Genomic DNA, 228,769 nt, shown 5'->3' with positions numbered 1-228,769 from the left:
TTTGGGTGCAGGGTTCCCCTTAATATCCATACTAGACCTAAAGGGCCTGGTATGGATTTTGAGGGAGACATCCATGCCATATTTTTGGCGTGACCCAAAGGGCCTGGTAATGGGGGGGGGGGGACCCACGCCGTTTTTTTCAATGATTTTCATCTATATTGCTGGGATCCGACAATACATTACAGCCGCTACCAGTTTTAGATGAAATTTTTTCCTTTAGAAATGTCATTTTAATGTGGTACTGTTATAAACATAGGAAAGATGCACTACCTTACAGGCAGACTAAGGAGACCCCCCCAGGCAGGATATTTAAAGCAATATTTAATTTTTTATTGCTTCAGTTCAGTTTTAAAAAATTTTTTTGCATTGATACATGTCCCCAAATACTTTTTATGGCAATCACTTGCATATAGTGTAAGATTTTAAAATCAGCATTTTTGATTTTTCATGTTCGCGTCCCATAGACTTTAACGGTGTTGGCATGTTCACGCACATTTTTGGCCTAAGAAATGGTGTGTGATGCTGCGCCACAGAGTATATGATACAGGAGATGTATAAAAAATATTTAATGGTCAAAGGAGGAATTGCTGCCTCTGCGTATTACTACCACCTAAAGTGAAGAAAAGGAAATAAATGGGAAGGTGTAGCTGTGACGCTAATCCCCTAATTTATTAGAATTAATAATAGATTAATAAAAACTAGGTAGTACAATTAGTATTAAATGAGTAGAGACCAGGTGATAGGAACCTGCACCTGCCTCTTTCACACAGCTGATCCCTGAACGGATGCTCCATAGACCTTTATGGAGCATCAGATGTCAGCGGTGACATGTCCGCTGACATCTGACCCGCTCCGATACGAAAAAGTGTGAAGTGGAAAAACCTACTTTTCCATCCGTCATCGGATTGGGTGACAACGGACTCTGTGGTCCGTCCTCATCCGATCTCCCATAGGGGAGAGGGGCACTCTGACAGGTCCATCCCTGCACAGTGTGCAGAGGCAGACCTGTCATCTTCCTGCTCAGCGGGGATCGACAGAGCGATCCCCACTGAGCAAGCGGATGTCCGCGAGGGGCGGATCATCACTGATCCGCCCCGTGTGAAAGAGCCCTAACACAGAAGGACTTGAACTAGCACTTTTTTTCATTTCTTCACTCTAAACAGGATCCTGTCACAGGATCCTGCTGCAGGTGCAGGTTCCTATCACCTGGTCTCTACTCATTTAATACTAATTGTACTACCTAGTTTTTATTCATCTATTATTAATTCTAATGAATTAGGGGATTAGCGTCACATCTACACCTTCCCATTTATTTACAATTTTTTTGCCTGTTTGCATGTTCTGCTGCAAACTACATCTCTATAGCAGTGAGGGTGAATTAGAATAGAAGAAATGTAAATAGTATTTTTTTTTTATCTTCAAACAATGTTAAAAGACTCTGCTAATAATTTCTGAGGAGAGTTTCTTGTCTTTCAGATCTGTTGAAAGCGGATCCATGCGGCTAGGAATTCTCGTTTGCAAGTGAATTACAGAAGTTCGAGATGTCTATATATTTTGCCTGAAAATGTTTGCTAGTATGGGAGAATAAGATGTCTTGGATAGATAAACAAATATGTCATTTGTGATAATACCACTCAAAAATGAATGACAAGGGCCTTCAGAATATTTTGATTTAATATTTTATTTTCATTACATTATATTTATCTTAAAACCAGAAAAAAAATCATTTAAACTCCATAATCATCATGGAACTATCTGTATATACAGTATGTAACGTCTTAGGTGTGATGCTACACAATAGCTATGTATAGCTAACTTAGGGTGTCTTGAGTATTTATATTTATGATACTCAGACTGGGTAGAATGAATAGCATAAGTTGAGGATATAAAACTTTGGGTTCTCCCTAAATTTATAAGCAGGATGAGTTAAATGAATAACTGTAGTTGCAATTTAAATTTAGTTGAATCAGCTGTTTTGAATATGATGAAGACCTCGGCTGTGAAGAACTTTCTTAGGCTGGCCATACATTATACAATTTTCTGTACAATTTTCTTTAGATTTACCTTCAACTATGTAGTGCAAGGGCCTGCCTAATTGGATACAATTGAAAGTGTTGCTTAGTTTTGACCTCATATTATATGGTTTTTGGTAAATCTAAAAGAAAATTGAACATGTATGGCCAGCCTTAATCTCGGTTCATACTAATGCACTGCAGGAAATTACATCACATACCATTCTTTGAAGTGTGATTTGAGCCCATTAATTTTGTATGGCCCAAATTGTACCCGCACGAATAAGGTGCATGTACCTTTTTTTTTTTTTTTGCCACCCTGGAATCCGATTTAGCCATTGATATGAAAATGTAAAAAGAAAATCACTGCTAGCATAAGTTTCATTTTGAACTTGTGATGAAGTTTGCTGAAGCTAAATAATTTTCTTTTAAAGATGATCCCCTGAGCTTGGTGTTGGAAAGGATACTGGACATGTGGACTGGACTTCCTAGAGCAGCATAGGTGTGCAGGGTGTTCACTGCACATGGGCCCCAGGCCCTGATCCACCCTGCACGCATTGGGTGATATGTCGGGATGATCGGTGCCCTGGGTGCCGCATTGAAGGGGGTGGGGGGGATGCTGCTACTGAAAGGAGAAGTGACAGTGGTATGACTGCTCCTGTGGCTGGGCTGGCACACCTGGAGGGATGCTGGGGATCCCCATGCAGTAACAGCTCAGACCAGTAAACTCAAAGCCTCAACAAAGGAAGACTTCCACATCTGGCTTCCTCTGCTGGGCTCTTCAATAAATGAGTCATCAGGCAGAGCTTGTCAGAGGAATGAGCAGAGGAAGATTTAGTTTGCTTTTGTGAGATAGTCTTAGCTGTCGTTGCACTGGCATCTCTGTCATCCCTTCAGATGAGAGAAATCAGCCAGAAGCAAAGTGAGAGAGGGGAGGTTTCTTCTACACAGGATTCCAGATGGATCGATAAGCCAGGTAAGGAGTGCTAGAGCCCCTTCCCCACTGACTGGCAGTGCCCCCACTAAGCATCAGGACCCCCCATCTCTCCCTACTAAGCACCAGGATACATCATGTGACTGGCAAAAAAATAGATCAGACTCGTTTTGGTACTATTTTGAGCAGCTTTCTGGGTTCTTATCAGTCACATATCCTCTAGTTTCTAATTAGGAGGAATTGAAACAAAGAGAAAGGAAAACATCTAGGGAAAGTAAACAAATCAAGCATATTATCAATTCTTAAAGTGACAGTCACTTTATACATATATATATATATATATATACAGTGGCGGAACTACCGCCATAGCAACCCACGCGGTCGCTATGGGGCCCGCAGTCACTATGGGGCCCGCAGCCTAGTGGGGACCGCTGCCGAATGGGGCCCTCAGCCGGGGCCCGCTGCCGAGTAGTCCGACCGGGGCTCGGCATTGGCAAGCTTCTGTCCTGCCTAGAACACCGGCGTCAGCCCCGTCCCAGCGTCGTGACGTCACTCGGCCGGAGGCTCGATGGGCGGAGCTACTGAGCCATGCTAGGCTGAGCTACTGCAGCCTGCATACAAGAGGAGCCAGGCAGCACCGCTGAGGAGGAACCAGTCAATGCCCTCACTTGATTGCAGAATTTGCAGACTACAATTCCAGAGGTACAGTACAAGCTAAATTAAGCTGATGCAGTGATGGGGCCAGACTGCATTCTGAACTGTCTGTGAGTTTGACTGATTTTTCTAATATGCAGCATGGCGGGGGGGGGGGGGAGGGGGTAAATGTCCTGCACTGGTCACAGTAATTTTTGCATTAATGTCCTGCACTGGTCACTGTCATTGATAAATGAATTTACTGGTCACTGATAAATGAATTTACTGGTCACTGTCATTGATGAATGAATTTACTGGTCATGGTCACTGATGAATGAATTTCCTGGTCACGGTCACTGATGAATGAATTTACTGGTCACGGTCACTGATGAATGAATTTCCTGGTCACGGTCACTGATGAATGAATTTACTGGTCACGGTCACTGATGAATGAATTTACTGGTCACGGTCACTGATGAATGAATTTACTGGTCACGGTCACTGATGAATGAATTTACTGGTCATGGTCACTGATGAATGAATTTACTGGTCACTGATGAATGAATTTCCTGGTCATGGTCACTGATAAATGAATTTACTGGTCACTGATAAATGAATTTACTGGTCACTGTCATTGATGAATGAATTTACTGGTCATGGTCACTGATGAATGAATTTCCTGGTCACGGTCACTGATGAATGAATTTACTGGTCACGGTCACTGATGAATGAATTTACTGGTCACGGTCACTGATGAATGAATTTACTGGTCACGGTCACTGATGAATGAATTTACTGGTCATGGTCACTGATGAATGAATTTACTGGTCACTGATGAATGAATTTCCTGGTCATGGTCACTGATAAATGAATTTACTGGTCACGGTCAAATGATTTTCCTGGTCACTGTCACTGATGAATGAATTTACTGGTCACTGTCATTGATGGATGAATTTACTAGTCACTGTCACTGATGAATGAATTTCCTGGTCACGGTCACTGATGAATGAATTTACTGGTCACGGTCACTGATGAATGAATTTACTGGTCACGGTCACTGATGAATGAATTTACTGGTCACGGTCACTGATGAATGAATTTACTGGTCACGGTCACTGATGAATGAATTTCCTGGTCATGGTCACTGATAAATGAATTTACTGGTCACGGTCAAATGATTTTACTGGTCACTGTCACTGATGAATGAATTTACTGGTCACGGTCACTGATAAATGAATTTACTGGTCACGGTCACTGATAAATGAATTTACTGGTCACTGATGAATGAATTTACTGGTCACGGTCATTGATGAATGAATTTACTGGTCACTGTCACTGATGAATGAATTTACTGGTCACTGTCACTGATGAATGAATTTACTGGTCAGTCACTAATGAATGAATTTACTGGTCACTGTCACTGATGAATGAATTTACTGGTCACGGTCACTGATAAATGAATTTACTGGTCACTGATGAATGAATTTACTGGTCACGGTCATTGATGAATGAATTTACTGGTCACTGTCACTGATGAATGAATTTACTGGTCACTGTCACTGATGAATGAATTTACTGGTCACTGTCACTAATGAATGAATTTACTGGTCACGGTCACTGATAAATGAATTTACTGGTCACTGTCATTGATGAATAAATTTCCTGGTCACTGTCATTGATGAATGAATTTACTGGTCACGGTCATTGATGAATGAATTTACTGGTCACTGTCACTGATGAATGAATTTACTGGTCACTGTCACTGATGAATGAATTTACTGGTCACTGATGAATGAATTTACTGGTCACGGTCACTGATGAATGAATTTACTGGTCATGGTCATTGATGAATGAATTTACTGGTCACTGATGAATGAATTTACTGGTCACTGATGAATGAATTTACTGGTCACGGTCTAATTAATTTACTGGCCTGGGTACTGTGCCACGTGAGTATGGTAATCTGTTTTTCAATGGAATTTGCTAATTTTTTTTGTGTGTGGGGGGGGGGGGCTGTTTGTAGGGGGGCCCCATACAACATTTTGCTATGGGGCCCTGTGATTTCTAGTTACGCCCCTGTATATATATATATATATATATATATATATATATATATATATATATATATATTACAAAAGTAAGTACTCTTTGTTTGGAACATATCTAGATCCCTCTACAAGTGTCAACAATAATATAGAATACATGTAAGACGCACTGTGTCTTTGCATTAATACTAAATAGTCTGTGGTGCCTGCTAAAAGCTTTAAAGCCAATATGCAATTGCCCACACTTCCTGGTATTTTTGGACACTGCCCCCAATCCCAATTCCCTGCACATTTTTACTGTTCCATCACTATGATGTGTGGCCTTGTTGCCCAACAGGAAGCTGTGGAAACACGGATAAGGTCATCCAGTTGTTAAAAAAGTTAGGCTTTCCATTTTAGTGTGGACCATGATTTGGAGTACTTGAGGCACTCCAAGAAGATATCTAAATAAGGTTCCTGAAATATAGTACTGCAGCCTATTAGAATGAATAAGACACTGACAGGTTTACTTTAACATCCATTAATGTTTATCTCAACATTATCAGACCCCTATAATTCTACTCAACCCCCCCCCCCCCCATCTATCCCCCAATAAGTACCGGGACCCATCCATCTTTCCCCACTAAGTACCAGGATCCTCCCATCTCTCCCCACTAAGCAGCAGGACCCTCATCTCTCCCCACTAAGCACCAGGATCAGCCATCTCCCCCCACTAAGTACCAGTACCCCCATCTCTCCCTACTAAGTACTGGGACCCCCATCTCTCTCCACTAAGTACCGGGACCCCCCCATCTCTCTCCACAAAGCAACAAGACCCCCATCTCTCCCCACCAAGACCCCCCACTGCCATCTCTCCCAGGGCCATCTTTAATTTTGATTGGGCCCTGGGCAAACATTTTCTTGGGGCCCCCCCTCCATTCTGAGACATACAAAAAATAGCAGGTAGATTCAAAATCAGTTTACTGTAGCAGATCACGCAGTGATTGCAATTGTTTGCCAGAGGTTACAGCCTATCCTTACTGCTCGCTGGCTGGTTGCTATAGGTTACAACACATAATTTCTGCTTGCCGATTGGTTGCTAGAGGTTAATGCACATCATTACCACTTACTGATTGGCTGCTAGGGATTAAAGCAGATCACTACGGTTCGCTGATTGGTTGCTACAGGTTAATGCACATTACCTCTCACTGAGCAGTGGAGCAATCCTAAATAATTGAGCAAGTAAAGGGGCACATTAATACACATAATACAGGAGAGGTTCAGAGACTGCAGACATACTGCAGGAGACAATCAGAGACTGGGGACATACTGCAGGAGACAATCAGAGACTGGGGACATACTGCAGGAGACAATCAGAGACTGCGGACATACTGCAGGAGACAATCAGAGACTGCGGACATACTGCAGGAGACAATAAGAGACTGCGGACATACTGCAGGAGACAATCAGAGACTGCGGACATACTGCAGGAGACAATCAGAGACTGCGGACATACTGCAGGAGACAATCAGAGATTGCGGACATACTGCAGGAGACAATCAGAGACTGCGGACATACTGCAGGAGACAATCAAAGACTGCGGACATACTGCAGGAGACAATCAGGGACTGCGGACATACTGCAGGAGGCAATAAGAGACTGCGGACATACTGTAGGAGACAATCATAGACTGCGGACATACTGCAGAAGACAATCAGAGACTGCGGACATACTGCAGGAGACAATCAAAGACTGCGGACATACTGCAGGAGACAATCAAAGACTGCGCACATACTAAAGGAGACAATCAGAAACTGCGGACATACTGCAGGAGACAATCAAAGACTGCGGACATACTGCAGGAGACAATCAGAGACTGCGGACATACTGCAGGAGGCAATCAGAGACTGCGGACATACTGCAGGAGACAATCAGAGACTGCGGACATACTGCAGGAGACAATCAGAGACTGCGGACATACTGCAGGAGACAATCAAAGACTGCGGACATACTGCAGGAGACAATCAGAGACTGCGGACATACTGCAGGAGACAATCAGAGACTGCGGACATACTGCAGGAATCAATCAGAGACTGCGGACCTACTGCAGGAGACAATCAGAGACTGCGGACCTACTGCAGGATACAATCAGAGACTGCGGACATACTGCAGGAGACAATCAAAGACTGCGGACATACTGCAGGAAACAATCAGAGACTGCGGACATACTGCAGGAGACAATCAAAGACTGCGGACATACTGCAGGAGACAATCAGAGACTGGGGACATACTGCAGGAGACAATCAGAGACTGCGGACATACTGCAGGAGACAATCAGAGACTGCGGACATACTGCAGGAGACAATCAGAGACTGCGGACATACTGCAGGATACGATCAGAGACTGCGGACATACTGCAGGATACGATCAGAGACTGCGGACATACTGCAGTAGACAATGAAAGACTGCAGACATACTGCAGGAGACAATCAGGGACTGCGGACATACTGCAGGAGACAATCAGAGACTTTGGACATGCTACAGGTGATGGTCAGAAAACTTTCAGCAACGCACAGCTTGACAGTTGAATAACACAGCTCAGGGTTAAGCAGTCAGGCATTTTATGGGTGCAAGGACATACCTGGGCAGCCAAACTCACTACATACATTTAGAGGTATGTGGGCGGGGCTTCCGTTCTCTGATCTCACTATAACAGTCGGGAGCTCCACTGATGCTTTGTAGAGGGGCCCTGTTGCCCGTGAATTGGGGCTAGCACAGGAATACAGCCTCCCGTGTCCTCTGTGCACTCTGCAAAACCTTCATTGGGGCCCCATTTCGCGGGTAGCAGTGCGCCGTTTGCCCTGCGCTAAAGACGGCCCTGATCTCTCCCCACAAAGCACCAGGACCTCCCATCTCTCCCCACGAAGCACCAGGATCACCATCTCTTCCCACTAAGCTCCAAGATCCCCATCTCTCCCCACTAAGCATTAGGACCCCAATCTCCCCTGGCTGAGCTTCAGTGCTCCCTCTTGTCCCCCTTGAAGACAAAGTTGCAGTCTTTTTGGCAGGTTTGCAGGGGCTGGAGGCCCCATCAGGAAAGCTGTAAGGGGCCTCATGATTTCTAACAGCAGCCCTGCTGTAACTGCCCCCAACCCACTGCAGAGATCACCCTGACTGTCACCCTGTGTTCTCCTCCGGCCTCCCCGTGTCCTTCTTTTATGACACTGTGCATTGCTCTACTGACAGTCCACTGCCCTACTGACACCATTAACTGGCACCCAAAAAACATTTTGAAAAAAAAAAAAATGTAAATAACTAAAATAATAAAGAACTACTGACACCATCCACTGCCCTACTGACACCATCCTGCACATACTACCCACTTCTATGCTCTCCGCACTCCTCTCCTGCACATACTACCCACCTCAATACACTCCTCACTCCTCTCCAGCCCAGACTACTCACCACCATACACGTCGCACTGTTCTCCCTGCACATACTACCCACCGCCATACACTTCACACTCCTCTCCTGCACATACTACCCACCTCAATACACTCCTCACTCCTCTCCAGCCCAGACTACCCACCACCATACACGTTGCACTGTTCTGCCTGCACATACTACCCACCGCCATACACTTCACACTCCTCTCCTGCACATACTATCCACCACCATACACTCCACACCCCTCTCCTGCACATACTACCCACCGCAATACACTCCACATTCCTCTCCCTGCACATACTACCCACCACCATACACTCCACACCCCTCTCCCTGCACATACTACCCACCATCATACACTCCACACCCCTCTCCCTGCACAAACTACCCACCACCATACACTCCACACCCCTCTCCCTGCACATACTACCCACCACCATACACTCCACACCCCTCTCCCTACACAAACTACCCACCACCATACACTCCACACCCCTCTCCCTGCACAAACTACCCACCACCATACACTCCACACCCCTGTCCCTGCACATACTACCCACCGCCATACACTTCACACCCCTTTTCCTGCACATACTACTCACCTTCATGTTCTCCACACTCATCTCCCTGCACATACTACCCTCCGCATTCTGCATGTAAGTAATCTCAGAGTCTTTAACCACACACCCTTTCAGCCACGCCCAATATTTAGTGCAATTTAAACCACATTTGTCTTTCTCAGCGAAACGCTGAGCGTGTCACATTTCTTTATTTATCGATGCCCGGGGCCCACCCTTGATTTTGCACATGGCCCACTCATGTTATGATAAGTCCCTAGCGCAGCCTATTGCATTAGTATGTGTACCCCAATATATAATAACCCAATGTAACAGGGAGGCTGCATGGGCTACACTCATGCCCTCGTATATATCCCCACGCATGCCCTGATAGAACACAGCAATGGAAGCCAACATAGAAAGGTCAGAACTCAGCAGCGTGAGGTAAGGGAGCATTCCATCCTCTGAACAGGTGGAAAGCTAAGTTCACCCAGTAGAACAGTAGTAAGAGGGTCACGAACCACATGGAATCCCACTCGATACGGGTGAGAGAGTGCTGTGTTTCTCACATTACTACTCCTTCCCTCTCCCCTCACAGATAGTGGTTACTCACTGGGTGAAGGTGTCCAGCACAATGCCGCTTCAGTAGTCTCCATGACCTTAATGAGGTGATTCTGGGCATGGGTCAGTAGCAGGAATGGCGTAATGTGTTAAGGAGGTGAACGCACCTGAGCTCATTCCTGCAAGGGACACCTTCTGCTCACAGTAAGTAATGTCTGTTGATTTCTTTATTTTTTACTTTGGTTAGGCTTTAAATATTTGAAAGCTGCTCTAATCTTCTTGAAAATTTATATCTGTAATCTGGGAATGTAAGGAAAATCGGATCCCCAGGAATAAAATGAGACCAGTAAAAGCATACATTGTATCTCACAAAAGTTAGTACACCCCTCACATTTTTGTAAATATTTTATTATATCTTTTCATGTGACAACACTAAAGAAATTGCACTTTGCTACTATGTAAAGTAGCGAGTGTACAGCTTGTATAACAGTGTAAATTTGCTGTCCCCTCAAAATAACTCAGCACACAGCCATTAATATCTAAATCGCTAGCAACAAAAGTGAGTACACCCCTAAGTGAAATTTTCCAAATTGGGCCCAAAGTGTCAATATTTTGTGAAAACATAGAATAAAATATTTACATAAATGTGAGGGAGGGGTGTATCGTACTCACTTTTGTGAGATACTCTATTTGTGGATTGTTGTATAGTCATTGTTTGACTAATGAACGTCTCCCTACAGTTGAGTATATTTGTTCCCTCGGAAACATACACCACATTACCAAAAGTATTGGGGGGGGACCTTAGAGGTGGAGCCTGGCGGTGGAACCTTATCACAAACAAGTGAGACCTTATGATGTATCATATATGCTTTTAACTTTTTAAATAAATGTGAGTTGTATACTAGCTGGGGTGGAGAGGCTCATTTATAATCTCGAGGATACTGCACTATTGGAGGTGCTTTTTTTCCCATCTACTGTTGCAACCATCGATGACCACTGTGGATTGAATTGAATCTGAGTTGGAACTATCTCAGTGGAAGGAATCTCTATCAGTTTTGTACCATTATCTGGGTTTTTGAAGGTCTAACTATAAGTCAGGAAGGAGCAGTGGAGTTTTATCCTGAAAGGGTTATTGCACATAGTGCAAGGTGTGTTTGACCCCCTCAGGGTCTTGCAAGCTGGTGAGCGACTTCTGTATGTGGTGGCGAGAGCATTATATACATGGAGGTTGTGTGAAGTAAAGAAATACTTTGCATCTCTCTGCGTGACAATAGAAGAAATCACTTTATTATTGGACTTTTATTTTAGCACAATATGTTTTGCACAGTATTATCACTTTATCATTGGACTTACATTTTCAACTTATTACATTTTTCAAAGCATTATTATTATTATTTATTGTGCATTTGTCATGTACTGATGCAGAGCTGTCGCATTTATATTTTAATTACTATTATTCTATGTGGGAGCACTTCTAGTGACAGCAGCAGCATTTCTTGTTTTTTTTATACTTATATTTTTATGTTACTGCATAATAGCGCGCAACTACCTTACTTTTTAAAATATGCTAAAGAAGTTAGCTCCACCCAAAATGTTTAATGAATGCAAGATGTTTTCATATCAGCACACAGTGCTGTATGATGATGAAAAGCACAGAGAATGCTGGGCAGGTGAATAAATTTGAGTGTGCAGGTCAACACCATGCCAGGTATCACCTTCACCTCAGATTAGCAATTACTGACCTTGTAGATTCCAGGGATTTTAAGGTATTTGTTGAGAGATTTTACGTCCAGAATAGAAGGGATACGCCTGTTTTTGGCTTTGAACAGGTTTTAATAGAAACATTTGAACCTGTCTTGTGGGGGTACTGGTACAACTGCTCCTTGGGACAAGAGATGGTTAATGGCAGTTTGCAATTCTGACTGTCTTTGAGTCGTTTTTGGTTAATTTGAAGGAAGAAAGCAGTGAGGGGGAACAATTTTGGACTCTATTTTGTACCCCTTTAAACCACAGGTCTGGGACGTCTGTGACCCAGGCAAAAGCAAGCTGTAACAGAAGTCCCCCCAGTTCTAGAAGTGAGGGCACCCCTTCAATGGGAGGGGGGCTTTAGGAAAGATTTGGTGGGCTTTGTGGACCAAGTCTTGCACCAAAAGGCAGGACTGAACTTTGGTTTTGAAGTTGAAGCCTGGGTAGAGTGATTTCAATACCCATCTCTTTGGGACAAACAATTATCCAAAAGTGGGTATAAGTTTGAGATTGAAGTAAATATTAATGGGTGTCAAAAGAACATAGTTAACAGGCAGCGTGTTTGGTTGTCAGAATATGCTTTTCACATTGATTACATTTACAGGAAGTACTTTGACAATAGATTTGCATTACATACAAAATATGCTGTTAACATATTTCATTTGATTGTAAGCTCCTCATAATTTACATAAGAATAAGGGATTCTTCTAGCACATTTCTAAAAATAAACAGGTAAATAACGATACATCTGAGGACAACACACAATGATGGCAATACCATTTAATATAAAAGTTTGAGAAGTGGTATTGACATAATAGTATATAGCAAATGATTAATAAACCCCAACTATTATGATTTGTAAAAAAAAAAATGAAAAAAAAAATGTTGTTTCAGAAAAATAGGTGCCTGTGGGATGCCAGCTATAATCTATTCCCAGCTCCCATGATCTTCTGTGTGTTATTGTTGTTGAGGTTTTCGCTTCTAAAATTCTAATAAAAGAACAGCAATATGCAGCTCACTGCTATTGCCATTTTATGTTTTGAGACAGGACATTTAACATGTAATAATTGTCTGACTCATAGAGAAAAACAAGCACTTCTGTCAAGTAGTACAGAAAATGGCATATGAATTCTAAACTTTCACTAGGGCAGATAAAAGTATATATATATTTTGTATATAATTTTATATGTTATATAATTTTGAAATGCCATTTTCAATATGTAAAAATCTGCAGCTTTATTTAAAATAATAAATAATGAGAAATTATATCACTAAGGGAGCTAGAGAGGAGGTGGAATCCTTATAGGTAGAGCTCCAAAGGGATGAAGCTAAGGGGAAAATAATACTGGGAGTATGCTATAGGACCCCTAACCTGAGGGAGGAGGGGGAGGTGGACCTCCTATCACAATTTGGATTAACAGCAAGGATGGGAAGTGTTATCATAATCAGGGATTTTAATTATCCAGACATAGACTGGGTGGAGGGAACCACACATTCGTCTAAGGTTTGCCAGTTCCTAAATGTCTTGCAGGACAATTTCATGGGTCAGATGGTAGAAGCACCAACTAGAAATAAATCGTTATTAGATCTACTGATTACCAACAATACAATGTGTTGAACTATTTATTGTTGGTAACAGTAACTTCTTTACAGTCTGGGCTTGCCGGACTGTATTCCCCCTTTTTTCCCTACCAACAATACAAACCTGATCATGGATGTAAAACTACGGGGCAATTTAGGAAACAGCGATCACAAGTCAATTGGCTTCATTATAAATCACACAGATAGGAAACATAAGGGAAATACAAAGACACTGAATTTCAAAAGAGCCAACTTCCCTAAACGACGAACCTTGCTAGAACATATAAATTGGGATAAAATCTTAGGAACAAAGAACACGGAGGAGAGATGGGTATGTTTTAAGAGCATATTAAATAAGGGCATTAGCCAGTGCATCCCATTGGGTAATAAATTTAAAAGAGCAAACAAAAGTCATGGATGGCTTAATGCCAATGTAAAAATGCATATAAAAGCAAAAGAGAAGGCCTTCAAAAAATACAAGGTTGAGGGATCATCAGCATTCAAACTTTGTAAAGAATGCAACAAGAAATGTAAGGGTGCAATTAGAGCGGCTAAGATAGAACACGAAAGACACATAGTGGAGGAGAGCAAAAAAATTCCAAGAAATTCTTTAAGTATGTAAACAGTAAAAAAGGGAGGACAGACCATATTGGCCCCATAAAGAATGAGGAAGGACATCTGGTTACAAAGGATGGGGAGATGGCGAAGGTATTGAATTTATTCTTATCCTCATTCTTCACGAGGGAATCGGGGGGCTTCAGTAACCAAAACGGCAGTGTTTATTCTCGTGACACATCACAGGAAGCACCTTCATGGCTAACAGAGGAGAGAATTTGATTTGGGAAACGTAACATTAATAAATCACCAGGACCGGATGGCTTGCACCCAAGAGTACTTAGGGAGCTCAGTCAAATAATTACCAGACCATTGTTCCTAATTTTTACTAACAGTCTACTGACTGGAATGGTACCAGCGGATTAGAGAAAAGCCAATGTAGCACCAATATTTAAAAAGGGCCAAAAATATATCCCTGGGAATTACAGATTAGTTAGCCTAACATCAATAGTATGCAAGCTTTTGGAGGAAATGATAAGGGACTATATAAAAGATTTTAGTAATGAAATGGTATAATTTGCAGTAATAAGCATGGATTCATGAAGAATCGTTCTTGCCAAACCGATCTATTAACCTTCTATGAGGAGGTGAGTTGCCATCTAAATAAAGGAAGGACCGTAGACGTGGTGTATCTGGATTTTGCAAAAGCATTTGACACAGTTCCGCATAAACATTTACTGTACAAAATAAGGTCCATTGGCTCAGACCATAGGGTGAGTACATGGATTGAAAACTGGCTACAAGGGCGAGTTTAGAGGGTGGTGGTAAATGGGGGAATACTTGGAATGGTCATTGGTGGGTAGTGGGGTCCCACAGGCTTCTGTGCTGGGACCAGTCCTATTTAATTTATTCATAAACGACCTGAAGGATGGGGTAAATAGTTCTGTCAGGGAGTGATTAGACCAGACTGTGTGGACTGCACAGAGGAAACCCAAACGCATGTGAATGCAATAACAAACGTGTTTATTATAAATAAAAAGGAGAATGAAAACAAACAGTGCACTACCAACCATAACAAGTAATATATATAGATAATAAATGGGACTACCAGTGACGTCAACGAAAGCCAGGCCGAGGTCAAACACCGGGAAAACAGTAGAAGTGTAAGGACGGATGGAGGGGCTGCAGAGCAGGGATCAAGGTAGCAGGATACAAGAGGGACGGGTCCAGGATGGGCTAAGAATCAGGAAGGGACAAGTCAGGAAAATACAAAGTACAGGTTCAGGTCCAAAGGTTCAGGTCCAAAGGTTCAGGTCCAAAGGTTCAGGTCCAAAGGTTCAGGTCCAAAGGTTCAGGTCCAAAGGTTCAGGTCCAAAGGTTCAGGTCCAAAGGTTCAGGTTACATGAAGAGAGTGTGATACTGAGACAAGCATGTTAGGGCTTGCTGGGTCTTTATAAGACTACTGATTACCCTCACGTAACAGCTGATCGCTGCAGGTGCTGTCTGTTCCACACTGCCGGAGTACACCCGTTGGTGAGCGCTGGTACTACAGTCCAGGGATCCAATAGTGCCACCAGGAGGTATGTCCTCTTATTACAGGCCCTGGGTGTTAGAAGACACCCGCTGGTGGACACTGGTACTGCAACCCAAGAGATCAACAGCGCCACCAACGGGTGGACCATTTCATGACAGTACCCCCCCTCAAAGGAGCGGCCTCCGGACGCTCCAGCTAGGTGTAATTGTCCACAGTTAATGGCCTCAAACCACACCATGGATGAGGGCACGTCAGGGCAGACAGCGGGCAAGGGCTCTGGGTCTTTGAGCTGGGCAGCAATCTCTGGGTCCTTAGGCCGAACAGCAAGTACTGCAAGGGCAAGCTGGATTACAGGCACTGGCTCAGCAAGCTGAGTAAAGGGCCCCGGCCCAGCAGGCTGGGTGACGGGCCCCGGCTCAGCGAGCTGGACACCAGGCACTGGTCCGGCAAGCCAAATAACGGGCACAAGCTTAACAGACCAATTAATGGACCCTGATTCAGAAGACTGGGTAGCGGGCCCCGACTCCGCAGACTGGGTAGCGGGCCCCGACTCCGCAGACTGGGTAGCGGGCCCCGACTCCGCAGACTGGGTAGCGGGCCCCGACTCCGCAGACTGGGTAGCGGGCCCCGACTCCGCAGACTGGGTAGCGGGCCCCGACTCCGCAGACTGGGTAGCGGGCCCCGACTCCGCAGACTGGGTAGCGGGCCCCGACTCCGCAGACTGGGTAGCGGGGACATCCGGCTGGGACACTGAAACATCCGGCTGGGAAACTGGAGCATCCGGCTGGGAAACTGGAGCATCCGGCTGGGAAACTGGAGCATCCGGCTGGGAAACTGGAGCATCCGGCTGGGAAACTGGAGCATCCGGCTGGGAAACTGGAACATCCGGCTGGGAAACTGGAACAACCGAAACTGGAGCTTCAGGCTGGGAAACTGGAACATCCGGAACTGGAGCATCCGGCTGGGAAACTGGAACATCCGGCTGGGAAACTGGAACAACCGGCTGGGAAACTGGAACAACCGGCTGGGAAACTGGAACAACCGGCTGGGAAACTGGAACAACCGGCTGGGAAACTGGAACATCCGGAACTGGAACATCCGGCTGGGAAACTGGAACATCCGGCTGGGAAACTGGAACATCCGGAACTGGAGCATCCGGCTGGGAAACTGGAACATCCGGCTGGGAAACTGGAACATCCGGAACTGGAACATCCGGCTGGGAAACTGGAACATCCGGCTGGGAGACTGGAACATCCGGCTGGGAGACTGGAACATCCGGCTGGGAGACTGGAACATCCGGCTGGGAGACTGGAACATCCGGCTGGGAGACTGGAACATCCGGCTGGGAGACTGGAACATCCGGCTGGGAGACTGGAACATCCGGCTGGGAGACTGGAACATCCGGCTGGGAGACTGGAACAACAGGCTGGGAGACTGGAACATCCGGCTGGGAGACTGGAACATCCGGCTGGGAGACTGGAACAACAGGCTGGGAGACTGGAACAACAGGCTGGGAGACTGGAACAACAGGCTGGGAGACTGGAACAACAGGCTGGGAGACTGGAACAACAGGCTGGGAGACTGGAACAACAGGCTGGGAGACTGGAACAACAGGCTGGGAGACTGGAACAACAGGCTGGGAAACTGGAACAACAGGCTGGGAGACTGGAACAACAGGCTGGGAAACTGGAACAACAGGCTGGGAAACTGGAACAACAGGCTGGGAAACTGGAACTTCAGGCTGGGAAACTGGAACTTCAGGCTGGGAAACTGGAACTTCAGGCTGGGAAACTGGAACAACAGGCTGGGAAACTGGAACAACAGGCTGGGAAACTGGAACAACAGGCTGGGAAACTGGAACATCCGACTGGCAAGGTGGAACATCAGGCTGGCAAGATGGAACATCCGACTGGCAAGCCGAAACATCCGACTGGCAAGCCGAAACATCCGACTGGCAAGCCGAAACATCCGACTGGCAAGCTGGAACAGGCTGACAAGCTGGAACAGGCTGGCAAGCTGGAACAGGCTGGCAAGCTGGAACAGGCTGGCAAGCTGGAACAGGCTGGCAAGCTGGAACATCCGACTGGCAAGGTGGGACATCAGGCTGGCAAGGTGGGACATCAGGCTGGCAAGGTGGGACAACAGGCTGGCAAGCTGGAACGTCAGGCTTAGGTGGGCCACCGGATACAACTGGCATGCATGCAAGCTGGACCGGGTCGGTTGGTGCGGAGGCGGGTTGGGTTACTGGTAGGATTGTGCAGGTCGGAAAGAATTTTCGTTTCTTTTTTGATTTAGCCGCTGCAGCTTTGTATGTAGGTGCAGGGCTGTGAGAAATCAAAGTGTCTGGGCAAAAGGAAGACCAAGGAACAGTGGCAGGAGGAGGGTTTTGTGGGACTGTTACAGGTGGATGAGAAGAGGCAGGTGGGTTGCAGGCAGGATAGGTGCTACACTTGGTGACAGGATAGTAGTATTTGGTAGGAAGTGGAGTAGACTGGGCTGTAGCTGAGGTTGCCATAGGCAATGAGGAGGTAGATACTTGGGAAGGCAGGTGGTTAATGACAGGGCTGGAAGGTTGTGGTTTAGCTAAATGCAGGAGATCTGACCATGCTTGTAGCACAGGTTGAACAAACACTGATTCACACACAGCCTGACTAACCAGAGATTGCACTGAATGGATGCAATCAGACAGCACCTGCTGAGGACAAGAGGAATAACATTCCATGAAATAGGCTGGGTCATCCTCTAACAACCATACCAAAGATACAACTTGGCTCAAATTGAAGGGGGGAGAAAAATCACCACTTACTTTGGAATTACATGTCAGTACTAGCTCTGCACATAATTGGATTAAGGGCTGAACATCCTCAAATGACATGTAGCCCTGATCCACCAGGGAATGAGCTGATCGGATGGTCTCCATCAGCCGGTCACTAGACCACCTCTTTAGAAGCTGGCGACAATATTCACCATTCTCTTCTGCCAGCAGAGAATAATACGAGATTTCATTGAAATCCATATTGGCAGACTAACAGGTCGGGATGGTTCCTCAATGCAGCCACGTCTGGTCAGGAATGGTCTCAGTATACTGTCAGGGAGTGATTAGACCAGACTGTGTGGACTGCACAGAGGAAACCCAAACGCATGTGAATGCAATAACAAACGTGTTTATTATAAATAAAAAGGAGAATGAAAACAAACAGTGCACTACCAACCATAACAAGTAATATATATAGATAATAAATGGGACTACCAGTGACGTCAACGAAAGCCAGGCCGAGGTCAAACACCGGGAAAACAGTAGAAGTGTAAGGACGGATGGAGGGGCTGCAGAGCAGGGATCAAGGTAGCAGGATACAAGAGGGACGGGTCCAGGATGGGCTAAGAATCAGGAAGGGACAAGTCAGGAAAATACAAAGTACAGGTTCAGGTCCAAAGGTTCAGGTCCAAAGGTTCAGGTCCAAAGGTTCAGGTCCAAAGGTTCAGGTCCAAAGGTTCAGGTCCAAAGGTTCAGGTCCAAAGGTTCAGGTCCAAAGGTTCAGGTTACATGAAGAGAGTGTGATACTGAGACAAGCATGTTAGGGCTTGCTGGGTCTTTATAAGACTACTGATTACCCTCACGTAACAGCTGATCGCTGCAGGTGCTGTCTGTTCCACACTGCCGGAGTACACCCGTTGGTGAGCGCTGGTACTACAGTCCAGGGATCCAATAGTGCCACCAGGAGGTATGTCCTCTTATTACAGGCCCTGGGTGTTAGAAGACACCCGCTGGTGGACACTGGTACTGCAACCCAAGAGATCAACAGCGCCACCAACGGGTGGACCATTTCATGACAAGTTCAATCTCTGTATTTGCAGACGATACTAAAAAAAGCAGGGCAATAACTTCTCCGCAAGATGTGGAAACCTTGCAAGAAGATCTGAACAAATTAATGGGGTGGGCAACTACATGGCAAATGAGGTTTAATGTAGAAAAATTTAAAACAATGCATTTGGGTGGCAAAAATAGGATTTTTTTGTACTCACCGTAAAATAATTTTCTCTGTAGTTCACCGACTGACACAACTCCTCCATTGGGTTGTTACGCCACCTTCAGGAGAGGACTAGGCATAACATGTTAACATGTAATATAAAAACTAGAACTTTCTAGTTCCACCCAAGGGGCGGTCCCTTAGGTATCAACCGCACAGCCTGCCTTGCAGCTTCAGTACTTCAACAAGCAGTATAACATAGAGGGAAAATAGGAGGGGTGAGTACAAAAAATCCTATTATCTTTTACGTTCACCAACTGACACAGCTCCTCTCTCTCTCGACCATTGGAACGTCCCCAAGCAGTGGCAAAACAAGGGGTGGGAAAACAGCATAAAACTTCACTCACAATGGCATGTAAAGTATAAAAAAACGGCAGTGCATGGGAATAACCAAAACTTTTTTACCCACAAAAAAACAGGGTGCTCCTCAACTGAGAGGCACTACCTCCAAACCGCACCAGAACTGCGGTAACAAATGCAACAGTGCATTACTTAAAGGTACTGCGTTTTTGCCAAAAAAACAGGGAAAAAGGAAGTGCAATTGCAATTATACAGCCACCTGCAAAACTTTGCGGTCAAAACAGGCATCACCTGATGCACTGACATCTACCTTGTAGAATTTTGTAAAAGTGTGAACAGATGACCAAGTCGCCACTTTACACGCTTGAGCGACAGACACTTGATATCGGAAGGCCCAAGATGTTCCCGAATGCCCTTGTGGAGTGGGCCGTGACCAGAAAGGGGGGCACTAGCCTCTTCAAAGTGTAGGCCTGTACTACAATCTGATCCACCTGGAAATGGTGGCCGACGAGACTGCCATGCCTTTTTTCGGACCAGTCCCTGAAACAAACAAGGAGTCTGACTTCCGAAAGGGAGCCGCTGCAGGCAAATACACCGTCAGAGCCCGAACCACATCCAGGGCATGAAGGGCCACCTCATTAGGCTGTGTCGGCTTAGGACACAGAGATGGTAACACAATGTATTCATTGATGTGGAATGCCAAAACCACCTTTGGCACAAAAGAAGGTTGCAGACCCAACACCACCTTATTCTTATGGATAACCAGAAGGGCGACTTGCATAACAAGGCCTCCAGTTCCGAAACCCTCCTGGCCGAAGTAATGGCCACTAGAAAGACCACTTTCTGGGAAAGAGTCAACAGAGGGATCTCTCTGATATTTTCAAATGGCGGTTTTTTAAGTGCCGATAACACCAGGTTCAGATCCCATGGGGGTAACGGTGGATGCACCGGAGGAACTACATGTCGGACCTCTTGAACAAAAGTGGTCACTAGAGAGTGAGACGCCAAGGGTCGCTGAAAAAATGACAGCCAAAGCTGATATTTGTCCTTTAATGGTGCTTAAAGCCAATTTCTGGTCTACTCCTTGCTGTAGAAACAGCAGGATCCTGGATATAGAAACGGAGCGTGGACGCCATACTTTCTCCTCACACATGGAGATGTAGGCCTTCCAGGTACGAAGGTATATCTTCCGAGAAGAAGATTTCCATGCTCTCAGCATAGTTGGAATCACCGAGTCCGAAAGACCCCAGTTCCTCAACACCTGGCTCTCAATAGCCATGCCGTTAAAACTAGCGATGGTAAAGCAGGATGGAGAATCAGACCTTGAGACAGAAGGTCCTCTCGTAACACCAGCACTAGGTCTGCGTACCTAGGACGCTGGGGCCAATCTGAGGCAATAAGTATTACTGGGATTCCCTCGGCCTCCATTCTGCGGAGCAGACGTGGTAACAGTTTCAGAGGAGGAAAGGCATAGATCAGCTGGTACTGATCCCACGGAGCCACCAGCACGTCTGACGCGTCTGCCCAAGGATCTCTTATCCTGGACACGAATCTCGGCACCTTCCGATTGAGACGGGAGGCCAGAAGATCCACGCCTGAACACCTCTGGATGCAACGCCCATTCTACTGGGTCCAGCATCTGGCGACTTAGGTAGTCCTCCACTCCCGGGATGTAAATGGCCGACAGGGCCGGTACATGTCGCTCTGTCCACTGAAGGATGTGAGCGGCCTCTCGTGTGGCGGCCGAGCTTCTTGTTCCTCCTTGGTGATTGATGTATGCCACAGCCGTGGCATTGCCTGACTGGATCCTGATCAGATGCCCTCAAAGTCTTATCGACCATGTGGAGAGGCATAGCCTGATCACTCTCAGCTCGAGCAGATTGATCGGCAAATTGGATTCCTCCACCGACCAGAGGCCCTGGGTCGACTGAACTCCGATTACTCCACCCCAGCTGGTTAGACTGGTGTCCGTTGTGATAACTGTCAATTTTAGAGATAGGAATGACTTCCAGGACCGAAATGCCAGAGACCTCAGCCACCAGAGCAGGGAATCCCTGACTAACTGGCTCACCTGAATCTGCCGATCTAGGGATAACGGAGATTTGTCCCATTTTGTCAAAATCTCTTTCTGCAGGGCTCTGGTGTAAAACTGGGCATACGGTACTGCCTCGAAGGAGGCCACCATGAGTTCCAGAACTCGCATGCAGAAGCGTTGCGACGACCACCTGCGGTTCATCAACAGTTTTACCGCAGCTCTGAGAGTCTGCAGCTTGTCTGAAGTGAGAAACACTCTCGCTTCCATGGTGTACAGCAGTAAGCCTAGGTATTCCAAATGATGAGTCGGTACAATCACTGACTTCTTTAGGTTCAACAGCCACCCAAATTCTTGCAGGGTCTGCATGGTGATCGCCATATCCTCCTCTAACTCTGAGGCAGAAGATGCTCTCAGGAGGAGATCGTCTAGGTATCCCACGATCGCGATCCTGCGTTACCGCAGCATCGCCAAGACAGGAGCCAATACCTTGGTAAAGACTCAGGGGGCTGATGCCAAACCAAAAGGGAGAGCCACAAACTGCTAGTGGGCGTCCCTGACTGCAAATCCCAGAAACCTCTGATGCTGAAGGCATATGAGTATGTGTAGGTACGCATCCTGGATGTCCAAGGATGTCAGGGAGTCCCCTTGATGGAGTGCAGCAACTACTGAGCGAACTGATTCCATTCTGAAACTCTGTAGTCCCCAAAAAGGAAGGGGTACATCCAATCTTGGACCTGAAAGCCCTCAATTACTTTGTAAAAGTACAAACAGGTTTGAGTAGAACCCTTGGAAACGTTCCGATTCCGGGACAGGTACTATGACCCCACGACTCAGCAGGCCCCTTACCATAGGACCTACCGGCGATCCGGCAGTACGGGTATTCTGGAGGGGAAGAATCTGTTTTGCGGCCAAGAGAGGAACTCTATCTTGTAGCCTGAGGAAATCAGATCGCAGACCCATTGGTTGGACAGCCAAGAGGCCAACCAGGTGCAAACTCCCGAAGGCGACCCCCCACCCGTGTTGCAGGTGGGGGCAAGCCTTCATGCGGTAGCACTTTTGCTCACAGGCTTGTTAGGCTTGCGGTTCCATGGACGCTTTGGTCCTTCAGAGGTCATCCTGTCGGGCTGGGGACACTTGGTTGAAGCCCCAGGCTGACATAAAAGCCATTTGTGAGTGGAGAAAGAGGGCCCTTGCCTACGTCGTGGCTCCTTAGCCTTCCTGGCCTGTGGGAGTTATGTACTCTTACCACCGGTGGCATTTTTAATAATGTCATCCAATGAGGCTCCAAAGAGTCAGTTGCCAAGGAAGGGAAGATCCGTCCGGGCTTTTTTGGATGCCTGGTCAGCAGACCAGCATTTTAGCCAAATCAGGCGCCTCAGCACCACTGCTGACACCTAAGCCCTGGATAACAGAGGAAGGGTATCCAGGGCTGCGTCACAAATGTACTTCAGGCCTTGCACTAATTAGTCTGCTAATTCCACGCAGACAGAAGCCTGTTGCTCTCCCAATTCACGGTGTAAAAGTTTTGCCCACTCAGTCAGTGTCTGAGACACAAGTGCAGATGCCAGTACTGGTCGCATAGTTGACCCCACAACCGTAAACAAGGAACGAGCCACTGCTTCAACCTTCCTGTCCGTGTCCTTAAAGGCAGGAGTCCCCTCTACCGAGATTGTGGTTACTTTGTTTAACCTGGATACTGGGGGGTCCACGACCAGAGGAGCCGACCACTTTTTAAGAAGGCTCTCCTCAAAGGGGTAATGCACCGCCATGTATTTGGGGACCGAAAAGGTCCATTGCAGTGGACCCCATTCCCTGTAAATGAACTTATCAAAATAAATCAGATACAGGAACACCTTAGGTGAACGGGCTGGCTTACGGGACCCAAAAGGGACCGCTACATCAGCAGTTGAAACTTCAGGGTGTCACGCACAGCTGTGATAAGTGCGTACCACCTTTGCGTCCATGCACCGCCTCCATCTTGGCAATGAACGAATTGAGGACAACCGACAAAGCATCCAGAGGCACTGCATTGTCTGCAGGCGAACAGGTTGCAATTGCCTGGATTTCGGGGGAAGAAACACCAGTTTCTGAAGCCATTCTGACCCTACCCTGTCTGCCACCTGTTTGGGACAGTGATGGTCCCACCCCCCTAACTACTGCTGGCTGAGGGGCTCTTTCCCGCAGGACTCACCACCCTGACTGGTTCTGCGCTGTCCAGCTAGTAGTGCCTGTGTCCTGTGTCAGCTCCCAGATGCATAGGAGACCACACTGCGCTGTGCAGAGTTTCTTTGAATGGTGCTGAAACTGACTAAAAATGTGTTCAGGCTTCAAGAAATTGGCCACCGAGCGTCCAGTATAAAGGACATAATCACAGGGAAAATGGCCACCGAACTACAGGAAAATGATCAGAAAGCATGCTGCTCCTTTCCCCACCAAAGTTGGCCACCGAGCACTGTATACCATGAGGGACAGTGAAACAAACAGGCAGATAAATGGCAGTGAAACACTGCTACAGCGATCAACAGACACAGGCTCCAGACACCTCAGGGAGAGATCTACACACATCCAGGGCACAGCCAGCTAGCGCAGTCCCCCCCCCCAGGTGAGAGCCCCCCCCGGAGAGACCCTGTGTATGGCACACACACCGCTCAGCAGCCCATGCAGCATCCCCCACAGGGAAGGGGAGGAGGGAACATAGGGAAAGGGAGAGAAGAGAGGGAGGTGAGGGACCCCCGAATCGACCTCCCAGGGAATGCCCAGCTGCTCAGCCTCACCGAGGCAGGGAGAGCTTACTTACCAGTCCTGAACAGCTGGGAGACATTCCATCACAGACCCACACTCCGATCACTAGGGGGTGGCTACTGGCCCAGCACACTGACACAGACATCAGTAGCCCGGTCATATGTGTACCCCAAAGCATTTTCACTCAGTGACCACCTCTGGAGCTGAGGCATGTCGTGGCCGACCCAGTGCGGAGCTCTGGTCTGCACGAGCTTGCTGGCCAGCCTGGGGAGACTACAAGGATAAGAGTATCCAGCCGGCTGTTCATAGCAGATCACAGGATCTTTAATCCTGTGCAAAAAGCAAAGCTTCTGCAAAAAAATCCATGGACCAATGGGCCCGCAGGGTTCCTAGGTCGTTCTCCTTCACTAAGCAGAAAAAAACTGAAGCTGAAGCTGCAAAGCAGGCTGTGGGGATGTTACCTAAGGGACCGCCCCTTGGGCGGAACTAGAAGGTTCTAGTTTTTATATTACATGTTAACATGTTATGCCTAGTCCTCTCCTGAAGGTGGCAGAACAACCCAATGGTCTAAGAGAGGAGCTGCGTCAGTCTGTGAACGTAAGAGAAAATATGAATGCACTCTATACACTAGAGGGATTCTAGGATGGAAAAGGACCTGGGGGTCTTAGTAGATGATAGGCTCAGCAATGGCATGCAAAGCAAACAGAATATTGGCATTCATTAAAAAAGGGATTCACTCCAGGGATAAAGCGATAATTCTCCCACTCTACAAGACTCTGGTCTGGCCGTACCTGGAATATGCTGTCCAGATCTGGGCACCAGTCCTCAGGAAGGATGTACTGATAATGGAGCGAGCACAAAGAAGGGCAACAAAGCTAATAAAGGGTCTGGAGGACATTAGTTATGAATTAGTTATTATTAGTTATGGTTGCAAGCACTGAACCTATTCTCTCTGGAGAAGAGATGCTTGAGAGGGCATACGATTTCAATTTACAAATACCATACTGGTGACCCTACAATAGGAATAAAACTTTTTCATGGAAGAAAGTTTCACAAGACACATGGCCGCTTATTTAAATTAGAACAAAAGAGGTTTAACCTTAACCACTACAATACAGGGCACTTTCACCCCCTTCCTTCCCAGCCCAATTTTCAGCTTTCATCGCTCTAGCGCTTTCAGTGACAATTGCGCGGTCATGCTACACTGTACCCAAATGAAATTGTTATCATTTTGTTCGCACAAATAGAGCTTTATTTTGGTGTTATTTATTCACGACTCCGTTTTTTATTTTTTGCGATATAAGCGCAAAAAAAGCGGAAATTTGGAAAAAAAAATATTTTCTTTTTTCTATTTGAAAAGAAATCCAATAAAATCAAATTTTGTCATAAATTTAAACCAAAATGTATTCTGCTACATGTTTTTGGTAAAAAAAATTCCGTTAAGTGTATAATAATTGGTTTGTGTGATCACCGACATATGTACGCAAATGATCATGTACATATGTGTGCAGGCGATCACGTACATATGTGTGCAGATAATCATTGGGACATGTGATTTTAGTGGGACATATGTGGGGGACATGTTTTTATTATTAGGGACATGTGTTTTTATTATTTGGGGACATGTATGTTTTGGGGACATGTGTGTTTTGGGGACATATGTGGGGACTGTGTTTGTACTGTGTGGTGTGTTGTGTGTTGACACTAGACTGATGATCAGTGAATAAAAAGCTGTAAAAAACAGCTCATACTCACTGATCATCAGCCGGCTGCAGCGTTCTGCTCTCCTCTCCTCAGCGATGACTTCCCGTGTGAGGAGAGGAGAGCCGATTGCCTAGCAACCGGCTGTTTGTTTACATCACATGACAGCCGTGATTGGACACGGCCGTCATGTGATCAGGAGGGCCAATCACAGAGCCCTCCTGGCGATCTGAGATGTGCTGTGTCCGGGTGACACGAGCACATCGGGATCGCGCCGCTGCGCGGGCACACGCGCGCGCGATCCCGCTACTTCTGAAGGACGTTCCTGAACGTCCTATCAGGAGTAGACGGCTCCCACCCGGCCGTATATATACATTGGCCGGGTGGGAAGTGGTTAAACTACATAGAGAGTTCTTTACTGTAAGATTGGCGAGGATGTGTTCCCTTCCACAAGTGGTGGTCTCAGCGGGAAGCATCGATTAATTTAAAATAACTATTAGATAAACACCTGAAGGATCACAACATATAGGGATATAAAATGTAATACTGACATATAAATCAAACACATATGTTGGACGTGTGTCTTTTTTCAACCTCACCTACTATGTAATTATGTAACTATATGTCACTGTCTTCAAGTTGTGCTCCCACATTGTCACCCTGTCATATGGGCTTCCAATAGAGACTACAAGTGACCATTTCAACATACATTACATTTGGCATGGTCCATTGTTCACATCAGGAAACATGCCCTAAGAAATACCATAGTAAAATAAAAATTGCAATTATTTATAATACAGGGTGCTCTAGCAAGGTGAATTTTAGTCTAGCTGGGGATTATATCTATTTCAAGTGGAGACCATTTGTAATAATGACAAATAAAGATAAAAAGACAAAGAATTGTTAAAAAATACCAACTTTTATTATAGGCATATCTTTTTGTACAATATAGGTTTTTCCATTTTGTGATTAGCAGCCATCAACAATCTAAAGAATTCCACAGTTGAGCAAAATATTCAAGTATAATTTGCAAAAATATTAAGCCATCACATAAACCTAGATACACAAATCTGCAACAACCCACGACCTATGTAACTACCTAAAATGTTCTGCCTTACAACCATGGAAAATGAATTATAGATTAATATCAGAATTATCATCAGTCTACAATGTTATTGACTCACTGCCTGTCCCCAAAGTCTGTATAAAGCTTGAGGTCAAATTCCAGACTGTTGAATAATGAAAGATTTCACCTTTTGGTAAGAGATTTTTAGCCATGTGATTATGGTAACAATACCTCCCAATTGGACCTTATTTTGAAACACTGCAGGGAATTCTACAGAATATCTACAAAACAGAAGCAAAAAGTAATTTGCAATTAAGTTTGCTAAAATCCATACAGCTTACTTAACTGACCAGAAGCATTCTTTCCCCTCAAATAATCTGTAGTTTCTCAAATATAACAGTGTAAAATGCCAAACTGCCCAAAAGTGTCAAAATCTTACCAACTGAGCAACTAAAAATGTTGTTCTAAGTACATTTCTAAATTATTAAAAATAATCAAAATAATTATTTTATGTAATCTTAGTGATCAGTTGGCCTCAACATCAAAAGGTTGCATTGCTATACTTCGACCACATTGTCTGCTACAGTTCACTTGACTTGTCATGTTCTGTTTAACCAATTTTAGGTTACAGCCTTTGTGGTGTAATCTCTGTTCCAGAAAGTTAAGCTGGCCATAGACGGATTGAAATTTGTCTGCTTCCTGCTGAATTTCAATCCATGTATGGGCAGGCTGGGTGTACTGAAGAAATCAATCGAATTACTTCAGTACACCCAGCTTGTCAGTTTTTTTGTTCCATCACTGTTGGCAGTTATAGCTGCTGCTAGTGATCATTGTATGCTGAGGGTTGGGAAACAGTCAGTGGTTTAAGGAAACACAGTCAGTGGTTGAAGGGAAAAAAATTGCATAATGTATGGCCTGCCTTAAAGAAGTTGTAAACCCCCAAGGTTTCTCACCTTAATGCATTCTATGTATTAAGGTGAAAAACCTCCTGTGCTGCAGCTGCCCCCCCCCGACCCCCCTTTTTCTTACCTGAGCCAGTTTGTTCCAGTGACAGGGACGAGCATAGCAGCTCCAGCCGCTTCCTCGGTCATCATTGGATAGATTGATAGCAGCGGGAACCATTGGCTCCCGCTGCTGTCAATCAAATCCACTAACGTGGGAGCCTGGGGGCGGGGCCGAGTCCTGCTGTCTGTGTCAATGGATACGGCAGCAGGACTCGGGAGCACACCTGCACGAGTGCCTCCATGGAAAGCGGCTCTCCGTGGCACTCGAAAATAAGAGCCAGGAACGCCACCGGGGGACCCCATAAGAGGAGGATTGGGGTCACTCTGTGCAAAACCCTTGCACTGTGGAGGTAAGTTCAAGTAACATGTTTGTCATTAAAAAAAAAAAAAAAAACCTTTACAATCACTTTAATGTTGGCTAAATAAGGGCACAATGAGGAGTAGATGTCCAAGAGGTAGTTCAATATATATCACCAAATAGGATGCATTTATAGCAAGCTTTCACATACACAAACACGTTTTGAAGTAAAGAGACCCTGTCACCAACCTAAAAAAGTGCAGGTAAAAGCACTGGAAAAATCGGTTATTTAAATGTTTACTACCAGTGTTTCTATATAAATTATTTATATTGACTTGTAATGTGCCTCTAAATTTGCTAAGAAATTTGACTACACTAGAAAGTCTACCCTCCCCCCCTGCATGTCATAGCCCTTGCCTCTTCTGGGAGTTTCTAAGTATTCTTTCTGCTGACCCAGCTCCTCCATCTCCCTAACATTTTATGTAGCAATGATGCGGAGAAGCATAGGGAAGTGAAACGTGAATGACAGCTCTGAGTCTGCAAGGGCTGCTGACATCACATCCAAGATGGTGGTGCCCAGCAGCAGGCTGGGGCTTTTGGATGTCTATACAAGGAAGCTTTTTATAGGTAATTTGCATGCCAAAATGACTAAAATGCATATATAATATTATGGTAAGTTTGTTCTTGAAATGGATGGTCTGACAACAGAGTCTTTTTAGGCATTACATTACCTGTAAATTTTACGTTTATAGTGTCCATTTTAACCACTTACGGACCGCCCGCCACAGTTTTACGGCGGCTAATTGAAGGAGGATATCATTGTTATGGTAGCAGCTAGCTGCCATAACCCTGGTATCCCCTTCTTCATCGGGCGGTCCACTACAAGATAAAAGTGATCGCTGCAAGAACACTTTTATCGATACCGGGAGAGGGGCCCTCCGCCGTGACCTGGAGCCGTCGGCAGAGGCGATCGTGTGTTGTCTCCTGCTTGGTATGGAGACAAGTGAGGGGAAGATGGCCCCCACCCGTCTCCATACAATTGCTGGGCAGAAGCAACGTCAAAACATCACTTCCGCCCACAGCTCTTAAAGGGACAATTTTTTCAATTACATTTTTTTTTATTGCATTTTAGTCTAAATATGAGATTTAAGGACTTTTTGACCCCAGATCTCATATTTAAGAGGACCTGTCATGCTTTTTTCTATTACAAGGGATGTTTACATTCGTTGTAAATAGGAAGAAAAGTGAAAAAAAATTTTTTAAACAGTGTAAAAAATAAATAAAAAGGTAAAATAAATAATAATAATACTTTTTATTTTTAAACGTGCCCCGTCCTGCTGAGCTTACAGTAGTAGTGCCCGCATATGAAAACTGGTATTCAAACCACACACGGGAGGTATCGCCGTGATTGGCAGAGCGAGAGCAATAATTCTAGCCCTAGACCTCCTCTGTAACGCAAAACATGCAACCTGTAGAATTTTTTAACCGTCGCCTATGGAGATTTTTTAAGGGTAAATGTTTGTCACCATTCCACGAGCGGGCGCAATTTTGAAGTGTGACATGTTGGGCATCAATTTACTTGGCGTAACATTATCTTTCACAATATAAAAGAAATTGGGCTAATTTTACTGTTGTCTTGTTTTTTTTATCCAAAAAAGTGCGCTTGTAAGACTGCAGCGCAAATACGGAAAAAAAGAAAAAAAAAAAGTATTGCAATGAACGCCATTTTATTCTTTAGGGTGTTAGAAAAAAATATATATAATGTTTGGGGGTTCCAAGTAATTTTCTAGCAAAAAAAAACTTTTTAAGATGTAAACACCAAAATCTCAAAACGAGGCTGGTGCCTAAGTGGTTAAAGCCACTTTCTGTTAGGAAATCACAACCTAAACCAATACATTTTACATGATTCATTATTGTGGTGTAAAAATGTAATCGCCAATGATATTACTGTATTACAAAAAAAAAAAAAACATTTATGCTGAACCAATGCGCTCTCATGCATTGACTTCAACAGAAAAAATCTTTTGGGTCAGTATAATAGGAATATCATTTTCAGCATAAGATATCAAAACAATAAGCAGAACCCGCAAATAAAGAAATCACAACAAACACGTACTGTACATCAAATTCCTCTATTCATGCCACATGGCATTCTAAGATGCTGCAAGCACCATCTCAGGATGCCTCCCTCCGCCTTACTGTGTATATATCAAGGCATCAGTGTCCATAAAAATACTTCTTTATTTACTGCATTATGAACATACCATACCATATATACAAATACCTGAAAACAAGTCATTGCTAACATACACTTTACATATAATTTACATTATACAGACATATACAGTGCCTTGCAAAAGTATTCACCCCCTTGGCATTTTTCATGTTTTGTTACCTCACAACCTGGAATTAACATGGATTATTTGAGGATTTGCATCATTTACAGAACATGCCCACAACTTTGAAGATTTTTTTTTTATTGTGAAGCAAACAACAAATAGGACAAAATAACCAAAAAAAATCTATGTGCATAACTATTCACCCCTCTAAAGTCAATACTTTGTAGAGCCACCTTTTGTGCCTATCACAGCTCCAAGTTGCTTTGGATAAGTCTCTGAGCTTGCCACATCTTATCACTGGGATTTTTGTCCATCCCTCCTTGCAAAACTGCTTCAGCTCCTTCCTTTTTTGTGGGTGAGCTGATCCCCTCACTGTTTGATTTATTGTAAATTTTCTGTTATATTTTCTGTATTATTTGCGGTTACTTGATCATTTGTAAATATTGTATTCATTCTATAGACCAGGGATATGCAATTAGCGGACCTCCAGCTGTTGCAAAACTACAAGTCCCATCATGCCTCTGGGTGTCATGCTTGTGGCTGTCAGAGTCTTGCTATGCCTCATGGGGCTTGAAGTTCTGCAACAGCTGGAGGTCCGCTAATTGCATATCCCTGCTATAGACTGTCCTCCTGAAGAAGCGGTTCGCCACGAAATCAGTAGAGGAAAATCTCCCAACACCCCTCTTCAACAGAGACCTCACGGGGCAACCCGTTGGTAGTTTGTTAAACTGCGGTGTACATGATTTTAGTATTGTGAATGTTTTGCTGTACAATTTTTTGTCTTTATTAAATCATTTGTATTTTTTTATATATATATTTTTTTCTGGGTATTTTCTATCAAGTTCCGAGATAGTACATATAACAAAACATTTTTGGATGTGGATACAAAGGGAGCAGCTTCAGCAACTGCCCCGGTATTCCTAGAACCCCTATTCCTTGACAATCAGTAACTTGGCTGATGGTACGTTTATGTGTATTGTGTTTATTTTCTATTTGAGGCTATACTCAGTCTTTGGCTCCAGCTCATTTAAGTTGAATGGTTTGCGCTTGTGAACAGCAATCTTTAAATCTGACCACAAATTTTCTATTGGATTGAGGTCTGGGTTTTGACTATGCCATTCCAACACATTTGCATGTTTCCCCTTAAACCACTAAAGTTGCTTTAGCAGTGTGTTTGGGGTCATCCTGCTGAAAGGTGAACCTCCATCCTAGCCTCAAATCACACACAGAGTGGTGCAAGTTTTTCTCAAGAATATCCCTGTATTTAGCACCATCCATCTTTCCCTCAACTCTGACCAGTTTCCCAGTCCCAACTGCTGAAAAACATCCCCACAGCATGATGTTGCCACTATGTTTCACTGTGGGGATGGTGTTCTTTAAATGATGTGATGTGTTGGGTTTTGCGCTAGACATAGGGGGTTATTTACGAAAGGCAAATCCACTTTGCACTGAAAGTGCACTTGGAAGTAAAGTCGCTGTAGATCCGAGGGGGGGCATGCAAGGAAAATAAAAAAACAGCATTTTAGCTTGCACATGATTGGATGATAAAATCAGCTGAAAGTAATGGCTTTCTTTAGGCCACTCTGCCATAAAGCCCAACTCTATGGAGCATGCGGCTTATTGTCATCCTATATACAGATACTTCAGTCTCTGCTGTAGAACTCTGCAGCTCCTCCAGGGTTACCTTAGATCTCAGTGCCGCCTCTCTGATTAATGCCCTCCTGCTAATTATGTGACTTATGAAGGTAATTGGTTGCACCAGAGCTTTTTATGGGCTTCATAACAAAGGGGTGAATACATATGCACATGCCAATTATTAGTTTATAATTTTAACTCACCAATTTAGACTATTGTGTTCTGACCCATCACATATAATTCAGATCAAAAAAACATTGAACTAAAGGCTGTAATGTAACAAAATAGGTAAAAAGCCAAGGGGGGGTCAATACTTTTGCAAGGCACTGTATAATCCTCTAAAACCAATTGCACGTGTATACTATATAGCTAGATTATATAATTTATTCCTTTCTCAGCGCTTAATATTAGGCATAATGGGCGCTGGCTGTGCAAAACACTGCAGATTATACAACATATTAAAATTATACAATACGCCTAAACATACAGATATAACATTATCTCCAGTTTCCATTGACACACAATATAATTTACCAAAAGGGAGCTAGGGTAATATATTTCCATAACACAGTATTCATTTTGAGTTCTAATGGTTGATCCCAGGTACATTATAGTGAATTGCCAGCACACACCATAACACAGAGAAAAAAATTATGACAAGTAAAGTTGTAAGACTAAGGTACAATCTAGTGTTTTACAATTTACTAGCTGTAACAGGGATGTATCTAACTTTGGACCACTCAAGTTGCTGGACTCAGTAGTGGATGAATTCACTGCATCCCATCTAATGATGACCCCAATCTCATAACCTAATATATAGTGGCCTGTTATATTGCTTTACTTCTCTTGGCTGGCCCTCTGTGGGAAGTTATATAGAAGAAAGAAAAAAAACGGGGAATGCGCTGAACCCACCATTAAAAAGCCTCCACCGTAACTGACGGTAGCTGTGTGGTACCTGCACATCCCTATGAGTAAGGCTTGATTCACACCTATGCATTTTTATTGCTTTTTGCATTTTGTATATTTGCATTACAGTCTATTTAACATGGTTTCCTATGGAACACGTTCTGTAATGCAAATCTGCAGAATGCAAAAATGCATAGATGTGAATCCAGCCTAAGGTCATACACTTGTCTTTTTCACTTCAGTATATATATATAATAATTATTATTATTTTTACTTTTATATACATATAATAAACGTTACGTTTTAGGTTGTGGTGGGTTTGATGCAAAAGTTAAGTGCATCCCTGGTTTTCTGCTTTTGAACCTGATCTCAACTAAATATGCAAATCTAAATATATCTATATAGAGATACTGTGCATCTCTCTCTCTCTATATATATATATATATATATATATATATATATATATATATATATATATATATATATATATATATATATATATATATATATATGTATGAGTATCTCACAAAAGTGAGTAGTACACCCCTCACATTTTTATAAATAATTATATATTTTCATGTGACTACAATGCAGAAATGACACTGCTACAATGTAAAGTAGTATACTGCTTGTATAACAGTATAAATTTGCTGTCCCCTCAAAAGAACTCAACACACAGTCATGAATGTCTAAACCGCTGGTAACAAAAGTGACTACACCCCTAAGTGAAAATGTCCAAATTGGCCCAATTAGCCAATTTCCCTCCCCCGTGGCATGTGAATTGTTAGTGTTACAAGGCCTCAGGTGTGAATGGGGAGCAGGTGTGTTACATTTGGTGTTATCACTCTCACTCTCTCATTTTGGTCAATGGAAGATCAAGAACTCTCTGAGGATCTGAAAAAAAGAATTGTTGCTCTACATAAAGATGGCCTAGACTATAAGAAGATTGCCAAGACCCTGAAACTGAGCTGCAGCATTGTGGCCAAGATCATATAGCGGTTTAACAGGCCATGTTCCACTCAGAACAGACCTCACCATAGTCAACCAAAGAAGTTGTGTGAACATTCTCAGCGTCATATCCAGAGGTTGTCTTTGGGAAATAAACGTATAAGTGCTGCCAGCATTGCTGCAGAGGTTGAAGGGGTGGGGGGTCAGCCTGTCAGTGCTCAGACCATACGCCACACACTGCATCAAATTTGTCTGCACGGCCGTTGTCCCAGAAGGAAGCCTCTTGTAAAGATGATGCACAAGAAAGCCCGCAAACAGTTTGCTGAAGGCAAGCAGACTAAGGACATAGATTACTGGAACCATGTTCTGTGGTCTGATGAGACCAAGATAAATTTATTTGGCTCAGATGGTGTCAAGCGCGTGTGGCGGCAACCTGGTGAGGAGTTAAAAGACAAGTGTGTCTTGCCTACAGTCAAGCATGGTGGTGGGAGTGTCATGGTCTGGGGCTGCATGAGTGCTGCTGGCACTGGAGAGCTACAGTTCATTGAGGGAACCATGAATGCCAACATGTACTGTGGCATACTGAAGCAGAGCACGATCCACTCCCTTCAGAGACTGGGCCGCAAGGCAACATGATAATGAACCCAAATACACTTCCAAGATGACCACTGCTTTGCTCAAGAAGCTGAGGATAAAGGTGATAGACTGGCCAAGCATGTCTCCAGACCTAAACCCTATTGAGCATCTGTGGAACATCTTTAAACTAAAGGTGGAGAAGCGCAAGGTCTCTAACATCCACCAGCTCCATGATGTCATCATGGAGGAGTGGAAGAGGATACCAGTGGCAACCTGTGAAGCTCTGGTGAACTCCATGCCCAAGAGGGTTAAGGCAGTGCTGGAAAATAATGGTGGCCACACAAAATATTGAAACTTTGGGCCCAACGTGGACATTTTTACTTAAGGGGGTACTCCCTTTTGTTGCCAGTGGTTTAGACATTTGTGGCTGTGTGTTGAGTTATTTTGAGGGGACAACACATTTTCATCGTAATACTAGCTGCACACTCACTACTTTACATTGTAGCAAAGTGTAATTTCTTTAGTGTTGTCACATGAAAAGATTTAATAAAATATTTACAAAAATGTGAGAGGTGTACTCAACTCACTTTTGTGAGATACTGTATGTGTATATATATATATATATATATATATATATATATATATACACACACACACACACACACACACACACACACACACACAAATACAGTATATATATATATATATATATATATATATATATATATATATATATATATATATATATATACACATATACAGAGAGAGAGAGAGAGAGATAGATATCTCTATATATGGATATATAAATATACATACAAAAGTACTCTTTGTTTGGAACATATCTACATACCTCTACAAGTGTCAACAAGAATATAGAATACATGTAAGATGTACTGTGTCTTTGCATTAATACTAAATAGTCTGTGGTGCCTGCACAAAGCTTTAAAGCCAATATGCAATTGCCCACACTTCCTGGTATTTTTGGACACTGCCCCCAATCCCAATTCCCTGCACATTTTTACTGTTCCATCGCCATGATGTATGGCCTTGCTGCCCAACAGGAAGCTGTGGAAAATTGGACAAGGTCATTCAGTTCTTAAAAAAGTTAGGATTTCCATTTTAGTGTGGACCATGATTTGGAGTACTTGAGACACTCCAAGAAGATATCTAAATTAGATTCCTGAATTATAGTACTGCAGCCTATTAGAATAAATAAGACACTGACAGGTTTACTTTAACATCCATTAATGTTTACAATGTGTTTTTGTGGAAGGACCCCATTTAATCAATGTGAATTATAAAATGCAGCATGTATTTGTTTATGTGCATTGCTAGTTTAAAATAAGCCAATAAAAATATAATTTTTGGCATAATCTGCAAAAGTGAGGTACATTGTGTCAGTTAGACTTAAGAAAGTAGTCAGACATGCAGAAATGATCTAACACATTCAAGAAAAAGGAAAAGAGGTAGGAACAGACATGCAAGCTCACCTTGGTCAGGCTTATAGTGTATCTCTACAGAGAATGGAGGGTGAGTGGCGAGGAGAAGACAATAACAGCATTACAGCTTTTTGATAGATTGTACTCCCTACAGAATGGTTGGTCAGGGCATACATCTAACGTCTATGGGTAACTTTCCCAGGTGAAAAACTAGATGCCCATGTTGCATTATTTCTGTTCAGATTGTAACTCCACCTCCAACATTGTAGTTCTATTTTGTTTCGTTTATATCTATGTATCACAATTCTGAATCCAAAACATATCTAATTTTATATTTTCCATTTATGGTGAGCTTGTTCTACACTGCACAGTCAAAAATGTTTCAATAACCTAACACGTTTCCACAGGCTAGCTATTCTTGGTCCTCTGTACTGTCAGCAGCGAGGTCGATACATAAACATTATTGCTTTACTAGGCTTAGCACACTTTGGTCAAGACCACAAATAAAAAATGGTGCATGCCAAGGCTGCTTCTTAGTCCAAGTCCAGCTAATTTTAAGCTGGAACTAACTAAGCCCGATTCAGTAGCCAGGAGAATTCTGCAAAAAACCTGAGGTTTGTGGTATGTTGCCTGTAGATTTTTCATACTGTATATATTTCCTGAGATGTATGACCAGCAAAATTTATTTTCACTGTGGTTTCATAAGAGTTTTTTGCACATGACTTTTAAATTGATGTATTCCAGCTTCTATAACAGTAGCATTAATTTCCATAACCCACAATGCATTTTCATTGATATATAACTGATTGCTGCATACTGGTCCTTATTCTTAGATTGCAAAATCTTCTTAGGTTGCAAAATATTCTTTTAGCTTCTGTTGTTGGGATATAAATTGGAGAGATTGCCACCACTGGAGTCTTCGAGTTTCTGTTTTGTAAGAAATAATCAAATATAATAATTAATCATGCAATATAAAAAAGGTCTTCAGGCAGTGCGATGAACAATACTGAAGTAAATATTGCAGTAGGGCAAAGAAACCAGCCCGATGACTTTTTAATATTTTCTGATCAGTGTTTGCTGTTTGGGTGCTTTGTGCTACCATGCTGCTCTTCCGAACAAGCCTTTCAAGTGTATTAGAAACCCAAACTTTTGTTTCTGACCCCTGTTACAGGAGATCTCTCCACAGTGAGGGAATTTTCACTCTTCAATTGTCGACAGAGCATGTTAACTCTTTGGCAAATTTTCTATCACCTTTTTCCTTTTGTGACAACTCAAACATTTTGGAATTCCCATCACTTTTAGTACCAGAAAGTGGTCACCACAGGACAAATACAGAGGGTGAATCTCCCCAGTGGAGACGCAGAGAGCAACAAAGACCAAAGAGGCTCTATTCTTCCAAATTTCTATCCAACTCAAAGTAAAGGCTTTTTACGCAGACTTTAAAAAAAAATTACATTTTAAAAGCATGGTACACAAATACGGTGTGCAAGATTTTTATAACATTAGTTAAGTGTAGGTCATAAATTGTACAAAACACTACCACAATCACTGCAGGGAAAAGGACACATGAGGTTAATAGAGAAATGAATCTGCTCCCCTTTAAATTGAAATCAAAGTTTATCTAAAATATATGAAATTCTGAGTAAGGAAGTAGAACCCACCCTATTTGGGGAAATGGAAAAAGGAAATAGGCCCCCTTAGAGATGAACCCAGGAAAAAAATCTTAAGAATAGCTTGTTTTTCCTCACGTGACACTAGGATAGTGGAAATGTGCTATAAACTATTGGCAAGATGGTACGTGACCCCTCAGTGAGTGTATAGGCTCGGAGCTGATGGCCCTCCAACTTGCTGGAGAGGCTGTGACACCCCGGAGGCCTTTGCACATCTGTGGTGGGAATGCATAAAGATACAACCTTATTGGGAGGGAATCATAGGAGCAGTTTATCAAATAACGGGCAAACGGATTCAGAGGAGTCCCTGGAAATGTCTATTCCACGAGAAAAACTGTTTCCCAATATAAGAACATCTTAGTCCCGTATCTCCTAAACACAGCTAAAAGCTTGATTCCAGGTCTATGGAGAACCCAAGAAGCCCCGAAGATGAAGAATGGGTAGCAAGGGTAGAATGGGTGAGATCCATAGAGGAAACAATGCACACAGTAGAGGACTCACTAGAGGTATCACATAATATATGTGGAAAATGGATGGAGTTCAGAAAATCCTGTGGATATATGTCCATAATGGAGGCTTGGGGGGATTGGGGGTGGAAGAGGAGGGGGGGGGGTGGATTGCATTTTATTTATTTATTTTTTTGGGAGGGATTGGGGATATGGGGAGAATAAATGAACTGATGTAACAAGGAATTTCAATATAGAAATGTGATATACAGTGTATACTTGTTAATATCTCTTGCATAATAATAGAGAGAAGATATATATATATATATATATATATATATGAAATGTACATCCCATTTTATACATACATTTAAAGTCAACCTGCCAATAAGAGGAATATAAGGTCTACCACAGCTCAACTCCTGACAATGCTAGTTGCCTAGCTGTTTTGTTGACCCACTGGCTTTAATACTTCCTGAGTTAAAGTAACATAAAAGGTTACTTTTGTTTCCCTTTAAAACAAAAATACTTTTAAAACAGCTTACCTCTAAAAATCCTTTTCTTTGAAGTACATCATGGGACACAGAGCCATAGTAGTTACTATGTGGGTTATAGGCCATCTTCAGGTGATGGACACTGGCACACCCTAAGACAAAAAGTCCACTCCTTATATAACCCCTCCCAATACTGGGAGTACCTCAGTTTTGTAGCAAAGCTATACACGTGTATACCAAAATAAGGGAGGGACCCCTGTGTCCCGTGATGTACTTAAAAAAAAAAAGAATTTTACAGGTAAGCCGTTTTAAAAATCCTATTGTCTTATCGTACATCACGGGACACAGAGCCATAGTAGTTACTATTTGTGATGTCCCTTAGCAATGCCAACTGAAGAGAGGGAGACACAACAAAAGTAGGGCACTAAGAGACTAGAGGACTTATACTGCAGCCTTTTTGATAGACTCTGGTAAATGTATGGACTGAAGACCAAGTTGCGGCCTTGCAGATTTGAGCCATGGGGGTTTGGCGATGCACTGCCCAGGAAGCACTAACAGCCCTGGTGGAGTGAGCTTTAATATGAAAAGGTGGAATTTTCCTCTTTAAACCATAAGCTTGAGCAATCACTTGACAAATTTATTTAGAAATAGTAGACTTCAATGCTACCTGCCCCTCTTAGGAACTTCTGGCAACACAAACAAAACATCTTTTTTATGAATCTGAGCAGTCACCTTCAAATAGACCTTGACTACTCTCACCACATCAAGAGAATGTAGTGACCTTTCTTCTGCAGAACGAGGTTCTGGAACAAATGAAGGCAGAACAATATCCTGGTTTAAATGAAAAACCTGACACTACTTTCTGAAGGAAATTAGGATAAGGACGCAATACAACCTTATCCTTATGAATAATCAAATATGGCTCTTTACAAGAAAGAGCAGCCAACTCTGATACTCTTCTTGCAGAAGAAATGGCAACCAGAAAAACAAATTTCCTTGTCAAAAGGACCAAGGGAATACATTGTATCAGCTCAAAAGTCTGTTTCTGTAATGCCGACAGGACTAAATTCAAGTCCCAAGGGTTCAGGGGAGACCTAACCAGAGCATTAATCTGCGTTACCCCCTGAATAAAGCCTACGAACCAGAGAGTGTGATGCAAGTGGTCGCTGAAATGGATTCACACCAGGAGACATATGCCTTCCAGACTCTATAATATATGACTCTGGAGGCCAGCTTCCTAGCATTAATCAAAGTGGAAACTACAGAACCTGACAGCCCACGGTCTTTCAGAATGCGGGTCTCAATAGCCAAACCGTTAAATTTAGCGCTTGTAAAGTAGGATGGAATACTGGACCTTGCGAGAGAAGGTCGGGCCGCGGTGGTAGTGTCCACGGGTCCCCTACCACCATCTTTATGATCTCTGCATACCAAGATCTCCTGCGCCATGCCAGGGCCACAAGAATCACCTGCTTCCCTTCCCGCTTGATCCTGCGAAGAATGTGCGGAAGCAGCAGAACAGGAGATAACGCATAGATCAGTGAAAACTGATCCCACGAAAAAACTAAGGCATCTGTTTCCTGCATGTCAAAGTGTAAAGTGTAAGCGCTAAGCAATGAAAATGACTCAAAATAGTGAAACTTAAAAGTGAATACCAAAAAAAAATGGGAGCTGAGCCTCACCTGAACACAGAGCTTGGATTCCAAGAGGACCCCTGGGTGGGACCCGCAAATGTCTCCATAATTCACCTCCAATTGTAGAGCTGCAAGCTGTGTGGATGGTTTATGCGACTGCCTCTTCTAAAACTGTGACTGCATGAGCTGCCTAAATACATGGCTTTCCTGGCTAACAATGGACCACATCAGCCACCTGCCAGAAGAATATATTCCAGTCCCCTACATTGAATGAACTATTTGCCTTGGGACCCATTTAAGGATGGAATGCTGAATCCAGTGCCGCAGTAGTTGGAATCATAAGCTATTGTTGACCCCTTAGATATAATTCTACTCGGGTCATTTCCATCTGGTAAGCCTGCGCTTCTTAAGGTGGTGAGAGCTACACTGCGGTGGAATTGTTTATGGTCACAGTAAAGCGGGACTCTTGTTGTCACCGAAGTTCGCTGGGATTCACATCTGCACGTCTATCTTTATCAATATATGGACTTTATTGCCTATATATTTATTACTTTGTTATCCTCAGATTTGGGTCATGTTTCACTAATAAGTTATAGTTATATGTATACACTATATTAGTTTTTTTTTTTTTTTTTTTGGTATTCACTTTTAAGTTTCACTATTTTGAGTCATTTTCATTGCTTAGCGCTTACACTTTACACTTTGACATTTTTATAGCTAAAAAGATCCCAGTTTTAGCGTGTTGGCAGCCTTTTTTTTTTTTTTTTTTTATTTCTTCCACTACTGCGCAGTGTTATTGTATATATATAGCATCTGTTTCCTGCATGCCAGCTGATCCTTTGTCCTCGACACAAAGTTGTCTATCTTTCTGTTGATCCTGGATGCAAACAGATCCACATCCAGGATTTCCCCATCTTTGACATATTCGCAAAAAGATGTCGGGGTAAAGAGACCATTCTCCCGGGAACAACTGTTGGCAACTCAAGTAGTCCGCCTGCCAATTCCCTATTCCCGGAATGAAAACTGCCGATAAGCGAGGAATGTTGTCTTCTGCCCAGGATAGGATATGATTCACCTCTCTCTGAGCCGCACGACTCCTCGTGCCCCCTTGGAGATTGATATAAGCCACTGTTGTGGCATTGTTGGATTGGACCCTGACCGGACAATTCCATAATCTAAGCGTCCAGGCCTTCAGGAACAGGCGTGCTGCCTGAATCTTTAGAATATTAATGGGCAAGGTCATTTCGGTTTTGGACCATTTTCCTTGGACAGATGCTTCTTCCAGAACTGCTCCCCAGCCCGGAAGGCTGGCATCTATTGTCACCACCGTCCAGGTAACTGGTAGGAAGGACTTTGCTTTCTGAAGATTATTGGATATCAACCACCAACTGAGGCTTTGACACACATTGGGGATAAACACATCGGGAAGTCTAGAGCTTGGATCTTTTTGTTCCAAGTTGACAGGATACTGTTTTGCAGCAGTCTCGAATGAAACTGCACATAAGGAACGGCCTCGAATGAAGCTACCATCTTTCCCAACAATCTCATGCAAAGTCGAATAGAAATATTCTTCTTTGCTTTGACCACTTGAATCAGTTCCCTTATGGAACTGATCTTTGCCTGGGGTAAGAACACCCTCTTCTGAGCTGTATCTATGATCAGGCCCAAGTACTGCAATCTCCTTGATGGTTTTAAGGAAGATTTCTCTAGGTTGAGAATCCCTCTGTCTGTGGGATCCTTAAATGCAGGAGTCCCCTCTACTGGGATCGTGGTTACTTTATTGAACCTGGATACTGGGGGGTCCACGACCGGAGGAGCCGACCACATTTTGAGAAGGCTCTCCTCAAACGGGTAGCGCACCGCCATGTATCTTGGGACCGAAAAGGTCCGTTGCGGGCGACCCCATTCCTTCTAAATTAACTTGTCAAAATAAGTCAGATACGGGAAGACCTTAGGTGAACGGGCTGGCTTACGGGACCCAAAAGGGAACGCTACCTCAGTAGAGGAATCTGCTGGCTCCTGGATCTTCAGAGTATCACGCACAGCTGTGATAAGTGCTCCAACAAGCGCTCTGTCGCGCATGGACCCGGATGGGGACTCCTCCTCACTGTCCGAACGGTCCTGGTCAGCATCATCTGACAAGACAGAACAGGGGTCACCAGCCTCAGCAGGGCCAGAGTCTGCATCAGAGCTCTCCCCAGAGGACGGGGGGCACTTTTTAGCACCTTTGCGCCCATGCACCGCCTCCATCTTGGCAATGAATGAATTGAGGACCGCCGACAAGGTGTCCATGAGCACCACACAGTGCGCAGGCGACCCAGTTGCAATTGCCTGGATTTCGGGGGAAGAAACACCAGTTTCTGAAGCCATGCTGACCATACCCTGTCTGCTACCTGAAAGGGACTTAGAACAGTGACAGTCCCACCCTCCTTACTGCTGCTGGATGAGGGCTCTTTCCTACAGGACTCAACACCCTGAGGTGTTCTGCGCTATCCAGCAGGTAGTGCCTGTAGTCTCTGTTGGTTTCCAGGTGCAGAGGAAACAGCTCGGTGTCGGTGGAAGCAGCTGCAAATGGCGCTGAAACCGCTCTGTAGTGTGCTCAGGCTTAAAGAAAATGGCCGCCTAGCGTCCAGTATAAGGACATAAAACACAGGAAAAATGGCTGACAGAGCACAGGAGCACATGCTGCCGCTAGAGAACACGAATAAACTTGTTCAGGCTTCCAGAAAATGGCCACTGGTGTCCTGTATAGGGACAACCACAGGGAAAATGGCTGCTGAAGCCCAGAGAAGCATGCTTTCCCTTGCCCACACCTAAAATGGCCGCCGAATGCAAGAACCATGAGGGAGAGGGAGAAACAATGGCGGTGAGCACAGCGATGCACAGGACACAAGCACAGCCGTCAGACACCTTTAGGGGCATGAAAAAACAGGACCCAGGACCCAGCCAGCGCTACCCCCCCAAGTGAGAGCCCCTGCACAGACACACACACACCGCTCAGCAGCATCCCCCCAGGGAGGGGGAAGGGGACAGGGAGAGAAGAGAGGGAGTTGAGTTACCCCCGAATCGACCTCCCAGGGAATGCCTAGCTGCTGAGCCCCACCAAGGCAGGGAGAGCTGTACTTACCAGTTCTGAAGAGCTGGGAGACATTCCATTACAGACCCACTCACTGATCAGTACAGAGTGGCTGCTCGCCCGGCACACTGACGCAGACCTCAGTAGCCCAGTCATATGTGTGCCCCGGAGCATAACAGCTCGGACTGGGGAGACTACAAGGATAAGGGTATCCAGCCTGTCACCCAGCTGGCAGTTGATAGCAGATCACAGGATCAATCATCTTGCGCAAAAATCAAGTTGCTGCAGAAAAAAACGATGGACTGATGGGCCCGTCAGGGTTCCTAGGTCCTTCTCCTTCACTAGGCAAAATAAAACTGATGACTGCATAGCAGGCTGGAGGGTTGTTGCCCAGGGGACCGCCTGGGCGGAACTGAAAAGTTCTGAGTATTACATAACAAGTAATGCCTAGTATTCTCCTAAAGGTAAGCATAAAAAATCCAATGGCTAAGAAAGGAGCTGTGTCGGTCGAGACGGCCCGGAGGCAGATGTTCCTGGCACTGGAGAAGAAACTTGTTTAAAAGAAAAAAGCTTAAACTTCTTCTTAACTGGTAAAAAGGAACTTTTTCAATTTGGAAATTCTTTGGATATATTTATCTAGATCGTTTCCAAACAACCGTTCACCATAAAACGGAAAACTAGCCAAGAGCTTTTTGCATGGTGCTTCGGCTGACCAATTATTCAACCACAGAATTCTACGCATATGTACTAGCCTGAGCATAAGCCATGAGGCTTGGAGAATAAAATCGGATACCTCTGATATCCCGGCCAAATATTGGGCCTGTTTATCAGGAATAATCTTGAGCACCTCTTTAAATTAGTTTTTTTAACAAGAAAAAAACGCTGCCAGAGCAGGCTGAACCACTGAACCTGCCAGAGAAATATTGTTTTTAAATAAGAATTCCAACTTCTTATCTGTTGGATCCATCAGCATTTGAGCATTGTCTACAGGACAAGCCAAGCTCTTGTTCACAGAGGATATAGCAGCATCAATTGCTGGAATCCCCCATTTCTTATTAAATTCTTCCTCCATAGGATAAAGTGTTGAAAACTTTTTTGGAGGAAAAAACTGTTTATCTGGGTGCTCCCACTCAGAATACATAAGCTTTTTCAGTAATGAATGGATAGGAAAAGCATGAACAGCTTGAGGAGGCTTTAGCAAACCCAAACAAGAAGTGGGCTCATCGACTGACTCCGCTACTGGCAGGAAAAATGTGGAGCGGACCAATTCAGTGAGACATTGTACCAACAACCTTTCCTGTGAACCTGATCCATGCGTATTAGACTCTTCAGAAGAGGGAGGAGTCATCAGCCTCTTCCTTCTCCCCTGAAAGAAAAGTGTAATCTCTTGCCCCCTGTTCCTCAGTTTGAGGGTCCTGGGTAATAGACAGGGACCTGTTACGCTTAGTCCCACTCTGGGATGCGATTAAGGCATACATTTTTTGTTCTAATCCTAAAATGGTTGAGGAAAAAACCTCTTCAGTAATATATACAGGGGCTGCAGTGCTAAAAGCAGCTGCAACACCAGACGTCCTTGATGGCTCACTCTGACTAGCCAAAACACTCTCAGGGGAGGATGCCATTTTCTTAGAGGTGTTTTTAGGCTTCCTAGTGGCTGTAGAAGTCTTTCTAGAGCCTTTTTTTGAGGTGCTTTTACACCCCCCTTCCGACCATAGACCGATGCACAAAGCAGAGGTACTACCAGAAAGAACGCATCCACTGTTTGAGCAAGAGTCCAGCCCTGCCATTGCTATTAATGCTCAGCCTGATGCAAAAGTAAATGTGTCAAAAGGAATGACTGTGTCGCCAAACCTCTTTCATGCCCCTCTTGCTCTTGTGTCCCTCCACAGCTTGCAACAGTATCAATGGTGCTTTTAAAAAACACACTTTACCGCACTGGACATTGGAGGACGCCAATGCTGTGCTAAGCCCCACCCCCCTCCATTGCCTACGGCCCCCCTCCTCTCTTTTAAAAAGGAGCTTTCCCTCAGGAGCATGGGCCTCTGATCCTATGATTCAAACATTTCTTAGAAAAACTCCACTTACCTTTCCCGTCGCAGGGTTTTCTGTGGTTAAACCAACAGACCCAATCTTCACCCTTCACGGTGGGTTCCGGTAAACCTTCAGGAGCAGGGGATTCTCGGGGAAACCCACAATCCTGGACCTGTAATAACACCACCGCCAGTGAATCTTTATGGCCTTAATACCAAAAGTACTGGATACCAGGGTCCAGCTCTCTAAAAAGAGAAGCGTTTACAGGAAAAACCTTGTTTCTTCGGATACAAGGCCCGAGTACCATTCAATTTGGCCAAAAAAACACTTTGAATGGATCCGGCTGCATGGCTAGCCCCAGCAAGGATTGCTCCAGAAGAGCTCAGCAAAGCACATCTTTACTCGTGAGCAACACCTTAGACACTGGCAAAAAAACTGAGGTACTCCCAGTAGTGGGAGGGCTTATATAGGGAGTGGAATTTTTGTCTTAGGGCATGCCAGTGTCCATCGCCTGAAAGTGGCCTATATCCCACATAGTAATTACCACGGCTCTGTGTTCCATGATGTACGATAAGAAAAACATGTACTTACCTCCTCTGTGCAATTGTATTGCAAAGAACAGCCCTCATCCTCCTCTTCTGGGGTTCCCCCCGCCCTGGCGCTCCTGGTTGCTCCTCTTTGCCAGGAGGCCCCATAGGAAGCTGCTTCTTGTGGAAGCACTCGTGCGGGCTTGCTCCCAAGCCACCTTCTTTGTGTCCATTGACACAGACAGGGCGACTCTTCCCTGCCTCCCGCTTCCTTGTCACAGAATTTTATTGACAGCAGTAAGAGCCAATGGCCCCTGCTACTGTCAATCTGTGCAGTGAGCAGGGACAGAGCCGGGAGAGCCGCTGCTCTCATGCACAGTGCTGAACTGGACTCGGGCTCAGGTAAGAACAAGGGGGGTGAAGGGGACACGTGCAGCACAGGTTTTTTACCTTTAATGTATAGAATGCATAAAGCTTTACAACCACTTTAATGATCTGAAGCAAGTATGTATGAAAGAGAAATTTAGAAGTACTTATCTGCTTACTTGTTTCTGGTCAGTAACTTAAAGTATTAAGAACAGAAAGTAGGCATAACAATCAGGCAACTAACATTTTAAGACTGCACCTTCAAAATCAAGACCATCTTTAAAACTACAGTGTTAGTTTTTCCATAGATTCACAGTATTCTAAAAGTTCTGCAGTCTTTGCACTAGAGAAAGTTTGCATCTGATGGTGGGAAAATGGCCTATCTACCAAACGAGTCATTTTCATCTAAACCTGAAACTTTTAATGCCTAGTCAGCTTTACTACTGGGGCATGGGGCCCATGTTTACCCTCTCCTATATATCCCACAATAGAGTGGGATAGCAATCGGCAGGTTTAACAGGTGGTATGCAGGGCTGTATGAGGATGGAGGAGGTCCTAGGCCTGTGCAAGTACAAACTTTTAAAAACATAAAAAAAAACTGAAAAGGTGAGGCGTTTCCCCTGCTTGAGTGGAATAGCCCCTTGCCTTGCAATGTTTCGGTTCATATAAAATGCCCATTACCTGCATGGAGTCTGCACAACGACCAGTCTAAACTTTGTGCTTGATGGATTGAGATCTGAAGAATTTGAGGGCCAGTTAGCACCCTGAACTCATTGTTGTGTTCCTCAAACCATACGTGAACCATTTTTTGCAGTGAGACAGGACACATTATCCTGCTGGAAGGCCACTGCCATCTCTGAGGCCACAGCTATCAACAAATAAAATTTCCATAACGAATAACAAGTAACGTGCACATGAATAGCAGGCCCCAAGGTTTCTCAGCAATATATTGCCTCCACTGGCTTACCATGTTCTCATAGCTCATCCTGGTGCCATCTCTTCCCCAGGTAAGCAACGCACATGTACATCCATATTACATAACAGAAAAATGTGAGTCATCAGACCAGGCCATCCTCTTCTTTTGCTCTGTGGTTCAGTTCTGAAGCTCATTCCCATTGTAGGCTCTTTGGGCTGTGGACACAGGTCAGAATGGGCACCCTAACCGATCTGCAGCTACTCAGGTCATACACAGCAAACTGTGATGCCCATTTTTTCTGCTTTGAACACAACTTCAGGGACAAAGTTTTTACTTACCGCCTAATATATCCCCCACCCACTTTCAGATGCCATCGTAATGAGACAACCAATGCTTTTCACCTAACCTGTTAGTAAAATTGTGGCTGATCGGTGTAAATTCTCCCTGTGTTTCTGTTGCTTTCCTACCAAATCAAAGCAGTAGATTTATGTGTTTCTGACCAAACTGGTTCTATAGTGTGTATGTGTGTTCAACAGAGGCGCTAGATGATGAAGATGTATGTACCCTAAATTATGCAACACATCCAGAGGAAGTGAGATCACTTTGTAAAGGCTACAGAGAATTGGTGTATATGGGTAGTCCCCAAGACTAAGAAGTCAAAAATATCAATTCTAGGAAATTGATGTTGGCTATAAATTGTTCTAATAAAAGTAAGTGGTGCTAACGTTTTTGTGTTTTATTTACATTTGGCCCATTTCTGTTGTCCTGCAGGGTGATACTAAGCATTCTTTATCCTACTTTTTAGATTGTGCAACAGGTCCTGATTTTACCCTCTAAGAAAAGAGTTAGGCATTACTGCATAAGCCCCACCGGCAGTGGTAGTCAAGCACTGCAACATGCATGTACATACTGGAACAAAATGCTGGCATATGGGCTGATAGCTCTATGCCCATCATTCTGAGGGCGGTATCTGCCCTTTTTAAGGCCACACTAGCTTTACTTTGTTAAAACATCGCAATACTGTTATTCTGATAAGTTAAACACTGCAGTAGCTTTTTTCAAGCCAGCTATTGAAATAAGGATTCATAAAAAACAGATTACCTCTTCCTGACAATTTAACTTGATCTGTGCTGTCTTGTACCCTGTCAGTTCTTTCATTTCCACCAACTGGTCAGAGTCCTGTATGCATAATGTCTAAAAGTGAAAAAAAAGAAAACTGTATTTTTTTTTTTTTTACAGATACATGATTGATACATAACTTGCATACATCTCAGTTCATGATCTCATTAAATGTAATAAGTTCAGAAACCATCCTCCTCCAACTGTGAAGCATGCTGTGCTTCACCTCACTCTTAATTCATGTTCACATTACACCCTATATACAATATACCACACAACACTGTAAATCACACAATTCATTTCAATCATTCATAACATTTTATGTTGTAGAATGCATGCAGCATTTATCATTTTATTCACTGGGGGCGTGGCCTGACTGGGCATATAAGCAGCGATGTTTTACGGAGCTCCCGCTGGTGATCCTGTGACTGATCCTTTCCCCGCCAACACTGCTGCTGGAATCAGGTTGGATTTGCTGCACGTCACTGCCCAGACCCTCAGGGACCTTACCACTGCACTCACGGCGAGCATGACCCGCAAAAACCAGGGAGAAGCCGCTGCATCGGCCGCTGCACACAGCCAAGATGGCGCCTTGCAGTCCCAGCCTCAGAGCACAACACGAGGCCAGGATAAGAAAGCTGCTCAGGGGGGTAAGTCCTCTAAGCCCCCCCCCCCCGCCAAAGATCAGCCCAGGGACATGCTTTACTATACACAGAAGCTTGCAGGTACACAGGACACGTCCCCAGAGGCTTCACTGCGCTCAGCCACCATTACAGAGCAGGCCGCCCCTGACCGTGCTGACGGAGAGGAGGACAGTGCACCTATGGAATCTATTCCTGATCCTATGCCTGGTGTGCTCAATCATCAGATAGAGGATGCACCCCAGCCCACACTCAGTGAGATTCTGCACGCAGTACAGAGATGCACAGCCTCTGTGGATGATCTTAAGGAGAAATTTGGGGGTCTGAGACAGAGTCCTTACTACACCATGATATTCAGAAGATCAGGGAGAGAACCACGGCGGTGGAGGGGAGAGTAAGTGATATGGAAGACCAACTGCCTCACCTAAATCGCGATGTGCGGATGGCAACGCAGCAAGCGCACCAGGCATTTGACAGACCAGACGACATTGAGAATCGCCTGAGACGCAACAATGTCCGGATTGTGGGGTTGCCAGAGAAGGTGGAAGGTAGGGACCCCACTACATTTACGGAAGACTGGCTGCAGGAAATTTTTGGCAAGGAGGCCTTATCCCCCCTATATGCAGTGGAGCGGGCGCATAGAGTCCCACCAAGGCCCCTTCCACCGGGCGCCCCCCCGAGAGCAATGTTAGCCAGGCTCCTGAACTATAGGGATCGGGAAATCGTGCTACGGCTGGCCAGAGAGAAGGGCACAGTGCAATACCAGGGCAACAGAATATCCTTCTATCCAGACTTCTCCGCTGAGGTGCAACTCAAAAGATCCAAGTTTGCTGACCTTAAAAAGCGGCTGCAGAGGCTGCAACTGAAATATGCTATGCTGTACCCGGGGAAGCTCTTCAAACCTTTGGCCGGAATGCGGTTTTGCATCCGCCCTCTACAACTACAGTTGAAGTTGCGATGTGAACGAGAATATGTGAGCCCTGCCGACAAGCAGGAGGCTTGCAAGGGTCACCCCCCTGTTGTTGGGGTAATTGTTCATCCTGCCCTGTTGGCAGGAGCAAGGTTACAAGTTGAAAGGTTCCTCTATGGTTGCTGCCTTGTTGGCTCGGTTATGCAGCTGAGTTACTGTCACGTACCTGGTGGTTGAGCCCACGGATGCTGGGAGTGGCTACTCGTATTCCTCCGGCTCAGGAACTCCTGGTAGAGGATACAGAGGTTCTAGAGCACGGAAGGGGCACAAGTGCCAAGCAGGACACAGGTGTAAAGCTCCGGGTGCAGGAAAGGAGCAGATGCAGCAGGAACAGCGACCAGCAAGCGATGAGATCAGCAGAAGACGCACACGCTGGAGCAGCGGGGAAGGTGTTCTGTAGTACGGCTCCTCACGACAGACCCGTAAGCAGGTAAGGCAGGATACCGGAAGACTGGCACCGTGGAGGGACAGCAGACTGGATAACGTGGTGAACAAGCCGGGTCAGGAACAGGCAGGCAGGTAGGTACCGAATCAGCAGGCAGAAGAATCGTCAGACAAGCCGGGGTCAGAGGCAGGCAGCAAACAAGGGGTCGTCAGGATAAGCCGGGTCACAGGAACGAGCAAGAAGTAAGCAGGAGCAGAGGGGTCACGACAGGAACGCTGTAGACCGGACAGCAAGGAGGCAAGGCAACAGGTCCCCTTAAGTAACCCCTTTGGCGCCAAGGGCCGTCACGGCGCGCTCCCGCGGATCCGCGAGCGCCCAGCAACACCAGCGTGCGCCCAATAGTATTAACGCGCACCCGCGTGCGCCCATCAGGACATCTGCGCACCCGCGTGCGCCCACCAGGACATCTGCGCACCCGCGTGCGCCCACCTATGTTGGCGCGCACCCGCGTGCGCCCACCTGCGTTAACGCGCACCCGCGTGCGCCGACAGACATTCATGACAGGGGCTTTGCAGCCCGAACCTTCAGTAGCGGACAGGTGGCTGGGCTGACCTTCTTGACATTGCCCCCCCCCCAAGGGGCAGCCCCCGGATGCCCAACTGGGCCAGCTTAGCTGGGTGCGCTCTCTTGAAGGCCCGGATGAGCTTTTCAGCATGAATATTACTTTCCGGCTCCCAAGAATTATCTTCAGGACCGTATCCTTTCCATTTCACGAGGTACTGGACCTGTCCCCGTCTCTTCCTGCAGTCCAGAATCGACTCTACTTCGAATTCGACTTCTCCGTCGATCAGGACAGGTTCAGGTGGACCAACGTCTCTGCCAACGAAGGGATCTGGGACAGCGGGTTTAAGAAGAGCCACATGGAAAACCGGATGGACCCGGAAAGACTCTGGTAGTTGCAACTCGTATGCTACACTGTTGATCTTCCTTTTAACCGGAAAAGGACCAATGAACTTTGGACCCAGTTTCCTGGAGGGGCATGCCAGCTTTAGGTTCAGGGTTGACAGCCAAACTTGATCCCCAGGCTCCAGGCTAAGTTCCCCTCTCCTCTTTTTATCAAAGATCCGTTTGTAATATTCCTGAGTTCTGGACATTGTTTCCCGAAGAAGCTTGTTGTTGTTGCTGAAGAAGGTCAAAGTTTCCTGAACGGCAGGTACCGAACATTCCGGGAGATTATTTGTTAGAAACAGGGGGTGAAATCCGTAATTTGCAAAGAAAGGGGTTTGCTTGGTGGTGGAGTGGACAGAATTATTGTAGGCAAACTCAGCGAGAGGTAAGAGGGAGACCCAATCATCTTGAGAAAAAGATGAGAAGCAACGTAAGTACTGTTCCAAAGTTTGATTTGTTCTTTCCGTCTGGCCATTAGTCTGCGGATGATAAGCAGAGGAAAAGGAAAGGTTGATCTCCAGGGAACCACATAACGCCCTCCAGAATCTTGAAGTAAACTGTACCCCCCGATCAGAGACAATGTCCACAGGGATCCCATGAAGCCTCACAATTTCTCTAACAAATATCTTAGCAGTCTCAGCAGCGGAGGGGGTACCTTTCATGGGAAGGAAGTGCGCCATCTTTGAGAGCCTGTCCACAACTACGAAGATGGTAGAATGATCTTCAGAAAGAGGCAGTTCAACAATAAAATCCATGGAGATCATCCTCCATGGTCTTTCAGGGACAGGCAGAGGTTTCAGCAGACCTCAGACCTTGGATCTGCTGCCCTTGTTTCTTGAGCAGACCATGCAGGATTCCACATAATTCTTGCAGTCCTTTGCCAGTTGTGGCCACCAAAAGGTCCGCTGCAGGAGTTCCAGTGATTTGATTACCCCGAAATGACCGGCCAACTTATGGTCATGGCAGGCGCTGAGAACAGCTACCCGTACCCCCTGGGGTACAAAGATCTTGTCCAGATGCCACAAAAGATTGTCTCTTGCCTGCAGAGTGACACCAGAAGGAGGAGAGGCATGGAGAGAGGCCCATTTAATCTGGTCCAACAGGTCTTCCTGAAGTAAAAGGAAATTCCCGGAAGATAGGATAGTATCCGGGGGAGAAGAGGCTTCAGGTCCGCAAAACATCCTCGAGAGGGCATCTGGCTTGGTATTTTTCGACCCAGGTCTGTAGGTTATATGAAAAGAAAATCGAGTAAAAAAGAGTGCCCACCTGGCCTGACGTGGTTTTAGCCTCTTAGCGACCTTCAGGTACTCGAGATTCTTGTGATCTGTAAAAATGAGGATGGGGTGTGCTGCTCCTTCCAGAAGGTACCTCCATTCCTCGAGTGCCGATTTGATAGCCAACAGCTCCCGATCTCCCACATCATAATTCCTTTCAGCTTCCGAAAGCTTGCGGGAGAAAAATGCCACCGGATGCAGGAGGGCCTTGGAACCTTGCCTCTGTGAAAGAACAGCCCCAACCGCAATTTCAGAAGCGTCGACCTCTAAGATGTAGGGTAGAGCTGGATCAGGGTGCTTCAGGATTGATGCCGAGGTGAACAGCTTCTTGAGGGCCACAAAAGCCTCCTGAGCTTCGGGTGTCCAGTGGAACCGATAGCCCTGCTTCGTGAGCTTCGTGATGGGGGAGATGATGGTAGAGAACCCCCTGATGAATTTCCGGTAAAAGTTGGCGAAGCCCACGAAACGTTGAACGCCCTTCTTATCAGAGGGAGAAGGCCAATCCAGAATGGCGGAAACCTTTTGTGGGTCCATTTGAATGCCTTCCACAGAGATAATCAAGCCCAGAAACTGAATACTCTGCTGTTCAAACACACATTTTTCTGGTTTTGCGTACAGGCTATGACAACGTAATCTGATTAACACCTTCTTGACGTGCTCACGGTGCTCGGACAGAGAAGAGGAAAAGATCAAGATGTCGTCAAGGTAAATTATAACAAACAAGTCAAGATAGTCCCTGAAAATGTCATTCACGAAGTGCTGGAATGTAGCAGGTGCATTGCATAGTCCAAAGGGCATGACCAGGTACTCAAAGTGCCCGAACCGGGTGCGAAAGGCAGTCTTCCACTCATCGCCGCTTCGGATACGAATCAAGTTATAGGCCCCGCGGAGATCCAGCTTAGTAAATACCGCCGCCGTCCCTAGTCTCTGGAATAGTTCAGGTACCAGAGGTAGAGGGTACCGATTCTTGATAGTTATTTTATTCAGTTCCCGATAATCAACACAGGGGCGCAGAGAGTGGTCTTTCTTCTCTACAAAGAAGATTCCGGCTCCCGCGGGGGAGGTAGAAGGTCGGATGAATCCCCTTTCCAAGTTCTCGTCAATATACGTCTTCAAGGTGCCCAACTCCAGCTCAGTTAGAGGAAAAATCCTTCCGAAAGGGATTTCGGCCCCCGGAAGGAGCTCAATCGGACAATCGTAAGGTCTATGTGGCGGGAGAGTTTCGGCACCTTTCTTGTTGAAAACGTCCAAAAACTCGTGGTAGGTCTCAGGAACAGATTGGATTATCTCCTTGTCAGCTTCCAGGCACAACAAAGAAGGGGGAGTATTGGTAGGCTTAATCAAGCAATGCTGGTTGCAATAGGGAGAGGAGAAGTTAATCTTCCCGGTGCACCAGTCCACTTGAGGGTTATGGGCCTTCAGCCAGGGCATGCCAAGGATGATTGGGAATAAGGGAGAATCAATAATGTCCAGGCATAAAAGTTCTTGATGGTTCTCCAAGATGGTAGTCAACAGGGGTCTTGTTTCCTGTGTAACTGGCCCGGACTTAAGAACAGATCCGTCGGCCAAGTGTACTGAAAGTCCTTTCGCCCGTGGACGCAGGGGAACGTGGTTCTTGATGGCAAAGGTCAAGTCCATGAAGCCACTGCAGGCTCCAGAATCAATAATTGCGGTGGCCCGAATACTCCTTCCTGGAAGCTGTAAGAGAGCGGAAACAGCCAGATGAGAAGCATAATCAGGTAAGGTGGGTACAGGTACAGGGGTAGTGGCTTGGCACTTACGGAGCTTGGCTGGGCAGGTCTTTACATAGTGTCCTGGTTCCCCGCAGTACAGGCATAGATTATTAGTCCTCCTACGCAGACGTTCTTCCGGCGTGAGAGAGGGCCGTAGGAGACCAAGTTGCATAGGTTCGGAAGAATCGGAGGAAGAAGACACCGGAGCAGAGGAAGCTGGCTGAGGATAACTGGGGACTCGTGGAAGCATCCAAACTGGACGGGAAGGACCGGCAGAGCGTTCTGATCTCCGTTCTCTTAATCTCCTGTCGATCTGTATGGAGAGGTTAATGAGAGCTTCTAAAGTCTCTGGGATGCCCACACGGGCCAGCTCGTCCTTTAAGTTTTCAGAGAGACCTGCACGAAATTGGAAGCGCAGGGCGGCGTCGTTCCAGTTGGTGTCGGCACTCCACCGCCTGAACTCGGTTACATAGTCCTCTACAGGTCTTCGGCCCTGCTGTAAGGAGTGCAAGGCCGCTTCTGCGGTAGCTGTCAACTGAGGGTCCTCATAAAGTTGGGACATTGCCAGGAAGAAGGAGTCCAAGTTATCAAGAGAGGCATGCTTCTGCTCGAGAAGACGGTGGGCCCAAGACTGAGGTTCCCCTAGTAACAAGGAAATGACGAACCCCACCTTGGTGGCTTCAAGAGAGAAAGTCCGGGGTTGCAAGGCAAAGAATAAACCGCAGGCATTACGGAATGCCCTGAATTTGCTTCGATCCCCTGAGAACCTCTCAGGCGTGGGGACCCTTGGTTCGGGTGGCATCATTACCACGGACGGAGGGGGAGCTGAACCTGATGAAGGTGGTGAAGATGCCGACAAAGCCTGAACTTGACCCTCCAGACGGTTGTACCCTTCCTGTAGGTTCTTCACAGCCTGAGTGAGACTGGCAAGGTGGCGGCAAAGTTCATCCATCGGGGAGGCTCCCGACGTGGGTTCGGACATGGCTGTCCGGTACTGTCACGTACCTGGTGGTTGAGCCCACGGATGCTGGGAGCAGCTACTCGTATTCCTCCGGCTCAGGAACTCCTGGTAGAGGATACAGAGGTTCTAGAGCACGGAAGGGGCACAAGTGCCAAGCAGGACACAGGTGTAAAGCTCCGGGTGCAGGAAAGGAGCAGATGCAGCAGGAACAGCGACCAGCAAGCGATGAGATCAGCAGAAGACGCACACGCTGGAGCAGCGGGGAAGGTGTTCTGTAGTACGGCTCCTCACGACAGACCCGTAAGCAGGTAAGGCAGGATACCGGAAGACTGGCACCGTGGAGGGACAGCAGACTGGATAACGTGGTGAACAAGCCGGGTCAGGAACAGGCAGGCAGGTAGGTACCGAATCAGCAGGCAGAAGAATCGTCAGACAAGCCGGGGTCAGAGGCAGGCAGCAAACAAGGGGTCGTCAGGATAAGCCGGGTCACAGGAACGAGCAAGAAGTAAGCAGGAGCAGAGGGGTCACGACAGGAACGCTGTAGACCGGACAGCAAGGAGGCAAGGCAACAGGTCCCCTTAAGTAACCCCTTTGGCGCCAAGGGCCGTCACGGCGCGCTCCCGCGTGCACGCGCACGCCCGCGCGTGCACGCGCGCTCCCGCGGATCCGCGGACCCGCGAGCGCCCAGCAACACCAGCGCGCACCCGCGTGCACCCAATAGTATTAACGCGCACCCGCGTGCGCCCATCAGGACATCTGCGCACCCGCGTGCGCCCACCAGGACATCTGCGCACCCGCGTGCGCCCACCTATGTTGGCGCGCACCCGCGTGCGCCCACCTGCGTTGGCGCGCACCCGCGTGCGCCCACCTGCGTTGGCGCGCACCCGCGTGCGCCCACCTGCGTTAACGCGCACCCGCGTGCGCCGACAGACATTCATGACAGGGGCTTTGCAGCCCGAACCTTCAGTAGCGGACAGGTGGCTGGGCTGACCTTCTTGACAGTTACAAGGCTTTTTGCTGCTTTGCATCGCATATCCAGTGCACAGGAAATACCATCGTTGCCACCACGGCGTGACGCTCTTTCTACCAGTACCTCATCCTCGTTCACGATGTGCGGGCCCTGCTCCTGCGGGATTGGTGCCTGGAGGCTCTGGAACCCCCAGTAAGTACAGTATATTGCACCCGTACGTATGTCCACTACGCCTATAGTGACTTGGAATGTTCGGGGGGTAAATGACCCTTTGAAAAGGACCATGATTTCCGCAGGGTTACAAAAATTTCACCCGGCCGTAATAGACCTTCAGGAGACGCATCTGCAGGGGGACACTGTGAAGTTTTTACAATATGCGTGGGTTGGGAAGGCCTATCATTCCACTCACACCTCGTTCTCAAGGGGGGTGAGTGTTCTGATACACAGGGCATTGGCATACCAGGAACTGGACTCCCTCATAGATGTATCTGTCAGATTTGTATTTATATACTGTAAAATCTATGCATTTACTCTGATTCTTGCTTTTGTGTATATACCCCCCCGGGAGGTGCTTCAGTTGTTGTTATCGTACTTGGCCAACAAACAGGAGTTCCCGGTTTTAATTATGGGGGACTTCAACTGCTACCTGGACCCCAAACTGGACAGACATTTCCCGGTGGCCCCCCCTGGGGGCGGCCGGGGCATTGCCCTTAGTAGATTAATGATGGAGGTGGGGTGGGCCAACATATGGCGGATTCGCAACGCAGACTGTAGGCAGTTCTCATGTTTCTCCAAAACACACGGATCCCTATCCCGTATAGACTTATGTGTGGGCACCCCCCCAATATGGTCGGGTACACCTCGGGGTGGAATACTTCCCTTGGGGTGTGTCGGACCACTCCCCCTGGCCTTATGGCTCATTGCTCAACCCCCCAGTTCACTGCCCAGGGCCCCGTGGAAGCTGAATGCCTTTTGGCTGAAGCTGTTCCCATCACCAGATAGACAAATAGATTGCTGTTGTTGGTGTCCATATTGTCCTGGCTGATATGAGAAGACTGGCCATATAAGGAGACTTATGCTTAGACTGATGAACTGTACATACTGATGAACTGATAATAGTTTGCCCACACGGGATTCATGTTATGTGACCCCGCTTTTGCCATACTATTCAGGCACTGTCATTGTTACATTGCACTAATCACCATACTTTGTTTATGATGTTGTTTACACTCACCTTGCAATAAATCCAAAACGTTTTCCTATTTTTTTAAACACAGGTTGTTTATACCTACTAAGAATCAATTTTCTGGTTCCTTCATATAGACCCATATCGTTATTACAAAGTGATGTAAAGATCCTGGCTAAGGTCATGGCGCTCCGGGTCAACGGGATGGTGTCCACTATTATCCACCAAGATCAGGCTGGCTTTATGCCGCAAAAATCCACAGCAACAAACCTTAGAAGACTGTTTTTAAACATGCAGCTGCAGGCGGACAACGGGGAGTGTATGGCACTTCTGTCCCTTGATGCCAATAAGGTGTTTGACAGCATAGGCAGGAGGTATCTCTGGGTGGTGTTGCGCAAATTTGGTTTCGGGCAGCGGTTCGTGGCCTGGGTTAAACTACTGTATGCCTCCCCAAAGGCAAACATTAGGATGGCAGATAAGAGGTCTGACGATTTCGTTCTGGGCAGAGGGACGAGGCAGGGGTGCCCGCTGTCCCCCTTGCTCTTTGCGATGGCAATAGAACCACTCACAGCACTTATAAGAGACAGTGTAAGAATTCAGGGATTTCAGTATGGGGCCATCCATGAGAAGATCATGTTATACGAGGATGACATGTTGCTTTTATTGGCTGACCCCAGCCAGTTCCTGCTAGAGGTAATGACCATAATAGAACAGTTTGGTGGGTACTCGGGCTTGACCATTAACTGGTCTAAGTCGACTATGATGACGTTGGCTGAAGGAGATGTAACAGTCCCTGAATCTTGTCCTGTGACGGTAGTAACCAGTTTTAGGTACCTGGGGGTACAAATTACGGCCAAAGTAGGGGATTACTGTTCCGTAAACATATGCCCGCTGCTGTCGAGATTCCGGGATAGGATAAATACGTGGAATACCCTTAGGATGTCACTGGCCGGGAAAGCTAATCTCATAAAAATGATTTTAATGCCCCAACTGCTATATTTTCTCCACAACTCACCGGTCATAATACATTTAAAATCTTTAGAGTGGTAAATACTTTATTTCTGAAGTTGCTGTGGAATACAAAGCCCCCTAGGATCAAGCTGGAACAGCTGCAGGGGTCTAAGGACAGCGGAGGGTTGGCGGTACCCGAAGCTCCACAGGTATTGGAAGCAGGTAGTGGACACGATCAATATGGTGTTTCAAACGCAGATACCTACGGATCCCATGTTTTGTATTCTAAGGGTCCTGGAGGATGTAATTCCAGAGGAAGTGATCAGGGTGGCTGTCTCCAGTGCGCTATTCCAGGCTATTCCAGGCTAGGAAACTTATCTTACTGGGCTGGAAATCTGCAGTGCCCCCTGTAGCGGCGACTTGGATAACACATATGGGCTGGACCCTCATAATGGAAAAATGCATATACCAACGCAGGGGATTACCCGGGAAGGTTTGAGCGCTTATGGTCACGATGGCTGGATACACCCGGGCTGAGCCCAAATGAGCTCGTAATGTCAAGACTACTACAGGGTCTATAAAATGGAATGCTTAGGCCAGACAGGACAAGTAGCCTGGGGTACCCCTGAGCGTACTGGGAACAGAGGGAGGGAATCATGTGCTGATGTTAAGCCTGTATGTACATTACCAAATGAAAACTGTCTAATTGTAACTGTGCACTGGAAATTGCTGTATACTTATGAATCTAATAAAAAACCTTTCTGATTAAAAAAAAAAAAAAACAGGCTCAAGCCAAACACCGATGGATCGCAATTTGACCACTCAGTAGGAGGAGCCTGATGAGTTTTGAGCCTTCTATAGGCAGGCTGGCTGTACTGAAATCGATCCATTAATTGACTTGATTCCTGTCAAGTTTTTTTTTGTGTATCTGATCACTGCCGGCAGCTATAGCTGCCCCCTGGCCCTTTCCATAAAATGCACAGATGATAACTATGTCCATAGGAAACTATGTTAAATGGACTGTAGTGTGTTTCTGCAAAGCTGAAAACGTGCTACAAAAAGCATAGGTGTGAACCAGGCCTTAGTGCCAGTGAAGGGAACTCTTAAGGCATCAGAATACAAAGACACTCTGGACAATTTCAGTCTCCCTGTCCATAGAGACATGGATTAGCAAGTCTGGGGTGGATGAACTTGACTGACCTGCACATAATACCTGATAGAACACCTCAACCTGATAGAACACCTTTGGGATGAATTAGTGCAGAGACTGCGAGCCAGGCCTTCTCGTCTAACATCAGTGCCTGACCTCACAAATGCACTTCTGGAAGAATGGTCAAACATTCCCATAGACACTCCTAAACCTTATGGACAGCCTTCCCAGAAGAGTTGAAGCTGTTATAGCTGCAAAGGTTGGGCCAACTCAATATTGAACCATACGGGCTAAGACTGGGACGCCATTAAAGTTCATGTGTGTGTAAAGGCAGGCATCCCAATACTTTTGACAACATTTCCCTATGTGTCTGTATATGTGCTCCCATGTTTAAACACTCCTAACCTAAGAAAATTATTTTGCTTGGTAGAAAAAGCAAAAGTCAAGTCAATGTAATCTGCTATGCTGTACAAAAATTATAAATGTATGACCATTAAATTCATCATTTTCCTACTCTAAAATTATAATAAATTTCAAACAATCATGTGTACCGAATAATTGGAAAATATCATACCAGATCAAGTAGACCATTGCTACGGGGACGCTTCTTTTGCTTCTGTATGTGTAGAACAGCATCATGAATTGTCAGGAAACAAATTTCTGGTTTTATAGTGTCTTGGAAGAACCCACATGATTCCAGTTGTCCAAACACTTTGTCTGCACAGAGTAAAATATGTCACATTAAACAGATAGCTTAATCTATTCACATTAGGGTTGGTTTTCTAAAAGCAAATAAGCTGTGCACTCTGCAAGTGAAATTGCTCCAGAACTTAGTAAATGAGCAGAAGCTCTGCTGACTTCCATCATCCAATAATGAGCAAGCAAAAATGCAGTTTTTTAAATTTCCCTTTCACATGATTGGGTATGCCTTGCAAAGGGAAGCTTTACCCAATTTACTAAGCTCTGGAGCAACTGCACAGGGAGATTGCAACTGCACTTTGTAAAGTGCACAGCCTATTTGGTAATTCAACCTCTTAATGTCAGCAGTTCTCAGCAGTTCTCAACCAGGGTTCTATAAAATCCTAGGGTTCCTCCAGAGGTTGCTGGGCGTCCTTGAGCTGCGGCTAATTAACAATACCCTTTAAAGATGCCTCCATGGTTCCAGGATAAACCCCACTTGGCAGAGCCAGCGGCATGACACCAATGATCTTTTTAGTTGTCTGTAAATGTGGCATTCTGACCACCAGTGTAAGGAGGTTTTTTTTTCCCCACTGACCACCAATGAATTGCTTTAACAGGGATTCCCTGACACCTGAAAACCATTTCAAGGGTTCCTCTAGGGAAGATAGGTTGAGAAAGGCTGGGCCATGTTGCTTTCTTCAGTAAAAATATAATAAAAACAATACACACAGTTATGCATACTTATAGTGAAAATATAAACAAAGAAACAGCGATTCAAAATGCAAGAAAAAGCTGCTTGTAGGGAAGAGATTTTCTTCTCTTTTGTCTTCTTATGTTTTACACATGTTCCTCTGAACATTAGCAGTATGGGGATCTCCATGCATAGAAATATAACTATTTATTTTATTTATATATTATTTCCCCTGATTATCCTAAGCTTTTTTTTGTTGCACAGCACAGATGTCTGCACATCAGGTCCGTTTTCCAAAACATCTTCCCCAGCCTTCCAAATCCAGAGCACTGTGGTATAAAACTATCAAGCCAATTTATGGATGATAATCTTTCCCTACTCCTCAAAGTTCCCCAGCCACACCATTGTGCAGTGAGCTCAACTATCACAGTGATGGGGTAGTAGGTTCATATATATTATAGTTAAATGTAAATATAATTGTTCTTTTTAGTTCAGTATGCTTGTTTTTCATCTTTTTCATGTTTCTAAAATGGAAATGCATCAAAACTCATTTCATAGAGGTTGGAATTTTAAAGTGAATACATGTAACTATGCTCTTCAAACTGAACTGATGTTAAAGTGGTAGTAAATAAAAAAAACAAAAAAAACATCCAAGCCCCCCGCAAATGTAATAGCATAATGTGCTAGCATGCCTCTCATACTAGCACATTATTAAAGACTTACCTGCATAATTAAGCCCTCCAGCTGTGAGCTGGCACTGCTGACAGGGCTTCCATCTTCACCCAGTCGTTTCCGGGTTCACGGGCTTTGCCTGTTTGAATGGCTGAGCTGCGATGATGTCACTTGGACTTGGCACAGCTCTTAATGGATGGCATGCCATCCATTGAGAGCACAGTGTGTGCACCAGTGACCTAACCAGTTGTTATTCATTGGAATATCTCCTATAACAAAGCTTACCTATAGGTAAAAGTTGCAAAGCAGACTTTACTACCACTGTCTAACCCATAAGAGAATTGTTCTTATAGGCATGTATATGTTGCTTCACAATGTTATGGAATGCTGTGCAATAATCATATGTCTAGATTTTATTTTTTGGGACTAGTTACATCCTTATCAACGAAAAACTGAAAACTTCAAGCCAAGTTAATAAATGTTGAATAAATTATAATTAAGAAAAAAGCAGTAAAAAAAAAATTCACTAAGAACCAAGCAACAGTCAACGTACCCTCACATCCTGCAATATATACATCAACATCAATCCTTTGGAATTCTTTATAAATCTAAAACACAGAAGAAATGTCCATGGAATAAAGATTATTAACAAAAACAAAAAAACAAACAAACATTCAGAACACTCACAACTGAAAGTGGATTTTAACCCTTACAGACCACTTTTTGCTACAGGTAAGCCTATAATAAGGCTTACCTGTAGCTACCCCAGATATCTCCTAAACCTGAATGTTTAGAGATATCTCACTACACCTATCTAAACCTATATATATCTATATATACCACTTACTTTCCCTGTCCCATCTTTTTGGAGACATGTTGCTGCCATCAATTTCATTTTTTTTTTTTTTTTTAATGGTACTTTTTTTATGTTTAAACATTTGATATACTGTGAATTAAATATGGGTTTATGAGATTTGCAAATTACTGTATTCTGTTTTATGTAAATTTTACACAGCGTCCCAACATTTTTGGAATTGGGGTTGTATTGCCACCAGATGGAGCCAGATCACTCCAAACCCATTCACAAGATTTATTTACATATATACAATCCATTAACATTGTATGTAGTTACATATAGTAGATACAAGTTAAAGTAGAAGTCCGGTCTAAGGACTGATTCACACCAGAATGTGGTATGGTAAACTCACATGCCGTGCGTGTTTCTCACACTGCATTCAACATGCACTGTACTTGTGATCTGCAGGGAATGTTAGTGTTAAATTAATGACACCCCAAACAAACACTGTAAATGTAGTATGTATGCCTGCACTGGATCGCATGATACAGTAGTACCAATGCGATCTGGTGCATGCACTACTTTTGCTGTGGTCTGGCATGATTTCAGCCCATTGAAATCGCACTGCACCCAGATCATATGTGAATTGCACAGGAACACACAGCGCATTCCTGTGCGATTAAGGGTGTGAACCAGCCCTTAAACCTAATCTTACCATTATAACTACTGGTAAGTGAAAGTGAAATTATGGATTGTCACCAAAACAGAATTGGAGGGGAACTCTTCCAATGGGGAACCAGGGATCCCTCACTTTTAGAAATTTCCTCTCACTTCCTGTTGTGCCTATGGGGCATTATGTGAAGGAAAATCTGCCCAATGGTGACACGCACACACACTTGTGGGGTCAGATAGAGTGTCATGCAGGCATAAGGTTTCAAGGAACTGTAAGACAGTAAATTATATATTTGAAACAGCAGTTAAGAATGTAATATGGAATAGTCTCTGCCTCTGTTGTCCCTAAATTACTTAAGCCCATTTTCAATAAAGTTGAGGTAAACAAGATATTTTCTTTGTATTGCCAGAAGATGCCTTTAGGCCATTACATTTTACTAACAGGCTTAGTCTAAAGCTGGCCATAGATTGAACAAATATTAGCCAGCTCAGCAGGGACCAGCCTAGATTCAATCTATCTATGGGCAGGCAGATTAAACCCAAGTTGATTCCATCGAGCGACGTCAGATATTTAGCATGCAATTCTTGCCAGAGGCTATAGCCACTAGCAGTAATCGCTGTGTTCTCCCACCAGGGACAGCTTTCCGTGCATGCTATAAATACGTGTTAGTAGCATATCCCATTGGGGGCTTGAAAAAGGTGAGCCAACCTCACCAAAGCCCTATTAGTATTTGTTTTCTACAGCCCAATAGCTCAGGAAGACACTGCTGCCATTCTGTTTCTGGCCAGTAGCTGGCGATCTGAGAGCAGGAGGACAGTGCTTTGTCTACAGCCTGAATGCTGGCCACAGCAGGCTAGTTACACCAATCAGAGGTCAGGTAAAGCAAAAAATACTTCCCTAGCATGTCAACAAAACCATTGATTTTAACTTTTTTTTAAAGATTGTTACATTTAATGCACAACTTGCTTTCTATTTTCCTTTTTGAGCAGTGTGAAGCTTCCCATTTGCTGATTCTTGGACTGTCATCACCTAGGGCAAAAGTGACGAGCCAATGTGTATTGTAATTATAGCCATGCCATACCTCCAGCTTAAAGTGTCACTAAATCCACATCATTAAAAAACTATCATGCTGTTCATACTCAGTCACTATGAGATCTGTTATCTGAATTTTGCAGAAAACCTGGTTGATCCTGCTGCTCTCCATCTCCACCATCTGTTCATGTCCCCAATTCAGCTAGAGATTTTGCAGCTGTAGTGGGAACTCTGCACATGCTCAGTTTTCAGTGAGTTTCTCTGCAGAGCATTTATCCAGGTGAAATTGTGATGAGTCTATGTGTGTTGGAAAATCATGCAACACCTCCAGAAAGTTCAATCTTGTAATGTCCTTCTTATTTCTAGAAGAAACATTGTCCTGCATAAAACGATTAATGATTATTTGCAATATGCACTTGTGTTGTAAAAATTGCAATAGCTGATATTTAAAAAAATCTTAAAGCGGAGGTGCGCCCACCCTATGAAAAATTAAGAGTCAGCGGCTACAAATACTGCAGCTGCTGACTTTTAATATATGGACACTTACCTTTCCAGGGAGCCTGCAAAGTCATCACCGCAGCCAATCTTCGGATCGGCAGTCGGGTGCAGCCACCGCCATTGCCGGTAAGGGAACCCGGCAGTGAAGCCGGAGAAAGGAGGAGGAGGGCGGAGCATCGCCAGACATGGGGAAGGGGGCCTCTCAAAAACAGGTCCCCATTCCCCCCTCCCCACCTGAAAGGTGCCAAATGTGGCACCGGAGGGGGGGAGGAGATGAATAAGCAGATGTTCCACTTATGGGTGGAATTCTGCTTTAATACTATAACAGCTTAATGATACAGCTTCAGTGACTAGGTATCTACTGTTCAGCACAAAAATTCTAATGTTTTTAAACCTCATTCAATAATTTAGTTTGGTCTAAAGTATTATGGTGCACATTGCATGTTATCAGGGTTTTGTTGTCCTTGTTTCATGCTTTGTCATGTAATTATTTGATAGTACACACAAGGTTGTGAGAGATGTACTTACCAATGTCTTTATTTTTTTAGTAGAGCTGTTTAAAACTTTTAGTGTCCAAATATACTTGTCACAACGCTAACTTAAAGCTGAACTTCAGGCAGATATAAAAGACAAAATATAATGCAGCTCTGTATCCACGAATCCAATGTACAGCGGAGCTCAAATAGGGAGGGGGTAAAAGAGCAGTTTTTGCAGTGATAATGTGTTAATAAAAGCATGCTGATAGGAGGATAAAGCAGTAGAGCAAGTTCAGACATTGGGCTTGATTTACTAAAGGCAAATCCACTTTGCACTGCAAGTGCACTTGGAAGTGCAGTCGCTTTAGATCTGAAGGGAAGCTCTGCTGATTTTATCATCCAATCATGTATGAGCAAAAATTCTGTTTTTTTGGTTTTCCTTGCATGTCCCCTTCAGATCAACAGTGACTGCACTTCCAAGAGTACTTGTAGTGCAAAGTGAATTTGCCTTTAGTAAATAAACCCCATTGTCTATTCACAGGCAGAGGGAGGGGTTAAGTAAATGCTACTTAAAGCGTTTGTTACCTAAACATTTCATATTCCTGATATGTGGCTGCTGTACCATGTACTTGTAGGAGAAAGTATCCCATTCTCTTTGTATTGCTTCCTTTGTGTGAAAACCCTGGTGGTCCTGCTAGTCCCCTTGCTTTCCTATTAAAAACTGACCACAATAAGCAGGGAAGCACACTGTGGTCAGTTCAATAGCTATGCTGGAAACTCAGCCTGCTCTCCTCCAATCAAACTTGTCCTCCTGATCAAACTTGTCCTGACACGCCCCTGTATAGCCTGTCACTGGGAAGCTCAGTGTGCTGTTGCGTCTCCTCCCCCCAGCTCTTCTGCAGCTGAGAACAGAGGGAATGTGATCACTTATAAAAAAGGGGAAAAGGGTATTTATGTTTTTTTATATCTATACAAAAATGTTTTGCCTTTCATTTCTATTTTAAACTGAATGGGTTGTTTTACAAGATGATCATTTACAATCACTTTAACTGCTGAAGAGAAACATTAGGTTGACTGCCCTGCCAAAAAGGATTGTGCTATGTGGCAGAATGTTGTAAATATCTGAACTAGATGGACAGAAATACATAAACAGATCTCATATGTGTATCTCATCTGTGTAAATAACTGTTTCCCCAGAGTTCCACCTTAATTGCTAGCCCACGTAATAAAAAAAAAAAAAAAAAAAAGAGTCCTTTCAGCGCAGCGATTGACGTCATCGCAGGGTGCTGCCCTGCACAGTGTTCACTGCAGGGAGATCCGACAGCCCCCGGCTGGTCACACACAACTGCCGGGACTGCTCAGAAGCTCCCGATCCTTTCATCCACTTCACCTCTGGATTTAACAAGCCTTAACATCCACGGCATTTGACTATCACAGCGACACACCTAAGAGCCTTCCATGTGAGGACACGCATGGTCTCGTGGCCACTGAGATCAGCGGTAGAACAATTGGCTTTCTGGGTTGGCAGTCATCTTGTAAGTTTTTAATATCATCTTTCAATAAACTAATTTTTAACTGTGGAACTCACAGAAGTTAATTCCCATATGCAATATCGAGAGACTGATCCTTCTCTGCCATCTACATTGAGCAATATCCTAGAGTCCAAACACTTTATGGAGATTCTTGTTGCAGCTTTCAATACTCTCCCTTCCCAGGAGTTATTGCCAGCAGCTAAAAGTACTAGGACTGTTACCAATCCCCTGGCATAGGTCTGCCTAGCAGATGCCTGATCTTTTTTGTTGTTTCTATAGGCAAGGAAAGCAGTCAAAACACATTAGGTCCAATTTATTTTCACCTGTGTATTACTTTATGCTTTTACATTACAGCCTTGAATATACAGTATTAAAAATAACTTACCCCCTTTAAAGTATCCACTGCTACCACATCAAGGAAGATTACTTGTCCAAAATCAAAAATGAGGCTGTGAATGGTGACCACAGGGACGGACACACTGACAGGGAGTTCTGTATTCCAGTCTATATGCAGCTTTATGTCGTTGGTCTCTTTGTTTTCTGCTTCATCCAAGTCATCATCAGTCTCTGAATCAGTAGATGAGTCTCTCCCGATCCCATTCTGGAATAAAGTACCATAACACATACAGTATACACTATATGCATGCGGTCACTGGGTGCATTCATTTAATAAAAAAAAAAAAAAATTCATTACATTAGTTAAAAAGTAACAAGTAAGCTACCTCATTTGCTGACATTTTCTTTTTCTTGAGAAGCTTATTAATCTTCTGTTGAGCCTTTGTTCTCTTGGTAAAAACTCTAACAGCATCAAACCCAACCTATGAAAAATATTTGTGTATGTTACCTTCTCACAGTGTGTTAGCGTTTAAGAAATTAACACTTTCTGTGCGTACAAAAAATACTTACAACAGATTTAACTCCCTCTTTCAGGACATCAATATTTCCATAGAAAATGGCACTGGAAAAGCGGACAATTTTTATCCCTTCTGGCTCTTCAACCTATAAATTACCAAGAAACATAGGTTAGCCAGCAACAATTTAAAAATTACATTAAAACACTTTCAGGTAAATTTTAATAGTAATTTGAAAAGATTTCTACCTGTAATAAACTTCAATTAAAAAAATAATAATAATGGGGCACTGTATAAAATCTACATAAAAACAAAAAATAATGATTTGCGAATCTAAAACCTATATTTTATTCACAATAGAAAATAGAAAACATATCATATGTTTAACCCCCCTGGCGGTGTTCCCAAGTCTGGCTCGGGGTGGAAGTTTTGTACCAAAAGCGGTAACCTCGAGCCAGACTCGGGACCGCATCGCTGTATGCAGGAGGAGGTTTACTTACCTTCTCCCTGGATCCAGCGATGTCCCCGCGCTATACGAGCAGCTTGTCCTCCACTCGATTCATCACGGAGCCGATCCCCATTCCCTGCGAGCATTGCGACGCACGGTGACGGAGATCGGCGCCAAATTCAAAAAGTGAAACACACACATTACATACAGTATAATGTAATCTTACAGATTACATTGCTGTATGTAATTATTTCACATCCCCTTTGTCCCTAGTGGTCTGCCCAGTGTCCTGCATGCAGTTTTATAATATAAAAACTGTTTTTTTATGCCAGGAAACTGGAGATTGTCCATAGCAACCAAAACTGTCACTTTGCATCAAAAATTATTTTAGACAAGCTAGAAAACAGCGATAATAAATTAGAATCACCCGCAGAATTGAGGGATAGCGATTTGTGCGGAGATCCGTCATCAAATATTTAAAAGTAATGACAGTGACAGTTCTGTAACTGAGCAAATTTCAGTGTTTTTGATTTGATTACATTATTGAATAATTTTTATTATTATCATATTATTATTTGGTATAATTATTTATAGTTATTTATTATATTATAATTTATGATTTCATTTTTCAAACTTTATCATACCCGGGATGTCTACTAGACTCTGGTTTGGACAGATTTAAGTGTTATTCCTAAGAATTACAGGACTACAATATAAAATGACAAATTTTCATGCAAAATAATTGTGCCGCTTTCAGCACCTAAAATCCAAAATAATCATACCGCCAGGGAGGTTAAACTGAGAAAATTTACCATTTGAAGAAAAAATAAGGTTATTTTGAAATGAACGGCAGCATTGTGTCTCAAAAGAATGTTGGGGCAGGGCAACAAAAAGCTGGCAAAGTGCAACACCAATTCCAAAAAAGCTGGGACAGGGCTATTTTTACCATGGTGTGGCATCATCTCTTCTATTAACAACACTCTGAAAACATCTGGGAACTGAGGAGACCAGTTGCTGTAGTTCTGGAAGAATGTTTTCCCATTCTGTTTTGAGCATATGCTACTCTAAAACCTGGATATATCCCTCAACATTGATGGGGCCTTGCCAGATGTGCAAGTTGCCCTTCCCATACACACTAATGCACCCCCCATACCATCAGAGATGCAGGCATTTGAACTGAGAGCTGATAACAAGCTGGAAGGTCCCTCTCCTCTTTAGTTCAGAGGATGCGGGACCCCTGGATGCTACAAAGAAGGTTCAATTTTGATTTGTCTGACCACAGAACAGTTTTCCACTTTGCATCAGACCATTTAAAGTTAGCTTTGGCCCATGTTTCAATCTGGATTCTTCTTTGCATGATAGAACTTTAACTTACATTTGTGAATGGCACAGCAAACTATGTTAAGAAACAGTGATTTTTTATTTTTTTTCTGAGCCCATGCAGTGATGTCCATCACAGGATCATGCTTGTTTTATTGAAGTCTCATCTGAGGGCCTCAAGATCATAGGCATCCAATATTGCGTTCTGGCTTTGTCCCTTATGTACAGAGACTCTTGGAATCTTTTGATGATAATATGTACTGAAGATGATGATATATTTAAAGTCTTCGCAATTTTATGTTGAGGAACATTATTCTGAAATTTGTTGACAATTTTTATATGCAGCTTTTCACAGATTGTTAAACCTCTGCCCATCCTTACTTCCGAGTCACTCTGAATCTTTAGGACGCTCTTTTTATACCCAATCCTGTTACAGACCTGTGGTCAGTTTCAAAATTACCTTATTTTTGTCTTAAAATTTTAAACTTTCTCAGTTTAAAGTTTTGACAGGTACTCGCTCCCACCTCCTAGGAGATCTGAGCAGAAGCTCTCCTCTCGCCCTCCCTCCCTGCAGTCTTCTGGGACACGTCAAAGGTCCTAGAAGGCTGCAGGACCATTCAGCAGACGCAGTGCAACTCATGCACACACAATGCATATGCGGCTGCAAAGCCGCAAGCTGTCACAGCAGGGTGCTCACAGCTGAAATGCCAATGCCTGGGAGAGGAGAGAAAGAGGAGTGAAGGTTTGGGTGACCAGATCGTTGGATCATAGGACAGGTGAGTGTGTGTTTATTAAAAATGTCACACTTTTTGCAGATGCTGACTTTTAATAAGCACAAAAACGACTGGAGCTCCTCTTTAACTGATGTGTGTCCTCAATGTTACCAAGACTAAAAGTGAGGGGAATTCCAAAAAATTGACAGTTGTCACCAAGAAAAAAAAAAAAATTTCCCTGTTTTGGTGTCACTGTCAAGGCACTGTTCCCTTATTACTTTGGAGAGATTTCCTCTTACTTCCAGTCACTGTTTTAGAACAGGAATTGAGGGGAGATCTTCCCAATGGGCGCATAGGCTGCAATAAAAACCTGATCAAGGTTTTGATTCTTCTGCACTATTCAAAGGTAGAAAAAAAGGTTTGCTTGGCATGCCAAGAGATCTAGTGAGGTGTAGATGTGTTTTAATTCCAGAACTGTTAATTGTTAAATTATGATTCAGCATTTTAAAATAGGCTTAAATATAATATAAAATGTTTGTGGCAACTATAATTTAGCCACCCCATGCATTAGTTTAAAATTATCCTATGAGGGAAGATATATGAAACTAGACACAGTGGACAATGGAGGTGTAAGCATTAAAATTATCACCCTTTCATTTCTTTCACCTACTGAGTCATTGACCTGGAACAAACACACAGCCCAAAAAAATCTATGTTTCCATCCTGTATGTCCAGGTCAGTGAAGTAAAGCCAAGATTACAATTACAACTTAAAGCTGGAATTTTTTGATTTTTAAAGACCAAGCAATGGACACTTCCACAGTTAAGGTCTGGATGCCATTTGAGACAAACACGTTAGCTGTTAGTTAAAAAGGAAAAAAAAAAAAGGCTGAACAAGTTTAATAATAGGTCAAGATTTTTTTATAGTGCCATTTCATACATACATTTTTGTATTTTTCAATATCTTTGTAGATATCTGTACCAGAGATATTTCCAAGAGAACTGTATGATGGACTGCAAAATAAATAAATGAAAGTACAGTTGAAAAATATTCTCTATATTCTCTAATATATTAGCTCATTATAATGAACAGTTACTAAAGCATAATATCACTGATTATAAAATGTATTTAATAACAAAAGATATACCCCTTTGCATAATAACTTAAGTCAGTTACAATTAATAACTTAACAGAGTGTGCTAGTCCCATTAGAACGACCTGCCAAATAATCTATACAATATAGGGACACCGCACACCGACAGCTCAGCATGTGATCATAGAAGGAAATGATCTCACTCTTAGCTCCTCCTTGACTACACCCCTGATGTGTAAAGGGGGATGGTGGCACTAATTAAAGTAGTATCAAATTCCCTAAACTAATCACAAATTAATATATATGTGCAAAATCCAATGTGCAAAAGACCATATACCCTAAATACATGTAAATAAATATAGATATTATCACTCTATATATTAGACAAGTAGATAAAATGATTAAACTAAAATAATCATTAGGTGCAAAGTCCACATATAGTGTATAGGATGATTAAACTTAAATTAATCATAAAGTGCAAAGTCCACATATGGTGTATGTTGAATCCAATTCCACAGTATAAAGAAGAATGAATAGAAATTCAAAAAGCAAGTTGAAAGACCATTCCGCCACCATCAAGAGGGTAAACGGTGGATCTATCCTCAGGGTGCACACCACAAAAGAATATGTTAGGGACTCTTACCAGATGAAATGGACCTCCAGTTCGTTACACCTGCAGATATAACGTATAGCGTTGTGACGTCAGTGCGTAGTTTAAACCTTAACAAAAGTTTTTAAAAAAGAGAGACATTTGGCAGCAATAAAAATATACAGTGGTCACCTGTGCTTCCGGGGCATGTATAGCGTTGTGACGTCAGTGTGTAGCTTAAGGGTTAAACTACGCACTGATGTCACAACGCTATACATGACCCCGGGAGCACGGGTGGTCACTGTATAATTTCTCTCTTTTTTTAAAACTTTTGTATGAACCTTTTTTAGAATAAACTAAACAGTGGTTAAGGATAACACACTATTGGAGTCCCCCCCCCCCTTTTTTCTACCCTCCTATGTGGCCCGTTCCAGTACTGGGTGAATGTCTTGGCTTCCTTTATTAGCAAGCGGGTTCTCTCTGTACAGCGGACGGAAATTCGGCACTGCGGGTAAGGAGGCATCTGGAGGACGGACATCCCGGATTGATGTAAAGACCCCACAGAAGGATATATCTGCAAGCGCTATTGACCTCGCTACGAACTGGAGATCCATTTCATCTGGTAAGGGTCCCTAACATATTCTTTTGTGGTGTGCACCCTGAGGATACTTCCACCCTTTTACCCTCTTGATGGTGGCAGAATGGTCTTTCAACTTGCTTTTTGAATTTCCATTCATTCCTCTTTATACTGTGGAATTGGATTCAACATACACCATATATGGGACTTTGCACTTTGTGATTAATTTAAGTTTAATCATCCTATACACTATATGTGAACACCTAATGATTATTTTAGTTTAATCATGTTATCTACTTGCACTATAAGAATTTATATGGACACCTTTTTCAATTATATTGTTGTCTAATATATAGAGTGATATTATCTATATTTAATTATATGTATTTAGGGTATATGGCCTTCTGCACATTGGATTTTGCACATATATATTAATTTGTGATTGTTTTAGGGAATTTGATATTTCTTTAATTAGCGTGACCATTCCCCTACACTAATTTTCCTTGCATGGTTATCGCATGTTTATGTGTCAGCTTTTTTCTTTACGAAATTTTTTTCAAGTATTTTTTCACTATTAGCGCGGTATATGCTCCCTATTTTTACGCCCCTGATGTGTTTTGCCCTGCCCCAAGGCTTAATGCTAAGTGGGTGTAGTCAAGGAGGAGCTAGTGCTGAGGCCATTTTCATCCACCATCACATGCTGTGGGTGTGCGGTGTCCCTATCTTGTATAGCTACTTTTCTGTCTTGATGAAGCATTCCTGGATGCCTGCACCCCTTTTCTTAATGGGTCACTGGATCAGTAATTTAAGACACTTAGAGGTTGATTTACTAAAGGAAAATAGACTGTGCACTTTGCAGTTGCTCCAGAGCTTAGTAAATGAGGAAAAGCTCTGCTGAATTCCATCATCCAATCATATGCAAGCAAAAAGGCTGTTTTTAAAATTTTCCTTGCATGTGATTGGGTATTCTTTGCAAAGTGAAGCCTTACCTCATTTACTAAGCTCTGGAGCAACTGCACTTGCTGCACTTTACAAAGTGCATGTTCTATTCCCTTTAGTAAATCAACCCCTTAGAGGGCACTGCAAGTAGGTTTTACCTGCCAAATAAGCTAGATGTTGTTTTTTCTGCTTAGCAATCTAACAGGGGAGAAGAGGAGGAATTTATCAATATTAAGTTGAATACAGTGATCAACACTGCCCCCACCAGTCAGAATCTATCCCACTATTAGGTGTAGCAGAATGCTGCTTTCTCTAGAGCTGCAAAGACTTGGAACACCAAATTACATCTCTAATAAATGCATTCTTAGCTCTATGTGTAACATCACTGCAGGTGTAAACGCTATGGTCTGGCTTAATAAAAGGAGGAAGAGGTCAGATCCAGAGTTTTTGTAATTCTAACCAGCATTTTAAGGGGGCTTTAAGGATTACAAAACAGCCATTCCCCAAACTTTGTGCTGCATTTTGGTTCAAAAAGGGGTAATGATTTAAGTCTCTATACCAGAATTAAAATATATTTGCAATATATTTGTTAATAATTTTTTATAGCGCATGTTTTTGCTTTGCGAAAGTGTCCCTTTAACTCCAGTATTGAAATATTGAAATCCAGTGTGAAATATTTAATAATGGTGGTTGTAGAAGCAAAATATCATACTTACTACTGGACACGAAGGAATATGGTAAACAGTCCAAAGATGATACCAACCAATAATCCTAAATCAATGTCCAAGAGCAGAGATGAAAAACATGTGAACAGCCAGATAGCCTAAAATGAAACACGTATATAAGTTTTGTAAAAAAACATTCAGTGCATAAAAGGCCATTTAATGATTTTTATCAGAGTACACACTGCTGTGTAAAAGACAACATGTTTCATATACACCATTAAAGTGCATATCTTCAGCTTGTAAGACCTCCACCACAACTATTTATTTTGTTTTGAGTGGCTTGACAAAGGTGTTTGGCAGGACAACATTCTGTAATATTGTTCATAGTTATCCAACTGAACTGTGAAGACGGCACACAAACACATGTGCAAGTTGACTGTCCGAAAGCCAGCGATACCACAGAGGGAAGAAAGCCCTCTTTGCCGGTTCTCAGAGAACAGGGTGCTTAACAAGAAGCCCAGCTAAGGCCAGGAGGAGCCACTCACCCCTGAAACAATGGTCTTTTATGTGGGGCGGGAGAATTCAGCTTGTTTTAGTATGATTAAATACCTGTTACACAGAGAACCTTTTTAAAATAATTACTGGCTAAATATAACCAAACAAATTGTGTATAATCTTTAAATGCATTTGTATTGTCATGAAAGGGGATGCTCTAAGATAGGTTGATTGTCATATATGGTAGACAACTGTTAAATGGCTGCTAACTTACTGCAATTGCAGCTATGAAATGATTAACAGGGCACATCTGATGTAATATATAACATATTGTGCCATTTAGTTATTTTTTTTTATTATTTAGTTAGTAATATATTGCATTATTTTTTGCCTGTGAAATTACAAATTATCTGTAAACAAAGTATGACATCACGCTTCAGAATCCAGCGATATGACTGTAAAGGAGTACTCTAGTATGATAGACTGATATAGATATCTACATTGAATAGTTTGAACTTTTTTTTTTAGGGGTGGGAAAATTACAGATTAATTCCTCGATTAATCATCATTTTTTTTGATTGATCAAAATTCTTTTGATCAGTACTCAGCTCTCCGCCGGCTTCCGGGTCTTCAGGGAGTTCCGTCGGAGATCCGGTGATGTCACAGACATCGACGTCACCGGACTCCTCCCCCCTTCCCCAAGTGCCTCCGTCTGATAACAAAGGGAAGGGGGAGGAGTCCGGACAGTCTGGACAGTGATGCTAAATATGGATGTGGTTAACTGGGATCATTCAGTGAGCTAAGTGTAGGCAAATTTGATAACCTCCGTTTTTAACATTGTTGTAAAAAAAAAAGTAAACACACTGGTATGTCTGCGTGATTGGCTAAAGTAATGCCTACTTGCCTATTATAAAGTGACTGACAGTCAATATACTAGATATGTTTTATAATTAAAGTTAAACTAACTTTCTACGTTTTTCTTAAAGTTTAATAAAAAAAATTACTTATGTCAGTGCTACAGTTTGAATTTAAAACATATTTGTGTGAACTGTAATGTTAAGTCATGGATTGTGGAAACTAACTAGTGTCAGGTGATTGTATATAGTGTATACCACATTTAACACTGACTAATGCAGAGTTGCAATGCAAGGAGATCAGCTAAAAGTAGTTGGATCTGTATGTGCATTATAATTGATCGTAATTAGTTGATTAATTGATTTTTAAATAAAATCGATTAATCGAACACAAAAATTTTAATCAGCAACAGCCCTCCTTTTTTTAAATAAAAATGCTTGAGAAAAGGATAATATTAGCATTAATACTTACTGTGTCCCATTTGCTTTGTCTCCACAAGCGAGGAACATCCACCACCTGCCAGAACATCCCCTTTAGGTTGGATATAACTATGGCAGCCAAAACAGACTATAAAGAAAACACATTTGCACATTTTACAATCTTTTAGGAAATTATAATAACAAAAACATTACCTAACACAAAATGTATTGGAGAAACTGTATTTTTGACGTGTGTTAATAATCAGTCTCAGAGGTCATTTGGGACTCAGGGGGTCTTTAGCTGCACACTTCTAACTAGCATTGACGGAAGATGGCTTAAGCTGGAAGTAACTGTATATGATCTTATGTATCCTTCAGCTTCAGGAGATTATTGCCTCTGAAAGAAATGTGTTGATTACCAGTTTCCATGGGTCACTGTTATCTGTGTGGAGGTTCAATGATTATGCTTCATCCTCAGTTGGGGCCCTCATAATATATACAGATATACAGCACATGAAGATATCAGGCACTCTACCTCTTCCTATCTACATAGGTATGATTCCATTTCTTAAATGTTTTAGCTTTCCTTCACATAATAATGCAAGATAAAAAATAAATTCTGTGACAGTCTGTATCGATATACTACAATGCAACCTATCCATTTTTTGTGAGCCTTCCCACAGCTATCAATTACCTTTTGCAGAGGCTCCAGATATGTACCAACTGAAAGCAAGGATATCATGACAATGGCTGCAGTAATCAAACCGGCAATCTGAATAAAACAGATAAAATATCTTAGTATTAGGTACCAAAACTGGAATAGATAAGAATTCAAATTTGGGGGGGGGGGGGCAGAATGGATCCTGACTATAGAATGGTCAAGGACAACTACACAACTTAAATCTGTTGTACATCCTCACCTGTGTTTTACCACCAGTACTTTCTTGCACTGCAGAACGGGACAGAGCCGTTGTAGCACAAAAGCAAGAGAAACATCCGCTGAATATATTGCTGACGCCAAATGCAATAAATTCCTATAAAGGAAATCATAGAATATAAAGTATTTTCACATGGAAGATAACATTTTTGTTAATTTTATTTTCTTGCACTACATATATTTTACATATCTGTCTGTCCATGTACAGAAGAGGCTATGACATTTTTACATGTTCCTGTACTGTACCTGGTTTCCATCAATTTCATAGTTGTACTTTATGGCATACACTTTCCCCAAAGAGACAGCTAGGGCATAGGCCAATATTCCAATGGAAAAGGCTGGTACAAGCATCTGAGAAAACAAGCTTACATCTGGTGCCACAGGTGGAATAAAGCTGTATTTAAAATAAAGAACACATTTATAAGTTCTGTACTTTATGAAAACGCTACAACACTCTACATCTGTGACAATACTATTCCACAGCAAGAACATTACAAGGAAGAGGTACACATTGTAAATTGTAGATAGACCATAACATAAAAGAGTTAAAAGTGTTGGCTCTGTTGATTTAAATTCTCCCACCCCAACATGCATATGCCTCTATAATTGTAACTATTGCCACAGCCCCAACTACTCTATAGCTGTATGAGCCGCATAACACAATACTATTACAGTCTAAGTGAAGAAACTCTTAAGTTACTTCATTCTTTTTTATAGTAAGATACATTCACAACTGAGGGAAAGAGAAGCAACTGCAGCGTGGCTTTAGCGAGTATACATAGTATTAGAAAGGGGTAGTGATACGGGAAACACGGCCTTGGTCATAAAAAGTAACCCCTTTAATAGTATGTGTAAGTCTACCACAGATTTAACATGATCGATTTATTAGTATGTTTTAGTTGTATTTTTATGCAAAAAGCATGTCAGTAGAAGATAAAGTATTGCGTAAAAAGTAAACTTTACAAATACGAATTGGCCATAATATATATTTTTCAATGACACTAATATCTGAAGTAGTTTAAGGTTTACAATTCATCAACAGAAACACATGCAGGCAGGTGACATGCTTGACCAGCCCACATGCCCTGAAAAACATAATGTTAATATTTTGGGCTTATCCACCATTCCAATAGCTCTTGGGCCACATTTACCAGCAAATCCTGGCTGTAATTTTGACAGGCTGGACTTGTTCTATAACACAGGTACAGCTCTCATGTGTTAATTGACACTAACAGAACACGGTCTGTAATCATGGGCTAATTTACAATGGAGATATTGCTATACACCTCATCCCATTCTCATGACAGCCATGCCACTGCTTCCTAAATACACTCCTCAGTTTCATTTAAGCAGTTGTAAAAGCATTTTTTATTAAATAACAAACATGTTACACTTTCTTGCTCTGTGCAATGGTATTGAACAAAGCGGCCCCCTACCTCCTCTTCTGGGGTCAACTGTCGGCGCTCTCAGCTCCTCCTCTTCTCAGTGTGCCACCACAGGAAGCCGCTTCCTATGGTAGTATACCTGTGGGCTCACTCCTGAGTCGGGCTGAAAGGAGGGGCTTGCTCCCTCCTCACAGCATTTGACTGAAAATAGCAGGAGCCAATAGCTGTGAGAGGGGAGAGAGAGAAAAAGCGCTGCTGCAGACGGGCACAACGCTGGATGGATACAGGATTCAGCTAAGTAATTAGGGAGATGGGTGTTTTAAAACCTCCTGGCTTTAGATCCACTTTAAAAATGATGATATAGCAATGTTATTATTGCTACATTGTAATTACTCTGGCTCATGTATTGCACTAGTGACCTTTGACCTCTATGTGATGTCACTTAAAGCGGAGGTCCACCCTAAAATGGACCTTCCGCTCATCGGATTCCTCCCCCCCTCCGGCGCCACAATTGGCACCTTTCAGGGGGGAGGGGGGTGCAGTTACCTGGATAATCCAGGTAACTGCACCCACTTCCGGGCTAGCTCTCTGCGGAAAGGGGCGTACATTACGCCCCTTTCCGCAAGTGCCCGCCCCCTTCCGCAAGTGCCCCGCTGCCTGCTGGGAAACACACAGATCCCAGAGGCAGCGGGGACCGTCCTCATTGCGCAGCGCGGCTCGCGCATGCGCATGCGCAGTAGGGAACCGGGAAATGAAGCCGAAAGGCTCCATTTCCTGATTCCCATACCCAAGATGGCGGCGGCAGCACTCGAGTGTCGATCTAGAGATCGGCTTCGGGTGCCGACATCGCGGGCGCGCTGGACAGGTAAGTGTCACTATTTTAACCCTTTCATGACTAAGCCTATTTTTGGAATTTGGTGTTTACAAGTTAAAATCCATATTTTTTGCTAGAAAATTACTTGGAACCCCCAAACATTATATATATTTTTTTAGCAGAGGCTCTAGAGAATAAAACGGCGATTGTTGCAATATTTTATGTCACACGGTATTTGCGCAGTGGTGTTTTAAACACAACTTTTTGGGAAAAGGGACACTTTCATGAATAAAAAAAAAACAAAACAGTAAAATTAGCCCAATTTTTTTGCGAAATGTGAAAGATAATGTTACGCCGAGTAAATAGATACCAAACATGTCACACTTTATAATTGCGCGCACTTGTAGATTGACGACAAAGTACGGTACCTAAAAATCTCAATAGGCGACGCTTTAAACATTTTTTACGGTTACCAGGTTAGCGTTACAGAGGAGGTCTACTGCTAGAATTATTGCTCTCGCTCTGACGATCGCGGCGATACCTCACATGTGTGACTTGAACACCGTTTACGTACGCGGGCGCGACTTCCGCATGCGTTTTCTTTGCTTCGCGAGCTCGCGGGGACGGCGGGCGCTTTGAAAATTTTTTTTTTATTTTTTTATTTATTTTATTTATTTTTAAATGACTAAATTGTTTAAAAAAAAAAAAAATAAATTTGATCACTTTTATTGCTGTCACAAGGAATGTAAACATCCCTTGTGACAGTAATAGGCGGTGACAGGTACTCTTTATGGAGGGATCGGGGGTCTAAAAGACCCCCCACCCCTCCTTTACACTTCAGTGTATTCAGATCGCCGAAAACGGCGATTCTGAATACCGGATATTTTTTTAAAACCGGCGCCATTGGCAGCCGAGTAAACGGGAAGTGACGTCATGACGTCGCTTCCGTGTTTACGATGAGGAGACTGGAACGAAGCCGATTACGGCTTCGTTCCAGTTCCTCCCCAGCAGCCAGAGCCGACGGATCTTTAATCGGTGCTCCCGATCGAGCGGGAGCACCGGTAACAGCGGCGAGAGGCGGCGGGAGGGGGGGGCGTCCCCTCCCGCTCCTCCGGCATAACAGCCGAGCGGCTTTTAGCCGCATCGGTTGTTATGCCTGGATAGCCAATCGCCTGCTGTAAAAATCGGTACCGGGATGATGCCTGCAGGTGCGGGCATCATCCCGGTATAACCCCCGGAAGCCGAGTACGCAGATGTGCGTACGCTCGGCGGGAAAGGGTTAAAAGTCAGCAGCTGCAGTATTTGTAGCTGCTGACTTTAAAAAAAAAAAAAAAAACGCGGAGTCCCGGCGGACTCCCGCTTTAACCACTTAAGCCCCGGACCATTTTGCAGGCCAAAGACCAGAGCACTTTTGAGATTTGGCAAAAAGTGGTTAATGCAACCTATTTTTTTTCAAAAAATAAAGTGTGTTCCTAGTTAACCCTATCATAACTGTTAGTTAACCATAATCAGTTCTACCTTAAGTGATTGTAAAGGCTATTGTTTTTTTGTTTTTAAATAACAAATATGTATTATTGCACAGCCCTGAAGCTCTTTTTTTCTGGAGGTCCCCCTCCAGTGCTCTAGGCTCCTCCTCCTCTCCAAGTGCCCCCATAGCAAGCCGTTTGTTATGGAGGCACTCATGCAGGCACTCTTGGGGGCTGAGCTGTGTGTGTCCATATACACACATAGCACAGGTTGGCCCCACCCTTTACTCCCTCCTCACTGGATCTGGCTGACAGCAGTGGGAGCCAATGGCTCCTGCTGCTCTAAGCCAAGCCTGTGAATCCAGGAAGAAAGCAGAGGGAGGCTGACAGTGGGGAGGACGCTGGATCAAGAGTGGTGTCAGGTAAGTGTTTAGGGAAGGGGGAGGCAAAGAAGGTGTGTTACCCTAATGCAGAGCATGAATTGATGTAAAAAAAAAAAAAAAAAAAAAAAAAAAAAAAACCTTCTGCCTTTAGAACCACTTTAACTCTATTCTAATCATATAATAAAATATTTACAAAAATGTGAGGGGTGCACTCACTTTTGTGAGATATTGTATATACTGATCTCTCCAGCAGTCCATGACTTCTACCTTTTCTTATTTTAAAGACTGCAGCTTCTGTTAGGCAGAGGATGGAACCTCAGCACAACTTTAAAGAGACAGGCAACTGACATTCCTGGAAGCATCTAATGCTGAAGGATCTGATGGAGATGCAACAGTGCAGTGGAAGCTAGGAAACAGTCCACCAGAGAGGGGAATATACAGTCAACTCATAGTCCTGCTTCAAGGAATATGACTAACCCTATAAAAATATGCGATTAACACAAAAAAATTTATATATTGGCCACACTTACCCACTCGGAACATTTTTCACAATAGCAGCATTATAGTTCTCCTCCAAATTGACTCCATATGAAATCCCTGTTGCAACTATTGCCTGCAAATAAAGTCAAATAAATGGAAATAAGCAAAAACAGGCACATATTAAACAGAATGCATGATGCAATACACCTAAAGTAAGTATTATGTATAACATTTCTACAACACTTCAAGACCTACAAGCCCAATTCCCAAAAATTTGAAGAGCTGCGTAAAATCTACATAAAAACAGAATGCAATGATTTACAAATCTCATAAATCCATACTTTATTCACAATAGAAAACATATCAGATGCTTAAACTGAGGAAATGTACCATTTTAAGAAAAAATAGGGTCATTTGGGGCAAGGCCATATTTCCCCTCTTCTTTTAACAACACTCTGTAAATGTCTGGGAACTGAGGAGTGCAGTGGCTTGCATTTTGGTGGAGAAATGTTGTTCTGTTATTGCTTGAGTATACATATGCTGCTCCTGGATATATCTTTCAGTATTGATGGTGCCTTTCCACATGTGCCAGATGCCCATTCCATACACACTAATGCACTACACACCATCAGAGATTCAGGCTTTTGAGTACTCATAACAAGCAGGAAGTTCCCTCTCGTATTTAATCCAGAGGACGTGGCACCCATGGTTGGCAAAAAGAATGTGAAATTTCAATCAATCTGACCACAGTTTTCCACTTTGCAACAGACCAGTTAAAATGAGCTTTGGCCCACAGAAGATGAGACGTTTATGAATCATGTTCAGATATGGATTCTTCTTTGCATGATAGAGCTTTACCTTGCATTTTTGTATGGCACAGCAAACTGTGTTCATAAACAGTGATTTTTGGAAGTATTCTTGAGCCCATGCAGAATCATGCCCCTTTTTAATGCAGTGCCATCCGAGGGTCCGAAGATCAGGGGCATGTAATATTGCATTTCGGCCTTGTCCCTTGCGCGCAGAGATTTCTCCAGATTCTCAGAATAATTTGATGATATTATGTACTGTAGATGATGATACAATTAAAGTCTTTGCAATTTTATATTGAGGAACATTATTCTGAAATTGTTCAACAATTTTTAGATGCAGTTTTTCATGGATTGGTAAAAGTCTGTCCATGTGTAAGGTAAACCGGGTTCCTAGCACCAGAAAACCAGTGTGGATTTGTGCTGGTGTTCATGCGTGTGCACATTGCACATGCTAATTTTTCAGAGCGAAGGGGCAATTTTAGAAGTACTGTGCTAGGTTGTCGCATGCATGTCTATGCGTGAGCTCGTGCGCATACCAATTAGCATGCGCACTTGGCGCCTAATGGCCTATTTAGACAGGCCTGTCACTATGAGCAGTTGCTGAAAGGTCTTCAGCTTTACCTGTCCATGACCCGGGTCCCCCTTGGAGTTCGCTTCCATCCCTGGCTCAACACTGTTTATCTGATTACTCTAACCTCAGCCTGTCTATCGGACTTGTATTTGCCTGCTGATTCTGCACCGCTTGCCCAGCTGTTACTGACTTTGGCTTGACTTCTGGACTTGCTTTGCCTTCTGATTTCGGTCCATTGCTGCCCAGTTGTTGCTGACTTCTGCCCATTTCTTGGTCCTGCTTCCGTCTCCTGCTCTGGTGCCTAGCTGCTCCTGCGAAGTGGACATCACCAGCCAGCTACTATGGCACTAGTGACACTTATTGCCACTACACTCTCTGTCTCCACCTTCAGGAGGTGCAAGAGAGGCCTCCACAACCTTCCACTCTTCACCAGGTATGTGATACCAACATACCATATGTGATACCATCTTTACTTCTGACTCTATGGTGCTCCATTTATAACCAATCATGTTACTGACTTTTTTTAGTTTAAACATTTGATATGTTTTCGATTTTCAATTGTGAATGAAATATATGAAATCTGCAAATCATTGCATTCTGTTTTTATGTAGACTTTACACAGCGTCTCAACTTTTTGGGAATTGGGATTGTATTATAGGCATCAAATTTCACAACTATGGTGCGCACAACTGCCTTTAACTCATCTCTCTTTCATGGTCTATGGTTGTGTTTATTACCAAGGATAGGACTGGAATATATATGAAAAATGTAACAATATAAATATAAACCGTAACTATTACACAAATATTTGATTACAGCCCTAGGAATAGGGGGCATGTAGTGTACAATCATACACAAAAAAATTCACACAAGAAAAAATGTGTCTGCCCTAGTCTTTAACTGCTTTACGCCTGCCATATAGTGAAATGACGGATGGGCAGGAGCATTCTCATTTTGGGAGGACATCATATGACATCCTTCTACTCTTGTCACCTATGCGCACTCGCAGGGGCATGCAGTGATCAGTGTTGTATCCCTCAGACACAGCGCATTACCAATCATAGTAAGGAACCTATGTCAAAGGCTCTTTACCATGCGTTCAGTAAACAGGAAATTCTGGTTATCGCCATTCCTCTCCTTGCGCTGACAGCAGGTGAGGAGAGGAGAGCCGGTAAACAGCATTCCTCGGTGGGAATATCAGCAGTGATAAGTGCAGCCCCATCAGTGCTGCCCTTTAGTGCCCACCAGTGCTGCCAATCAGTGCCCATCAGTGATGTCTGTCGGTGCTGCCTATCTGTCCTGCCTATCATTTCTACATATTAGTGTGCCCATCAGCACTACATATTAGTGCATCGTCATCAGTGCCCACCAGTGCCGCCATATCAATCCCCATTAGTGCAGCCTCATCAGTCCCCATTAGTGCAGCCTCATCAGTCCCCATTAGTGCAGCCTCATCAGTCCCCATTAGTGCAGCCTCATCAGTCCCCATTAGTGCAGCCTCATCAGTCCCCATTAGTGCAGCCTCATCAGTCCCCATTAGTGCAGCCTCATCAGTACCCATCAGTGCAGCCTCATCAATACCCATCAGTGCAGCCTCATCAGTACCCATCAGTTCAGCCTCATCAGTACCCATCAGTGCAGCCTCATCAGTACCCATCAGTGCAGCCTCATCAGTACCCGTCAGTGCAACCTCATCAGCGCACATCAGTAAAAGAGAAAAATGACCTATTTACATTTTTTTTAGCAGAACAACTTTATCGTTCAAATACCAGAAATATTTAATGACTTTTCTAATTCCTGATGAGAGCACAATTAGAAATTAAATAGTAATATTTTGAGACAGCTGCACCTTTATTTTAAAAAAAATTCCCTATGTGACCCCCCAAGTAGTAAGCACAGTAATCAGACTTCACAGTATTGGTCTATACTGCCTGGGTTTCAATGGGACCAGACAGTAATTACTTTCAGTTTCCTTCCTGATTGCAAGTGTGACAATATTAGTCATAAAAGATAAATTAATACGTGGGAGAGCCTAACTCTTTCACTTATATGGCGTTTGCATGCGTGCCTGAACAGTGGAGCACAACAACCAGGGAGAAAATAGAAAGTAAACATGTAGAGGAGTACAACACAATATCGGAGGTCTGATTCTTTTGCTTGCCACCTTACATCGGCAAGGGGCATATAGGGAATGTGTTTTATAAGGGTGTTGTTATACTTTAAAGTGTTACTAAACCTAAAAAATGTTTTTACATTAAAGCAGTTTTTGCATTGAGCCCCCTTCTTCTGTGTGAAAGGGAAGAGAGGGGAGAAGAGATCAGCGCTGTGCACGGCTGTATCTATTCTCCCCTCTTTTCCTCTTTACACAGCACTCGAGCAGCAGCAGGAGCCATTGGCTCTTGCTGCTGTCAATCAGAGTGGGGGAGGGCTTAAGTACTATGGCTATGGTAGTCCCAAGAAGAAGGAAGAGCCGAGATTGCCGCTGGGGACCTGAGAAGAGGAGGATCGGGGGCCATTCTGTGCAATACCACTGCACAGAGCAGGTAAGTATAACATTTTTGTTATTTAAATAATAAAAAAAAATTTTTTTACTTAATGTCATACTTCTTACATGACCTGTGAATTGTGAATAACTCACTGTCAGTTGTACCTGAAGGCCACTTTAAGAACGACTGCTTCATAACATACACAACTAATAAAAAGAAACTACTGTAGAACAATATTGCATACCTTTTTCTACTATGCACAATACTGAATAAGTTAATTGGAATAATATAACCGTCAGAGTTAGAAAACATTTATTTGCATAGTAAACTACAACTTATAGCATTTAAAAAAAATAAAAATATTATAAAGCAAAATTACACAATTTTTAATTCTTATCAATATTTAAAATCTTATTTAAATCAGAATATCAGACAGTCTTTATGAGTTTTTTTTTAACATAGTATTTATATAAACCTAAAAAGCATGTTTTTCAAGAGATACTAATGACTTATATATATTTTTAACTAAAATAGGTTTCACTTACACATTGGAATGACTGAATATGAACCCAAGATTTTAGATTTATATAGCTATTAACATATTCAGGGACTTAACCTACCACAATTACTTCAATGGGAACTGGAATACGTAGAATATGTTTATATCGCTCATTTAAGTCTTTCACCACCAAACATAACACTAAAGTTATGAGTCCAGCCGTTAGATCAGCAAAATTGGTTTTACCAATGTTTGCAAAAATGTCCATTGTTGTCTAAATAAAAAAAAAAAAACATATGGTTATGCTGTTAGTATAAAACTATTACAAAATGTTGCCCCCCAGGAAATACATATAAAAACATCAACATAATGTACATTATTCAGTTCCAAATTATGCTACAACATTTCAGACATCTATCTTGTCTCCAAATGCCCTGATCAAACACCATCCCTGGATTCCTTTGCTTACAAGGCTGCAGTAAATAATGAATTTTGCTATATCATTGACTCGGGAGAAAGGCTGATATTCTTCAAGTAAGATAGAGAGAAAGAAAAAAAAATCCACTGAATGGAATGAACTACTAGCATGTCACCGCTCCAAAGAGCGCTTCCTTGGCATTTGTCATTTTTTTATTAATTTATAGAAGAGTTGAGCTGTACTGGAAAAGCAGTAGACCGTTTAAAAACTTTGTTTGATTTGTTGGGCTCTATAAGTACAACTAATAAAAGGAAACCTATAGTGAGAAAATAATGGGGTAGCGATTGATGATCCCACCTTCTGAAAATACTAGTTCCCTGGCCTTAAAGCTGGACCACAGGAAAAGAAAAAAAAGTGCTCGCTTAAAGTGGAGCTGCCCCTGCACTGCAAGGGTTAAATGCTCATTTAGTTCTACCGGGCCACAGTATTCAGTCACAGGCTCCCTCTAAGCCAGTGATGGCGAACCTTGGCACCCCAGATGTTTTAGAACTACATTTCCCATGATGCTCAACTACACTGCAGAGTGCATGAGCATCATGGGAAACCTAGTTCCAAAACATCTGGAGTGCCAAGGTTCGCCATCACTGCTCTAGGCTGCAAGACCGATTCCCAAAACTTATTTTCCCCTATGTGCTGGCAGTCGCAGATCCTCTGATGTCATCAAGTCCAATGCAGAGCCCACAGACCTACACTTGGTTGGGAGGATGCAGAGAGGCAGATCATTGCAGGAGTGTAGGAGAGTAGGGTAAAACACTGGTTATCAGGTGATCTGGTAAGTACAACTCCTTTTTGTGCCCCCTTAGACTTAAACAAGCATTTTACTCTTACAGTGTAGAGACAGGCCTAACTGCAAGTGAGTATAAAGTGGATTTTAATACTGGTCTGAAGCAACTCAACAATGGAAACCTTCATATTTATTTCCTTCAAAGGAAGAGAAGCAAATGCAGTATGTGGTCCAGTGCCTGACACCCCAAAACAGATCATACCATCACCACTGCATCAAGCTGAATGACAGCAGAGCTTACATATACAGTATCTCATAAAAGTGAGTACACCCCTCACATTTTTGTAAATATTTTATTATATCTTCTCATATTCATGTGAAGTAGTGAGTGTACAGCTTGTATAACAGTGTAAATTTGCTGTTCCCTCAAAATAACTCAACACACAGCCATTATTGTCTAAACCACTGGCAACAAAAGTGAGTACACCCCTAAGTGAAAATGTCCAAATTGGGACCAAAGTGGCAACATTGTGTGTGGCCACCCTTATTTTCCAGCACTGACTTAACCCTCTAGGGCATGGAGTTCATCGGAGCTTCAAAGTCTGCCACTGGAGTCCTCTTCCACTCCCAGATGATGACATCATGGGGCTGATGGATATTAGAGACCTTGCGGTCCTCTACCTTCCTTTTAAGGATGCCCCACAGGTGCTCAATAGGGTTTAAGTCTGGAGAAATGCTTAGCCAGTCCATCACCTTTACCCTCAGCTTCTTTAGCAAGGCAGTGTTCATCTTGGAGGTGTGTTTGGGGTTGTTATGTTTAATACTGCCCTGTGGCTCAGTGTCCGAAGGGAGGAGATTGTGCTTTACTTTAGTATGTCACAGTACACGTTTGCGTTCATGGTTCCCTCAATGAACTGTAGCTCCCCAGTGTCGGCAGCACTCATGCAGCTCCAGACCATGACACGCTTGTCTTTGTACTCCTCACCTGGTTGCCACCACACACGCTTGACACCATCTGAACCAAATAAGTTTGTCTTGGTCTCATCAGACCACAGGACATGGTTCCAGTAATCCATGTCCTTAGCCTGCTTGTCTTCAGCAAACTGTTTGCAGGCTTTCCTGTGCATCATCTTTAGAAGGAGCTTCCTTCTGGGATGACAGCCATGCAGACCAATTTGATGCAGTGTGCCGCGTATGGTCTGAGCACTGACGGGTTTACCCCCCTACCACTTCAACCTCCACAGCAATGCTAGCAGCACTCATACATCTATTTCCCAAAGACAACCACTGGACATGACGCTGAGCACGTGCACTCAACTGCTTTGGTCGACTATGACAAAGCCTGTTCTGAGTGGAACCTGTCCCGTTAAACCGCTGTATGGTCTTGGCCACGGTGCTGCAGCTCAGTTTCAGGGTCTTGGCAATCTTCTTATAGCCTAAGCCAGGGATATGCAATTAGCGGACCTCCAGCTGTTGTAGAACTACAAGTCCCATGAGGCAGAGCAAGACTCAGCCAAAAACGTGACACCCAGAGGCAGAGCATGATGGGACTTGTAGTTTTGCAACAGCTGGAGGTCCGCCAATTGCATATCACTGGCCTAGGCCATCTTTATGTAGAGCAACAATTCTTTTTTTCAGATCCTCAGAGTTCTTTGCCATGAGGTGCCATGTTGAACTTCCAGTGACCAGTATGAGAGAGTGAGAGCGATAACACCAAATTTAACACACCTGCTCCCCATTCACACCTGAGACCTTGTAACACTAACGAGTCACATGAGACCAGGGAGGGAAAATGGCTAATTGTGCCCCAATTTGGACATTTTCACTGAGGGGTGTACTCACTTTTGTTGCCAGCGGTTAAGATGTTAAAGACTGTGTGTTGAGTTATTTTGAGGGGACCGCAAATTTACACTGTTATACAAACTGTATACTCACTACTTTACGTTGTAGCAAAGTGTAATTTCTTCAGTGTTATCACATGAAAAGATATTTACAAAAATGTGAGGGGGTGTACTCACTTTTGTGAGAAACTGTACATCTCCCATTGTGTTACCAGTATTAGATGTGTTCTCCTATTTAAAAAATTTGTAGACAGGAGGCGAAAAGTCCAACGCTTTTAGGTTTTTTATTATTAAGCAATTTTTATTTTTGCAAGAAATTTTTGATTTATTTATTTTTTTACTTTTTATACTTTTCTATAGTAGTTGTTTAAAGGGACACAGGATTCAATCCATTATGCATGGGTATATCTGTTGCCTGGAGGTAACTGGACCCTAGTGGCTATAACCCTGCATGCACAGCACAAGCTCAGAAGTAGCAAGAAGTGAGCCAACTGTAGAAATGGAAGAATATCTGAGCCATAGCAACAGGCCAACAATGTAAAAAGACAACTATATGAAGGGAGGGTGCTGGGTCTCCTAATGAATTAATGGAGAAAGTGATTCCTTAGGGAGTACATAAAATCCTATTTTCTCTCAGTGTTCGTTGAAGGACTCAGGATTTAATCCTCTACATTTGGGATGTCCTTAAGCAGTACCATTGAAATGAATGGGGGAGGCAGAACAAAACAAGTGCCAAGACAACCTTCAAGGAGAATAGTGTGACCACAGCCATAAGCAGGACTTTACATTCAAAGCTAGCATCAGCCAATGCATTCACATCTACACAATAAACATTTGTAAAATTATAGACCAGAGAAGAGCCTTGCATACCTTGAAGTCCGATGCCTGGTGCCAGAAGGCCCAGAAGGTACATCCTGATAGCCTTCACCACAAATAAAGGGTGTAAGGGGAAACATGATAAGTATTTAAGTCTGCTGACTTTTATTTTTGTTTAAATAATAGTTATAGCTCTTTAAGGTGGAAAGAAGACATTTTAGGCAACAAGGAATGCCTCAAAATGACCATCTCTGGGGAGGATAGGAAAAATGGCCCCGCAAGACAAGGCTGTCAGCTGATCCTCCTTGATGAAGTACTGTTGAAAAGAAAAAGCCCCTTTTCGAAATCAGTGCCAAGAGAGGGATTCTCTCATGGCTCAATGGGAGAAAAAAATAATCTGAAATTGCTATGCCATGTGCACCAGAAAGGGTGCTGTCCCAAGAACAACAGAGCTGGACGGTTCCAGTGTGACATGCAGTTAGCCTGCACCAAAATGGCGGCAAAGATGATGGAAAAAGTGAAAGGACTTTACATTAAGGGCCCAGAGTATACAGTATAAAAATAAGAAACATCTTCCAGCGAAAATACCCCCCCCCCCCCCCCCCCCCCACAGGAAGTGCCTCAGTGAACAACCACGCTCAGCCGTGCATGAAGTCTTTAGTGAAAGCCTGTAATCTGTGCACTGAAGCTAGGTGTGAGCACTGCAGTAAATTTACAGATCTGGGGGTCAGGTATGATACCATATAGGCAGTAGGGTCCAGCAGGTTGTGCAGTGACTGTGTGTCAAAGAATAGCATACCACTACAATGAAATTACACATTGTGGAGCCTGGGAAGACACTGCAAGTCCTTGGTTGTTGGGAGGAATATCCAGTATCTGGGGTTCCAGTATGATACTGCCAGCAGCTGCTTGATAGAAAAATCTTTAGAGCTGGAAAGAGACATACCCCGGGGAAATTTAAAAACCATCAATAACGCTTTTCTAGTGGCAGCTTCTTTATAAACAATTCAGGCAAGAATTTGCACCAGACTAACATTACTAACATGAAGGACAAATATAGGCATTTCCTAATACTACCATTTAAAGAATCTGGTACTACCACAGCTAAAGATTCTTAAAAAAATGACCGCCAATTTGCAGATTAGGATACTGGTGGTATACAAAGACCAGCTCTGAGCTGGCATACAGAGGTACTCCGGTGTAATGGGAAGCTATCATGAATGTGATAACTTCCTGCACAGGGCTCTATCCCCAGGCCCATTCAGCTATCGGTTCCTCAGCCAAAAGCTGAATGCAAACAAATGGGCAGGGAAATCTGGTGACATTACCCAAATAGAGCAATGCCCTCATTTTGGAAATGACAAGCTCACAGGAATGGTAGACCTGATGTGGACCTAGTCTCTGCAGCATCTGTTGGGTTGGTTCCTGACAGAGAACTGAGAAACTAGTTTTCCATTAGGTCCACTTTGCTTTTGATTGGCAGTGGGTGGATTTAAAAGCTGATATTGGATTAAATAGAGGCTATAGATCCACTCACTGCCATGCATAGTCAATCAAAAAAGGTGGTGGACTTATTGAGTAACTAGTCTTGCAGTTCCCGATAAGGGTCTGCCCATACCATTATAAAACTCCCTGGCCATGCGTTGTCTGTGTAACAATCACAGTGGCCAGGAAAGGAGAACACTTATGAAGGAGTGTCCAGTGTGAATTCAGTGCTGGCATCTGAGAAATGTATATTTCTGACAGGTAACTGAATCTGGTAATGTTGGTGCGAATGGCCAAATAAATTCTACATTATGTCTATGATATCCTTTATGAATATCCCCCGACTCCTCAGGATAACTAAGATAAACTGAGCTTTTGCTGTGCATGCAAAGCTATAGCCACTAGATGTGGCTGTGCCTTTTGCACTGTCTAGTGTCCAATGTCCCAGAGACAGGACTAAATCCTGGGTACCCCCATGAATGCTGAGAAGAATGTTTTTTTTTTTTTGATGAAGTGTGATTGAGTTTATGTAATATAAAATACTCTAGATACAACTAAAAGTTACATTTTTCAATCAAGACTCCATTTCCAGTGCATAATAAAAAATATCATGTGTATGTAAGTTAATAAGTAATCTCATTTATTGCCTTTCCATCACGTGAATATAATCTCTCCGGATAAATATTATAACCTAATAACAGGATTAATAACTCTGTGAAAAGACTGAAGGCTACATACATTATAATTTGACATCGACATCATCATTTGCCTTTTTGTGGCCATGGTATTATGGAGAATCAAAAGGGGTGCATGGCTGCACAAAATTGGATGGAACTAGAATTCCCAGAAGCTTTTTGGTCACTAGCTTGGCTGATGTGTAAGTAGCCAGCATGAGAAACCGTTTGCCAGTAACCACACAAAAAAATGAAGGAAGTTTCAGAATAAAATATTATTCAATGAAGCTGGTACAGTGATAAGCAATAATTTCAAGGACACAGCTGGCTTCCTTTCCAGTAGTCACCGAGACAAACCTTTCAGCTCATAAATTCCATATATGTGACATATATGGGATGTCCCACTCCTGATGATTGGCTGAAATCGCCATGAAACGCATAGAGTCCATACTCAGGGATGCCAAGTCAAGTTTGCTACAATCATTAATTTCTTTTATTAATTTATAGTTATATTTATTAGGATAACCATGTTCACCTGCTCTGTATATCCATTCAATTTTTTAATTGTGATTGCTTGTACCAATTATGTCTATCCATTATATACATTAAATATGTCAACATGATTATTACTACAATTAATTATGCTTCTTGTTGCATGACCCATGTATTATATATTATGATACATTATATATACCTACTATTTAGTATTTGTATTTAAATTATTGGATTGATTAGAAACTTTCTATGGGTATACAGATTTTCCCCGCAGGGACAGTGACAATTAATTCAATTTTAGGTATCCTAGACCATTTCAAACACATATCCATGCCTCATTTAAAGTCCCATAATCCACTTTTTTCATTTCCTTTTAATGATATCAGTAGTTCTAACAAGTGTGTGTGATATCAATAAAATGTAAGCTCAGTTTTACATACTTACATAGACCATTGAGAGGATTCCACTGTAGTTTTTTGAGGGTACATTTAGTATCAATTTAATCTGTGAGATAAGAACTTGAACTGCAGCAGCAGTGGTAAATCCACGAACCAACGGATCCCCCAAATACCTAACAACGAAGCCAAACTGGAGAGCACCCAATACAAGCTAAAGGGAAAGACAATGACAAGACTGTTAAACTGTCCATGCAAAACTGAATATATACTACATAAAAGTTTACAGTGCTCTGCAAATTTAGTTTCATACCATTATAAGGCATTTGGCACAAGTATAATGATAAATTAAGTTGCACACTGAGAGCCAAGGCATGTAATCTAGGTATGTTTACATGCAAAAGAAAAACTTATTTCCCTAGTTTGGGATAGCATAGACAGGATAGAACCCCAGTCAGGATTCTTTTGCTGTCTGTGCATCTAATGGGGAGATTAAAAGCCCTTTTTCCTCCGGATGACCATTGTCACCAACACCGAAAGATATGGAAAATGTAAACGTTATAATTGTACACAGAGCAAGAGATGAAAATAAATCTTCTGAAAGAGACATCTGTTCTGCTGACAGTGGTTTAGGAAGGGAAAATCTCTAAATCTGAAGTGATTTTCTTTCACTTCCGGTTGCCTCTATGAATGGATATTTGTATATGTAGCCATAAGAAACAAATGCAACTGCTGAGGCTACAATTATTTTTATAAGGCAGCCCTAAAAATGTTCACTTGCCAGCTATCATTTAGTGAATGGAAATAAAGCTGAGGGCAAGTTTTCTGGCTTGGCTCAGGCAGGGAGGTAGGCTGGCTCAGCTCGGGCAAGGGGGGTCCACTTGGCTTATACAGAGAGGCAGGCCAGCCAGTCAGCTGGCTCAGCTCAAGCAGGTCTGCTCAGATATGGAGGTGGGGAGGCCAGGCCGGAGGGCCGGTCAGCTCGGGCAGCAAGGTGGGCTGGCCAGGCAGGTCCGCTTGGCTTGGGGAGTATGATTGAAGCTGTATGCTCTACTATGCATCTAGAGTAGTGGTCATCAACCCTGTCCTCAGGGCCCACTAACAGGCCAGGTTTTATGTATTACCTTGGGAAGATGCAGACTAGAATACTGCAACCACTGAGCAGCAAATGATATCACTTGTGATGTATTTCAGTTATCTTGCAAACCTGGCCTGTTAGTGGGCCCTGAGGACAAGGTTGATGACCACTGATCTAGAGGATCAACCAGCTACTGTATATACAGTGCCTTGCGAAAGTATTCGGCCCCCTTGAACTTTTCAACCTTTTGCCACATTTCAGGCTTCAAACATAAAGATATAAAAAATTTATTTTTTGTGAAGAATGACCAACAAGTGGGACACAATTGTGAAGTGGAACGAAATCTATTGGATTTTTGAAACTTTTTTAACTAATAAAAAAATGAAGTGGGGCGTGCAAAATTATTAGGCCCCCTTGCGTTAATACTTTGTAGAGCCACCTTTTGCTGCGATTACAGCTGCAAGTCGCTTGGGGTATGTCTATCAGTTTTGCACATCGAGAGACTGAAGTTCTTGCCCATTCTTCCTTGCAAAACAGCTCGAGCTCAGTGAGGTTGGATGGAGAGCGTTTGTGAACAGCAGTTTTCAGCTCTTTCCACAGATTCTCGATTGGATTCAGGTCTGGACTTTGACTTGGCCATTCTAACACCTGGATACCTTTATTTGGGAACCATTCCTTTGTAGATTTTGCTGTATGTTTGGGATCATTGTCTTGTTGGAAGATAAATCTCCGTCCCAGTTTCAGATCTTTTGCAGACTCCAACAGGTTTTCATCAAGAATGGTCCTGTATTTGGCTGCATCCATCTTCCCCTCAATTTTAACCATCTTCCCTGTCCCTGCTGAAGAAAAGCAGGCCCAAACCATGATGCTGCCACCACCATGTTTGACAGTGGGGATGGTGTGTTGAGGGTGATGAGCTGTGTTGCTTTTACGCCAAACATATCGTTTTGCATTGTGGGCAAAAAGTTCGATTTTGGTTTCATCTGACCAGAGCACCTTCTTCCACATGTTTGGTGTGTCTCCCAGGTGGCTTGTGGCAAACTTTAGACAAGACTTTTTATGGATATCTTTGAGAAATGGCTTTCTTCTTGCCACTCTTCAATAAAGGCCAGATTTGTGCAGTGTACGACTGATTGTTGTCCTATGGACAGACTCTCCCACCTCAGCTGTAGTTCTCTGCAGTTCATCCAGAGTGATCATGGGCCTCTTGGCTGCATCTCTGATCAGTCTTCTCCTTGTCTGAGCTGAAAGTTCAGAGGGACGGCCAGGTCTTGGTAGATTTGCAGTGGTCTGATACTCCTTCCATTTCAAAATGATCGCTTGCACAGTGCTCCTTGGGATGTTTAAAGCTTGGGAAATCTTTTTGTATCCAAATCCGGCTTTAAACTTCTCCACAACAGTATTACGGACCTGCCTGGTGTGTTCCTTGGTCTTCATGATGCTCTCTGTGCTTTCAACAGAACCCTGAGACTATCACAGAGCAGGTGCATTTATACAGAGACTTGATTACACACAGGTGGATTCTATTTATCACCATCAGTCATTTAGGACAACATTGGATCATTCAGAGATCCTCGCTGAACTTCTGGAGTGAGTTTGCTGCACTGAAAGTAAAGGGGCCGAATAATTTTGCACCCACCACTTTTCAGTTTTTTATTTGCTAAAAAAGTTTAAAATATCCAATAGATTTCGTTCCACTTCACAATTGTGTCCCACTTGTTGGTGATTCTTCACAAAAAATTAAAATTTTATATCTTTATGTTTGAAGCCTGAAATGTGACAAAAGGTTGAAAAGTTCAAGGGGGCCGAATACTTTCACAAGGCACTGTAAGGTAAAGGGGGCATTTTTAGCTTGTGTTAGCACAAAGAGCTTCTCCATATCCTATTTTCTAGAACAGTTCCTGCTGATAATATAAATACAAAAAGGTAGGTCTCTATCCTTTGTGGACAATTCTTCATCTTAATGGACATCTCATCATTTTGATTGACAGTGCATTTGTAAATAAGAACAGTTACATTTGTTTTAGTTATAGAAAACAGTTTTACAGCTTGAGTAATGTAGATCTGGCCAACTTGATCAGTCTGTGGAAAAGATAGAAGTTTGTAGAAAGGATCTAGAATCTCATATAGGGTAGAGATTCCAGTATATAAGGGCTGTTATGGGGAGAGGTTCTGGCAGTGTGACACAAGAAAAGGAAACAGGCATATATGAAGTGTAGTGAAGACTTTGTATTTAGCGCACCTCTCAACCCTGCACTCGGTACATAGCGCATCCCTCATCCCTACACTCGGTACATAGCGCATCCCTCATCCCTGCACTCAGTACATAGTGCACCTGTCAACCCTGCACTCGGTACATAGCGCATCCCTCATCCCTACACTCGGTACATAGCGCATCCCTCAACCCTGCACTCAGTACATATCGCATCCTTCATCCCTGCACTCGGTACATAGTGTATCCCTCATCCCTGCACTCGGTACATAGCGTACCTGTCAACCCTGCACTCGGCACTCAGTACATAGCGCACCTCTCAAACCTGCACTCGACATGTAGCGCATATTTACTTAACAAGGCAGTAATGAAGTGTACAGTGCCTATAGTAGCCAATCATATTTTATCCTTATTTTATTTATCACAGTTGGATCAATGAAATACACTTTATGTTAATATTGTTAATGTTGTTGTTAATATTTATTTCTGTGACTTAATTCTGCATAAAACATTTAACAGTGTAATTTTTATTAGATAAGTTATGAAGGCATGTTTAGAGGCTAAATTAGGGGTAGGGCAACTGGTGGCGAGTAATTCTTAAGGGCTGGCTAGTAGCTGAGGACTTGAAATTTTGAGACCTGGTATAAAGGTATCTGAAAACAACTTTAAATTATGTTTGTAGCTGCAAGTTCAAAGTCTCAAAATAAACAATATTTTAACATTACTCATTGTTAAAAGGAACGTAACAATGCAGACCAATCTGACAGTGTCTCTGCACAGGCCACCCCAACCCACTTATAGTCACCTTGCCAGAGACCCCCACTGCACCTTTTTCCATCACATCCGTTGCCCCTAGATAGCATTGCTTAAAGCTTTGCAGTCAATTGCTAGGCCTAAGCACTGTTACATAACTGAAGTAGTTTCATCACCTCTTCTGTAATATAGAGAAGAAAGGAGTGGTGAGGGAACACAGGCAAGCTGAGTATAACAGGTTAGGATATAGGGTTGCCACCTGTCTGGGATTCACCTGAACAGTTCGGTTTCAGAATCATGCGTCCAGGTTTCAGACTGCCTAAAACCCAGACACATTATTTAGACTGGACTATAGCTTCCAGATACATCTGAATGAGCGCTACTGACTGCCAAGGGATCAGTGAGCTCACTATCTATCCCTGTCTGTGACTGAAGTCTCCCTCCTCTCTCCTGCCTCTGAGGGAGTACACTAAGGTAATTCAGGGTTCTCAGAGCACCCCTTACATCAGAGTTCCCCTTTACACCAGAGGCCACAGTGTTCCCCCTTACATCAGAGTCCTCTCTGTACATCAGAGTTCTCAGTGCCCTCCCTTACATCAGAGTCCTCTCCATACATCAGAGTTTTCAGTGTTCCCCCTTACATCAGAGTTCCCAGAGCATCGCTTATGTTATTCCCCAGAGTTCTCCCTTACATCAGAGTCTGCTGAGTCACCCCTTACAGTGAAAGGGAACTGTGCGAGTTCAGATGTAAAAGGGGAACTCTGTGATGTAAATGGGGACACTTGTTATTAACTTCATATTATTAGAAATGTTATTTAATAGCAAAATATATGTATAGTTTATACTATAAAAAAAAAAAAAAAAGTGTGTGACGCTAAAGTGTTCGGGTTTGACTTGAAGAAAAGGTGGCAACCCTAGTAGGGGGGTCCCTTTGCAGAGACATTGACACTTTGCTCTGCACGGGCAAAGCAACAGTGTCTCTTGTAGGTAAAAAATTAGGAAACAGTGAAGCTGTATTGCCCAACACAATATCTGAAACCACAGCTATATTACTAAGATTTTATGGACAGAACTGTATTGATAACATATACTACAAACAAACCATAAAGATATTGCCAGCCTCAGTTACCTGTTTAATAGACTTAAAAAGATTGCTTAGATTAATAATTACTGTATTTATCTGTGTATAACATGCAGAGGCGTATAACACGCACCTTCATTTTATGAGGGAACTTTCAGGGAAAAAACGTACATAAAGAACTTTGAAACAAAATAAGGGTCAGTGCCCATCAATGCAGCCTTGTCAGTGCCCATCTGCAGCCTCACCAGCAGTGTTGCCAATCGCCTGTTAATTTATGGGCAGCCCATAAATTTAAGCACATTTTTGAGATGCCTGTAAATGTCTGTTACGGGCACCGCTGCCTGTAAAAAAAGATGGGCGCGAGCCGAACATGCAACTGCGCATGCACCGAGGCTGGCCGGGCTCAGGAAAGTTCGTACACTCTCAGTCGAGTAGCGCATGCACAATAAAGTAAAGGGGGAATAGCAGAAAGGGGGCAGAGGAGGTCATTACTAGAGGGGGGGGGGGGGTGAAGCCATGCAGGGACAGAGAAGGACACTGATGTGCTGCCCTGTGGAAAGGGGCATAGGAGGAGGACACACTGATGTGGAGAGGTAATATGAAGGTGGACAGAGGAGAAATCTACTGTGATGGGTTGAGGAGGATACTACCATATCCGCAGCCTTTGTCCACCTCCTGTATCATGTCCGCCGCCTCTGTCCACCTCCTGTATCACGTGCGCAGCCTCTGTTCACCTCCTGTATCATGTCCGCAGCCTCTGTCCACCTCCTGTATCATGTCCAAAGTCTTTGTCCACCTCCTGTATCACGTCCGCAGCCTCTGTCCATCTCCTGTATCACGTCCGCAGCCTCTGCCCACCTCCTGTATCACGTCCGCAGCCTCTGCCCACCTCCTGCATCACATCCGCAGCCTCTGCCCACCTCCTGCATCACGTCCGCAGCCTCTGTCCACCTCCTGTATCACGTCCGCAGCCTCTGTCCACCTCCTATCAGGTTTGCAGTCTGTGAGGGGAGTCTGGAGAGGAGAGCGCCGCCGAGATGGGGGTCATAGGAGGAGCCAGACATGTGTGGACTGTGGAGAGGAGACTATAGAATAAAACCAGAGCCGCTAAGCTGGAGCCGTCTGACTGAGGCCAGTCTGCGGGGCGGGGGAGTTGTTGATGTAAGGGGAGAGTGAATACAATAATGTAAGAGGGCACTGATATAAAAGGTTTCCACCATATTAGTAACCCCCCCTTACCTTAGTGTATTCACTCTGCGTAAGGTGGTCTCTAGTCACCAGAGCCCCCCCTTACATCAGAGTTCCCCCTTAGGTCATGATCTGCAGTGTTCCCCATGCAGACTCTGATATAAGGGGGAACTCTGTGCTGGCTAGGTTATAGTAAGCTGACCTTCATGTCAATAGAGAAATATAGGTTTTGACTTTTGTTTAACTTAAAGACATTGATAATAGCACTAGCTATGCGTTTATAGTTTAAATATTGATATTTGCACTGTTTAGCACTGAAAGCTGTGATTTTAGGTACTTTTTTGCAGCGTCAGTAAAAAATGTGGCTCCGCCAGTAAATTCCATGATTTTTGCAGTTAAATATATGCTTCTGTTTGTAAATTTTGGGGTCCTGCCAGTAAACTTCACTTCGGGGGAGTTGGCAACACTGCTCATCAGTGACCATCAATGCAACCTGATCAGTGCTCATCTGCAGTCTCACCATTGCCCAAATGATGCAGCCTGATCTGTGCTCATATGCAGCCTCACTATTGCCCATCATTGCAGCCTGATCTGTGTCCATATGCAGCCTCACCATTGCCCATCATTGCTGCCTGATCTGTGCCCATATGCAGCCTTGCCATTGCCCATCAATGCAGCCGGATCTGTGCCCATATGCAGCCTCACCATTGCACTTCACTTCGGGGGAGTTGGCAACGCTGCTTACCAGTGCCCATAAATGCAGCCTGATCAGTGCTCATCTGCAGTCACACCATTGCCCAAATGATGCAGCCTGATCTGTGCTCATATGCAGCCTCACTATTGCCCATCATTGCAGCCTGATCTGTGCCCATATGCAGCCTCACCATTGCCCATCATTGCAGCCTGATCTGTGCCCATATGCAGCCTTACCATTGCCCATCAATGCAGCCTGATCTGTGCCCATATGCAGCCTCACCATTGCAGCCTGATCTGTACCCATATGCAGCTCACCATTGCCCATAATTGCAGCCTGTGCCGGATTACACAGAGCCAGGATCTCCTGTGCACCTCGCGCCCGCAGTCACACACATTCCGGCCTCCTTGCCCAGTGTCCTATCAAATACTGCCTCCGACTGGTCAACGCAACATCACTCCAGCTTATACGTTGCTCAGCTGGCGTGATGTCAACACAGAGCATGCCCAGATCGTTGGCGGCATTATCTGATGCACTGCGCTGGGGGAGAAGGTAATTGTCAGATTGTGCCTCGCTGTTGCGGGGTGGGTTTTGGCTAAGTTGCTTTTGTGTGTGTTGCAGGACAGGTTCAGTGTGTTGAATGCTGGGTTTGGCTGTGTCTAAGGGTGGATTGCAACATATACAAAAAAGGTCCTTCAACACAGCCAAAACCTGCCCCGCAACAGCGATGCAGAATCTGACAATTACATTCTCTCTCAGCACTTTGCAGAGTATCGGATAATGCCTCAGACGTTCTGCGAATGTACTGTGTTGACGTCACACCAGCTGATCAACGCCAGCTGGAGTGACGTTGCGTCCTGCGCATGTGCAGACTCGTCTGAGGCACTATCCGATGGGAGGCATTATTCGATAGAACACAGGATCTTATTGATAGAACACTGGTCCAATGTCTATCCTAAGAGATGGTTCAGGAGGTGGGACTGTATGTGACTGCGAGTGCACACAGGAGATCCCAGCTCTGTGTAATGCGGTCCCCTTTTTCCCCTCGGAGGCAGCCAGGTACAATATTGGCATATAACACGCACATTTAATTTTCCCTCTAAAAAAGTGTGTGTTATATGCTGAATAATACAGCATGTATGCTGTCTATTTAGTACATGTCAAGCTACTCTCACGGTAATTTAGCAAAAAAAATTTGAAAAACTGTTGCTGTAAAATGTAATTAAAGAGCCTAATATGTCCCTCACTAGTTAAAGGAACTCAGAACCATGATAGCTTATTATTTGCTTTGTTTGTCATTGCTTTAATATATTGTGCTTAGCAGAAAGCTGGAACGACTGAACAAGAGACTTAATGCCACACACACACTGAACATTGACCTAATGTATGAGGTTGTTAGGTTTTTGACCTTGGTACTGCATATGTACTGTACTGTTTCCAGAGATTGTTGCTTGCAAACTTGATGAGAATAACTTTTACATGTAGTCTTAAATCTTTCATGAGGTCACTGAATCTTTTTTTCAATTTTTAGCAGTGTTAGTAAAAGTCGGTTAAATCTATGACTAATCTGCCTACCTAAATCATTTTTACATTGTCATTTTAAGAACATACAGTATAAGTCTTTATTTTTACACTGTATTAATAAATATTCTGCCCATGTTTTTAATTAGGCCTCATGTACACTGAGCCCCTGTGCATGAGATCCCAGCGGTTTCGTACAGATGGAAGGCACAGATGCACCGTCCAGCCCTGCTGCTAGCAGCCTGTAAAACTCTACGCGAGGCTGTAGCGGGATGGTGCACCAAATAGTACTAATATTTAGGGCAGTATGCAACCAGGGATTAATGACCAGAAAGCAGACTTCTTGTGGGCATCCACCTACTCTCCTAGATGTTAGTACCACTCTCATTGTACTTTCCAGCCCCATCTAGACACAGCAACTTTCAGCCTCTCAAGAGTTTTACAGGCAGCCAGTAGTAGGGTTCAATGATTTACCTGCGGCTTTAACCTGCACAAAAACACCAGGAACTCATTCACAGGGACTAAACACCCAGTGAGCATGAGGCCTTATAATTTGACAAATAGACTAGAATATTGTGTTTCTCAATTGTTAGTGTGAGACTGTCAGTGACAGTCTTGGAACTAAGACCTTGCACAGGTGACCTTAGTTGTGATTCCCTCAGCACAAGATACCATGCTGAGGAAGGCTATTATTCAGATAGTGATTGGGAATCAATGGCTGGTGTCATAACCAATCACATATGCAGCACCATAGCAGCTGAAGATTAAACAGAGGCAAAGATGGCAGCTTCCTTGGCTGAAAATGATAGGGGAGTTTACTTCCACTTTAAGCCTATCTACCCACTTTGAGAAAAGAACTGGGGATGCCCAATCAGCTGTGAGTGTTGTGTGCTCCTGAAAAGCTGATCTAATCAGGCCTCATTATGCTACTGCTGTGGTTATATAGTGCATCCAGAAAGTATTCACAGCGCTTCACTTTTTCTACATTTTTTTATGTTACAGCCTTATTCCAAAATGGATCAAATTCATTATTTTCCTCAAAATTCTATAAACAATACCCCATGATGACAACGTGAAAGAAGGTTGTTTGAAATCCTTGCAAATGTATTAAAAATAAAAAATGGGGGGGGGGCGTGGCTTAGCGCATTGCGGGATAGGATGTGTCCTCTCTGAGCTCCCACTCCAGCCACTCTGAATCGCTGCTCTACCGACATCCAGACCCGCTTCCTCGCCCCACAATGGGCAGGTGCAGCAGCAGTGCTGGGCCCCCGACCCAGCGGGGAAGAGGGAAACACGTGAGATCGGCTTGTTCTTCCACAGAAACATCCCAGACACCAGGAGCTCTCCGAGCCTCCAAGATGGCGCCGACCCCCTTTGAGCACAGGTGCACACTTAACAGCCCCCACGTTCTCCCCAGGACTGGGAGTGTGGCTCCATGCAGTCCAGGAGCCCCTCTCTCATATCCCAAAGCTCAAGAGAGGGATGGGAATTACAGTCCTACATAAAGGCATTGCCAACCAGACAGGAAATAGAAGCCTATGTTAACAGGCTGGAAAGGTCCTATAAACAGGAACTAACTGACTTCCGCAGGGATCTGGGGCACCGCATGGAGGATATTGAAAGTACAGTGGAGAGCTCAGTCACTAAAATTAATGCACATGAGGCAATCCTTCAGGAGCACAGGATATAGATACAGCAATTATTTTATGGCTTAGATGATCAATAGAACAGAAGCCACCACAACAATATCCATATTCGAGGTTTACCCAAATCTGTAGAAACCACAGACTAGGCGACTGTGGCTAGCGCCATATTTAATCAATTTCTGGATCAACACAATAGAAAGAGACCGAATCCACAGGTCCCTGGGCCCCCGCAGCGCTATCCCAACATTTCCAAGGGATGTGATTTGCAGAATCCATTTCTTTAAAATCAAACCCGACATCATGCAAGTAGCACGGTCACAGGATTCCATTCTCTTCAATGAGACCCCAGTCATGTTGCTAGCTGACCTATCCAAACAGATGCTAGCAAAAGCTCTTAAGCCCCTTACAGACGCCTTGCAAGCCAAGAGGATCAAAGGATCAAATACAGATGGGTTTCCTGTTTCAACTTTCTGCATTTTACAACGGCAAGTCTGCTACCTTTCGCACACTTGGTGATCTAGTCAATTTCTTAGGAACATTTGAACTACCCCAAATTAGCACCCCAGATTGGCCCCTTAAGGCTGCAGAACCTAAGAAAAAACTCTCTTGCTCTAATGCATCCAAATCCCCTGCTGGATGAATTCTCCATGCTTCCCACCTGAAGATGGTGTTCTTTTTCTAATAGCCCTAGGAGGGACCAGAGACCCCTGGTTGGTTTTAACCTAGTTCTTATTGGGTCAGTTGAGCCCTGCTTTTTCCGAGTCAGCTGATGTGTTCTGCCTGTTTTCATATCAATGACATAGCAATGTCCTAGAGACTCCCTCCTCCCTACAATTTACAGCAAATATTTGTTATTCTACATTTTTTGCATAGGTCGAGGCGGGTAGCCCTGTGTGTGTGTTTCCCACGTTCCCCACTTTAGGGTTTTCAGAGCCTTCACTGACTGTCTTTGGTAATTAGTTTAGAAATTTTATACTGACCACTGCAATTCCACAGCATGGTCACTAGAGGGTGTAGTTCTCCCTCCTATACGAGTAAAGTTTTCATCAGCTCACTAATGTGTCACATTGTAATACCCTCAATGACTTGTTCGCACCACAGTATTGGCATTACAGTTTATTTTTGCCACTCATACGTTTGCCTGGCATTTTGGTTTATGCTGATATTGTGGGAGGGTTTTGTTTTTCTCATATGTAACTGCAGGATTTCCTTATAACTGATGTGGACTATGCTTGGAAGTTGTTGCAGCTCTGATTATTGACATAAAATCGATCTGCCTGTGGAGTACAATATTGAAAGGAAATACAGAACACTGTATTCCCCCCCCCCCCCCTTATCTTTTACCCTCCCACTCACTTTCTTACACTTTGTTTCTATGCACAATAAAGCTCACTCCACCTACACTTAGCCACCTGTTAAGTTTTTGTGGTATTTTACCGCTGGTAAAAATGTTTCGGTTATATATTCATGATAATGTTTATCTCTGGTATTGGTTTACTGCAATCCCCCCTTCCCTTTTTTCTCTTTTATTCCCTACACTGCTCTTTCTGCAAAAATACTTGAATAAAACATTCAACTTAAAAATAAAAAACAAAAAAATTACATGTACATAAAAGGCTGTCAAGCCTTTGCCATGACACTCAAAATTGAGCTCAAGGGCATCCTGTTTCCACTGATCATCCTTGGGATATTTTTACAACTTGATTGGAGTCCACCTGTGGTAAATTCAGTTGACTGGACATGATTTGGAAAGGCAAATCTGTCTATATAAGGTCTCACAGTTACCAGTGCATGTCTGAGCACAAACCAAAGCATGAAGTCCAAGGAAATGTCTGTAGACCTCCAGGACAGGATTATATTGAGGTGCAGATCTGGGGAAGGGTACCAAACAATTTCTGCAGCATTGAAGGTCCCAATGAGCAAAGTAGCCTCCATCAAAGAAGGAAGAAGTTTGGAATCACAAGGACTCTTGCTTGAGTCAGGGTCAGGCTGCCCGGCCAAACTGAGTGATTGGAGGAGAAGGGAGGTGACCAATAACCCGATAGTCACTCTGACAGAACTCCAGCGTTTCTTTGTAGAGAGACGAGAACCTTCCAGAAGAACAACCATCTCTGCAGCACTCCACCAGTCAGGCCTGTAGGGTAGAGTGGCCAGATGGAAGCCACGCCTCAGGAAAAGGCACGTGACAGCCTGCCTGGAGTTTTCCAAAAGGCACCTGAAGAACTCTCAGACCATGAGAAACAAAATTCTCTGGTCTGATGAAACAAATATTGAACTCTTTGGCCTGAATGGCAAGTGCCATGTCTGTAGGAAACCAGGCACCTCTCATCACCAAGCCAATACCATCCCTACATTGAAGCATGGAGATGACAGCATCATGCTGTGGGGATGTTTTTCAGCGGCAGGAACAGGGAGACTAGTCAGGATTGATGGAAAGATGAATTCAGCAATGTACAGAGACATCCTTGATGAAAACCTGCTCCAGAGTGCTCTGGACCTCAGACTGGGGTGAAAGTTCATCTTCCAACAGGACAATGACCCTAAGCACACAGCCAAGATAACAAAGGAGTGGCTATGGGACAACTCTGTGAATGTCCTTGAGTGGCCCAGCCAGAGCCGAGAGTTGAACCCAATTAATATCTCTGGAAAGGTTCTTCAACAATGTATTTAGCAAAGGCTGTGAATACTTATGTACATGGGATTTGTTTTTGTTTTTTTATCTTTAATAAATACGCAAAGATTTTAAACAAACTTTTTCACGTTGTCATATGGGATATTGTTTGTAGAATTTTGAAGAAAGGAATACATTTTGGAATAAGGCTGTAACATAAAATGTGAAGCGATGTGAATACTTTCCGGATGCACTGTATTTTATTAATGAAAAATATACCTAAACAGGAGGTCTCCAAATCAGCCTTTTTCAACCAGAGTGCCCAGGCACCCTGGGGCGCCTTGAGGTTTTTTCAAAGGTGACTTGGCTAAATGCCTAAAAATTGCCCAAAAATTATATACAAACCAGTGGGTGAAGGCTGCCTTTTAATTACACTACGTCACAGGTTTTCAAGGAGTATGTCAGTTGCCTGCATGGCATCCTTGTTTGACCCTCCCCTGCCTTTCTCCATCAGCGTTGGGGTCACATTAGCTGAGCGATAGAGAAAAACTGAGGGAGAAGAGAAACTTTGGGATACTAGTCAAAAACCAGTGTATTTGTTTTGGAAGAATAAATCACCTCAAACATTGGGTGTCCTACTTGGACTTGTGGATGTTGCTGCAATATATAAAATGATAGAATAGATTTTACATTTTAGAATGAGGTGCCTTGAGGCTGTCCATAGTTTTTAAAGGGTGCCTCAAGATTGTCCATCATTTTTCAAGGGTGCCTTGACTGAAAAAAGGTTGAAAAACTTTGCTCTAAATATTTGTTGGGAAAAAGAAGGAGACACCATGCGCTGGAAGTCTTGGAAGATCAAAGGCTTTGTTTTTTTCTGTAACTATATATTTTTAAAGAAACAAACTGCCAGATGAAGGCTATTAAAGGTTAAAGGATAAAGGTTTTTAAAAGGTTAAAGTTAAAAAGGGTTTTAAGAAGCTATTTGGTAAATTGGTGCATACCAAAAAACTTAGAAATTTGGTATGGTCACGAAGGTTTTGATTACCCCACGACTTGTAAGGGGTTAATGCTGTAAACGGAACACAACTGATTGACATAGATTAAAATTGTAACGGCTTTGTGGGATTTCGCTGCAAATACAAAAGTTCCAATAGTTGAAGCTGTCTACCCCAAGACACAGTGGAAGCACAGCTACTATTATCACACTACCTAAAAACAGAGGACAGGAAATACCTGTGCTAGAATATAAGAAATATGATGTGCGTTACCTGGATGATTCCAATCAAGAAGCTCAGTGTACTTGAAATGACAACTCTTGCAGCATCTCGAGCTTCAAAATCTATCATTGTTCCATTTGAGTCCGTGGAATTAGTAATTATAAATTTTTCATCTGGAGCCATGGCCAGCACCACTTGTCCCACCATCAAACAGATAACTGGAAATGGTCCTAATGGGAAAGAATGGATGCCCATAATGAATAACCCATCAAAGTAGATCCCTAACCACATCACATATAATTTGATAAAGCACTGTGTAACATTATCTCATTCTAGCATCGTCAGGATAGGTTTCCTTATAGTTACAAAGGGGAAACATGCCTGTGAAACGTGTGTCCGTATGGCCACCTATAGTCTCCACCGGGTTGCGAGAAGGTGACATAGAAGAAGCCCAGTTGAGAGACATTTGTCATCCCATAAAAGATAAGGCCTGAACAAGCACCTTCATGGTAAGAGCAACAGGTATTATTTTAATGAAATCACAGATTTAAAAACAACTTTAGAAATGACATCAACATGTTAAAGCTATTAAAAGATGTTAGCGGTTCTGTTTGGATCTACTTTAAATAGTTGATAAAGATACTTTAGATTCTGCAGTGGAAGAACATTATTAATTGTGGGCACTGTACTGATTGGAAACATCATTAAGCTGGCCTGCTGATATAAAAGGAAGTGTTTTATGTATTTCCAGTAAAGACCAATATGATTCTAGCTGTAATTGTGGAACTGGTAAGAATATTTCGGTGAGAATCAGACTGGCTGCTTTGGGCAACACAGAGACCTTTTCTTTCCCATAGTCTTTATACACAAGAAATCACTAGAACTGAATAGTGCTGTTGGCTGTTACCTACCAACTGCGATGTGTCGGGATGTTCCCAAGAAAAAGTAAGTAAGGATGGGGAAGAATGAAGAATAAAGGCCATATCCGACAGGAACCTCAGTAAGTAATGCAAAAGCCAGACCTGCAATCAGACAAAATATATCATTACTTTATTTGTCATAGATTTCTGTTAGTGTCCAATCCATCCTGCTGGATAAGACAAACCTCTACAGTATTAGAAGCATTAAAGGAAACATGTTATAAAAGAAATGTGCCTGCTGCCATCATTGTGCACCTAAACAAATGCTAGTGACCCGGCCATCTTGCAGATCTTGAATTAGTGACTAAATTAGTGACTACATGCCTGCTGAGAGTGGATGGGGGGTGATGTGGTGATTATATGGCTGCAGAAAGCGGGGGGTGGGGGGTGGGATGATAAAGTGACTATATAAGAGTGGAAGGGGTTATGTGGTGGCTCTATGCCTGAGAGTGGGGGGGTAGTTACTACATGGTTGCTAAGAGTGGAGGGAGGTAGTGTAGTGACTGCTGAGTGTTGGGGTGGGGTGATGTGGTGATTATATGGCTGCTGAGAGTGGGGGGGAGGGGTGATGTGTTTTCTCTATGCCTGCTGACAGTGGCAGGGGTATGATGTAGTGATTATATGACTGCTGAGGGTGGAGGGATGATGCAGTGACCAGGGATAAGCTCAAGTGTGTACCAGTATTCGGACATGAGTCGGAACTTGTCAGAGCTATCCCACCGGGAAGCTGTTAAAGTGGAAAGCCAATCATAAGTGGCAGATACAAACCTCTCACTACAGCCGCATATATACATGCTCCACGAATACAAGCAGTTGATGCCTCCCAAGGCCATACGCTGATGACACTCAAATCTATCTCTCTACCCCTGAGCTCACTACTTCAGTCTCCTCACACATCACTAGTTTGCTAATGGTTTACACCACTTCCTCAAACTAAGCTCATAATATTTCCTCCCCCACGTGCCCTTTCCCCTGGCTTCTCTGTCAAGATCAGTGGCACAACTCTCAACCCATCCCTGCATGCTAGGAGTAAAGCTGCAAAACCATTGCACAGAGCAGATAAGTATAATATGTTAGTTATTTAAAAAAAATGAAATGGCTTTAGTATTACTTGAATGCTGCTGCCAGACTGATCCACCTTACCAAACATTCAGTGACTGCTTCCCCCCTCTGCCAATTCTCCCCCTGGCTTCCGTTCTCTCAATGAATTAAATTCAAAATACTAAGCCCTTGTACACACGGTCGTGTTGTCGGATAATCCGACCGTGTGTGGGCTCCATCGGACTTTTTCCGACGGAATATCCGACCGACAAATTTTTAGAGCTGGGCTATAAAATTTTCCGACAACATGATCCGATCGGACTTTGTCCAATTGTTTGTAGAGAATTCCGATTGGACAAAGTGCCACGCATGCTCAGATCAAATTCCTAGACCAAAGCTATTGGCTACTAGCCTGAACATATTCCCGTCGTAACGGAAGAACGTCATCACATTACGAATGATTGGATTTTCCGACAACTTTGTCCGACCGTGTGTAAGCAACACCAGTTTCGGACAAAATCCGTCTGACAAAATTCGACGGATTTGGTTGTCGGAATGTCAGACCGTGTGTACAAGGGCTAACACCTTACAAAGCCTTCCACAACTTGGCCCCCAGCTACATTACTAACCTAGTCTCAAAATACCAACCAAATTGTTCACTTCATTCCTCCCAAGGCCTCTTTCCATGCTCACCTCCAGGACTTCTCCCAAGTCTCTCTGGAACTTCTGGAATTTCTGGAATCCCCTAACCCAATCTGTCCAACCATCTCTTACTCTGTCCACTTTTCAGCGATCCCTGAATACCCTTCTCTTCAGAGAAGCCTATCTAACAATTGTACTTTTATCTTCTCCATCAGCTCATCCCCTGCAATTATTACCTTTTGATGTCACTTGAACCTCCCTTTCAGATTGTAAACTCTAATGAGCAGAGTCCTCTGATTTCTCCTGGATTGAAGTGAATTGTAGCTGTACTGTCTGCCCTCATGATGTAAAGTAAACTGTTGGTGCTATATAAATCATGTATTATAATAATAATAAATCAAGCCTATTTATGTAAGATTATGCAATCAATGTCTGTTCGCAGCAATATGGTGTAACTGAGGGCAGTCACAATCTCTATTTGTACATTCTATCTAATCAAAAAAGGTGAAAGGTGAAAACTTTCCTTAGTTGTGAGAAAGTTATAATTTTAAGGATGTATCCTACAAGGCTAAGAGAGTTCAAGGTGCATTTTAAGATTCACTTTGTAGGTATCTGAAATACCACAGATAAACAATAAAAATATCATGTAGTGAGACTGGTATAAAAAAAAGTTACAGATAAAATATCATGGCCATGCTGACATATCTTGAAGCCCTTTGAATTCTTCAAACACTTATCATGGTACAAGCATGCAAAAAAGTGATAAGATTCCCCTTGATCAAATGTAAGAAGTGCACCGAATGTGCAAGACTAGCTTTTTACTTATTTTTGTAGGAATGTTGTAAATATTCTATTTGTATAATTCTGTCAGTGAGCACAGTGGAAATGTACTGTACATCCTATACAATAAAATACTCCATCTTATGTTTGCCTAAAAGGTATAGGAGTATATAAAGTTCAAATAGACAGGGATGGCATCAGGCACTAAGGGGTTGATTTACTAAAGGCAAATAGGCTGTCTTTGCAAAGTGCAGTTGCTCCAGAGCTTAGTAAATAAGCAGAAATTCTGCTGACTTCCATCATTCAGTCATGTAAAAGCAAAAATTCTGTTTTTTTTTTATTTTTTATTTTCCTTGCACATGTTTGGGTATAGCTACATAGTAGGTGAGGTTGAAAAAAGACACAAGTCCATCAAGTCCAACCTATGTGTGTGAGTATATGTCAGTACTCTTTGCAAAGTGGAGCTTTACCTCATTTACTAAGCTCTGGGGCAACTGCACACTGCACTTGCACAATCTATTTGCCTTAAAGCGGAGGTCCACCCTAAAATGGACCTCCGCTCATCGGAATCCCCCCCCCCTCCGGCGCCACAATTGGCACCTTTCAGGGGGGAGGGGGGTGCAGTTACCTGGATAATCCAGGTAACTGCACCCACTTCCGGGATAGCTGTCTGCGGAAAGGGGCGTAGATTACGCCCCTTTCCGCAACTGCCCGCCCCTTTGCGCAAGTGCCCCGCTGCCTGCTGGGAAACACACAGTTCCCAGAGGCAGCGGGGACCGTCCGGATTGCGCCACGCGGCTCGCGCATGCGCAGTAGGGAACCGGGAAATGAAGCCGAAAGGCTCCATTTCCTGATTCCCATACCCAAGATGGCGGCGGCAGCACCCGAGTGTCGATCTAGAGATCGGCTTCGGGTGCCGACATCGCGGGCGCGCTGGACAGGTAAGTGTCACCATTTTAAAAGTCAGCAGCTGCAGTATTTGTAGCTGCTGACTTTTAAAAAAAAAAATAACGCGGAGTCCCGGCGGACTCCCGCTTTAAGTAAATCAACCCCTAAATGTCACAAGGTAGACGTGTAAACCACAAAACCAAATAGATCTGCGAAGGAACCATAGGCTAAAAATACAAATCATTCAATGACTATGATCCCAACTTTCAGAATCCATAGTCAGTAGGGAACCTGCAACTACAACAGATGACCTTGGCTCACTAAATACATTTGTTAGGTTGGACATTTTTGGCCAAAATCTTGTTACTCTCTAGAATACATACTTTCCTTTGCCTTGTGGCACTTTTTAACAAGATTTAAAACCTTTTTTATTCATTTCTTTCTCTCTTCTGTCATTTTTTGTTCTTACTATACCATCTCTTGTGTGCAATAATTAAGGAGAGAGGTTAAAGTAGAGCTGGACGGGTGATTTTAATCTCAATTCAGTGTTTACACCAAACAATTTCACCAATTACTGGCAGCTACACTAGCTCAACTGTACTACTAAAAAAACGCTAGCAACAGGTCGCGCTCTACGGAGTAAGCTAAAAAATCTTATGTTCTTATAAAACTGTATAAAAACATTTTTTTAAAGAAATTGAACCTCCATACACCCAGACAGCTAGGATGAATGGGCAGCACAGTGACTAAGTGGTTAGTATTTCCACCTAGCAGCACTAGGATCATCGGTTCAAATCCCAACCATGGGACTACCTGCTTGGAGTTTGTATGTTGTGCCTGTGTGGGTTCCCTCTGGGTACTCCAGTTTCCTCCAACACTCCAAAAGACATTCTGGTAGGTAAATTGGGCCTAGTACAGGCATACCCCACTTTTTTTAAGTTTTTATTTGCCAAGTGTACATACATAAAAAAGAAGGCATCATTTACAAGATACTTTCTCAACCATAATCAACAAGTCATCATCAGTATGTACTATTTTCAAGGTTGTACAGTCAATAGTTAAAGATATGTTAGTATGTATAGCATTTTTTTGTATAATTTACCATGTGTCCGTAGTAGTTACCGTTCGTATTATCCATCAACATGTGGCATGGTAAAACAAAATACAAACTAACAAAACAATTTATAAACCAAAACCATGGAGGTTAATTCCCCCAAACCTGTCTGTGCTGTGTGCCATCCTCTCTCTCCCCCCCCCCTGATATACCCTCTCCAGTAGCATCTCTCATTAAATATTATTCAACTGTAGTGTATAGTCATGGCCTTTAGCTGTCACATGGTGTAGTTTCCATCGAATTTATCCATCTTCCCCAGATTTTATTACATTTTTTCTTACTACCTCTTGCTTCATAAGTCATTCTGTACAGGGTAATATTTGTGTTAACCAGTCCTTTCCATGCGGATAAAGTAAGAACATCTCTCTTTATCCAGTTCAAGACTATGAGTTCTCTGACATAGTAATACAGTAATCGTAAGAACTGTCTCGTATTGTTATTCATCACCTCGTCTTCTATTACCCCCAGAAGTCCCAAGAGTGGGCTACATATATTCGGGAGATCAAAAGTATCTGCAATAAACTGGGACACTTGCGACCACAATGGTCTTACTTTACCACACTCCCACACCATGTGAATAAAGGTACCATCTGCCACCTGACACTTGTGGCAAATAGGGTCATCTCTTCTGCCCATCCTAAATAGTCTGTGTGGGGTATAATACATTTATATGGTGAAGGTATCGTAACTGTATAAGTTTGTCCAGAGCTGAAATTACTGTGGGCCCATAGGAGGTTAGAACTTCCTCCCACTGGGCCTCAGTCAGCTCCGGAATTAACGCCGTCCATCTGCTCCTCATTTTTTCCTCACTGGGCTGTTTTTTGTCCATAAGAACCGCATAATAGATAGAGATACGTTTTGTGTGTTCCGGCTCTGCAAGCAATTTTTCTATTCTTGCGTTTTCCAAAAGTATTGTCCCAGTCCCAAATTGAGCATGAGCCGCATGTTTCAGTCTGGCATACTGGAATGCCCATGAGTCAGGAATATCCAACTCTCTTTTCAATTGTGCAAATGTTTTAAGGTCCCCATTGTCACATAGCTGATGCAAATAGGCAAGGCCATGTCTCGCCCACTTATGTCCGTCGCCCAGGAGGAAAAAATCTTTCAAACAAGGGTTAAACCACAAAGGGGCATTTGGCGACAGATAGGAGGGTGCATCCTGTATATATGCCTTGTACACGTCTCAAGCACCTGTTTAGCTGGTTTGAGTGCAGTCATGCCACTTTCCGTCGGCACCTCACCTCTAAAAGAAGAAATTTAAAAGCGTCTAATAGGAGGTTGCCGCAGCTGCCTCCACTGCCGTAGCTGCGTTGTTCAGCTGCGGGGATATACGCCAGTGAGCCTGAACTAACTATGATGCCAAGTAGTACATGCGAAGATTAGGGATTGCCAGACCCCCTCTCCCCACCTGTAGTTGCAGAAAGGTCAGCGATACTCGAGCTGCCTTGCCACCCCACAGAAAGGAGGTCATCAAGGAGTCAGTGGCATACCCCACTAAAGCTGGAAAGTGCAAAATCAGGCTCACTTCTGCATAGAAACCAATGAGCTTCCAGGTTTTATTACCAAAGCTTAATTGAACAAGCTGGGGTTAAAAGCTCATTGGTTTCTATGCAGGAGTGAGCCTGATTTTGCACTTCCCAGCTTTAGTAAATAAACCCCATTGCATACTTAAAATTAGGGTGTGCCTGTATGTGTATGAATGCGAGTTAGGGATCCCAGACTGTAAGCTCCTTGAGTACAGGGACTCGGGTGGATGTATAATAGCTGTAAAACGCTGTGTAAATTGGTGTGGCTGTATAAGTACCTGTAATAAATGCATGTACATATAAATCTACTATGCAGCATTTTATATTTTGTCTCCCACACACCAGAGGTAGAAAAAATTTTGGGGACCATCCATTATTTAGTTTTAACTCAAAACTCATGAGCTGTATCTGTCTTTAAACCATTCCTAAATTAACAATTTTTGGTATCGCTTTACACAGATTCTCAAGAACATGTGAATTTGAGGCTAGATATCTTTGATATTTATTAACCCAGTAGTCTCACCTTTAAAAAATGTTGAACATTTGAAAAATATATTGTTTTTGTGTGCACTAAAACACGCAGTGTATTTTAATTGAAAATAATTCAACACATTACAATAATGACAATGACATTACACATGACAATTATTTTTTGAGACACTTATGCAAATATTGTGTGATATGGCATTTTTTTTTCTACAGTATAAGTCCTCTGCTTAACCTCTAGGGATCCGCGCTATAGCCTAATGACGGCTACAGCGCGGACCTGCTTTGCCGGGTCTACATCTATTGACGTCGTCCCGTACACGAGCGGCCTGCTCGATCCCGAGCCCTTACCACGTGATCAGCTGTCAGCCAATGACAGCTGATCATGTGATCACAACAGAGCCGGTAATCGGCTATTTTTCCTCCTCGCGCTGTCAGCGTGAGGAGAAAAAAAAAAAAAGCCGATCACCGGCAGTTGTGTGAGAGGCACTTCAGTCCCGATCACGGCCAGATCATCAGTGCCCACCTGCCCCCTGCCAGTGCCACCTAAGTAGGGGAAAAAGTGAAACTCATCAGTGCCACCCATTAGTGCCCACAGTGCCACCCATTAGTGCCCACAGTACCACCTATCAGTGCCCACAATCTGCTGCAAAAACAGTGCTGCACCTCAGTGCCACATATCCGTGCCCATCAGTGTCATCTACCAGTGCTCATCAGTGCCCAGCAGTGCCACTTATCAGTGCCACCTATCAGTGCCCATCAGTCCCATCTATCAGTGGTACCCATCAGTGCCCATCCGTGCCACCCATCCATGCAACTCATCCGTGCCACCTTATCTGTGCCCATCAGTGCCACCTTATCTGTGCCCATCAGTACTGCCTTATCTGTGCCTATCGGTGCCACCTTATCTGTGCCCATTAGTGCCACCTTAACTGTGCCTATCAGTGCCCAACAGTGCAGCCTATCAGTGCCCACCAGTGCCGCCTCATCAGCGCATTTCAATGAAGGAGAAAAATGCCCTGTTTGCAAAATGTTATAACAAACTATTAAACATGATTTTTTTTTGCATCTTTTTTTGTTTGTTTAGCAAAAAATAAAACTCCCAGCTAGAATTAAATACCACCAAAAGAAAGCTCTATTTCCGGGAAAAAAAATGATAAAAATTTCAATTGGGTACAGTGTTATATGGCCGCGCAATTGTCATTCAAAGTGCATCAGCGCTGAAAGCTGAAAATTGGTCTGGGCAGGACGGGGGTTTAAGTGCCCAGTAAGCAAGTGGTTAAAGAAATAGACAAGTAAAAGTGTGTCCTTCCTTAACCAGGAAGGATACGAAGTGAACATCTGTGCAATAACAAAAAGGGAAGAAGTGTGCAATGGTGCAGTGGGGGAGAGTGAAGAAATTAATGTTGGTGCAGTGGTAGGGAGTAAGGAAGTGAGGGACTGATTTACTAAAACTGGAGCATACAAAATATGCACAGAAACCAATCAGCTTCCGGGTTTTATTGTCAAATCTTAATTGAACAAGCCAAAGGTAGAAGCTGATTGGCTACCATGTTTTGCACTCTTCCGTTTTAGCAAATCAACCCCTGTGTGTCATGCATGGGGTGAAGAAGAATGTGAAGTTGTAGAGAGTGAGAAAGTGTGTTGGTGCAGTGGCGGAGAGTCGAGAAAAGCTTGTTGGTGCAGTGGTGGCAAGCGAGGAAGTGTGTGGTAGTGCAGTCAAGAAGAGTGGGGTTGCGTGTGGCAGTTTAGTAGCAGAGGTTGAGGAAATGCAGTGGCAGTAATTAAAGAAGTGTGTGTCAATGCCATAGTGGAAAATTAACACGTGAGCTTTGGTGCAGTGGCACATAGTGGAGAAGTAGTAAGTGCCAGTGTAGTAACAGCGATTGAAGAAGTGCATGCTGGTGCAGTGGTAGTGATTGAATAAGTGTGAGTCAATGCAGTGAAGACAAATTAAGTAGTGTGCACCGGTGCAGTGGCAGACAGTGAGGAGGTGCGCAATGGTGCAGTGGCAGAGAGAATAAGTGTGTTTGGGTGCTGTGGTGGAGAATGAAGAAATGTGCATCTTTGCAGTGGTGGAGAGTGAAGAAATTTATTTTAGTCCAGTTATGAAGATCGAGGTAGTGTGTGTTGGTTCGGTGACGACAGAGTACGGAAGGAAGTGCGTGTGTCTGTGCAGTGATAATAAGAGAAGAGGTGTGTGTCTGTGCAGTGATAACAAGAGAAGAGGTGTGTGTCTGTGCAGTGATAATAAGAGAAGAGGTGCGTGTCTTTGCAGTGATGGCAAGAGAAGAGGTGCGTGTCTTTGCAGTGATAAGAAGAGAAGAGGTGTGTGTCTGTGCAGTGATAAGAAGAGAAGAGGTGTGTGTCTGTGCAGTGATAAGAAGAGAAGGGGTGCGTGTCTGTGCAGTGATGGAAAGAGAAGAGGTGCATGTCTGTGCAGTGATGGTAAGAGAAGAGGTGCGTGTCTTTGCAGTGATGCTAAGAGAAGAGGTGCGTGTCTGTGCAGTGATAAGAAGAGAAGAGGTGCGTGTCTGTGCAGTGATGGTAAGAGAAGAGGTGCGTGTCTGTGCAGTGATAAGAAGAGAAGAGGTGTGTGTCTGTGCAGTGATAAGAAGAGAAGGGGTGCGTGTCTGTGCAGTGATGGTAAGAGAAGAGGTGCGTGTCTGTGCAGTGATGGTAAGAGAAGAGGTGCGTGTCTTTGCAGTGATGCTAAGAGAAGAGGTGCGTGTCTTTGCAGTGATGCTAAGAGAAGAGGTGCGTGTCTGCAATGATGGCAGCTCAGGAAGCGTACATCAGTACCGTGGAAGAAAGTGGCTTAGTGCACATGAGTGTATTCAGACTCAGAATACTTTATTAATCCCAGGGGCATGCAGTGGAAGTGTAATTTTGTTGCAAATCTTTACAGCAATGGGCAGGACCTCACAGTGAATGAATGAATGAATGAAATACTTGTATAGCGCACAATGCAAACTGAATCGCCTCAAGGCGAAGTGGAGTGGGGAAGAAAGGTATTTTACCAGGTAGGCTGCACTGAGGAGGGTGGAGGGATTAAATAAAGGACAACTGCACTAAACATTCAGTTGTCCTTTTATGATTGGTGCAAAGTGTCATGACTTTTGAGGAATTGGGAAGACCACATACAAAAGCATCAGCTACAAAACGTTAACAATAACTTGGATTCAGGAGTGATAAATGTCATAATGAAGTAAGCCAAAACCTAGACACAGAGGGAATTTACTATAACTGGAGCAGCCAAAATCTGGAGATGTTTTGCATTGCAACCAATCAGCTTCTAACTTTCAAGATGCACTCCAGCCCCCTACTAAAGAATTAAAAGTCAGCAGCTACAAATACTGTAGCTGCTGAATTTTAATATTAGGATGCTTACCTGTCCAGGGATCCCACAATGTCCGCACCCCAGCCGATTTTTCAATCGGCTCTCGGGTGATGCTGCCACCATTCATTGTAAGGGAAACTGGTAATGAAGCCGGTTCCGTACTGCACATGGACAAAGCGTACAGTCCTTTGTCTATGGCCCAGTGGAAGGGAAGGAGGAGAGGGGCTGAACTTCCGGGGGACCTTGTTGAGGTCCCCCAGAAGTGGGGACGGGTACCTGCCAAAAACAGGTATCCACTCCCCCCTCACTGTGTCAAATGTGGCAGCGGAGGGGGGAGGACGCAAACAAGCAGAGCTTCCCCTTTTGGGTGGAGCTCCACTTTAATATTCAAAGCTTAAAGTGTAACTCAACTTTTGTTGAGAAAAAAACATTTCCCCCGGGTGAAGTGTGCATTGCAAAGATTATAACAAACTTTGGTGCAGATTCCTACTGTACCTTTTGTTATTCTGAAATAAATCACTGTTTGTTTGTCTGTGCCCATTTGTTCAGTGGGTCTAATGGGAGTGGTTTCATTATTATCAATCAGCTGTGCAGCTGCAGGGCACTAATGGGGAAAGCTGCTGGGCCTGCATCCCTTTAGATGTGTTGCTATTGGGAGTATCTCACCAAGAATTACATTTTTGTTGCAGGGGATGCCTGAAATCTGACTTGTATCTTAGGCAGACTTCTTGGAAAATTGGTGAGCCAATCACAAAAGCAGGAAATTATGTCTCTAGGGGACAGTCTTTATACATTCTGTGTACAGAACAACTCAAGGTAGCCATATTGCATTACATTTTCAGAAAATTACAGTGGCTGAAGATTGAAAAGGAAAGGTGGTTTTTAATAACATTCAATTACAATATGACTTGTGTTGCAATTGTATACGCCATATTATTTTTTCTTGATTTACTATTTTTTTTTCCACAAAAGTGGAGTTATCCTTTAACAAAACAATCAGAAGCTAGAATCTGAAAGGCTACCATACACAGCTCCTCCACATTCTGTCTGCTCCAGTTTTAGTAAATTCGCCCTAGGGCTGGCTGTGAAAGTAGTATACTGGACATGCTAAAGCAGTTTACAAAGGTCCCCAAAGTAAGGTAAAGTGTAAATTAAGGTCTACAAGTTTTGAAAATTCAAAATGCTCGGAATTGAAGGTAAATATTGCAGAAAAAGTTGTTTTTATGTCTTATCTTTTAGCCTATGTGGTGCGGGAAACAACACGATCCCTGCACTGTTTCAGGCACTGCACTGCAATTGCACTGTGTTTGCGATCCGCTGCGAGTGTCCATACAAAGTTAACGACACTCCAAATGCATCACAAACCCAGTGAGGTTTTCCTGCACCAAATCGCATGCTACAACCCAACCATGTGTTCCAGTTGCGCTGAGGCTCCAAATAAGGTGCCTTCACTTCTTTGGTGCAATACAGTGCGATTTGAGCCCATTCAAAATGAATAGGCTCAAATCACACTGCAATGTATGTGGGTTATAGTGTGAAGCAGGGCTTAATGAGCTATTAGTTTATATTTTCTTTCTTGATGGAGTTCTGCTTTAACTGAACTGAATTTATTTAAACTTGAGGGGAAAGGATGGGGGGGGTACGAAAAACTTGATTAATTACATAAATGAACCATATAGAACACGCAGTGCAGGTCATTGCAGAAGACAAGGGGGTACTCTTTCTGCGACTAGAGGTAAAAGACAATTTAGCTTTATCTACAAAGATGCTATCCAAAGATTCAAGTATACGGAACTACCTCGTACACACGATCGGACTTTCCAACAACAAAACCGTGGAATTTTGTTTGACGGTGTTGGCTCAAACTTGTTTGCATGTCACACAAATGTTGCCCAACAATTACGAACGTGGAGACGTACTATGTGGTCTTTCAGCTCTTTAGCGCCACCCTTTGGGCTCATTCTGCTAATTTTGTGTTAGTAGAAGTTTGGTGAGTGTCGATTCGTGCTTTTCCGTTCGTTTCTGAATGGCGGTTCGTCAACCAGACATGTTGCGGAATCGGAGGAGATAACATGTTATTTATTATTGGCCTTGGAGTTATTGCTTTGACATAATTTTTTGGGTTGAATAATGATTTGATTTGTTATATTTTCTATATTTTTGGATGCATAGAATGCACTTTTTGGTTAAGTTCTATTGGCAGATAGCATGTCTAATTTTATTTGTTTTCTATTTTTAATGCACAATAAAAAAATTGTGGAGAATAATACTTGACTATGTGTTTTACTTCAAATGACAGTTTGGGAGAAGGCAGTTACATTTAAAAAATACAGTGTAAAATTGACAAGGGACACCAACATAGTTGTATCTTTGATCTCAAAAACTACGGGATAATGGTGTTGCCCAAATAAAAAAAAATTAAAAAAACACATGATAATATTATTCTGGATATCACTAGAAAAAAAAGCTTATGAAAATTAGTTTGCAATAATACACACGATCGTAAAATCCAACAACACACTTGTTGACGGAATATTTGAGAGCATGCTAGACAACTTTTGTTGGTGCAAAGTCTCACAACAAATGTTCGTGGGAGCATAACACGGTCGGACTTACCGTCAACAAGTTCACATCCAACATTTCCCGTCAGAAAATCTGATCGTGTGTACGCGGGATAAATGTTTCACAATAAACAAAACTTGTATGAGGAAAAAGCTTACCTTGTAAAGTGGCAACGAGTCCTGTGCAAAGTCCTGAGACAAGGTCATGTACAAACCATTCTTTCCATCGGTACTTGGGCAGCCAGTTAAGGACAGGGAAAAATTTCTTAAGTTTATGGCGAGCTGTTACAGGTGTGCAACTGTATATCAAACAACAATACTTTAGTCATAACAATCACACCATTCATATTTCTTTAATACTTTAAATGCAGCAAAAAAAATATACAATTAAATGGGTAAAGAACTAAAAAAAAAAAAGCATTATACAGGACACACATTTTGTATCTACCAGTGGCTGTTTGTTCTCTTACAATGTGTGTAAATGAGAATTAATCCAAAGAAAATAACTATGCTTTTCAAAATTTGTAGGAGTATCAATACAGGTGCATGACAAGATACAGTATATTGTGAAAAGTATTGGGACACCTGCCTTTACATGCACATGTACTTTAATGATGTCCCAGTCTTAGTCCGTAGGATTCAATATTGAGTTGGCCCCCACCCAACATCAGCACCTGACCTCACAAATGCACTTCTGGAAGAATGGTCAAACATTCCCATAGACACACTCCTAAACCTTGTGGACATCCTTCCCAGAAGAGTTGAAGCCATTATAGTTGCAAAGGGTGGGCCAACTCAGTATTGAACGCTACGGATGAAGACTGGGATGCCATTAACGTTCATGTGCGTGTAAATTCAGGTGTACCAATACTTTTGACAATATAGTGTATGTCACCAATTTGAATAAGGCTTATGCTAGTAAGGTTGCCTTTATGTAAAATTCTCATCAACTCACAGACAAATACAGTGTGTCAATTCTGGATTTTCATTCAGATTCCATACTCATTGTTTCTATCCAGCCATGGGTAATGACAAGGAAAGCATTACAGGGACATCTAAAGTATAATAGGATGGATGGCTACCTTAGAGATCCTATCAGGATATCCTTAGTTAATCATCATCTCCATTCATGAATAAGACTGGTAGACTGTAGAAAAGTATGTGGGGGGGGGGGGGGGAGGTCTTTCCCCCCTCTTCTCTCCGCCCCCTTATTTTCCTCTTGATCTCTCTCATTTGTTTGCTTTCCTTTTATTTCCCCCTTCCTTTCTCCCCTTTTCTCTTTTATTTTACCCACTTATCTCCTGTCCATTCTGCCATTTTTTTTCTTTTTTTCTTTCTTTCTTTCTATTTTTTTCATCACATGTCACCTTCAGATCTGTTTGGGACATATGTAAATGAGTCCCTTCATTCCCCACTGCACTTTATCACCACCCATTACATGTTCACATTTGTTTCACATTCACTCGCCATCTTTGATGGGCAATTCGTTTAGCTTCTATGCCCCTCTGGCACTGATGTATGGGTAAGCAGCTGCATTTATATTATTATGTATATCACTTTGTTTCCCCAAATCACAGATATTGTACTATCCATGCTTGTATACTATGAATGTTTATTTATATATTTTTCAGATGTATTTTCTGTATTTCCTGATGAAGCGGTGGAACCGCGAAACTAGTTGAAATACTACATCATCTGAAATTTTTAAAAAATATTTTTTTTTCTGTGTATTAATAAATTGTTTGGATTTTTATGTTTGCCTATATATTTCTTCATATACAAAAGTACTCTGATTTGTACCGATATAGTCTAAGTGCTCTTTTTCTTGGTGGGTCTTGGTTGGGGACCAGACTCCCAAATCTCTATTCTACCTGGATTTGTAGATAAACTGTCTCCTCACAATCAGAAATTGTAAATAAACACAATGGGTCTGTTTTTTAAATGCGCAGATTATGCGAAAAATACTACCCACCTGCAACTGTCTTTCAGTTTTTTTGGAATACTTTTCTTAATAGTTTCTTTTTTTTCATTTTCTTGCTGGAAGTTGAGTTCGGAGTAAATTGATCGAGATACAAGATACTCATCATATGCAAGAAGAGGCACATCCATCCTTTCTGTTGTCTGATAATTAGAGGGAACAATTCTATAGTTACTGAGAAGATAATTGACAACACAGCAATGTGTCCTTATAAACTAGCATGTCATCTCCTTCATGTAAAGCAGTGATCCACAAACTACATCCCGGGGGGGGGGGGGGGTCATACTTTGCTTGCTTTTATCTGGCCCTTGGGGCATTATTCCCTCAAATGTGAGCAACAGTGGGGCACTATTCCTCCCACTGACACCAATGATGGGGCACCATTCATCCCACTGACACCAATGATGGGGCACTATTCATCTCACTGCCACCAATGATGGGGCACTATTAATTTCACTGCCACCAATGATGGGGCACTATTCCTCTCACTGCCACCAATGATGGGGCACTATTCCTCTCACTGCCACCAATGATGGGGCACTATTCCTCTTACTGCCACCAATGATGTGGCACTATTCCTCTCACTGCCACCAATGATGGGGCACTATTCCTCTCACTGCCACCAATGATGGGGCACTATTCCTCCCACTGACACAAATGATGGGGCACTATTCCTTCCACTAATACCAATGAGGGGACACCGTTTACCCCCACTGACACCAGGACATTTTCTATTCATGCTGACCACCCTAAAGTATGAAGGACAGTAAACAGGCCCTTTGCTTGAAATGTTTACAGACCCCTGATTTATAGCAAGTTTTCAGTTAAAGGACTACTAGTCCAGAAAGTATCAGCTGGAAGTGGTAAATAACAGTGGTAATAAAGGGCACAACACAGATCGAAGCATATCCCCCTATTATTTATTGTACTACAAACTTGAAAGATGTTTTCACACTTTTTCACATTATGCAAAAAGTTTGTATTCACAAGTAGAAGTGAGGGCTGGTTTAGGCCAGATGCTTTCCAGCACATCCAAAATACATGCACCATGTTTGCCATGTATTTCAATGGCCTTGGCTCACACCAGTGTGGTCAGTTCCAGCAATTTTAACAAAATGATAGCCTGCTGCATTCTTTTCATCTGGAATGCAACAAAACATGCTTAAACGCATATAAACGCATCAGAACACACGTTGGCCTAAATGAAAATAAAGGATTTTCAAGTGTCAAAATAAAATAAAAAACACACTGGAACACATTAAAAAAAAATCATTAAAATGCTGGTAAACGTGTATACAAAAATGCATTCAGAACGCAGAAATTGTGGTGTGAACAAACCCTCAAGGCAAACATTTTTTTCAGTTTACTTAAAGTGGTTGTAAACTTAGAAAAAAAAATGGAAGACAAAGGCATAATGAGCTAGTATGCTTTGCATTATGAATCATAAATTGTATTATGAAATACCTACCTTACCTGCACACCGCTCTAAGCGGCGACTGCCCGTAGCCGTAATGACGTCACTCTTGCGCATGCGTGCGGGAGCCACCGGTCACGGCACAGCTCCTGAAGAAATGGCACGAGCGAGCCGTTTAAGTGCGCATGTGCCAATGACATCAGCACATGCGGATAGAGCGAATATCTCCTAAACGGTGCAAGTTAAGGAGATTTTCACAGTATCTACATTTAAGCCTTATTATAGGCTCACCTATAGGTAAAAAGTGGTGTAACTGGCTTTACAACCACCTTAAAAAAACACTATTGTTTCTGACAGGGATAAACTCCTTTTCAGGGTGGTCGGACAACAGTTGGAGGATCGGTCTCCTCACATCATCCTCGAAGGGCCCCTGCAATTGGAAAATGCTGCAACATTCATCTAGATCAGGGATATGCAATTAGCGGACCTCCAGATGTTGCAAAACTACAAGTCCCGTCATGCCTCTGCCTCTGGGTGTCATGCTTGTGGCTGTCAGAGTCTTGCTATGCCTCATGGGATTTGTAGTTCTGCAACAACTGGGGGTACGCTAATTGCATATCCCTGATCTAGCGGTATCTCTATTAATTCATGATTGTGGTCATTGGGAGGAATCTTCTTCTTCGGCCTCATGTACATTGCATATGGTAAATGGATGTTTAGGAGCATTTGGGTGTTTTTTTCAGCAGCCCCTCAATGTTATCTTATGAGTACGTGTACACTCAGGCGTTTATAATAGTTTAGAAGCAGTTGTTCTAAAGCAATCAGGCTTTCACATTCGGGCGACATGGAAGGCAGTTTTCAGGTGCTTTACAGGTGCTATTTCTACCGCTAAAATGCCTGAAAACCGCCTCAGTGTGAAAAGGGTCTAAACCAAACCTCCCACCCCTCTCTCATACTCCTAATTCACCCCACCCCCTTATACCTGGCTCAGGCCCCTCACTCCGATACAGGGGACCACTGATCCAGCACTGCAATGGCACCCCGAGACCACTGCTCCCCTGCCATCCCCCTATGATGATGTAGTCCTCTTCTCTCTCATAAAAGGTCCCAATACCTATCCAATAGGGAGTGCTCACATCTCGCAGGCAGTGATGTGGATACCTGAACAAGGATCCCTCTAAGAAGAAAACATAATAGGAGAAGATTCAGGCCGGTGGTGTCATGTGATCGCAGCTTCAGGTAAGTTAAAAAGGGCATTTAGCTATTTTTTTTTTTTTTTTTACTATAGTGAACAGATGGATGGGTGTGGAGGGAGGGGGGCCATTTGTATGCTGGAGAGGGGCTTGAAGATGGTCAAACACTTGATTCCCCCATCCATGATAAATGCATCTCCCCTGCCAGCTGTTCTTCTGACAATTTTTCATCCGGTTCCTTTGATTTTCATATGGAAGAATGTCCATCCATTCAGAGCGAATGAACATTTAGACAGAAAACTGCCACTCACCATAGCCAATCCTAGTGTGGATGCATACATGTGAAAGCCTCAGTCAATTCCGCTCCTTGGGCCACAACCCCTGACATGTTTCTCCCCACTCCACTGGGGGTTTAATCATAGGGGGTCATGATTAAGCCCCGGGGGGGGGGGGGGGGGGAACATGTAAAAGGGCACGGCCCGAGGAGCGGCATTGACTGAGGCGTTCATGTATATACATCCACACTAGGATTGGCTATGGTGAGTGGCTGTTTTATGTTTACCCACTTCAGTTCCAGAAGATTTACCCCCCCCCCTCCCTTTCATGACCAGGCCATTTTTTCGATACGGCACTGAGTTACTTTGAAAACTGACTGGTCATGTGAAACTGTATACAAATAAAATTGATGTCCTTTTTTTCCACCAAAAATATAGTTTTCTTTTGGTGGTATTTGATCACCTATGCATTTTTATTTTTTGCGCTATAAATATTTCAATTTTGAAAATAAATAAATAAATGTTTTACTTTCTGCTATAAAACATATCCAATAAAACAAAAAAATGAAAAAAATAAAATTTGTTCATCAATTTAGGCCAATATGTATTCTGGTAAATATTTCTGTTAAACAAAATCCCAATAAGAGTATATTGATTGTGAAAAAGGTATTGTGTCTACAAACTATGGGATATATTTACGGATTTTTTTTATTTTATTTTTTTAACTAGTAATGGTTGCGATCAGCCACTTATAGCAGGACTGCGATATTGCTGTGGACAAACGGACACTGACACTTTTTTGGTAACCAGGGACACCAATATAGTAATCAGTGCTAAAAATATGCACTGTACTAATGACACTGGCAGGGTATGGGTTAACAACAAGGGAGACCAAAGGGTTAACTGTGTGTCTAGCCAGTCTTTTTTTTATTTGTTTTTAGAGTGTGGGAGGTGCTTTTACTAGGGAAAGGCATGGATCCATGTCGCTGCTTTGCAGGAACACAGGATCCATGCCTTCCTTCCTGACAGAATGGCAATCTGCCTTGTTTACAGAGACAGACTGCCATTCTGCCTCTGTACTGAATGATGGGTGGGTGCCAGCGGACATCAAGTCTGAGGTGCCCGCCCATCGGCTCCCGCTGGAGTGAGCCACTGGCAGCACGCATTCGCTGCTGCTACCCGATAGTGCAGGATCATGTATATATACAAGTGATTCTGCACACAGCAGCCGCCCTGTAGCAGTAAAAGTGTTACAGGGCGGTTGGGAAGTGGTTAAAAACTGTGTTTTTGTCTTGTCCCCACTGGCGAGGCCTCCCATCCTGACAGGAAAAGTGAGGATAATCTCCCCAACAGAGACAACCAGCAATACAAACCTGACATTCTACCAAAAAATAATATATAGTGTTTTTGCCTATAACAAGGCTTTTAGCCCCCGTTCACGCCAGTGCAACTTGTCATGCGGTTTGATATGTCCAAATCACATGACAAGTCGCACCCTACTGTCGGCAATGGAACTGTTCAAATTGGTCCGACTCCGACTTTGCTGTGTTGCACCAATTAAAAAAAAAAGGTTCCTACACTTTTTTTGGAGATTTCAAGTTTGACTTACATAGACATCTGTGCATGAAGTTGCACAAATGTCAGCCGAGTCGCACCTGAAGTGGCACTGACCTGCGGCTTTGAAATTGTGCGATTTCAAGAGAAGTCGCACGATTTCAAAGTCGGATTCAGGGTGAACAGAGCTTTAGGGGCATTAAAATATATCTAAAGCCCAGAGGTGTAAATGGTTTCCGCACCTTTTCGGCATCTGGGGCAGTTTATACTTAATGAAATATTGGCTGCTAGAAAGTACGTCGTTACCAGTTAATGTTCCTTGAAAGATTTATAGGCTTAGAATGACCTGCCGGTGCCAGAGATTTCAGGAGTCTCATGCAGTATTACAAAGGTAGAAAGTGCTGTTAACAACTTTTTATTGCTTTCAAAGTGTTCCAAGTGGTATTAACATAATAACCATCTTGATAAGTGTTCATGAATGAAGCTCCTTTCTTATTTTTTTACTTTTCTCCGAATCCAGCAGGGACAACCACCACATACAGTACAGTATATCAGCGGCAGGGCTGTTACCCGGACCTTTGAAGGGCACAGGAAAAAAAAAAAGTCATCCATCCTTTGCTTTAGCAGTGCCCCATACAGATGCACTATGGGGTCAATTTACTAAAGGATTCCGCATGTGCTGTGATGGTTACGTGACTCGTTTTTGGAAATAATGAATGAGATAATAAGAGTCAATTTATCAAAGTAAAATATCAAATGTGAGGTAAATCCGCAAAATAAAAATTAGATAAATCATTAAGGGCTGGTTCACACTTGTACGATGAGAGAACCCTGCGAATCCACTGCGGATTCCTGCATCGCACCCGACACGCACGGCAGTTCCCACTGCCATATGCGAACTGCTGGGGAGTGTCATTATATGTTAACGACACCTCCATTTCAGCTTGCATATCGCACTGAGAACTGACAGTTCGGACATGAAACGGATCGCATATGTGTGAACCGATTCTGGTCCGAACAGAAAAAAGGGTCCTGTGCGTGTTTGGACCGAATGCGGTGCGATATCAGCCATACTATCTGTATGGCTGATATCGCACCACACAGACATTGCATGTAATGTGAACAGGGCACTGCGAATTACATGCGATGTGTGGCATCACACAAGTGTGAACCGGCCCTCAAAGGATAGATCACCTTTACCACAAAACTGCTTATGCAGGTAAGAGGCATCTGTAAATAAAAACAGAATGTGCAGCTCTGAATAAAGTTGAATAAAGCCCTTGCTATAGATGTAGGCCATTTACACACCTTATGAAGCCTGACTGGAATACGCCCAGGATGTTTCTAAGTGAGGCCTAGTCATCACTGCTAACCTCCACCATCACTGGAGTGAGCTCTCAAATGCTGAGCTCTGAGATACTGCATCAGGGGAGAGAGAGAGTATGTGAGGGGGTGTGAATCAGAGAAATAGCTCACTCCTGTGATGGTGGAGGTGAGCAGGGATGACTAGGCCTCACTTAGCAACGTCCTGGGAGTATTCCAGTCAGGCTTCATAAGGTATGACACAAAAAAAAAAAAAGTATTCAGCGCAGATGGTATTCAAAATGCAATAAAAGAGATGGTTGCCAGCTGAACACTACAAGGATAATCCCTAAATCCTTGACAAAACATATAAAATTTTAAATCAGTGAAGCACTGATTTTGAATTTGGCTTTTCATAAGATACGTAAATGGTCTAAACCTATAGCAAGGGTATTATTCATCTTTAGTCAGAGCTGCTCAGTTTGTTTTAAACTATAAACATCCCTTAGGCCTGATTCACACCTATGCAGTTTTAGTGCTTTTTGCATATTTGTACTACAGTCCATTTAACATGGTTTCCTAGACACCGTTCTGTAGTGCAGATCTGCAAAATGCAAAAAGCACTGAAAATGCATAGGTGTGAATCTAGCCTTACTTAGTTTTTTTGTACAGGTGAACTATGCTTTTAGCCCGGGTTCACACTGTAGCGATTCAGACATCACATGTGATTCACACTAGCAGTGCACTGCCGATCACATGCGATGTCTGTGCAGTTTTTAACCTCCATGGCGGTGATCCCGAGTCTGGCTCGGGTTGGGATTTTAGTATCATAAGCGGTAACCCCGAGCCAGACTTGGGATTGCATCGCTGGATACAGGGAGAAGTTACTTACCTTGTCCCCTGGATCCAGCGATGTCCTCGGCACTGTGTGAGCGAGCCGTCCTCCGCTCGATTTACACAGTGCCCGATTGCCGCCGAGCTCCGTTCCCTGCAACGTTACGGCGCATGGGAGCGGAGTTCGACACCAAATTTAAAAAAGTAAAAACACACAAAACACACACAGTACTGTAATCTTACAGATTACAGTACTGTATAAAAAAAATTACACACCCCCTTTGTCCCTAGTGGTCTGTGCAGTGCCCTGCATGCACTTTTATATTATAAATAAGTTTTTTTCTGCCTGGAATTTGGAGATTGCCCATAGCAACCAAAAAGTGTCCCTTTATGTCAAAAGTGGTTATAGACCAGCTAGAAAACAGCGATAATAAATTATAATCACTTGCAGAATTGAGCGATAGCGATTTGTGGGGAAATTCGTCATCAAACAGTAAATCGAATGACAATGACAATTCTGCAAATGAGCAATTTTCAGTGTTTTTGGATTTGATTACATTATTGAATAATTTTTATTATTATTTATTATATTATAAACTTTATCATACCCGGGATGTCTGCTAGACTCTGGTTTGAACAGATTTAAGAAAGTTATTCCTAAGAATTACAGGACTACAATATAAATTGCCAAATTTCCATGCAAAATAATTGTACCGCTTTCAGCACCTAAAACCAGAACTAATCATACCGCCAGGGAGGTTAATGCAAATCCAATGCAAGTTCAGCCATACAACTGTATGGCTGAACTCGCATTGGATTTGCACGAAAAAATAAAAAGTGCAGGGACCTTTTTTTCTCCGCATGCAATCTGATTCCTGTCCGAATCCACAATTCGCACACTGCGATCTATGAACCGATCTGGGGGTGTCATTAACATTAACTTTGTATTGACACCCACAGCGGTTCACACAAGCGATTCCAGCGCCGGTTCCCACAACTGCCTGAGGGAGAGATGCGTTGTGGGAACCGGCGCTGGAATCGCACTGGTTCCCGCAACACAGGCTTAAAGGGGTTGTAAAGGCTCGTGGTTTTTCACCTTTTTTTTTTTTTTTTTTTCAACCCTCTTTATTACAAAATGTTTTTTTTGCTTACATAATAATTTACATGATTACATTTTATATCCTTATACAATTCTTCATATAATTCTAATTACATTTTCATTTTCTCCTCTCAATCATTCCATTCTCGCTCATCCACCCATGGTCACTTTAAACTACATTTTCAGACATTCCTGTGACCATTGTTAAGCATGATCTATTCCACTTTGCCCATATATTTTCATATATCTCTGCACATATCACCTTTGTTCATACATTATTCTTTCATAAGGTAAAACCTGATTTACTGCTCTCACCCATTGAGTTATTGTCGGTAGATATGGTTGAATCCATTTCTCTATTACTTGTTTTCTTGCCAGGAATAATACTTCCTGTAAGAAAATCCTATTATATTTACTGCCTCTCTCATCCCTTAATATCCCCAGCAAACAGAGTTCCAGCGTGGCCGAGATAGATTTATTTAAAACTTTTTCTATTTTTCTGACCACCTGTTGCCAGTATCTCCCTATTTTACCACAATACCACATTACGTGAAGGAAGTCCGCTCCCCCCTGCCCACATCTAGTGCATTTTGATTCAGGCATTCGAATCCCTTTGGTCCCTGTGATCGCAACTTATCTATGAGCCCTTGTACACACGGTTGGAGATTCCGACGGAATGTTTCTTATCAGACCGTTTTGTCGGATATTCTGGCTGTGTGTGGTCTGCATCGAACTGTTTGTCGGAATATCCGACGGACCAAGTTTTCCAACTTGCCGGTAAAATTTTCCGACAAAATGCTCCTATCGGACATACTCCAATCATGTGTAGCTTACTCCGACGGACAAAGTGCCACGCATGCTCAGATCAAATTCCTAGACCAAAGCTATTGGCTACTAGCCTGAACGTAGTCCCGTCTAACCAAATAACGTCATCACGTTATGTACAATCGGATTTTCCGACAACTTAGTCCGACCGTGTGTATGCAACATCACTTCCGGACCTCTTCCGGAATTAATCCGTCGGAATTACTCTGACGGATATGGTAGTCAGAATCTCCGACCGTGTGTACAAGGGCTGAGGGGATATTTACATATTTTTAATTCCTTCCTTCTAAACTGTACCTGAAGCAACTGTCTAAGCTGAAGGTATCTATAAAACTGTTTTCTTGGTAAGTTATATTGTTTACACAAGTTTTCATAAGCTATAATTATATTTTTATCATACAGCTGACCAATAGTTGTAATCTTATTCTGCGTCCAGAATTTACTATCCTCAAATGTTTACAGATGCTCAAATGTTGGGTTATTCCACAAGGCAGTTTCTCTTGGAATATCAGTAAAGCCCATCAGTTTTTTTGCTTCCTTCCATACTGCCCTGGCCACCTTTAGAAGAGGAATTTTTACTCCCACCCTCCTCAAATCCTTTATTTCTAATCCTACCAAGAGGTCATCTACTTGCATTTTACTCAATAAAAATTTACGCGATCTATCCTTGTTTTTTTTTTTCCTGTCCTACCCAAGACCTTAAGTGCTTCAATTACTCTGCCAGATAATACAGGTATAAGTTCGTAGAGCCAACCCGGCTTGTATTTTTGGTCTTTGTAACTCACTAAGTTTTGATTTACATCTACCATGTGCCCAGATAAACCTAGTCATCTGTGAATTTAATTTTTTGAATATCTGTTTTGGTATTTTTACCGGGGAATGTGAAAACACATATAGACACTTGGGCAATACAATAGACTTAGGGCCGGTTCACACAGGGGGCGATGCGAGGCGATATGACTTGCCGCGCCGCGACCTGCCGCGACCTCAGCGGCGACTTGCAAATGACTTCTGTATAGAAGTCAATGCAAGTCGCCCCGAGGTCGCCCAAAAGTAGTACAGGAACCTTTTTTCTAAGTCGGAGCGACTCGAGTCGCTCCTCTTAGAACGGTTCCGTAGTACAGAACGGGGGCGACTTGTCAGGTCGCGGCACGGCAAGTCGTGTCGCCTCGTGTCGCCCCCTGTGTGAACCGGCCCTTAATCAGCTGAATTCTTCCTGCCATTGATATTGGTAACTTTATCCATATTCCCAGTTTTCTCTTAACATATTCTACCAAGGGGAGTAGATTAACTTTCATATCTTCCTCAGGATTCAAAGTGATATGTATTCCTAAATATTTAAACACGTCAACTATTTTATTATTATTTCATTATTATTATTTCATTACCTGTACCTAACAACATCAGTGCGCATTTCTGCCAGTTTATTTTAAGTCCTGAAAATGATCCATATGTTTCTATTATTATTTATTTATTTATTTTCATCGCTTCCATCAGGGATGCTTGCGCATCTCCCATATATAATATAATGTCCGCATATAAACCTATATGTTACATTTTTTCCCCCACTTTAACCCCTTTGTACTTTTTTGGTTGCCTAAATTTATTTGCCAGTGCTTCAATTGCCAGGGCAAATAATTGAGGTGACATTGGGCAACCCTGTCTTGTTCCCCTGTGTAATTTTATTGTGGGGGGGATAATATTCCATTTATTAACAGATTAAAGCATGGTTGTTTATAAATTATTCTTATCCATTTTCTAAGTTTTTCCCCAAACCCGTTTTTTTAACACTGCCTGTAGGAACTCCCATTCTATAGAATCAAATGCCTTGGCCGTATCTAACGATGCCAATGCACTTGTTTCTGGAATAAACTCTCTCATCTGTATCATAAACTACGTTCTGCTAATATTAATGGAGGTGGATTTCCCTGGCATGAATCCAGTTTGGTCATCAGCTACAATGGATAAGATTACTTCAGTAAGCCTTTTAGCTAGTATTTTTGCCAGTACTTTGTAATCTATATTTAGTAATGAAATTGGTCTGTATGACCCACAGTCAGTTCTATCATTATCTGGTTTTGGTATCAATATAACTGTTGCCTCATACATGGAGGGGGGCATTTTGCCCTGTAGATATGTCTCTCTATACATTTTAGTCATAGCTGGTGCCATAATCTCCACATATCGCTGGTACATTTCCAATGGTATCCCATCCGGTCCTGGAGATTTACCCTTTCCCATGTTTTTTCACCTTAATGCATCCTGTACATTAAGGTGAAAAAACATCTGTCAGTCATCAGCCCCCTAGCTCCCCCCCTCCCTTACCTGAGCCCCTTCATCTCCTTCGACACGCCGTCCTTCTCTCCACAGCTTTGATTGGATAGATTGATAGCAGCGCAGCCATTGGCTCTCGCTGCTGTCAATCAAATCTAACCCCCCGGGAGAGCGCTTCTCCTAGGGGGTTTTCTAATGCAGGGAGGAGCCACCGAGGGACCCCATAAGAGGTGCAAAACGAGCTGCACAGTGGAGGAATGACAGGTTTGTTATTTAACCGCTTCCCGCCCGCCCTATCGCCGAATGACGGTTATAGAGCGGACGCTCTCGTCCGGGAGGCCGTCCTTGGACGTCCTCGTGTTTACTTCTGCAATGTGCGCCGCCGCGGGTGCGCATCGGGGAAGTTTTGTGTTTGCCGTGTCCCCCGGAGACAGGCAAACACAAATCGCTGTAAATGGCCAATCACAGCGGCTGTTTACAGCGCGATCGGTGTGTCCAATGTGAGATGATCTCATATGTAAACATATGAGATCATCTCTCAGCACCGCTCTCCTTCCTCACACAGACAGCGTGTGAGAGGGGAGAGATGAACAGCTGCAGTAGCCGTAAGGGGAAAAAAAAAAAAAAAAGTGCCATCCGCCCCAGTGCCATCCTCCCCAGTGCTACCTGCCCCCAGTGCCACCTGTTAGTGCTATCTGTCCCCAATGCCACCTGTTGTCAGTGCCATTTGTCCCCAGTGCCATCTGTCATCAGTGCCACGTATAAGTCGCATCTGTCATCAGTGCCACGTGTCATCAGTGCCACATAGTGCCATCTGTCATCAGTGCCACATATTAGAGCCATCTGTCATCAGTGCCACGTATCAGTGCCATTTGTCATCAGTGCCACCTGTCAGTGTCACGTGCCATCTGTTGTCAGTGTCACGTGTCATCAATGCCACTTATCAGTGCCATCTGTCATCAGTGTCACGCGTCATCGGTTCCACGTATTAGTGCCATCTGTCATCGGTGCCATGTATTAGTGCCACGTATTAGTGCCATCTGTCATCAGTGACACATATTAGTGCCATCTGTCATCAGTGACACATATTAGTGCCATCTGTCATCAGTGCCACGTATAAGTGTCATCATTGCCACGTATCAGTGCCATCTGTCATCAGTGTCACGTGTCATTGTCCTGGTGCTCCAGGGCCTTCAAAAGTGTAATAAATAGTCAACAAGTTAGATGTGTAATTTATGCTCCTAGAACACCTGATGGCGCTCCCTGCATGTTGGGACTCTCTATGTGGCCAGGCTATGAAAAAGTCCCACACATGTGGTATTGTAATACTCAGGAGGAGTAGCAGAATTTTTTGGGGGGTGTCATTTGTGGTATACACATGCCATGTGAGAAAAATAACCTATTACAATGACAATTTTGTGAAAAAAAATTAAAAAAAGAAAAAATCTTAATTTTGCAAAGAATTGTGGGAAAAAAATGACAACATCAAAAAGCTCACCATTCCTCGTACTAAATACCTTGGAATGTCTACTTTCCAAAAAGGGGTCATTTGGGGGGTATTTGTACTTTCCTGACTTGTTCGGTCACAAGAAGCGAGATAGGCCACCAGTACATCAGGTGTGATCAATTTTGTGCGATTCGCACCACAGCTTGTAGACTCTCTAACTTTCACAAAGACCAAATAATATCCACTAATTTGGGTTATTTTTACCAAAGATATGTAGCAGTATAAATTGTGGCCAAAATGTATGAAGAAAAATTTATAATTTGCATAATTCTGTCACAGAAACAAAGAAATATGCGTTTTTTTTTCAAAATTTTCGGTCTTTTTTCATTTATAGCGCAAAAAATAAAAACCCCAGAGGTGATCAAATACCACCAAAAGAAAGCTCTATTTGTGGGAAAAAAAGGACAAAAAATTAATTTGGGTACAGTGTTGCATGACTGAGTAATTGTCATTCAAAGTGTGAGAGCACCGAAAGCTGAAAATTGGTCTGTGCAGGAAGGGTGTTTAAGTGCCCAGTAAGCAAGTGGTTAAAAAAACAAAAATAAAAACAAAGCTTTAGTATCACTTTAAAGTCAGTTCACTAAAAAACACGCACATCCGTTATTTATGGCCTGGCGGTAACGGTCAGTATTTTAGCAAAGTACAAAATAACAATGAGGGGAACAGTACATTAAAAGTATTCACTGTATCAGTGTGAAAATGTTCTTTCCCAAGGCCGGGAATAAAAATAATTTGTAAAATTTCACCAGCGGGAGATCTCTCCATGAATGAAAGCATACTAGAGTGTTTTCACAGTTTAATAATATTTTCTGTGTGCATTTCTGTGTACATTAGGTAAATAATTATTATTATTTTTTTGTGAATTGACTACTTTTGAGGTAAATACCGCATGAGTTGTTTTTACTCCTAAATGTATGAGGTATTTATCGAACCAGCCATTAGCGGTAAAGCGCCGCTTGTTTTAGTGGCCCTTTACCGTTGTGTAAGCCGTGCTTTTGCTCCGCTTTTCGGCCGCTAGCGAGGTGTTTTTAACCCCAAAGAAGGGGTTAAAAACGCCCATATTGCGACGCTTCTGGAGCTTTCAGGCGCTTGGAAGTGCTGCCCATTCTTTTCAAAAGGGCAGGGCGTTTTGGGAGCGCTGTATACAGGTGTACAAAGAAAATGACATTTCCGTCCTGAATTGCAAGTCATCGCACAGGCTCACAAAACTAAGGGAAACATTAAAAAAAGTAAATAAGGGGCCGCCATTTATGCTCGTCTCTGCGTTAAATGCTTGTTTACCAAATCATCCTGATTCATTGGCTTTAAGGCTGAGTTCACACTTATGCAAATTGGATGCGGCTATTCTCCACATCCAATTCGCATGATGGGAGAGTGTGCCTGGCTCTCTATGGCAGTGATTCTCAACCAGGGTTCCTCCAGAGGTTGCTAGGGGTTCCTTCAGCATTAGGAAATTTCTGCCTCTCAGATTAGTTCCCACTCACACCATTGATATTTTTAGCCATCTGTAAGGAGGTAAATCTTCCCAATGACCACAAGTGTAAGGACCATTCTTCCCACTGACCATCACACAAACGTATCATGAGTTGTAGATTTCTATTTTTTACCAGGGGTTCCCCGAGTCCAAAGAACTATTTCAAGGGTTACCCTGTGTTGAAAAGGTTGAGAAAGGCTGCTCTATGGAGTCAGTTCACCCATCTCCTGGATGGCTGCGGAGCGGATTGCACAGAGGTCCTGTGCATCTTTGGCTCTGTTCCAGGTCCAAATTCAGCCAAAAATTCAGACCTGATTTGTCCCTGAAACAGAGAACAGGGACGCACCCGAACCCCTGCTATGAGCCGCATCCGAATGAAGTGTGAACCCAGCAACTTTGAGTCACTGACCGGGAAGAAATATCCAGAAAATGTACTGTTTGCTTGCCTTTTGCAAATCACTGACTCAGAGTAGAAAGGACTGAAGCAGGACGCACCCAGCAGCTAGAATTCTCAGAACTACACCCGTTTTCATATCTCAGTACAGGTTTTGTTTCATAGAAACATGAATTCACATACAGACTTGTAGGCTTAATAAGGACCATAAAAACCATTACAGTGACAAGCTATTAAATCTCACATTTCTATGGGGACACTTTATAGGGAGGAACTTGCTCCTGGGTAAACTTTGGTAGAATGACAAAAGCATTTTAACTGTCTACCTATTAAATCGTCCTATAAATATATGATTCATACACACATACACAACCATATACAATCATATGCAAAGGTTTGGGCTTTTATGATCTTCTTAGTGAAAATAAGTTAATGGCCCGTACACAAGATCCGAAAATCTGACGAAAAATACCACTTTTGACGCAATCGTACAATAATTAGATCATTAGTACAGAGCTTTCAAGACCCGATCACGACAACTCATCTGATATTATTCGATCGGGCAAGCAGGAAAATTTTCCTCGTACGACACCAGATTGTACGATTTTCATTTAGTCAGTATAGTTGTCGTCCAAACATACAATACAAATACATTACAACACTGACTTCACTTCTGATTTTTTATTTTTTTTGTTGTACGAGAATTTTCGGGACTTTAGTAACCTATTCAATTTCTACTATTAAGCGAAAAAAATTTGTACGATCTGTCGTACGATATTCAGATCGTGTGTACGGGCCATCAATTAAATGACTGTTTAACAAATATCCTGGCATATGGAAAAGCCTGGGCATCCTGCCAGTTGCTGACACCCATGCTGGCAAGATCCTAGCCTCCAAATATATATATATATATATATATATATATATATAGCCAGTTTAAAATCTGCCACCAAATTTAAAAACCTTTATTTTCTCGCTACAGTAACTTCAAATTATTCCATGCAAGTTCAAAACATTTGCAGGCTGGTTAATGTCTTCATTGATTCTTTTTATAAAATTCACTATATACAAGAAGGATAATACACAATATTGGTTAACGTAAACAATGACATTTCCATTACAACCATATAAGCCACATAATAGAAATGTTGGTACCTGCAGGTTGTCGTCCCTTTTCAGCAATAAAAAGGTGGAATCTGGCACGGCAATGTATAGGAATCTGAATATATAGACCCTGTAGCTCGGGGGAAGCTGTGATTTGGGTAAAACCAGTTGAAGTGAGAATGAACCTGCTAGCTGACACATGCATACTGATCCTCGGAGATTTCATCCATGCTAGTTAATCTTTTAGTCATTAATGTCAGGCCATGTGTGTGTAAAAGCAGTAGCTACACTTTCTATAGGAAATACAACCTGCTGCAATGTCATGTTCTTATAATGCCATTGTGGATTCAGCTATTTCTATATAATATATACAGGCCAAAACATAATAATGCTGAATTCCTTTTTTATGACAATTAAATACATTTAAGCTTCTTTGCATATTTATTCTTCCTAATTAAACATACGATCGCCCCTGCCAACGGCTCCGGTAAATGGGCGGAGGGCACCAGAGTGCAGCGGGAACCCCTCTCCCGCCGCCGATAAAGTGATCTTGCTGCGAATCCGCCGCAGAGACCGGATTTGGTATAAAATTTCCACCCCGAGCCAGACTCGAGAATACCGCCAGGGGGGTTAAGGCAATAAGGATGTGGAGCTCTCTCCCACATTTGGGGGTAGATGCAGTATGGATATCTTTAAAAGACTCTTAGGCTGGATTCATATGCAGTTTTAGTACTTTTTGCATTTTGCAGATTTGCACTACAGCCCATTTACCATGGTTTCCTATGGAACACATTCTGTAGTGCAAATATGCAAAATGCAAAAAGCACAAAAAATTCACAGGTGTGAATCCAGCTTTAGATATACATATTAAAAAGGACACTACATACAGGGATATGGGAATCAGCATAGACACTGATACATGCAACTACACAGGTTGAACTGGATGGACTATTGTCTCTTTTCAGCCTTACTGACTGTAACTATGTTGGATGAGAAGGCTTGACTTGCAGTCATCCCAAAGGTGTTCTATCAAGTTAGGACTGTCAAGTTCCTCCATCCCAAACTCGCTCATCTGTGTCTTTATGGACCTTGCTTTGTGCACTGGTCCAAAACATTTGTTGAAGGGGGGATTATGGTGTGGGGTTGTTTTTCAGGGGTTGGGCTTGGCCCTTTCGTTCTAGTGAAGGTAACTCTGAAGGTGTCAGCATGCCAAGGCATTTTGGACAATTTCATGCTCCCAACTTTGTGGGAACAGTTTGGGGATGGCCCCTTCCTGTACGAAAATGACTGAGCATCAGTGCACAAAGCAAAATCCATAAAGACTTGGATTAGTGAGTTTGGTGTGGAGGAACTTGACTGGCCTGCACATAGTCCTGACCTCAACCCAATGGAACACCTTTGGGGTGAATTAAAACAGACTGTGAGCCAAGCCTTCTTGTCCAACATCAGTGCCTGACCTTACAAATGCACTTCTGGAAGAATGCTCAAACATTCCCAGACAATAATTTTGACAATTTTGATAGTGTATACACACACACACACACACACACACACACACATACAGCTGTCACCAGGTGGTTAAAATGCATAAAATCTTACAATACAGTGTCCATAAGTTAATTTAGGTTATGCAAAGGTTCTTAGTAATACAGTGTTAAAGTTTATGTGAACATTCACCTTGTAAAATAAACAATTCAGTTTAAAATAGAAATGAAAAGCAAAACATTTGTGCATACATATAAAAAAACATTATAAAGACCTTTTTTCCTGTGTTCTCAGCTGCATAAGGAGCTCGGAGAGCTGGGGAGGGGAAGGGGGGGAGAGAGACAACAGCACACTGCATTTCCCAGTTAGTGGCTCTGCAGGGGGGTGGGGGTGCATGTCAGCACATGTCTAAACATTGGAGTAGAGCAGGCTGAGTTCCCAGCATAGCCAGAAAACTGACCTCCCTGTGTTTTTATGCCTGGTGTGGTCAGTGTTTACTAGAAAAGCAGAGGGACTGGCAGAAACACCAGGGATTTCACACAAAAGCAGCAATACAAAGAGAACAGGATACTTTTTTCATACAAGTAAATTGTACAGCAGGCACATAGGAAGGTGAAATGTTAAAATATTCTTCAGCCTCGGAAGGATTTGCCCCTTTAATGACTAGGCCATTTTTTGCGATTCGCCATTGCATCGCTTTATCTGACAATTGCGCGGTCGTGCGACATCATACCTAAACAAAATTGATGTCCTTTTTTTCCCACAAATAGAGCTTTCTTTTGGTGGTATTTGATCACCTTTGCGGTTTTTATTTTTTGCACTATAAACAAAAAGCAACAATTTTGAAAAAAAATATTTTTTTTAACTTTTTGCTACAATACATATCCCCAAAAAATCAAAAAAAAAATGTATTCATCAGTTTAGGCCGATATATATTCATTTACATATTTTTGGTAAAAAAATAAAAATCACAGGCGTATCTTGATTGGTTTGTACAAAAGTTATAGTGTTTACAAAATAGGGGATAGATTTATGGCATCTTTATTATTTTTACTAACATTGGCAGCGATGTGCGATTTTTAGCAGGACTGCGACATTGCAGCGGACAGATCGGACACTTTTGACACTTTTTTGGGAGCACTGACATTTATATAGCGGTCAGTGCTATAAATAGACACTGATTACTGTGTAAATGTCACTAGCAGAGATGGGGTTAACACTAGGGGGTGATCAAAGGGGTTAAATGTTTTCCCTAGGTGTGTTCTAACTGTAGGGGGGATGGGCTGCCAGGGACATGACAGAGATCACTGGGAACAGTAGACATCTGTCATGTCACTTGTCAGAATGGGGAATCGCCTTGTTTACAAAGGCAGTTCCCCCTTCTGCCTTCGTAATAGGCAATCGTGGGTCGCCGGCGGACATCGAGTCCGCCTGACCCATGGGCACGCTCATGCGGTGGTGCGCGCCCGCTATCGTGCCTGTGCGAGCCTCCATACAGCTACGGTGATTTGCGCAGGAGAGCCGACCTGCCGCCTGATTCACACCTATGCAGTTTTAGTGCTTTTTGCATTTTGTAGATTTGCACTACAGTCCATTTAACATGGTTTCCTATGGAACACGTTCTGTAGTGTAAATCTGCAAAATGCAGTAAAAATGCCTAGGTGTGAATCCAGCCTTGCTGCAGGGATTAGTTAGAACTGCAGTAATGGAGAGCTCCTCACTGAACACCAGTTTATCACCAAGGTGTAAAAACTTCACTTAGCCTTTTGACACAAGATGTGAGCATTTTAACCATCAAAAAAATGTGGAAGGGATAATATGTAACACCTTCCTTCCCTTGCAGCACAAGATCATAATAACACCTATAAAAGTGTGATGGTGCAAACACAAGCTATTTGACACCAAACATGCTGGTTTTATGATGGCCTACTACACTTCTGAACTCTTTCTTGCCATAATCAAATAAACCTTAAAAAAAATGAATACAATTAAATGTACTTTATAGATTACTACTCTTTTAGGGCCCATTCACACATTTTTGTGTGTTTTTTGGTGTGTCGTGGTGCATTGCATTGAGTTAGGAAAAGGAACGGGAAAGGGGCAAGTGGTTGAATGGAGGACCAAACCATGGTATTCATATGCCAAATAAACTTTATAAGAACAAAAAATATAAAGATATAAAAAAAAGTTTATTTGGCATATGAATACCATGGTTTGGTCCTCCTTTCAACCACTTGCTCCTTTCCGGTTCCTTTTCCCATTTTTTTTGAACCAATTACCTAAGTTGTGGAGGTACCCCAAATTGGTTTCTTTTTTGCCCCCAAAAAATGAATAGTAGTCTGAGATCCATCTTTTAAAATGGTTTTCTATCCATTACATTGAGTTAGCCCATTCATTTTGAATGACCCCCTAATGCAGGGGTCTTCAAACTATGGCCTTCCAGTTATTCCAGAACTACAATTCCCACCAATGCCTCATTGGATGTATAGTTCCTTAACAGGTGGAGGGCCGTAGTTTGTGGATCCCTGCCCTAATGCGTGTCCACATACCAAAAAACTGTCTAATTTTTGCTTTGCAGGGAACAGAGCTGCAAGGAAACACGAGGAATGTAGCAGCCAGTAGATAGAACTGACAACATGCAGCTAGATGCTGAAAATTTTAGTGACGCGTTGACTTTAACGTCTTTAACTACTGCAAGACAGTAATGACTAGATTCACCAGACCACTAAGTATTAGTAATGTACTTTTACCAGAACACTTTCAATCAAAACATAACAAATTTAGATGAAAACAAAAAAAATTATGAATCAAACAATATTATTAATACATTTAGTATTAGACTACATGCCCATGGACACTTTTTAGCATCCAACATCAATTTTGGCTTCTTTCCTTGCCCGAGAGTGCAGGTTACTGCTGTCCATAGTAATGAAAGGCTGTACAATGCAAGTTTACCCCTGCATGGTGTAAACCGGCATACAGCCATTTATTATTATTATGGCCAGTTGTCTGGTGCAGCTTTCTCTCCCCAAGATAGAAATATGCCAGTAATTTACGCTGAGTGCCCAAAAGTGCTCTAGTGCTTAAAGCGGGGTTCCACCCTCAAGTGGAACTTCTGCTCATCGGAACCCTCCCCCCCCTCCGGTGTCACAATTGGTACCTTTCAGGGGGGAGGGGGGTACAGATACCTGTCAAAGAGTCTATGCCTCTTCCTGTCCCTGCGCGCTGTCTGCTGGTACACACACGGGTCCCAGAGACAGCGCAGACAATTCCTATTGCGCTGCGTGACTCGCGCATGCGCAGTAGGGAACCGGAAGTGAAGCCGCAAGGCTTCACTTCCTGATTCCCTCACCTAGAATGGCGGCGGCAGCAGCCGAGAGCCGAGCGATCGATCGGCCTCGGCTGCCGACATCTCTTGATCCCAGGACAGGTGAGTGTCCATTTATTAAAAGTACGCAGCTGCAATATTTGTAGCTGCTGGCTTTTAAGAATTTTTTTCACAGTGAAATCCCTCTTTACGGCTATAAAGCGTTTGTTACCCCAACACTTCATATTCCTGATATATGCTTTGTGTACCATGTAATGTACTTGTATGGGAAAGTATCCTGTTCTCTTTGTATTGCTTCCTTTGTGTGGAATCCCTGGTGTTCATGCTAGTCCCTCTGTTTTCCTGATAAAAACTGACCACACTAAGCACCGTGGCCAGTTTTCTAGCTATGCTGGGAAATCAGTATGCTATCCTCCAATGATCAGACTTGTCCCAACTGCAGCAGGTTGGCTCCCGGGGGAAATCGCCATAGCTGTACGTCGGCCGCTTTAAGACCACTAGGGGGCACCTGCGGCGCAATTAAGAAAGCCGATGCACGTGCCCGGTGGCCGTAATGTCCCCCAGGTACCTGCGAGGTCTGCCGAGCACCAGCAATCTCTCCTGAGAGAGACTGACAGATCTCCGTTCTGTCAGGAGAGAGGAGACAGATCTTCTGTTCATACTGATTATGAATAGCGATCTGTCTCCTCCTCCAGGCAGTCCCCCTTGACCGCCCCCTAGTGTTAACCCCATCCCTGCCAATGACATTTATACAGTAATCAGTGGCTATTTTTAGCTCTGATCACTGTATACATGTCAACTGTTCCAAAAAAAAGTGTCAAAAGTGTCTGACGCAATGTCGCAGTCCCGCTAAAAATCGCAGACCACCGTCATTACTAGTAAAAAAAAAAAACTAATAAAAATGCCATAAATATATCCCCTATTTTGTAGACACTATAACTTTTGTGCAAACCAATCAATATACACTTATGGCGATTTTTTTTTACCAAAAATATGTAGAAAAATACATATCGGCCTAAACTGAGGAAGACATTTTTTTTTTTGATTTATTATAGCAAAAAGTAAAAAAAAAAAGGTTTTTTTTCCCAAAATTGTCAGGCTTTTTTTGTTTATAGCACAAAAAATAAAAACCGCAGAGGTGATTAAATACCACCAAAAGAAATCTCTATTTGTGGGACAAAAAAGGACATACATTTTGTTTGGGTACAGCATCGCAAGACCGCACAATTGTCAGTTAAAGCAACACAGTGCCGTGTCACAAAAAATTGGCCTGGTCATTAAGGGAGCAAATCCTTCCGGTCCTTAAAGAGGAGGGCCAGCTTTAAAAAACACTCAGCAGCTGCAAACACTGTAGCTGCTGACTTTTAATAAGCACACTTACCTGTCCAGGGTGCCCGCGATGTCGGCCGCCCGAGGCTGACCCGTCCCTCGGCTCTCGGGTCCCGGCGCCGCCATTCTATCTAAGGTAAACAGGCAGTGGAGCCTTGCGGCTTCACTGCCCGTTTCCTACTGCGCATGCGCGAGTCGCGCAGCGCTTTGTGAATGGGGCGCGCTGTGTTCTGGGACATACAGTTCCCAGAACACAGCGTGACCCATTACCCAGAAGACACCGCACGGAGGAGAGAAGACAGAACATCACCGCGGAGGAGGAAGAGGCAGATTAGGATGATATGCCTAGCAACAGGCATTTCTGGTAAATTAAAAAAAAAAAAATTCATTTTTTTTTTCTGATTTTTTGCTAATTTTTAATGTACTTTTGTTTTTCAGGGTGGCCCTCCACTTTAAGTGGTTAATGCAACAGAACTTCATATACAATTCTTCAATGGAAATATGATAATGATCCACAAAAACTATGTAAGTATACATTATGTTAAACCAAAACAATGTAAAATGTGCTTTGTCAATTTTATGACCCCCTGAAGGTCATTTACCTCTGTTTCTTTCTGTAATGCTCAGATGTATTTATATAGCTAGCCGTATGCAGCTGGCACAAACTGGCTCAATCACCCAGCAGTCAATACGGGGCAGATCACAGAAACCCGACACACGTAATAATTACCTTTTATATTTTACAGCTAAAGCATACATTAAATCATTTTTATAAAGAAGTACATTAATATAATGTAATTACTCTCTCTCTCCATACTATAAATAATTAGTAGTATGTAATGCTGTCATCCCCTTCTTTCCACCCCAACCTATAGGAGGTGTTTGCGCATATCTGATCTACTGGAACATTACAGTGAGGAGATTTTCTAAAACCGGAGAGTGCAAAATCTGGTGCAGCTGTGCATGGTAGCCAATCAGCTTCTAATTTCAGTTTGTTCAATTAAGCTTTGGCAAAAAAAAAAAAAACAAACCTGGAATCTGATTGGTTTCTATGCAGAGCTGCGCCACATTTTGTACTCGCCAGTATTTTTACTAAATCAACCCCAGTGTGCATTACATAACCCACAACTCAATACACAAACCAGTGCCCATACCTAGAATACAATACTGAAAACCATAATAAATTGGAGAATGTGTCTTATCATGTAGTGCAGGTGCAGTTTGTAGGTGCAGATCTCCATTGTATGGGAAATGCTCCAGTGTGCCTCCTACCTTATATTGTCCCCGTTAAGTGTCCTGTCAGTAGAAGTTCAGTTATCAGCCAGGAGAAGATTGAGATGGACAGCTGAAGTCAGTCTGTCTCAGCTGTCACTGCCACAAAAAGCAGCTGCAACCACCAGCACAACAGAAGGTCAATATGACGTCGTACCACACTATCCAATAACTTACTAATTCACTGTTATTATGTTATATATTATCAAAGACTCATTTTATTATGTGAGAACAGAATTGTGCTCAAAGATCTCTCAGGACATCCTTTTCTTGTAAGATTCTAGCAGATTATTTGGCTTTTATGGATCTGGCATATTCTTTCCAGTAAACACAGTCTAGGTAGGTGGTTCTCAACCTTAATGAGACTGGGGGTGAGTAAATTCTCCTAAAATTTTGCATGCCCCAACAGTAAAAAAATAAAAAAAAATAGGAATACCATACAAGTATGGGAACACAAAATATATATCTAAAAGGTTTAATCAGTCAAAACTATGATGCTATAATTAGAATAGACATAGGTGTCAGTGGGATAGTTGTCCCCAGTGGGACAATAGCCCCCAAATCGATGTCAATGAGATCATGGCCCCCTGGGGAAAATAGCCCTCATATCATTGGAGTCAGTGGGATTGTGGCCCCCAGTGGAGACTACCCCCAAATCATTGATGTTAGTGGGATTGTGGCCACCAGTGGGAGAATACACACACAAATCATTGGTGTCAGTGGGATCATGACCCCTGGAGAAAAAGGGGCCAAATGATTGGTGTCGATGGGCTAGTGATCCCCAGGGCAGAATAGCACCCCCATTGGTGCCAGTGGGATTTTGGCCACAAGTAAGAGAACAGTTCCCTTAATCATTGGTATCAGTGGGATCATGGTCCCTTGGTGTCAGTGGGATAGAGCCCTCCAGGAGAGCTCAACTCATCAAATCATTGATGTCAGTGGGATAGTGTGCCCCAAGGGAGAATAACCCCTCAAATCACTGGTGTCATTGGAATAGTGGGCCCCAGGGGAGGATGCTATCCCAAATCATTGGCGTCAATAGCATAGTGTGCCCCAGAAAAGAATGACACGTGACATCACTTATGTCAGTGGAATATTGGGCCCTAGGGGTGAATGTCAACCAAAATCATTGGCGTCAGTGGTTCTACTTAAAGTAGAATTCCAGGCTTTAAATTACTATGCTTAATTCCCCCCTCCCAACGCTTATACTAACTACCCTGTGGAAGAAAGATCTGAATTTCAGGCCACTCCAGTCCAGTCACATGTTCATCCCCACTGTGTCAGGCAATGGTCGCTGCAAAGGGGGGGGGGGAGCGGTAACAGCAGATGGGCCCATGGCCAGGACAGGTGGTGGGCTGGAGAGTCTGGTTGCTGTGGTATCATGTGAGGTGGGGGGGGGGGGTGGGCGCTGCATAGAGAGTGCCTACCCACAAACTGGCAAGAATACTGGAAGAGGAGGAATTTTTGTTTGGGGAAAATGTATGCTTGGGTAATCGTGTAGATTAGTGCTGGCTTTTGGAGGAGAGAGAGGGGATTTTTGCTGACACAAAGTGCTCATACATTTTGGGGAGAGGGTGCCATTTGTCATCTTTGCCCTGGACACTAGATGACCTTGTCCTGGCACTATATGGGCCACAGTAGGCATCATAGCTCAGGCATTACCAGCCATTGTTGAGCACACTCTCCCCTGTTGTCAGCACTGGGTAACACAGGAGAGATCATGTGACTGGACTGGAACAGCCTGAGAATAGCTAAGAATATAAAAAAAAAAAAAAACATTTACACAGGTTAGTTAGTATTGGTGTTAGAAAAGGGAAGTAGCATTAAGCATAGTTAGTAAAAAAAAAAAAAAAAAAAAGCCTGAAATTCTACTTTAATTTACATTTGGCCTGGAGCTAGCCCCACCCACAGATTAAAGTGGTTCTAAAGTCTGAAGATTTTAACCTCTATGCATTCACTGCATTAAGGTAAAAACCCTTCTGAGTGCAGCTCCCCCACCATCCTCCCTTATACTTACCTGAGCCTGATCTCGATCCAGCAATGCGCATGAGAGCAGAGGCCCTCTTCCTCCTCATATGTTCAAAGACAATAGCAGGAGGCTCAATTACACCCATAGGAATGTGCAGGAGGTGTGTCGGGTGTGCCTGGGCACACCCTAATCACCTCATGCATTACAGATTCCCTCTGCTGATATTTCACCAAAGCCCCCCACCAAATAAATAACTACTGACACTGTCCTACTGACACCAACCTCTGCCATAATGACACCATCACCATCCTCTGCCCCACTAATGTCCTTGGGCGTCCGTAGACCTTTTCTCGGGGAAGCATCATTTTAAGGTTGGAGGCTGCGGAGTGTCGACATGGTACAAGAGGTGGTTGGAGGCTGCGGACATGATACAGGAGGTGGTTGGAGGCTGCAGGCATGATACAGGAGGTGACTGCAGGTTGAGTAGGGCGGTCATAGTACAAGAGGTGGTTAGAGGCTGAGGACATGATACAGGAGGTGGTTGGAGACTGCGGATATGGTACAGGTGCTGGTTGAAGACATGGTACAAGAGGTGGTTAGAGGCTGTGTACATGATACAGGAGCTGGTTGGAAGATTAGGCCATCACATCCTGTAGATATAGCAGCCATGGATGGATGGATGGTGCAGGTCTGGTCTCCGGGACTGTGTGGCTGTGCTCACAGTGGAGTGGTGGGAGTCTACTCTAATGCAACAGGCAAAACCTTAGCATGGAGTAGGCAAGTATAACGTTTTTCATTTTTGAGAAAATAAGGGTTTACAATCACTTTAAAGTGATACTGTTAATTTACATTGTCCCTATTTCTGTATATGGATTATGGCACTATAATTAGTTTAATTTTTTTTAAAAAGATCATGACCCAGATCTTTCCCAGCCTGTCTGCAGGGAAACATAAGCAGGCGAACCTTCTAGTCCTCTGCTGCTAGTCACATGTTAAAAAAAAAAAAAAAAACAGCCTATATCAATGAACTGTTTTAAATTGTCATACAAATATATATTTGAAATCAAATATTTATTATTTTTGGCAATGACATATGTGGATGGATTTCTGCCAGTCACAGGTTGTGTTACATCCCACCAACCTGCATCTTAGAACAGGGAGGTGAAGCCTCCATTAATTTACATGTAATATCCCTCCCCTATTGTGTTTACCTGGTTAGTGAGCATGGAGGAGGAGGGAGTGGCCTGTTATTTACCACTGTGTACATGTGTGACTCTATAGTCACATGGGCTGCTGATATGTGATAGGGAGGAAATGCTCAGCATAGAAACTATCTGAAAACTGAGCATGTGCAGAGTTGCCACTACAGCTGTAAAATCCCTAGCTGAACTGGGGACATGAACAGACGGTGGAGATAGAGAGCAGCAGGAACAATCAGCTTTTTTTCAAAATACAGAAAACAAATCTCATAGTGACCGAGTGAGAATGAACTGCATGTAATAAAGAATTGATTGATAGTTTTTTTATGTGTGTGGTTAGTGACACCTTAAGACTGACAATCTCCCATGCTGCCCACTGGTGCCTCTTTTAATGATGTCTTTCTGTAAGTAGGTACAGCAGCACCATAACTATTTCCGACCCACTGGGTGCAGATTAACCTGCCCATGAAGTCATTTCAGGCAGGGTACTTTCATTCATAGACAGTAGTAGCAGTACTCTGGCATTTCTCAGTTACACAGTAGGTGGGGACTCAACAGAGTCTCCACCTCTGGTTCTCCTGCAGGCCAGTCTGAACCTGGGGGGACAGCAGAAACTTTCGGAGAAGAAAAGAAGCTTCAGTCCAGCAAGAGGGAGACTGGTTGGCTGAGAACCACTGTTTACTGCTACTAGCTACTGACTTGGACTGCCTTCGGTTGTCATACCTACACAGATACAAGTTATGTTCCCCTGACCTACTGGAAGCATGTTTGCTTTTCAGCAATTTCTGTCTTGGCTAACTCTGTGATTTATTGGTTTCCATGGTACATTCTGTTACTAAGCTCTTTTCAACCTTAAAAGAAAAGACACAAGACGGCTGGTGTCTGGTTCACGGCTGGTGTCTGGTTCACGGCTGGTGTCTGGTTCACTAATGTTACTGTTGTGTTGTTGTTTGAACCTGAGGACTTTTACCTATCATAAAATAGCAATAACACTTCTTGCCATGGAATGCAAATGTACCAAACAGCACTGAAGTATCTAAAACACCCAAATTAAAAAGGGACAATAAATAATATCCTTAGGGCTTGTTCTGCATTCAGATCTGCACAACCGCCTGTGCCCACATGCCAGCCCATTGGCTGTGTCCAATCACAGCCGGTCACATGTAAACAAGGAAGTTCTGGTAATCGGCGCTCCTTGCCTCACACTGACAGAGTGTGTGGAGAGGAGAGCCGCGGGGGGGAATCTAGGAATGTAATCAGGGCACTGATCATCGTGCCAGCTATCAGTGCCCACCACTGCCCACAAGTGCCACCAATCATTGCCCATTAGCGATGCCAGTTAGTGCTGGCAATCAGTGCTGCCTATCAGTGCTGTCCATCAATGCCCATCACTGCTGTCAATGCCCATCAATGTCACCCATCAATGCCAATCAGTACCGCCTATCCATGCCACCTATCAGTGCCCAGTGCCGCCTAACATTGCCTATCAGTGCCACTTATGAGTGCCCATAAGTGCGGCATTATAGTGCCTCATCAGTGCCACCTAATCAGTGCCCATAAGTGCCACCTCATCAGTGCTCATAAGTGCAACTCATCAATGTCCACCAGTTCAGCCTATCGGTGCCCATCAGTGCCGCCTCATCAGCGTACATCAATGAAGACAAAAAATTACTTACAAAATTTACTAACAGAAAAATGTAAAAACATTTTTTTTTTCAACATTTTTGATCTTTTTTTTGTAAAAAATTAAAAACACAGCAGTGATTAAATACCACCAAAAGAAAGCTCTTTTTGTGTGAAGAAAATGATAAAAAAAATAGTTTGGGTACAGTGTAACACGACCGCACAATTGTCATTCAAAGTGCGACACCGCTGAAAGCTGAAAAATGGCTTGGGCAGGAAGGGGGTATAAGTGCCCGGTAGTCAAGTGGTTAAGGGGGTAAAGCCTTCCGGGGCTGAAGTGGTTAAATTGTTTCCTTTTCCCGCGCCAACTTTGTAAACGAGCCCTTAGACATTTAACTTCAGAGTAGAGTATTTTGAAAAATAATTAAATATTTAGATTCAATATTAGCAAATACAGCAGATGAACAAAATTACAAATCATTTGGTGGGAAAACAAGTTCACACATATGAAGGGCGAATCTATATTTAGTCGTTTTAGGTATTTCTTCTCATGTGGATCAGACCTGGAAAAGCCATTGAGGTCATTCATGGAGCACAAGCATCGCTGCGTTGTGATGAACGCGGCTCCCATCCAGTAAATAGCTGCTCACATATAAATCAATCCTTCTACTGACTTTCTTTAGCACTGGACTGCGATGGCAGCCAAGTCAACTGTTTGTGAGTTCCAGCCAGACCTGCTTGATGCTAATCAGTGTGAGATATCAACAGCAGCCTCGATTATGTAGCTATATAAATGTGTTAATCTTCCAACTGCATCCTCCCCGGCTGTGTGATGGAAATAGACTACGCATGCCACCAGATCCCACACTGTCTATATTTAGATCATTGTAGTTACAAAGGCACTTGTATCTCATAGCCTGACCGTCATGTGATAAATCTGTGACAACCTAAAGAAGCATGAACATTCTGCAATGAAGTGGGCTACAGCTGCACTGAAAGGGTTAGCTACTCTTAAACCTCATACACACGATCAGATTCTTGGCCAACCAAGCGTCAGACTTTTGTCCTAAGGGCGTGTGCCTGGATCTCGTCTTGCATACCAGCGGCACACAATTGTCGGCCAACAAACACGAATGTAGTGACGTACTACGTGGAATTTCAGCTGTTGAGCTCCACCCTTTGGGCACCTTCTGCCAATGTCGTGTTTGGTGAGCATTGATTTCGAGCTGCGTGTTTGTACTTTGGACTTTTGTGTGATGTACTTGTGTACAGACAATATGAAAATCTGACAACAGGCCGTTGTCTGCTGAAAATTTACTAGCCTGCCATCCAACATTTGTTGACGGAAAGTTGGACAACAATTGTCTGATGGAGTGCACTAACGGTCGGATTTTAGGCAAACAGTCTGTCATCACACAATTCCCGGTGAAAATCCGATCCTGTGTATGAGGCTTAAGGCTGCATTCACACTACAGCAATTTGAATCGCTGGCAGATCTGCCGCGGATCTGCCTGCAATTTGACAGCGCTGATGAGTGAATCACAAAGCATGGGACTCACATTCAAGATGTCATTCATTAGAATGACACCTCAAATCGCTGTGCGGTTCTGCCGCGATTGTCATGTGATAAAACGTGCTGCTCCTGAACGGTTTTTGGGCAAGATGCCCCCCGCAATGTGGGTTGCCGCGATTGCAGCACATTTTATCACGCAACAATCACGACAAACTCGCACCACGATTTGAGGTGTCATTCAAATGGACGGCATTCCGAATGCGAGTTCCGCGTTTTGTCATTCATACATCAGCGCTGTCAAATCACGGGCAGATCTATGGCAGATCTGCCCGCAATTCACAATGCTGAAGTGTAAATGCAGCCTTAGGCTGGATTCACACCTATGCATTTTTAGTGCTTTTTGCATTTTGCAGATTTGCACTACAATCCATTTAGCATGGTTTCCTATGGAACACGTTCTGTAGTGCAAATCTACAAAATGCAAAAAGCACTAAAAATGCATAGGTGGAAATCCAGCCTTAGGCCCCATTCACACCTGAGTGATTATTTGCTTGAAGCTTAAAGCTCAAAAACGCTGGAGGAGAAAAAAATCTATTATTTTCTATAGAGATGGTTCACATGGTTCAAGTCGCCTGAAGCTCAAACAAGTCCTGGAGCTTTTTTTGTCTCTCGAATCTGGCAGATTTTTTTGCATTCCCATGGAAATGAAAGGAAACGCGCAAATTGCACATTTCTTCTCGATTTTCTGCTCAAATTCAAAAAGTAAAAAATAAAATAGCAATAATATCTTCATCATAAATAAGTATAATACATGAATAATATGTAATAATACATTAATAATTAATACTTCTAACCTTAAAAAATATTAAATACATTATTATTATTATTATTATTATTAATAATAATTATTATTATATTATTATTATTATTATTATTATTAATATAACACCCAAACTTGAACAAAAAAAATTATTATTATTATTATTATTATTATTAATAATAATACTTTGTGTTTGGGTTAGTGCCCGTTCACACAGGGGCGACGCGACTTGCAGCGCGACTCACAGACGCGACCTGCACACGACTTCAGCAGTGACTTGCAAAATGACTACTGTATAGAAGTCAATGCAAGTCGCCTAAAGTTGCCCGAAAAATAGTACAGGAACCTTTTTCTAAGTCGGAGCGACTTGAGTCGCTCCTATTAGAACGGTTCCATAGTACAGAACGGAGCGCGACTTGTCAGGCGACTAAGTCGCCTGACAAGTCGCGGTAGTGTGAACGGGCACTTAGGGTGTTTTGTTATTTATTATTTTATTTTTTAAAGGGGTAAGAGTTCATTATTTATTTTTGATAAACATGAAAAACAAATAGACACTACAGACCAATATGAGTTAACTACAAATTTATTGAGCAGTAGGCTCAGATGACGCAAGCATAATCACCCAAACTATCCCCATGAATCCTAACAACCACCTGAGTACCCCAAGAGACACCTCCCAGACGGGAACCTAGAACCACCCTTACCAAAAGGGAAAGAATACAGTCCCAGAGCGGAGCGGAGCCCACCCTCCCCTAAACAAAAACCTCCCCCCCCCCCCACACACCAAAGGACCCTAAACCACCACACCAAAACACAAAAAGGTAGCACTTGTAAATACCAAGTGCGGTGGTCCACCTTAAAACCACAAAGGGCGAATGAGACACCTGCGCTAGGTGGAACAGAAATGCATACCTATCCAGATGAGGCTATCAACATATAGCACATACCTACTAAACCAGTCAGTCACAAAGATCAGTCAATGGCAGGGAGAAATAGCCCTATGGCTGCATTAGGAGCTTAGATTTCAAAAGTCAGTATCCAGCTACTGTGCTGGTAACATACGGTGTATGAAAAGCCTTGCATATGACAGTCTAAAACTATAAGATGATCAGTGATGTTATGTGTGAGAGACCAGCTATTCAGCAGTTAAATCAGTATAAGGCCTGGTTCACACCTATGCATTTTTTAGCGCGTTTTGAGTTTTGCAGAAACACACTACAGTCCATTTAACATGGTTTCCTATGTATGTAGTTCACATCTGTGCATTTTATGGAAAGAGCCAGGGACTTTATTTCTGGTTCCATAGACTTCAATGGATGAAAAGCATATATTGAAAAAAAACGCACAATGCACCTGGAATGTGCAAACTGCAACAACCTGCATAGGTGTCAATCAGGCCTAAAGCATTACTGGGGAGCATACTGATAACAGAGTTTGGAGGGCTAACATAGGAGAGTGATACAACAGGGAGTTTTCCAACAACAACCAGGTAATCTCAACCTGTCAGTAGTACCGTCAGTAAACACTCAATCCCACTTGTAGATGTCATAAGTACTCACAGTCCTCTGTTAATGCTCCCCCCCAGGTGAGTAATGTCAGCTCTGCTGTTCCCAAAGAACACGGCTTTCCTTTATATAATAGAATCCTGCCAGGATTCACTTGCTGTGCGCTGATCGATTGTTCCGGTCATGTATCACTGGTCTGTCAAATCTTCTGTGTATGACTGAGTCATGCCAGATTCCAGATACTCCACTGATATGCGCCATGCGCTGTTCAGCTGATCCAATCCTAGGTGGCTGGTTCAATACACAGTCAGCTGATTAAGCCACAATGGAAATGCTTGAGGGGATGGTTTGGGTAATTATGCTTGTATCATCTGAGCCTAGTGCTCAATAAATTTGTAGTTGACTCATATTGGTGTGTAGTGTCTATTTGTTTTTTATTTTTCATGTTTATCAGTAGTTATCCCTAGACAACACCCCCCTTACTTATAAGGTGAGTACTACTCTTTTATATCAGTGGGAAATACATTCTTTTTTTTGGTATTAATTATATATTTATTTATTGTTACTTAGTATTAAATTTATTGAATTTATTTATTTGTGTATTTAGTCATTACTATTCGTATAATAATATTAAATAAACTAAGACATAAAATAATAATAAATAATCCTAACCAAACCCCTTAACCTAACAAGAAACATTATAATAAATGAATAAATAATAAAATAAGAAATAAAAGCAAATGGAAAAACTAAAAAAGCTGAAATACCTATCAACAAATGATGCAACAGATAATAGTTTTCTCTATTGGCTAATGAAAAAAACACCAATGCCCAAAAACGCTGCATACAAATGCGCAAAAAAAGTCTGACAAAACACGTGAAAAAAACCTCGGAAAATCGCTCAAAGACGCTCAGGTGTGAATGCAGCCTAAGTCTAGGAGGTGGGAAAATAACTTTTATTTACTTGATCCTTCACTCCCCCAGCAGACAGCATGATCCCAAGCTCTGGCAGTGGGGGAGGTTGTTGACCCTGCATGGACTAGTTTAGCAGAGTGGAGGATCAGGTAGCAATCATGGGTTTCAGGAAAGAAAGCCACTCGATTTCCCCATCAACACAGTCAGTGTTGATGGGGGAATCCCACCCGCAGCTCTATTGTGTTCTGTTGGTGCAGAGCCTTCCCCCAAAATCTAACAGGCTGGTTGTGCTGAAGTCAAGTGATAGATTGGCTTCAGTACAACCATCCTGCATATAGATGGATTGATGGATAGACGGCCAGTCCTTGCTAAACCAGCTGAGATTCGATCCATCTATGACCAGCTTTAATCTACTTTTCCAAATCCCCAAACCCAAACAAGCAGTTAAACCATGAGGTGTGGACACAGCCCCACTGCAATGGAGAATTTGCATGCTTCTTGGAGTTTAGCTTTAAAGCGGAGTTCTACCCAAAAGTGGAACTTCTGCTTATTTGCATCCTCTCTCCCTCCGGTGCCACATTTGGCACATTTCGGAGGGGGGGGGAACAGGACCTGTTTTTTTTTTACAGGTCCCTGTCCCCACTTCTGGGAGATGTTGCCATCCCTCTAAAGTTCTGCCCCCCTCCTCCTTCCTCCACCCCTGGACCAATTAGAAAACGCAGCGCGTTTCGTGCATGCGCAGTAGGGAACCAGCTGTGAAGCTGAAAAGGCTTCACTACCGGTTTCCCCTAGCTGAGATGACAGTGGCGGCACCCAACGGCAGATTCCGAAAATAGGCTGGCGTGTCAACATCGTGGGCTCCCTGGACAGGTAAGTGTCCATATATTAAAAGCCAGCAGCTATAGTATTTGTAGCTGCAAACTCCCTGCACCCTGCCCTACAATCCGGTGCCCATATCTCCAGCGGAGCTATGTCCTGGTGGGAAAAAGACACACCAATGGAGGCAGACCATGTAGGGCAAGATGGCGCCGCTCCCTGCGCTCTGCCAAGGAGGTGGCTATGAAGCCGTTTTCCAAGCCTGGGACCAAAGATAATCCTCCTAAAATCGCGTCCCTAATCCTGGACCAGGCAGGGCAGGATGAGATAGATATCCCAGGGGCAGCTTGGTGGGAGGATCCCACAGTGAGTACACAGGCACCTCTCCCTGCAGCTATGAGCACAGTTAGCCCAGCAGAGCCTGTCACAGAACCTACACTGCGGGACATTGTCTGCAGTTACCTTCTGCAATACTGCCATTACTGCTCTGACTACTGAAATTAAGGGAATTAAACTGAAGATTAACTGAGCCAGACATGATATGCAGAAGCTGCATGACTGTACCAAAGCATTGGAGGGGAAGATGAGCAATGTGGAAGATAAGGTGGTACTAAGGGAATTACATCACGTGCAGTATCACTCCTCTGGCAACACTGCCTGTTTAGAAGACATAGAGAACAGACTCAGACAAAACAATGTGAGAGCAGTGGGGATATCGGAGAAAGCAGAAGGGAAATATCCGATAGCTTTCATAGAAAACTGGCTTACTAATAGCTTTGGTGACAAATCCTTCTCAAAAATGTTTGCAGTTCAGAGGGCTCACAGAGTCCCTGCTAAGCCGCCCAGACCTGGTGAACCTCCACATCCATTTCTCTTTAACCTGCTCAACTTAAAGACAGAGATGCAGTATTACACCAAGCCAGAAACAAAGGAGACCTCATGAAAATTCAATGTAAGAATATCCTTTTATATCGATTTTTCAGCTGAAGTGCAGCGCCGGAGGGCTAAATTGACTGAGGTGAAAAAGTGCCTCGGAAAGTATGGCGTTACCTATGCAATGCTTTACCAAGCCAAACTTTGTGTCGAAACTAATGATGAGACTCACTTTTTTGAAAAGCCTGCAACTGCCTCTGCCTGGCTGGACAGAGTGGAACACTCTTTGACGAGAGCAACCAACTGGTGTATATTATTTGGTCTGTGTTAGGGATGCACCGAAATTTCGGCCGCCGAAACATATTGGCCGAAAATGCGGCGGAGGCGGAGTATTTCTCATACACAGCATATGCATACCACAAATTACACTCCAAAACACATTCTGCTATTACTCCAGAGTATGGCGATATCACATGTGTGAAAATTTTACACAGTGTGGGCACATACAGAGGCCCAACATGCAGGGAGCACCATTAGGTGTTCTGGAGTACCCAGGCCAATTCTGACATTTCTCTCCTACATGTAAAAATCATCATTTATTTGCAAGAAAATTACATAGAACCCCAAAACATTATATATGTTTTTTTTTAGCAAAGACCATAAAGAAAACAATGGCGGTCATTGCAACTTTTTATCTCGCACGGTATTTGCGCAGCAATTTTTCGAACACTTTTTTTTGGGAAAAAAAAACAGTAAAGTTAGCCCAATGTTTTTGCATAATGTGAAAAATGAAGTTACGCTGAGTAAATAGATACCCAACATGTACACCCTTCAAAATTGCACACACTCATGGAATGGCGCCAAACTTCGCTACTTAAAAATCCCCATAGGCAACACTTTAAAAATGTTTACTGGTTACATGTTTTGAGTTACAGAGGTCTAGGGCCAAAATGATTGCTCCCACTCTAACATTCGCAGCGATCCCTCATGTGTGTGATTTAAACACTGTTTTCATATGTGGGCAAGACTTATGTATGCATTCACTTCTGCATGTGAGCACATGGGGACAGGGGCACTTTAAAAAAAAATACTAATAATTATTGTTCATTTTACTGTCTTTATTTTAGTTTGACAAATTTTTTGATCCCTTTTATTCCTATTACAAGGAATTTAAACATCCCGTGTAATAGGAATATGGCAGGACAGGTCCTCTTTACTAGTGATGGCCGAACGGTTCGCCCGGCGGTCGTTTCGCGGCGAATTTCCGACATTCGCGGTCCGCACGTTCGAACGCCTTTTTCCGTCGTTCGCCGCGGCGGACTTACGTGTTTAATGTATACAAGAACTTTAACCTTTGGTGACACGTTTATCATGTGATACAGGACAGCCAATTGAGACATGACAGCACATGGACACTTGTACATTCCCCCTAACCTATAAATACACCCGATCCGGTGGCCATTTTACATTCTTTCTTCTGTTAAGATAGGGACAGGTTCCTGTGTGGAGTAGGGAGAGATAAACCACTAGCTATTTGGTACACAAAAGTTCTTTTCAGGACTGGTATAGGTGTTAGGTGTTGATAGGTTTGCTGTGCTGCTGATTCTTGCAGCAGCCTGAGTGTCTTTTGTTAGTTTAGAGAAAGGGAAAGGACGGTGTATGCTACAGGGACAGCCAGATTAGTCTTTCATCATCATCATCATCATCATCATCATTAGCTGTTACTATCAAGGTCCACAAAAGAGCTGTTCCAGTAACCACTAATCGTTCTCTTTTTTTGCCAATTTGTATAGGGACAGGAAGGAAGCAGTGTTGTCAGGCAGTGAGGGTAATTTTAAAGACTTGCTGTTATTATTAGTTCCACAAAGGTTCTTTTCAGGACTGGTATCAGTGGTACAGTAATAGGCTTGTACATGTATAATATTCTTTCTTCCAAATATAGAAAGGATATTATACTTGACTGCTGCCCTTCTGCTGCAGTCTGCTAAACATTCACAACTCACTTGTTCCACAAAAGTTCTTATAAGGACTGGTAACTTGGTATAGGGTGCTACGGTACATAGGCTTGAGTGCGGTACAGTCTGCTGTTCTGTAAGGACCGCTATCGGTCCACAATAGATAGGGTTGACGTGCACCACTGCTGACCGCTGCCCTATACTGCAGCAGTCCTTCAGCGGTATAGGGACTGACGTACAGTCTGCTAAACACTAATACACAACCTGCTTGGTCCACAAAAGTTCTTATAAGGACTGGTAACTTGGTATAGGGTGCTACGGTACATAGGCTTGAGTGCGGTACAGTCTGCTGTTCTGTAAGGACCGCTATCGGTCCACAATAGATAGGGTTGACGTGCACCACTGCTGACCGCTGCCCTATACTGCAGCAGTCCTTCAGCGGTATAGGGACTGACGTACAGTCTGCTAAACACTAATACACAACCTGCTTGGTCCACAAAAGTTCTTATAAGGACTGGTAACTTGGTATAGGGTGCTACGGTACATAGGCTTGAGTGCGGTACAGTCTGCTGTTCTGTAAGGACCGCTATCGGTCCACAATAGATAGGGTTGACGTGCACCACTGCTGACCGCTCACCTATACTGCAGCAGTCCTTCAGCGGTATAGGGACTGACGTACAGTCTGCTAATCACTAACACACAACCTGCTTGTTCCACAAAAGTTCTTATAAGGACTGGTAACTTGGTATAGGGTGCTACGGTACATAGGCTTGAGTGCGGTACAGTCTGCTGTTCTGTAAGGACCGCTATCGGTCCACAATAGATAGGGTTGACGTGCACCACTGCTGACCGCTGCCCTATACTGCAGCAGTCCTTCAGCGGTATAGGGACTGACGTACAGTCTGCTAAACACTAATACACAACCTGCTTGGTCCACAAAAGTTCTTATAAGGACTGGTAACTTGGTATAGGGTGCTACGGTACATAGGCTTGAGTGCGGTACAGTCTGCTGTTCTGTAAGGACCGCTATCGGTCCACAATAGATAGGGTTGACGTGCACCACTGCTGACCGCTCACCTATACTGCAGCAGTCCTTCAGCGGTATAGGGACTGACGTACAGTCTGCTAATCACTAACACACAACCTGCTTGTTCCACAAAAGTTCTTATAAGGACTGGTAACTTGGTATAGGGTGCTACGGTACATAGGCTTGAGTGCGGTACAGTCTGCTGTTCTGTAAGGACCGCTATCGGTCCACAATAGATAGGGTTGACGTGCACCACTGCTGACCGCTCACCTATACTGCAGCAGTCCTTCAGCGGTATAGGGACTGACGTACAGTCTGCTAATCACTAACACACAACCTGCTTGTTCCACAAAAGTTCTTATAAGGACTGGTAACTTGGTATAGGGTGCTACGGTACATAGGCTTGAGTGCGGTACAGTCTGCTGTTCTGTAAGGACCGCTATCGGTCCACAATAGATAGGGTTGACGTGCACCACTGCTGACCGCTGCCCTATACTGCAGCAGTCCTTCAGCGGTATAGGGACTGACGTACAGTCTGCTAAACACTAATACACAACCTGCTTGGTCCACAAAAGTTCTTATAAGGACTGGTAACTTGGTATAGGGTGCTACGGTACATAGGCTTGAGTGCGGTACAGTCTGCTGTTCTGTAAGGACCGCTATCGGTCCACAATAGATAGGGTTGACGTGCACCACTGCTGACCGCTCACCTATACTGCAGCAGTCCTTCAGCGGTATAGGGACTGACGTACAGTCTGCTAATCACTAACACACAACCTGCTTGTTCCACAAAAGTTCTTATAAGGACTGGTAACTTGGTATAGGGTGCTACGGTACATAGGCTTGAGTGCGGTACAGTCTGCTGTTCTGTAAGGACCGCTATCGGTCCACAATAGATAGGGTTGACGTGCACCACTGCTGACCGCTCACCTATACTGCAGCAGTCCTTCAGCGGTATAGGGACTGACGTACAGTCTGCTAATCACTAACACACAACCTGCTTGTTCCACAAAAGTTCTTATAAGGACTGGTAACTTGGTATAGGGTGCTACGGTACATAGGCTTGAGTGCGGTACAGTCTGCTGTTCTGTAAGGACCGCTATCGGTCCACAATAGATAGGGTTGACGTGCACCACTGCTGACCGCTGCCCTATACTGCAGCAGTCCTTCAGCGGTATAGGGACTGACGTACAGTCTGCTAAACACTAATACACAACCTGCTTGGTCCACAAAAGTTCTTATAAGGACTGGTAACTTGGTATAGGGTGCTACGGTACATAGGCTTGAGTGCGGTACAGTCTGCTGTTCTGTAAGGACCGCTATAGGTCCACAATAGATAGGGTTGACGTGCACCACTGCTGACCGCTCACCTATACTGCAGCAGTCCTTCAGCGGTATAGGGACTAAGAGTTTTGTCACAGGGTCATTTAAAAAATGACATGCAGAGGAAGAGGCAGGCCCTTCCGCAGGGGTGGTAGGGGTAGGGCAGGAGCAACAGGCTTGAGCCAAAGTGGGAAGTTGCAGAAGGTGCGTTCAATTACTTTAAAGGATGCACCAGACTTGGTTGAGTGGCTCGCTCAGCCTTACTCTTCTGCACCCTCCTCATCCTCTCGATCTGCACCCTCTTCTTCACTCTCTGCTATGTGCACCCCCAAAGACACTACCACCAACAACACGACCACCACCACCACCACCACATACCTTCCGCTTGAGTCACTGGAATTATTTTCCGATCCATATCAAGAGGACATTTCTGATGCGCAGCCACTCTTGGTATTGGATCAGGAAGAGGAGGTAGCAACAAGCGCTACTCAGCAGTCTGACGCCAGTACCCAGATCAGCCCAAGGAGGAGGTTGGTCCCCGGTGTTGCTGCCTACTCCGAGATCTCTACTTATAGCGGTGGGGAAGGTGACGTTGATGATGACGTGTCTAGTGATGTCACGTGGGTGCCCACAAGAGAGGAAGAGGAGGGGAGTTCAGAGGGAGATATGGACCAGCAGATAGGGAGGAGAAGCAGCAATGACTTACATTGCACAGCAGGGACAAAGCAGACTGCAAATGTATCAGGAGCGAGTCATCGACCATGTACGGTCACATCTGGCGCTCCCAGGACACCGGCACATGGCTCCGCAGTGTGGGCTTTTTTTAACGTGTCCGCTGCTGACAATAGCGTTGCCATCTGCAATCTTTGCAGTCAACGCGTTAGTCGCGGTAAGCCCAATACTCACCTAGGGACGACCGCCTTAAGAAGGCACATGAGCAGCCATCACCGAGCCCAGTGGGAGCAACGGAACACACAAAGCCACACTGCAGGCTCTCACCGTCCAGCCTCGTCTTCTACTTCTCCTTCTCCTCTCTCCTCACAATTGTCCTCCACTCCACCTTCCATCACGCCAAGCTCACATTTTTCTGCAAAAAGGCAGGCTTCCGTGGGCCTAATGTTTGAGCGTAAAAAAATGATGATGCCGGATAACCCTCTTGCCCAACGGTTGGCGGCTGGCTTGTCAGAACTCATAGCCCGCCAACTACTGCCATATAAACTGGTGGACTCGGAGGCCTTTCGCAAATTTGTGGCCATTGGAACACCACAATGGAAGGTCCCAGGAAGGAAGTATTTCTCAGAGAAGGGCATCCCAGAGCTATATGGCCATGTTCAGCGGCAAGTGAATGTATCTCTGGCACACAGTGTCGGTGCCAAGATACATCTGACCACAGACACGTGGTCTAGCAAACACGGGCAGGGAAGGTATATCAGTTTTACTGCCCACTGGGTGAACCTTCTGACGGCCGTCAAGCATGTAACCCGTGGCACCCGTGTAGATTTGGTTTTACCGCCACGGATTGCATGCAGGCCTGACTCTTCTTCTCCTCCTCCTACTCCATCCTCCTCCCTCTCCTCCTCAGCTGCCTCCTCCTTTTCCGCTGCTAGCGTCTCTTCCACTGCACCGCCCAAGCTCCCCAGAACCTATTCCACATGCCAGGTGAGACGTTGCCATGCCGTGCTGCGTCTGTTGTGCCTGGAAGCAAAGAGCCACACTGGCCCGGCACTCCTTTCAGCTTTGCGTTCACAGGCAGATGAGTGGCTAACACCGCTCAATTTGACAGTTGGTAAAGTGGTGTGTGACAACGGTGCCAATCTGCTTAGCGCATTGAAACAGGGCAAAATCACGCACGTGCCGTGCATGGCACACGTCTTAAACTTGGTCGTGCAGCGATTCCTTGTCAAATACCCTGGGGTCCAGGACATCTTGCGGCAGGCAAGGAAAATCTCGGCCCATTTCAGAAGATCTTACACGGCCATGGCTCGCCTTGCTGACATTCAGCGGCGACACCATCTGCCGGTCAGACGTCTTATTTGCGATTGCCCGACGCGATGGAACTCAACCTTCTATATGCTTGATAGGCTGCTCCAGCAGAAACGTGCAGTTAACGTCTACCTGTATGAACTCTGCGAAAGAAACGGTTCTGGGGAGCTGGGTTTTTTTTCACCGCGCCAGTGGCTGCTCATGCGCGACACATGCAGACTTCTGCGGCCATTTGAGGAGATCACCAAACTGGTCAGTCGCAGCCATGGCGCCATCAGTGACATGGTACCTTATGCCTTCTTTCTGGAGCGTGCATTGCGTCGTGTCATTGATCAGGCTGTGGAGGAGCAGGAGCGGGAAGATGAGGAAGTCGCAATGCTGGATGAATTCCCAGGGGGGGCTACTCTATCTGAGACAAGTCAACAACAGGAGTCTGATGAGGAGTCAGAGGAGGATGGTGCCGGGGCGGATGAGCAGGAGCAAGAAGAGCATGCTTTAAACCTTTCTGGGATCCCTGTTGTGCGAGGATGGGGAGAGGAGAATGAAGAGGACGACATTATCCTGGATGATGAGCAGGAGCCAGGCCACCACACCGCTTCCACTTTAGTGCAAATGGGGGCCTTCATGCTCCAGTGTTTTAATAGGGACCCCCGTATAAAAAGCATGAGGGTCAAGGACCAGTACTGGGTGGCAACGTACTTAGACCCCCGGTACAAACACAAAATGGCGGAAATGTTACCGCCGTCGCAGAGGGCTGTCAGAATGCAGCACTTCCAGGCCTTGCTTCGAGAAATGCTGCATTCTGCTTTTGCGTGCGCTGGCAGAGGAGCAATTCCCACTCCCAGAGAAGGATTTGCGGGTACCAATCCAACAGCGCCTGCAAGAAGAGGCCGGTTTGAAGATGTGTTGGTGACTTCGGATATGAGGTCATTCTTTCAGCCGACCCATCGACAGGTGTCATCCGGATCCAGCATCAGGGAACGCCTAGACCGTCAGGTGTCCGACTACATTGGGTTAACGGCCGATGTGGACGCTCTGAGGAGTGATGAACCCCTAGACTACTGGGTGGGCAGGCTTGACCTCTGGCCAGAGCTTGCCCAATTTGCAATCGAACTGTTGGCTTGCCCCTCATCCAGTGTCCTGTCCGAAAGGACGTTCAGCGCAGCAGGGGGGATTGTGACCGATAAGCGTACTCGCCTAGCTCACCACAGTGTTAACTACCTCACATTTCTAAAAATGAATGAGGCATGGATCTCGGAGGAATTCAACACATGTGACCAGTAGACCATGTATATGTCTATAAACTATTTTTTTAATCAAGCACACAGACCTTCTTAATTCATTTGGCTCACTTCCTTGACCCAAAAAAGCACACCGTACTATATGCCCCTACCCTCCTCTTTGAAGAGGTTGAGCGGTGTCATATTTCTACTGGGGCTGCTTATGATATCCCTGTGCTGTGCTGACTTCCTCCTGGGGGTTCTTATTATGAAGGGATCACACTATCCCTGTGCTGTGCTGACTTCCTCCTGGGGGTTCTTATTATGAGGGGATCACACCATCCCTGTGCTGTGCTGACTTCCTCCTGGGGCTGCTTACGGTGCTGCTGTCAGTGCTGTATGTCACGGTGCTGCTGTCAGCGCTGTATGTCACGGTGCTGCTGTCAGCGCTGTATGTCACGGTGCTGCTGTCAGCGCTGTATGTCACGGTGCTGCTGTCAGCGCTGTATGTCACGGTGCTGCTGTCAGCGCTGTATGTCACGGTGCTGCTGTCAGCGCTGTATGTCACGGTGCTGCTGTCAGCGCTGTATGTCACGGTGCTGCTGTCAGCGCTGTATGTCACGGTGCTGCTGTCAGCGCTGTATGTCACGGTGCTGCTGTCAGCGCTGTATGTCACGGTGCTGCTGTCAGTGCTCTGTATTACGGTGCTGCTGTCAGATGCCTCTATCACGGTGCATGTGTCATTCCGGTATGTCACGCTGCTGGTGATCATCTCCTGCACCCTCTTCTTTGCCTACCCTGGTCCCTGACCTTCCCTCTCCTCCATTGCCTTCATTAGCTCCATAGTCCTGAATTGTTAGAACAATTTCCCAAATAAAATAAAAATGCTTGTAGTTATCGATCCCAAATTCACCTCATACATGTATTATGTCATTGTCCAGATGGTGGGACTACGTTTTACCCCCTAATAATTACCACGTGGCCGCAAATTCGACATGAAGGTTTGCAAAGTTCGCCTCCCATTGAAGTCAATGGGGCCCGCGGCGAACGTTCGGTTTCGCGAACGTTTGGGTCCGTTCGCATTTCGCGTTCGCGAAACGTCCCGTCGGAAGTTCGTCCATCACTACTCTTTACAGTGAGATATAGGGTCAATGCGACCCCATATCTCACCTCTAGAATGAAAAGCCTGAAATAAAAAAAAAATAAAAAACGTTTCTGGCTTGGATCGTAGCGGTGAGTCAGTAGAAGCACCGGAGGGTGGCGGAAGGGGGGGTTGTCCCCTCTCGCCTCCCGTAAGAACGTTCAAGCAGCAGAACAGCCGCTATGATCATTCTTATGGTGTAGGGAATCGCCGGCTGAAAAAGCTGATATCTGAATGATGCCTGTAGCTGCAGGCATCATTCAGATATCCCCGCACAAAGCCAAGGATGTCATATGGCGGCCAGGCGGGAAGTGGTTAAAATGCTTTTTTTTTTTTTAACACAAAGTTGTCCATTTATACAATATTTCTAATACATAGAATGTAAATACCAAACATGACGTCCCAAAATAGATTCTCCTACTCCTCCTGAGTAAGGGAATACCACATGTGTGAGACTTCCACAGCATGAAAGAAAAGAAAGAATAGACTTTGGAAAGTTAATCCTTTTTGGTTCACATTGTTCCCAACAATGGACCCCATCACTAAGGCGATCACAGAGTTTCTTCATGTTAACCAAGGTACATCCAACCCCACATTTGTGTGGGGTGCCCTCAAGGCTCATATTTAACTTATCATTAGACAGATCTCTGGCATCAAAACTAAAACCAAGGAATGGGAAAACATTCTTCTGTATAAAGCCAGCGAGGCAGAAGCCCAATATGTACAGGATCCCACAGTAGACACAGAGCGCAGATGGCTAGAGGCCCAGACCCTGTATCAACAGGTCTCTCTCAATGTAGCTGAAAATAAGAGATTCTTTATTAAACAAAACTACTTTAATGAAGGGGAAAATGCGGGACATCTCCTAGCAGTGATAGCAAAAGCACAGCAAGGCAATACCCATATAGACGCCATACAGACCCCACTTGGGGACACAGTCATTGAACAGGCTCACATTGCCTCGGTGTTCACGTATTTCTTTAAAAATGTATATACATCTAAAGTGAATCCAACTGAGGAGGCACTTTCCCAATTCCTGGACCAATGCCTTATACCAAAGGCTACGGGACAAGAAATCGAAATGTTGAATGCTCCAATCAAAATGGATGAACTTCCACTGGCTGTGTCACAAAAGGCAAAACAGTAAGGCCCCTGGTACTGATGGGCTATGTCTAGAAACCTATAAACAGTATAGCGAAACCCTAACGCCAGGCCTGTTAGAAACACTTAAGGAGTCATTCAGAACTGGCTTTATCCCAGCACGATCTATATCAGGAGGCTCTTCCTGAATAGTCAACTTCCAATAGAGAACCCCGGAAATAATAGAGCAATTCTCTCCCTTGACGCTGCCAAAGCTTTGACAGCGTGGAGTGGAAGTATTTCTGGGCAGTACTGACTAGATTTGGACTGGGGGAAGGGTTTATATCCTTAATCAAACTCCTATACGCAGCACCAACAGCAAGGATCAGAATAAAGGACGCCCTATCAGAGGCCTTTCTACTATTTCGAGGTACTAGACAGGGGTGTCCATTGTCACACCTGCTCTTTGCCTTATTGGAGCATTGGAGCCTTTAGCGACTATGATAAGAACATCCCCTGATATAGTGGGTTTTAGATGGGGACACAGGGAAGATAAAATATCACTATATGCCGATGACACCTTATTATATTTAGGGGATACGGCTGATTCGTTAACTGCTGGCATGCGGCTCATTGAGTTGTTTGGTGAGTTCTCAGGTTTCACCATTAATTGGCACAAATTGGTGCTCCTTCAGCTGGATGAGCTGCCTGATAATGTGTACTGGATACAGGCAGTCATGTCCTTTAGGTATTTAGGAATAGTAGTGACAAAAGACCCTAAGGATTATATAACCCTTAATCTGAAACTATTACTACAAAAATTTCAAAATAAAAAATAAATAAAAATGTATAACCTGGTGTAAATTGCACACCGATCTGGCAGAATAGATTTTACACTGGGATAGCCAAACTTAGTGGTCATGCACAGTAGGAGGCTGCAGGGGTTAAATATCTGTACCAAATTTTTGATAAGACAGGCCTGAAATCTTATGGTAAACTGAGAGAGGAATTTCCATTATTAGGGAATTTCCACTACCAGTATATCCAGCTGAGCCATGCAGTTAGATGTCAGAGCAATTATTTGTCCCTACGTCTGGTGGAATCATCTTTTTTGGAAAATGTATATGAGGAAACGGAAATAAAAGGGTATTATCTCTAGAACCTATACACAACTGTTGACTCATATACAGGTACCTGATCTTCTGCCTTGCAGGGAGAAGTGGGAAAGAGACATTGGCCCTACTGATGGAGAACAATGGGAGCAAATACTAAAAACTAGTGTCAGTGTCTGCGGCACAAAAGCTATCACACCTGTTTATTTTACATAGCCTGCATATGACCCCGGTAAAATTGCACCAATGGGGAAGAAGAGACTCCCCCATATGCCCTAAGTGTCAGGTTCACTCGGGAGACCTCATACATACGCTGTGGAAATGCCCCAAACTCGTTATATATTGAAATAACGTTGTCATGAACACTATCTATCAGGTTCAGCTGTCTGTGGATCCCTTGGTGTGCTTGCTGGGAGGTCTGGACAAGGACGACTTGTACTCCACACCTGTATAAATTGCTCTTATTAGACTACTTTATTTGGCCAGAAAGCTTATAGCAAGGTATTGCTTGTCTACCCAGATTCCGTCGAGCAAGCAATGGATCCAAACAGTTAATAGCTATTCTTTTCACAAATAAGAATGTTGTTATCATAGAAAATCACCTAAGAAATTCAAAAAAATATGGCAATGTTGGTTGGGTGCCCCAGAAGTAGCTCCTCCACAACTGGTCCTCACCAGACTACAATGTAATAGCCCCGTGAAGATGTGCTTACAGTTTAAAGAAGCATGCAATGGTTGACACACACTATGGCGAGATGCAGTGGGCAAGCTGCTTTTGTAGTAGACATAATATAGTTATAGGATCTTATATTGGGAGAAGAGTACACTGGTATTGTTAGGGTGAAATGTTTTTTTTCTTTTCTTTTTTCCCCTTTTTGAAGTTTCTGCAAAAGGCAACATGGAAGATGTACTGTGAATTTATATAAGATACAGTATAAAGATAAAATAAATACTCCCTCTATATGTAAAGCTATTTGTTTTTTGTATGGCCTGTATATTTAAATATCTGTATTGGAAGCGCCTTTTGTTTTTGTCACAATAAAAGACTCATGATTTTTTTTTTTTAAATCCTCTCCGTAAAGAATTTTGCAGAACTGTCAATTATAAAAGTGTCTGAAATAAGGATTGTTTGATTGCTATTCATCAATTTATCAGATTCAATGCAGCAGAAGACAACAAGCTGGAAATGACAGTTTGGATCTGATAGGATGATATGGATAAATATAGAAAAATGTTTCTAAACCATTTTTCAATCAAGGCACCATTTACAATTATGGACAATCTCAAGGCACTTGAGGTCTTGAGGCGCACCATTCTAAAATGTAAAAACTATTTTGATAGTTTGACATATTGCAGCAACATCGACACACGTAAGACACATTAAAAGGTGATTTATTCTTCCAAAGCAAATACACTTTTGCAAACTGGTACCGACTAGTATTCCAATGTTTCTCTTCTCCCTCGGTTTTTCTCCATCACTTAGCTAATGAGACCCCAAAGCTGATAGAGAGAGGCAAGGGAGAATCAAACAAGGATGATATGTAGGCAACTGACATCCTCCTTATCAACTGATGATGTGATTGGTCATTAGGAGGTTGGCAGCTAGAAGGTTGTAATGGTGTACAATGAAAACCTGTGGTTTTGTGTAACTAAAAGGCAGGTTTCATCCACTCAACAGATTGTATACAATTATGAGCAATTTCTAGGCATTTTGCAAATGCATTCCTGAAGAAACCTCAAGGCACCCTGGTTAAAAAAGCTGATATGGAGATCCCTACATTCTGTAAGGGATCTCTACTTCATGCATGGTTAGATATGGGAGTATAGGCAATCACAATGACCAATCATTGTCACATCTGATATCAGTCCTAAAAACACACACAAAAGAAAGGACAAGATAGCTCTAAAGCCTTGTACACACGCTCGGAGAATCCGTCGGAATGTGTCCTATCGGACCATGTCGTCGGATAATCCGACTGTGTGTGGTATGCATCGGACTGATTCCGTCCGAATCTCCGTCGGACCCAATTTTCCAACATGTTGGAAATATTTTCCGACCAACTGGGCCGGTCGGACCTAATCAGATCAAATTCCTACATCAAAGCTATTGGCTACTAGCCTGAATGTAGTCCCATCGTAACGAAATTACGCCATCACGTTCTGAAAGATCGGATTTTTCGCCAACTTTGTCCGACCGTGTGTATGCAACAGTTTCGGACAAGATCCGACGGACAAAATCCGACGGGCAGAATCCATCGGATTTGGTTGTGGAAATCTCCGACTGTGTGTACAGGGGCTAATCCTGATGAAACAATATAACTACACTGCACACTATACAGCACAGTCCCATCATCATAAGGCTATTGCCTTAGAATTGCAAATCATTAAAATAAATGAGAGCACATGCAGATGCATTCTGTAGAACAGCACCATGCTCAGTATGCAGTACATTTGGCTTTATGGTAATTATAGGATGCGCCCCCCCCCCCCAGCTTACTATCTTGATGAGACATTTACAGTATTTGCTCAATACGTGGCAACTGATTTTAAGAGAAATAAATTATATAGAGACTGCTGTACCAGCAAAAATAAACAATAACATTACTAACTGTGGAACGCAGCTGCTAACATTTGAAATGTGTTCCCACACCTATGAAAATGAATATACCAATACGTATAAAACGTGTAGGGGTTAGCAAAGGGCAGACATGGACCAAAAGTGACGTAGGAGGGAGTGAGTCCCGATACCTCTTGGTTTTGTGCAAGTTTTAAAATTGGAAGTGTTATTCTTTTAATATACTACACAATGGGAGGATTTTTGTTGACTCTTTCTTAACATGAGTATGGCCGCATAAGCAACCTAGAGTTTTACATACACTGTATATATTGTACATTCACATCAGTCCCTGCTCTTGAAGAGCTTACAATCTAAAGGTCCCTAACTTACATACTAGGGCCAATTTAAACAGAAGCCAATTAACCTATCAGCATGTCTTTGGCATGTGGGAGGAAAGTGGCATACCCTCAGGAAACCCACACAGGCACATGGAGAACATACAGACTCTAGGCAGGTTGTTCTGTGGTTTGGATTGAACCATCGTCCCTAGTGCTGCTAGGCAGAAGTGCTAACCACTTAGCCACTGGTGGCACTGGTCACTAGAAAAAACAGAGAGGGCGAATCTCCCTAACGGGCACAGTTAGCAACTGAAGCCAGACAGGGATTCAAACCCTCTCCACTCTATCCTCTATACTCTTAAAAAAAAGTTTTGTCTTTTGTTATACTTTTAAGAAGAAACTTTAGTCCAAAAGCTCCTGTTTAATACTATGGTCATGAAGCATAAATATTTGGTGACATTTATGTTGCTCAGAAATTCTCTCCTCCCACTTGAGCAGTATAATCAACATTTGGAGCATCGGTTCAATTCCAGAGTATGAATTCCCATTGCTTGGATGATATATCCTGTCATCAGACAGACTGCAAAGTATAGAGAAGACTGAAGGTAGAGAGGAAAATGTATCTGTATGAATGACACATTAGTATAAACATTGTTTCAAATCTTCTCTTTATTATTTTTATAATAATCATAAAACATACATATCCATTTACAACATCATCATACAACGTCATACATAAAACCCAAACATTTTACTCTTCATTTAATATAAAAAAAATAAAAAAAATAAAAAAAACACACAATCCCCCTTTTCTCTCTCCCTTCCCTCCTCCTCTCCCTCCCCTAGTATAAACATTGTAACATAAAAATGTATTTTACTGCTTTAATTCAGCAGACATTATTTAAATTCTTAGGGCTAGGTGAAAAGCAGAAGCAGTGTCAGGTTCAAGCCAAAGGCCTTACTAGGAAAACAGAAATTAAGGTTTATTAGAGAGCAAAGTCACGAGAACTGGAAGCAGAAAGGTTGTTGGGGTCAGAGACAGGCATGAAATATCTGCAGCCTAATCTCAACAGAGTTCACATAAAGATAAAGAAAACAAACATTGCATGCAAGATCTCTCCACCTGTACATCTGACATCAAATATGTCTACAGATGTTGGCAGACTTTATTACATAGATATATGGGCACACACTCCTAGAATCACCTACAAAGCCTGGGCCGAGTGTCTGTACCAGTGCTTGTGTCCCTGGACGCAGAAAAGAACTTTGGTAACAGTAGTTCCTAGATGTGCAAAACACTTCCAGATCAAGATAACTGGGCTGAAGTTCCCCAGTAACCTGATGCTGGTAAAGATCATGATGAAGGTACAGGTCCTGGTAAAGATGCTGGTGAAATCCTTGTGAAGGTAAAGATCCTGGTAAAGATGCTGGTGAAATCCTTGTGAAGGTAAAGATCCTGGTAAAGATGCTGGTGAAATCCTTGTGAAGGTAAAGATCCTGGTAAAGATGCTGGTGAAAGTGAAGATCCTGGTGAAATCCTTGTGAAGGTAAAGATCCTGGTAAAGATTCTGGTGAAGGTGACGATCCTGGTAAAATCCTGGCAAAAAAAAAAAAAAAAAAAAGATGCTGGTGAAGGTGAAGATTCTAGTAAAATCCTGGTGTAGATCCTGGTGAAGATCCAAGTAAAGATGGTGGTGAAGGTGAAGATCCTGGTAAAATGCTGGTGAAGGTGCTGATCCTAGTAAAGATGCTGGTGAAAATCCTGGTAAAGATGCTGGTGAATTTGACAATCTTAGTAAAGATGTTGGTGAAGGTGGTGCTCCTGATGAAATCCTGGTGAAAGTGAGAATCCTGTTAAAGATGTTATTGAAGATCCTGGTGAAGGTGCGAATCCTGGTGAAGATGCTGGTAAAAGTGAGGATCCTGGTAAAGATGCTGGTGAATTTGACGATCTTAGTAAAGCTGTTGGTGAAGGTGGTGCTCCTGATGAAATCCTGGTGAAAGTGAGAATCTTGTTAAAGATGTTATTGAAGATCCTGGTGAAGGTGAGAATCCTGGTGAAGATGGTGGTAAAAGTCAGGATCCTGGAAAAGATGTTGGTGAAGGTGTAAATCCTGGCAAAGATCCTGGTGAAGATGAATATCTGGGTAAAGATGGTGTTTAAGGTGAAGATCCTGGTGAAGGTGAGGAATCCTGGAAAATATGCTGGTGAAGGTGAAGATCCTGGTAAAGATGCTGGTAAAGGTGTAGATGCTGGTCTAGGGGTTTCTTTTTTGATTCAAGCCTCCCAGTCACACTATCTGCATTCAGAGTAGTTGTGAAGGCTCTGTATTGCCATGCGCATAAAAGGTTCAATGTGCTTATATACACACACACACAGTTGTGCTCATAAGTTTACATACCCTGCCAGAATTTATGATTTCTTGGCCATTTTTCAGAGAATATGAATGATAACACAAAAACTTTTTTCTTTCATTCATAGTTAGTGTTTGGCTGAAACCATTTATTATCAATCAACTGTGTTTATTCTTTAAATCATAATGACAACAGAAACTACCCAAATGACCCTGATCAAAAGTTTACATACCCCCAGTTCTTAATACTGTGTATTGCCCCCTTTAACATCAATGACAGTTTGAAGTCATTTGTGGATGAGGCTGTTTATCTTGTCAGATGGTAAAGCTGCCCATTCCTCTTGGCAAAAAGCCTCCAGTTCCTGTAAATTCTTGGGCTGTCTTGCATGAACTGCACATTTAAGATCTCCCCAGAGTGGCTCAATGATATTGAGGTCAGGCGACTGAGATGGCCACTCAGGAACCTTCACTTTATTCTGCTCTACCCAATGACTTGGCCTTGTGTTTTGGATCATTGTCATATTTTCTTGTGCCTTTGTAGCTCACACATCCACAAAACATCAGCGATCCCCCTCCGTGTTTCACAGTAGGAATGGTGTACCTTTCATCATAGACCTTGTTGACTCCTCTCCAAATGTAGCGTTTATGGTTGTGGCCAAAAAGCTCAATTTTGATCTCATCACTGATGAGATCAAAAATGACTTTGTGCCAGAAGGTTTGAGGCTTGTCTTTGTGCTCTTCGGTGTATTGTAAGAGGGATAATTTGTGGGATTTGTGTAATAATGGCTTTCTTCTAGTGACTTGACCATGCAGCCCATCCTTCTTCAAGTGCCTCCTTATTGTGCATCTTGAAACAGCCACACCACATGTTTTCAGAGAGTCCTGTATTTCACCTGAAGTTATTTGTGGGTTTTTCTTTGCATCCCAAACAATTTTCCTGGCAGTTGTTGCTGATATTTTAGTTGGTCTACCTGACTGTGGTTTGGTTTAAACAGAACCCCTCATTTTCCACTTTTTGATTAGAGTTTGAACACTGCTGATTGGCATTCTCAATTCCTTGGATATCTTTTTATATCCCTTTTACTGTTTTATACAGTTTATACAGGAAATCATAAATTCTGCCAGGGTATGTAAACTTATGAGCACAACTGTGTGTGTATGTGTATATATATATATATATATATATATATATATATATATATATATATATATATATATATATATATATTTATTTATTATTTTTTTATTTTTTTTCTTCATTTTGATTTTATTTTTGAAAATTTTTATATTAAATAACAACAAAACGAAGACGACGCAAAACAAGAAAAATAAAAGATATTATATATATATATATATATATATATATATATATATATATATACACATATACACACACACATACATATACATACATTTATTTATATTATATCTTTTTTTTTTCTTGTTTTGTGTTGTCTTCCTTTTGTTTGTAACTTGATATAAACATTTTCAAAAGTACAATCAAAATGAAAAAAAAAAAAATTGTGTATATATATATATATATATATATATATATATATATATATATATATATATATATTATATTTATATTTATATATATTTATTTATTTTATACAGTTTATTTGATTTTTTTTCCATTTTGATCTTATTTTTGAAAATGTTTATATGAAATTACAAGACAACGCAAAACAAGAAGAAGACAACGCAATGTGTGTATATATATATGTGTGTGTGTGTGTGTGTGTGTGTATCTTTTTTTTATTCTTGTTTTGCGTTGTCTTCCTTTTGTTTGTAATTTGATATAAAAAATTTCAAAAATTAAATAATAAAAAATAATAATAATAAATAAATAACATTATATATATATACACACACCCACACATTTTATCATCCAATCAACAAACTAAATATTGTATTGGCTTCATATAAATCTAGCAGGACTGGAGCAGACAGAATTAGGTGCAGTTGTTCATGCCATCCAATCTGCTTCTGTCTTCTACATGTTCAGTTGAGCTTTGAAAATAAATGGCTGGCAGTGGCATGGTTGCCATGCTGCTATTCGGATAAATCCCCCTCCGTGTATTCAGGGGCATCACACACATATATGGGTTCTCATGCTTGCCCCCGGACTACCTATCGAATGAGGTAAGTGATGTGGGAGCACCAATCAGCGTGCAATCTCAGTGTTGTCGCCATATATGTCGCCATATATGACCATGCTGACTATATGAGTGGAGGAGATGTGTATAATGATTGTTGCCTGGAGACTGAACCTCAGCATCTCCAATTGATATGACAATAGGAGGGAGAATCCTCTTACCTGGTACTGGTCTCCCCCGGCGCTGTCCCTCTCATGTGGTGGCACCTGCCATTCTGCAGTCATGCCTCCAGCGTCTGGGGGTCACTGATAGAGCTCCGAAGTCCTACTCCTCCCCCCAACCGGCATTTTACAATACTGGAGAAGGCAGCCTCTCTGCGATGACATTTGTCTGACGTCATCGGCCCGCCCCTCTCATTATCGATACTCGGGAGCCCGTCCTTCTCATTATCGATACCCGAGAGCCCGCCCCTCTAGCCGGCTTCTTGTATGTACAGTGCGGGGTGAGATGGACTCGTGCTGGGCAGGGGGCTCTCCATTAAAGAGGATCGCTTGTACTCAGCTCCATTCACCGGATGAGATCGGGAGGATACAGGACACCCAGTCACCTCTATGCAGAGCTCTGGAGGGAGAGAACGATCGATGATCAACAAAACTCGTGTATAAGGGGCTCCTTCCAATTTATATCTACTTGCCTAAAAGGGGGCGGGGTCACAATGACACCCAGCTGCAGCCTATAAGTGTGCAGCACTCTGATCTTACTGTACATAATGTATACATCACCCCCACCTATTCAAAATCAAATGTAAAATCCCTAAAACATGGCCATCTATAATGTGATAAAATTATGTATTATTGAAAAGACACGACCGTCTCATCAATCAATTTCATGCATAATCAATCAATTTCATCTGATCAGTCTGCACAGAAAATCCAGCCATAAGAAAAGTAGATAGATCAATACCATTGTTAATTATATTGCACTTCAAATAATCTTTTCATACAATTCTGATTATTAAAAACGATTTATTTATTACTTTGTAGGACTCTCCTCTGTGTGCTAGATGTTAGAGTAGGTACATTTAGTGGCTCTGAGCTATGAATCTGGGTCAGGGTTTCATTGACTCAGGGCTGGATGACTCATACTAGAAGCCTCTCTGGTGCCTCCCCCTGGTCTCTGGGACATTGGAGAGTGCTCTAGATATACAGTAGTGGGTGGAGTTTATGAGGAGCTGCTTGGAATATTGGCCAATACCCAGTAAAGGGTCGGCAGGGGGCAGGCCACCTCATAAAAAGGCATACGTCATGCCAGAGGGGGAGCTGGGTGGACGATTGGGTGCTGAGGAGGCTATTGGTGGCCCTCAGGGGTACCCACTAGTCTGGAGAGGGTGACCTTGGACCGGGACTCAGGTGCTGGAAGAATTCTGTTAAAAAACACGGAGGGGGGCGTGGCCGGCCGTGAGGGAAGATGGCTGCTTAACTCTCCTGCTCCGTCTGAACGCAGCCTTTATTCAGCTCTGCAGGGTTCTCTTCTGTTTTTTAGCGATCTGGAGCATGGGGACTGCCTCCAGAACATCCTCAACCTCACGTTCAAGATCTCCCAGGGGAAACCAAGGCCTCACTGAACAGCGGATACCGGAGATATTCCGGACCAACAGATCTAATATGGCGACTTCAGCACAAGTCTCCTCACGCCAGGGAAATGAAATCATTCTGGCACCGACAACCGCACAGCGCTCAGTCAGACCCCCAGTCAGCTCTCCTCTCAACAGCCCCCTCCTCAGCTACAAACATCCCAACAACCTACCTTGCAAGATCTCCGTGCTGTTGCCTCCGATATAAAGGACACGCTTTCCGCGGCTATCTCAGATCTGAGGCAGGAGTTACAGGCCATAGCGGGCAGAGTGAGAGATGTGGAGCAGAAATCTGCCCAGCAACAGTCTTCCATCAGAAAACTGACAAGCACAACGGAGACCCACAGCCTACAGCTACGGGAAATTCAAAGACATGTGGAAGACCTCGATAACCGCGGTCGAAGACATAACCTTAGGGTGAGAGGTCTCCCTGAAAGCGTCGATAATCAACAGCTAAGCGCCACGGTATCCGCCATTTTCAATCGCTTACTAGATAGATCTGATTCGGTCCCCATTGAAATGGAAAGGATACACAGAGCACTGAAGCCGCGGGGTAGAGAGTCAGACCCCCCGTGAGATATTATCTGCTTCTTAAACGACTACAAACTAAAAGAAGACATACTACGTCAGGCCAGGATTAAAGGACCAGCAGCATAGGCCACAAGATCTCCATCTATCAAGACCTATCTGCCATTACACTATGACATAGGAGAGACTTACGCAAGCAAAGTACTGCAAGCAAAAGGAATTCCATATCGGTGGAAATTCCCTTTTGCACTGTCCGCATCGCATCAGGGCAGAACGGCCATACTCCGCTCACCAGAGGACTTAGACACGTTTTGCTATACTCTGGATATACCATTCACAGCAGTACCTAACTGGTACGCAGAATTCAAACGAATTGGAGCGCCCTCTCAGCCATTCTACGATGACCAAATGGATGTACAACCTACCCACTTTCGACGTCAAAGCTCTCCTTCTACCAACAGATCAGGATCGCATCGGGGGGTTCACAAACCGCTACGCTCAGCCCGACAACCGCTCCATGGCCGCGGCGAGCACGCAGGGATCGCTAGCTCAAATCCATCCTGTCACTAGGATCCATTTCTTTCTCTACACTGTGCTTCTAATTCCTCGTTCATGGTTCTACTTTCAGTTTACTCTGTTATCCGCTAACTGCAGTAATCCACTGTAAGACTGATTTTCCGGGCGCACCTAAACCAGAGCTTCTTATCCTATGTGAAGAACAACTCCTAAATGGATCAGACAGCTTCCACATAACGCCTGATCACGTGCGAGACGATTGGCCCGCACTCTGAAGACTCATCTGCGATGGGTACCTATGAGAGATTACCACGGTCCACTGGGTTAAATTTGGTCAGACAACCCAAGACTAGACCCTTTTTTTTTTTTTTGGGACCTGCTTAAGGCCTGATAGTTACTTATTTGGTTACGCATTGTTTGAAATATTCTGGGGTTTGCAGATGTATGGCAACGTAATCGGCTCATTATACTATCCTCCCCCTCTGCAAAGGCAATGTCTCAATCGATATTGTACACGCTGTACAGGACGCCGTGGCTGGGTCCTGGAAGGACGCTATATTTCCCCTCTATTTGGTTTGTGGTCTCTTTAAGGGAAAAAAATTGATTAACCCACCTGTTAAGGAAGTGTCTTTAAAAACAAGACAGGAAGTGGTAGATGGGTGTGGAGGAGTGGAGAAGACATGGTGGATGGTGGATGGTGTTTGTTTTGGGATGCAGCAACTGAAGTGGACAGCAGTGTCCTGTTTGGAAGGCTCCTGGCAGGGGAAGCTACCTGCCATCAAGATCAAGCACTGTTTTGATAGAGACAGCTATTCTGGACTTTGCAAGTCGGTGAGACTACAAACCTTTTCCTTTTGTTTTTGGCTGCTGTAAAGCTGTTTAAGTTTAATAAACCCTTTGTTGTGTGAAAAGCCTGTGTCCTGCGATCTACCTGGTCCCCCGAACATTACAAGTGGTGCTCGAATGCGGGCAGGACAAAGTAACAGGCGTTTTAATTGCTATTTTTTTTTTCATTGGATTTAAACTGACATTTAAAGGGACAGTACAGTGAATTTATGTCCTGGGTTAAAGCTGCACAACTGTTGAAAGCTGAAACAATGGAGGAGCTAATTAAACAGCTGTCCTTGGCTAATATGCAAGCGCAGACTCGCCATGAGGAAGCTAATCAGCGCTTAGCAGCCCAGAAAGCGACCCTACAAGGGGTTATGCAGGCTCAGATGGCTGCCTTAAAAGAAGCAATGCAACAGCTTTCTCAGAGCCGTGAACAAGTGGCCGTTGCCCCTGGCAACCAGGTGACCATAAGGGCAAGCCATTTTTTGCAGAAACTGTCCCCAAGTGATGACGTAGAGGCGTTTCTGGCTACATTTGAGAGGACAGCAGAGAGAGAAGGGTGGCCCCAGGACCAGTGGGCTGGCTTAATTGCTCCTTTCCTCACCGGAGATCCTCAAAAAGCCTATTTCGACCTACCACCAGAAGACGCTAAAGATTATCAAAAATGAAAGGCAGAAATACTGGCTCGGTTGGGGGTGACTACGGCTGTCCGGGCCCAACGAGTGCACCAATGGAAGTATTGGCCACCGCGGTCTCAAATGCATGACCTGGTGCAACTAGTAAAAAAATGGCTGCAGCCCGAAGTGTTGTCTGGTCCCCAAATTGTGGAGCGGGTCGTGCTGGACCGATACTTAAGGTCACTGCCAGACGACCTTCAACGGTGGGTCAGCCATGGAGACCCCAAAACGGTGAACCTCCTTGACGAGATGGTGGAACGATATACAGTGGTGGAGGATCTATCATGGCCATGGCCTTTCCGACAAACTGCCGCCCTTCGAAAGGATGTCCCCAGGAGCCCTGGAACCAATACCCCGGAAGGCCAAGAGTCACACCCGTTACCCACTCAGCGACCTGTTCCTGTTCAGAGAGGAGGGGATGTACAATGTTGGCAATGTTATGCCTGGGGGCCATACCCGGGCCCACTGCCCATTGCAGGAAGAGCCCATGGAATGCAGGGTTCTTCGAAGGGGGTCGTTTTATGCCCATGAAGCCTGTACAACACATCTTTACCTTGGAGAGGGGAAATTTGAGTGTGAAGTCCAAGTGAACCACCACCCTGCCCGGGCTTTGCTGGACTCTGGAAGCATGGTAACTCTGGTTCACCCTAGAGTAATTGGGAAGATTGGTCCGGTAAGCAAAATTTTGCGGGTTGTGTGCATTCATGGGGACACTAGAGAGTACCCTCTCATCTCGGTGTCCATCTCCACAGCATGTGGCACTGGTACTCAAGAGGTGGGGGTGGTAAAGAACTTGGTACATGACGTTATCATAGGAGACTGTCCGTTATTTGCAAAACTTGGGGACAAGGAGAACTATCTGAAAGGTCCAGAGACTGGGAAGGAACTAGTCCCTCTGTTCCTGTTGTTGAGGGTAATAACCCTGAGATGCCACATATTCGTAATATGGACCCAGTTGATAAAAATGCCAAGGCTTTGGTTAATGATGATGAAAATAGTGCTGATACTGTTAAGGATGTCAAAATGTGGGGTTCTCAGACCTACCTGAACACTGAGGGGGGGAACCTTCCCCGCTTCAGGTAATGCTGGGGGAAGAGGATGAGGAAGTGGCCTCTACCCCTGCCTTGCCAGTTTTGGGTGTTCCCCAGGGGGCATTTGTTACTGCCCAGATGCAGGACCCCACTTTGGCCAGGGCACGGGAACAGGTTGTAGTAATAAATGGGGAGCCCCAAGAGCCAGGTGCTAATGAGCGGTGGCCACATTTTTCAATATGTAATGAATTGCTTTATCGGGTTACTAAAGTGAGAGAAAATGTGGTAGAACAATTATTGGTACCCCAACAGTATAGACGCAAGGTCCTGGACCTTGCCCATGATGATGTTTTAGGGGGACACCTGGGAGTTGAAAAGACGGAGGCACGGATCGCTAACCGGTTTTACTGGCCAGGCTTGAAAGCAGAGGTAAGGAGATACTGTACCTCTTGTCCCACCTGTCAGTTGACCGCTCCTGCGACCCATTTCTGGAGCCCGTTGGTCCCTCTGCCCATAATTGAGGTCCCATTCGAGAGGATAGCCATGGATATAGTGGGTCCCTTGGTAAAGTCGGCTCAAGGTCATTCTTACATACTGGTGATCCTCGACTATGCCACTCGATATCCTGAGGAGCTACCACTGCGGAATACCTCCTCTAAGGCTATTGCACGGGAATTATTCCAGTTGTTTACATGGACAGGTTTTCCCAAGGAAATACTCACAGACCAGGGCACCCCGTTTATGTCGAAGGTTATGGCTGATGTATGCAAACTGTTCCGGATTAAACAGATGCGCACATCGGTCTACCATCCCCAAACAGGTGGATTGGTAGAACGTTTTAATAAGACCCTTAAGTCTATGCTCAAGAGAGTGGTACAAAGGGATGGGAAAGACTGGGACTGCCTTTTACCAGCTCTCCTATTTTCTATCCGAGAAGTGCCCCAGGCCTCCACTGGGTTTTCGCCCTTTGAATTGGTATATGGGCGGAGACCTCGTGGATTACTGGACTTTGTTAAAGAAGAATGGGAAAGTGAACCAATTCAGCATAAGAGTGTTCTTGAATATGTCTCTCAAATGGAGGAGAGGATCCGAACTGTGATGCTGCTAGTTAAGGAACATTTACAAAAATCCCAGGAGGCTCAACGACGGGTCTATAATAGGGCAGCCAAAATTAGGAACTTCCAAGTGGGGGATCGAGTAGCAGTGTTGATTCCCACTGTGGAAAGTAAATTCTTGGCCAGATGGCAAGGCCCTTTCGAGGTTGTAGAAAAAGTGGGAGAGGTAAATTATAGAGTCCACCAGCCAGGCAAGAGGAAACCCTTCCAGATATATCATGTAAACTTGTTAAAGCCCTGGACAGACAGGGAACCAGTGACCTTCCTGGCTAGTACAAAACTTGAGCCTCGGGTTGGGGTGGAGAGTGTCCAAGTAGCAAAGACCCTGTCTAAAACCCAAAGTCAGCAGGCAAAGGAGTTCTTGCAGAGAAATAAAGAAAAATTTTCAGACTTGCCAGGACTCACTAGTGTCATAGAGCATGATATTGTCACAGAACCAGGAGTCAAAGTTTTTGTCCGGCCCTACCGCATCCCAGAGGCTCAAAGGAAGGCCGTTTCACAGGACTCTGCGATTCTGCAATGATTTCCGGAAACTTAATGAAGTTTCCCGGTTTGATGCCTACCCCATGCCCCGGGTAGATGAGCTTATCGAGAGACTAGGTCCAGCCAGGTATATCACTACGTTAGACCTTACCAAGGGGTATTGGCAAATACCGTTGACTAAGGCTGCTAGAGAGAAAACTGCTTTTTCTACCCCAGAGGGGAGTTTTCAGTACAAAAGGATGCCTTTTGGATTGCAAACTGCTCCAGCCACGTTCCAGAGAGCAATGGATAGGATTTTACGACCTCACTGGAAGTATGCCTCAGTATACTTGGATGATATAGTCATTTTTAGCAAAGACTGGGAATCACATTTGCCCAAAGTTCAGGCAGTGCTCGACTCTCTTTGGAAGGAGGGGTTTACAATAAACCCTTAAAAATGTGCTTTGGGAATGGGAGGAGGTGAAATACCTGGGTTATATCGTGGGTAGAGGGGTAGTGAAACCGCAGGTCAACAAGATAGAGGCTATACAGAACTGGCCCCGCCCCCTCACAAAAAAGCAGGTACGTGCATTCCTGGGCATGGTGGGATACTACAGGAGGTTTGTACCCAACTTTGCCACGTTGGCCGCTCCGTTGACCGATCTGACTAAGGGTCGGAAATCGGTCATGGTGGAGTGGAATACAGACGCTGAGAAGGCTTTTTTGGAGCTCAAGTCCTGATAGCACCTCATTTTTCAAAAGAGTTTGTTTTCCAGACTGATGCTTCCGATGTAGGTTTGGGAGCGGTGTTGTCACAGGTTATTAATGGCGAGGAACGCCCAAGAATCGATTATCTGTTTATATCCCAGACAGACCTCCCAACCCTTCACGGAGCTTCAATTGACCCCATGTATCTTTCCGACCACCATCCTATCTCTATGACTTTATTGATTCCCGAAACCTGCCCCACAACCCGTACTTGGAAACTAGACCCAGTGTTAGGACCTGGGCTTGAACCTGGGACCTCTGGTGTGTCTGGCAGTGACTCTGCTTGCTGAGCCACCTGGAATGCTGGACAGCTCCTTGGACAATTCCTTTAGTGATCATGTCTTGAATCTTGTTTGCCTTGAACCTTGAACCCTTTGCTCCTCCCATGAACTTCCTATATAAGCCATGTCTCTGCACTTCCTCCTTGCCAGAATATTGTGCCTTTACCAGCCAATATCTTGCTTCTATCTCTCCTGCTGCCGACCGTATCCTTGCTACCTTTCGTTACCGACATTTGGCTTGCTCCTGGACTACGCTTCTGCTGAATCCCAACCTGCAACTATTGGTTACCGACTTTTGGCTTGTTTCTCAACTACGCTTCTGCTTGATCTCTACCTGCTATATCTGCTACCAGACCCCCGGCTTGCTCACCTCCTGGTGGGGCTATCCTGAGGACCGCGACCTGGCACTAACACGCAGCCAAGCCCATCTCCACCTTTGGGAGCTCTGGTGAATACCGGTTAGTGCTTAGACCCCGCACCTCAGGTGAACCCGTGCCATCAGCCAGGGTGACCTGTGTGAATATCTGCTCTGCTGCTATAGCTATTGGTCTCTGAGCCTGACTCCAGATCGTGACACCCAGCCCTACTCACAGATCCCCGCTGTTATAACAGAAGTAGAGGCCAGTCTTTTTTTTTACCGAAAATTATGAGACTTCTACCTCTCTACCTACCTTCTGGGAAGCGCATAAATGCGTCATCCGGGGCATATTCATTTCAGCTGCTGCCAAACGTCGAAAGTTAAAATCAGAACATATCCAGGCGCTCACCCAGCGTATTAGTTCCTTTGAAGCGGTACATAAACGTACGTTAGAGCTGCATACCTTGACCAACCTGACTGCCGCTAGACAAGAATTGCTTGACCTCCTAGGAAAACAGACTAGACGCAAATATATTTTATCCAAAAAATGCTATTACGAGTTCGGCAACAAAGCCGGCAAATTGTTGGCAAAGGCTCTACAAGCCAAAAGGGCTAGTACCACGATACACTCACTTAGAGACAACAGGGGCAAAAGCATTCACGACTCGCCTGCTATAGCCAAACAATTTAGGGCTTACTACTCCCGACTTTATAACATATCTTCGTCAACCTCACAGCCTACGACCCTAGACAAAACTCAGCTGATTTCAGACTTTCTACAAAGGTACAGCCCCACTCCTATCTCAGACTCAGTTTCTCGCGATCTAGATAAACCAATCACATTGGAGGAGGCCACTCACGCTTTGAGTATGTTAAAACCAGGTAAAAGTCCAGGGCCAGATGGTCTTGCGGCCGGCTACTATAAATCCTTCCTTCACCTATTGGCCCCTAGATTCTTGTCCACATTTAACACGTATGACACACCCCAAGTCCCCCCTCTGGATCTACTATCAGCCCACATAACTGTCATCCCTAAACCCGGAAAAGACCCTCAACTCCCTACCAATTATAGACCCATCTCACTATTAAACGTTGACCTCAAATGGTACGCAAAGATTTTGGCCAATAGGTTACTCCCTCTTCTCCCCTCTTTGATCCACCTGGATCAGGTAGGTTTTGTCCCTGGCCGAGAGGTGAGGGACAACACCCTCAAAGCCCTTAACATCCAACATTGGATAAAGAAAAATAAACTATCTGTTTTTTTTCTTTCTTTAGACGCTGAGAAGGCGTTTGATAGAGTGGCCTGGGATTATAAGGCGAAAGTTCTACAAACCATCGGTCTGCCACCACGTATGATTCACTACATTCTTGCACTATATGCCAATCCTACTGCAAGAGTCAGAGTTAATGGCCACCTATCAGACACCTTCTCCATCTCGAACGGGACCCGTCAAGGGTGCCCCTTGTCCCCGTTAATCTATATTCTCACTATGGAACCTTTGCTGAATTGCATCAGAGAGAATGTAGATATTAAAGGCATTAAAGTACCGTACCTATAAAACGGCCGCTTTCGCCGACGATATCCTTCTTTTTTTTTCCGAGCCTCTCACTACAATTCCTAACCTCCTTCACACATTCGAACAATTCCAACGTCTGTCCAACTTACAAATCAACTTTGCCAAATCCACAGCCTTAAATATCTCGCTTCCAGAGACTCAATACCAACATTGTTTACACAACTTCCCCTTTACGTGGGCTACCCGGGCCTTAACCTATTTAGGTATTAAACTTACCGCTTCTCTCTCCAATTTATACGTAGAAAACTATCAACCCATATTATCCTCCATTACGAAAGATCTTGAGAAATGGTCAACGGGTATCTTTTCGTGGTTTGGAAGGGCAGCAATAGTCAAAATGAATGTTCTACCACGGTTACTATATGTCCTCCAAACCATTCCAATCACGCTTCCCCCTTCATTTTTTACTACCTATAGAAGAATAGTAAAGAAATTCATTTGGGGCAAAATACGTCCCAGACTATCATACTCTAGACCAGTGATGGAGAACCTCGGCACCCCAGATGTTTTGGAACTACATTTCCCATGATGCTCCAGTACACTGCAGAGTGCATGAGCATCATGGGAAATGTAGTTCCAAAACATCTGGGGTGCCAAGGTTCGCCATCACTGCTCTAGACTGACTTTACCGAAACACCGGGGGGGGGGGGGGGGATAGGTTTGCCGGATATCGGCAAATATCAACAAGCCTGCCACCTATCCAGAGTCCTAGACTGGAATATACATTCCGACACTAAGGATTGGGTGGAATTGGAAAACTTTCTCTCAAATATACCTATTGCCCAAATTCCTTGGTTGCATGTACGTCATATACCATCCGATTACAAAACCCACCCTCTAATTGGCCCCACTTTACTCGCCTTCCAAAGGGTGTGCTCTAAACACAAATTATCCTCAGTAATAGGTCCTCTAACCCCACTTCGATGGAACCCGGCGTGCAGGTTTCATTATTGCCGCTGAATGATACCCACTCACCTTTACGGATTCCCCAATTATTCCAAAACTATAAATGCATCTCCTATTCTGACCTAAGGAATTCGCTACACCCACAACCTCTCCCTTTTTGGTTTTACCTGCAACTTAGACACTTTTTAAATACAGAAGGACAGGCTTCGGATTGGACGAGACCTGTTACTCCTTTTGAAGACATGTGCTTGAAAACTGAACCCCAAAAACATCTTATATCTTTCACTTACTCTCTTTTATTCACCAACATCCACATATCTGATCATTGGTCTGCCAAATATTGGCATACAGACTTAGGCTCCTGTTTCTCTGACAAAGTTTGGGAAGCGATCTATAGGATCGCTCACAGAACGTTTCGGCACAGGAAAACGCATACAAATAAATTTCCAGATGGTATAGGACACCTCAAATACTACATCGTATTAATTCTCACATTCCCCAGCAATGTTGGAGATGTGGCACAGAGGTAGGTTCTCTAGTCCACATCTGGTGGTCCTGTACTAAACTGAAACCTTTTTGGAAATAAATACACACCTTATTACAAAAAATTACCACGTACCACCTTCCTTTTTCACCTGAGCAGTTTCTTCTCCATTACTCACCTAACCCACAACCAAAATATCTTCGCTCTCTGACCATGCATTTGATTGCTGCCGCAAACATGTGTATACCACGCAAATGGCGTTCCTCAGACCCCCCGACTATTTTAGAGTGGTTTACCCGCATTAACTGTATTGCTGAAATGGAAGAATTGATTCATCAATCGAACGAGACCTATTCCACTTACATACATACGTGGTCCTGCTGGACTCACTTTATAACCACAGTAGACTACCACAATTATTTTACAACATAGTTATCATCATCTTCTTATCGGGTTAGATGCACTTTCCCCACTGCTACTATATGAGTGATCCCCTTTACTGCAATCTCAACATGTTGATTGTGCCCTCTTTCTCATCCCTGATGTGCTCTACAATTGTCACTGGAAGTGCTTTACAACTTTACCGAACTAAGCAATCCCACGGATAGCTTGATGACACCTTGACACTTATTCCTTACTCTTTGATCTTTAGATCATCCTCAACGTTCCTCCCGGGCAGGACCTGGGAGATTCATGTACCCCCAAGTGTTACTCGCCTTGGTCTAAGTCTGGCGAACATGATTACACTTAGCATCGCGGGACATAGCCCGTGTTTATGACCACGTTACGATAACCTGAACCCGATCCCGGGATTTACCTGTTATTTTCTTGATCTCTATTTCTGCTGATATTTCTCAGTGCTTGCACTGTAGGTTCCATTTACGTCTTTTCTTTTCTTGTCTCCTGATGTTCTTGCTCCCCGAAGCAGTGTACCATTATACTCCTCAATTAACTCATATTAGGGCACAGTTAGATCCCAGTTGGGGTGTCCTAGTGTGATGACCACAATACAGACCTAACACTGCTGTTAACCGTTTTTATTTAGATCTGCTTTGTAAACAACTATCTGTAACTACAGTTTGTATGCTTGTCCAGTTACTTGTTTATTTTTAACTTTATATGTTACGATTGTAATGTTTCCTGCTTTATATGATTTGTTATGATTACAAAATCTTAATAAAGTGTTGTTTAACAAAAAAAAAAACACAGAGGAAGGCCTTCCTGGAGGTACCGGAGCAAGGAGAGTGGACAGCAGGAGCAGGTCAGCACTACTGGGAGATCTCCTGAGAGTCAGCCAGGTGGGCTGGTGAGTGTGAAGAGGGTGTCATTCTGGAGGACTCTGGAGAGAAGTTAGCCAGGAGCTAGTGAAAGGGGCAGCTGCAGCTATATTGGTTGACAGTGCCTAAAGAGGTGGTGCTGGGATCAGTAACAGGAGTGATACAAGCTGGACACTGTAATTTGTGATACACAACCAAGGGGCCTCGAGTTCCTGCCTGTAATGGACCATTGCTTTTATCTGACTGAGTGTCAGATCTTCACAGTGATCCAGCTCTGTGTGCTGGAGGAAGAAGTAAAGCCGTATATAGAGACTGTATATAGTAAGAGTTACCCCTGAAGTCCGGTGGGTATCCCGTAATGTTCGATCCCTATCCAAGTTATTACCCTCAATAAATAACAAAACAAAGTCACGGGCTGTTCTCTGAATCTGGAGTGCCTGTGGAAATTGGGTGTACCTGGCTGTGGTCCCTAATTCACATACATATACTAGGGTCAATTAACCTACAAGCGTGTGGGAGGACACAGCAGTAGAAGAAAGACCAAACCCAGAAGAAAACCCACCCAAGCGCAGGGAGAACATGCAAACTCCATACAGAGAGTTTCCTCACCAGGATTCATCCCAAGGAACCCAGTGCTGTAAATCGCTAACCACTAAGCCAGTAGTGTATTTAGGTTTTGTGCTGTCCTAGGCCTGACTAAACTTCTGCACCACCCTGACCCAACCCTTTATGTCAATGTCACGCCCCTTCCTGTTTAAGACCCACCCTTTCATCTGTAAACCATACCCCTTCCTCTTTAGGTTACCAAGTGCAGCCTCATCAGTGCCCATCAAGGCAGCCGCATCAGTACCCATCAAAGCAGCCTCATCATTGCCCATCAATGCAATATCATCAGTGCCCATCAATGCAACCTCACCAGTGCCCATCAATGCAGCCTCACCAGTGCCCATCAATGCAGCCTCATCAGTGCTTATCAATACAGTTTCACCAGTGTCCATCAGCACAGCCTCACCAGTGCCCAATAAGGGTCTCCAATTGCATTATAATCATACCAAATTATGTTAGCAGGCTGCAGTTCCTCTTTAAGCACCTGTTCGCATCGGGCCCATTTGGCATGCGATTTAACATGTCAAATCTGCGGCTATCGCTGGCAATGGCACCGTCTGAATTGCTGCACTACTTTTGGCGACTTTGTGGTGCGATTCGTATAGACATCATTCCTGCACAGATGTCTGTCAAATCGCCCCTGAAGTCGGACTGCATTGCCAATTTGATATTGTGGGAATTCAGCTGAACTCACACGATTTCTAACCCGCATCAGTGTGAACCTGGGCTTAATGTCAGCAAGATGGGTAATAAAATCCAGACTGATCTATGATCAGAAATTACACTTTTCTTCATATGTCAGAAGGCAGCATTAGCCATACAGGTAGCTATGAAAGGTTAACCACATATAGGCCCCTTTCACACTGCCAGCAAGCCACGTTAGCATTAAAGTGACTTTAAAGTTGTTTTAACGGCGATTCGCAGCCGATAGCAGGGCACTTTTAACCACTGCTAGCAGCCGAAGAAAGGGTTAAATGTGCCCGAAAAGCAATGCTGCCGAAGCGTTTTGCAGGCGCTTCGGCAGCGGTGCCCTTTTGTTTCAATAGGCAGGAGCAGTGTATACAGCGCTGATCCCACACCACCCCAAAGATGCTGCTTGCAGGACTTTTTCTAACATCCTGCAAGCACGCTGCCCCAGTGTGAAAGCACTCAGGTTCTCACGCTGGGACTGTAGGGGAGGTATTTTTCAGACACTTTACAGTGGCTATTTTTAGCCCAAAAGCGCCAGAAAAACGCCTCAGTGTGAAATGGGTCTTTGCAAGCAGACACCAGGCGTTAAATGCCATTGATTCCAGAAGCACCAGCCTGCAGATATTGAGCTATAAGGAGTTAACCATACATGTAAGCAGCAGTGTACACGTGTCCATTGATGAAGAGAAGAAAAGTACAGTCCTCCCGTAGCACCAAGGACACAGAGGGTTAATTATCAGACAGTCATCCCTATTTCAGATAATGGAGATAGGAGAAACAAAGTGAAAGCTGGAGCATAGATAAGCTGTGAGGTTTGTAGAGAGAGAGTGAGGAGGCTGTGTATCTATAGTTACTCTTACCCCCTCCAGGATATGCAGAATGTAGCTGCCAGCTGAAGCCACAGGCCGACCCTGCAGGCTCCATGTACACCTGCTGGAGGCTGACCAGTTCTCTCAGTGCTCTCCTGTCTGCGTGGAGGGGAAGGGGAAGGGGGAACTGTCACCACATGCTCTGCTCTATGAGAGACACTGCTGCCAGCGACCTCGGCAGTGAGAGGAGGGGAGGACTCAGGAGGAGGGGGGCCACCCCCCACAAAGTGCCGCCCTAGGGCTGGGCCTTTTCGGCCTAGGCCAAAATACAGGACTGCGCTAAGCCACTGTACAAATGTTCATTTTATTCATTTGGTGTTGGGGGTGTGACATATGGTTTTCTTTTTTAATCAAGACTAACTTGATAGCAATTTTTGGTAAACTAGAACCATAAAATATGTATTTGTATATACAGTAGATATAAAAAGTCTACACACCCCTGTTAAAATGTCAGATTTCTGTGATGTAAAAAAATGAGACAAAGATAAATCATTTCAGACTTTTTCCACCTTTATTGTGACCTATAAACTGTATAAGTCAGTTGAAAAACAAACTGAAATCTTTTGAGGGGGGGAATAAAAAACTAGAAAACTAGATTTAGCTGTGTTCATAATAAAGCAATCACATTCAAACTCATGTTAAATAGGAGTCAGTACACACCTACCATCATTGAAAGTGCCTCTGATTCACCCCAAATAATGTTCAGCTGTTCTAGTAGGTCTTTCCTGACATTTTCTTAGTTGCATCCTACAGCAAAAGCCATGGTCTGCAGAGAGCTTCCAACACATCAGATTTCATTGTTAAAAGGTATCAGTCAGGAAAAGGGTACAAAAGAATTTCCAAGGTATTTATATATTAGATTTAGGCATTAGATATACCATGGAACACAGTGAAGACAGTCATCATCAATTGAAGAAAATATGGCACAACAGTGACATTACCAAGAACTGGATGTCCCTTCAAAATTGATGAAAAGACGAGAACAAAACTGGTCTGGGGGGCTACCAAGAGGCCTACAGCAACATTAAAGAAGCTGCAGGAATATCTAGCAAGTACTGGCTATGTGGCACATGTGACAACACTCTCCCTTATTCTTCATATGTCTGGGCTATGGGGGAGAGTGGCAAGACGAAAGTCTTTTCTTACGAAGAAAAACATCCAAGCCTGGCTAAATTTTGCAAAAACACATCTGAAGTCTCCCAAAAGCATGTGGGAAAATGTGTTATGGTCTGATGAAACCAAGGTGAAACTTTTTGGTCATAATTCCAAAAGATATGTTTGGCACAAAAACAACACTGCACATCACCAAAAGAACCCCATACTCACAGTGAAGCATGGTGGTGGCAGCATAGTAGGTGCATACTATAGACATAGGTGTCTATAGTATGCCTATAAAGTGGTGCATGTTTCCCGTGTTTACAACAGTCCCTGCACAAAATTACATTTCTAAAGGAAAAAAAGTTATTTAAAAGTACTCGCAGCTATAATGAATTGTCAGTCCGGGTAATACACATAACAGTCATTGAAAAAAACGGCATGGGATTCCCCCACAGTCCATTACCAGGCCCTTTGGGTCTGGCATGAATATTAAGGGGAACCCCGAACCAAATTCTTTTTTAAAAATTGTGTGGGGGTCTCCCCAATTCTATACCAGGCCCGTCAAGTCTGGTATGGATATTAAGGGGGAACCCCACACAAAAATAAAAAAATGGGTCCCCCTCAAAATCCATACCAGACTTCAGGTCTGGTATGGGTTTTAAGGGGAACCCCGCACCAAAATAAAAAAAAAGTACCCCAAAAAATCCATACCAGACCCTTATCCGAGCACGCAACCTGGCAGGCTGCAGGAAAAGAGGGGGGATGAGAGAGTGCTCTCTTTCCTGAACCGTACCAGGCCACATGCCCTCAACATGGGGAGGGTGCGTTGGGGGAGCCAAAGCACCGTGTCCCTATGTTGATGGGGACAAGGGCCTCATCCCCACAACCCTTGCCCGGTGGTTGTGGGGGTCTGCAGGCAGGGGGCTTATTGAAATCCCAGATCCCGGCCTCCCCCCTCCGTGTGAAATGGTAACGGGGTACAAATGTACCCCTACCATTTCACAAAAAAAGTGTGAAAATTGTAAAAATGACATGACACAGCTTGGGACAAGTCTTTTTTTAAAAATAAAAAATAAACCAAACTGTCCCACGAAGTCTTCTTCTTCTTCTTCTCTTGCTCTGCCGACAGACTGAAAAAGAAAAAAAAATGCGACGACCTGCCTCCATGGGAATAAAGGACTTGTCCCCAAGACGTTTCATGTCATTTTTACAATTTTTACACTCTTTTTGTGAAATGGTATTGTACCCATTACCATTTCACACAGGGAGGGAAACCGGGATCTGGGAGTCCCCTTGTTAAAGGGGGCTTCAAGATTCTGATAAGCCCCCTCCCTGAAGGGTCTGGTATGGATTTTGAGCGGGACCCCCACTTGCCATTTTTTTTTTAAATTTTGGTTTGGAGTTCCCCTTAATATTCATACCAGACCCAAAAGTCCTGGTAATGGACTGTGGGGGAATCCCATGCCATTTTTTTCAATGACTTTTATGTGTATGTGGACCGACAATTCATTATAGCCACGAGTACTTTTAAATGACTTTTTTTCCTTTCGAAATGTCATTTTGTGCAGCGGCTGTTGTAAACATGGGAAACATGCGTTACTTTACAGGCATACTATAGACACCCAACAGGTACGAAATTTAAAGGAATATTTCACTTTTATTGTTTCGCTTTAAGCATTATTAAAATCACTGCTCCCGAAAAAGTGTCAGTTTTTAAACTTTTTTTGCATTGATACATGTCCCCTAAGGCAGGACCCAGGTCCCTAAACACTTTTTATGACAATAACTTGCATATAAGCCTTTAAAATTAACACTTTTGTTTTCTCATGTTCGTGTCCTATAGACTTTAATGGTGTTCGCGTGTTCGAACCAATTTTTTTTGGCTGTTCTGCTGAGAACCGAACGGGGGGTGTTCGGCTCATCCCTATTCACCATGTCTAGATGCCTGAATGCATTGAGTTGCTGCCTTGTGATTGGCTGATTAACAATTTGTGTTACCAAGCAAATGAACAGGTGGCCAGTGAGTATATTTTGTAAAAAAATGAATTCACACTTGAGCTCAAAAACACTGCTTTTAAAGGCATTTGAGCCCCTTGTTTGCAAGCATATAGGAAAAAGCCCTAACACAAGCACTGTCATTCATTCCTCTGGTGTCCTTTATTAGATGATACAAAGTAGGGAGCGGGAACTCCTTGTTTACTTTATGGTGCCAAAGTGCATAGTGATCTGACCGGCCTACAATTGAATGGCTTGTTTATGGGTTCTCCCTGCATTTACTTGCATTAAAACACATGGAGCGTTGAAATAAAGACAAGTGGAACAGAATATTACACAATTGTGAATGGGCCATAAACGAGATTATTATATAAAGCTTCCTTCTTTACAAAGTATAGTGCAACTAAACAGCTGATCTGTGCAGGCAGATATAAAAACACCAATTACTAAACATATGTAAATTACTAACTTACTTTTGATGTCAGACCATAATAAAATGTGCATTCAGGAGCATTGCTTGGCATGTCTGGGGCACACTGAAAGAAGCAATGAGCATATCCAGCACGTCACGATGAATGGTGGGTGTGTTCACATTGTGTTAACAGCAACGTGGTTAAATAGAAATTAAGCCTTTTCACACTTATGTATGTATGCAGGTAGCCTACTGTGTATGTAGTTAGCTGCCCAGGTCAGGAAGAAAGGGTTAAAGTGGAGAGAGGGTTCAGGATCGACAACCTGGAGATAGAGTGTTGTTGCTCAATCTAGGGGTGCCTGGGAAACATAAGCTAGCTGATCGATGGCGCTCTCAGTTCTACATGGTCTGTAAAGGAGTACCTGGGCTCCCTGTGTACCAGTTATGGCCTGAAGGGAAGACTGGCCCTCTGAAGACTTGGCATTGAAACCACTTGCTGCCTATATCTGAGACTGTCCCAGTCTCAGTCCCTCCATTCTCTGACTTAGAGACCTTCCAGTCTCCTGCGCTGAGGCCTAGGGCCAGAAAACCCTGCCCACCCATGCCGCCTGAAGAGGAGAGCGATGATGAAGAATTAACTCTTGATTGGTTGTAGGTCTCTCCTTTTGGAAGACAATCCATTCACTCCCGGGACTGAGGAGAAAGACCGTCAGGGGACACCCTTTAGGAGGAAGACATGTCTCCCCTTGCCGAAAATTGAAACACTAGATCTTCACTCACTAAGAGGAGAAGAGGAGACAATGGAATCTAGTGAAGCATTTAATGGTATGATACCTTTGGAGGAAACTCTGAAGAACTTATCCCTACCGCTCAACGCTCTAGTCAAGCACTTGCCTCCTTTATTAAACCTTTAGTTAAGGATGACCTTGATCCACCTCCTGACACTACTGGGAGGGCCACTAACTTGTTATTGGCCTGTCACATAATTAACATGAATTTGCCTGACAATGTATATCATTTACTGTTAGAAGATTCTTCTTTGAATCAGTTGTTGGCTGTTACAACTTCTGGTTTGTCATATGATTAACCATTTACTTTCTTATGATACAGTAAGGTGATTCCACAGGTTGTGTTGTGTCTTCGGGGACCAAAGACTTTCAAGTGGAGGGAGGATGTAGCAATGTGGGCTACAATTGCACTGTACGGGGATTCCTGATCATCTCCATGTATCATATTGCTCCTCTATTGCCCAGCACCACTAACTGACATCATATCTGTGAACTAAATCAAAGGGATTGTGGGATTGGTAGTTTCTCAGAATGGCATTTGCCTTGCATGCATATACACCTGGACTACATATCCCATGGATCTTTGCTACCATCCACGAGATTGCTGAGAAGAGCTATAAAAGAGGCCAGAGACTCGCCCCACACTCTCTTCCTCCTGGGCCTTGTGTGTTACAGACCTGTCCATACAGTGAGAGTGGGGTCGTGGCCTACCATGCAGTGTTCAACATCCCAACCCGGCCGAGCAGGGTATAGCACTGCTTGCTGTTCCTCAGACAGCTATCCAGCACCACCTCAGCAGTCCGACAACCCACGCTTCATGCACCGCATCAGACGATTATCACAAGTAGTCCACTGCAAGGACATCTCTCCAGGAGCTGCTATCCAGAAGGCATTGTATCAGCCTGGTTATTGGTGAGAGGGCAATTGCCCACCTTTAGAAACCCTCCTTTGTTGCTCTGTTGGGACACTGTGTACAGACAGCTTTACCCTGGGGAAACACTTTACTGCACTTCTAGTTGAAAAATGTACATAGACACCTACAGCATCAACCATTCCAAGGAATACCATTATCTTGTTACTGCACCTCATTGGATACAGTTAATGAGCTCCGACTGCCAGCGAGACCATCATGCCTGCTACTGGGACATTGCAGTCATTACTACTTAAAGGACCATCATATCATTCTTGTTTGATTGATCTCTCATTAGGATTAAAGGTTAAATAGGCCGGCCTGGGTTCCCCATTTAGAAGTCTTGCCAGCATTAATGCTAAACTCTTGCTTATCCATTCAGGTCATGTTCAAGTGGTAATTCATTGTACATACAGTGCCTTTCAAAAGTATTCACCCCCTTGGCTTTTTACCTATTTTGTTACATTACAGCCTTTAGTTCAATGTATTTTTAATCTGAATTATATGTGATGGGTCAGAGCACAATAGTCTAGTTTGGTGAAGTAAAATTTGAAAAATATATACATAAAACTATTTTTCAGAAATAAAAAACTGATAATTGGCATGTGCGTATGTATTCACCCCCTTTGTTATGAAGCCCATAAAAAGCTCTGGTGCAACCAGTTACCATCAGAAGTCACATAATTAGTGAAATGATGTCCACCTGTGTGCAATCTAAGTCACATGATCTGTCTTTACATATACACACCTTTTTAAAAGGCTTCAGAGGCTGCAACACCTAAGCAAGAGGAACCACTAACCAAACACTGCCATGAAGACCAAGGAACTCACCAAACAAGTAAGGGACAATGTCATTGAGTACAAGTCAGGGTTAGGTTTTAAAAAAAAAATACAAATCTTTGATGATCCTTAGGAGTACCATCAAATCTATCATAACCAAATGGAAAGAACATGGCACAACAGCAAACCTGCCAAATGACAGGTGCACACCAAAACTTATGGTCTGGGGAAGGAGGGCATTAATCAGAGAGGCAGCACAGAGGCCTAAGGTAACCCTGGAGCAGCTGCAGAGTTCAACAACAGAGACTGGAGTATCTGTACCTAGGACGACAATAAGCCGTACGCGCCATAGAGTTGGGCTTTATGGCAGACTGGCCAGAAGAAAGCCATTACTGTCAGCAAAAAACAAAATGGCATGTTTTGAGTTTGCGAAAAGACATGTGAGAGACTCCCAAAATATATGGAGGAAGGTGCTCTGACCTAATGAGACTAAAATTGAATTTTTTAGCCATCAAAGAAAACGCTATGTCTGGCGCAAACCCAACACATCACATCACCCAAAGAACACCATCAGCAGTTGGGACTGGGAAACTGGTCAGAGTTGAGGGAAAGATGGATGATGCTAAATTCTGGGATATTCTTGAGCAAAACCTGCACGACTCTGTGTTAGGTTAGGATGGAGGTACACCTTCCAGCAGGACAATGACCCCAAACACACTGCTAAAGCAACACTTGAGTGGTTTAAAGGGAATTATTTGGAAAGAAGGGGGAAATTAGAAAAAGGGGACTGGAGGGTAACCAACCCCCGGGACTTTATCAACGGCACCAAGTATGTTCAATCAGTATTTAAAATCAAATAGAATTTTATTGAGTGTACACAAAACACATTGTTTCAAGCAAATGAGACAATTACATCTATTTTACGTATACAGTAAAAAGTGCGGATATACAAAAATTGGTATATGAGCCTATAAGACTACATAAGTTACCACATTTATGTACAATTCAAAACTGCATTGTTTCTTTCTACATGTTTCGCTCTACAGAGCTTCCTCAGGACAATTGCAGCATACAATATTCTACAAAAAAACGAAATTATATAAACAGATTATTAGTTTAAAAATAAAAATACATAGATCAATTTTGTACACAACAAGACCTCTAAAGGTAAAGAGAGTATCAACCTTTATAGGTTGACACATCTAATTAGATAACTTTGGTGGTGGAATTCCTTCCCAATCAACATGTTGGCCGGAGAGGAACACGACCACCACCTTACAAGTAAAACATAAGGACAAAGTTAACAGATCAGTATTAGATACCATAATAATTCTCCGAAAGGGGGAACAACCAAACCCTTTACTTGGGTGGTGCCCCACATATTCACCATTATAGGATATAAACCAGTGTAATTCTCCTTTAAGGAGATTACTGACAGGATCGAAACCAGAAAACAAAAAAGGAAAAGAAAAAGAATTTTTATTAAATAAGAAAGTAAAGTTAAGACATACGAATAGTATAAATGAGAAAAAAATATAAAAAAATATAAGAAAGAGAGGTATCTAATAAAAGATGTAATACTGCATAATAGACAAACAGGGCAGAACACAACCTCTTACCCCATATGTCTAATGGATTAGAATGCTTCAATATCGTGACTGTTTATCTAAAATATGTATTGATTGTTAGAGTAAAGACAAATTGTCTTATTCTTTCTGTCATCAAATGAGCGGATCGCGGTGAAGGCACCATTAGGGATCTCCCAATCCAACCCCCCTAGGGATCTGCAGAAGCACAAGAAACAAACATGTAATGGGCCAATTCGAATAAAATATCAAAGTGACCCAATCAATGCTTTAAACGTACCTGATAGAACCCTGATGGTAGTCTAAGCTAGAACCAGTTCAAAAAAGCCCGGTATCAACACACACCGTGTATTGTCAGATATCGATTGAATAGAGTGTAGTTTTAGGCACAAAAGACCTCTCAGTGCTAGTCTCTAAAGAAAAGGTAAAGAGAAAAAAACATATTCCAATCAATATTGCAAAAGTATCCCAAAGCGATCATCCATGTGATCCCCTTAGAGCTTTTCCATTCCTACCTGTTCAATTGAATAGTATGGAGTAATCATAAAGATTTGAATGCTCCTCCGCCTGTTCAGCAGGTCCCCACGTCAGCTCCCATCGCTTGTTTGGATGGTACTGACCGGGAGCCGCATTAAGAACTCGTGCTTCCAGCCCGGCGGCGTCTGACGTCACCGCCGGGCTGCGGGCACACCTGTTGAGAGGGTCACCGTCCTGCGCATAACGATGTCTATTGCGCATGCGCGAAGGACGTAGGTCACGTCCATATCGCGCGACGGCCATTTTGGATTCTGGCAAAGAGCGAAGTTTTGCCAGAAGATGATCCATCACTCCATGTGCCCTGGCAATGACCTAACATAGAGCCAGAGACATGCAGCCATGATGGCTAAGGGCCAAATGCCCTGATCTTCCGTTTTAGATGCATCAAAATTGCAAGTAGCCAGGGATGAAAGTGAATCGACTTATATGTCAATCACCATACAGCCCTGATTTCACCAGATGAAAAAAGGAAACATACTCGCAACCAATCGGCCGAAAAGAAGGAGGGGGAAAAAACTCCCAATTAGAATTGGGGCGGGCTGACTGAACCCCTAACTAGTTAGGAAGGGTTAAAGGTCAAAACCCACCCCGGGGTGCCCATACAGACCCCAGGAGGTTAAAAAAAAATTTTTTTTTGGGGAATCCCTTTCAACTACGGCGTTCTTCAACGCAGTCCGCAAACCAAAAAATAAAAATAATAATAAGAATGAAAAAAAAAAAAAAAAAAAGCTCACACCCGTCCCCTCTGATAGCGAGTATACCATACGGACAATATCTCCGTCTAAGACGGAACTGCAGCAATCATGAGGATTTTGTCTCAGAAGCAAGGCAGTTAAGGCTGCGCCTCCGTCAAAGGGGCTACAGCAATAAATGCCTCAAAAGGGCCTATGCACAAGCTAAGAAACAGAATAGGGCCTCTTTAATACACAACCACAGATCACCAAAGACCAGTGAAGAGGTCAGATTCATTACTACATACAATGAACAACATATGCAAGTTAAAGGAGTCCTTCAGAGATATTGGTATCTTCTGAAGGGGGATCCCCTTTTAGCAAAACATCTCCCGGATTATCCGGGTGTCACATACAGGAGGCTACGATCTCTGAAGGACTCTTTAGTACAAAGTCATTTTTCCCCTCCTGCAAAGTTGGGTTCCAGACAAACAGGTTGCACTCCTTGCCACAAATGTGGCTTTTGCAGATACTTATATGCATCAAGATCTATACGTCTACCCAATGGCCACTTATTCAAGCCCAAATTTGCTGTGACCTGTCAATCAGTAGGGGTTGTGTATATTATGGTCTGCCAATGTAATGCTTTTTATGTTGGAAAGACAAAACGTCCTTTCTTCCACCGCATCAGGGACCATGTGTCCCTGGTGCGTGGGAAGAAAATGGAGACCCCAATCAGCCGACATTTTGGTTTATACCATCAATTTAATGATCATCTTATGCATTTCTTCCCTTTAGAATATATCCCCCCGGGAGAAAGAGGGGGTGATTATAATCAGACTCTCCTACAACGAGAGACTCGATGGATATTCAATCTGAAGGCTACCCGATCTCCGGGACTCAATGATGCAATTAGCTTCAAACCTTTTCTTTAATAAGAAGAATTTTTTATTTTTTTTTCATTCTTATTATTATTTTTATTTTTTGGTTTGCAGACTGCGTTGAAGAACGCCGTAGTTGAAAGGGATTCCCCAAAAAAAAATTTTTTTTTAACCTCCTGGGGTCTGTATGGGCACCCCGGGGTGGGTTTTGACCTTTAACCCTTCCTAACTAGTTAGGGGTTCAGTCAGCCCGCCCCAATTCTAATTGGGAGTTTTTTCCCCCTCCTTCTTTTCGGCCGATTGGTTGCGAGTATGTTTCCTTTTTTCATCTGGTGAAATCAGGGCTGTATGGTGATTGACATATAAGTCGATTCACTTTCATCCCTGGCTACTTGCAATTTTGATGCATCTAAAACAGAAGATCAGGGCATTTGGCCCTTAGCCATCATAAGACAATTTGTCTTTAGTCTAAGGCCGCGTACACACGTGGGGACTGTTCGCCCAACTTTGTCCGCTGAACAGTGTTTCGGCGGACAGTCCGCCCGTGTGTGGGCTTTCAGCGGACAGTTTCAGCGAACAGTTTGCTGAACAAGGTTTTTCGGAATTTCCGAAAAACTGTCCGCTGAAACTTGGTTTCAGCGAACAGTCCCCTCGTGTGTAGGCTTGTTCGTCAAACTAAGTTCCGCACATGCTCAGAAAGGATTTACACGCCGAAAGTTGTAATGCAGTGTATAGGACGTTGTATTTTCCGTCCCGTCGTACGTGCCGTTCACGTCATCGCGCACGGTTTCAGCAAACTGTTCGTTCGTCGTGTGTGGCCATGTCCGTCCATGCTAATTTTGAGCGGACTGTTTGCCGAAACTGTTTGACGGACAAAGTTGGGCGAACAGTCCCCGCGTGTGTACGCGGCCTAACAATCAATACATATTTTAGATAAACAGTCACGATATTGAAGCATTCTAATCCATTAGACATATGGGGTAAGAGGTTGTGTTCTGCCCTGTTTGTCTATTATGCAGTATTACATCTTTTATTAGATACCTCTCTTTCTTATATTTTTTTATATTTTTTTCTCATTTATACTATTCGTATGTCTTAACTTTACTTTCTTATTTAATAAAAATTCTTTTTCTTTTCCTTTTTTGTTTTCTGGTTTCGATCCTGTCAGTAATCTCCTTAAAGGAGAATTACACTGGTTTATATCCTATAATGGTGAATATGTGGGGCACCACCCAAGTAAAGGGTTTGGTTGTTCCCCCTTTCGGAGAATTATTATGGTATCTAATACTGATCTGTTAACTATGTCCTTATGTTTTACTTGTAAGGTGGTGGTCGTGTTCCTCTCCGGCCAACATGTTGATTGGGAAGGAATTCCACCACCAAAGTTATCTAATTAGATGTGTCAACCTATAAAGGTTGATACTCTCTGTACCCTTAGAGGTCTTGTTGTGTACAAAATTGATCTATGTATTTTTATTTTTAAACTAATAATCTGTTTATATAATTTTGTTTTTTTGTAGAATATTGTATGCTGCAATTGTCCTGAGGAAGCTCTGTAGAGCGAAACATGTAGAAAGAAACAATGCAGTTTTGAATTGTACATAAATGTGGTAACTTATGTAGTCTTATAGGCTCATATACCAATTTTTGTATATCCGCACTTTTTACTGTATACGTAAAATAGATGTAATTGTCTCATTTGCTTGAAACAATGTGTTTTGTGTACACTCAATAAAATTCAATTTGATTTTAAATACTGATTGAACATACTTGGTGCCGTTGATAAAGTCCCGGGGGTTGGTTACCCTCCAGTCCCCTTTTTCTAATTTCCCCCTTCTTTCCAAATAATTTTCAACTGGGATGTGGCACTTTTTCATTATTTAGATTAATATGACCTTCAGCCTTGCCCTATATATATCTCTCTGTCCTGGTTTAAAGGGAAACATGTAAATGTGTTGGAATGGCCTAGTCAAAGCCCAGATCTCAATCTAATATAAAATCTGTGGTCAGGCTTAAAGATTACTGTTCACAAGTGCAAACCATCTAAATTGAAGGAGCTGGAGCAAGGTTTTGCAAGCTGGAATGGGCAAAAATCCCAGTGGTAAGATATGGCAAGCTCATAGAGACTTATCCAAAGCAACTTGAAGCTATGATAGCCGCAAAAGGTGGCTCTACAAAGTATTGACTTTAGTGGGTGAATAGTTATGCGCATTGACTTTTTCATTTCTTTTGTCCTATTTGTTGTTTGCTTCATAATAAAAAAAAATCATCAAAGTTGTGGGCATGTTCTGTAAATGAAATTATGCAAATCCTTAAACAATCCATGTTAATTCCAGGTTGTGAAGCAACAAAACACGAAAAATGCTGAGAGGCAGGGCAGGACTTACCATTGGGCTTGACTGGGCTCAAGCCCATGGGCCTCTCCAAATAAGGGGCCCCACTGAGATACTCGGCTCAGCTCCGCTAACAGTCATGCCCAGTCCCGCCCTATGATGGACATAACACAGGGACTGGGCATGAACGTGAGCCAAGCCGAGTACACTCAGATACTCTCTGCGCCGCTCGGGGACTGCGACAGGACCCAAGAGCCGCCAAGAGGATCCGAGAGCTGCCGAGATGTATCACGGTGACGCCATTTTTAAACTTCAAGACTGCAATGACAAAGGCTTCACTGACAAGGCTGCAGATGGATGGGCAAGGCTGCAGATGGACACTGATAAGGGTGCATTGATGGGCATTTAAATGTAAGTTTTTTTCCTTAAACTTCCCTCCTAAAAGTTTTTTTTCCTTAAAATCCCCATCTAAACTTCGGGTGCGTGTTATACGCCGGTGTGTGTTATATGCCGATAAATCCGATAATGTATAGAAGGTAGGGCCCGAAAATGACTCAAGCCCAGGGGCCCCCACCACCCTAAGTCCTGCCCTGCTGAGAGGGGTGAATACTTTTGCAAGGCACTGTAAGTGTATATAACATACTGTATTGCTAAATTGTATTAACTTGTATTATTATAGAGGAATTCTTCCGCTGAGCGAGGACTGCTATTCAAAGCTCAGCTGATCTATTACCTCCTCTGCGCAACAAGATCTTCTTTGTGTTATTTCAGTAAACGTTAATACTGCATATACTCACTGAGTTGTTTGACTTATTACTTTAAGGTTTGGCAAATATGTCTGAACCCAGAGTGTCAGGTGGGTTGGAATGTTAACAGGGTCATGGTGGTGCAGATGAGCAGGTAAATCTAAGCAGTCCCCAAGCGGGTCGTGCTACATACACACTGATTTTACTGTTGTGGGTTTAGTAAGACTTTAATTGAACAAGCTGAAGTTAGATGCAGATTGACTACCATGCACAGCTGCACCAGATTTTGCACTCTCCAGTTTTAATAAATCAACCCCAATGTTTCAGGCTTGGTGGTTGGTGAAGGTAAATAAATTACATAGCTCCAGTGTTCAGAACAAGGAGGAATAGTGTCCCACCATTGGTATCAGTTGGAGTAATCGTGCCCCATCATCGGTGCCAGTGAGAGAAATAGTATCCCATCTAGGGTTGCCAGCTCATGCCTTTAAAACCAAGCACATATTAATTACACAGGTTCTGTGGCTGATTAAGGTGGTAATTTAATTAGCCTCACAACCTGTATGTGTTTGGGTTTAAAGGGATCCCTTATTGTCAGTGGAAGAAATGATGTTCCATTGTTGGTGTCAGTGGAAAGAATAATGAACCATTGGTGTCTCATCATTGGTGTAACACTTAGGCCGCGTACACACGGGCGGACTGTTCGCCCAACCTTGTCCGCTGAACAGTGTTTGGGCGGACAGTCCGCTCGTGTGTGGGCTTTCAGCGGACAGTTTCAGCGGACAGTTGGACGGACAAAGTCTTTCGGAAATTCCGAAAAACTGTCCGCTGAAACTGTGTTTGAGCGAACAGTCCGCCCGTGTGTGGGCTTGTCCGCTGTACTTTCGAAATGAGCGGACTGTTCCCGCTCGGAAAGTCCGCCCATTTCGAGCGCGTGTACAGGTAGGCGGGGCCCGCGAAGGAGACGTCGCGGGCTCCGCCGCCTGGAATGGGCTTAAAGGGGAACCCCAACGCCGAAAAAAATCGGCGTGGGGGTTCCCCCCAAGTCCAGACCAGACCCTTGTCCGAGCACGCTACCCGGCCGGCCAGGAAAGGGGGGCGAGCGAGCGCGCCCCCCCTCCTGAGCCGTACCAGGCCGCGTGCCCTCAACATGGGGGGTGCCTTGGGGAAGGGGGGGCCGCGCGGCCCCCCCACCCCAAAGCACCTTGTCCCCATGTTGATGAGGACAAGGGCCTCTTCCCGACAACCCTGGCCGTTGGTTGTCGGGGTCTGCGGGCGGGGGGCTTATCGGAATCCGGGAGCCCCCTTTAAGAAGGGGGCCCCCGGATACCGGCCCCCCACCCTATGTGAATGAGTATGGGGTACAATGTACCCCTACCCATTCACCTGTGAAATAAAGTACAAAAAAAAACACAACACATGGAAAAAGTATTTTATTGCACAGCTCCGGGGGTCTTCCGTCTTCGGGGGTCTTCTCGCCGGACTCCTCCGCTATGTGTGTGTAGCTCTTTTACTAGCGGAGGAGTCCGGCTTTCTTCCTCCCCGCCGCCGGCCTCTTCTCCCAACTTCGGGGGTCTTGTCCCCCTCTTCGGTTCTTCTGCCGGGCCACCGCGCCTGGTCCGGTGGCCCGGTCTTCTGTCGCCGTCTTCCGTTCTTCTGTCGCCGCCTTCGGTTCTTCTGCCGGGCCACCGCGCCTTCTTGTAGCTCTTTTACAGGCGGTGGCCCGGTCTTCTGTCGCCGCCGCTGTCGTCGTCGTCGCCGCCGCCGCCGCCGCCGCCTTCCATTCTTGTTCTTCTTCTTGTTCTTCTTCTTGTTCTTCTCCTGGAGATGTTGACTCGACGATCTCTCCGGCCGGAATGCCAGAGCCGCGCTGTGCGGTCACTTATATAGTGACAATGGGGCGGTGTCACATGGTATATGTCACATGGGTTGGTCACATGGTGACCCCGCCCCCTTACGATGTCATAGTCCCCATGTGACATCAACCCATGTGACCAACCCATGTGACATATACCATGTGACACCGCCCCATTGTCACTATATAAGTGGCAGCGGAGCGTGTCCCTGGCATTCCGGCCGGAGAGCTCGTCGAGTCAACATCTCCAGGAGAAGAACAAGAAGAAGAACAAGAAGAAGAACAAGAACGGAAGGCGGCGGCGACGGCGGCGGCGGCGACGACGACGACAGCGGCGGCGACAGAAGACCGGGCCACCGCCTGTAAAAGAGCTACAAGAAGGCGCGGTGGCCCGGCAGAAGAACCGAAGGCGGCGACAGAAGACCGGGCCACCGGACCAGGCGCGGTGGCCCGGCAGAAGAACCGAAGAGGGGGACAAGACCCCCGAAGTCGGGAGAAGAGGCCGGCGGCGGGGAGGAAGAAAGCCGGACTCCTCCGCTAGTAAAAGAGCTACACACACATAGCGGAGGAGTCCGGCGAGAAGACCCCCGAAGACGGAAGACCCCCGGAGCTGTGCAATAAAATACTTTTTCCATGTGTTGTGTTTTTTTTTGTACTTTATTTCACAGGTGAATGGGTAGGGGTACATTGTACCCCATACTCATTCACATAGGGTGGGGGGCCGGTATCCGGGGGCCCCCTTCTTAAAGGGGGCTCCCGGATTCCGATAAGCCCCCCGCCCGCAGACCCCGACAACCAACGGCCAGGGTTGTCGGGAAGAGGCCCTTGTCCTCATCAACATGGGGACAAGGTGCTTTGGGGTGGGGGGGCCGCGCGGCCCCCCCTTCCCCAAGGCACCCCCCATGTTGAGGGCACGCGGCCTGGTACGGCTCAGGAGGGGGGCGCGCTCGCTCGCCCCCCTTTCCTGGCCGGCCGGGTAGCGTGCTCGGACAAGGGTCTGGTCTGGACTTGGGGGGAACCCCCACACCGATTTTTTTCGGCGTTGGGGTTCCCCTTTAAGCCCATTCCAGGCGGCGGAGCCCGCGACGTCTCCTTCGCGGGCCCCGCCTACCTGTACACGCGCTCGAAATGGGCGGATTTGCCTCCTCCTTACGTGGGCGAGTCCGTTCATTTCAAAAGTTGAGCGAACTGTTTGCCCAACCTTGTTCGTCAAACAGTCCGCTCGTGTGTGGGCAAGTCCGCTCATGCAAATTTTGAGCGGACTGTTTGCCGAAACTGTTTGACGAACAAGGTTGGGCAAACAGTCCGCGCGTGTGTACGCGGCCTAAGGGCTTGATGAAGGCAAGCAAAGGGCTGCATCTGGCCTGCAGGCCAAAGTTTGGAAATCACTGATTTAGATACTGGATAGACAATTTAGTGTGGTAAAACACTTTTGATAGTTGATAGTGTGATAGTTAGATAATACATTTGTGTATAGATGTCTATATATCACACCAAAGAGAAGAGAAGAACAACTGAGGAGGAAAGAGGGACACAAGGATTTGGTTCTAAAAGAGGGGCAGTCTCAGTGAGCCATGCTTCTGCATTATTGTACTACAAATGTGTAAGTAGTCAAACAATTGAATATACTGAAGACAAATACATTGCTAGTGAAATTGCACTTTGCAAGGGAATTTTTCGCAGAGTGAATGTGGGGAAATTTTACTTTAAAAAGGCGCCAAATCATGTGCAAGATCATGTGCCTATTTAACTGCACTCAATTGAATGAGAAAACTCAACAGACTTTTACCGCATTCACTAGGCTCTGGGAATATTTCCCTTGCAAAGTGAACGGCCTATTTGTATATAGTAAATCAACACTTAAGAATGCATAATACTAATAGATTTCTCTTCTTTTATAATACTACACATGACTGTGACAGCACTAACACGAACATCAAAAATATATCTATTACCATTGCCATGTCAGTTAGTTTGGCATTAAAGTATAACTATAGGAAAAACATATTTTTAATTATGGATAGTAGTAAGGGAGGGTTATAACCAGTGGTGGCCTGTCCATAAGGTGCGCAGGGGCACCCCCTAATCCATGCACCTGGCCCTGAATCTCCATGCAGGGCACCGGACGCATGGATTTCAATGTGGTTTTCTTTTTAAAGCACATGATTAGAGCCTGAGGCTCTAAATGGCTTCAAAAAAAGGTGGGCTTGGGGCGCTCAGCACTGCACCCCGAGCTCCCCCACTTGTGTGCCAGTAGCAAATTAATATTCGCTAATGGGGTGGGCGTGGCCGGATGGGAACCTAGGAGGACGTGTGGTGCTGGAGCTCCTGCCATCCTGAAATGAATCCTATGCCATCCTTCACTCAATTCTGCTTGGGGACGGCCAAATTCTGTTCCCTGTGCCTCTGACATCCCGCCGAGTAAAGGGGAGGCAGTCTTGGCGCGGAGAGCGGTGCATCTGGGGGATCCGTGGATTGAGGCCTAGTCGCCGCGCTGTGTCCGGCCGCCATCTTGCGGCCTGTAGAGCCTCCGGACCGACCGCTGTGGAGTTCCGGAGTGCGGGACTCGGCTGCACGGGGCCGCGGGACGGAGGCGAACCCTCGGGGCATACCGCTGGACGCAGATGCGGTGGCTGCCAACTTGCCAATAGCAATCGGCCGCGAACGGCTGCGTGGTGGTACATCCGCGGTTGGGAGGTCTGTTTATTGTGTGGAGGCCCTGGTGTATCCTCGCTGGAGCGGTGAGTCCTAACCTTGGGGCACTACTAGCTGCACAGGAGAGAGGAGAGGGAGAGAGGGAGACAGCCCTGGTTCCGTTCCCTGCTGATTTCCATGCTGAGCAGATGCACTGACTGTACTATATATCTTCAGGGGCCTTAATCCACTTTCCCAATACAGGACTGTATGCATGCTATCTGGAATTGTCTCGGGCTGGGAGAGGATCTTTGGGTCTTCCAGGACTGTGTGTTTGCTTTTTCCTTTTTTGTTTTGTTATCCTGATCATTCCCCTGAAGCTGACTATCCTTAAAGGGCCGTACCACCCTCTCTACACACACGTATACTTCAGGCCAGCTTGCCCGTCATCTTTTCCTCATGCCCTCCAAAGGCAAGTCTGCGGCTAAGAAAGCACCGTTACAGCCTGCGCAGTCTTCTAGTGATTTTCTAAATCAATTCAAGGCTTTAATGGCGGATATGGAGCAGGCGGCTCCTCAGGAGGCTAATCCCACTGCACCCACTTCGCCTCCAACTAATGATACCACTGTTATTCTGGCAGCGATTGAGCAAAGCAGAACATCCTTGTTGGTGCGCATAGACCACCTGGCGGAGGAATGCAACCTTATAAGAGCGGATTTTGATAAATTCCGGGGCCGGCTCTCGGAGACTGAATCGCGCATCTCCGCGGCGGAGGATACTACTCACCGTCATGATGAGGCTATCCAGGCGCTGCAGCGTACGGTTCAGACCCTGGTGGCCAAGTCGGATGACGCTGAAAACCGTTTGCGCAAGAACAATGTCAGGGTCTTGGGCCTGCCGGAGGGAGCGGAGGGGGACCGTCCAGCTGAATTTGCCGAAAATTTCTTTAAATCGCTGCTTCACTTGACCGATGTCCCACCAACGTATGTGGTCGAGAGGGCTCACAGGGTCCCGACCAGTCGGGGTCCCCCGAGGGCCCCTCCCAGGCCCTTCTTGGTGCGCTTTCTCAATTTCCGGGACCGTGATCGGATTCTGCGTGAGGCTCGTAAGCATCAGACCCTGCCTTTTGAGAACACGGTGGTGCATTTGTATCCGGATTTCTCTGCTGATCTTCAGAGACGACGCAAGACCTTTACAGACGTCAGAAGGAGGCTCCGTGAGCGTGAGTTGAAATATTCTATGCTTTATCCCAGCCGACTGCGGGTGCAACATGGAGGATCAGTGAAATTCTTTGAGTCCCCCGCGGAAGCTGATCAATGGCTTCGGTCGCTGTAACTGGCCTGCTAGGTCACTCCTGATTACCTGACGGCAGACTGATTCGCAGCTACCCCTTTTTTTTTTGTTTTGTTTTCCTTCTTCTTTGATGCCATATGTAGTTGATACCCAGCTGCGGGGTGGCCTGTCTCCCCTACATAAGTGTCTCCTCCTGGAATGCACTGGATATCCACCCAGCAATCTGACGTTTTTTTTTTTTTTGGCTGGGGTGGGGGGTGGGTGGTGGTAGTTGATGGCGGCCTTTCCTGTACGGTCTCCTGCAGGCTACCTGCCTCGGGTGGGGCCGCATGTCCAGGTTGCCTACATCAGTTCTTTTTTCCCCCCCTTTTTTTCTTTTTTCTGTTTTTACCCCCACTTGGATGTACTAGCTGGTGGGAGACGAGGTGAGGCACAGGTTATCCGGATTTCCACACCAAAGGATGGACGAGTTGCAAGTGGAGTGGGAGCTCCAGGCACGTGAACACTATGTCCATGTAACTTTTGACTTCTGGTTTACACTTGAACCTCTTTTTGTGGTTCTAGGGCTTATACTTTTTGTCTAATGGTCCTTTTTTGACCCATTAAGGCTATGCCTTCCGGGACTGTTTTTGGACACAGTTTGGGGATAAGCTGCGTGTACGTGTTTTTTTATGTTGTTGCACAGCAGCAGGGTGTTTTTGGGTTCTACAGGGTAATGGGTGGGTTAGGTGCAGCCCTCCAGGGTTACTTGTTTATCTATATGCTTAATGTTGTATTTGATCTCAGTCTACAATTGTATGTATCATTGATGTCGTTAGTTCGTTGCTATCAGTTTAACGAGTCACGTGGGGAATGATGGCGGGTTCGGGATTTAATGTAGTTTCATGGAATGTCAGAGGTCTTAATGATAAATTCCGTAGAGCTTTAATGTTTCAATATTTAAAAACTTTTAATCCTGCTGTGGTGTTTTTGCAGGAGACGCATCTGGATGGGAGCAGGGTGCTGGCCTTACGCAGAGCCTGGGTACAAAGAGCTCTGCATGCTACATATTCTACTTACTCCAGGGGATTGTCCATTTTAATTAGCAAGGCGGTACCGTGCACCATCCACCATGTGATCTCAGACCCGGGTGGTAGGTTTCTGGTGGTTGTGGCAGATATCGGTGCGTGTAAAATGGTTTTGGTTAATGTTTATATCCCACCCCCATTCCAGATTCAAATCCTGTATGACCTTTTGGGTAAATTACACGCATCTCCCTCTCCTTATAGCCGGGGACTTTAATGCTATCCTTTCTACTGCGTTGGACTCGTCTAATGCATCTAGAGTGGCGTCGGCCGACCTCTCTGCCTGGGCGGCGGCTGCTTTCCTGACAGAGGTCTGGCGTTGGAAAAACCCTGTCACCAGAGGTTACTCACACTTATCGAAAACTCATAAATCCTCTTCGAGAATAGATCTAGCATTTGCAAATTCGGCTATGCTTCAATTGGTAGGGGGGGCAAAATATTTAGCGGGTGGTTTTTCTGACCATTCGCCCTTGTCAATTTACATTGGATCCGCCATCGGTCCTGCGGGGAAAGGGTGGAAATTGAACCCGGGGTCGTTGGAGGTGGAAGAGGTGTCCTCTCAAGTAGCGCCACACTTTGCACATTATTGGGAGGATAATGAGGGGTCTGCCGACGCCACCATTGTTTGGGATGCCTTTAAGGCCTGCATGCGGGGGCACTACATTTCGGCCATCAAACAGGCCCGCAGGTCCCATAATCAGAAGGACCAAGAATTGCAGGACAGGGAGAGGGTGTGCGCCATGGAGCATGCGAACACCCAGTCGGATGCCACTTATGGCGCTCTGTTGGAGGCAAGGCGGGCTTTGGCACTCCATTACTCTGATCTAACACACACCTCTAGGACGAAACTGGCTGAATCTATTTTTGAACAAGGGGACAAGAATGGTAAACTGTTGGCCATGCTGGTGGCTGACCAAAGGGTGCAAACTAATATTCCCTGTATCAGAAACACTCAGGGTGACCTATTGACTACCCCGACGGACATACTAGACACGTTTGTGGAATATTTCAAGACCCTGTATGCATCCATACCGACCTATGACATAGCGGAGCTGGATGGGTTGTTAGCGTCATTGCAGGTCCCGAGACTGTCTGAGGCGGATAGGGACCTTATGGAGGCTGACATCACGACTGAGGAAATCGAAAAAGCTATTAGGTCTTTCCCTCCCCGTAAATCCCCAGGGCCTGACGGCTTCTGCAGTGAGTGGTATAGGCAGCACATGGAAGAATTGGTTCCTAGACTTAAAAAACTGTATGATTACTGCTTGGAACACAGGTGTCTCCCGGCTTCTTTGCTGGAGGCACAGGTGATCCTACTGTCGAAGCCGGGAAAGGACCCCCTGTCATGTTCTTCTTATAGGCCGATCGCACTGTTGAACCAGGACTTAAAAATTCTAACGAAGGTGCTGGCTACCAGACTCTCTCAGGTTATCACGACTCTGGTTGACATAGATCAGACGGGGTTTATTCCGCAGAAATCTACTGACACAAATTTGCGCAGATTGTTCACCCACCTACAGATTGAACACACTGATAAGGGATCTAGAGTGGTAGTTTCCTTGGATATGGCCAAGGCCTTTGATTCCGTAGACTGGCAGTATATGTTGACAGTTCTGCGGAGGATGGGCTTTGGGGAGACCTATGTGACCTGGATTTCTTTGCTTTACAGTGCCCCACAGGCCGGTATCAAGATAGCCAATTCGGTCTCACATCAATTTAGTGTCAACAGGGGCACGCGTCAGGGGTGTCCTCTTTCCCCGTTCTTATTTGCATTAGCCATAGAACCACTTGCTATAGCCCTGAGGCTATCGCCTGGGGTAGGCGCACTGGAGGTGGGGGGTATTAGGGAGTGTATAGCGCTTTATGCAGATGACATGCTCCTTTTCCTGAGGGACGCAGGGCCATCTTTGGAGGCAGTGTTTGGGGTGCTCGACAAATTTGCTGAGTTCTCCGGACTCAGGGTTAATTGGGAGAAATCAAACGTGATGGCTATTGACGGGGAGGCGCGAGCGGTGGCGACCACTAGGGTCCCCATCGCCTGGGTGCAAGAAATTAAATACTTGGGAGTGAGAGTTTCACCGAGAGTGGGCGACTTTATGTCTCTGAATCTCCTCCCCCTGCTGGCCAGGGTTAAGGTGCAGCTGGAAGCTTGGAAGCATCTGCCGCTGTCCCTCATTGGTAGGGTTAATCTGCTCAAAATGAAGGTTCTGCCTGTATTCCTTTACCTTTTACGTAATTCCCCTATTTGGATTCCCTGCTCATTTTTTCAGAGGGTTAATAGTCTTTTTGGATCCTTTTTATGGGCTGCTACGCACCCCCGAATAGGTCTCAGGGTTTTGCAGGAGCCGTGGGGTCAAGGTGGCTTGGCATTGCCGGATCTTTTCAAATATTATCTGGCTGGGCAAATGGTAGTCGTTAGACGGTGGCTGACACGGGAGGACGGGGATTCGGCGAATGTACTGGAGGCGGCCCTCTTGGGCTCATATGAGAGTCTGTCCCATTTGGTGTATAGAGGTCCCGGGGCTTCACCAGACCTGACGGCCTCTATGCGGGCAACGATCCGGGCCTGGGGGAAAGCGCAGACCTTGATGAAACAGCCAGATGGGAGTTGGTCTCCTGACACTCCTCTATGGTTCAATCCTAAATTGTCACATTTTGGGGGCATACCGGATCCGGTGATATGGGCCAGGGTAGGAGTTAAACAGCTAAAGCATGTGGTAGGAGGGGGGCAGCTTTTGACGTTTGATCAGCTTAAGGTGAAACATGATCTTCCCAATTGGTATTTTTTTCGGTACTTACAGTTGCGACACGCTTTTCTTTCTCAGTTCGGTCCGGGGGCTCTGCAGTTGGGGGTGTCGCCTCTGGAAATTGTGCTGCGGACAGAGGACCTAAAAAAGCCTCTCTCCGTTGTGTACAAAATGTTGTTCTTGGACAGGCCGAAACCTGTCCAACAATGTAGAGAAGTTTGGAGTGCCTTGGTACCTGACCTTGGAGGGGAGGATTGGGACGACATGTGGGGGTACCCGTTTCAGACCCTAGTTTCGGCTAGAGACAGACTTATTCAGTTTAAACTCTTACATAGAGTATACTACACCCCTGCCAGACTGGCTAGAATCTACGGTACGGGGACGGGGGGATGCTGGCGTTGCACAGCTGACCGGGCTGATTTTGACCATGTGCTTTGGCAGTGTCCGCGGATTGAGGAGTTCTGGAAGGGAGTGACACAGGTTATACATTCTGTCCTTTCGGTGCCGATTCCAGTCACAGTCGCGGTATGTTTGCTCGGATTGGTGGAGGAGTTGGCACCTCGAAAGGCGCAGAGGACTCTGATTTCTCTGGCGCTGTTTTATGCACGCAAATCTATCCTGCTATGTTGGAAGAAACCCGAACCTCCTACGGTTTCCTATTGGAAAGGTTTAATTAATAAAGCTTTACCGTTATACAAAGCCACTTATCTCAGCAGAGGGTGTCCTAACAAATTTGAGAGGGTGTGGAGGTGTTGGCTTGATGCCGCAGACACTGTGAATTGATTTCTCGACTGGCGGCATACTCCTTGTATGTTGGGTGAGGGGAGGGGTAGGGAGGTGCTACCCCTTGGGTTGGCTTACATTCCCAACTCGGGTAGCTGAATACTCAGTAACGGTACAAATAATGTGTTTCTTATCTGTGTGATGCTGTCGATGATTACAGACTGAGCTCCGGAAGGAGACTGGAGGGCTGCACGGGCGGGAGTTTTGTTGGGTGGGGGGAGGGAGTGGTTGGGATGGGCGGGGGGGAGGCTATGTTTGTATGTTATCAATGTGTTGAAAACTTTCAATAAAAATAAATAAAAAAAAAAAAAAAAAATATTCGCTAATGTCATCCTGCTTCTCTTAAATCCTAAGACCTGATTGGCTGGAAGGAGAAGTGACTGACAGGACGCTTTGGGCGAGCAAAACAGCGATCGAACAGGCCAGCGATCGAGCAACGGGGGGATTGGGTGTAGTGAGGAGGCCAGGTTTGTTTACCGCCCTCCCCAAAAAATTAGCACCAGCCGCCACTAGTTATACCCATCAGTTTTTTTCCATCTGTGTCCTATTATGGAGATTTCCCTTTTCCTGTCCCATAGCCAAAACAGGACATGAGAGGACATCCCTGCAAATTAAGGGAATCTCTTTGGGCCCCCCAGGTCTCCAGAACTAATGTCCCCATTGAAAGATTTTCCCTCTATTACTGTTCTGAGGACAACCCAAAATTTGAGATTTTATTTTACTTTTTGGTCCCAGGGGAGACAAGGTGGCTTGTCTGGCTGCAACTGTGAGCTGGATTGGCCTATTTTCACCATGATTGCTGCTCCTCCAGCTTCCCTTGAGCAGAGAGGACAGGCGTGCAGGGCACAGAGAGCTGTCAGATCGGCAAGAACAATAAAGGAGTTAAAGGTCAGAGTGGAGCTCTAAAATTCCACTGCTCACATCCCAGAAGTTGGCCACGCCCTCTTTCTATTATTTTGACTTTCAATGATAATGGTAAATAATGGTAAACACCCTAATGGGGGCACAGACAGCAATCAAAACCTGACAGGTATTCTAATCCATCTCCACTCTACAAAATTAACAAAAAAAGTTTTGCCTTTTGTTACAAATCTTGGTTCAACACATTTACAATAAGTATTACTTAGGCAAGCCATAGATGATGTAATTTTCTTTCCTGCAACCATGGGTCATATCAGTCAGGGGCTTGACCAGAGACAAGAAGTTATAAATAAACTTCCGATAATAATTGGCAAAGCCAAGAAAACGCTGCAGAGGACGTAAACCCATGGGGACGGGGCCACTATACGACTGCTGAAAATTTCTCTGGGTCCATTGAAAAACCCTCAGTGGAAATGCCATAATCCAGGAATTTAACCTGTTTACGATGAAATTCGCACTTATCCAACTTACAATAGAGATTTTTCTCTCTTAGTTTCTAATGCACATGACAGACATCTGTGTGGTGGCTCTCCAGGGACTTGGAAAATATAAGGATATCGTCAAGATAAACCACCACACATAACTGCAACAAATGTCAGAGGACATTGTTAATAAATTCCTGGAAAACTACCGGGGCATTACAAAGGCCAAAAGGCATTACGAGGTACTCATAATAGCCTGTTCTGGTATTAAACACAGTTTTCAATTCGTAGCCCTCCTTAATCCTCATGAGATTGTATGCCCCTCTCAAATCAAGCTTTGTGAAAACCGTTGCTCCCTTGAGGCGGGCAAATGACTCCGTAATCAACGGAATTGAATAGGCATTCTTAATCGTGAAACGATTGAGATCCCTATAATCAATTATAAGGTCTCAGTTCACCACTCTTCTTCTTCACAAAGAAGCAGCAGCAGCAGGAGACAAGGATTTCCAGATGAAACCTCGAGAAAAGTGCATCTGCAACATACACCTCCATGGCCTTATCCTCCAAGACCAACTCAGTAGCTGGAGGTGAGGGAGGCGAGGGTGGGACTGCAAAGCTCAGGGACAAATATGCAGGAGGCTTCCGCAAGCACTTCTTAAAAGAGAGGCTTTCTCTGAGTCTGCAGTCAATGAGGTTGGCAAAACGTGATCAACTTCTCCAGCTCAGTGGGTATATTTTAGGTTGCTATCTCCTCCTTGAGGGTATCCAAGAGACCATGGGGAAAAAGCAGCCAAGAGGACCTCATTGTTCCAAGCAACTTCTGCTGCCAGAGTACGGAATTCAATGGCGTAATCGGCAACAGTTCTCGTACTCTGATGGACATGAGGGACTTGGCAGCAGAAGCGGAGCATGCGGGAACGCCAAATACCCTTTTAAAGGAAGCCACAAACTCAGGGTAACCCAAGACAACAGGTTTTTGTGTCTCCTATAGAGGGTTTGCCCAGGCCAAAGCTCTCTCAGAAAGCAAAGATACTCAAAATTGCCACTATTTTTTTGTTTATAGCGCAAAAAATAAAAACCGCAGAGGTGATCAAATACCACCATATTTGTGGGGGGAAAAAGGACATCAATTTTGTTTGGGTACAGCGTTACATGACCGCGCAATTGTCAGTTAAAGTGAGGCAATGCTGTATCGCAAAAAATGGCCTGGTCATTAGGGGGTAAATCCTTCCAGGGCTGAAGTGGTTAAAGTCTTACTCCAATTTATTTTTCATGGAATTTTTTTATTTATTTATGTAGTGCACTGTTTTCCTACCTTTGTATTTTGCACACCCTTATATAAACAAATAATCAATAAGTAAAACCAATACAATTAGCTTCTCTCATTTGTTTTCTCTAGGACTGATCTGCAAAAAATGTTTTTAGTACCGTATTTAAATGCTGAAATGTCAGAGGAACCCTCTCCAGGGATTAAAATTGATAACCATTTTTTAATGAGAATATTAACTTTTCTGGCATTAAACTGATTTTTATGCACATTCCCATATCAATAATTAGGAAATGTACTCATACTTAGCATTAATTTCTCCAATGAATAGTGTATAGTATATCAACATGGCATAATAAGACTAAGGCCGCGTACACACGGGCGGATTGTCTGCCCAACTAAGTTCGGCAGACAATCCGACAGACAGTCCGTTCAAAATTAGCATGAACGGACTTGACCACACACGATGACAGTCCGCTGAAAGCGTGCGTGATGACGTGTACAGCACGTACGACGGGACTAGAAAAACGACGTCCTATACACTGCAATGCAACCTTCGGCCGTGTAAACCCTTTCTAAGCATGCGCCATACTTAGTCCGTCCAACTTGCCTACACACGAGCGGACTGTCCGCTGAAACCAAGTTTGGACGGACAAAACCAAGTTTGAACGGACTGTCTTACGGAAATTCGGTAAGACTTTGTTCGTCAGACTGTCCGCTGAAAAAGTCCGCTGAAGCCCACACACGAGCGGATTGTCCGCTGAAACACTGTTCAGCGGACTAAGTTGGACAGACAATCCGCCCGTGTGTACGCGGCCTTTAAGTACACTTGTCTGTATTTTGTCAGTTAATATATATATATAGTCAATAATAAAGAAACTATTTACTAAATGTTCCATTAGCTCAGGGAATTTATATTTATTTGAGGAACACAGCAATGGTAAAAGAATATTCTTCTATATTATGGAAAGATACTGTACAGGTATATAGTTAAGTAAATAATATGCTGAGATGTGCACATAAAAACAAGGCATCCATAACATAGCAAAATATAACCTGTAACATAAGGTAAACTGAGATTCAGAACCTAGTATTTCAATATATCATATAAGAATATGGTAAAGTGATCGAAATATAACTGTGTAAAAAATATATACATGGATTTACTATAATTTAATTGTTTCCAGAAAGAAATGTATATAAAACAGAATAGTATCTGAAGATAGTGAAGATAGTGACTAAACCAATGTTTAAATGTTTCAAAAGCTATATATATATATATATATATATATATATATATATATATATTAAATATTAGAAGTTTTTCTAATGTAATAAGTTTAATTTCTACTTACAGTGCTGCCGTCAAATGATGTGATAGCTACGCCAAGAACAACTGAAGTTGATCTCCACAATCAGTTTCAAGTCCAAAAGTTAGTTCAGCAATAGGTAAGAAAAATGTAACCAGAAATAAGAGAGCAGGTCACATCTAAGGATTTGTGTCATAAATGCCAGCTTATCATAGACTGCTAATGCATGAACAATTCTATGAATGAATGTACAGGCAGGTTCACTGGTCCAAAAGCATAGCATGAGCAGATTATACACAACTGTGCCATTATGTAAAACTGAAGTACACTGGAGCTACAAAGACAAATAAAACTGCATGCCACTGAGCATCCAAATACAAGATAATACAACAACCCTAGAATAAATCAATAAAGGTAAAAGTCTGCACTAGTATAATATTAATCAGCAGTACACAGAAGACCAATATGTGTAGTCCTCAAGTAGATAAACTACAACTAGAAGATGTTGAACTTTACTGGCATGACAAGGAGCACAAGCAAACATATAAAAAGTATACATTTTCTTACATATTGTTTAAAAACATTTATGAAACGTGTTTCCAAAATCAGTCAATAAAAAACAATCTTGTATGTGCTGTGCGTTGTAGCAATTAGCTATGTGTTTCCACAGAATATGTAAGCTACAAGGTTTAATTGCCTAATGTTAAGACTACATTCATGTGTTCCTCATGGATCAACGCGTTTCTCATTCAAGCTTCCTCAGGACAAGAACAAAAGAGGGTGCTGATCTGGGTGTAGCATTTAAGGATGAATATATTTTTTATTGACGCATTTTCAGAAAATAACAAAGACAGTCACTCAACATGAGCAAGGTCAGATACACATGAGAAATAATGACCAAACATTAAATAAATTGCACTGAAGCAAACCTTGAGAAGGAACCAGTCCTGGGTGTAGCATTTAAACACTGATTTTATTAAAAGCATACAAGTGGCAACTCATATTATACCAGGATATGCGTGCATATCACTGCTATGGCTACTGTATAGCCACTGGATCCAGTAGTATGTCAAGACATCATGGGAAACCACCACTCGAACAGGACCGAGACGCTGCTATGGAGATCCAGATGCAGGAAATAGCAATCTCTTTTGTTCTTGTGTTGTTGTAGAAATCGCTTCCATCTCTGAGGCCGCGTACACACGCGGGGACTGTTCGCTCAACTTTGTCCGTTGAACAGTGTTTCGGCGGACAGTCCGCTCGTGTGTGGGCTTTCAGCGGACAGTTTCAGCGGACAGTCTGCTGAACAAAGTTTTTCGGAAATTCCGAAAAACTGTCCGCTGAAACTCTGTTTCAGCGAACAGTCCCCTTGTGTGTAGGCTTGTTCGTCAAACTAAGTTCCGCGCATGCTCGTAAAGGATTTACATGCCGAAGTTTGCATTGCAGTGTATAGGACGTCGTATTTTTCGTCCCGTCGTACGTGCCGTTCACGTCATCGCGCACGGTTTCAGCGGACTGTTCGTTCGTCGTGTGTGGGCAAGTCCGTCCATGCTAATTTTGAGCGGACTGTCCGCTGAAACTGTTTGACGGACAAAGTTGAGCGAACAGTCCCCGCGTGTGTACGCGGCCTGAGGAGTTGCCATCAGTGTGTGGTCCACTTTCAGGCCTGATTCACACCTGTGCATGTTGCAGTTTGCATATTGCAGGTGCATTTTGTGTACACGCTTTTGATCAATTGAAATCTATGGAACCAAAAACCCAAAAAAACTCCCTGGCCCTTTCCATAAAATGCACAGATGTAAACTACATCCATAGGAAACCATGTTAAATGGACTGTAGTGTGTTTCTGAAAAACTGAAAATGCACTAAAAAATGCATAGTGTGAACCAGGCCTTAAGGAACTGTTTGGGACGTCTTTCCTGCTATTGCTACCCATGGATTTTTAGATCAATAGTGAGGAGGAACACTGCTCCAGGTGAGACATAAACAGCCTTGTACTGTCCTCACATGGGTGCTCGCCACGGCCTGCTACTGCAACACAAATGGGTTGATTTATTAAAGGCAAATAGACTGTGCACTTTGCAAAGTGCAGTTGGACCTTGTAAGAGCAGTTGCTCCAGAGCTTAGTAAATGAGCAGTAGCTCTGCTGACTTCCATCATTGAATCGTGCAAGCAAAAAAGCTGTTTTCTTAATTTTACTTGCACGTGATTGGGTAATCTTTGCAAAGTGAAGCTTTACCTCATTTACTAAGCTCTGGAGAAACTACCCTTGCAGAGTGCAACTGCACTTTGCAAAGTGCACAGTCTATTTGCTTTTAGTAAATCAACCCCAATACATCCAGAAGAAATGGCCACACACTACTGCCGATCTGTATGAACTATTTATTGTGTAATCTTCAAGAGCAGATAGCACATAAAAGGAAAGAAAGTAGCTGCAGTTAACAATTTTCACACCAAATTGTGCTTAAAGCAAAGCTCCACCCAAAAGGGGAAGCTCCACTTGCCTGCCTCCTCCCCCCTCCGCTGCCACATTTGACCCCTTTTGTTGGGGAGCGGGTACCTGGTTTTGACAGTTCAGCCCCCTCCTCCTCCCCCCGCAGCTGGCCCATTCAGAGTGCAGCGGGAGATGGCAGAGGCAGCAACCGATAGCCGATTGAAAAATCAGCTTGGATGATGACACCGCTGGACAGGTAAGTGTCCCCTGGTTTCATGGACAGGTAAGTGTTCTAATATTAAAAGTCAGCAGCTACAGTATTTGTAGTTGCTGACTTTGAATTTTTTCTGAAGGAGCCTGGAGCTTCTCTTTATTCATAACCCGATTAAGCACAATTTTGTGTGAAACACGTCAACAGCAGCAACTTTGTGTCCTTTTATGTGTTATCTGCTCTTGAGGATTGCACAATAAATCGTTCTTATGGACTGGCAGTGAGTGGTGTGCGGCCATTTCTTCTGGATATATTGGATTTTTAGATGCTAGGCTTATCCACCCACATGAGCCATCTACTGTATATATGTTTACTTGCCAAGCTTCTTCAGGACTCATGAAGATAATTGTAATGATAACTAGTATCTAGGAAACAGAACATAAAACGTGATTTTGCAATACATATTTGTACAAACATGCATATGGCTCAAGTTAAATATCTATAGGTTGCACCTCAATGCCTATGCGCAGCTGACACACCAAATGTTCTTTGTATTATCCAGATGTGGCTGTGAGCGCTCTTGTTTTATTTTCAAGTAGATGCTTTAATCAAGGTAACAGGTGTTCACCACTGTGAGGGTAGACTTTCAGCATGAATTCCACCTAAAACTAATGTCGCGTACACACGGCCGGAATTTCTGATGGAAAAAGTCCAATGGGAGCTTTTCATCGGATTTTCCAACCGTGTGTATGCCCATCGGTCTTTTTCTGTTGGCATTTCCGACGGTCTTTAGATTGTGAGCCTGTTCTTAATTTTTCAGACGGAAAACATTTCTATCGGATTTTTCGATCGTGTGTATGCAATTCCGACACGCCAAAATTCAGACACATGCTCGGAAACAATACAACGCATGCTCGGAAGCATTAATCTTCCCTTTTATAGTGCCGTTGAATGTGTTGTATGTCGCGGTGTTATTGACCGTCGCAATTTGGTGTGACCGCGTGTAGGCAAGACAGTTTGAGCAAAATTCCATTGGAATTCCGACGGAAAAACCATCAGAGCTTTTTTCAATCGTGTGTACGCAGCATAAAAGAGGATTGACTGGACCGCAGATATCAAATAAGTCAATATGTGCTTAGCAAGATAACTTCCTGTTAAACGTCAATAACAACTGCCACGCTATATACTACTCAAGGTCACAAAGTGTGGCTACATTCTGTGGAATGGTTTGATCAGTTCACTGAGAAAAGGGACTTTGTGCAAGTATTGTCTAAAACCATAAAAGCTGATAAGCACTAAGAGCACTATTAACCAATACAAACAGTTAGTGTCTGGCATGTTTCTCAAGATCTGCCCTATTCATTTTGTCCTATAGGATGTCATAAACCCTCTTCAACCAGTAACATTGTCTATGGCCTGCTGAATCGGTTGAGATTTGAACCGTCTATGGCCAGCTTTAGTTTTGTAATATTAATTAGGGGTTTATTCCCAATTTTAATCAGGTGGTATTAGGCCAACGATAGACGGTGCAAATTTATTTCCTGCAACCACAGTGTTGACAGGGAATCCTTCCCGCTGAGCAATTGTGTTCTCCCAGTGGAAGGGCGTGGGAAACTGTCCCTTTCGGAAGAAGACAGTGATTATTGCTGGCATCTATAACAGCCACTTGCAACAATCGCATGTAAAATCTGGCAGGCTGCTTGTACCCAAGATGATCATCTTGGGTACATTGAACCTGCCCGTACATGGCTCAAACCGTCTATTACCAGCTTTTTATATGGTGGGAGCAGTTGCACATAATAACCATTCACATTATTGTCCCTCTTTCTGTGTACTGAAGATGCATTGCTGATGGACATTTTGCCCATTGATACTGTTTTGGTGGTTTAACCACCTCAGTACAGTGCAGTTACACCCCCTTCCTGACCAGACCAATTTTCAGCTTTCAGCGCTCTCACAGTTTGAATGACAATTACTCAGTCATCCTACACTATATCCATATGAAACTTGCGTCCTTTTTTCCACACAAATAGAGCTTTCTTTTAGTGGTATTTAATCACTAGTGGGTTTTTTATTTTTTGTGCTATAAATAAAATAAAACGTAAATTTTGTGAAAAAAATGCCTTTTTCTTCGTTTCTGTCATAAATTTTTGCTAATTAGTAATTTTTCTTCATAAATTCTGGCCAAAATTTATACTGCTACATATCTTTGGTAAAAATAACCCACATTAGTATATATTATTTGGTCTTTGTGAAAGTTATAGAGTCTACAAACTATGGTGCCAATCACTGAAAATGTATCACTTCTGATCAGGCCTTCAGTACATCAGGTGTACCTCATTTCTTGAGACACTAACAAGTCAGGAAAGTACAAATACCCCCCAAATGACCCCTTTTTACAAAGTAGACATCCCAAGGTATTAAGTAAGTAGCATGGTGAGTTTTTTTAAGTTGTCATTTTTTCCCACAATTCTTTGCAAAATGAAGATTTTTAATTTTTTTTTATTTTTTTTACTAAATTGTCATATTATCAGGTTATTTCTCACACACAGCATATGCATACAACAAATTACACCTCAAAATACATTCTGCTACTCTTCCCGAGTACGGCGATACCACATGTGTAGGACTTTTACACAGCCTGGCCACATACAGAGCACTAACATTAATGTAGTACCTTCAGACGTTCTACGAGCAAAAATTACGCATCTTATTTCTCAACCACCTATTACACTTTTGAAGGCCCTGGAGTACCAGGACAATGGAATTTCCCATAAAATTACCCCATTTTGGAAAGCAAACACCCCAACGTATAATCTGTGAGGCATAATGAGTCTTTTGAACGGTTCATTTTTTTCCAGAAGTTTTTGGAATATGTGGAAAAAAATTTAAACGCATTTTTTTTTTACACAAAATTGTCAATTTATAAGATATTTCTAACACATAGCATGTATATAGCAAAAATTACACCCCAAAATACATTCTGCTACTCCTCCCGAGTATGGCGATACCACATGTGTAGGACTTTTACACAGCCTGGCCACATAGAGAGGTCGAACATTGAAGTAGTATGTTCAGGCGTTCTAGGAGCATAAATGACACATCTCATTTCATTCCTACCCATCACACTTTTGAAGGTCCTGGACCACCAGGACAGTGAAATTACCCACAAAATGACCCCATTTTGGAAAGCAAACACCCCAACGTATATTCTATGAGACATGGGCTGGAGATAGGTACTCGGGTACTCTGATGGCCTGGTGACAGGTACTCGGGTACTCTGATGGCCTGGTGACAGGTACTCGGGTACTCTGATGGTCTGGTGACAGGTACTCGGGTACTCTGATGGTCTGGTGACAGGTACTCGGGTACTCTGATGGTCTGGTGACAGGTACTCGGGTACTCTGGTGGTCTGGTGACAGGTACTCGGGTACTCTGATGGTCTGGTGACAGGTACTCGGGTACTCTGATGGCCTGGTGACAGGTACTCGGGTACTCTGATGGCCTGGTGACAGGTACTCGGGTACTCTGATGGCCTGGTGACAGGTACTCGGGTACTCTGATGGCCTGGTGACAGGTACTCGGGTACTCTGATGGCCCGGTGACAGGTACTCGGGTACTCTGATGGCCTGGTGACAGGTACTCTGATGGTTTGGTGACTGGTATTTGGGTACTCTGAAGGGCGGTGACAGGTACTCATATGGACTGTGACAGGTACTCGGGTACTCAGATGGACTGTGACAGGTACTCTGGTACACAGATGGACTGGAACAGGTACTCAGGTACTCAGATGGGCTGTGACAGGTACTCGGGTACCCTGATGGACTGTGACAGGTACTCGGTACTCTAATGGACTGTGACAGGTACTCGGTACTCTAATGGACTGTGACAGGTACTCGGTACTCTAATGGACTGTGACAGGTACTCGGTACTCGAATGGACTGTGACAGGTACTCGGGTACCCTGATGGACTGTGACAGGTACTCGGTACTCTAATGGACTGTGACAGGTACTCGGTACTCTAATGGACCGTGACAGGTACTCGGGTACCCTGATGGGCCGTGACAGGTACTCGGGTACCCTGATGGGCCGTGACAGGTACTCGGGTACCCTGATGGGCCGTGACAGGTACTCGGGTACCCTGATGGGCCGTGACAGGTACTCGGGTACCCTGATGGGCCGTGACAGGTACTCGGGTACCCTGATGGGCCGTGACGGGTACTCGGGTACCCTGATGGGCCGTGACGGGTACTCGGGTACCCTGATGGGCCGTGACGGGTACTCGGGTACCCTGATGGGCCGTGACAGGTACTCGGGTACCCTGATGTGCCGTGACGGGTACTCGGGTACTCTGATGTGCCGTGACAGGTACTCGGGTACTCTGATGTGCCGTGACAGGTACTCGGGTACTCTGATGTGCCGTGACAGGTACTCGGGTACTCTGATGTGCCGTGACAGGTACTCGGGTACTCTGATGGGCCGTGACAGGTACTCGGGTACTCTGATGGGCCGTGACAGGTACTCGGGTACTCTGATGGGCCGTGACAGGTACTCGGGTACTCTGATGGGCTGTGACAGGTACTCGGGTACTCTGATGGGCTGTGACAGGTACTCGGGTACTCTGATGGGCTGTGACAGGCACTCGGGTACTCAGATGAACTGTGACAGGTACTCGGGTACTCAGATGGGCTGTGACAGGTACTCGGGTACTCTGATGGGCTGACAGGTACTCTGATGGGCTGTGACAGGTACTCGGGTACTCTGATGTGCTGCACACTTTTGTTTTTGTTATATAACACAGAAATAGGCATAGGGACAGAACCCAATGGATCAGTTCTATCAGGATTTACAGTTGCCCATAGGGAAAAGATTTACATTTTACAGTTTAAATCAACAGGCTCTTCCCAGTCTAAAGATAGCTGTCAATTACCAGACAGAGGGAACATATTGATTTAAAACTTTAATTGGATATACAGTATCCACTTTATTTTTTGTTGACCATTTGGAGAAGGCAGAACCTGATTAAATGGTTCTCTTGTGGACAACAATGCAGTTATGAGATGTAAATTTAATTTAGGATGTAAGGATAATGGCAATACATTTAATTGGCTTACAAACGTAAAGCCAGGTACACACACTGAGTTTTTTCCATTCAACCCAGCGCAAAAAAAAAAAAGAAGCTTTCAGCTCTGACTGGAGCCGCTGTGCTAACAATCCAACATTAGTAAAGTGATCTCCCCTGCTGAGCTATTGTGTTCTGATGGGGGGGGGGGGGGGGGGCGCCAGCGCTCTGGGCCATTGGCTGAGAGCACTGATCAGGAGCCGGTCGGCTGCTGGTTTTCCAGCTGCCATACATACGGGCCAATGTCGTTCAGTTTTTATTGAACCAGCCGTTGTAGGCCGGCATTTGGCCCGTGTGTACAGGGCTTAAGACAACTAAAATTTGCAATGCAAACATTTTGTTAACCCGGATAAATATGATAAAGAATAGAATCACTCTGTGATTTTAAAATTCACTGAAATCTACAGACATGATACAACCCATATCTTCTATCTGTACAGACTCAATAAAATGTTTTACATAACATGCTTTATTTCACTTTGTAAATAGTATTGCTATTATAACACTGTTAAAATTAGTTTTACAGCTATTATGTAAATGTGAGACTGTGTTTTTGGCACAAGAACAGATCCAAGATGGCTGAAAAGAGCTTCTCTAATCATCAGAAGCCAATTGTACCATTATGAACCACCTTAATTTTGCCTTCCCTAGTGACCTTGTGAATAGGGCAAAGCTCTGTCCAATCATGTGCAAGCAAAAAAAATAGTTCTTTTATTTTCCCTGCATATGATTGGGTATTCTTCACAAAGGGGACTTTGTACCACATTTGTTAAGCTAAGGGAAATTTCCCTTGCAAACTGAACAGCCTATGTGCCTTTAGTAAAGAAAACCCACTCGCTCTATACTTGACACAGCTGCTCACCATTTCTACATGAAATGCTAACCAAAGGCACATCATGACCGCTGATTTTATTACTTTTTGTGGTGCTTTAGATAACACGATTCTATACTTCATTAAAAAAACAACAACATGAGCATAATAAAAATATAGCTCAAAATTTGATCAATTGAAATCATTAAATGAGCATTGATTTTAAAAACGTATGGAAAACTTTTACATTTATATTCCAGAGTAGATTTATTGTCATAAAGACGGAACTTACAGAAGAGTATTGTTTTCCAGTAAGAAATAAGTTAAAGCCTAAGAAATATGCAAGTACTTTAGGTCATAAATGGTATTATCTAACAAAGGGCCTTTATGTACAGCAGGTGGTACTCAGTGAAACTAAACTTCCAGTAATTGTTAATAGCTATAAGCATGACTAAGTGAAACCACCCAGAGATTATCCATTAATAAACAAGATGTCAGGTGGGCATGTTCTGCTCTGTCTGATATCTCCACCAACACACATCAGCCTTGAAATAACTGTTGCCTGAATCAAGACATTCATAGGTATAAACAATTAAACATTCATGTTTAAACAAACAGTAGACACATATCTGAGTTGAGCTGACCTCCCCCAACACTCTGACACCTGTGAATGTCCTATGAATGTCCTCTAAAGTCTATGGCCACCTTAACGTCTTGTTGAAAACCGCCGCAAGTAAACCTCTTTAAGGCTGAGTTCACACTATTGGGAATTAGATGTGGATTTCCCGGCATCCAATTCGCATAGCAGGAAGTTATGACCTGCTCTCTATGGAGCAGGTTCACACATCTCGGCAGCAGCTACAGTGCAAATTGCATAGGAGCCCTGTGCGTCTTTTGGTCCACTTCAGGTCCGAATTCCTCCCAAAATTCGAGCTGAAATCGGATCTGAAATGGTGAATGGAGACACACCGGAGCCCTGCTGTGAGCCGCTGTGATCTCCACTGTGAACCCAGCCTAAAGAGGAAAGGGCTTACAGCTGTTCTGAATGTTAAGCACCTGGTTGTGGTGTCTAGCAGGGGTGCTTAGATCGCTAAACTGACTGCACAGAGTTACAAACCATTTGGCAGCTAAAACAGATCCCACATATCTATTTCAGATACTTGAAAACTTGAAACAGAGCTGGGGATGTTTTGTATTGTTCATGTGCTGTGGATTGTCCCACCCCAACCTCCAAGCCAGCAGGCACATCTCTATGTAAAATAGCTTCTGTAGTTGTGTCCTCATCCTCCACAAAATCCTTACCAGAACCTTTAAGCTTGACGAGGGTCTGTTATGGATTTTAACCACTTCAAGCCTTAATGGTTTCACCGCTTTCCACTCCAGGCCATTTTTCAGATTTCAGCACTGTCCTTTTTCAGTTATAAAATTTAGCAAAAAAAAAAAAATATTTTTTCATAAACTTAGGCCAGAATGCATTCTGCTACATTTCGTTGATTAAAAACACAAGTAGGTATAATTCTAAATATTGTGACCTAATGAAGGAAACATATATAAATGTAATAATATAAATACCAAAAACTAATATTTTGTGTGTCCACCATTATTTTCCAGCAATACCTTAACCCTCTTGAACATGGAGTTCACCATAGCTTCACAGGTTGCCACTGGAGTCCTCTTCCACTCCTCCATGACGACATCATGGAGCTGGTGGATGTTAGAGACCTTGCGCTTCTCCACCTTCTGGTTTGAGGATGTCCCACAGGTGCTCAATAGGGTTTAGGTCTGAAGACATGCTTGGCCAGTCCATCACCTTTACCCTTAGCTTCTTCAGCAAGGCAGTGGTCATCTTGGAGGTGTGTTTGGGATCGTTATCATGTTGGAATACTGCCCCGTGGCTCAGTCTCAGAAGAGATGGGATCGTGCTCTGCTTCAGTATGTCACAGTACATGTTGGCATTCATGGTTCCCTCAATGAACTGTAGCTCCCCAGTGCCGGCAGCACTCATGCAGCCCCTGACCATGACACTCCACCACCATGCTTGACTGTAGGCAAGACACATTTGTACTTCTCACCTGGTTGCCACCACACACGCTTGACACCATCTGAACCAAATACATTTATCTTGGTCTCATCAGACCACAGGACATGGTTCCAGTAATCCATGTCCTTAGTCTGCTTGTCTTCAGCAAACTGTTTGCAGGCTTTCTTGTGCATTATCTTTAGAGGAGGCTTCCTTCTGGGACAACAGCCATGCAGACCAATTCAATGCAGTGCGCAGCGTATGGTCTGAGCACTGACAGGCTGACCCCCCCCCCCCAACCCCTTCAACCTCTGCAGCATAGCAGCACTCATACGTCTATATCCCAAATACAACCTCTGGATATTATGCTGAGCATGTGCACTCAACTTCTTTGGTCGACCATGGCGAGGCCTGTCCTGAGTGGAACCTGTCCTGTTAAACTGCTTGGCCACCATTCTGCAGCTCAGTTTCAGGGTCTTGGTAATCTTCTTATAGCCAATGCCATCTTTATGTAGAGCAACAATTATTTTTTCCAGAGTTCTTTGCCATGAGGTGCCATGTTGAACTTCCAATGACCAGTATGAGAGAGTGATAACACCAAATTTAACACACCTGCTCCCCATTCACACCTGAGACCAAACACTAACGAGTCACATGACATCAGGGAGGGAAAATGGTTAATTGGGCCCAATTTGGACATTTTCACTTAGGAAATGACTGAAGATGAGCCATGTTGGGGTCAGCCATCGACAAGCAGAGCCCCAGACATGATTGAACGAGTGTGACAAATGCTGGCACGAGATCAGCGACTGACTCTACGATTGATGGCGGAGGAACTGGGTATTAACAAGGATATGGTGCGCATCATCGTCCTTGAAGATTTTGGTAAGCAGAAAATCTATTCCCAATTTGTGCCGCACAAGCTGACAGACAAGCAGAAAGCAAAACAAGTGGAAACCTCTGGATATTTCATTACCATGTGTGGCCAGGCATTCACCGTCTTCCCCCACGACCCATAAGGGATCCCTGCAAAAAGTCCAAGGTGAAGACAATGTTGATCGCGGACGTGGCGGCAATCCAAAAATGTGTGACAGCGGTTCTTCGATCGATACCTAATGAGGCCTTTTCTGACAGTTTCCAGCAACTTTATGAACGTTGCCAAAAGTATGTTGTGAAGGATGGCGATTATTTTTAAGTCCAATAAAGGTAATTTGTTAGTATCTTCTGTTTTTGTTTTGTGTACCATTCAGTACACCTTTTAGACAAACCTCATAGATTTATTTCAAAATACAGCAACAGCAGTTCAGATGAGATGCAATAAAAACCATGAAACTTGAAAACAGGAAATAGAGTGATATACCATTCACCATGGTCTCCTGACAAAAGACACGCTTCTGTGTGAAATGTAAGTGAATGTAGACATGTATACTTCCTCTTCTGTTTCTGCCCACATATTTTAAATTCACAGAATCGTAGTAATCACAAACATTAGGAAACGTCCTACGTAGCAGAAATTACAGAGGAATTGAGCAATTTCAAAACGCATTGTGCAATTTGGGAAGATGCTATGAACATGTCTATAAAATATACGTCACACTTTATGTTCCTCGTTAAGATTACTTCTGGATTTGTGTGTGTTTTCTACTGTTCTATACTTTAGTCTAGGACTACCAAATGAAGGGACAATTTAATGTTTTCATATCATAATTCTGGAGTGTATATATACAAGCAACTGTTTGGGCTCATTAACACATAGTGAAGTGATTGGTGTTTTTCTGCACTGGATAAATGGCAGTCATTGTTATGGCACATAGAAATCAGTATGTGTTCTATGTGCCCCATTCGCATTGCAATGCAGCCTGGAGTTGTGGTGCAATGAGCTGCAGTAAAGTGCCAACATATAGTGCGCATAAAGGCCCTGTGCTGCTGTGCAGAGACATGAATGAAGTGTCACGTTGTATCCTTAAAAAAAATGCAAAGTGGTTGCAAAGGCTCAAGGCTTTATAACTACATGTATTTTGCGTGCAGCAGCCTCCCCAGTACTTACCTAAGCCCGATGTTCCTCCAGAGCTGTGCACGGGAGTCTTGGCTCTCCCGAGTCTCTCCATCCTCATTGGCTAAGACAGCAGTGGCAGCCATCGACTCCCGCTATTGTCAATTACAGCCGGTGTGCCAATGAGGAGAGAACACGGTTGGGCCAAGCTGCGCTCTGTGTGTGAATGGACACATAGAGCAGTGGCTCAGGAGCAAGCCTGCTTGGGTGCCCCCCATAGCAAGCTGCAGGAGGGAGGGGCCCGGAGCGCCAGCAGGGGACCTGAGAAGAGGAGGACTGAGGCTGCACAGAGCAGGTAAGTAGGACATGTTTGGTCAT

At 43.8% G+C, this 228,769-nt stretch overlaps 1 protein-coding gene across 3 annotated transcripts; it reads right to left on the bottom strand.

The window, feature by feature from the left end:
* Positions 1-37,268: 37,268 nt before the first annotated feature.
* On the bottom strand, positions 37,269-216,084 carry LOC143962932 (pendrin-like). Of its 3 annotated transcripts, none has more exons than XM_077472433.1 (21): positions 215,846-216,084; positions 122,071-122,219; positions 120,258-120,397; positions 107,712-107,822; positions 106,852-107,030; positions 92,849-93,013; positions 86,013-86,165; positions 81,577-81,659; positions 77,245-77,392; positions 76,982-77,095; positions 76,756-76,833; positions 76,114-76,209; positions 74,344-74,450; positions 71,373-71,442; positions 68,004-68,096; positions 67,820-67,915; positions 67,483-67,698; positions 62,644-62,698; positions 60,621-60,763; positions 48,860-48,952; positions 37,269-37,528 (listed from the first exon to the last, which is right to left on the bottom strand). In XM_077472433.1, exons 2-21 carry the CDS (start codon positions 122,205-122,207, stop codon positions 37,469-37,471), a joined length of 2,337 nt encoding a protein of 778 aa, XP_077328559.1. In that variant the 5' UTR covers positions 122,208-122,219; positions 215,846-216,084; the 3' UTR covers positions 37,269-37,468. The 3 variants fall into 3 exon arrangements, with proteins under 3 accessions (XP_077328559.1, XP_077328557.1, XP_077328558.1); XM_077472431.1 differs by lacking the exon at positions 215,846-216,084 and adding an exon at positions 174,383-174,538; XM_077472432.1 differs by lacking the exon at positions 215,846-216,084 and adding an exon at positions 144,740-144,855.
* Positions 216,085-228,769: the final 12,685 nt, after the last annotated feature.

The sequence above is a fragment of the Lithobates pipiens genome, unplaced genomic scaffold (assembly GCF_037356315.1).
Source record: "Lithobates pipiens isolate NorthernLeopardFrog02 unplaced genomic scaffold, aLitPip1_a1.2 Scaffold_8, whole genome shotgun sequence".
Lineage (NCBI taxonomy): Eukaryota > Metazoa > Chordata > Amphibia > Anura > Ranidae > Lithobates > Lithobates pipiens.
The sequence above is the reverse complement of the archived record's forward strand: the minus strand, read 5'-3'. Positions and strand labels throughout refer to the sequence as shown.

What these genes read in the sequence shown, in the direction of transcription:
- LOC143962932 (XM_077472431.1), bottom strand. Translation starts at nt 174,445, where the DNA reads ATGACTGCAGAATGGCAGGTGCCACCACATGAGAGGGACAGCGCCGGG. An exon ending in AAACTGAAAGACAGTTGCAG is followed by an intron (nt 120,398 to 122,070) that starts GTGGGTAGTATT and finishes TTTGATATACAG; the next exon opens with TTGCACACCTGTAACAGCTC. An exon ending in GAATCCTCTCAATGGTCTAT is followed by an intron (nt 86,166 to 92,848) that starts GTAAGTATGTAA and finishes TTTTTTATTTAG; the next exon opens with ACAACAATGGACATTTTTGC.